Below are 233044 nucleotides of genomic sequence, written 5' to 3'. Positions count from 1 at the left end.
TTATGCTTATGTTAAACTTTTTTACCTTATCTCATAAGTACATAATATATATAATTGTGTATGTACATGTGTGCATATATATTATGATTATTGTATAATATATACATTATAGATATAAATTATATATATGATATTCTTTTTATTTTCCACCTTCTTATCTCTGAGTTTCAGTTTGGAAATTTTTTCTAACCCATCTTTGCTTTCTCTATTCAGATATACTGTGTGTGTGTGTGTGTGTGTGTGTGTGTGTGTGTGTTTAGAATTTGGTAAAGAATTAAAAACTATAAAAAGTGAAAATTCTATGCCTGGTGATGTGGCTCAGTGATTATGAGTGTCAAGCTATGAACTAGGAGGTCATGTTTCAATTCCTGGTCAGGGCACATGCCTGGATTGTGGGATCAGTCCCCAGTTGGGAATTGCAGGAGGCAGCGGATCAGTGATTCTCATCATTGACGTTTCTATCTCTCTCCCTCTCCTTTCCTCTCTGAAATCAATAAAAAATATATGTTTAAATAAAAATTCTACAACTGAAGAAAATACAATAACACTGAGACTAGAAAATCAATAAGTAGGTTTATCATCATACTAGATATTTTTTCTTCATCATTTTCCCCTAATTGCTCACTTAGTTGACAAATATTTTTTGGCCCTCTTCTATCTTACAGTTGGTGATACAGTGGAGACCAAGACGACAGACACCAACCCAAGGCATAAAGAGTTTATAATCTAAGAGGACAGATGCTCCAAAGTTTTCTCAAAGGGGCACTAATAGGATGTCCTTCTATATGTTTTGAAGTTTTTATTAAAACAACCATGAAAAAAACCTGAGTATACAATTGTACCTAACAAAGATAGTAAACATTATTCTGAATAATGCGCCTCAGTGTTTGATGCCAAGTCTCTGAGATCCTGGGCAAAAATGCTTGGAAGCAGAGTCAGTTCCCTGGCAGATGGAGAATTTTTTTTTAAAGCAGTTATAGGCTCATTCAAGTGTGAGCTTTCTTAATATATATTTTCTATAGCAAAGTAAGTGTGCAATTTTAACTTGAAATAATTCTTGAGAGTTATAATAAGTATGACCAAGTCTAGAATAATTATGGAAAAATTGTAATACAAAAATGAATGCTTGCCCAGCCAGTGTGGCTCAGTTGGTTTAGCATCACCCCATGCACCAAGAGTTTGCTGGTTTGATTCTAGGTCAGGGCACATGCCAGGTTGCAGGCTCAATCCTGAGTAGGGGGCATGCAGGAGGCATCCAATCAATGTTTCTCATATTGAAATTTCTATATCTCTCTCTCCCCCTCTCCCTTCCTCTCTCTCTCTAAAGTCAATAAAACATTTGTTTAAAATGAATGCTTTACTGACAGTTGCCTGGCATACAAAAAATTCTTACCAAAATATCAGGAAGACATTTAAATAATCCATAAAATTCACAATTATAAATCATGTAACCAATCAGTAGTAAGATTGGAATTAAATCATCTATTTTCTTTTTTAAATATTTTTTTATTGATTACAGAGAGGAAGGGAGAGGAAGAGAGATAGAAACATCATTGATGAGAGAGAACTATAGATCGGCTGCCTCCTGCAGGTCCCCAGTGGGGATCAAGCCTGCGACCCAGGCATGTGCCCTTGACCGGAATTGAACCCGGGACCCTTCAGTCCGCAGGCCAATGCTCTATCCATTGAGCCAAACCGGCCAGGGCTGCATCATTTATTTTAAAGTGGTGTCCCACAAGAATTTTTAAAACATGCAATACCTGACTATTTAGTCAGGGGCACTGACCTCTTTTCCCATAGATTGTCCACTTTAAGAAATAACAGCCAACACAACAATAGCTATCCTGTGTAAATGCTCTGTTTTGAACCGTGAATGTATAGATCATATAATAAAGTTGCATCTTTTTCTTGTTGTTAATCCTCACATGAGGATATATTTTTTTTAAATAAGCGCTGCAGAAAACTTTTAATGGAACATTTAAATGGAACACCATGACTTGCAGGTGTACAGATCCTCCAATATCCTTTTCTTCTTTTAAGTGGCAGAATCTTGAAAAAAATTGAAGTGGGGTAGAGTTAGCTTTGACTTACTTCCGCCATTGACAATCCAACTTACGCATTACAGAGTTTTCATTTACTCATTTCAAGGTCATGGTCAACCCTACGTGAAGTTGCAAAGAACAAAGGAGGAACGTCGCCTCGGTCCGTTTTCCGTGTCATTTCCCCGGAGACACGCGGGGCGCCAGCGGGTGCGGGGCTGCCCGCCGGTCCTCCCGGGCCGGGAACAGCGGCCGCGGCGTGGGAACCGAGGACCCCGGGCGCAGCCCCACGCGCGCTTCGGCGAGGCGTGCTCCTCCCGCCCCCACGCGCGGGCCGGGCCCACGCATCACCGGCGGAACCAGGCTCCTTTCTGCTCTTTTAAAATAAAAATCTTGAGAATCGTGTGTGCGTGTGTATGGGGGGTGGGGGGTGGGGGTTGTGTGACGTCTCGCAGGGGCTGACAGTCGCGATCTGGACCCCGCGCCCCACACGCGGGGTTCTCCCCGTTTGACTCCAGGCCTGCGCCCCTCCGCTCCCTCCGCGGAAACGCCTTGACTCCCATCTTTCCGATGCTCCCCCCCCCCCCCTCCCGCGCGCCCCACACACCCGCCCGCGAGGACCCGGCCCGCGCCCACAGCGTGGCGTCACCCCGCCCGGGCCGACCAGGAGGTCTCGGGTGTGAGTCACACGGAAAGACCACGCTCGTGGGCATCCCCACACACGTCGTCCCTCGCACCCGACGCCGCCCCCGCCGCCCCGCGTCTCTGCGCAACATGTTTGGCTCCATCTGGAGCCCTTGACCCAAAAACCTCCGAGGCAGAGCCGCAGAGCCGGCCTCGAGGATATTTCTTTTCATTGCTTTTCAGAGTGGAAGGGAGGGGGAGAGAGAGAGAGAGAAACATCAACGTGAGAGAGACACACCAACTGGTTGCCTCCTGCACACACCCCGACCAGGGACGGGAAGCAAACCCTCAACCCATGTACGTGCCCTTGCCTGGGATTAAAACTCCCAAGCTGCCTAGCAGGTTTGGCTCAGCGGATAGAGCGATAGCCTGCGGACTGAAGGGTCCTGGGCTCAATCCCCAGTGGGGGGCATGCAGGAGGCAGCCAATCAATGATTCTCTCTCATCATTGATGTTTCTATCTCTCTCTCCCTCTCCCTTCCTCTCTGAGATCAATAAAAATATATTTTAAAAAACAAACACAACCTTCCAGTGCTCGGGTGACACTCTAACCACTGAGCAAAACAGGCCAGGACTAGAATTGCACCTTATTGGTAACATCGCATAATAAGGTTGCATCTGATTGGTTCATTCTTGGTACTAAGAATCTTTATATACAAGTACAGGCACCTGATTTTTTAAAAAGTCACTTTGGAGCAAAACAAGTAAGTAATTACTGTTATTGTTATTATTTTTGTAAATCAATCAAAATTATACCTATTTTAGTGTCAGATTGGCAAAAAATACATTTTTGGGGTGTGCCGCAGAATTTTAATAATTAGTTTATGTGTGCTATGAGAAGAAACAGGTTGAAAATCACTGGATTATATAGTACTATGTATTTGTATATAGAGGAAACATTACATATCAACTGTGTACATGAGATCTAAATTATTCAAATGAAAAACCAAATAAGCAATTAATAAAGTGCAGTGGACAAATTCATAGAGATCAGGTGAAAACTTTTCCAGGAAGCAAATGGTAGTTTTGGGGAGGTTACATATATATCTAAAAATGAAAAGCCCTAGGAACTGCATCCAAATTACATTCACTATTTGATTTTCATGGAAGTGAAATATTTTTAAAAGAGCTCAGGCCATCAAATGATTTTTTTAAAAAACCTATAAGACTATCCGTATATCTATAAATTTGGAAAATACTGTTAGCAAGTCACAAAAATGTTGATACCAAAATTTTGATTTGGAACCAGAAGTATATCTCCAAGGATGATACTGTGTTTTCCATCATAGGTTACACAGAGTAATCTGAGAATGAATTCGGAGAGCTTACGTCAAACTGAACCCATGTGCACTGAGATGTTCTCATAGCATGGAGAAAGCAAATAGCAAACATCATTCAAAACTACAATATACCAGTTATCTATAATTAAATCCAAGTACAGTAAATAGTACTTAATGAACCAACAGACACATCAGTTAGTTCATTCCTAAGTAGACCTGACATGATGGGAGGAGTTATTTGTTCAACAGAAGCCAGGTGAATAGAAGAGGCTTTTTCCTATTTGCTATATAAGCCTGAGTGCTAATGCCTTGGGAACCTATCCATATGGACATAAAGTTCCAACAACCATATTGTGTTTTTATCTGAAAAGGTTTTTCTTCTTGATATATTTTGAGTCCATTCTCAAGGTCTTCTCAGGTATTAAAGCACAAAGAAACTTTATAGATTTTATCTGGAAGAAACTTTGTATAGAGTAATGCAGAAAAAAAATCAGTCATATCAGCAAAAAGCATCCATGAATATGTCTATCAACTTATCAATTCTTGTTATGGGCAAGTGTTTGTTCTAATGTTCAATAAATAATATCAGAAATGATCATATTGAAGAGACACATATTGGCATACATTTTCATTTAGCAATACGTCTTGGATAAATATATTGGTATACAGATCTTTTTGTTATAAACAAGCATCATCCAAATTACATGGGATTTCACATGTATTCCCTTATCTCTTTAACTTTGGTCTTTTTGAATGCCACAGCAAAAAGCTCCCCAACTCCCAACACTCCACTGCAATAAACAAATAGAGCCACTCAGTGACAGAGTGAAGTAGAATAATTACTTTGCCTCTCATGTCATGAGAGGTTGACATAAGAAGATAATTCCTAAAGGCCAATGAAAAAAATGACATCCCAAGTCCTTTGGGGAAGGAATTCGGATATAAATAAAATAACAATAAATGAAAATTAGTTGAGAAGCACAGTTCCCGCAGATATCACTCTCATCAGATGAAGATTTCCCAAAGCATCAGACTCAACTTCAAATTTGGAATCCTAGAGTTCCATAGGGAAGTGTTAAATCTGAATTAAGAAATAAGGCAACAAGACATCTAATGAGTTCAATGTCTAAGACAGTACATAACCAGTACTATTCTACATGTATAGAAAAGAAATAATTAATTACAAGGAATTAATTCATTAGGCCTGAACACTCAGGGCATTGGGCTTGATTCTCTCATGAACCCTCACCGAGAAAGGCTGTTCTGGAAGATGTCTGTTTACACATAAAAGGAAATAGCTAACCATCAATGTGACCAATCCATCCTTACATCATGGAAACACATTAAGTGCAGATTTCTAAAAACTTTTATATTATTTTATTCTGTACATTCTTTGAACCCTCTGCTCAGAACACCACTGAGAATGATTAGAATGCAAAGCTTTTCCAGCCCACTGAAAACAGAAGCTAAAAAAGAGAAAAAGGCAACCCATCGCTTTAGTTATAAATTCTTGTCTTAATGATTTCATAGAACAGTGAATCAGGTGTAGTCGATTGAGGATTGATACGAGTCCTGCATAACAATCAGATCTGAAAGAAGTGAACGTCGCCAAAGACACCTGAACATTCATTGATACTACCATAGACTTCCTCCCTTTAAGTGCTAATTATTTTCTCCCATCTATGCCATGATATTACAGATCAAAATGCTTCGCACAAGGTTAGCCTCTAGCAAAACAGAAAACTAGAAATAAACTAGCTTTCAGAAGCTTTTGTTTCCAACAGTCTCGAGGCTCTTCAGGGCCAAGCTTAGTCTGGAGGCAAGACTGTACCATGGCTGGGCTCTGGGATGAACACAAGGGCCCTTCCCCACTTCAATGCCGCATGTCAGGGCACCCCACCTAACGTAAGTCCATATATGCACTAAAGTAATGGAAAGCAGACATAGAAAAAGTAGCTTCATGCTACTAAAAATAAGGCCTTGCATTTGTAAAATGTAGTTTTAGATAACTTAAAATTTATGTCAAGGCATTTTTATACACTAATAATGAAGTCTCAGAAAGAGAAACTAAACAAATAATTCCATTACCATAGCAACAAAAAAATTTACGATACCTAGGAATAGCCCTGGCCAGTTTGACTCAGTGGATAGAGCATCTGCCAGCCGACTGAAGGGTCCTGGGTTTGATTCCGGGCAGAGTCATGTACTAATTCCCAGCCTTAGTAGGCGTGTGCAGGAGGCAACCAATCTCTTACACCAATGTTTCTCTCTTTGCGTCTCTCCCCCTTCTTTCTACTCTCTCCATAAAAATTTGTTGAAAGAGAAAGCAGCGGTGAGCCCTGTGGCAGCCACACGTGTGCGAGTTGCCATGATGGAAGTCAAAGCAAAACAAAAATTCAAAGAAAAAGGTGCAAAGATGTCACAAGAAAAAAAAAACAGATTTTATAAAACAATGATTCAGCTCGTGTGATGCAATGTTACATTCAGTTTGGCAATAAAGAGCAGAGGAAACAGGCTTTTGAAAGACTGCGAGATGACGTGGTTGAATTACGTAAAGCTGAATATTCCAGAAATATTGTTAAGAAATTTCTCATGTGTGGGGGTAAACCGCAGAATGTGGAGATAATCAGAAGTTTTAAAGGCCATGTGAGGAAGATGCCCCGACACGCGGAAGCCTCAGCCGTCGTGGAATACCGTACAATGACAAAGCCATTTTAGAGCAGAGAAACATGTTGACAGAGCTCCCCATGGGAACACATTTCAGCTTTACAAGTCAGCAGATCACCCAACTCTGGACAATGTTAGAGGAACAGCCAGAAACACTAGAACTTATCATGGATGAAATGAAACAGATTCTGACTCCAATGGCCCAACAGGAAGCTGTGACTAAGCACTCATTGGTGCATAAAGTATTCCTGGACGTTTTTACCTATGCGCCCCCAAAGCTAAGATCAGAAATGATCGAAGCTGTGAGGCCACGGCCCGCGTGGCCTGGGTTCAAATACCTAACGAAAGGGCCGCATGCAGATTAATACACAAGACAATAAATATAAATTTGGAAATTATGGGGAAACCAGTTGTGAACTTAGTTCAAGGAACTAAACTCCACTGAATCTCCATACCCATCTGCTTTTTATTTACTAGAATACACAATTGCCCTTTAGGAATGCAAACAGACATATCAAAGGTGATGTTTAGTAAACAGTAAAGAGATCATCAAATTTGAGGGGTTGCCTTTGGCTATTGAGTCAGCAGCAGGTAATAAAAAGCAGATATTCAGCCTTCTGAACATCAAAGCCCCATTCAGCCTTCTGACAGAACTTCTCACATTTATATTAATTACTGTTGATCTTGGCTTCCAGCACGAAGCCATCTGTGAAGTGGTGGTTTACCTGGCACACACACATGATGGTGCCAGAGTGGCCATGCATGGCACACACAAGGACAGGACAGTGATTGTGAAAACAATGAAGACTTTTGTTGAAAAGTGGCTAATGGCCAATACTCCCATTTGGTTTTACTGGCAGCATTTGATTGTGAAGCAGATAATCATATCTGAAACTATTAGTTCCTTGTCTAACATATTAAATGACAAATATGGAAGGAAGGTCCTGTTTTCCTACTAAGCCCCCAAGATCCTGCATATGCAGTAGGAGAAATCATTGAAGTTCTGCAGAAAGGAGATGGAAACACACACACGGTAAAAAAGATAACAGAGATCCATCGCCGAGAGCTCTTAGAATCCATCTCCCCAGCTTTGTTAAGCTAAATGCAAGATCACATTCAAGAAATGGTGCTAGATAAGTCTGCCTGTGTGTTGGTGTCTTGCATTCTGGGAGCTACCATTGGAGACACTCAACCTGCCATGAATGCCATCGCCAGCTTGGCAGCAGCAGAACTGTGCCCTGGATGCAAGGATGGAGAGCTTCACATTGCAGAACATCCTGCAGGACATCTTGTTTTGAAGTGTTCGGTTAATAGAGCAAGATAAAAGATGAAAGAAAACAGAAGAGATGGTTATTTTGCAAAAACCATTGTAGAGCATGTCGGTATAAAGAACCTGAAGTCCTGGGCTAGTGTAAATCGAGGTGCCATTCTTCTTTCTAGCCTTCTCCAGAGTTCTGACCAAGAAATTGCAAGTAAAGTCAAAGCTGGACTGAAAAGCCTGATTCCCACATTGGGGGGGGGGGGGGGGGGGGGGGGGGGGGAGAAAAAAAAAGCACCAGCAAAGGAGTAGAAATGCTGCTTTAAAAAAACTGTCTGTGTAGATGGAAACAATTAACAAGATGGAATCATTGTTTCTCTTCTGATCTGTTTTCCCAGAGTGGAGAGAAGGGCTAGGGTCCACCTCGCTGGTAATTTGTGTATTCTGTATATGTTTCTTCTTTGTATAACAATAAGTGCACGGGTGGGGTCCCTCGGCCTGGCCCGCGATTGGGCTGATTGGGCCATCTTGCCCAGTCCCCTGGCTGGGGAGGGACTGCAGGAGGGCTCCATGACGTGTCCAGCCCTCTCGCCCAGTCCCAATTGGCCAGACCCCAGCAGCAAGCTAACCTACCAGAGTGTATGCCTCCTGGTGGTCAGTGTGTGTCATAGCGTCTGGTCGACCAATCGGTCGGACACTTAGCATATTACGCTTTTATTATATAGGATGCTTTCTAAAAATGCCCTTTAAAAATAGAAAAATAAAAATCTATGGGAAAATATCCTCAAGTGAGAATTAACAAAAAAATGAAAATAAATACCATAAAGAACTTGTCAATGTTTCATTGAAAAAAAAAAAAAAGATACCTAGGAGTAAACTTAACTAAGGAGGTAAAAGACCTATAGTCAGAAAACTATAGGACGTTGAAAAAAGAGGTAGAGGAAGATATAAACAAGTGGAAGAATATACTGTGTTCATGAATTGGTAGAATTAACATCATTAAAATATCCATACTACCCAAAGCAATCTATAGATTCAATGCAATCCCTATTAAGTGACCAATGGCATAGTTCACAGATCTAGAAAAAATACTCCAAAAATTTATATGGAACCAAAAAAATCCCGAATAGCTGCAGCAATCTTGAGAAAGAACAAAGTTGGAGGGATCACAATACCAGATATCAAGTTATACTACAAAGCCAATGTAATCAAAACAGACTGGTACTGGTATAAGAACAGACATATAGATCAATGAAACAGAACAGAGACCTCAGAAATTGACCCAAGCCACTACACTCAATTGATAATTGAAAAGGAGGCAAAAGCATACAATGGAGTCAAGACAGTCTCTTCAGTAAATGGTGTTGGGAAAATTGGACAGATACATGCAAAAAAAAAAAAAGAAAGAAAGAAACTAGACCAAAAACTTACACCATACACAAAAATAAACTCAAAATGTATAAAGAACTTAAATGTAAGTTGTGAAACCATAAAAATCCTAGAAGAAACCATAGGCAGCAAAATCACAGACATCTCTTGTAGCAATATGTTTACAGATAACCTCATAGGGCAAAGGAAACTAAGGAGAAAATAAACAAATGGGACTACATCAAAATAAAAAGCTTCTGCACAGCAAAAGAAACCATCAACAAAATAAAAAGGGAGCCCATTGTATGGGAGCCCACTGTATGGCAATGATACATCTGATAAAGGGTTAATATCTAAATTATATAAGGAACTCATACAACCTAACAAAAGGAAGACAAACAATCCAATTAAAAAATGGGGTAAAGGACCTAAATAGACACTTCTCCAAAAGGGACATACAAATGGCCAAGAGACATATGAAAAAATGCTCCAAGTCACTAATCATCAGAGATGAAAATCAAAACAACGAGGTACCATCTCACACCTGTCAGAATGGCTACCATCAACAAATCAACAAATGACAAGTGCTGGCAAGGATGTGGAGAAGAGGGAACACTAGTACACTGCGGGTGGGAGTGCAGACTGGTGCAGTCATTATGAAAAACAGTATGGAATTTCCTCAAAAAATTAAATATGGAATTACCATTTGACCCAGTGATCCCACTTCTAGGAATATATTCTAAGAAATCTGAAACACCAATCAGAAAGAATGTGTGCACCCCTTTGTTCATAGCAGCACAATTTACAATAGCTAAGATCTGGAAACAGCTCAAGTACCCATCAGTAGATGAGTGGATAAAAAAGCTGTGGTACATGTACACCATGGAATACTATGCAGTAGTAAAAAAGGATCTCTTAGCCTTTGAGACAGCATTGGAGGGACCTAGAGACTATTATGCTAAGCAAAATAAGCCAGTCAGAGAAAGACAAGTATCACATGATCTCACTCATATGTGGAATCTAATGAAAAAAATAAACTGTTAAACAAAATAGATCCAGACACACAGAAGCATGGAACAAACTGTTGAATGTCAGAGGGAAGGTGGGGGAGGGTTGACGGGTGGGAAGAGATCCAAAGAACTTGTATGCATTTTTGCATAACCCGTGGACACAGACAATAGGGTGGTGGAGGCTGGGGCAGGGGGCAGGGGTGGGCTATAAGGGGTCAATAGGAGAAAAAAGGGCCATATGTAATACTTTCAACAATAAAGATGTTTTTTAAAAATAAAATTTATGTCAAATTTAGTGGAAAACTGAAAAAAATGTTTTTTTCTCTTCCTTAGTTTTTAAATTTGTCCTAGAACCTTTATAACAGTTTCTAAGTAACAACTATCAAGCTGATAGTTCACAGATCATTTTACTATATTACCTACCGAACTGATAATTGCAGTAAGAGAATTAACAAATTCCCAAGGAGCTACCTCAAGGACTTTCAAGACAGTGTAAAGAATACGTATTTTCATATGGTAGAATATGGCTTTAATACACAGAACAAAAATATTAATGTGTGAACAAAATATGGTCAAAATATAAGTCTACACTGAATATATGTGGAAAAGATATTTAATTGTAAAATAGAAAAGTAGGCCAGAGTAATTGTTTCTTAAGGGTAATTGCTTCTTTTTACAGTATAGATCATCTAGTAGGGCCTTAGGGTTAAACATTTTCATAAAGCAATAAAACATTAATGTAAGAAATAAAGCAAGAAAAACTGTATGAAGTTACATTTTACAAAAAAAGAATAAACAGTATGTCAGAGTGTAATGTTCATACATTGTGGAATTCGACAATATTGTGATGAGAGCAGTCGCAGCACAGACATACAGCTTTCACAGGGAAAAGTAAAAGTTATGGTAGACATCTCTATAGCATTACTGCGGTACAAAAAGTTCTTGTTCTACATACAAAAGCATTTTTTTCCATAAGAATAATTTCCTGGGGGAGGGAGGGGAATGAGTCCATGAAATATTTCAAAAACCCATATGCTTTGAGTTTTCCAAAAACATTATCTTTAAACATACTGCCTTAAAGTGCTTTCATGTGGAAATCATGATGGAAGGCACAGAATACAGTTTCACGTCCCCACTATGAAATTTTCAAAAAAGCATAGATTTTGTAGTTTGCAAATTCAAGTTATCTTGTAAGCTGCTCCTTCCAAGAACACTATCATTCCAATAAAACCAGCTGCTAGTTTACTTAGTTAAGATGACCTACAGAATAAAAGGAGGGTTTTTTCCCCGAATAACTTTCATTATCTTTGTGGGGAAAATACCTATGCAAGTGATACATTTTGAAATTATAAAACATGCAGGATATGTACAAACACAAAGTTTAAAAAATATTTGCTTCATATACATGTAAATCTACTTGGGTATAGCTGAAGTTGAACAAATATAAAAATTTGTTTTCTAAAAAATGTTTTCTGAGAATCTGAGACAACTTAAAGCTGTACAAACATTTCCTGGGAGAAATCTTCTCTTCATACAGAAGCTTTAACGTACAGGAGCAATTCCAGTATCAGTCCACCACATAATTATGACACATTTGGTCTAATCAACGATCACCCTTAAAACTGTTCTGTTTCTGAGAAATTAAGGTTCGTTCGTACTAAAATCAAAAAGAATTCACAAAAACAGTGGCTTATTGTGTTTTTGGATCTCTTCAACAATCTTTATCAACTCATTTAGAACTGTAAAAAAAACAAAAACTATTTACAGAATTCAGTTTTAAATACATTTGACAACTTCAAAAGTTTTATGTTACAAGGATTCAGACCACATGGCTTTAGTCCAATTATCAATCTTCTAGTATCCTGTCTTCCCATGACTGCACCTTACTGTGTACAGTTCAAGATTGTATTCTTTCTTGACCAAAAGTAACTCAAACTACATGTTCATTTCAACTAAACAGCTTCTTTATTAGTCTGAAGACGAGTCATAGCTTCTAATTTCTGTCTGTAGGCTTCTGCTTCCTGTTCTTTCTTTAGAAGCTGCTGTCGATATTTTTGGGCTTCTCGGTTTGCTTCATCCAGCTGTTTCTGAAGAGCTTCTCTCTCCTAATTAAGCAAACAAAAAGTTGTTTTTTTCAATTTTTTGCACAAATACATTATTAACATCTACAAGCATGGATCCTTTAACAAAAAAATAGTAGCTAAAAATAGTTACCTATTGATATTTCCTAGACAAGTTGCCTTTTCAACCAATTCACTAATAATTAAAGCCCCCAATTTTGTGTTCCACACTGTGAGATACAGATTGCAGGTTTGTTGTTTTTTTTATCTCAAAGAAATTATCCCCTAATTAGATATAAGACTAACATAATGAACCCAAATAGGTACCTGTACTCTGATATGTACTACAAAAACTGGTGAAGAACTTTAAGACGGAAATATACCATCATAGCTCTCCATATCTTTATCTGCATTTTTATTTAAAGATAATACTTAAGAAATAAAAATAAAAAAATAAAGATAATACTTAAAAACAGTATTTATTAAGCACTCATTATATGACAAAACAAGGTGGTTTCCAAGGACAAGCCTCTAAGACAGATATTATGCCCATTTTACAGATGAGGAAAATGATGCTCAGAGATGATGTGGCTTTTTCATGGTAACATGGATACGAGTCAGGTTTGTGAGATTCTAATATTACTGCTTATAAAACTATCTTTCTCAATGATAGCGAGCAAGATTCCTCATCTCTAAAATGAAGAGTGTTGGTATAAATTAGTGTTTCCTAAATTATATCATTTTACAAATCAATAAAGTACTAATTTCTCTATTGTGACTAGTGAATTATTCAGGTGTAAAATATATGTACTGAATTTCTCAATAAATTGAGAGTTGAAACAAATCTGGTCCTCCTCCTCATTCTGGCCCTATCCAGCTGCCCAAGGGAAAACATTTCACGGGTTCTTTTCCCATACCTCTAGTAAGCACAAGAACAAAAGCTCACCCTGCACACCCCCAAGCTCAAACACCTTACAGAGGCCCAGGATCTACTAGTGTGGTGGGGGCTGAGAGTAAGACTATTAATCATAAGAAAGGCCACACTCACACTGGACAAGACACTTGACCAGAAGAAACTGAAGGCAAGGGGTCAGCATCTTGCTGGGGAAAGGGGCAGTGTGAGAGTCCATCCACTGCCTTCTTGACCCTTACCCATTGTGAAACCAAAAATTCCCTCTTCTTCATTATTCTCATGGTCCACAAGGGGGAGCATATTTACTACTTCTGCCTTCCTGTAAATCCCATTCCCTTCCCTACACTGGGAATAAAGCTACATCTAACATTTATTTTTCCCATGGGTTCATCAAATGTGGGAGTGGTTGACTACAAAAGTAGCATTCAAATCTTCCAATTACACAAAATGTACAATTAGAAAAAATATCTGCTCTTCATCTGCAATTTAAGAAATTCCCAAGCCCTACTTTGCTATCCTTTTCTTTTTTTTTTTTTTTAATATATTTTATTGATTTTTTACAGAGAGGAAGGGAGGAGATAGAGAGTTAGAAACATCGATGAGAGAGAAACATCGACCAGCTGCCTCCTGCATATCTCCCACTGGAGATGTGCCCGCAACCCAAGTACATGCCCTTGACCGGAATCGAACCTGGGACCTTTCAGTCCGCAGGCCGACGCTCTATCCACTGAGCCAAACCGGTTTCGGCTGCTATCCTTTTCTTACCCACTCCTTATCCCAGGCAAGATAACAGAGTAGGAACAAGACAGAAAGAACACCCAAAAGATGAGCCTCATGTAAGCAATCAACGCCAGTCCCCTGGCAGTGAACCATGGAAGACAGAGCACAACAATGGGAAAGGGGAGATGGGGCTGCTTCCCCAGGAGCGACCCTCACCAGCTAGCAGGAACACTTACAGCTATTCGTACGTGTTATCAAATTTCACTTGTGTTAAGAAATAAGATCCTTTGGTAGCCAAAGTTTTGAATGTGGATAAAAGAAATTTGCCCTGATTTGGTAGGAAAAATTAAAACAGATACTCTAAGGTATCTTTTCCTGGTAGCTATTTATTAACATTTAGAAACAGCAAGGGAGTCACAATTATTTCAAAGGATAAAAGCAAACTGAGATAAATAGTCTAATAGTGAATACAGTTTAATCCTATTTTCCTTATTTTATATTTTTATTTCAACTAGAATGTATCTTAATATACGTTAAAAGCATAGTTAACATTAAAGTTTGTGTTTTCATTTTTTACTTCTCAGAAATATAGGTATTTGGGTAAAGAATCTTTTTGCCATCTCACTTTGCAAAAAAATAAAAATCTCTAAAAAGTGGAAAATATTATTTCTTATTTTACTCAAAAGATCCTGTTTCCAAATTCATTTGTTCATTTACTGGACATATTTACATGTAAGATACTTTCTAAATGCAAACAGTAATTTGGTTGTTTTGCATATAAATAGTGCAACAGACTCACATTTTAGTTTTATATTTAAATAGAAATGCCAATCTAATGGCTTTGACCTTTTGCAATAAAACCACAATAAAAAGAATTTTGACATTTTTCAATAAACATACTAATATTATTAGTATTAAATAATTGTACTAATATTAATACTAAAGTATTTTTCCTTTAACAGACTAACATTGAAAAATTCCAAAAACATAAATTCTGATAAGATTTGGTGGCAATAAAAGAAAATATTTGTCTTATACAACTCCAACAAAAGCAATATATTACTACTGCATTAGGCAATGGGACAACAGAGCAAGGAAAGACCTGAGCTTGCTTTTTCATTTTCAAACAAGATTCTTGAATTCTGCTTCAGCTAGTAGCAATTATCTTTTACTGAGCACTTACGATATGCCTACCATTGTACTAGTCCTTCACATGTACCCTCCTTTAAACCTTACACAATCTGATAACGGAGGTGCTATTATTTTCCCCTTTTTATTGGTGGGGAAGCCAAGCCTTCAAAGGTTAAATTAACTTGATCAATATCATACAATCAGAAAATTATAGAGTATAATTTAAATCTAAATCTGAGTCCAGACCCATATTCTTAAATTACTAAATGTTTTGTTTAGTTTTGTTTTTTAACATGGAAACTGGACAGGGTGTGTGAGCTGTCTGTTTGTTTGTGTGTAAACATCAATTTTTTAACTGCCATAAGCCAAATATGAACCTAGTTTTATAAATAAAGTTTTATTGAAATACAGCCATACCTACTCATTTCCAAATTGTCTGTGGTTGCTAACCTGCCACAATGACAGAACTAAGTAGCGAAACACAGACTATATGGCCTAGAAAGCCGAAATTATTTGCTAACTGGCCCTTTACAAAAAAATTTTGACTACTCCAGCGCTAGAAAAAAAAATTATCAAAAAGGGATATGACTGCCCAACCACAGTGGCTCAGTGATTGAGCGTCAACCTATGAACCAGGAGGTCACGGTTAGATTCCCGGTCAAAGTACATGCCCAGGGTTTCGAGCTCGATCCCCAGTGAGGGGTGTGCAGGAGGCAGCTAATCAATGATTCTCTCTCATCATTGATGGTTCTCTCTCTCCCTCTCCCTTTCTCTCTGAAGTCAATAAAAATATTTTTTAACAAATAAAAGGGATATGACTATAAAAAATTTTAAACTTTGGAAGATCAAAAGGTTCATCATTAATAAAAGGAAAACAAATTTTAAAAATTGTATGAAATGAAATAGTTTATAAAGTTTATAGAAATTAATTTTTTAAAGAACACTAAGGATCCCAATTTATCACTGGTTAAAAAATATAAATTATTCATTAAAAATAAACAAAACTTGCTAATAAACATTCATCTTTAATCTCCACAGCAAAAAAAAACAGGTAAAGGTATTTCCTGAACCCACATAATTAATAATAGGAAAAAATCTGTTACTCCTAATGTACTAATTATATCTCCTTCCTCCCACATGTACAATTAAGTTTGAACTTCAATTCAGAGTAGGCTAGTGTTTATTTATGAAAGAAATCCAAAAACAGCACACTTCTTCCAAAAATATACTGTACAGTAATATCAAGGCATGATAAAATGATATACATTATTACAATTTAGTTTTATTCATACCTTCCTCTAAAAAATAAATCTATTTTATTTCCTATATTGCTATAATGCAGATGTGAAAGCCACATTAACAATAAACTTTCTATAATTTAAACTAATTTTTCTGGAGATTATTGATAAATCTCTCCAATGTTAACTTGGAAATTGTAAATATAGGGTGTCCCCAAAAAATGTATATACACACTTTGAATAATTATAAAGGCAGTGTTTATTAAAATACATTTCATTTTCAAAATTGAGCTATCAGCTGCTAAAGTGTATATATTTAGGAGGGGTAGCCTGTATATATTAACACTTTCTTTAGACAGTCACTCTGGTAGTTGTGGATACACAAAGAGAAACCCAAACATGTTAGACTCTATATAACGAGTTAGTTTAATTCCTTTACAGCAGTTTCTCTGTCCTGTGCATCATTGTAGGATGTTTAGCAGCATCCCCCTGGTTTCTACCCAAATATCAATGCTATGCCCCTAACTGTGATAACCCAAAACGTCTCCAGACATTGTCAAATGCCCCCTGGCATCAAAATTGCCCCAGGTGAGACCACTGCCTTAGAGAGACTTTTGTGAGAATGGCCAAACTGTCACTCAGAGAGGCGTATTAAAAAAAAAATCTGTCCCAAGACAATTCTATTGATTATCTAAGAAAATAACTTCAAAAAACTACTTCATGTGTTATACGGAAATAATTACCTGATCTGATGAAAACACTAGAGGTCTCCTCATTCTATACTCCAGCCCACCTCTACCATCTAAACTTACTGCATCTTTCAAGGTCTTTCTATAATAGTTCTAAGACATCACGCAACCTTGGCTTGAACATTTCTGTGGATGGAGAATAAGATTTCCACCACCAGAAAGCTCTACTTACTAAAAACGAAACAAATACTCTTCTTTATACCAAGTTAAAACTCTGTCCCCTGAAGGTGTATCTCCATGGTTCTAGATAATTTACATATCTCAAGTCATACTTTCCTGTTATTTACCATTATTTCCTCTTGGTCTCTGAAAGATTGTAAGAGAGGAATCAGGTGGAACTTTAAGAAAACAGCAATTCTCACATTAGATAAATAAAGCTACAGGATGCACATTCAATGATTTAAAAATAGCCAAAACCGGTTTGGCTCAGTGGATAGAGCGTCGGCCTGCGGACTCAAGGGTCCCAGGTTCGATTCCGGTCAAGGGCATGTACCTGGGTTGCGGGCACATCCCCAGTGGGAGATGTGCAGGAGGCAGCTGATCGATGTTTCTCTCTCATCGATGTTTCTAACTCTCTATCTCTCTCCCTTCCTCTCTGTAAAAAATCAATAAAATATATTTTAAAAAAATATATAATTGATTGAATTCAATAAGTTTATGTTTAATAAAATTTCAAGTAATGCCCTGGCCAGGTGGCTTAGTTGGTTGGAGTGTTGTCCCGTACACCAAAAGGGTGAGTGTTTGATTCCCGACCAGGGCATACCTAGGTTGCAGGTTTGGTCCCCAGTCGGGATTGGGGCCCATATGGGAGGCAACCAATCAATGTTTCTCTCACACATCAATGCTCTCTCTCTCCCTCTCCCTGTCTCTATCCCCCCCTCCCTCTTCCTCTCTCTAAAATCAATAAACATATCCTCAGGTGTAGATTTTTTTATAATTTCAAGAACTTTGAAGATAATTTTTATTAAATAGTTAAAGCAAAGTACATGACAAAATATTTTTCACCTTGCCCTGGCCAGTGTGGTTCAGTTGGTTGGGCATCATCTGGTGCACCAGGAGGTTGCCGGTTCCATTCCCGGTCAAGAGCACATGCCTGGGTTGCGAGCTCAATCCCTGGTGGGGGTATGCAGGAGGTATCTGATCAATGTTGCACTCTCACATCAAAATTTCTCTCTCCCTCTCCCTTCCTCTCTCTCTAAAAATTAATAAACTATTCTTTAAATAAAAAATAAATATATCACTCTTTAAAATATACATATATATACATATACATATATATATATATATATATATATACACACACATACATATATATATACATATACATACATATACATATACAGGGTGTCCCCAAAATTGTATATACACTTTAACATCTGATTCATATTACATTTTGAAAATGAAATGCATTTTAATAAATACTGCCTTTATAATTATTCAAAGTATGTACATTTTAGGGAGACATCTGTATATATTTTTTACCTTATGTGCCAGAAAAGATCATCTGACATATCAGAAAAAGATATTTAAAAGATTACTAAATAATAAGTATATGATACTATTCAATGGAATAAATTGCTAGTTTGTAAGAACTTCAATGTACTGAATATCACTTTAAATTTTGAAGAAATAAAACAGCTCACCCTCAATAACTAAAGAGATAATTTTGCCAAATATTCTGGTTACAAGATGAACCAGATAATATTTTCACCGCAAAAATTCTTTGTGATTGTGGCCAATATACCAGTCTTACATTTAAATGAATTTGGGCAAAGGATATTTTCTAATTGTCCTCAATCAGGATTATGTTGCCTTCTAGTGACTTTTTTTTTCTCAAATCCTCTCTTTTCTATTACAAAGAACCTTAAATATTCATCAACATTTACTATTCACATATATCAGAAATTATGAATTTGTGTATAATGAGTATGTAATTTTTTAAATTCTCATAAAAACTCCAAAATAACTTTTTGAATAAATGTATTGTCATTTGATATAAGCTAATATCCAATTTGGGGGACATAATTTTATCTACAGTCATGTGAGAAAAAAAATCTGCAAGGTAACTAAGGATTAGTTATACTTACACAATGGTTTGCATTTATAATCTAGTTTGGGAGAGGGTAAAAAAAGTTGAATCCTGTCAAGAGCTAGTCTAAATTTAATTTCCCTAAAGGATTTATTAAGTAAAATAAGCAGTTATCCATGGTTTTATAATAAACCCAGTTGACAAGTATCAACCTTCTTTATGAGGATCCCCCCAGCCTAAATAGGCATTTGCACTTCGCTTTTGAAAGAGAAAACAATTTTAGTCAATATACAGTGATATTTTTTTTAGTGACTTGTGAGAATGATGTATGTAAATTTAATGGAAAATGAAGGATGGCGTGCAAGAACCAAAGACATTCCAATGTTACCAGGATGACAGACTTCATTACAAACAAATTCTTCACTCACTCATTCATTCATTCAATATTTATTTATTGAGGGCTCGCTATATGTATAAAGCAAAAATTAAACAAAATAATACTATATACTTTCCGTATCAAAACAACACTGTCAGTAATAAATATAAAAGACCAAAAAAAAAAAAAAAAAGCAAATTGAATTTATTTTGGATGACTGCAGCAAAACACACCGGGTAAAAGACTCCTTACTTCTATTTCTGCAGACTCCACCCGGTTTTCAATTATTTCGATACATTGTCTCTTAGCTGGTGGTTCTTCACTTATAACAGTTTCTTCAGCAATGTCCGTTGCTGGTACTGTTAATACTAAAATGAAAAAATATATATGTTACTTCATTTTCAGATAGGTTTAGTTGAAATAAAACTAGTCAACATTATTGATGCAACTCATCTAAAATAAATTATATTCTAAAACAATTTCAAACCACTGATTTACTTTTTGAGGATGTCCGTATTTGTCCTCATCTTCTTGCTTTTTTACTGCAAATCTCTCCTTGTTTAAGCACCTACTTATTTTCTTTAAGTTTTATATATAAGCATCAGCTAGTTTGGCTCAGTGGATAGTGTCGGCCTGCAGACCAAAGGGTCACAGGTTTGATTCCAGTCACGGGCATGTACTTCGGTTGCAGGCTCCTCCCCAGCCGGGCCTTCGTCAGGAAGTGTGCAGGAGGCAACCAATCGATATGTTTCTCTCATCAATATTTCTCTATCTTTCCCTCTCTCTTTCACTCTCTCTAAAATTCAATGGAAAAACATCCTCGAGTGAGGATTAAAAAAAATTTTTTTTAATATATTTTTATTGATTTTTTACAGAGGGGAAGGGAGAGGGCTAGAGAGCTAGAAACATCGATGAGAGAGAAACATCGATCAGCTGCCTCCTGCACACTCCCTACTGGGGATGTGCCCAAAACCAAGGTACATACCCTTGACCAGAATTGAACCTGGGCCTCTTCAGTCCGCAGGCCGACGCTCTATCCACTGAGCCAAACCGGTTACGGCAAAAAATTTTTTTATATATAATATGTTCATTCACATGACTCAAACTCAAAACAATATTTACCAAGCATATTTTGAGAGCTCTCACTCCACTCGTAAAACAGATAATCACTTTTATTGGTTTCTCATGTACTATTCTTGTTAATTTATGTAAAAACAAACATGAACATACATTCTTTTTTTGTTACACAAAAGGTATCATACATATAAAACAGTCAAATATATACACAACATATATATCATTCTGCAGTTGCTTTTTTTCACTGCACATATATAAGTTATCTTTCATCTGTATATATAAAAGCCAAAGTGACTGGTCAACTGAAAAACTGGCCAGTAGCCATGATGCGCACTGACCACCAGGGGGCAGACGCTCAACGCAGGAGCTGCCCCCGATGGTCAGTGCACTCCCACAGCGGGAGCGCCGCTCATCTGACCATCGGACGCCAGACGCAGTGCTACCAGCTGGCGCAGTGCTACCAGCTGGCACAGTGCTACTGGCTGGCACAGTGCTACTGAGGGGCAGTGGCAACAGCAGGCACAGCTGGGCCGGGATGAGCAGGAGTGACAGACTTCATTACAAACAAATGAAGTGGTGACCCGGCCACCTACCACTTTGCGAACTACTACAACCCTTGAGGGACACCGGCAATCCGACATTCCCTGAGGGGTCCCAGATTTCGAGAGGGCACACGCCAGGCTGAGGGACCCCACTGGTGCACGAATCCATGCAATGGGCCCCTAGTCAGTACATAAGAGCTATCTTTTATTTAGTTACATAATAATGTGTGGATACGCCATTATGAATGTTGTCTGTTTATACACTTTGCTTGTTTCTCTACTGGGTTGTTGGACTTTGTTTCAATTTTTAGTATCTCTTCATATGAATGTAAATTATACAGAGAGAGACCGTCCTTGCTTTACTTAATAGTACTTTAGCAGTACGGGACTATAGAAATGGCTGTGCATACTGAAGCCATGCAAAACAATGGGGAAAATTACAATTGTTCCAAAGCCTTTAATGTTTTGTTTTGTCAAAACATTAAAACCTGTCATTTATAAATGTAAACACAAATGAAAAAAGTAAAACTAATATTTAGTGTAATGTAATTGAAAATATTAGAAATAATAAGAATTAAAGTTTTATTTCTTTTAACTCATATTATATTATTACACTTACAAATTAACTCAAGAATTTGAGAACCTTATATTTGTTTCATTGAACTGTCTACATGGTATATATGTTCATATGTCATTTACACATTTTAAAATTATGGAGTCTTTAAAAGTTTATTTTAATATTCAGTAGGTTCCTCTTATTGTTCTTCTTTTCCAGAGTTTTCTTTCTTTTTCTTCTTCCCTCCTCCCCTATCAGTATAAACTTAGAATCTGTTTAGCTACTTGCAGAAAGAGACCTCTGGTTTTTGTTATGGGCTGAACTGTGTCCCCTCAAAGTTCAAATGTTTAAGTCCTTACCCCCAGCACTTCAGAATGTGACTGTATTTGGAGATAAGGACTTCAAAAAGGTGAATAAGGTCAAAAATAGGGTCATTTGGGAGGGTCCTAATCCAATTATGACTGGTGTCCTTTTATGAAGAGATGACCAGGACACAGACAATACACACATATGAGGGACAACCATGTGGGAACACAGCAAGAAGGCAGCCACCTGCAAGCCACAGAGAGAGGTCTCAGAAGAAACTAAAACTGCCAACACCTTTACCTAGGATTTCAAACGTCCAGCACTGTGAGAAGATAAAAAGCTGTTGTTCAAGTCACCCAGTCTGTAGTATTTTGTTATAACAGCCCTAGCAAATGAATAGAGTCTTTTTAAAATATCATACTACACTTACAAATCAAGTCAGGAAAAATTGAGAGCTTCTTGATAATGAGTCTTCCAATCTGAAACTATGAGTTTCTTTCCATTTGTTCATCAGTGAGATTTGTCTGTATAAGTGTTAGGTTTGGGAAACAAAGTTGTATCTGCTTAATACAAATACTTTGAAAGCTTTCTTCTTTTCTGTATAATTGGATTCGTTCTTTAAGGCTTTGCGAAAGCACCTAGGCCTGATGAGCTCTTAGACCAGCTATCGGCAGGTGATTTCTGCTGAACAGGAGAAAGACCTCTCAGGCTTCACAGGTCAAGGTCTGCTCCTGTCCTGCTACAGTGACAAACTCTTTCCTAAGTGTCATACCTCCTCTACCGCTAAACCAAATGCAGTTTACAAGAACTTCTACCTCCAGCCTTTCCCTTCTGTAATTCCTTCACTGGCTGTGAAAAGGCATGGTCTCTACAATCCTACTCATTTTCTAAAAGTATGTGTGTGCACATACTTTTTTTTCGGGGACTTTCTAAGCTAGGAACTTTCTGCACCTTCTCTTTTTGCTTCCTCCACTATTCATATCTGATTCTATCTATCTTAGCTCTGCTTGCTGCACTGCACTTCCTATTCAGTCTGGGCCCTGTCTTGCTGGGAGTGTGTACTTATTGCTGATTTCTGAGCTCAACCCTTTTCTTTTCTTGATGCAACATTGTAGGTTTTCATGAGAGTTCTCTTCGCCTGACTATAATGTTCTTAGATGTTTTTGGAGCACTTAAAATATGGAATTCTGTGGTTTTCTCAACCTTTTAGATTCACTGAAAACATAGTTGGAGCTTCTACTTCATCCATCTTATTGCTCTCTGTGGTTTCCGAGAGGGGAAAAAAATGGAAAAATTGTCAAGAAAGCTGCTAAAAGTTGCTACCACATAGCTATCACAAGTCTTAAGTCCAACTTTTTTTTAAGTAGGGTTTTCTTACATGGTATTTTTAAAAGATCACATGATATCTGAATTGCATTAAATGGCCTAAGAAATTATCTTCCAGTGCTGATTTTGAATTATTTATTTAAGCTCATTTCCAAGCAGAATACTTTAGGGCCAATTCTTCTTTCCACCTGGTATATACTCAGAAAAAGCTAACTAACTTTAATATTAGCCTAAGCAAATAAAGTGAGGCAACTAAATCTGTTGCAAAGGGTTACAAAAACATAACTTAAGGCAAATTGAGAATAAACAGCAACTTTATGGAAATGCCTACTACTCACCTTGCTGTCCATCTGGCATGGTCACAATGATGGGCTGGCCTATTCCACTGGTTGGAATGGAGTGCAAATTTCCAAGCTGGATTCCATCTGTTACTATTGTGATGACTTGCTGACCCCCTGAACTAACTACTTGCTGAATTGCACCATCCACTGATTCTGCAGTAACTACTTCCTCCGTAGCCACTACTGGGGGAAAAAATATAAATGTGAAAATCAGTGAACATATATAAAGATAAAAACAGAAGTTTCTTTTTGCTTTAGTACCTTTGCCTTCCCTGCTTCTTCCTTACACAGAAAAGCTTGTAACATGGTTTTAAACTTCAGTCTACAGCAGTGCTATACATATCTATGTAAACATTATGACTACAAGCCCCACAATTTACAATAAGTGAGTTCCAACTATTCATGCATGTGTGTGTTTAAATAAACAATTCCTCTTCATTTAGTTATATGAGGTACAAAATTTGTAAGGTCTCCTAAAGTCACAGATATAACAAAGGGTACATCTGCTTAATAAAATTCCATAATCCAAAAGATGATTTTATATGTGGTTATACTCCATTTACATAGGAGTTGATAAACATTTCAATATCCAATGAAACATGAAAATTTGTATTTTCCAAGTAGCCAGACTAAACAGTATTCCCTTTTTGAATTATGTGAACAGGGGTTGCCTTGATAATAAGTGGCATGCAGATCTGATATCATATGAATATATTATATTTAACTAATATGTAATATATTAAGCATAATTTATTATGTTATAGTAATATACTGATTATAACAATATATTAATATATGACATTAACATTTATATCAGTAAAATTCAAAACTATGCCCTTTAATATTTTAAGAGAGGCTCAGAGAATATTCTAGCATCTGAAAATAGTACTCCTGGATTTGTCTGGGTAAAGAAATCACAAGTTAGCCCTAACTGGTTTGGCTCAGTGGATAGAGCATCGGCCTGTGGACTGAAGGGTCCCGGGTTCGATTATGGTCAAGGGCATGTATGTTGGTTGCGGGCACATCCCCAGTGGGAGGTGTGCAGGAGGCAGCTGATCGATGTTTCTCTCTCATCAATGTTTCTAACTCTCTATCCCTCTCCCTTCCTCTCTGTAAAAAATCAATAAAATATATTTTTTAAAAAAAGAAAAAGAAATCACAAGTTAATACTGCCAAAATCTTCTCCTACAGGCAATGCTATAACCAACTACTGATCACAAAAGACAAACACAGGAGCATTCATTGTAGCTTTGCTTAAAATAGTGAAAAACTTAAAACAAACTAGATATCCATCCAAAGTAGAATGAATAAATAAACTGTGGTAGATTCATACAATGGATACTACACAGCAATTTAAGTGACTAAATGAAAAACATGGATAAATCTGACCAAAAAAAAAACATGCTCAGTGATGTAAATCAGACACAAAATACATACGATGTACTTTCCATAGATGAAGTGAACAATGATTATACACACAGGATTAATCACTTTGTGATACCAGTCATTCATTATATGGCATGCTATGATCTATGCACTCTTCTGTATATGTTATACTTCAATAAACCAGAATCAATAGGAGTGAGTCATGAATTATAACACACTGAATCTTTTAAAATCCATTTATCTATGATAATACCCAATGAAAAAGGAGAGAAAGGGAGTATGAGGAAAGTGTCATCTTGATAGAATAACACTTACTTAATAACATAAGAAAAATTATCAATGTAACCAAAAAAATTATCATTGCACATCCTAAAGGATGCTAAAACCATTGGTGAAATGTTTTGAGGAAACAAGATATTTAAATGTTCCCAGGGTCCCACACCAAAGATTAGCATTTGTTTGAAAGGGGGAACTATAAAGACCTAGCGGTTGCCACTCTCACCAGGCGGTCATTATCAGGACAGCCTGACATTGTGTGCCTCCTGATGTGATGCAATGCAAGATTACAAAATATCACTGTGTTCTTCCTGGAAATGTTTGGCTTGAATCTAATTATTAAGAATTAAATGAATCCAGAATGTGGGTGATCCTGCAGACAACTGGCTTAGACTACAAACATTTCAATGTCATAAAAAACAACAAAGACAGTAGGATTTTTCTAGATTGGGGGAGACTAAAGAGAAACAATAACCAAATACAATGTGTGAACTTTAATTGGACCCTGAACGAAAAAAAGAGTTTAAAGGACATCTTGGGGATAACTGAGGAGGAAACTTGAACTATGGACCATATGTCAGTAATCTCACTAAATTAGTACTGATGCTTTTAGGAAATATAATGGAGATGTGAGTAGTAAAAGGCTGCCCTTATTCTTGAGAAATACATGCTGAAGTATTAAAGAATGAAGTGTCATGAGGTCTGCAGCCTAGTTTCAGATAATTTGGCAAAATAAAATAATTTGGGTCAAATTCTTAAACTTTGGTGGTGGGGATGAACATGCAGATGTGGCAAGACGTTAATAGCTATGAATATAGGTGAAAGGTATAAAGTTCATCCTCCAATTTTTTTATGGGTTTGAAAACTGTCAACATAAAAAGTGTTTAATATAACTATTTCTGAAAAAAGAAGTGACATAAGAACTATTTCTAAATTATATGGGGGGTTTTAATGAGTTATCTGAGGCAACTTTTTACTAAAAGTATAATTAAAAAAAAAAAAAAAAATTCTCTCCTCAAGTGCTACTATTCAGATACACAGTTGCTCAGAAACATGCTCAATTCCCAGCAGAACATCATGGATATCAATGACCACAGGATTTACTGAAGAAGAGGCCCTACATATGTACTAGTACACTATTTTTTTTTAAGGTAGGGTAGTACTGGGACCCTACTTTCCAAGGTTGCACACATGGCACCAGGCCTGGCTGCAGTTCTGTTAGTGCTTTATTTTATAATCAAGGGTTACAATACAAACTGCAGAAGATAATACTCAAAATGCAAAGAACCTTTGTGCTTTTGAGTTCTCTCATTTTTTGTTTGTCTTAAACTATAATTAGGCTTTATCATCAAGCACTTAAGAAAATTTCAGGAAGATAATTATAAAATGAAATGTAGGACATAAAATAGTAATATATTCAATAGAACAACTACTCAGGTTTTCAAACACATAGACTATTGCTTTGATTTTTTAAGAAAATATCCATATGAAAAAGAAATGTTCACTCATGTTGAATGCTAACTACAAGTAGTGACTATTTCCAAGCATCAACATCTGTGAGAAATTTCTGAGATCACACACAATCGAGGCACAACTCCAGAACTTTCATCTTTGCACTATCTGCAATGACTGTCATTAAAATAATAAGAGTTCTTGCCTTTCATCTAAAAGCTTTCTTTTTTAAGATGTGCTATGGTAAGGAATTTAAGAAAAAATAAGGAAACAAATTACACAAGAAGACAATGGGCTCCCAAGAAACCCTAAGAACTTAGCATAGAATACATGCTCAGGTGCCTTAAAAAATGGGCTGGCCAAAGATAAAGAAATCAGCAGTCACAAGTTAATCCCTTTAGTTTTATGCACAGGAAAGTACACTATGAGAACACCTCAAATATATATGTTTCAGGAATATACTTGTTTTTTCCAAAATTAGTGAAATGAGAGCATAAGGGGGATAAAACAACATATACTTTAACAGAACCTCTGCAAATTTTGACAGTCAAAAGAAATGTTTAATTGTGCCTAAACACATAGAACTTATACATTATATTCAGACTAGAGGCCTGATGCACGAAATTCGTGCAGGAGGGAAGGGTTGTCCCTCAGCCCAGCCTGTGCCTTCTCGCAGTCCTGGAGCTCTCAGGGGATGTCTGACTGACGGCTGAGGCCCACTGCCCTGGGGGAATGGGCCTCAGCCGTCAGTCAGACATCCTACATCCTTAGAGCTGCCAAATATCCTAGCACTGTCACAGAGGTGGGAGAGGCTCCCGTCACCGCCACTGTGCTAACCAGCCGTGAGCCAAGCTCAGGGCTTCTGGCTGAGCGGCACTCCCCCTGTGGCAGTGCACTGACCACCAGGGGGCAGCTCCTGCATTGAGCATCTTCCCCCTGGTGGTCAGTGCATGTCATAGTGACCAGATGTTCCGCCATTTTGTTGATTTGCATATTAGCATTTAATTATATAGGATGCTAAATCTCTTAACTAGCTAGGTACCTACCATAACAAATCAAATAAAGCAAAATAATCAAAATGCTAAAGAGAAAAAAGGAGCCAAAACTAGATTGCAAATTAGATTACTAATATGATACTGGAAGATGAAATATTAGTAAAAGTAAAAGTATAATTCATAAAATTATCAAGTTGAGCAATGGAAGCTTCCAGCAAATATAGTAGATAGCTACTTAACTTAGAGGTAACTAAAAGATAAGCATTCCCTTAGTTTAAGTAACTACATTTAGTACCATCTTTTTATTTTTTTTCTTTATTGATTAAGGTATTACATATGTGTCCTTGTCCCCACATTGTCCCCACACCCCCTAGTACCATCTTTTTAATAAACAGAGGTAATATTAATTTTCTTTACACCACAATGTTATCAATGCTCACAGTTCAGCATCTGTTAAGATATACAATTTCATGGGAATTCCCGTAATCTAAAAAATGTTCCTAATCTTTGTGAACAGAAATCAATGTGTTAGATAACAGCATATATAAAGAAGGGAAAATTTAAAGATAAGTAAATCCTCGTGGGGCTATAGATTGCTGACAGTGAAAAATTACTTTATTTTATTTTTAAAGTGCTCAAGATAACATTTTTCTCATCTCAATATGAGAAATCTGGTCTTGATCATCAGTGTCACCTTTCTGTTTTTATTATATCCTAATTACCTAAAGTCTGCTCCTTAATCAACTCCTGAAAACATTAAGTAGCAAGCATCTAGATATATTTAACTATTAAAGCTATTAAGAAAGCCAGTCCTCTCTACCACATCTTTTCCTTGTTAGAGATTCATCTATCCTCCTAATAAATAATTAAATAAATGTTAAATTACATATAGAAATAAAAAAATTGGGGTCAAATTCTTAAACTTTGGTATGCCTTCAGAATCACCTTTGGGAGCATGTTAAAAATACAGATGTCAAGGCCCTCACCCCAAAGCTATTCAATCAGAATCTATTGAAGTGAAACTGGGGCAAATGTATTAAGACAATTCCGATTAACACAAAATTTAAGAACCCTGCTCTTGTTGCCATTATCATATTAATTAAAATTCATTGAAAGGAATTTAAATTAGTGAAAAACTTGAATTAGAGAATATTTAAAGGAATACAGCCTTCTAATCATTGGGTACATAAATTAACAAATTAATTCCCAACTATTTCCAAGCAGAAGTTCCACTAGTTTGTTTTAATAATGTAAAAAAATATATATATATTAATGTTGAGTTGCCTGATATTTCTCCTGAATTACTCCACTCCCAAATTCTGAAGGATGGTTTAAACAAGGTTTTTAAAAATTGTGTGTGTGTAGCCCTGGTCGGTGTGGCTCAGTTGGTTGGAGCAACATCCTGGGTGCGAAAAGGTTGTGGTTTGATTCCCGGTCAGGGCACATTACTAGGTTGCAGGTTCAGTCCCTGGTCAGTTCTTGCAGGAGGCAACCAATCGATGTTTTTACTCTCACACTTATATTTTTCTCTTACTCTCCCTCTAAAAAAATCAATAAAAAAAAAAAAAAAATAGAGTCCAGCCAGTGTGACTCAGTGGTTGATCGTCAACCCATGAACCAAGAGGTCCCTGGTTTCATTCCCAATCAGGGCACATGCCTGGGTTTTGGCCTTGACCCGCAGTAGGGGGCATGTAGAAGGAAGCCAATCATTGTCTCACTCCCATCAATGTTTCTATCTCTCTTCCTTCTCCCTTCCTCCATCTCTAAAAATCAATGAAAACATCATTTTTTAATGTGTGGATTTTTTTAAAAAAAACTTTTAAAAATGTGTGTGTATGCTTTTAAATGCTATAAATTTTTTTACTGACTTCCAAAATGAGTAAGTTAATTTCATATATCAAAAGACAATTATTTCCGCCCTTAAAAATAAGTAACAGCATTCTGATTTGGGCATCACCTTCACATGACTTTGCTACATGTGAGTCAGTCCCTTATATCAACTCAGGATATACAAATAAAATATTTCTGAAACGTCGAAGCCGAAAATCAAACCTTGGTCAAAGTTCAATGATAGTATCTTAATTCAGATGACTATTGTAATAACAAAATGAGATAATCCATGTAAAGCACTTGGCACAGCAACAAGCATATAGCAAGAACCCAATAGATATTAATCATTTTTCCATAATTCATTATGCCAACTGAAATTTATGGCTAATATAAATTGTTTCATCATCCTTCTTTGGCGTGGCCTGGACCCAAATAGAACTAATGATTACTTAATAAAACTATGCACATTTGCAAAGGCCTATGGGCTCAGGAACTGAAATATGTAATTCACAACAAAACCAGTCATTTATTAAAAGTGAACATTAGCAACAAACTCTTCACAATATATTGAGATTTATCAAATTATTTTCTATACCTCTCTTAGATAAAGAATCATGAAAATTATCCATGGAGACTTACAAATTTAATCAAATAAGTCAAATACTTTTAAAAATAAAGGTTTATGAGAAAAGAATAAAACTGAAAAATATTACATTAAAAAAACCACTAGATATTCTAATCATCAAGTATTAACAATCTGCACTTGTATTATATCATCAAGAAAAGACAATGATATAATTTGTTTTCACAATGAAAGCATTCTATCCTTTATCCCATTGGACTAACATTAAGATTTGTCTTATATGTGAAAGATAGCCCTAACGTAATCATGAAGGTGCTATTTAAAGCCACAGTTCGGATTAGAAAAAAAGATGGCGGCGATATAGGCAGACGCGTCCCAGGTCTTGTCCCGGAGCAAACGGAGTAAGCAGCTGAAACTAATAACACCCACCCCGAATTGGCAAATTTACTCAGCTGGTGAGACGGCTTGCAGCCTGGAAGGGCAGACCTCCCCTGGAAAGGTTAAAAACCAGGGATCTGGGCAGGAAAGTTTGCCAGACCTGAGCCCAGAGGGTCGGAGGGAGACCGCATGGCAGACAGCCGCGTCTCTTGGGACAGACACAGACCCTGACCAGGGTAAGGAGTTCCGCGGGTTTGCTGGCGCCAGGAGATTTGAGATTTGGATTTTGTGATTGCGGAGAACTGAGACTAAAGGGGGCATCCTGAGGAACTGATCAGACCATGCAGTGCCCATAAGAGAGGAGCGTTTCCCAGACCATGCAGTGCTGGTAAGAGGAGCGTTTCCCAGACCGGTAAGAGGAGCGTTTCCGCGGCCGGCCGGCGTTTGTCTGTTTCTTTGTTTTCACTGAACCCTGCTCATAGGACAGTTCGGATACAGACACTCACCTGTGCTGAAGAGAGGGTGAAGGTGCAGACGAGGGGAATCTGGGGAGAGGCTGAGGAAAGAGGGGGAGCCGGAGGAGGTGGCAGCGAATTGAGTGCTGAGACCCCCCTGGGCCCAGGACTGGGGCAGCCATTCCTCCAGAGGGTGGAATTCCTCCCTCCAGCCCCCCAGGCAAGGAGCACAGCCACACCCAGATTCCACCCTGTATGAGATAAAGGACTAAAACAAGCTGATTAGTCCCTGGGAGTTACCAGGGTCTGGCCTATAGAGGGATTTTCAGTCCCACCAACAACACAGAGCAGGGTAAGGATTAAAAAAGGATAGAGAAGCTGTATAGCCTCAGAGGCCAACCCAAAAACACTGCCACCCAGAGGTTGAGCCACAAACTGACTCTTAGGGGAATACAAATTAAGGCAGACTGGATCACAAATACGGCCTGCTTTAAAATCGGGACTGTGATTTGCAACACGGAGGAACAGTGTAATGCAGGCAGATTCAACACTCTCCTAAATACCTGGCAGGACTAAGGCGAACCAGGCTGAAGAGTGGAAGAGCCGAAGGACCATCACTACTGCAAATTTTTTCTTTTTCTTTTTCTTTTTAATTTTTTCACCTTTTTACTAAGAAACCAATTTTTTTTTTCTCTTTTTCTTCTTTTTCCATCACCTGATTTTACCCTTTCAATTACCACATTTTTGTTTTTGACCAGTATTGTTGCTCCTACCATTTTGCCATTTTTTGAAGTGCCATTTTATTTTCTCTTTATTTTCTTTTGGGATTAGTGTTCTCCATTCTATTTTCATCGTTCCTTTAGCATTAATTTTCCCTATCTCAATTCCACCTCTTTGCTAAAACCCTCTTCCTTACTTTTCCCCTTTTGGTGTCCTGTTTCTCTTACCCTATTTAAGGGTAAGACTTTGGTCCAGACTTTCCCAATTCCCTCTTTTTACCCCCTGTCTAATTCCACCCTACTTATATATCCTACTTCCAATCTACTGCTCTAAATCCTTATACACCTATTCTTTATCCTTCTTCACTTTCCAACCATTTTTTTTCTCTCTTATCTTTCTATTGTTTTCTTGATTGTCGAATATATTGGGCTTTTTTTTTTCAATTTGTTTGTTTGTTTTGTTTTGTGTTTTTTCTTCTTTTTTAGGACTGGTTGTGAGGTTGTTTTTCTTTTTCTTTTTCTTTTTCTTTTTTTTTTCTGCTGGTTTTTCCCTTCCCTCCCCCACCCCACCCCAGTTATTTTTGTGCTTCTGTTTTCCCTTACCCCTCTGGATATTATTGGTGGTTTGTAGTTTGCATTCATCTCCAGGGATCTGTTGCTGGAATTTGTTGAGATTAGTGGCAGTTCTATTGGAGTTTGCTCCTCATACGGGGAGTCTCTTCCCCACTTCTACTTCATTCTCTTTTTTCGCTCTCTTTTTTTCCCCCCTCTTTTTTCCCAATTCTATTTTTGCACTCCTTTTTTGTTTGTTTTTTTCTTATTTTTCTTTTCTGTTCTCTCTTTTATCTTCTTCTCTTCTTTCTCCCTTATCCCCTAATTCTCTTAATTCGGGTGGTCACCTTTATTTGGAGTTATTAATATTGTGAATATACTTGTGTTCAGTGCCTGGTACGTTGTGCCTTGCTCTGTTGTATTTTGTGCCTTTAAATCAACGCAGCAGATCCAAGCAACAGCAGCCCCCTGATCACCGCAGCCTCCTGATCACCACAGCCTCCTGATCACCACACCCTCTGTCTGTGGAACAGCAACTGTACGTGAAGCCTCCCCCCACCAGCCAGAAGAGCCAACACAGCTGTGAACAACACCCACCAGAGGAGCTGCTGCCAACTGGAAAGCAGCTGCTACCGCAACCGTCTGAGCAGCAACCACAACCCAAGGAGCCCCTGCCACCCAGGGAGCAGCCACTGAACACCTCAACATCTACATATGTCAGCGAGATCAAACATGGGTAGGCAAAGAAACCCCCAAAGGAAAGAAAAGGAGGACTCGCCAGAAAAGCAGCTAAGTGAGACAGAGATATGCAACATGACGGAAAAAGAATTCAGAATAAGGTTCCTAGAGTACATGCACCACATGTTCAAGAAGCAAGAAGAAACAGATGAAAAACTCAACTACTTATGCAAGAAGCTAGAAGAAACAGATGAAAAAATCAACAACTTAAGTAAGTCCCAAGAAGAAATGAAGAGTGACATAGCTTCAATAAAAAACTCCATTGAAAGTATCAACAGTAGACTGGGAGAAGCAGAGGACCGAATTAGTGAATTAGAAGACAAGGAAGCAAAACACACTCAAACTGTACGGCAAATGGAGAAAAAAATTAAAAGACAGGAGGAGAGCCTAAGGGAGCTTTGGGACAACATGAAACGAAACAACATACGAATAATAGGGGTGCCAGAACAACAGAAAGATGAACATGGATTAGAAAACCTATTCGAAGAAATAATATCAGAAAACTTCCCTGAGGTGGGGAAGAAAAAAGTCACACAAGCCCAGAGAGTCCCAAACAAGGTGAACCCGAAAAGACCCACACCAAGACACATCATAATTACCATGGCAAATGTTCAGGATAAAGAGAGAATCTTACAGGCTGCAAGAGAGAGACGGAAAGTAACATACAAGGGATCTCCCATTAGATTATCAAATGATTTCTCAACAGAAACACATCAGGCCAGAAAAGAATGGACGGAAATCTACAAAGTGATGCAAAGCAAAGGACTGAATCCAAGAATACTCTATCCAGCAAGGCTATCATTCAAAATTGAAGGGGAAATAAGAAGCTTCACAGACAAAAAAGGGCTAAGGGAGTTTATCACCACCAAGCCAGCCATGCAAGAAATGCTAAAGGGACTGGTGTAAAAAGAAGAAATATCAAGCTCAGAAAGAAAACAGCCACACACACACACACAAAAAGAAATGGCTACAAACAAATACCTTTCAATAATAACTTTAAATGTAAATGGACTAAATGCTCCAACCAAAAGACATCGAGTGGCTGAATGGATAAAAAAACATGACCCATACATCTGCTGTCTACAAGAGACCCACCTCATTAGAAGGGACTCACACAGACTGAAAGTGAAGGGATGGAAAAATATCTTTCACGCAAATGGAAAGGAAAAGAAAGCTGGGGTAGCAATACTTATATCTGACAAAGTACATCTCAAAGTGAAGGCCATAACCAGAGATAAGGAAGGCCACTTCATAATACTAAAGGGATCAATACAACAAGAAGATATAACCCTGGTAAACATATATGCACCCAATGCAGGAGCACCCACATACATAAGAAAACTTCTGGAAGAAATCAGGGGAGAGATCGACAACAATACAATCATAGTAGGGGACTTTAATACACCACTGACATCACTGGATAAATCCGCTAGACAAAAACTCAGCAAAGAAACAGCAATCCTAAATGACTCACTAGATCAGATGGACTTAATTGACATCTTCAGAACACTTCACCCCACAGCTGCGGAATATACATTCCTCTCAGGTGCTCATGGGACATATTCAAAAATAGACCACATATTGGGTCACAAGCAAAGTCTCCACAAATTCAAGAAGATTGAAATCATAAAAAGCTTCTTCACAGACCACGATGGCATAATGTTAGAAATAAACTACAATAAAAACAACCCAAAATACTCAAACACTTGGAAGCTGAATAGCATGTTATTAAATATTGATTGGGTTACCGATGACATCAAAGAAGAAATTAAAAACATCCTGGACACTAATGACAATGAAAACACAACAATCCAAAACCTCTGGGACACAATGAAAGCAGTCCTGAGAGGGAAGTTTATAGCTCTACAGGCCTATCTCAAAAAACAAGAAAAAATGGTAGTCAATCATCTAACTCTACAACTCAAAGAATTAGAAAGAGAGCAACAAGAAAACCCCAGAGTGAGCAGAAGGAAGGAGATAATAAAGATTAGAGCAGAAATCAATGAAATAGAGACCAAAAAAACAATACAGAAAATCAATGAAACCAAGAGCTGGTTCTTTGAAAGGATAAACAAGATTGACAAACCCCTAGCCAGGCTCACCAAGAAGCAAAGAGAGAGGTCCCAAATAAACCAAATCAGAAATGATAGAGGCGAAATAACAACAGACCCCACAGAAATACAAATGATTGTTAAACAATACTACGAGCAACTCTACTCCAACAAACTGGACAACCTGGAGGAAATGGACAAATTCCTAGAAAAATACAACATTCCAAAACTCAATCAGGAAGAATCTAAAAACCTCAATAGGCCAATAACTATGGAAGAAATTGAAGCAGTCATCAGAAAGCTTCCAGCAAACAAAAGCCCAGGGCCAGACGGCTTCACAGGGGAGTTCTACCAAACATTCAAGGAAGAACTAAAACCTACCCTCCTCAGACTACTACAAAAAATTCAAGAGGAAGGAACGCTTCCAAGCTCATTCTATGAAGCCAGCATCACCCTAATACCAAAACCAGGTAAAGACATCACAATGAAAGAGAATTACAGGCCAATATCCCTCATGAACATAGATGCCAAAATCCTCAACAAAATCTTAGCAAATCGGATCCAGCAGTACATCAGAAGGATCATACACCATGACCAAGTAGGATTCATCCCAGAGATGCAAGGATGGTACAACATCCGTAAATCAATAAATGTGATACATCACATAAACAAATTGAAAGAAAAAAACCACATGGTCATATCAATTGATGCAGAAAAAGCATTCGACAAAATCCAACACCCATTTTTGATAAAAACTCTCAGAAAGGTGGGAATAGAAGGATCATACCTCAACATAATAAAAGCCATATATGACAGGCCCACAGCCAACATCATACTCAATGGACAAAAACTAACACCATTTCCCCTAAGAACAGGAACAAGACAGGGATGCCCACTCTCACCACTCCTGTTCAACATAGTACTGGAAGTATTAGCCATTGCAATTAGGCAAGAAGAAGGAATAAAAGGCATCCAAATTGGAAAAGAGGAAGTAAAACTGTCCTTATTTGCAGATGACATGATATTATACATACAAAACCCTAGAGACTCCATCAAAAAGCTACTAGACTTAATACATGAATTTGGCAATGTAGCAGGATACAAAATTAACCCCAAGAAATCTGAGGCATTTCTATACACCAACAGTGAACTTTCAGAAAGGGAGATCAGAAAAACAATCCCATTTACCATCGCACCAAAAAAATTAAGATACCTAGGAATAAACTTAACTAAAGAGGTTAAAGACCTCTACTCAGAAAACTACAGGACGTTGAAAAAAGAGATAGAGGAAGACATAAACAGATGGAAGAACATACCATGTTCTTGGATTGGTAGAATCAACATCATTAAAATGTCCATACTACCCAAAGCAATCTATACATTCAACGCACTTCCCATTAAAATACCAATGGCCTTCTTCAAAGATCTAGAACGAACTCTCCAAAAATTCATCTGGAATAAAAAAAGACCCCGAATAGCTGCAACGATCCTGAGAAAGAACAAAGTAGGTGGGATCTCAATGCCAGATATCAAGCTGTATTACAAAGCCACTGTTCTCAAAACTGCCTGGTACTGGCACAAGAACAGACATATAGATCAGTGGAATAGAATAGAGAGTCCAGAAATTAGCCCGAACCAATATGCTCAATTAATTTTTGACAAAGGAGGCATGAACATACAATGGAGCCAAGATAGTCTCTTCAATAAATGGTGTTGGGAAAATTGGACAGACATATGCAAGAAAATGAAACTAGACCACCAACTTACACCATACACAAGAATAAACTCAAAATGGATAAAGGACTTAAATGTACGACAGGAAACCATAAAAATTCTAGAAGAATACAAAGGCAACAAAATCTCAGACATATGCCAAAACAATTTCTTCACTGATACAGCTCCTAGGGCAGTTGAAACTAAAGAGAAACTGAACAAATGGGACTACATCAAAATAAAAAGCTTCTGCACAGCAAAAGAAACCATCAACAAAACAACAAGAAAACCCACCTCGTGGGAAAACATATTTGCCAACGTCATATCTGATAAGGGCTTAATCTCCAAAATTTATAGGGAACTCATACAACTTAACAAAAAGAAGATAAACAATCCAATCAAAAAATGGGCAAAGGATCTAAATAGACACCTTTCAAAAGAGGACATTCAGAAAGCCAAGAGACATATGAAAACATGCTCAAAGTCACTAATCATCCGAGAGATGCAAATCAAAACAACAATGAGGTACCATCTCACACCTGTCAGAATGGCCATCATCAACAAATCAACAAACGACAAGTGCTGGAGAGGATGTGGAGAAAAAGGAACACTTGTGCACTGCTGGTGGGAATGCAGACTGGTGCAGCCACTATGGAAGGCAGTATGGAGGTTCCTCAAAAAATTGGAAATGGAACTCCCATTTGACCCTGTGATCCCACTACTAGGAATATATCCCAAGAAACCAGAAACACCAATCAGAAAGGATATATGCACCCAGATGTTCATAGCAGCACAATTCACCATAGCTAAGATCTGGAAACAGCCTAAGTGCCCATCAGTAGATGAATGGATTAGAAAACTGTGGTACATCTACACGATGGAATACTATGCTGCTGTTAAAAAGAAGGAACTCCTACCATTTGCAACATCATGGATGGAACTGGAGAGCATTATGCTAAGTGAAACAAGCCAGTCAATGAAGGAAAAATACCACATGATCTCACTCATTCATGGATAATAAAGACCATTACAAACTTTTGAACAATAATAGATACAGAGGCAGAGCTGCCTCAAACTGATTGTCAAACTGCAGTGGGAAGGCCAGAGAGAGTTGGGGGGCAGGAGGGAGGGGAGTAAGAGATCAACCGAAGGACTTGTATGCATGCATATAAGCATAACTAATGGACATAAGACACTGGGGGGTAAGGGAGGGTAGTGGTTTGTCAAGGGCGGGCGGGGGGGAAAGGATACTTATGTAATACCCTTTGTAATACTTTAAGAGGAAAATAAAAAAAAAAAAAAAAAAAAAAAAAAAAAAAAAAAAAAAAAAGCCACAGTTCCCAGGTAAAGTGAGTGTATCCTAGACCTAGACCAGTGATGGCAAACCTATGACACGCGTGTCAGAGGTGACACGTGAACTCATTTTTTTGGTTGATTTTTCTTTGTTAAATGGCATTTAAATATATAAAATAAATATCAAAAATATAAGTCTTTGTTTTACTATGGTTGCAAATATCAAAAAATTTCTATATGTGACACGGCACCAGAATTAAGTTAGGGTTTTTCAAAATGCTGACACGCCGAGCTCAAAAGGTTCGCCATTACTGACGTAGACTATCACAAGTACCTCCCCTGTATATATAGGACCATGTCAGCCAGCCAGCCAGCCTCCATTTCAAATGCAGTCCCTCTGCTGCTACTTTCTAGCTATTTGGTATTAAGAAGATGTGTTTATTGTACTACTTAGCTGGTAAAAGAAAAGAATATGAGCAGTACCAATTAATGTACTAGTGGTTCTTATATTATGGTCTTCAGTCATTTAAAAAGGACAAAAGAGGAGCAGAACATTTATTTCAACAGACTGCTTCAACAAACACATTTCAGAAGTAAAAGTTGAACAGTGGTACTTTTGTTAGATGTAAGACAAAATGATAATCACATAAATAGCTATTTCTATGACAAACCAATCTATAAACACTCTAAAAAGACCAGTCCTCTGATCACCAGAAGAAACTGCATAGAGGAGACAGTATATTACAGTGGTCACAGACAAACAACTTGGGAATCAGATCTTCAGCACAAACCTCTTTTCACCACTTTATTGCCATGATACTTTGGGCAAAATTATGTAACCTTCACAAACCTCAGCTTCATCATATGTAAAATGGAAGTACTACTTTATTTCCTAGATCTTAGGATGTCCTTGGAAATATATATATAAACATTTCTAAAATGAGGATGAATCTGATAAGTGATGTTAAAAGAAACTGGAGAGGCAAGAAGCAGAGAAACAATTTGCCTGAATACATACAAATGTATTTCATTATGCACCTTAGCTGAGTAGTTTATTTACACTGGTGGCAATGTACTCACCTGAACTTAACTCAAGTTCTTAAAATATCTTTAAAAAGATTCTGCTATGATACTGCATTGAAATGAAAAATTATTGTGCTCACAGAAGTTTGTAAGTCACATGTAATAGAAGTCCAGTGATATTACTAATTCTCTCAGTCTAGACCACACATAACATTTTCAAAGGTAGAAGTTAGAGAAGTTGGTATGACCAATTCATGGAGCCAAAGATCTAAATGTCAAAACTTCCAGCTGACTTTTAAGAAAAATTATTTAGACCTAAGGGGGTGTGTAGGGGCTAGGAAGAGAAGGATAAAGGGGAGGAAATTGGGAGATATCTGTAATACTATCAATAAAAATATATTTAAAAAATAATAATAAAAAGAAAAAAGTTATTTAATTTTCAGATATATACTTTAAATAAAGACAAAAATATGCAAGTTTAACCAAAGAGAAACCACCAATGAAATTAATTTTCTTTTATATGCTTATGTAATTACCAAGGTGGCAGAGATCTGGACATAGGTTATAAAAAGAGCATATCAATATGATGATGCACATAATTGCTAACAGCCAAATGTGATTCAGAAATATCTAAAGACTCTCAAATATAAAAGGCCTAGACTCAAGCATTAAATGGATAAATGTTTATTATCACTAGTTTGCAGAAAAAGAGAGTGAAAGACAGAAATGAGAGAGATAAGTAGGTTTTCTTCCCCCTGAAAAAAACACATCTTTCAAACGATAGCACTTTAAAGAATCAAATCCAGTAATATCTACCTTCAAGCTTTTTAGTGAAGATTAAATGAGATGATAAATAAATAATTACCCTAGCTGGTTTGGCTCAGTGGATAGAGCATCGGCCTGGGGACTGAAGGGTCCTGGGTTCGATCCCGGTCAAGGGCACATGCCCGGGTTGCAGGCTCAATCCCCAGCAGTATCATTAAAATTATTTTTAATTTTATAAATATTAGTCCAAATGTTGAAACTACAGTAAGAAGAATTTTTGTGGAGTTCTTTTAATTCCCTAGTTAAAAAAAATATTTTGCTTACATAATAATTATAGCAAGAACTATTTTAGTTAAGTATAAAGGTAAACTTTACCTAAACCAGCTATTAATGCTGATTATCATCCCTTAAGTGGTGTCAGTATGCTATTTCCTAATTCTGTCAGTCATTTTATTTATTTATTTTTAAATATATTTTTATTGATTTCAGAGAGGAAGGGAGAGGGAGAGAGAGATAGAAACATCAATGATGAGAGAGAATCATTGATTGGCTGCCTCCTGCATGCCCCCAACTGAAGATCAAGCCCATAACCCGGGCATGTGTGCCCTTGACCGGAATCAAACCCAGGACCTTTCTTCAGTCCACAGGTCGACGCTCTATTTACTGAGCCAAACCAGCCAGGACTATTTATTTTTTTAATATATTTTCATTGATTTCAAAGAGGAAGGCAGAGGGAGAGAGATAGAAACAGTAATGACAGAGAATCATTGCTCGGCTGCCTCCTGCACGCCCCCTACTGGGGATCAGCCCGCAACTTGGTCCTTGATGGGAATCAAACCCAAGACCCTTCAGTCCGCAGGTTGACGCTCTATCCACTAGGCCAAACCAGCTAGGGCGGTCAGTTATTTTAATAGAACTAAAAAAAATATATATGTATACATATATACTTTATTTATACAAAGTCACAGACTAGTAAAACAAAGGCCAAATTGGGTAGACAGAAATGTTTTCTGTGAACCACACGTTTTTAAAATTTAATTAATTGGCAATATTTAGCATTCTTTTAAAATCCAGATTTTCAGCTCCCCATGAAAGAGTAGGATCTGGAAACACTGAGCATATAACTAGAAATAGCTGTAGCTGAGAAGCTGAGGCCTCCCTGCCCTGCCCCACTTTCTTCAGAAGGCCATAATCTCAACCTTGCCTAATTTAGCCTTTTATATGACACTAGGAGCTCAGCGCGCGCGCGATATCTCACGGCACCGCCCACCCAACTGCAGCCCTGCCTTGACACCCGAACCTGTCCACGCAGAGCTCCAGGGTACCTGGCCCAGTCCCCAAACCCTCTGGCCGCCTCTGGCCATTTCAAGCCCCAGCCTCAGTCCCTCCAGTCACCTCGGGCTGGTCCCGCCTTCTCTGGGCGCCTCCCCACTTCCGCCCTGTCTCTGGAGCAACGTGGTGGCTCCGCCCCGTCATGGCGCCAGAGGAGAGCATGGAAGCCTCCCGCCTGCTGTGCTGTGCTCCTGCCCCTGGCAGGTGAGCCTCGGGGACTCACAGTGCGAGCAGTGGGTGGTGAAGGACTGATGAGGGGGGTGCTATGGACTCTCACCCCTGCCCTCCCAGGCACGGGATGGTCCCACCGCCTCCAGGTGCCTCCCCGCTTGCGCCCATCTCCAGAGGAATGCCCCAGCTAATATGCTAATGACCTGGTCGTTACCCATTACAGTGTCCCACTCGTTAGCATATTAGCTCTTTATTAATATAGATTTCTGGCCTTTGTGACTATTTGAATCTCCAACTTTTAATGTACACATGTGACTTGTTTTGCTAACCTGGAGTTTCTGAAGAATTGGACAAGGGAGCAGAAGCTTCAGCTAAGGCAGCTAATGTAGCTAATACTGATGTAGAGGAGTTTCCAAACTGAACAGCAGACACACCTGTTTCATCTGTGAAAAAAGAGAAAATAGATTTGAATTTTTAAGGAGCTTTAATCTGATATTCTGTTTTACTTTATTCGACTCTTAAATGAAACCTGGATATTACTTTTGTGAAAAACAAGCTTGGATAGCATTAGTTTTTGAAAGATAATACTGCAGTATGTTTTGCAATATCACCTTTCTTTAAATTATTTTCTCATAAAAATGTGGGTGTTTTTTTAATTATACCAAAGAAAACCAAGGTTTTTCTTACCCTCATTCTCCAACTGTCCTTTCTTAAAAGGATGGATACCTACTAAGGCTTAAAATCCCAATAGCTATCCTATATGCATCTGAATACCTGTTGCCTTGGATGAATTTTCTGAAGATACCAGACCTGTTAGGTTCACCACCCCTCCAGGTCCAATGATAAACTGTGGTGTTGCAGCATGTATCGTCACAGTGTCGGGACTCTCTGGGTTTGTGTTGATTTGATTCTGCATAGCAATCTGGGGGACAAATCACCACAATATTTTCAGAATTATAACCAGAACATATAGCACAGGCTCTCAACGTACTACAAATACAAATATAAAGGAACATTCTGTAATTTAAGAAGAATCATATAATATAAATGGGTATCTTTTTTATGGTCTACTAAGAATATAGTGGTAAACCAAAAGTATTCATTTATATCCTAAGTTCCCATTAGCTAAAGCAGCAAAATCCAATGAGAGGAGAAATGGATATCTGAAAGGCTTTTATAGAACACAGCTGAAAGATATGCTGCTACCCTGTGACTTCAGAAATTAAATTATTTAAATCAAATTATTTCCTCCACTATATTCAGCAATCTATAACACTACATATATAAAGCATGTCCTTTCCAATTGTTCTACATCTTCAACCTAACCCCCAAACGGCACTCCTAGGAGTAAAAGAGTTGGAAGAGGCCTGGCAAAGTTCATTTGTCTGAACATATCCTTTAAGTAACTAGCTGAAGTTCAATAGAGTCAGATGGTCTTAGAGAAGAGTTTTATTGGGAAGGATAACAAAAAGACATGCAAGAAGAGGCCGTAAGTAAAGAAGATAATTTACATCAATGTTGTCTAGCTGAAGAATAGAAATGTTGGTTATTAGAAAAACTTGACCAAAAGCCATAAATAACCATGCTCACAAACAGATTTTCCTGAGGATGGTGAGAAATAAAAGAAACCACTCATAATGATAAAGACTGTATCACTCACTCAGGGGACATTATTACGGCTGCAAACAAATTTTTTTTTAGTGAAATATAACAGACTTTGAAATACCATATGGTAGCCAAAGCCATATGGTATGCAACAACAACAAAAAAAATAGAATAAAATGTCTAGAAGAATTCAGGAATTTAACACAGAAAGTAACACCTTATCTAATCTTCTAATGTTACATGCAAAAACTAGTCTTACAATCAGGAAAATGAAGAGTAATGAACAAAAAGCAAACGAGAAGAAGGCCTGTCCAAAATAACTAAGTCCAAAATGAAAAGCTACAAACTGAATAGTTCAAATCATCCATAAAACAGAGATCTTTTGTTTATTTTCTTAAATTAAAAGAAAAAGTTACCTGTAATATCTCTGCTAAATCTTCATTCCCATTGTCTACTGAAATATCAAATGCAGTTTTACAAAATTTACTCTGCGTGTGTACATCAGCACCATATTTGATTAAAAGCTCCACCACATCTTGATGGTTGTGTTCTGTGGCCCAATGTAGAGCTGTCATCTTTAACATGTCCTTTGCATTGACATCAGCACCATGCTACAAAAATATTTCAAAACAAGAGATTTCTAAAATATGCAATATTAAAAATTGCTAAAATGAAAATTCTAGACATTATACTTTAGAAGAATTTGCTACTAACATGATCAACCATTTTTTGTGTGTTGAATAATCTATATGCTCCAGGATCACCACACATCTGTCACTTAATGGATTTTTTATCATGATGACTTTCCTAATTGCTTTCCTTCTAATTTCTTAGGAGAACAGCACTGATTTTTTCAGTCACCCAGCTGTGAGCATGAAGGGCTAGAACAGAATAAGAAGTGAAGGAAAACTATGAGCATTCCTCCCAAACCCTATTTTTAACTCTAGTTCCTTATTTACACAAAAATATCCTTTGCTGTCAAAGCCAATGCAATATAAAGAATTTAAAGGAAACCACCTAGAGGTACACTGTTCATTATGGTAGCCACGAGACACATGTGGCTAAGCACTTGAAATACAGCTAGTCCGAATAGAGAAGTTCTATATGTGTAAATACACACTGGATTCAAAGACTTAATAGCAAAATAAGGATGTAAAATAAGCAATATAATAATGTTTATATTGATTTCATGTAGAAATAATATTTTGTATATATTAAGTAAAATAAAATATAATATTTAAAATGCTTTTTACTTTTATAATATAGAAAATCTAGAATTACATACGATTTGCATTTGTAGCTTACATTGTATTTCTTTCGGACAAGCTGATCTAGAGCAGAGATTTTCAACCTTATTCATTTCACAGCACACATAAAATACTAAAGTTACACAACACACCAAAAAATGTATCTTTTGCTGATCTGACATAAAATAGGTATAATTTTGATTGATTTACAAAAAAAATTAATAAATAATAGTAATTACCTACCCATTTTGCTCCAAAATGACTTTTTTAAAAATTAGGAGCCTATCTCTCTATATATAAAAGCCTAAGCAACCAAAGGGCGCCAGACGCCAGGCTCACGGCTGGCAAGCGCAGCTATGGCAGCCTCCACAGCAGCCTCCACAGCAGCACTGCGGAGCAGCAGCGCTACAGAGCAGCAGCGGCAGCAGGTACAGTGGGGCTGGATTGAGTGGGGGCAGCGTGGCGCCTGGCCTGGGCTCAGGCTCCTCCCTGGCCACCTGCTGCTTTGCACACTATTACATCCCCCAGGGGGTCCCAGATTGCGAGAGGGTGCAGGCGAGGCTGGGGGATCCCACTGGTGCACAAATCCATGCACTGGGCCTCTAGTACTTACATATAAGGATTTCAGGTACCAAGATTTAACCGATCAGGAGCAATCTTATTTTAAGACATGACCAATAACATTGGTCATTTTTTTATTTGAAATCTAAGGGAAAGGAAGTCAGAGCTCCTGACTAAATAGGTATTGCATATTTTAAAAATTCTTGTAGCACATCAGTTGAAAATTGCTGGTCTAGAGGCCAGAATAAAAAGGATTAAGAATACCTAAATCTATCATTCTATTTCAGAATTTTCTTTTTGGCATTTAAATGATTAAAGAAAAATCCCCATTTGCATTATCTGTTTATTTGTTAATTATCCAAGCCTAATATTCCTTTTCCATGAGCATTTTAACTGTATTAAGACAAAACTATAGTCCCTCACCATGGCAGAGGTCAAGGTGTGAGAAATCAATTGTTGGACTTCACTAAGAACATACCTAGAAAAAGTGTTTTATCCCCTCACAAAGGAAAACTTTAAGATAATTTACATTTGATCTTACACACACAAAATGAGATAACATGGGAGGAGGGATAGATATTCAATAAAACTAGTTTTCTTCTTCCTCTTGTAAAACTATAAGTCCTTTAAGGGTTTACTTTTTAAAGTAAAGTACAAAGAGAAAGAACACATACCTGAAGCAAAACCTCTACTATGCTGGCATGGCCCTCAGAAGCTGCCATATGTAAGGGCGTTCGGTCCACTTTGGTTCTGGCATCCCTACTTACACCAGCTCGAAGTAGTACTTCTGTGGTGGAATAATGCCCGTACTGTGCAGCCAGGTGAAGTGGAGAAGTTCCCAGCTATACCACAAGGAAAAAAATCCACATTTATAGTCATTTTAGTACACTTCTTTACTACCTTCTATTTTATATTTTGTTTACATAGCAAAAGTATACTATCTGTTTACATAATTCAAAAGAAAGAATTTATGCTCGTGACATTTTCTTCATAGAGGCCTTCAGGAATTTCCTCAGTGAAAAGGAAACGTCAATATTTCAGATAAAATAACCTAAACAAAAATTAATTTCATCAGGAATTAGAGATAATTAGGGTTTGAGAAATTTTTCAGAATATTGGAATCTTTTCCTCATATCAACCATACAAAAATTCCTTTCATCTATAAAATTCCTGTCAAATAAATGTAATAGTGTTTGTTTTTATATTAAACTGTTTTATAGGACTTAAAAAAATAAATTAATTAAAACACCTCAGTGATATTTTTAAAGGAGTTCATATAGTCATTTTCTAAGGAAAAAAAATATGGCCCTAACTGGTTTGGCTCAGCAGATAGAGCGTCGGCCTGCGGACTCAAGGGTCCCGGGTTTGATTCCGGTCAAGGGCATGTACCTGGGTTGCGGGCACATCCCAGTGGGGGGGCGTGCAGGAGGCAGCTGAATCGATGTTTCTTTCTCATTGATGTTTCTAACTCGCTATCCCTCTCCCTCTCCCTTCCTCTCTCTCTAAAAAAAAAAAAAAATGATCTGAGATGTGCTGTCAAAGGTAAGTCAGGACAGAACCAGAACAGAGCCCATTATATTAATTTCATGTGGTCTAGGCAAGCCACTACATTAACACCATTCACAATATACACGGCAGTACTAAAATGTGAGTGAAAGCTTGTTTGGAGATTCTAGCAGGGGAGCGCAACTACTCGTATACCCTTAACCCAATACCGGTTCTCTCCTCTGGAGGGAAGGTCGTCCTCTTCGACCTACACCTAGCATGCAGCTTCAGGAGGGAGGCACATGGATCGGTGAGGGAGGAGGGGGATACCTGCCTTGCCAGCTAGATCAGCTGAATCAACCCCTGGCCATCAATAGGGTGACAGATGTCGCTGCCAGATCACCATCACATCTGCTTTATTTTGTTTTTGTTTTTAAATCACTTATCTATCTCTAAATAATATACTTTGGTTTTGCCTATTTTGAACTTTGTTTAAATAGAATCATGTAATGCTCAGTGACTTACCTTCTATTGCTTACCAGTATGTTTATAAGATTCACCCATGCTGGTGAATTTAAGTGTAGTTCGCTAATTTGCTCTGCTCTGTAATAGTCTACTGAATGGATAAGCCATAATTAATCTAACTAATCTACTGATGAACATTTGGGTTTCCAGTTTTGTTACTAAGAAGTATGCTGCTGCTAAAAATAGCCTTATACATGTCTCAAGTTCATAAACAAGAGTTTCTTTTGGGAATGTTTTCAGGAGTTCAACATCACAAGTATGCACATGTTTGAATTTACTAGGTACTGTCAAACTGCTCCGCACATCTCCTCACCACTGCTTGGTACTGCTAGACTTTTTTTTTTCTGGCTAAGCTGGTGGATATACAATGATATTTCATGATTTTACTTTGCATTTACCCAATTTGTAATTTAACTAAGCATGTTTATTGGTCATTCAAACTTTCTCTTGAGTAAAGTAGCATATCAAATCATCTGCCCATACTTCTTTGTCTTGTCTTTTTACTACTGCCCTGGGAATCCCATGTTTTATGGACACCAATCCTTCTTAAGATCCTTTTGTCTTGATGTACTGTGGTATCACTATGATGTGTCTACATGTGGATTTTTTTATTGATCCTGCTGGAGATTTGATGAGCCACTTCAATCTGTGAGCTGCCATCTTTCATCAGTCCTGGAAAAAATCTCAGATATCATGTTTTAAAATTACTTCATCCCTATTCTCACTCTCCTAGTGGGTTTATGACTACATATATCTTAGACTTTCTCACACTAGCCTTCATGATTCCTGACAGCTTTTTTTTTTTTTTAATATATTTTATTGATTTTTTACAGAGAGGAAGGGAGAGAGATAGAGAGTTAGAAACATCGATCAGCTGCCTCCTGCACATCTCCCACTGGGGATGTGCCCGCAACCCTGGTACATGCCCTCGACCGGAATCGAACCCGGGACCCTTCAGTCCGCAGGCCGACGCTCTATCCACTGAGCCAAACCGGTTTCGGCGCCTGACAGCTTTTTATATTTTATATCAATTTCTGCATTGCATTCTGGATGATTTTTTTCATATATTTCCGTTTACTAATTTTCTTTCAGCTATTCTCAATCTGCTTATACTAAAAAATTATCTGAAGTTCTTATAAGTCTTCTGTTGTCAGTTTTTTCAGTAGGTTATTGTTCCAAACATCTTGTTTCCTTGTCTGTTATTTTTTTGTTTTGTTTTGTTTGTTTTTTCAATGGCAGATAGATTTTATTGGCCTAGGACATACCAGGGACTCTCACCCAAGGTAGGGGGTGGGGTGAGGTTGAAGATGAAATTTGATGGTCACTTGTGATAGAATCTTGAGTTCTGGCTGTGTTGGAGGAATGGGAGCCGGGGGCCAGGTTGGCTAGTAGCAGCAAAGCTGGACTTCCCTGCTGGTTGCATCTGCACAGGGAGCTGGGGGGAGACGAGGAGTCCAGGGGCTGGATGCAGAGCTTGGGGGTGCATGGGGCGCAGGGAGGATGAGTCAGAGAAGCCAGTTTGCTGGTTAGCATGTTCCATTTGCTTTTGTAGGGATAGGGCACCACCAGGCTGGAGGAACCCTGTCTGGGTGGGCTGGAAGTGGCTGTGCACAGCATAGGGCTGTGGCTGTGGCTGAGACAAGTACTGCACTGCAGGAAAGGCTGAAGGTGCTCTGAGCTGCTGACTAGGGCTCTAGGCCGGTTGAGCGGGTCCATAGTGAGGTGGGGGCTGAGCAGTCCCATAGGCACCACCTGGGCTGCCTTGGAATTGCCCGTGCTCTGGGGTCCCTGTGAAAGCTGCAGAGCCCACATAATGCCGGGTTGTAAGCACTTGAGGTCCGAACATCTGTTTGGCTCTGTCAGCTGCTATGAGGGTACCTGGGCGATTGTGTCCTCCAGGGCTCCCCTGCATGCTGAGGAGATGAGTTTTGTTTTTTGTCTGTTATTTTTGACTGTTCATTTTTCTTGGAATTTCATTTGTGGATATAAAGCCTAGAATGAAGATAGGTTCCCCCAGAAAAGATATTCATTTGTTTCTCCCAGGAACCTAGGATCTAGTCCAAAGATCACTTTACATTCATTTTTCAGTTTATGGTTTTATAGAATGTACAGGACATAAATGTGTGCAAGTAATGGCTTGTGACTCCAAATCTTTTCCTCTCTCTATTTGATGTCTTAGTTCAAGTCAGTTCCTTTACTTTGCAGTACCCTAATAACAGGGCCAGGGGCAGAAGCAGGTAGGAGGAGGAAAGAGTACTTCTGACTTATCCTTGTATTGAAGGTGCATCTCTTGGGGGTTCCAGAGTTTTGGGGAGAGACTTTCCTAGGAGACTTCTCTCTGTGAGCAGTGTCAGGTCTTTGCCTTCAGTAATCCATGCCAGCGAGGTGGGAAAACCAACAGGCAAATTTACTTAGTTCAGCAAATGTTCTTGGGTAAAATTTCTCTGGGTCCTGCCTTTCACTTAGTTCTTCAGGTTGATAATTTCTATTTTCTCTCTAACTCATGAGTGCACTTAAGATTTTTTGAAATGCTTAATCAAAATATCTTTATCTTTAAAGACAGATGTTAAAATATTTATGGGTGAGATGGTTCCTGGAATTTTCTTTAAAATAATACATAACAAAAAAAAAGTAGATGGGGTTATAGAGGAAACAAAATTCATCATGATTTGATAATTTTTGAGGTTGAGTAAAGGCTATGAAGGGATTGATATAGGTTTGAAATTTTCCATGTTAAAATTTGTTTTGTTTTGTTTTTAATGAAAAATAAAAAAGAACACAGGACAAGCAAGCCAAAAACAACCAAATTAAAAATCTGGAATTTTTAGTTGTTACCAGTGGAAGGGTTAATCTAGATTCCTAACCCCCCCAAACTCCCAAAAGCAACCCTTTTGGTTGCACCCCAGAATTAAATAGAATTATGGTTTTTGTTTTCCTCACAATTGCCTTCTACAATTACTAAGAACTTCCCATTCCACTCTTCCTCTTTGGTCATATTTGCAATAGTTTTACAAGTATCAATTGAAATGCAAACATTTTTTTCCTTTTTAGAAACCATTATAACATTAACCCCAATCTTTACCTGTTATTTTCTGAATTAGAAATTGTACCTGTGCTATTTATAAGACCTTTAAATTAAATCATAACCAGTTATATTTTATATTCATCCTATCTTATTAAACTCCATAGTCTAAAAGAAAACCCCTTTTGTGAGCAGAATACTTGGTAGGGTTATCAAATATCAAAAAAATGATACAAACCATCCCCTTTAAAAGACAGCTATAATTCTAAAGTTGCAAACAAATTTGCAAAATTTTTACCACTTATAAACACAATACTGACTAATTTTTATCTGAAAAAAACTCAAAAATGAGAAGAAAAATACCACATTAGAATCATTCTTTACCCAGTCTGTAGTAAAAGGAGCTCCATTTGCCATCAAAATACGAACTTCGTCATCTTGACCTGCTCGTGCCGCTTCTAAAAGCTTCTTTCCCAAATCTACCAGGGACATCTAAACAAAACATAGATGAATTTAAAATCTCCAAAGTTACAAAAATGTCCCAGACTACTGAACCAATAAATGACCCCACTTTTGAGATCTACTCAGAATAATAAATAAAAATATATTGAAACAGATCTATCAATAAAGATTATATAAATAAATATGTACATATATGTACCTACATACATATAATCATTTTTATAATGTGAACAATCTAAAGATTGGAAAATGGTTAAATTGTGAAATCTAGTAGAATAATATGCAGTAATTTAAAATAATAGTTTTGAAGTTATAAAATAACATTAAAAAGTTATGTCATGTTAAGTGAAAAGATAAAATACAAAATGAATTTCTGGATGGCAAAATATGCACAAAGAGAACAAAATTCTGAAAATTATTTTTTTAAAGTTGTGTGATTAATGGAAATTTGCCTCCAGTTCACAAAGCTTCTTCAATGTTACTATATTATCTTCCTAATTTAAAAAGTGGATTTTTAAGGGACAAATTATATTGTGTGGCTGTTAAATAAGGAAATGCTAACATTAAGGAAAATTATATACTACTGACTTACTAAACAGGAAGAATGGGGAAAAAAATAACAAAAATGCAGGATATTGAGAACTTAAAATAGCAAACTTATTGATCTTCTTACAAGAATTGCAAAACAATGATGCATTTGAACAAATCAACTTCTCCCATAATTCTTCAATTATCTTAATTATTCAAAACATCATACTTAAGGACCTAAGATACTTAAGTTACTATGGTTCCATGAGCAATACAACTGTGTAGCAGATTAATATAGCTAAAAACTTTTAAATCAGTGGTTCTCAATGGTAGCAACAATGACCCCTAGAGGACACTCTATATATGGAGGCATTTTGGGGATTGAAGGTCAGAGGAATGGGGTGAAAGCTCTACTACTATTTAATGGTCAAGTGCCAGGGATACTAGAGGAGCAGCAATACAGGGAACAATCCACTATGGAGAAGAATTGCCACAGGTCCTGGATGAATTTCGAACATTCTACTGAATATATATATCTAAGGCTAGAATTCAGTATGTTAAAAAAATGTATTTTCCACAGGTATTAATGTATCCCAAATTTTCCAAAATGCAACCATACTATAAATCAATTTGTTTGTTAAGAACTTTACCAATCTCAATGCCACTTGGGTATGTGAATCACCACTATCAATGACACTGTATCAATTATGCTTTCACAGCTGTCACATTCACAATGATTCTATGTGTAGGTGGTAACCATTTGACTACCTCTGGTGCCATCTAGTGTGGTGCACTTGAATATTTACATACTGAAATACACATCCTATCTAATAAAAGAGAAACATGCAAATTGACCATAACCCCAACACCCTTCCCATTGGCTAATCAGCATATCCTTATGCAAATTAACTGCCAACCAAGATGGTGGCCGGCAGCCAGGCACTGAAGCGAACAGGAGGCTTGCTTGCTCCAGTGATGGAGGAAGCCAAGGTTCCCCGCCTGCCGCTGCCGGCCTCTGAGCTTGCACTCTAAGAAACAATGTTGCAAGTATAGAAGCTAAACAAACTCCAGAAACCTGCTTTCAGCCAGCAGGGCTTCAGCCAGCAGGACTGCAACAGTGTTTCAATTATAGAACCCTAACAAACCCAGTACCTGCTTTCAGCAGCTGAGGTCTCAGAGCTGCAGCCGAGCCTCAGAATTAAAGCCGGCTCTCAGCTCCAGTGACAGCCATAGAAGGTAAATAAATCCCAGAATAAAAGAAAAAAGAAAAAAAGGAGAGGTTGGGAGCTTCGGTCGCCCGCCAGCCTGAAAACGGCCCTCAGCTCCTCACCCAGACTGGCCAGGCACCCCAGTGGGGACCTCCTCCCTAAAGGGGGTGTGACCAGCTGCAAACAGCCATCATCCCCTCATCCAGACTGGCCAGGCACCCCAGTGGGGACCCCCACCCTGAAGCAACAGGATGGCAGCTAATTTGCATACTGAAGGCGGGTGGCAGTGGACAAGGCTGTCCGCGGTCCCGGGACCCGGATCTGTGACCCTGCTGGGCAGGGGGCAGCGCGGGAGGCTGTCCGAAGTCTGGGACCGGATCTGTGACCGGGGGGCAGTGCTTGAGGCTGTCCGCGGTCTGGGACCCGAATCTGTGACCTGGCGTGCGGGGGGCACCGCGGGAGGCTATCCGCTGTCCCAGGACCCAGATCTGTGACTCTGCCAGGCGGGGGGCAGCGTTTGAGGCTGTCGGCGGTCTGGGACCCGGATCCGTGACCTGGCGGACAGGGGGCAACGCTTGACACTTTCTGTGGTCCCGGGACCCAGATTTGTGACCCTGCCGGGGGGGTGGGAGGGCAGTGCTTGATGCTGTCCAGGGTCCCGGGACCTGGATCCGTGACCCTTCCCGGCGGGGCGGCAGCTCGCACAGGGGCGGATCGGCCGGGGTTGGGCAGGGCAGGATGCCTGGCTTCCGCCCAGCCCCAGTCACTCTGGGCAGGTGAGCAGCACAGAGAGCCTCTGGACAGGGGAGGCAGGCCGGCGGAGGGCGGCCTGTACTCCCCACATGGCGGTGGTGACAGCTGTGAGCGCACCAAGCGGAGCCTGCAGGCTGAGCTGAAGTAGCGCCTGCAGGCCATCAGCACCCAGGAGTGGCTGCGCAACATCCGCCTCCTGGCCCAGAAGGTGCAGGATCGCAGGGACAGCCACCGTGGCGGGCCAGACTGACATCCTCCTGGCCGCACCACGGGGGTTTGCGGATCTGCAAAGCCACTGGCCTCTGGTGTGCACATCCCCCCCTGGCATTCGAACATCCCCCAGCACACTGTCACCCTCCTACGCCTGCAACAGTTGCAAACCAAGGCGTGCACAAGTTCCCCCCGCCTCTCCACTACACTTCCATCAACCCGGCATGCCTAACACCCCTACAGGATGTGCACACATCCCCTCTGATGCGCTCACGTCCTTTGGAGAGTGTCTGGGTGTTCTGGGTGCTGAGGGTGGGCGCCTGTGAGATGAGAGTGAGAGGGCGGAGTGGTGATGCCCTGTTCCCACGGAGGCCAGGGCAGCTACGAGATCACCTCTGGGGGGTTAATGCAGGTGCTGAGGCAGGAGCAGGTGCAGACAGACACACCTGGTGCGCGCGGGCAGCCCTCTCTGAGGTGCCTTTGGTCAGCGTTCAAGATCAAGAACCCAGAGGTGGAGAGGAATTCCGTCCTCTCAGTGAAACAGTGGGATATTCGGACGACTGTAGAGGAGGAATGTGCACTTTGGGTGCCAGCACCCATGAGCGAAGGCTGCCCTGACTGAGCCTCGCTTGCTTGGGGTCTAGCTCACTCCTGCCGGGCAGTGGGTGACAGGACGTGCTTTTCCAAATTAATGAGAGAAAACGTTGATTCTCCTGCTGCCCACGAAGGTGGAAAGTGAAGTGGGGAGACGTGGGGAGTGAGCAAGGTTCCCTGTCTGGGGGTTCCAAATCTGCTGTTGGTTTATTTCACCATTGACTAGAGATATGGTGTCCCCCCAAAATGTATACACACTTTCAATACCTACTAATTCCAATGGTTTTAAGCATAAGAAAGAAACAACAATGGAGCTGTTATCTGTTAAAAGTGGGCACAAACAAGTAGTTGGACATTCCCTGAGGGGTCTCAGATTGGAGAGGGTGAAGGCCAGACTGAGGGGCCTCTTCTCCCGCCCCCCCCCCCCCCCAGTGCACGAATTTCGTGCACGGGGCTACTAGTCTTATTATAAGTTGCTTTCCTTCTATTTCTCCTGTATATTAAAATTAGAGTATTATAATGATTCTTTAATTATGCAGATAGGTAATATTAACTATGATTTCCATTTCCAGTTAGCAAAGGGGGCAATATAAAATATTTATTATAAAAAGGCAGCCATAGATCTAGTAAGATTAAAAAATCAATTTCTAAAAAATATACAAGCCCTGGCTCATTTGGTTGGGTGTCATCCTTGCACCAGGAGGTTACCGGTTCCATCCCCGGTCAGGGCACATGCAAGAATCAACCAATGAATATATAAATAAGTGGAACAGCCAATCAATGTTTCTCTCTAAAACAAAAACAAAAGTCTAAAAATGAAATCTACATTTGCTCAAAGTACATGCTAAGAAGGCCATCTAGTGGTAAAAGGAATTACACAAAATTAAATTTTTGAAGCTTAAAGTCTATTTTGCTTTGAATTTCTGTAATTCATAGCTCATAGAGCTTTTGTGAGTTTATAGCATCTACTGGACATGAAAACACTGTAAAACTGTAAAATACTAACTAGATCCATGTAAATTGCTACTAGCACTCTTAAAAATGAATATGAGTAAAAACACTTAGAAAAATGTAATCCTCTAATATACTTAATAAACCTCAATTGTCTCATTAAAATTTTTAGAATAAAATATTACTTCAATAAAATTCTTCTAAAGTTCTTCATCAGGCAATTTAGCAATATTTATGAACCAACATCCTTTAAGATGTTCATGTTCTTTGACCTAGTACTAGTAGTGGCACTCATATAATCTATCATAAGGAAACTATTTAAAGCATAAATATAACATAATGTTATAAAATGAGCAAAATTAAAATGCCCTAGTGTAAACAATAAACAAATTTTTAAAAAATATATTTTATTGATTTTTTACAGATAGGAACGGAGAGGGATAGAGAGTTAGAAACATCGATGAGAGAGAAACATCGATCAGCTGCCTCCGGCACACTCTCCTCTGGGATGTGCTCGCAACCAAGGTACATGGCCTTGACCGGGATCGAACCTGGGACCCTTCAGTCCGCAGGCCAACGCTCTATCCACTGAGCCAAACTGGTTAGGGCCAATAAACAAATTAACATAGATGATAATGGAATACTGTGGGTTTTATTTTTTACTTTTTATTATGAAAATTTCTGAACAAATTCCCAATAGAAACAATAGTATAATGAATTGCCACTTAGCCACCACCTAGCTTCAAAATCATCAATTCATAGCCAACCCATTTCCCATGTACACGTATTATTTTGAAGCAAATATCAGACATATTTTATCTGTAAATACTTCAATATATATCTCTAGAAAATAAAGATACCAAACTAGGTTCAAATATTTCAAGTTAGTATGTTCTAGAACTGAGTTGTCCAATACAGTAGCCACTAGCCAAAAGAAGCTACTGACTGTTGAAATGTGGCTAGTCCAAATTGAGGTGTGTATAAGTATAATGCACCCGATTTTGAAGACCTGGTACCAAAAAGAATGTAAAATAGCTTATTAATAGCTTTTATATTGATTACATGTTGAAATGGTAGTAATTTTGATATATGGAGTTAAATAAAATATATTATCAATATTAATTTCATTTGTTTCCTTCAGGCTTTTTTAATGTGCCTACTAAAAAAGTTTAAATTAAATACGTGGCTTGTATTATATTTCTATTGGACAGAACTTCTTGAAGGCAGCAACTTTAGAATTTGCAAAAAGTTGCAACTTTTCTTGTTGTTAATCCTCACCTGAGGATAATTTTCCCATTGATTTTCAGAGAGAGTGAAAGGGAAGGGAAGAGACAGAGAGAGAGAGAGAAATGTCGATATGACAGAAACACATGGACCAGTTGCCTCCTGCACGCATCCCAGACTGGAAATCTAGAGTGCAACTGAAATACATGCCCTTGACTGGAATCAAACCCATATCCCTTCAGTCCACAGGCCGATGCTCCAACCACTGAGCCAAATCGGCTAGCTAGAACAAAAGGTTGCAACATTTTAAAATAAGATATAGGGCATTCTTTTATTTATTTATTTTTGTAGGGCATTCTTTTAGAAAAACTGCATCTGATGAATTACCCATTATGACACTGGATAGATATTCCTTCTAAAAACTATAGGAGGGTATGTATGGCCTTTGTCCTAAGACTTCACAAATTCATTTGGAATAAAGATACCCATAAATTCTACTAATCTTAAAAAAAAGTGGGCCATCTTGCTTCATCCTACTTTCTAAAAAATATACTTTACGCCCTAACCTGTTTGGCTCAGAGGATAGAGCGTCGGCCTGCGGACTCAAGGGTCCCAGGTTCAATTCCGGTCAAGGACATGTACCTTGGTTTCAGTCACATCCCCAGTGGGGAGTGTGCAGGAGGCAGCTGATCGATGTTTCTAACTCTCTATCCCTCTCCCTTCCTTGCTGTAAAAAATCAATAAAATATATTTAAATATATATATATATATATATATATATATATATATATATATATATATATATATACACACACTTTACAGCTGACACATGGCATTTGGTTGTTATAGCCCTAAATCAATTATATTCTAGGACAATTTTCCTTCCCCATCCATCAACCTCACCTGTTTTTCTCTCCCATGACATTAAATGACCAGTTCACTGGTATGTCATCTAGATTTTTCTGATTGCTTCAGGGTCATACTTAATTTCTTTCATCTCTCCTATTCTTATAAACTGAAATTTAGCCTAAACTTGACTAAATTTAGATTTTAAATTTTGGACAAAAATATTTCATAGTTGATGCTATATATTTGATACTGAATCACTTCAGGAAGCAAATTTTTTGGTTCCTTTTTAGTGGTATTAATATTAATAATTAGGTTGGTATAGCCTGATTCTTCCACTATAAAGGTATATTGTTTTACTTTGAGACCAACTAGTACTCTGGAGTTGTTACTGTGGCACCATGTGAATATCCAATTCCCAATAAATCTTTTGCCTAACAGTTTTAGTATCCATTAATGATCCTGGCCCAAATCAACTAATTTTTAACAGGTTGTAATAAATTGTGACTTTCTAATTCTATGATTCTTTCTATATCTATTATCTGGCATTCCTCATTGACTGTAATAAGTTTCTACTAAAGCGGCACTTCAAGTGCCTTTTAAAATTTTTTATTTCTTTATTGACTTTAAAGAGAAAATGAGAGAGGGAGAGAGGGAGAGAGGGAGAGAGGGAGAGAGGGAGAGAGGGAAGGGAAGGGAAGGGAAGGGAAGGAGATAGACAAATATGCTGTCCATTTATTTATGTGTTCACTGGTTGATATACTTACACATACACACACACACACACACACACACACACACACTCACACACACACACACACACATACACTAGAGACCCAGTGCATGAAATTCATGTACGGGGGGGTGGGGGGGGGGGGTGTGGTGTCCCTCAGGCTGGCCTACACCCTCTCCAATCTGGGACCCCTTGGTCCGGGACTGCTGGCTCCTAACCACTTACCTGCCTGCCTGCCTAATTGTCCCTAACCACTCCCCTGCCAGCCTGATTGACACCTAACTACTCCCCTGCTGACCTGATCGCCCACTGCCCTCCCCTGCCAGCCATCTTGTGGTGGCCATCTTGTGACATGAGGGCAGCCATCTTGTGATGACATTGTGCAAGGGCGGCCCCCTTGTGGTAGCCATCTTGTGACAATGTGAGGACAGCCATCTTGTGATGACATCGTGCAAGGGCGGCCACCTTGTGGTGGCCATCTTGTGACAATGTGAGGGCAGCCATCTTGTAATGACATCATGCAAGGGTGTGATGCCACCTAGGTTTTTATTATATAGGATATGTTTTTATTGATTTCAGAGAGGAAGGGAGAGGGAAAGAGATAGAAACATCAACGATGAGAGAGAATCATTGTTTGGCTGTCTCCTATATCCCCCCTACTGGGAATCGAGCCTGCAACACAGGCATGTGCCCTTGACCAAAATCAAACCTGGGACTCTTTAGTCTGCAGGATGACACTCTATCCACTGAGCCACACCAGCTGGGGCCATTGGTTGATTCTTATATGTGCCTTGACTAGGGTTCTGAACCCACAACCTTGGCACATGTGGATGATGCTCTAATCAACTGAGCTACCAGCCAGGGCTTAAATGCTTAATCACCAATTTTTAGAGTAAAGAATAAATCTATAACAGTCATCTCCATTTCTTTTTATTGTTATACTAGAAGCCCAGTGCACAAATTCATGCACCAGTGGGGTCCCTCAGCCTGGCCTGCGGGATCAGGCCAAAACTGGCTCTCTGACATCCTGAGGAGTCCCGGATTATGAGAGGGTGCAGGCCAGGCCAAGGGACCCCACCAGTGCATGATCAGGGCTGGGGAGGGACGCGGGAGGTTGGCCAGCCAGGGAGGAATCGCGGGAGGGCTCCAGGGCATGTCTGGCCCATCTTGCTCAGTCCTGATAGGTTTGACCCCAGCAGCAAGCTAACCTACCAAAGCGTCTGCCCCCCAGTGGTCAGTGCACGTCATAGTGACTGTTCAAATGTCTGCCTCCTGGTGGTCAGTGCATGTCATAGCGAGCAGTTGAGCAGCCTTAGCATACTAGAGGCCCGGTACATGAAAATCCATGCACTGGAGGGGGTTCCCTCAGCCCGGCCTATCCCCTCACAGTCCAGGAGCTCTCAGGGGTGGGAGGCGACCCGGTGATCAGGGGAAGGCAATGCCCCCATCACACCTCTGCTGCTGCCACTGCCAGCAGCACAAGCCTCAGCCAGCCCTGGTTACCTGAGCCTTGGGCAGCCCTGGGCAGCTGGATAGCTGACAACTGAGGCTTTCCTGCACCTCGGGCATCAGCTGGGTAGCTGACATCCAAGGTTTGCCTAAGCCTCAGGCCAGCCCTGGGCAGCTGGAGGGCTGAAGGGACTGGGGGACTTCAGAGGCAGGCACGCGGAGCGGCCGGACCCGCCTTGGGCAGGCCTGGCCGTGCCATGCGCCTGCCGCCCCAGCGGGGCTGAATGGACTGAGCACTGCCATCTTGTGGCTGTGGGCACCATCTTTGAGGGTGTGGCAGTCAATTAGCACATTCCCTCTCTATTGGCTGTGAGCACCACCATCTTTATGAGGGTGTGATGGTCAATTAGCATATTCCCTCTTTATTATATAGGATTACGCTTTGATTGGTTGAATGGCCGACTGGATGACTAGACACTTAGCATATTAGGCTTTTATTATATAGGATGTTGTTTCAATAAATTACTCTCATTCTTTTTGATATTCAAACTGTCCCAATTTCGGCCAACCAGAGCCTCTTCAGGTTTGCTTTTGTGTCTTTAAAAGCCTTCCCACTTCTGGCACAAGGTATTCCAGGTTCACTACATATGTGCCCTGCCACAGTCCAGAAGTCAGTCATTGCTATGAGGAGCCTAAATCTAAGTAGAAGTATTTAAAGAACAACATTGGGATAATAGATGTACTCATATCTACCAAAATGACATACTTGTTTCTAGATCCTTTCAGTGAACAGAGCTATGAAAGGAATATATGTATATTTGAATAGAATTAAGAAATATATTTTAAATCATAAATTCATAATGACATTTATATTCAAATTCAACATTAGCAGATTTTTGCTTAGCTTCTTTGATTTTTACATGTATCTTATTGGCTGCTAAACTATAAGCATAAAAACTTATTGACTTTACCTATAATATATATCATTGATATCAAAATAAAAATATTAAGATTACAACTAGCAATTAAATGAATTAAGTATTTTTTGTCCTTAGCACATATGCCATTTAGTGTTGAGCTCAAAAGTCACTTAAGATAGTGTTTTTCTCCATATATTTAAATAACCTTTTTTGATATACACTATAAGTTCATTTGTTCAAGCTTGTTTTTAATTTCAGGGATTATTTTTATTTTGAATTTTAATTTTTATTTATTTTTATGTTGTTGTTAATCCTCACCTGAGGATATTTTTTCATTGATTTTTACAGAGAGTGGAAGAGAGAGGGGAAGACAGAGAGAAACATCTCTGTGAGAGAAACACATGGATTGGTTGCCTCCTGCACGAGCCCCAACCAGGGCCTGGGCCAGAGAGGAGCCTGCTACCAAGGTACATACATGCCCTTGACCAGAACCGAACCCAGGACCCTTTGGTACGCAGGCTGACGCTCTATCCACTGAGCCAAACTGGCTAGAGCTTAAATTGTAATTTTTAAATATGCAAAATATTTTCACAACTCAAAAGTCAAATATAGCCCTAACTGGTTTGACTCAGTGGATAGAGCGTCGGCCTGTGGACTGAAGGGTCCCCGGTTCGATTCCGGTCAGGGGCATATACCTTGGTTGTGGGCACATCCCCAGTAGGGAATGTGCAGGAGGCAGCTGAATTGATGTTTCTCTCTCATCAATGTTTCTAACTCTCTATCCCTCTCCCTTTCTCTAAAAAAAATCAATAAAATATATATATTTTTAAAAAGTCAAATATCCCCCTCTGGTGGGGTTTACTGTTAACAGGGAGGTTATGCATGCATGGGGACAGATCGTGTATGGAAAATCCTATACTTTTCCCTCAATTTTGCTGTGAAGCTACAATTGACCTAAAAATCTTGTCTTAAAAAAAAATCATTTTAGAGATAACTGGGGAAATGTGAACACTGCTTTAATATGTAATGATATTAAGGAATTATGTTGAGTTTTTCTGGATATGATAGTGGTACTATTATAGTTTAAGTTTATATATTCCTAGAGATAAAAACAATATGATTAAATAATGTGATACTTGAAAATTTTTAAAATAATCAGGAAATATATATGAAACTAGATTAGTCATGCATGATTGATCATTTTTTAAGATGGGTAATAAGTACATGGGGGCTCAATATACTTTTTATATATTTAAAGTTTTCTATACAAAGAGCTTTTTTAAACTTTACCTTGGACCTTAGAAACTAAAACCCCACTTATCCCCTTCTTTTTATATATATATATATATTTTTTTTTATTAAGATATTACATGTGTCCTTATACCCACGTTACCCCCCTCCCCCCTCCCCACTCATGCCCTCACCCCCCCCCCCCCCGTTGTCCGTGTCCATTGGTTAGACCTATATGCTTGCATGTAAGTCCTTTGGTTGATCTTTCCCCCTTACCCCCACCCTCCCCTACCTTCCCTCCAAGGCCCGACAGTCCAATCAATGCCTCTCCGTCTCTGGATCAGTCCTTGTTCATCAGTTTATGATGTTCATTATATTCCACAAATGAGTGAGATCATGTGGTATTTATCCTTCTCTGACTGGCTTATTTCACTTAGCATAATGCTCTCTAGTTCCATCCATGCTGTGGCAAATGGTAAGAGTTCCTTTTTCTTCTTCCTCTTCTTAAAGAATACCTTTCAGCATTTCATATAATGCTGGTTTGGTGGTGATGAACTCCTTTAGCTTTTTCTTATCTGTGAAGCTCTTTATCTGACCTTCAATTCTGAATGATAGCTTTGCTGGATAAAGTAATCTTGGTTGTAGGTTCTTGCTATTCATCACTTTGAATATTTCTTGCCACTCTCTTCTGGCCTGCATAGTTTCTGTTGAGAAATCAGCTGATAGTCGTATGGGTACTCCCTTGTAGGTAACTGACTTTTTTTCTCTTGCTGCTTTTAAGATTCTCTCTTTGTCTTTTGCTCTTGGCATTTTAATGATGATGTGTCTTGGTGTGGTCCTCTTTGGATTCCTTTTGTTTGGGGTTCTATGCGCTTCCTGGACTTGTAAGTCTATTTCTTTCACCAGGTAAGGGAAGTTTTCTGTCATTATTTCTTCAAATAGGTTTTCAATATCTTGCCCTCTCTCTTCTTCTGGTACCCCTATAATTCTGATGTTGGTATGCTTGAAGTTGTCCCAGAGGCTCCTTACACTATCTTCGTATTTTTGGATTCTTTTTTCATTTTGCATTTCCAGTTGGGTGTTTTTTGCTTCTTCGTATTTCAAATCTTTGACTTGATTCTTGGGATCCTCTGGTCTGCTGTTGGGAGTCTGTATAATATTCTTTATTTCAGTCAGTGTATGCTTAATTTCTAGTTGGTCCTTTATCACAACATCAACGGTCTCACTAGATTTCTTGAGGATCTCACTACATTTATCGGCGGTTTCCATAAAATTCTTGAAAAATCTTAGAAACGTGGTTTTGAATTCTATATCCATTCGTTTGCTTTCCTCCATTTCTGTCATTTGTGACCTGTTTCTTTGTCTTTGCATTTTGTCTGCTTCCCTCTGCACTTTACTTTCGTAGCTCCTCTGAGTCTGTGTGCTCTTCTCTTTCCTTCTAGTTGTAGAATTTCCACTCAGCCAGCCTTCCTGTGGTTCTGGATGATGACCGTTCTGTCTTTTAGTTGTATTTTTGAAGTTGTTTTCGGAGGCAGCAATTTCCGGTGTTTACCTATGCCACCATCTTGGTTTCTCCTCTATCCCCTTCTTTATTGCCTTTAATCCATTAGATATTTTTACAGGTTATACAATCAGTTTTCATTTTCCAAATATATATCACTTTCTTTATTTTTCAGCCCTTCATGCATTTTATTCCTCCACTGTGGGATTAATTTCATTTTACCCAATGTATATCTTTTAGAATTGCACTAATATGGTACATGTGGCTATTTAAACTTAAATTAATTAAAAATTCAGTTCCTGCCTGGCTGGCGTAACTCAGTGGTTGAGCATCTAACTATGAACCAGGAGGTCACAGTTCAATTCCCGATCAGGGCACATGCCCAGGTTGCAGGCTCAATCCCCAGTAGCGGGGCATGCAGGAGGCAAGCTGATCATTGTTCTACTCTCACTAATGTTTCTCTTTCTCTCTCCCTCTCCTTTCCTCTCTTAAAAAAAAAAAAGTCAGTAAAATATTTTTTGTCATATATATATAATATATATATATAGTGCATCCAAGCCCAACTGTAGCCCAACCCAATTCAGCATTTCTCAAGTTGTGTTTCCCAAAGCTCCAGAGGAAGGCCGTACTAAGAAAGGCAGTGGGAAAAAGAAGTAAGCACAGGTTGAAGGTGACGTAACAGGTTCATCCTCACTTAAACAAGATCATGTCTAATTGTTATAGGATTCTATATATAACATTATTTGTAATTTTAATAAATTATTAGCATTAGTAAAACTATTTTCAGTAAAACATCTTCTCTTCAGATATAAAATGGTTAAAATGTTAAATCTCAAGTGAGAATTACTTAACAGCTTTTTTTATTGCTAGTCAACACCCAAATCCTTATTAACATAAACTCAGAAAAGAACTACTAAATTCATTTGCAAGTCCTGACATGTATATGCTTTACTTGTGTTATCCTTTTACTTTTTTGAGTCTAGCCAAATATAATCAGGTAAAAGTTGTATGAGAGAAATTAAGACCGCAGAAATCAGATTCTGAAATAACTCATTCAAATAAATTTTAAACCCCAAATTATATTACAAGAGCTTCTTTTAGGCAGCACCTACAATGTTGTGACTCTTTTCCTCCATTAGGATAAACCTCCCTTATATAGTTACTCCCAAATGCACTATAAAATGTACTTTGGGCCCTGGCTGGGTGACTCAGTTGGTTGAAGCATCATCCTGTATACCAAAGGGTTGCGAGTTCGATTCCCAATCAAGGCACATAAATAGGTTACGGTTCGATCCCTGGTCAGGGTGCGTGTGGGAGGCAACTGATCTGTTTCTCTTTCATATCGATGTTTCTCTCTCTCCCTTCCTCTCTCTCTAACATATCCTCAGGTGAGGATTAAAAGTATGTATATGTGTACTTTTGTCTTCTACTATAAACTTCCCTAAACCAGTTTTAATACTGCTTTAAAAATTACAACATAATCTCATCTACCCTAAAGATTACTTCTTCATTCAAAGCTATTTTTATTTCTTCAAATTTCAGGTACCAGAAGGTGTAATTAAATTGGAACCATGCTGATAAATCAAGTTCCTATTTTCCACCTTAGCTATGTATTCATCAGATATACAAATGCTTAATCTAGTTCTCTAACTACATTTAATGTGTGCATACCAATGTCCCTATTTGACAGTAAAGTTATGACATCATTTCAAAGCTGTTCTCTATAAAACCTAGAATACCAATGTCTGTAATCTAAGGATAAGATATATTTATTGCCCTGGCCAGTGTGGTTCAGTTGGTTGGGCATCATCCTGTGCGCTGAAAGGTTGCTGGTTCAATTCCCAGCCAGACCACATGCCCAGGGTTTTGGGCCTCATCCCAAGTAGGGGGCGTGCAGGAGGCAGCAAATGATGGTCAATGTCCTTCCCCTTCCCCTTCCCCTTCCCCTTCCCCTTCCCCTTCCCCTTCTTCCCCTTCCCCTTCCCCTTCTTCCCCTTCCCCTTCCCCTTCCTTTCCTTCCTTCCTTTTTTCTTCCTCTCTCTCTCCCTCCCTCCCTCCTTCCCTCCCTCTCTTTTCTCTCTAAAAATCAATAAAAATGATCTTTAAAAAATATTTATTGATGGCTATTTAATATTCATGTGTAATATAAGGTCAAGTTCCATACCTAAAGCACACAAATTATATACACACACGCTCTAAACTGAAAAGGAATAAGAATTTTTCAATTAGCATGTACAGAACTTCCCACGCACATGCCAAAACCTAATCTTCCTCCTGTACTCCTTGAGGATGCTACCAAACTCTACCTTACAAATCAAAAACCTAGTAGCTATCCTCAACTCCTTCTTCTCCCTCACATCTCTCTACACAGTTAGTAGGTCATCAAGTCCTTTAGGGTCTACTTCACATCTCTTTTTCTCTTAATTTCTTTTTTCAATAGGCAATGCTTTAGTATGTCAAAAATCCAAACACAGAAATGCATACATTGAAAAGTCTCAATGAACACACTTACACCATTCCCGTCCTCCTCCCAGGCACAATAAGTAACCACCTTCACTAATGTCATGGATATCCTTCCAGTATTTCTGTAATTTCCAAGACAGCATTACTATATACTTGTCTGTACTTGCTTTTATTTAAAACATCCTGAAGATCTTTTTTCCTATTAGTTCATAGTGAGCTTCCTCATTTTTTTTGTACAGCTGCTTCGTATGCCACTGTGTACATAAGCCTTATTTTATTATTATGCACAACATTCATGCACTGGGCGGGGGGGGGGGGGGGGGGGGAGTCCCCTTAGGCTGGCCTGCGCCCTTTAGCAGTCTGGGAGCCCTCAGGGATGTCCGACTGCAGCTTAGCGTTGCCATGGATGCAGGAGAGGCTCCCGCCACCACCACTGCGTTTGCCAGCCATCAGCCCAGCTTGTGGTTGGAGCAGTGCTCCCCCTGTGGGAGCGCACTGACCACCAGGGGGCAGCTCCTGCATTGAGTGTCTGCCCCCTGGTGGTCAGTGCACGTCATAGTGACCGGTCGTTCCGGTGTTCGGCCGATTTGCATATTACCCTTTTATTATATAGGATAGATGGACACTGTTGCTATTATAAACAATGCTCTAATGAATAACTTTGTAGATGTATCATTTCATTTCATATTACTATAAGATAAATTCCCTGAAGTAGAATTATTGGGACAAAGATAAATAGTTGTAATTTTGATAGATATTGCCAAATTGCCCTCATTGTTAAATTAGTCCTTTTCTCACCATTCTCTTTACCAATGCGTTCTGATGCCTATATTAATGAAGTTCCCCAACCATTATCCACCCTATTGCCAAACTGATCATTATTTTCAATTTTTAATATACACTATAATATTCTAATTTTAAATGTTTAAAATTACTAAAAAGGCTTAAGTTCCTCTGATCATCCCTCCTTATCTCTACTCCCAAAACCCAACTTCTATCCACCCATGAGTTAATCACTATCATAAGTTTAGTATTTTTTAAAATAACCTTTATCTTTTTTATTTTAATATGTTTTTATTGATTTCAGAGAGAGGAAGGGAGAGGAGAGAGGGATAGAAATATCAATGGTTTATGGGTTGACACTCAAGCACTGAGCCACACTGGTCAGGCAAGTTTAGTATTTATCTTACCAGACCTTATTCTTTGCATTTGCATGTATATAATATAATGCTGATCTGGCATTTTCCTTATTTATATAAATACTATCATACTGTATACATTGCTCTACAACTTATCATGAAATCATTTATGTAATTATTCATTTTTTAAATTGTTACGTTATTCCATAGAATGAATATAGCAACTTACTTGCTCATTTTCCTACTTATAGCCAGCTTTGTTTATTTTTCCAGTGTTTTAAACATTGAGGTGAGAGAGACACATCAATTGGTTGCCTCCCACATGTGCCCAACTAGGGCCGGGGATCAAGCATGCAACTAAGGTAAGTGCCTTTGACCAAAACTGAACTTGGCAGACCAATGCTCTATCCACTGAGCCAAACCAGTTTAGGGCAGGAATGGCATTTTAAATTAATAGATACTACCAAACTACTCACACCAATTTACACCCCCAAATTGGCTATGTAATTTATACTCTAAACAATAGTTTATAGTATTTATTATTACCCTACAACATAGCCAATGTTAGTATTATGAAGCTTTTTAAAGTTTTGCCTATATGAAGGGTAAAAAACAAATTATCTTTCTGCTTTAATATGTATCTCTCAAATTACAAATGAGATTGCATATCTTATCAAATGCTTATTGGCCATTTATGTTTCCTTTTCTGAAACTGACTGTTCATATTCTTTAATTATTTTTCTATGTCACTTTCTTTGTAGGAGTACATTATGTATATTTGTTTTATATGTTGCAAATATTCCTCCTAGTTTTTAAATTTTATTGATTTTTGAGTGTTGCCAAAGTCTTAAACTGTGGTCAAATTTCTCAAAATAGTTTTCTACAACATATTTATAATCATGTATTCCAATCATCTATAGAATACAGGATTAACTTTAAGTAAAAAATAATTAAGTAGTTGGCCACCTACCATTCTATTTCATAAACGTAAGTCCCAGAATTAACCTAAATTGTGAATCTCCCATTTCTTAAGTAGATCTCAATTCTCAAATGTTTTTTATAGAGTGAACTTCACATTGTAATGAAGGAAAGTTCAATATATATATAAAATTTATTTATTTTTTACAACATAGCCAATAAACTCAGGCCAACTTCTAGAGCACAATTGAGAAAACAGTGCTGTTTCATCACTAGAGGAAAAACTGGCTGTATTGGACTTATTGAGAGATGATATTTGAAAGCTATATGAATTCAGAGCAGCTTTAAGTTACCAAACAAAATGATGTAGTCAAGGAAGACTTTTCTTCAATGAAAGACAACCATTTGAAATGTATACTACCTCTCTAATCTTATCTATCACCCCCCTTATTTTTCTGCTGTAGCCACACAACTCTTTGTAATTATTCTAACAAGCTAAACACGTTCCCACACAGGGTCTTGGTTGGACATGTTGTCTCCTCTGCCTACAGAGCCCTTCACTTAGATAACTACATCGTTCCAGACAGGCAAAGACAGAAACTTTCCCTGACCACCTTATATAGCAACCATCTCCCACCATTCTATCTCTTTATCCAGAGTTATTCCCTTCATTGCACTCATTAACACCTGACATTTGTTTACAGTGCTCCTCCTCCTCCCACCCCCAATGTCAGCTCCAAGAAAACAGAGACTTTGTCTCCTGTTTTGTTCATTACTATAACACCAGAGATGAGAACAGTGCCTGGCAAAGGGCAAACATTTCTGAATAGGCTTTGACAGACAAGGAAAAGGAAAAGGAAGCTGAGCCTGAACATGGTATATTACAGAGGAGATACTAGCTTGATAATAATGTTAGGAGTAAAAAAAAAGAAAGAAAAAATGAAATTGAAGATAATAAAAAGGTTTGAAAACCAGAAAGTAGAGTTTGAACTTTGTCCTGCAAACAATTGGGAGTCATTCAACATATTGAGCAAATGGTGATCCATTCAAACATTTATTCAACACAAGTTCAATTCACTTTACTTCGCACAATGGAGAGTGCAAAGGTCTATACCACATGTTCTCTCCTCAGACTGCTTAGGGTTAGTAGCAATGGGTTCAAAAAAGTTTTAGGACAATTATCTGGCAGTCATATGCAGGATGGATTTGGAGGAAGGAGACTAAAGTTAGAAAGGGCAAATAATAGGCAATGCAGAATCCCAGGACAAACTGAGATCCAGTAAGGAGTAAAGAACTGTACTGATTGCTGGATATAAGAAATAATGGAGAAACATGTATCACAGAAAACTTTAAGATTTAATCATGATGATGATAAAATTAACAAAGAAAAATCCCCCCCTTTCTCTTCTCTCTCTCTCTCTCTCTCTCTCTCTTTCTCTCTCTCTCTCAAATCAACAACAACAATTAAAAGTGATGGAAATTCCTTGAGCCTCCCAATGGACATATTCAGTAAGCCACTGGGAGATACAAATCTGGAGAGTACACATTTAGGAAGCATCAGTATATAAAACATCCATCTGAGAGAAGACAAAGAAAGGGGAGGATGGGACCAACTACTGAGGGGAATAACTACAGTGGTAAAAGGATCATGAAACAACAAAAACTGAAGGTAGTAGTCAGAGAAGGAAAACCTGGATAGCACACTAACATGAAGGGCAAGGAAAGAATGTTCCTACATGGGAATTAATATATTCATTCATGCACTGCCTAATGACATTTCAATCATTAACAGACCACACATACCATAGTAGTCTAAGATTATAATGGAGCTGAAAAATTCCTAACACCTAGTGTTGGCATAGCAGTCTTAAGGTCATGTTCAACACATTACTCACGTGTCTGTGGTGACACCAATGTAAACAAACCTACTGTGTTGCCAGTCGTATATAAGTGTAGCACATACAATTATGTATAGTGTGTAATACTTGATATAATAATAACCAACTATGTTACTATACTTTTTTAATCTTGGAGGGAGGGATAGCTGGAAATAGTAGCAATAGTTAATCAAAGTTGATTTTTCTCTTCCCCAAATATAGAAGTCTGTACATATTTGAAGGCAGGGAGAAACAACCATTGCATATAATGATCAAAATGATCAGTGAGGAAAAATGTGGCACCAAAATTCCTACAAAAACAAAAGATTCTACTACCATTCAGTTTACAAAATAAGATGAATAGAGACTTTTATCATGGTGACAATAAAAAATATGCAAATTTGTACTCTATTTTCTTTTTCAATTAAAGTAGAAGCCAATGGTATATTTTGAGGAAGAGAAAGAAGATATAAGACAACAGAAAATCTGAGATTTATAAAATATTTTCCAAGAAGTAGCAAGAACCCACTGGAATTGTTAAGCATAAATTTATACAAAAATATCTTCATGCCCTGGCTGGTTTGGCTCAGTGGATAGAGCGTCAGCCTGCGGGTTGAAGGGTCCCAGTTTCAATTCTGGTCAGGGGCATGTACCTTGGTTGCGGGCACATCCCCAGTAGGAGGTGTGCAGGAGGCAGCTGATCGATGTTTCTCTCTCATCAATGTTTCTAACTCTCTATTCCTCTCTGTAAAAAATCAATAAAATATATTTTTTTAAAAATACCTTCATAATTACCCACCTTCCTCCACAAATACACTACAACCTGTGAGGAAAAACAGAGAAAATAGATAGAAAGACTGACAACAGGAGCCCAGTAAAATATGAAAGAGGTGAGTGTTGTAAGTTCAGGCTATATCTAGTGCATACAGAAACAAGCTAAGGGAGAGAAACTGAGGGTTCCTATGAATGGAATAAAGGCACATAGATGGAGTAATACGTGGGCAAAGGTCAAAAAGTTCACACAAGTCAGTTAGGATGAGAGGAAATCATTCACTTACACACCTACTCTTTCCTATAGGCTGTTTATGTCGCCCACAACTCCCCAAATTCATATGTTGAGCTATTAATGCCCAAAGTGATGGTATTATAAGAAGAGAAGTGATTAGGTCATGAAGGCAGATAGATCATGAATGAGATTAATGCTCCAATGAAAGAGATCTGAGATAGCTCCCTTGCTCCTTCTACTATGTGATTATACAACAGAGAAGTCTACAGCCTGAAAGAGACTTTTCACCAAAACCCAACCATGCTGGTATCTTGATCTTGGACCTAACAGCCCCAGAATTGTGAGAAAGAAAATTCTGTTGTTTATAAGCTACCAGTCTCAAATGAACTAAAACAGCATCATTCACAATAGCCAAGATATGGAAGCAACCTACGTGTCTGTTGATCAATAAATGGATAAAGATGTTGTATTACACAATGGAATATTAGCCATAAAAAATGAAATCTTGCCATTGATGACATGGAAGGACCTAGAGGATATTATGCTAAGTGAAATACGTCAGACAGAGAAGGACAAATACCATATGATCTCATTTATATGGAATCTTAAAAAAAACATATGAAAAAAACAAAAGACTCAGAGCTATAAAGAATAAACTGATGATTGGCATAGGGGAGAGGATTTGAGGGATGGGTGAAAAAAGTGAAGGGAAGTAAGAGATACAAACTTAGTTATGTCACAGGAATGTAATATACAGCATATGGAATTTAATCAATAATGTCACTATAACTTTGTACAGTGACAGATGGTTACTAAATTTTGTTGCATAACTATGTTGTACACCTGAAACTCATAATATTGTATGTCAACTATACTTTAATAAAAAATTAAAATTAGTTTTACCTGTTTGGATATATGGTAAGTGCTGTAGACACAAAGGAGTACAGGAGTAGAAGGGCTGCACACCCAATAACTTTATGATGAGATGAAGTATCCTGATTCCAATGTCCAATTCTATAATATTACGGCTTAGGATAAATAACCACCTCAGTTCCCACATTTACACAATAGGAGGGTATATTAAAGTGAGGTGCCATGATGGCCTCTACTCAGCTCCTTTAAAGAATGGCTGGTGTAGTAAAGCACCATAGTAAAAATGCCTTATCCCTCTGGTGTAATGAGACAGAAAAAAGCTAACTGGATTAGAGGAATTCTCAAGCCTCTTTCAGAAAAGATTCTACACTATGCAATAGAACCATAGTATCGGTGGGTTTAGCATATTTTTTAATCAAAGGAAATGTAAGTGAATATTTTCTATTTACTTTTTTTTTAAAATATATTTTACTGATTTCTTACAGAGAGCAAGGGAGAGGAATAGAGAGTTAGAAACATCGATGAGAGAGAAACATCAATCAGCTGCCTCCTGCACACCCCCTACTGGGCATGTGCCTGCAACCAAGGAACATGCCCTTGACCGGAATCGAACCTGAGAACCTTGAGTCTGCAGGCCAATGCTCTGTCCATTGAGCCAAACTGGGTAGGGCTTCTTTTTAATTTTTTAACTTCTAAATTATTATGGATCACAAAGTTATATAACATGAAAATGTGTATATTTTAATATTAAAATAAAATAGGATTCAAAATTTAGTAAATATTCTACAGGTTCCTTAACTGCAATTCCAAAGTCCAAAAACAGCTCTGAAACCCAAAATAATTTATTTAGCAGTAAAAACTAGACCTGAACTGACATGAGGCTATTTAGAGTCTTTATTTACTCCATTTAGTGTAAATGTTCATACATGTTCCTGCAGAAATAGTAACGTGTTTAAGAAGCTCTGTTGAAAAGTTATATAACATTATTACATTGCCTATATGCAGAAACAATTCTTAATTTCAAAGCCTATTAGACCCCAAGGATTTTAGTGGGCTATGATCCTATAACAATAATTGCTAATATTTACTGAGTTATCAACTATACGTCAGACACTATTCTGATCACTTTATATGCAGTAACTCATTTAGTCCTCCCAACTACCATAAGGAAGGTATTATAATTATCCCTATTTTACAAAAGAGGAACTGAGGCACAGAGTGAACAAGTTGCCTAAAGTCACATAGCTAGAGAGTGACTTGGCTAGAATGCATACAATATTTAAAACATTATACATAAGTAGAAAAAAAACATAAAACAGAGAGCTGATTATGGTAGAGTGGTAGGAGTCAGTGATATGTTTCTCCATTCAAGTAATATATTATTTCTAGAATGTTAAGGGATAAAACAAACAAAAAAATACAAAACAGTTCAAGTACTTACAAATTCTCAATTATGTGAATTCCTAACTTGCATCAATTGCATAGTATAAAATCCAAACTCCTCAGCTTATGTTACTATCTTTAATTTTAATTGACATATAACATCTTAATCTTTTTAATTACAAGTAATACACAATACATATTCATAGAAATTAGAAAATTTGAATAAGAAAAAAGAAAATAATCACCTATAAACCTACACTCAGAAATAACCACTGAACAATGTGGCACATATCCTCCAGATGTCAATGTGTTTCTTATCCAAAATGGAATTTTTAAATGGTTTTTCACTCCCATACACCAAGACATCTTTTCCTGTCTTACATTTTTCTAACATCATTTTAACAATGAGGCAGTACCCCACAGTGGGGATATACCCCAGCAATCACTGTGAAATATTTAGGTTGTTTACAACTTTACAGCATAATGATCAAGTCACTGGCTCTTGAGTCAAATGGCTTGGATCCAAGCTCTGCCTCTACCACTAACTCTGCTACCTTAAGCAAGCTACCTCATTTCTCTATCACTCAATTTTCTCTTCTGAAAAATGGGATGTTATCTACTTTATATGAGAAGGGGGGTAAATGTTATTACACAGCTTTTATTATCAACAATGCTGCAATTGGTATGTTCATTAAGCTACCAATTTAATAGTATCTTTATTAGATCAAGATAAATTCCCTTAAATGGGAATTTCCATATCAGAAGGCTTTTGAGTCTGCCAAATTAAAGCTGGGTTTAAAGACCTCCTCAAATAGCTCTCTCACTTAACACTCAGTTCTTTTTAATCCAAGAAAATAAAAACTATGATCCAGTTAAGCTAACCAGCTTGGTTGACTCGATTAGCTTTTGCTCTTCCACTTTTGTAGCTGCAAACTTATATTCCATAAAATCTCAAAATTTGTAGGAAACTTAAGGACACCGAGCCCAAATGTTCACTCTGCACAATTCCTCTAAAGTCCCTAATTTGACACTGTCGGCGACAGCAGACAACCAGCCACCCAAAACAATGTATCTTGGAAGAATAATGAAATCTGCCTCCTTCTAACTTCTACAGATTGATCCTAGTTCTTTCTCGTCAGATCAAACCTGGTCTGTGTGACAGGCCTCCAAATATTTATAGACAACTATCATTTCTCAGATAAGCTTGTTGAGCCTTTCCTCCTTTTCATTTCCCCCATGATCAAGGTCCTCTGGTTTTTGTGTCTAACACCTAGGGAACTTGAAAAAAACTTGTGTCTACCACCTACTGGCCCACATCCTATGCTACTAAAGCTTGTGCCTCTGCGAGGGGTGGTGTGCATGTGCATGTGTTGTTGATTTGTTTTAATATACTTTTATTGATTTCAGAAAGAAAGGAAGAGGGAGAGATAGAAACATCAATAATGGGAGAGAATCACTGATCGGCTGCCTCCAGCACACTCCCCACTGGGGATCAAGCCCGCAACCCAGGCATGTGCCCTTGACCAGAATCGAACCCCAGTCCTCAGGCCAATGCTCCAATCACTGAGCAAACTGGCCAGGGCAGGTTTTTGTGTGTTTTTAATTAGCCTGCCGGGTTATTATGATATAAAGTCTGAAAACTGATACAAGGTCCCACTTATGCTGACATAATGTCCCATCTTTAATACAACCAGCACAAAGTAAAGTAGGACTAACATCATGCTCTTTATCTATGATGTTCTACCAACTTCAGGATGTCATATACTTCAAAAAATAAAATTAGCCCAGCCTGTGTGGCTCAGTGGTTGAACATTGGCCCACGCACCAAGAGGTCCCCGATTCAATTCCTAGTCAGGGCACATGCCTGGGTTTCAAGCTCGCGATCCCTGGCAGGGGCCATGCAGGAGGCAGCCTCAATGATTCTCTCTCATGGTTGATGTTTCTATCTCTTTCTCCCTCACCCTTCCTCTCTGAAATCAATTAAAATAAAATAAAATTTTAAGAAAACTAAGGCTAAGAGATTTAGATTTCTATTTCTAAATGTATCAATAGCCTTGCATATGGATTACCTTCAGTAGAAAAAAATAACTTCATGCTAAGCCTCTACACTTACGTCATGGACATACTTAGACCAAATAAAGGTGTAGCAGCCCACCAAAGACTGAACTGACAGCTGATTACACCAACGTATCTTCTCCGTGCAGAACACCATTGTCAACAGTGTGAGGAAACACAAGCCCTAGTACTACTAAGATTTAATAGATTTGCCTTCTAGAGAACATGATGAAACAAGCATCTTCAGAAAATTTAAGTATAATACTAATTATAGCTGTAGAGACTTTAGTGTTATAGAAACATGATTACTAGTTGGAAAGCTGTGGAACCAAAGAAATGATACTCATTAGAAAACTAAGTTGCCCTGAACTCTAAGGTTTGTTTGGCTTGTTTGCAGAGAAAGAAGCGATGGTATCCATCAGTGAGTTCCTGCATGCTCAGGCTACCTGCAAAGGGACAGACACCGCACAGCCAAAAATGCATGCTCAAAATGAAGTCATGATTCAAAAATGCATATAATAATCTGAATTCCTCATGACTTGTTTGTTCTACCTGTTACCATTTCTAACTCATGAGGTACTCAAGAGCGGAAAAAAAAAAAAAAAGAACTATGAAAGATGTGGCCCATTATAAATACATCTCAGAGATAAGGGGGTCAAGGAGCAAACCAAGATCCAATCTGATATTTATTTTCATTTGAATAGCAAACATCAAAAATATACCTGGCATTTTCTAACAATTACAGAATGACCAGATGCTTCCTGTTGATGGAACAGTGTAGAACTACAGACAGAATCTGACTAGAGTTCACAGAAACAACTGGAAATGAATTTAGCTTCATTTCAGAACCATTAAGTCAACGTATGGCCTTAAATTTTCACATCTACATTATAATTGCCCCTCAACATAGAAAACCCAGACTGAATCAGATAGAGAACTCTAAGTTACAGAACTCTGAGTTTACTTGAAGGGTAAATATATGCATTACAAAAGTATTGTTTACCAAAGGTTTCACTACAGGGTTCCTTTTAAATCTAGAGTTCCTAAAGTGCTTTGAGAAGTGTCCTCGCTTCAAAAATTACATTTACATACAAGTTTTCACAAGCACATCCAATATGGAACTCACATTTCATTTGTGTACAGAATCACAAGGGTTATGCAATCTTTATTCGTAATGCTGTTTATGCATCTAATTCCCAAACTGAAAAAAGTTAGAGCCTAAGAAAAAAGTGTAGAAATAAGCCATCTTATCCATACTTTTAAAGTGACTGGTAAAAAAAAAAAAAATTCTGGTATAATATCCTGACTTGACTTGTATGGTGAGCACAAGCTACAAATGACACATTTCTCAGTTAAAAAAAAAAAAAAAAGTATATAGTGGATTGTTCCAGAGGTTTTATGGTGTGATACCACAACAGATTGAATGCAGAAGTAGATTTAAGAATGTCTTCCATTCAACCAGTCATTTAAAGTCTTGTAGAAATGCAAAACAATGTCACTCTTCCACCAACATGTCACTTCTGTTAACATGCAGTGAGTTTATTTACTTTTGTTATTTTAAATACTTAAGAGAAAAGTTAAGAAACGCAGATAAAGCAGCCTTTAGTTTCCTTACATTCAACGTCTGAGCCTGAAAGTGGAAGTGTCAAGGCTGATGGTTACACGTTCCTGAGAAATTTAAACCAAACTGGGTGGGCCTATTATGTGAAATAAAGTAACCTATCTGCAAAAAGAACGTGCGACCGCTAACTTCGACCTGACAGATTACAGTGCATCTCCAATGCGGATGGCACACGACAAGGATCCCTTCCTGACTGCATCAAACCATCTTCCAGATAAATACTGTACTTCCGAAAGTAACTTGCCTGAACGCGGACAGCACCTCGCTGTCCAGGGAGCACTTACAAATACTCGCACACTCCCAAGCCCCCTCCAGACGCTCTGCGGTCTCCGCCCCTCCTCTGAGCAGATGTCTGCCTGCCACAGTCCAATCAGCTTTAAAGCAAGTTGTGTGTTCTGCAAACAAGCTTAAAGTGGGGAGACGCACGCCCAGCGGGCCTGCAGCATTCCTCGGGGTTCCGTTCTCACGCTGCACCCCCGAGGCCAGGCACCCGGGGGGAGAGCTTCCACGAAGCACGCTTCAGGGCACACTAACAGCGCCCGGGCAGACATGACCCGGCAAAACTCTCCACTTCTCCCGCAGCCAAGCACCCGCAGATCCCGCGGCCGAGTCCCCAAGGCAGGTCCCCGCGTCCAGGGCGGCAGCCTTCGTCCCCGCAGGGCTCCGGTCCCCGAAGCCGAGGCAGTCGCCGCGGCAGCCCCACGCGGGACGGGGCGGGAAAGGCTCCCCGGTTAACCCTGTCAGGACCGCCCGCTCTGCCGCGGCCCCAGCGCCTCCCGGCCCCGAGGGCTCCGCGGCCCAGCGCGCCCGGGCCCGGCCGCCCTTTTCCCGCTCCGGCGAGCCCGGCGGGGCAGTCAGGCCGCCCAGACAAAGAGATCCGCGGCGCCCGGGCGGTAGGCGCCGAGGCCGGGCCGGGCCGAGCCGAGCCGAGCCGGGCCGCGCCTGCCCCTCTAGCCCGCTCGCCGCCCGCAGAGCTCCCGCCGCCCGGGCCCGACACCATCCCCGCCGGAGCCGCCGCTCTGGACCGGGCCGGGGAGGCCGCGGTGCCGGGGCCGAGGAGGGGGCGGCGGCCACCACCATGTCTGCCCGCCCCTCCCTGAAGCGGGGTGCCCAGCGGACAATGCGCGGCGGCGACGCGGGCGGAGCGGGCGCCCAGGCCGACCCCGCCGACCCCCGCGGAATAAGCGGGGCCAGGAGCCCCGGAAACCCGGCGCCTTAATGCAATAAACAGGAAATCGCGGGGATGATCTGGGTTCCGGGGGAAGTGGAATTATTTTTTACCAGCGAAGAGATCAACTTCCACATCCGGTGGTAACAGGGCCCTACACAGACCCGCACTGACCTGGAAAAGCTTTGGGAGCGGCGGCGGCGGGGGAGCGGCGGGAGGGGTGCGGGACCCGAGGCGCTCCGTACCCGGCCGAGCTGACGCGGCCCCGCTACACACACAGCGCTTCAGCTGCACAGGGCGCTATTTTCCGAAAATGCCGCGTCTGGTCGGCGCCCAAAATCCCCACCGAAAAGTCCCCCGTGTGCGCGCGGAGGGACACATCGTGTGCGAGTGAGTCCGCCTCCCAGCATCCCTCCCGGACCGGCCCCCGGCGGCCGCGCGCCCGAGCCCTTCCGCCCGGGCCGCGTCAGCGGGTCCCCCTCCCACCCGCCACCCGACCCCACTCCGGAGGGGAGAAGGGGGCGAGAGGGTGTGATTCTCGTTTTTAACGGAGGGGCAGGAAATGGGCCATTTCTAGAGTTGGGCCACACAAAGAAACCGGCGGAATGATCCGCTCTCGGCGCCCGCGAGTCCCGGCTCGCCCGGCGCCTGCGCGCACGGGTGGGAGTGCAGCCATGTGCGCGGGAGCGGGCCGCCGCCGCCACCGGGCTTTCCCGCCTCCTCCTCATCCTCCTCCGCGGGCTGGGAGTTGGGCAGCGGCAGTGCGTGTGCTAACCTCCCTGTCTGTCCGGCATGAACGCTACGGGGCGGGGAGTCCGGGCTCCGCGGTTCAGCCGAGGCGCCTCGCGGAGATGGAGGGCGGCCGGGTCTCCCTGAACAGCGGCCTTAGGTGCAGCTAGGCAGGCTGGGGCAGGAGTCGCTGTTGCGGTGCGAGGGGAGGAACGAGGATGGTCAGGTTTATGACGTATGTATTACTGTAGCTTTTTTTTAAAGCCTGATGCTGTCTCATACTTGGTAGGTCCTAATAACTGCTCCCTGAACTCCCCTGGGTGACTGTCCCCGGAGGTAGAGATGTGCTTTTTTTTGTGGCCAGAGTGTCAAGAGTTGTGTTTTGTGTTGTATTTAGAGGAGCAAAAGTTTATTTAGATACGGTGATGTGCAAAATAAAGCCTTATGAGTTTAATGTACGCGGGCCAACTTGCTCAGAAGCCCAACGCACTGCTTTGTTTCTGGGGGTTTCTATTATTGACTTATTTTAGAGAGAGAAACATCGATTTGTTGTCCCACTTATTTAGGCATTTATTGGTTGCTTTTTTTTTTTTAATTACATCTTTATTGTTCAGATTATTACAGTTGTTCCTCTTTTTCCCCCCGGTTCCCACCGCACTCTCGGCCCTTACCTTCCCCCCCCCCCCCCCCCACAGTCCTCATCCATGGGTGCACGATTTTTGTCCATTCTCTTCCCGCATCTCCCACACCCCTTCCCCACCCCACCCCCAGAATAGTCAGTCCACTCCCTTTCTATGACCCTGATTCTATTATTTCACCAGTTTATTCTGTTCATCAGATTATTTATTCACTTGATTTTTAGATTCACTTGTTGATAGATGTGTATTTGTTGTTCATAATTTCTATCTTTACCGTTTTCTTCTTCCTCTTCTTAAAGAATACCTTTCAGCATTTCATATAATGCTGGTTTGGTGGTGATGAACTCCTTTAGCTTTTCCTTATCTGTGAAGCTCTTTATCTGACCTTCAGTTCTGAATGATAGCTTTGCTGGATAAAGTAATCTTGGTTGTAGGTTCTTGCTATTCATCACTTTGAATATTTCTTGCCACTCCCTTCTGGCCTGCAAAGTTTCTGTTGATAAATCAGCTGACAGTCGTATGGGTACTCCCTTGTAGGTAACTGAGTTTCTTTCTCTTGCTGCTTTTAAGAGTCTCTCTTTGTCTTTTGCTCTTGGCATTTTAATTATGATGTGTCTTGGTGTGGTCCTCTTTGGATTCCTTTTGTTTGGGGTTCTCTGTGCTTCCTGGACTTGTAAGTCTATTTCTTTCACCAGGTAGGGGAGGTTTTCTGTCATTATTTCTTCAAATAGGTTTTCAATATCTTGCTCTCTCTCTTCTTCTGGCACCCCTATAATTTGGATGTTGGTATGCTTGAAGCTGTCCCAGAGGCTCCTTACACTATCTTCATATTTTTGGATTCTTTTTTCTTTTTGCTTTTCCAGTTGGGTGTTTTTTGCTTCTTCGTATTTCAGATCTTTGACTTGATTCTTGCGATCCTCTAGTCCAGGGGTCCTCAAACTACGGCCCACGGGCCACATGCAAATGCAAATACCAATATTATATTTGTTCCCATTTTGTTTTTTTACTTCAAAATAAGATATGTGCAGTGTGCATAGGAATTTGTTCATAGGTTTTTTTTTTAAACTATAGTCTGGCCCTCCAACGGTCTGAGGGACAGTGAACTGGCCCCCTGTTTAAAAAGTTTGAGGACCCCTGCTCTAGTCTGTTGTTGGATCTCTGTATAATATTCTTTATTTCAGTCAGTGTATGCTTAATTTCTAGTTGGTCCTTTTTCATATCCTCGAGGGTCCCACTAGATTTATGGACAGTCTTACTAAATTTATCAGCGGTTTCTAGAAAATTCTTGAACAGCCTTATAACCGTGGTTTTGAACTCTATATCCAGTAGTTTGCTTTCTTCCATTTCTGTCATTTGTGACCTGTTTCTTTGTCTCCGCATTTTTTATGCTTCCCTGTGTTGATAGAGTGGCTTTGTTTGCTAGGTGTCCTATAGGACCCAGTGGCTCAGCCTCCCCAATTACCTGAGGTGGGCACTCTGGGTGCTCCCCTTTGTGGGCTTTGTGCACAGTCTTGTAGTTAAGCCTTGATTGTTGTAGGCATTACTGGGAGGAATTGACCTCCAGGCGAATTGGCTGTGAGAATCAGCTGTGTTTGCAGTGGGAGAACTTCTGTGCTGGAGACACCCTTCTGGGGCAAGACTTGCTTCAGTGGGGCTTTGGTGCTCTCTGAGTTTGCCCCCTGAGTGTGTCCCTTATGGATCTGAGGAGTTGTAATCTGGATGGTCCCACTCTGACCACTGGGTACACTGGCTCTTGGATCTCTAAGGAGGTGCTAATTTAGCCTCTGCCTGAGGCTACCCAGCAGGAGCTATGGAGAGATCTGCAGATTCTTCTTCTTTGGGGTTTGGTGGTGCCCAGATGAGGCCCAGCTGTGAAGCAGTGCAAGCTGCTGTGGGGCCTTGGGCCTTCTTTTGGATGTTCTGGGTCTCTCTGACCCAGCTGCAGTTGGTTAGGTAATTTTCAGATTGCAGAGGGCCAGGCCTTTCATATGCAAAAGTCTCTGAGCACAGGTTGGGTGGGGCGGGATCTCAGGGAATCATCAAGGCAGAGCAAACAACTATGGCTGATCCTCAGCCCTGCCCTAAGAAGCCTGGGATCTCATTGTCCCCTGGTAATCGCTGCAAGCACCTCTGAGAGAAATCCGCCCTCAAGTTCCGCCCGATGCCAGACAGTCCAGTTTCTCCCCGTATGAGTCTGGGTCCCCAGAGACTCGCCCAGAACTGTAGTTGAGAGCAGTCGGGAGCTTGTGACTCCCTCCCGATTGAAAAGGACAACCGCGTCCTCAGTTGCCAGCCCTTTCCGTGAGCACCTCCGTACCTCTGCACTTTACCTCCGCACCTCCTCTGAGTCTCAGTGTGCTTTTCTCTTTCCTTCTAGTTGTAGGATTTCCACTCAGCCAGCCTTCCTGTGGTTCTGGATGATGTCCGTTTTGTCTTTTAGTTGTAGTTTTGAAGTGGTTGTGCCAGGCAGCTATTTCAGGCGTTTACCTATGCTGCCATCTTGGTTTCCTTTCCCATTGATTGCTTCTTGTATGCGTGCTGACAGCAGATCAGGTCAAAGCTGTAACCAACTGAGCTATGGGGCCAGGCCCACACCAATGTGTTTTTAATAGAAGAACCTGGGAATGACTTTCCTTCCCAGCTTCCCCAGCCTGCTACCTGTGCAACCTTTGGCATACTGTATCTAGGAATTGAGGCTATCTGAGACAAATCAAGAGAGCTGACAGGTTTAATAAAGTCCATATTGCCCACTGATTTTTTGTGCCCTGGGATAAGTAATCGTTTTCTCCACTTACCCTTTTGCAATATGTGGTAAAGATTTGTACAGTTTTTCTATGACTTTTTTTTAAGGGGAGAATGATGATTTTTTAATTTTCTTATTTTAATATATTCTATTGATTTTTTACAGAGAGGAAGGGAGAGGGATAGAGAGTTAGAAACATCGATCAGCTGCCTCCTGCACACTCCCTACTGGGGATGTGCCCGCAACCAAGGTATATGCCCTTGACTGGAATCGAACCTGGGACCCTTCAGTCCCCAGGCCGACGCTCTATCCACTGAGCCAAACTGGTTAGGGTGTGTGACTTCTTAACGCATTGTGCCTAAAACAGAAGCAGAGTGCACGGCCTAGGGGCCATCTTCTGTGTTTCCTTTTGGTCTAATATTTTCATTGCTTCAGTTGATAAGAATTTTGTCAAATTTTTGGTCAGACGTTCTTCTTTAACTGAGTTCTTTGAATTTATTCAGCTGATGATTTCTCTAGCATCCTTCCCTTCATTGATCTTATGCTGTAGAATGCAGACAAGTAGGGATCATCAGTAGAATGAGGGTAAACTGTTGACTACTGTGAACTCTCAGAGGAGAGGAATCTCTTAACCTTGGGAGGCAGGAATGGAATGGGACTGGAGAAGTAATTAGCTTTAATAAGGGAATTGTGGAAGATCCTTCCAGGCAGAGGAAGCAGTAAGTGCAAAGGTTAAGACGCAAACTCTGAAGAAATTGTTGGGTGAAGAAGATAATGCTATTTCAGGAGTGCCTGAGAAGTCTAGTCGTGAAGGCCAGAAATGCCATGTGCAGGAATTAGCTTTTGAGAGCTAAGAAGAAGCAGTTGAAAGATTTTATGTAAATAGAAGCATCATAAGGATTTGCATTTTAGACAGATGACTATTGCGCAAAAATCAGAGGCATGGCAAACAGTAATGGGTGAGAGATTATTGAGATAGAGGCAAATAGGCCTGAAGAATACTACCAAAGTGATTGAGAGCTTGGTGAGTTGGTCGACTGGGAAAGGGAATAACAGAGGGAGATGTCAAAGATGACTCCCAAAGTTTGTTGGGAGAACAACTGGGAGAATGACAGCATCTTCATTGAGATTAGAAACCAGGGGAAAGAAGTACATGTTAGGGAAGGAAGAAGGTTTTGCTACGACCTTGTAGAAATTGAAGTGCTTGTGAAACAAACCAGCAGATACGTCTAGTAGGTAATTAGAAGTTTATTCATTTACGTTGTTCCAAGAACACCCATCTGTAACTGGCACTGTTCTACGCACTGGAATAGATTAAGCAGCAGCAAGATCAACAAAGGCTCCTGCTTCTGATGGAGGGAACAGACTATAAGTTTTACAAAAGAGGAGGAAAAATAATATCCTATAATATGTTCCATGAAGAACATTGAAAAGCCTTGTTTTGGGGCAGAGAGTGGACAAAATTTTGGTTGTTGGTCAAAGATGGCCTCTCTGAAAAGGTATTCTCTGCTAAGACTTGAATGATAATAAGTAAAGGGCAGTATTTGAGACCAAAGGGAATAGCAGGGCAAAATCCAGAAGTGAGAGTTTGTTGTGTTTAGCAAGGAAGCTAGTGTGGCTGAAGTCTAGAGGGCAAAGAAAGGAATGGTAGAAGATGAAGTCTGCATCCTTGGTAAGTTTAAGTGCTCTAGAACAGCGGTTGCCAACCAGTGGTCTGTGAGGTTCAAAAGGTTGACGACTGCTGGTTTAAGGAAACCTTTGGAGCAGCGGTCGTCAACCAGTGGTTCGCGAACCACTGGTCCGTGAAGTCCGAAAGGTTGGCGACCCTGCTGTAGAAGCCATTGAAGGGTTTTAAGGAATGGAGAGTAACAGTAACGATAAAGTAAATGGGTTGAAGATGTAGTTTGTTGCTAAGAAATCAGACATGAGTGAGGGAAGGGGCAGAATAGTGATTCCCGTCGGCTAGTGTGGCTCATGGTTGAGCCTCAACCTATGAACAGGAGGTCATGGTTCAATTCCTGGTCAGGGCACATGGTTTGCGGACTTGATCCCCAGGAGAGGATGTGCAGGAGGTAGCTGATCGATGATTCTCTCTCATTGATATTTCTATCTCCCTTACTCTCTTAAATGAATAAATATATATGCACATACTAGAGGCCCAATGCACAATATTCGTGCACCAGTAGGGTCCCTAGGCTTGGCCGGCAATCAGGGCCAATCTGTGGGGCAATTGGGGGCCCCCACTGGCACCCACCTTGGCCGGCCTGGCGCCAGTCACCTCTCTCTGCGGGGCAATGGTGGGGTGATCAGGGGGCCCCCAATTGCCCCCACCCACCTTGGCTGGCCTGGGGTCTTCAGGCTGGGGGTAGATCCTGTGTTAAGTGTCTGCCCTGTGGTGGTCAGTGCATGTCGTAGCGACCAGTTCCACTGTTCGGTCGATTTGCATATTAGGCTTTTATTATATAGGACTAGAGGCCCAGTGCACAAAATTCGTACAGGGGTGGGTGTCCCTCAGGCCAGCCTGCACCCTCTCACAATCCGGAACGCCTCAGGTAGGGTCCCTAGGCCTGGCCAGCGATCAGGGCCTATTGGGGCTTTTCTTCCCCTGGCTGCCAGCAGCTGACCCTGCCCCCACCACTGCTTGCCATCTGTGTGGCGCTGCCCTCCCCTCCCCCACCACCAATTGCCTCCCTCTGCAGGTGTGGGGTGCAATCACTTAGCTGGCCTGGGCCTCCCTTGCTAGGCGATTGCTGGCCAGCCCCACACACCCGCCACAGCATTGCTGGCCTCCCCCTCTGTGGGGCAATCGATCATGGGCCCCCCCAGATTGGTCACCCCACAGAAGGAAGCCCCTCCCACCCCTTGCAGCGCCACTAGCTGGGTGGCCTGGGCCTCCCTCTGCAGGGCAGTCGTGGAGCCGCCCCCCGCACCCCCACCCCATAGATCACCCACCGGCCAGTGGCCTTGGCCTCCCTCTTTGGAGCAGTCGATTGCAGAGCTTCCCCATCAATCGCCCCACAGAGGATGGCCTGGGCCTCCCTCTATGGGATGAGCATGGGATGATGGCAGGGTCCCCTTGACCAATCGCATTGCACCCGCTGTGGCTGGTCTGGCACCAGTGCATATCATAGTATGGTTGTCCGGGTCATTCTGCTGTTCGGTCAATTTGCATATTAAGCTTTTATTATTATAGACCAGAGGCTCAGAGCATGAAATTCATGCATGGAGGGGGGGGCGGTCCCTCAGCCCAGCCTGCACCCTCTTCAATCTGGGACCCCTTGGAGGATGTCCAACTGCTGATCGGGCCTAAACCGGCAGACAGACATCCCTCGCAATCAGGGACCACTGGCTCTTAACCGCTCACCTGCCTGCCTAATTAGCCCTAACCTCTCTGCTTGCCTGCCTGATTGCCCCTAACTGCCTGTCTGCGTGCCAGCCTGATTGCTCCTAATTGCCCCCCCTGCCAGCCTGATCGCCCCTACCTTGCCCCCTGCCGGCCTGATCGCCCCTAACCGCCTCTGCTTCAGCCCCAGCCTAAGCTGCAGTCTGGCCTCCCTCTGCCGGAGGCAACCTGGCCAATTGGGGGAAGGCGCTGCCCCCATCACCCTACTGCTGCTGCCACTGGCAGCCACCATGGCTGCCTGAGCCTCAGGCCTAGCAGCCGGGCATGGCTGCCTGAACCTCAGGCTGGCCCTAGGCAGCGGCAGCCACCATCCGCAGCTTGCCTGAGCCTCTGGCAGCTGCTGCGGCTTTGTCCAGAAGAATGTCTGGAAGACATCCACCCTAATTAGCATATTACACTTTTATTAGTATAGATTTTTAAAGTGATTCCAAGGTTTGGGGCATGGTTGTCCAGACAAGAACTGTCCAATATAAATATTACACAAGCCACGTGTATAATTTTATAGTAGCCACATTAAAAAAAAAAGGAACAGTAGTTTTTTATTTAACCCAGTTTATTCAAGAGTATCATTTCATATGTGATCAGTATTAAGTATTACATATTTTTAAACATTTTACATTTTATCATTGTTAAGTGTTTGAAATCTGGTGTGTATTTTACCTGACAGCATATCTCAATACTTGATTTTATAAGATTAACAGTAGCCAAAACCGGTTTGGCTCGGTGGATAGAGCGTCGGCCTGCGGACTGAAAGGTCCCAGGTTCGATTCCGGTCAATGGCATGTACCTGGGTTGCGGGCACATCCCCAGTGGGAGATGTGCAGGAGGCAGCTGATCGATGTTTCTCTCTCATCGATGTTTCTAACTCTCTATCTCTCTCCCTTCCTCTCTGTAAAAAATCAATAAAATATATAAAAAAAAAAAAAAAAAAGATTAACAGTTAAAAAGCACATTCATGCCCTAACTGGTTTGGCTCAGTGGATAGAGCATCGGCCTGTGGACTGAAGGGTCCCAGGTTTGATTCCGGTCAAGGGCATGTACCTTGGTTGTGGGCACATCCCCAGTAGGGGGTGTGCAGGAGGCAGTTGATCTATGTTTTTCTCTCATCGATGTTTCTAACTCTCTATATCCCACTCCCTTCTTCTCTCTATAAAATCAATAAAATACATTTTTTTTAAAAAACATTCACATACCCAAGACATTCCAAACATGCTTAAAAGTATTGCAGTATTTGAATTATGTATCAGTTTTTTAAATACAATTTTAAGATTACAATTTCAGATCTTAAATTAGCCACATTTCAAGTGCTCAGTAGCTACATGTGGCTAGTTGCTACTGCATCGTGCCATGGAATCTAATGGAATGTGTAGAATCCACCTGGGAAGGCCTTGGATGCCATGTTACAGTTTTGGGATTTTACCCTACAAAAAAAAGGAATAGTGGATAGTTTTTGAACTAAGGAGTGACAATGTTGTCCTTGAGGCTAGGAAAAGGCCACTGCGTTTCCAGCTGGTGATTCAGGACCAAGAGCAATCCTTCAGTTGAGTCCTGCATTTCAGGCTCTGGCCCTTAGCCCTTTCTATTCAGAAGTCTGATTTTTGTCAGTGCTCTATAAAAAGTGGTCCATAGGACAATGCCAGTCTGCAAACCCTTTATTATTGGACCATGATTAAGCATTTACAGAAATTGAGAGTAAGAATTTAGAAACTTTTATAACAACTTAACACAAATTTTTTGTTTGTGGATCTAATAAAAATATTGGTCTTATATTGTGTATAACTTTATTTTCTTTTTTATTACCCTTTTCTAGTAATTGGTTTTTATCTTTTATGATCTTTCACCCCAGATGCTTTTGAGGCACTGCTCCAGAGGCACTCAAGATGAAGGAAGTCATCCTAGCTGGTTTTGCTCAGTGGATAAGGGTCCTGAGTTCAAGTCCAGTAAAGAGCACATGCCTGGGTTGCGGGCTCAATCCCCTGTAGGAGGCGTGCAAGAAGCAGCTGCTCAGTGATTCTCTCTCATCATTGATGTTTCTCTCTCCCTCTCCCTTCCTCTCTCTGAAATATATATATATATATATATATATATATGAAAAGCATAATATGCTAATTAGACTGGATACCTGAACTACCTTCCGGACGAAGCCTCGGCTGCAAGGGCCAAGGCAAGCCACCGTGGCTGTGAGGGCCAAGCCACTTGCATGAATTTCGTGCATCAGGTCTCTAGTCATCATATATAATAAAAGGGTAATACACAAATGACCAAACTACTGAATGACTGTTCGCTATGACGTGCACTGATCACCAGAGGGCAGATGCTCAATGCAGGAGCTGCCCTCTGGTGGTCAGTGCACTCCCACAGGGGATCTCCGCTCAGCCACAAGCCAGTCTGAAGGCTGGTGAGCACAGCAGAGGTGGCAGGAGCCTCTTCCGCCTCTGCGGCAGTCCTAAGGTTGTCCGACTGCTAAAGGGCACAGGCTGGGCTGAGAGGACCCCCCCCTTCACCCCTTCAGTGCATGAATGTTGTGCACCAGGCCTCTAATATATATATATAAAAAGATGATGGAAGTCAGGGCTGGACCGGTGGTGCTCGGTTGGGCTTTTGTCCCATGCACCAAAGGTTGCCATTTTGATTCCTGGTCAGGGCACATGCCTGGGTTGTGGGTTCGATCCTGGTAGGGGGCTTACAGGAAGCATCTAATCAATGTTTCTCTGTCCTCTAAAAATTTTTTAAAAATAATTTTTTTTTAAGTTGAAGGGAGTCAAAGGGACCAAGTTCCCAGAATACTTACCTAATCCAAATGCCATTTTTCCATTATAGTGAGAACTCTAACAGCTAGGAATGACATCTGCTTCATTTCTCCTTTCATATAAAAATGGAAGGCTACTAGGTTTACCGGTTAATAATGGCGGATTTTGTAATCAAAACACGATAATTTCAAAAGAAACATCAAAAGTGCTTTATTCAAAGTAATGTCCATCGCTAGCTACACATTTCCCCCATCTTTCAGGTAATTTGTGGATACCATCCCAATAGAACTTTTCTTGTTTAGAGGCAAACCATTCAGAGACCCTATTTTCCACTTCTTCGTATGTTTTGAAGTGCTGCTCAGAAAATGCGTGTGCTATCAATCGGAACAAGTGGTAATCTTAAGGAGCAAGGTCTGGTGAATATGGCGAGCGGGTTAATACTTCCCAGGCAAGATCTTTTAACGTGTCTTTAGCTGGTTTTGAAGTGTGTGATGGTGCATCATGAAGCAAAATTACTTTGCCGTGTCTTCTGGAACATTCTGTTTGTTTCTCGTCAAAGTGTGGCTCATATTGATTATTTGTTGTCAGTAGCGATCAGTACTAACAGTTTCACCTGGTTTTAGAAGCTCATAATCCACCACACCTTCCTAATCCCACCAAATGCAGAGCATTTTCTTCTTTCCGAATCGATTTGGCTTTGCATTCAATGTTGATGGTTGAGCTGGATCAACCCATGATTTTGTGCATTTGGGATTCTTAAAGTCCACTTTTCATCGCCAGTTCCAATTCAATGCAAAAATGACTTTCTTTCATGCCGTTGAAGCAATATTTTACTGATGACTTTTTGGTTTTCCATTTGTCTTTTGTTCAGTTGATGTGGCACCCATTTTCCTTCCTTTAAAATCTTTCCCATTGCTTATAAACGATTGGAAATTGTTTGCTGAGCAACATTTAATCTTTCTGTGAGTTTTTGAGTTTGACATGCATCTTCATCCAGTAATGCTTGTAATTGTTGGTCTTCAAACTTTTTCAGTTGACCTGGACGACCTTTGTCTTTCACATCGAAACCATCACTTTTAAAGTGCTTAAACCAGCTCACAAGTATCTTGAGATGGAACATGTTCACCATAAGCTTCCCAAAGTATTCAGCAGCACTTTTCTTCAAAATAAAATAATGAATAAAAACTTCCCACAAATGCTCTTTTTTTGGCACAAAATTCAACATTTTTAAGCGTAAAAATATCTATGATGTTATCACCTTCACCAAATTTGACATGAAGTTTTGAAGCTTGTCAATACAACAAAATAGCATACATATCAAATCGCATATATATCAACAGATGTGTAACTCCATCTATTGAAAAAAAATCCGCATTATTAATCAGTACACCTAGTACATGGAAATAATCAAATTGATAATAGTTACCATTTATTAAGTGCTTCCTATGTGCTAGCCACTATGCAAAGCCTGTTACATATGTTGTCTCATTTAGTTGTCACAACAACTCTATAAGATAGGTATTAATAGCCCCATTTTTCCAACAAGGAAACTAAGGCTAAAATAAGTAGTTGACTTCCCTAAAGTTACCAAGGTAGAAAACGTTAAAGATAGGATTCCAATAAAGGTCTAATTTCAAAGTTATTGTACCTATTCACTTTTTTGCCATCATATTTCTAATACCTAGCAAATTCCCTGGCACAGCAATTCTACATTGTTTTTGAGAGAATACATGAAGTTGACTACAAACATACCTCCTTTTATTGCACTTCATGGACATTGCATGTTTTACAAATTGAAGGCAAGACTGTCTGCTAGCAAAAAGATTACAACTGGCTTTATTGCAATTCTTGCTTCATTGCAATGGTCTGGAACCAAACCACAGAATCTCCAAGGTATGCCTGTACATCTCCCAGATGATTCATTGGTAACTTTTGGACCAGAGTAAGGGGAGGTAGCAGTATTCTAACAGCATCAGGCAAATGAGTTCATTTCTACAATAGAAATATATCTGCTCTGCTCCTACCTAGAATTTATAGAACCACAAATCAATTTTTTAAAAAGACAACTCAGTGTTAAATGGGTAAGAGATTTGAAGAGACCTCATAAAATGAAATCTAAGTGGCCAAGAAACATGTAAAGGTGCTCAACTTTTTTAATCATTAGGAAAATACAAATTAAAACTACAGTGAGATACTACTGCATGCTCACAAAAATGGCTAAAATGGAAAACAGAAAATGCCAAGAGTTGGAATAATTGAAACGACATTGCTGGTGGGAACGCATATTGGTATAGCCACTTTGGAAAATTCACATTTCAAAAAACAGGCCAAACCAAACTACATTTAGGAATATATAGGTGTAAAAATTAAAAGAAGAAATGATTAGCTTTAGGGGAGGGGGCATATCTCAAAACTGCCTAAATTTCATCTTTCTTAACTGTAGTAAGGGTATTAACTTTTTTTTCATTTATAACCCTTTGTAAGCTATTAAAAGGTGATATTAGCCCATTCGGTGTGGTTCAGTGGTTGAGCGTTGATTCCTTGTCAGGGCTCATGCCCGGGTTGCAGGCTTGATCCCTAGCAGGGGACATGCAGGAGGCAGCCAATCAATGATTCTCTCTTATCAATGTTTCTATCTCTCCCTTGTCCTTCCTCTCTGAAATCAATGAAGGGTGTGTTTTTTTTAAGAAAAGGGCATATTAAATTTGATGTCTTCCATGTCTCTGGATCCACTCAGTTCATCAGTTTGTTACTTAGATTCCACATAATGATTGCAATCATGTGATACAAAAAGCTTTTTAAACATCAGCGTGAGGGCTAAAGAGTTAAGGATGGTTGAGATTTGAGTCTGATGGAGATAATAGTGACAGCCTGAACAAAACAAGAAAACCAAAAGAAGGAAAAGGAGTTTTGGAGAAAGATAGCATTCTATTTTATACATGTGTTTAAGATCATGACAGAACATCAAGGTGGAATTGCTAAACAGATACAGAACTTATAGTTTGGTATTCGGAGAAAAGGTCAGAAATGTTGACAGATAATTAGAAGTTATCCACAATAAAGGTGAAAATTAAATCCATGGAGTAAATGCGATCAGTGGGAGAGAATATAGGAAAATAAGAATACTGAGGACAGAGGCACTGAGAAGTAAAGGAAGCGAGGAAATCAGCATTCATTGAACACCTATTAAACTTCATGTCAGCTACTCTGCATTAGTCATCTTATGTCATTTCCCTCAGATTTCAAAGTAGCAAATTTAGCCTCATTTGGTTAATTGACTTTGTAGACTCAAAGCAAGAAAAAGAGCCAGCACTGAAGATCAGCTTGACTCAATTTGCACAGTACACTACACCATTCCCTGAAAAACAAGTATCTCTTGCAGAAACCCATGGAGAATTTGAGTCAAAGTAAGGCAAGCCCTGAGGGAAAAAAACCATTAGATTTTTGTGATGTGTCACCAAGGGATTCCTGGAAAGTGTATAGCAGTGCCTGCACTCCTGTTTGTTTTGCTTCTATGTGTGTGGGTAGTCCAGACAAACCTTTGTGTTTTAGACCTCTGGACAGTAAGAAAACTTTGAAGATGGCAACTGTGAAAATTAGTATAATGAAAACAAAGTCATTTGTTAACGCCTAGCTAGATACTCTTGCCAGCCAAGTGCTTTGAATCTGAAGGGTTGAAAGAGAAAAGGAATAACTCATTGATGTGGTGTTCGCTGCTTTGTTCATGTACTGCCTAGAACCGTCTTGAGCATCACCAGTGGTATGGGTCCTTTACATTGGGAAACACCAGGATGTTATGTAATAGTGTTCACTTTTTACAGTGCAGTTTCAGTCACCTGAAATTCTTAGTGAAAACATCAAGATGGCTTTGCCAGCCACGGTCATTAAAACTTGAATGAAAGATAGCCCTAGCCAGATGGCTCAGATGGAGTGTCCTCCCGTGTAGGAAAGAGTTGTGTGTGTGATCTCCACTCCAGGCACATACGAGAGGCAACTGATCAATGTTTCTCTCTCACATTGATGTTCCTTTCTCTCTGTCTCTCCCTTCCCTTCTCTCTCTCGAATCAATAAAAACACATCCTTGGATGAGTAATAAATATATATATAAACTTGAATGAAAGATAATTTTTACTGGTAATGAACACATACCTTTTAGAAAGCAGCCTCAAAATTTAGAGTAATTGCTGTAATCAATGAGGAAGATTCTTTCCTATTTGATTTATTAAAACTGTTTATTTACTATTAGGATAGCATTTTAGCATTAAAGAAAAGTAAAGTAAAAGTATTCCACCACAATACAATTACTGGTTTTTTTGCCTGCATGTTTTTAGATTGACACAGGAATAATGGGTGCATTTTTGGCAGACACTGCTGAAGAATTTTAAATTGATTGCAGGAGTATGATGTCTTCTATCTTTGTCTACCTCCTCTTTCTAAGTTCTAGAAGACCTCCGGTAAGTAAGTGAAATTCTTTGGCAAAGTTACTCATTTCAATTCCCCAGACTCACTAAGAACTTTGATTTCCAGGAATTGGTTAGGCACAGCCACTTTACTCAAGCTTATATTTTACACACCACAGTTAAGGTTGCTTTTGGGCTGTCTTATATTCTTAGTCTATTTTAAGGTAGTCAGCATTTAATAATTGTTGGTTGGTTATGGCTCCCAGCCAGATTTTTAAAAATTATTTGAATAATCTATCCACTGGTGCAAAATATTTTTTTTTTAATTCTCACCCGAGAATATGTTTTTATTGCTTTTTTTAAAGGGAGAGAGAGAGAGAGAGAGAAACATCAATCAGTTGCCTCCCGTAGGCGCCCCAACTGGGATTGAACCTGAAACCTAAGCATGTGCCCTGACCCAGAATCAAACCCACAACCTTTTGGTCTATGGCAGTGGTTCTCAACCTGTGGGTCGCGACCCCTTTGGGGGTCGAACGACCCTTTTACAAGGGTCTCCTAAGACCATAGGAAAACATATATAATTACATATTGTTTTTGTGATTAATCACTATGCTTTAATTATGTTCAATTTGTAACAATGAAATTGGGGTCACCACAACATGAGGAACTGTATTAAAGGGTCGAGGCATTAGGAAGGTTGAGAACCACTGGTCTGTGGGCTGATGCTCCAACCAAGTGAGCCATCTGACCAAGGCACAAAAAGCTTTTTAAACATCATCAGCTGTCTTCCATTCATACAGTTCCCACTCGCAAGGTAACTAACCTCTACTCTTACTTTCTTGTGTATTCTTTCAGTTTTTTTATTGCCTATACACGTAAGTAGTAATAAATATTCTTATTTTTCTCTTTTTATTTAACGGAAGATACCATATACACTCTTGTGCTCTTTGCACTTAAGAAATCTTGGACTTCTTCATATTAAATGCATAAAAGGCATCATTTTCTTTTTACTCCTGCAGATAATCTAACCAGTCATTATCCAGTTGAGGGACATTGAGTTTCTAATCTTTTGTATTCAACTTATGCTTAGATGAGTATCTTTATACACACATCTTTCAATTATGTCTTCTCTCAATCCCCAGAGTGGATTTGCTCTGCAAAATGGTATATATGTATTTCTAATTTTTTAAAGAAATCTTTATTGTTGAAAGAATTACATATATCCCCTTTTTTTCTCCATTGACTCCCTCCAGCCTGCCTCCGTTCCCCCCTCCTCTCCGCCCCAGACCTTCAGCACCCTATATTTTGTGTCCATGGGTTATGCATACATGCTTTCAAGGTCTATGGTTGATTATCTCCCACCCACCCACCTTCCCTCTGAGATTGCACACTCTGTTCCATGCTTCCATGTCTCTGGATCCATTCAGTTCATCAGTTTGTTACTTAGATTCCACATAATGATTGCAATCATGTGATACTTGTCTTTCTCTGACTGACTTATTTCACTTAGCATGATACCCTCCAGGTCCCTCCATGCTGTCTCAAAGGGTAAGATATTCTTTTTTACTGCTGCGTAGTATGCCATGGTATAAATGTACCACAGCTTTTTTATCCACTCATCTACTGATGGGTCTTTGGGCTGTTTCCAGATCTTAGCAATTGTAAATTGTGCTGCTATGAAAATAGGGGTGCATACATTCTTTCTGTTTTGGGTTTCTTATAATATATTCCTAGAAGTGGGATCACTGAGTCAAATGGCAGATCCATATTTAATTTTTTGAGGAAACTCCATACTGCTTTCCATAATGGTTGCACTAGTCTGCATTCCCATCAGTGGTGTACTAAGGTTCCCTTTTCTCCACATCCTTGCCAGAACTTGTTATTTGTTGATTTGTTGATGGTAGCCATTCTGACAGGTATGAGATGGTACCTCATTGTCGTTTTGATTTGCACCTCTTGGATGATTAGTGACTTTGAGCATTTTTTCATAGGTCTCTTATCCCATAAAGACTTCACCAAAAAACTATTAGATCTAATAAATGAATTTAAAATGTCCTCTTTGGAGAAGTGTCTGTTTAGGTCCTTTGCCCATTTTTTAATTGGACTGTTTGTCTTTTTTGTGTTAAATTGTATGAGTGCCCTATAAATTTTGGAGATTAAACCCTTATCAGAGATAACATTGGCAAACATGTTCTCCCATGCAGTGGGCTTTCTTGTTATTTTGTTGATGGTTTCTTTTGCTGTGCAGAAGCTTTTTATTTTGATGTAGTCCCATTTGTTTATTTTCTCCTTAGTTTCCTTTGCCTTAGGAGATGTATCTGTAAACATATTGCTATGAGAGATGTCTGAGGTTTTGCTGCCTATGGTTTCTTCTAGAATTTTTATGGTTTCATGACTTACACTTAAGTCTTTTATCCATTTTGAGTTTATTCTTGTGTATGGTGTAAGTTGGTGGTCTAGTTTCATTTTTTGCATGTATCTGTCCAGTTTTCCCACCACCATTTATTGAAGAGACTATCTTGACTCCACTGTATGTTCTTGCCTCCTTTGTCAAATATTAGTTGAGCGTAATCGATTTCTGGATTCTATTCTGTTCCACTGATCTATATGCCTGTTCTTGTGCCAGTACCAGGCTGTTTTGTTTATGGTGGCTTTGTAGTATAACTTGAAATCTGGTATTGTGATTCCTCCAACTTTGTTTTTCTTTCTCAAAATTCCTACAGCTATTTGGGATCTTTTTTGATTCCATATAAATTTTTTGGAGTATTTGTTCTAATTCTGTGAAATATGCCATTGGTATCTAATAGGGATTGCATTGTATCTGTAGATTGCCTTGGGTTGTATGGACATTTTAATGATGTTGATTCTACCAATCCATGAACCCGGAATAGTCTTCCACTTGTTTATATCTTCTATCTCTTTTTTCAACCTCCTGTAGTTTTCCTAGTATAGGTCTTTTGCCTCCTTGGTTAAGTTTATTCCTAAGTATTAATCTTTTCTGTTGCAATAGTAAATAGGATTGTTTGTTTAATTTCTCTTTCTGAGAATTCATTATTGGTGTATAAAAAAAGCCATAGATTTCTGGATGTTGATTTTGTATCCTGCTACATTGCCTAATTCATTTATTAAATCTAGTCGTTTTTTGGTGGTCTTTAGGGTTTTCTGTGTACAATATCATGTCTTCTGCAAATAATGAAAATTTTACTTCCTCCTTTTTAATTTGGATGCCTTTTATTTCTTCTTCTTTTTTTAATTTTATTTATTTATTTATTTATTTATTTATTTTTATTGCTTAAAGTATTACAAAGGGTATTACATATGTGTCCTTTTTTTTTCCCCGCCCTTGACAATACCCCGGCTTCCCCTACCCCCCAGTGTCTTATGTCCATTGGTTATGCTCATATGCATGCATACAAGTCCTTCGGTTGATCTCTTACCCCCCTCCCTCCTGCCCCCCAACCCTCCCCAGCCTTCCCGCTGCAGTTTGACAATCTGTGTGAGGCAGCTCTGCCTCTGTATCTATTATTGTTCAAAAGTTTATAATGGTCTCTATTATCCATGAATGAGTGAGATCATGTGGTATTTTTCCTTCATTGACTGGCTTATTTCACTTAGCATAATGCTCTCCAGCTCCATCCATGCCGTTGCAAATTGTAAGAGTTCCTTCTTTTTTACAGCAGCATAGTATTCCATCGTGTAGATGTACCACAGTTTTCTAATCCATTCATCTACTGATGGGCACTTAGGCTGTTTCCAGATCTTAGCTATGGTGAATTGTGCTGCTATGAACATGTGGTATTTCTTCTTGTCTGATCACTGTGGCTAGGACTTACAGTACTATGTTGAATAAGAGTGGTGAAAGCGGACATACCTGTCTTGTACCTGTTCTTAGGGGAAATGCTTTTAGTTTTTGCCCATTGAGTCTGATGTTGGCTGTAGGTTTGTCATATATGGCCTTTATCATGTTGAGGTATGCTCCCTCTATTTCCACTTTGCTGAGAGTTTTTACCAAAAATAGGTGTTGGGTTTTGTCGAATGCTTTTTCTGTGTCTATTGATATGATCATGTGATTTTTGTCTTTCAGTTTGTTTATGTGATGTATCACATTTATTGATTTAGGAATATTGTACCAACCTTATATCCCCAGAATAAATCCCACTGGATCATGGTATATAATCTTTTTAATATATTGCTGGATGCAATTTGCTAATATTTTGTTGAGGCTTATAGCATCCATCATCATCATGGATATTGGCCTGTAATTCTCTTTCTTTGTAGTGTCTTTACTGGTTTTGGAATTAGGATAATGCTGGCCTCATAAAAAGAGTTTGGAAGTGTTCCTTTTTTTTTTTTTTTTTTGATTGTCTGAAATAGTTTGAGGAGTATAGGTGTTAGTCCTTCTTTAAATGTTTGGTAAAATTCCCCTGTGAAGCCGTCTGGACTTGGGATTTTGTTTGCTGGGAGTTTTTTTGATTACTGCTTCTATTTTATCAGTTGTTATTGGCCTATTCAGGTTTGCTGATTCCTACTGATTCACTTTTGGGAGATTGTATTTTTCTAGGAATTTGTCCATTTCATCCACATTTTCCAGCTTGTTTGCATATAGTTGTTCATAGTATTTTCTTACAATCCTTTGTATTTCTGTGGTGTCGGTGGCAGACAGCAACCCCGCTGCTTTTCACAGCCAGGTGTTATGTGGGTATCCTTCTCAGTTGTAGTGCTCTGAGATTAAATCCCAGAGTTCTCAGTGGCACCCCGCCCCCCAGAGCTGAGATATATTTCTAGAACTTCAGTTGCTGTCTGTGGGTGCCCAGCCAGCCCTTTTTCACCTCTACCCCTCCTACTAGTCTCTATGCCAGTGATGGTGAACCTATGACACGCATGTCAGAGGTGACACGCGAACTCATTTTTTTGGTTGATTTTTCTTTGTTAAATGGCATTTAAATATATAAAATAAATATCAAAAATATGTCTTTGCTTTACTATGGTTGCAAATATCAAAAAATTTCTATATGTGACACGGCACCAGAGTTAAGTTAGGGTTTTTCAAAATGCTGACACGCCGAGCTCAAAAGGTTCGCCATCACTGCTCTATGCGGTCTCCACTTTCAGTCCTCGGGTATCAGGGTTCTCTCCTGCCAGTCTTCCATTGATTATTCAGGAAGTTTTTCTGTATTTTATTTGTAATTCCAGTTTGTTCCTGGGAGCATGTCCGTGCAGCATCTACTTTCTCTGTTGCCATTTTTAATCAGTGCTCAATATTTTTAGAATAAATGAACAGAACATTTCTGAAGTAGACTGAAGAAATTAATGAATTGGATGAGGTCCAGGAAGTCTGTTGAAATTGTTAGAAAACTTGAATAGGTGACTTTTATTTGTGTTTAGAAGTGCACGTCTCATGTGTATTTTTAATTTTGATAAGTACTGCCATATTGCCCTCCATATACCAAATGTTTCTCCATAGCATTGATGAAAGAGTGTTACCCCAATTTTTGGATTTTTTTCTGCCAGCTTTTGAAGGGCAGATTATTTCAGGTCCTGCCTAATATTTTCAGGACCAGTAACAAAATCACTTGGTTAAACTGGGAGAAATAGGGTTCTGTTTATAGAATTAGTTCAGAATACAGAAATGCTTTGCTGCAGCTCTTGTAGCAACACACCCACAACTAGTAAAACATGGTTGCTTATGCAGTAGAAGCAACCAGAAAACCTGGAAAAAGACCCAGAATGACTACAAACAACTCCACCTACTTTTTTTTTTTTTTTTTTGGCAAATTTGCAAGCTTAGCAGGATCTAAAAAGATCCTTCAGCCTTTGTGTGAATTGCAGAGACTCAACCTGGTAAGAGGGAGGAAATTAGTTTATTTCATGAAAAATTCCCCTAATATGATAGGAGCTAGAGATTTATTATTTTTATGTTATTTTGCTTCGGTGTTGGGCACAGGAAAAAAGGGAGTAGGTGTATTGGGTCATGAGTTCTACCTGCACTGGGATTATATGGTATGAAGAAAGATTTCCAGGAATGATGATCTCAGATACTTGGAGCCTGAGTAACTTAGGAAGAGATAAAGAATTAGTTGTGACATGCTAGTTTACTGGCTTTTCAGACTTTTTAATCATTTTATAAATGTGTCGGTTTGTTATGGACTGAATGTTCATGTCTCCCTAAAGCCCCTAATGTGATGGTATATAGAGATGGGACCTTTAGGAGATCATGAGGGTGGGGGCCTCGTGATGGGATTAGAAGAGACCTTATAAGAAGAGGAAGAGAGAAAGATCTTAGCTCAGCCACAGAGGAAAAGCCATGTAAGGACGGTGAAGAGGCCCTCTGCAAGCCAGGAACTGAATCAGCCAGTACCTTGAACTTCCCAACTTCTACAACTGTATTGTTATTATATACTAGAGGCCTGATGCATGAAATTCGTGCACGGGGAGGGGTGTGTCCCTCAGCCCAGCCTACACCCTCTCCAATCTGGGACCCCTCGAGGGATGTCTGACTGCCCGTTTAGGCCCGATTCCAGTGGGATCGGGCCTAAACAGACAGTCAGACATCCCTCTCACAATCCAGGACTGCTGGCTCCCAACCGCTCACCTGCCTGCCTGCCTGATTGCCCCTAACTGCTTCTGCCTGCCAGCCTGATCACCCCCTAACCACTTCCCTGCCAGCCTGATCGATGCCTAACTGCTCTCCTGCCAGCCCGATTGCCCCTAACTGCCCTCCCCTGCAGGCCTGGTCCCCCCCAACTGCCCTCCCCTGCAGGCCTGGTCCCTCCCAACTGCCCATCCTTGCTGGCCTGATCGCTCACACTGCCCTCCCCTGCAGGCCATCTTTGACCACATGAGGGCGGCCATCTTGTGTGTTGGAGTGATGGTCAATTTGCATATTACCTCTTTATTAGATAGGATGTTTGTGTGGGATACCGTTCAAGATACTGAACTGAGCCTAGCCATTGTGTCTCAATGGTTGAGCATCAACTTATAACCCAGGAGGTCATGGTTCAATTCTCGGTCAGTGCACATGCCCTGGTTTCAGGCTCCATCCCCAGTAGGGCGTGTGCATGAGGCAGCTGTTCAATGATTCTCATTATTGATGTTTCTATCTCTCCCTTTCTCTGAAATCAATAACAGCATATGAAAAATATTTTTAAAAAGGGATATTGAACGGATACTCTCATCTCACTTTTAGCACATAAATTAAGAGCTCAACCTTGAGGGCATTATGCTAAGTGAAATAAGTCAGACAGTGAAAGACAAATACTGCATGATCTCACTTATATATGGAATCTAAAAAAACCAAACTCATAGAAACAGAGTAGATTATTTGCCAGGGGTGGGGTGATGGGGTGTGGTGGTGAGGGGAGTGAATAAAGGGGACAAAGGGTACAAACTTCCAGTTATGAAGGATGAGTACGTTCTGGTGATCTAATGTACAGCATGGTAACTATAGTTAACACTGTATTATATAGTTGAAACTTGCTAAGAGAGTAAATCTTAAAAGTTTTCACTACACCAAAAAAGGTAACTATGTGAGGTGATGGATGTGTTGACTAATCTTATTATGGTAATCATTTTGCGAAATGTATGTATATTAAATCATCATGTTGTACACCTGCCGGAGCTGACCAGCAGACCCTGAAAGATAGATGAATGATTACTCTGACACACATTTCTGTGAAAAAGAGGCTTAGGGCAGTGATGGCGAACCTATGGCACGCGTGTCAGAGGTGACACGCGAACTTATTTTTTTGGTTGATTTTTCTTTGTTAAATGGCATTTAAATATATAAAATAAATATAAAAATATAAGTCTTTGTTTTACTATGGTTGCAAATATCAAAAAATTTCTATACGTGACACGGCACCAGAGTTAAGTTAGGGTTTTTCAAAATGCTGACACGTCGAGCTCAAAAGGTTCGCCATCACTGGCTTAGGGGCTAGTTGGCATAAGGAGCCAAAAAAGCCCTGTTCACCTGCCTCCTTAGGCTTTTATTGTAACAACAGCTTGAATATTGTATCTGATTAACCTCTAGATACAATCAGCAGGGTAAGCATCCTTGAGAAAACACCTGCATCTGTAGTGTCTTTCAAACAAGGACATTTTGAAGTCTAAACATAAAGATTCTAGTAAAACACCCGGGGGCTCAGACTTTTTTGGAAAAGTCAAGGCAGGGTTTGCTGCCTTCAGCAAGGTCCCCCTAAGAGGCCTCTGACCTTTCAGAGAATCCTCCTTACAGACTTTCCAACCAAGTCCCATGCTTCCCCACATACACCTTACACTTATACAATGATATATGTCAATTATCCTATCTATATAATAAAAGGCTAATACGCAAATCAACCAAACGGTGGAAGAACCGGTTGTTATGACATGCACTGACCCCCAGGGGGCAGATACTCAACGCAGGAGCTGCCCCCTGGTGGTCAGTGCGCTCCCACAGGGGGAGCACCACTCAGCCAGAAGCCGGGCTAACAGCTGGTGAGCACAGCAGCAGTGGCAGGAGCCTCCCCCTCCTCCGAGGTAGCGCTAAGGATGTCAGACATCCCCTGAGGGCTTCCAGACTGCAAGAGGGCGCAGGCCAGGCTGAGGGACCACCCCCCCCCACCCCCGCATGAATTTTGTGCACCAGGCCTCTAGTATCTCAAAGCTATGAGGGAAAAAGCTCACTTTTAATACAATTACCTCTTTTCTGTTCCTTCTGCATCCCCACTTTACCCTATCGACTTGCATCCCTCAATTGAAGCCATGCCTAAGTACCTCAGGAAATGGAATAAGTGCAATATAGAAACATCCCCCAACTACACCAGTTGGCCCTGTCAGTCATTGCTTTCTCCTTTCTCTTCCCAAGGACATGTCCAGTTTGCACTTTAAGGGAGCTTGGGACAACCCCCTACTCCCAAGATACTTGTAACAATAGAACTTTAAGAAAGAATACTTATGTATAGTGTGGCAGAGTTTAACAGAAGCCCTACCTAGAAGTGTTTGGAGGGAAGAGACCAGATTTTATAAACTCTTATAGTTAAAGCAGACTTGAATCCAAGAAAGGGTTCCCCCATTGAGGCCTTATGTCAGACCTAAGTACTTATACTCCTTTATTCTCCCTCTCTCACCTATCCCCCCCCCCAAAAAAAATAAATAAATAAAAAGCACCTTACTCAGGCAAATGTAGACTCAACTATGGTTAAAACAATCCCTTGCTGATTACACCCCCCACCCCCAGGGTGGGTCATGTGAGATTGACTTGAAGCTCTGTGCGGCACTTTCTTTGCTCCTGGATTTCTGCATCTCCAGCCCAGAGAAAGTTAACAGGGCAGAGTTAATAAGAGCACAAACTCCAGTTTTATCCAGAGATGTCCTTTGACCATGCAGAAACACTGAATCGTTGGAGGAGCTATGCCATGTTTGATTTTAGAAAAGACTTGAAACTTGAGCCCAACGAGACTGGAAAGCTAGGAAGTGAGAAATTAAACTTCAAGTTCGAGTAAGAGAACACCTACAGATTATTTAAGGGCATAAACTCGAAAATGCCCCTGCCCAACCTCTGGAAAAGGCTTTCAGTAGGATGGCAAGCTGAAAGCTGAGTTTTCCCCCTGGCTAACCCACCTGTCCCTGACAGCAGGCAAGCAATAGGGCATACTATATTATTTAGTAAAATGTTTTAAACCCAAAGTCTTGGTTTAAATTTGGATTTTTAGTTTCTCACATGTACTAAAAACTGATTTTTCTGCCATATGCACACAGGTGTATACAGGTATCCCTCTCCCCCTTAAACTCTTCAAATGAAATTTGTTTTGCTTTTCCCCTTCAAGGTACCATACCACCCTTCTCCAATAGTCCAGGCTCAAAACTTTGTTCATTTGTTTAGTTTTTGATTCATAATCATAAACTTTGCAATCCAGCTAGACTTGGAGAACTGAAGTGAGAACACAAAGATCATAGGATATAGTGAGCAGATGAGTGTGGTGGGGTGGGTGCTCTCCTGAGCAGCAGAAGGGCTGGTCTGGAGGTTAAGATAAAACACAAGTCAAATTGCCCTAACAGGTTTGGCTCAGTGGATAGAGAGTTGGTCTATGGACTGAAGGGTCCCAGGTTCGATTTTGGTCAAGGGCATGTACCTTGGTTGCGGGCACATCCCCAGTAGGGGGTGTGCAGGAGGCAGCTGATCAATGTTTCTCTCTTATCAATGTTTCTAACTCTCTATCCCTCTGCCTCCCTCTCTGTAAAAAATCAATAAAATATATTTAAAAATAAAAAAAACACAAGTCAAATTTATTGAATTTGTCCACAGTCAGCAACAGGAGCTTTGTGGTCCTGCCATTCCTGGGCCTACATGCTCCATGGCTTCCACAATATTCATGTACTCTCCCACCTTCAGGATAAAATTCATCAAATTTCTCCCCACAGAGGGACTTACTGCCAGTGCTATTACCGTGTGTGAAGTCACCACCCCGGCACATAAACCCCCAGAACTGAAAGTAGGAATGTTTATAACCAAGTCTTTTTTCCCCAGTGTTCAGAATATGAAAGTGTTCTGGCTGCCTTTGGAACTTTGTCTGCTAACAGCTAGAAGCAGACGTGACCAAGGGCTTGCTACGGAGGGTAATGTGTCCAAGAACGGGTTGACCTTGGCTGCATAGTAGTAGCAGCAGCAGAGTCTGCAAAACCAAATTTTCTTCATTCTTTAGTCCAAAGTGCTTGTCCTCCCTGGAAAGAAACTATGTTCATACCTTTATCTCCACAAACAAGGACTCCACCCTAATGAGCCTTTGTTACTTTTCTTTCAGATTACTGAGTCTTGCTGCCGTTTTTGAATTTAATCTTTCCTTCCTGCCCTCAGACTATCCTGCTTGACCACCACTGTGATCTTCCTCAAGTATTGCTTTCATCTTGAGAGTCTTCTGAGCATTCCCTACAAGGTATCTAGGTAGACATCTAGGCTCCTCCTTGACCTGGCCCTATCTAGCCCTTGGTTTGGGGTGACCTGCAGTCAAGGATGATAGTATTTGAGAACACCTAGCATGGTTCCTGACATAAAAGGCACTATTGCTTCTTTTTTTCTATTCTTATCAAGTTAGTTTCTTAATTGCCAAAGAGTATCACTGGTTATATCTGCATCATAGATTATTCGCCTTCCAAGAAATGTATTCACTCCAATCTTCTGTCTCTCCAAATCTATCAAACATGAACAAATTCAAATTCTACCTTCAAATTTTAAAAGTCTTGAAAATCAAAAAATTAGGAACAAATGAAAAACCATACCTTGTTCTTGGCTAAGGAATTCAGCATCATAAAAATATTGTTTACTTAACATATGTCAAAAATACTAACAAGGTTTTTGGGAAAGCAAAGGTAATAATAGGAGCTAGCCAAGCTAATTCTAATACTCCTATGGGGAAAATAAACAAGCAAAAATGGCCAGAAAGTTCTGGCAAAAGAAGAGTGATAAGAGACTAGCATCTGCTAGGTATGAGTCAGATTGTAAACCCTCAGTAGGGGCACTAGTCTACCTTTTATGTCCTAAACAGCTCCAAATACCAGCACATTGGGAATTAGGTTTCAACATACAAATTTTGGGAGGACACAAACATCTATAGTACAAGATACCCACCTACATAGCGCACCATATTATAGGGGATAAAAGGGATCTATGATTACTGAGAGGAAACCATCAGCTTAATATAAACTTATATCATTATTAGGTGCAGAAAGTATATATAGTGTACTATCTTTTAACAAGGGGAGAAGAGATACATGTATTAGTATTCACTTATATTTATATAAGGAAACCCTTGACAGATTCTAATAAAAGTGGGTACACATAAAGTTAAGCCCACAGGGACAGTGATGGGAACAAGATTTTTCAGTGCACACTTTCTGATATTGCTTTATTATTTAACAATAAGAATTAAATATATTTTATGTCTATTTTAGTATGTATTAAAATATAGTATACAATATAAGTAAAACACTATATATATACATATACATATATGTATATATATATAAAGGCTTTCCCCATCTATGAATATAAATGTAAAAATTAAGAGTTGGGAAAGCCTTCAGATATCACCTAAAACAGTTTCCTCATTTTATAAGTGAGAAGATGAATGAATATAAGGGCAAAATGTTCTGCATGAGCTAGTCTGTTAAAGAACTGGAACACAGGTCTTGATGGTGCCCCTCTTCAGTCTCTTGAAGTGTTCCTACTCTAGTTCATGCTGATCTCACTTTTGAATAAATCACTGATGTCTCACCTTGTTTGCTGATTAGTTCTTAAAGCTATTCCTCTGTATATCCTGTAACACTTTACACAGTGTTTGGCCCATAACTGCTTTGTTCATTTATTCAACAATTTACTAAATGTTCACTAAATGCCAGGCACACTGATAGGTCTCCAAACTGTTGACTGGAACACTGGAAGTGAAGATAGAAGTTTTAATCCTTGTTTTAAGTATTGAAATAAAGGCAGTAAAGCCTCTAATTCATTCACCTTCCTATGTGAAGCCATATTTAAATTTCCTCTCTTAATTCTTCTTCTTGAGGTAGGGCCTAGGCATTGGGTGACATGAATCTTGCTGCTCATATAGAGGTTGTAGGTAGATAAGACTACTGATCATCAAATGCAGTTAGGTAAACAGAGAACCTTTGGCCTGCCTGGTGTTAATATCCCATACGTTCCTTTCTATCACTCTTGGTTTTCAGTAGCCTTCTAGAAAAGACTCTCCTATTTTTATCAACAGTGTGCCCCATGTCAGACTGTCAGTCTCTCAAAGACAAAAACCATTTGTTTCTTTGTATTCTTAGCACCTGTTATAGTGCCCAGCACACTTTACATGTTAGTTAAACTAAACCTACTAGGTCTAGGGCAGGGGTGGGCAAACTTTTTGACGCGAGGGCCACAATGGGTTCTTAAACTGGACCGGAGGGCCGGAACAAAAGCATGGATGGAGTGTTTGTGTGAACTAATATAAATTCAAAGTAAACATCATTACATAAAAGGGTACGGTCTTTTTTTTTTTTTTAGTTTTATTCATTTCAAACGGGCCGGATCCAGCCTGCAGGCCGTAGTTTGCCCACAGCTGGTCTAGGGCCATGTGCACCCCTGACTTAAGTTCTAACTGTGTCCCCTTCAATGTGTTTCCCACAGAGTGAGTTTCACTTGATTTCTAATCTGTTTTAATGTTTCTGATTCCTAGCTATAAATCCCATAGCCTCCATTCCATTTTCCCACAACCATAACTATCTTCTTTATCCTTTCTGGAAACATTTCCTAACCCCTAAGCCTACTGAGAAGTAAGTGTTTCCCTGGTGCTCAAGATAAAACTTGGCAAGTTTATTTGTGTTCCTCAAGGACTTCCTCAATATAAAGTTTGATGCAAGCCTGACTCCTGATCCTGGCAGTTATACTTCCCCCAGGTTCAAGGGTTTCTCCAGTCATTTCTCAAAAAACCTTCTGAGTGTATTTATATTTCATGATGAGGTGGAAAAGAGCTTGTGCTTAAGAGTCTCACATACCTGCTTTCAGATCCTGGTTCTGTCACTCACCAGCTCCATCGTATTGAATAAGTCACTAAAGCATTCTGAGCCTTGTTCTCCTTATTTGTCAATTTAGAATAATAATGCTCATCTCATAATGTTATGGTGATTTAGAGATAAGGCATGTGAAAATCCCTGGCATATAGTAACTGCTCTAAACACATCCCCCTTTTTTTCCACAAAGTGGTTTACAAATTAATGAATAAACAAATGAACAGCTTTGCCAGGCAGCAATACTTATTTATGGAAACCAGTACTACCACTTCATGAAGACAGGGACAAACCAGGTCTCCTAGTCGCTTGCCTTGGCCTGTCTCTAGCATTTTAGCTTTGGAACATTGTGCTCTTGAGGTGTGTCATAGTACGTTCTGATCAAGGGACTAGTCAATTGTGCCAATGATGTTGGTATGTAAAGGTCCCTCTTGGTAGACTCCATGAGGTCCTTGGATATGACAAGGTGGGGTCTCTGGCCCTTAGGTAATAATCATCTATCAGAGAATATAAAATATTTACATAAATAACAATTACACATGGTAGAAAGTTATATGACATAAGAGGTATATAGAGAAAATGCTATAGCAATTTAATAAAACCTACTTTCAGCTAGAGATCAAAAATGGGTTTACTCATTCAGTCAATAGAAATCACAGGTGTGTCTGTGTAAGGTATTAGGCTAGACCAGGGGTGGGCAAACTTTTTCACTCGAGGGCCACAATGGGTTCTTAAACTGGACCACAGGGCCGGAACAAAAGCATGGATGGAGTGTTTGTGTGAACTAATATAAATTCAAAGTAAACATCATTACATAAAAGGGTATGGTCTTTTTTTTTAGTTTTATTCATTTCAAACGGGCCGTAGTTTGCCCACGGCTGGGCTAGACACTGGGATGCAAAGATTAAAATTGTACTTGCTCTTGAGGAGCATAGTAACTAAAAAATCACAGAAAAAAAATAATCACAGTGCTTTGGAAGCAGAGATCAAGAGTAATTAACTCTGCCCGGCTAGCGTGGCTCAATGGTTGAGTGTCGACATGAACCAGGAGGTCACAGTTCTATTCCTGGTCAAGGCACATGCCCGGGTTGTGGGCTCGGTCCCCAGTGTAGGACATGCAGGAGGCAGCCAATCAATGATTCTCTTTCATCATTGATGTTTCTCTCTCCCTCTCCCTTCCTCTCTGAAATCATTACTCTTAAAATATATATGTACACACACACACACACACACACACACACACACACACACACACACACACACTGGCCAGATTATTATGACCACCTGATGTTTGTAAGCAAATTAGCTATAATTTCGCGCTGAAGTTGCTAGCAGTGGTTCTCAACTTTGGCAGCACATTAGAATCACCAGGGAATCTTTTTAAAATCCTGATTTCTGGGACTCATGCTCGGGAAATTCTGTTTCTTTGTTATGGGCTGGGGCCACAACATTAGTAACAAAAAAACAGAATATCCGGAGGATGAGGCCCAGAAATCAGGATTTTTAAAAAGATTCCCAGGTGATTCTAATGTGCAGCCAAGGTTGAGAACCACTGGGCCAGATCATTATAAACATCTGAATAGCACAACATACCTAAGTATCATTGCTGATCAAGTTCATCCTATCATGTTGATGGCATATCCCAATGGAGATGGCTTCTTCCAACAAGACAATGCGCCATGCCACGGTGCTCATATTGTGCAGGAGTGGTTTCAAGAACATGAGGGAGACTTTACCTTGCTTAGGTGGCCCCCACAATCACCAGATCTCAATCCAATTGAGCATTTGTGGGACGAAGTTAAAAGAGCCATCAGGCAGCTGGTTCCACAACCATCAAATCTCACAGAACTGGACAGTGCTATTCATCAGGCATGGTGTCAGATTGCTCACATCACCTTTCAACATCTCGTGGAGTCAATGCCAAGAAGAATCTCGCAGTATTGAAGGCAAAAGGTGGCCCAATGAAGTACTGATGGGGTGGTCATAATAATCTGGCCACTCAGTGTGTGTGTGTGTATGTGTGTGTGTACGTGTACAAAGAGTAATTAACTCAGCCCTGCCCGGTGTGGCTCAGTTGGTTGAGCATCGCCCCATGCACCAAAGGGTCACCAATTCAATTCCCAGTCAGGGCACATGCCCAGGTTACAGGTAAAATTCCTGGTAGGGGTTGCATATGGAGGCAACTGATGGATATTTCTCTCTCACATTGGTTTCTCTCTCTCCCTCTAGCTTCCTCTCTCTCAAATCAATAAGAAAAAGCATTTAAAAAATAGTAATCAGCTCTTTATCCTCCATCGAGGTGTGTGCATTTGATTCTCCTTTGCCATGTCTTCCCAAAAGACTTTCAGAACCAAGAGATTCCTGGCCAAGAAACAAAAGCAGAATTTGCCCATTCCCCCAATGAATTAGGATGAAAACTGGTAATAAAACCAGGTACAACTTGAAGAGGAGACATTGGAGAGCCAAACTGGGCCTGTGAGGAATCACACATGAGAAGTGGTGATGCAGCATATATTTTTGCTGTATCTATGTTGCCTGCATCTTTAAATGATTGAAAAGATCACTATTGTCTACAGCAGCCGTGGGCAAACTACGGCCCATTTGAAATGAATAAAACAAAAGAAAAAAGACCGTACCCTTTTATGTAGTGATGTTTACTTTGAATTTATATTAGTTCACACAAACACTCCATCCATGCTTTTGTTCCGGCCCTCCGGTCCAGTTTAAGAACCCATTGTGGCCCTCGAGTCAAAAAGTTTGCCCAACCCTGGTCTAGAGTCTAGACCAGTGGTCAGCAAACTGCGGCTCGGCAAACCTCGGCTCACGAGCCACATGCGGCTCTTTGGCCTCTTGAGTGTGGCTCTTCCACAAAATACCAGCACTTCCACAAGATACCGACTTCTGCGCATGGGCCACGAAGTTTCAATCACACTGTACGTGTGCGCCCGCACGTGGTATTTTGTGGAAGAGCCACCCTCAAGGGGCCGAAGAGCCGCATGTGGCTCGCGAGCCGAGGTTTGCCAACCACGGGTCTAGACAGTTGAGCATTTTAATTGGAAAATTATTAGACTCATGATTTTGCTCTGTTGATTTTTTTTTCTGCAGTAGTAGGTTGGTTCAGTAATGTGTGAGACCTTTTAAACTGCAAAAAAAAAAAAAATAGTAATTAGCCCTGGCTGGTTTGTCTCAATGGATAGAGCGTCGGCCTGCAGACTGAAGGGTCCCAGGTTCGATTCCAGTCAAGGGCATGTATCTTGGTTGCAGGCACATCCCCAGTAGGAGGTGTGCAGGAGGCAGCTGATCGATGTTTCTCTCTCATCGATGTTTCTAACTCTCTATCCCTCTCCCTTCCTCTCTGTAAAAAATCAATAAAATATATTTTTAAAATTACTTTAAAAAATAGTAATTGACTCAGTTTACAGACAGTATAAAGAAAAAAAATAATGTTTGAACTGGTTCTTGAAGGAAGAAGAGTTCACCAGATAGAGAAGGTAGGAAAGGGTATTAAAGGCCTTTTATCTTGAAAAATGGTAAGAATTTAGACATTCAGAAATGGGGGAATCTAGAACTGCATCAACAAAGGTAGAGAATTTAAAAGAAAGCATGAAGTAAAATAGTTTTTGTGTTGCACCAGCACTACCAAGGGTGAACCTGAGGAGGGGTGGTGAAGGATTAAAGAAAAGACAAACAAGAGAATACAGCTGGGGCTCGGTGAATCTCCCGTACCTGGATGAGGACACAAAGGACCCAGCCTGTAACCCGATGCTTTATTTTATAGTCTGATTAAAAACAAGGTTAGATTAACATGTATACAAATGTTCTTGTTTTGGCAACACTTGCTGCACCTCCTACAGTTCATTAGCTACTTAGGAAAGAATTAAAGAGGGCTACAAGGTCAGGCTTAATTATGCTAGGAGAGTTCTGCCATCCAGGCTGAAACTTGTTTGTGGCCCTGCCACAGGTTAGCCTGAGGCTTGACCCTAGAGCCGCTCCCTACAAGTTTTTACTATAGTAAAAATAAGTGAATTTGATCCATTTTATGATGGTATTAAAGACAATGGGGTGCCCTGGCTGGTTTGGCTCAGTGGATAGAGCATTGGCCTGCATACTGAAGGGTCCCGGGTTTGATTCCAGTCAACGGCATGTACCTTGGTTGCAGGCACATCCCCAGTGGGGGGTGTGCAGAAGGCAGCTGATTGATGTTTCTCTCTCATTGATGTTTCTAACTCTATCCCTCTCCCTTCCTCTCTGTAAAAAAATCAATAAAATATATTTTTTTTAAAAGACAATGGGGAAAACTATCTCTTCAAACTAGGACATGATAAGGTTAGAACTTTGAATTAAGAGGATTAATCTAGTTTTGTACAGGATAGATTGAACACAAGGAGCAAGGAGGGCAATTAGAAGACCATTAAAATAGCTTGGTAAGAGATAATGAGATCATGTAGAAAATGGCAGGAGGAATGGAAGGCAGAGGACAAGTGAAAGAAGTTTTGTAGACATAGCTGTATAATTATTGGCAACCTGAGTGTTTGAGAGTGACCCTTAACAGAAAGAGACATATAAGGTTTGGGGAAGTGAAAAATTTAGTTTGGATACACTAATTTTGAGATTCGTCAAGGGAGTAATTTCCACAGACTGGTATAAACAATAAGATTGGACAAGTGGTTAAGGAGAAATGGGAAGTGAGAAAGTAGAGACAGCAAATGTGACTACTTTTTGTGTGAACTTTGGTGATGAAGGAAAAGTGTATGAGGAAAGAGGTTGAGGGTTTTTATTGTATGATGAACTGGGGAGGCTGAGCTTGTTTGTAAGTTGAAAGAGAAAATGAAGAACAGACCAAACACTGAAGGTGAAAAAAGATAAATGATGGAGCAAAGGGCAGTGCCCTCAGCGGCCCTGGATCTGTCTTTTGCTTCAACAGTGTTTGGACAGAACAGATCCAAGGACACCCTTTCTTCCAGCCTTTGACCACTCTCCTGCATCTTATCCAGTCACCACCTTCAGGAACACCTCCAGGACCAGCCAACTGGTTTTTTTCTACCTTAACTCCTATTGCTGAACCACCATGAGCTCCCAAATTTGTCAGAATTATTCCACCCAGGTGGAGGCTGCGGTCAACGACCTGGCCAACCTGCATCTGCGGGCCTCCTACACCTACCCCTCTGGGCTACTATTTCGACCTGATGATGTGGCTGTTGAGAGCATGGGCCACTTCTTCCGTGAGTTGGCGAGTTGTCCAGTTGGCGGAGAAGAACGTGAGGGTGCTGAGCATCTCTTAAAGTTGCAAAACCAGTGTGGCGGCCGCATTCTCTTGTAGGATATGTTGAAGCCTTCCCCAGATGAGTGGAGCAAAACTCAGGACACCACGGAAGCCGCCCTGGCCTTGGAGAATAACCTGAATCAGGCCCTTTTGGAGCTGCATGCCCTGGGTTCTACTATCGCAGACCCTCATCTCTGTGACTTCCTGGAGAACCATTTCCTGGATGAGTGGTGAAACTCATCAAGAAGATGGGCGACCACCTGGCTAACATCCACAGGCTGGCTGGCTCTCAGGCTGGGCTGGGTGAGTATCTCTTTGAAAGGCTCACTCTCAAGCATAACTAGGAGCCTTTGGAGCCCAAAGGCCTTTCAGAGGCCCCTCTGCATTTCCCTGGTGTCTCTGGCTTTTACTAGTACCTGAGCCTCTCCCCAAAACTACTAGTCATTCTTTTAACCACCCTGGAGCCCTCTCCCATGCATTGGACCAAACGAAACAATAAAGCTTTTTGCAGGAAAAAAAAAAATGATGGAGCAAGGTCATGGTGTCAGAGTATTAGTGGAGGGAAAGATATAAAATACTCCCTGATACAATTGAAAACTTCCAGACAAAAGAGATAAAGAACCTCAGATTCTACTTCAGATGATCTCATTTTTTTATTTCAGTCCCTTTGCAATTAAATCATATCCTCACTGGCTTGCAATATGGCCTACTTGGTAAAAGAGACACTTGGCTAAAGTAAAGTGGGAGTTGTGTAATTGCTTTCCCTAGGGTTCTGCTTGCAGAGAGATGCTTGTTCAACTACTTCAGATTTGATATCACAGGACTCTGTGACTGGCTTTTAAAGTAGCTCTTCAATTTGGATAGACGTTGGTTTTCAAAACTTTCCCAACTCAAGACATTTTAAAAGTCACGAGTGAAACAATATAGCCTCTAGTAGAGAAGCCAGGTCTTTGAGCATGGCCTCACCTGTGACTCCAGGTTTGGCTCCATTTCTTTAAAAAATAAAGCTTTACTTTTTTGGCTGCAAATTCCTGTTCACATTCGATTGGGCTTTGATGCATGCAGGTGAACGAACCCCTTTAGTTCAGAAAAATAAGCAGATGGGGAAATTTTTTTTTAATAATAAAATCTACAGGAGAAAACCTTTTTGACCTCAGAATAGGCAAAATTTTCTTAAACAGGACACAAAAAACACTAACCATGAACTGGGGGAAATGTGATCAATTGGGACTATTAAACAATTATAAATTTTTGTTCACCAAAAGACACCAATAAACAGTGAAAAGACAAGACACAGAGTGAAAGAAGATATTGTCAATATGTAAATAAAAAAGATGCATACCCAGAATATATAAAAAATTTCTGCAAATCAGTTAAAAAAAAAAAAAGCCCAATCAACAGGCATTTCAAGAAAGAGACTATCCAAAGGACATTATCCAATAAACATTTTAAAGGATGTTCAGGTTCTTTAGTCATCAAGGAAATGTACATTAAAACCACAACAAGCCTTAGTCAGTGGTCGGCAAACCATGGCTCTCGAGCCACATGCGGCTCTTTGGCCCCTTGAGTGTGGCTCTTCCACAAAATACCGGCTCTTCCACAAAATACCGACTTCTGGGCATGGGCCACGAAGTTTCAATCGCACTGTACGTGCGCACCCGCACGTGGTATTTTGTGGAAGAGCCACACTCAAGGGTCCAAAGAGCCGCATGTGGCTCGCGAGCTGCAGTTTGCCGCCCACGGCCCTAGCTGGTTTGGCTCAGTGGGTAGAGCATCTGCCTGCAGACTGAAGGGTCCGGGGTTCGACTCTAATCAAGGGCACATGCCTGGGTTGCAGGCTCGATCCCCAGTAGGGGGCATACAGGAGGTAATCGATCAATGATTCTCATCATTGATGTTTCTATCTCTCCCTCTCTGAAATCAATAAAAAAATATTTTAAAAAAATATACATTTTTTTAAAACCCACAACAAGGCATCATTTTGGCTATCAAAATGGCTAAAATGAAAAGAACAGAAAACTTGTTGGCAGGGGTTTGGAGCAACTAATCTCATACACAGCTTGTGGGAGTATTAGTTCAACCTCACTAAAAGGCAGTTCAGTAACAGGTATAAAAAAGCTCGGGATTTCCCATGCCATTTTCAGAAATATCACTTCTGAAAATTTATTTTAAGGTGTCTATCATGGATGTGCAGTAATATTTATGCTACAAATGTAGAGTATATATTTTTGACTCAGTGCTTTTTATAATATTGTTAAATCAGAAATGTAAATATCCAATGTACTCTTAAATAAATTAGGGAATTATAAAATAATATTTTACAGTAAAATAAACAATTATTTTTAAGATATATCTTTTTTCTATCAGACAATTAATAGTAATTGAAGCTGGGGGATGGGTACATGGGTCTTCATTGTACTACCCAACTTTTTTGGGTATTTGAGAAAGTATCTTTTGTGACACCTTCATGGACTCAATATTTTATATAGCTTATTCTTTATTAAAATGTGAATCCATATCTTTCATCATAACTGACGCTTCATGCTCAGAATCTCTAAAAGACTTAGCTCAATACTCAAAGTCTCTAGAAGACTCACTTTAAAGCTGTGTAGCAAATACAAGCCTCTGCTAATTTAACATGGAGTGTTTACGCCAGATTAATAGAGACCTTTCCTACTCCAGAAAGCACTGTGTACCCTAAATACCCACTTAAAATCTAAGCCTGTGGGAGTTTTCAATTTTTAAAAGATTAATAGTTCTTGGTTGATAGTTCTGACCTGCAGCAGAAAAAGTGTTTCAAAACTAGACACAGAAACTCTTTGTTTGCCCCCTTTTTCCTTTCTTCATGTAAATAAAAATATTCCTTAAATTGACGAGCTGTTTATTTAACAGTTATCTGTAATTAAACTGTCACTCTCTGAAGCACTTACTTGAAATACAGTCTTTCTAAGCTAATTGTCTCTTGTGTTTCAGTCAATAGTCTCTCTTACTTGCTTGTACTTACTTGCTGATGACTGTTCTACCACTAATATAAATTGTCTACTTCAAGTTGAATGAGAATTTCCTTTATCACCTTGAATCTTTGAATTTAAGAGAGACCAAGTCACATTTCATTTCTGAGCCCCAAACCCACATTTCTAATTTCTTTAAATATCTAACTCCATTGGGAGGTCTCCTGGCCACTTGAAATCCTCAGTTCAATACTGAGTCCTCTTCTTTCCTCCCCCAACCTGATTCTCTTCTAGTGTCCCCTTGGTAGTGAATGACTGCAGCATCCACCCAATAGCTCAAGTCAGAGTCCAGCAGCAGCCTTTTCCCGTCCCCCTTTACCTGTCCACATTTTCTCATACCCACCTTTAAACTATTCTCTCCCATAGCAGGAAGAGTATTTTTATAAAAGTAAATTGAATCCTGTCATCCCTTTGCTTAAAATCCTCGAGAGGCTTTTCATGGCTTTTAGGGTAAAAACAAAACCCTAAATCTTATGTATGGTCGCAGTCCCAAATGATCTGGCTCCCAGCCATCTCTCCAGCTACCCTCAGCTCCTATGAGTTCCCCCTAAATGCTCTACACCTCCTTCCTACTTCAGGGACTTCAGGTATGATGTTTCTTCAATCTAGAAAGCTCTTTCCCCCCAAACTCCACTGCACTCCTAATTAATTCCCATTAGTCATCTAGGATTAAGCAGTAGTGAACAGCTGGGATGGGGCGGGGGTGGGGGAGCGCGTCTTAGGGATGGGGTGGGTGAAGAAAGTGATGTCTTTGCAGGAGACTAAGAAGGAACTGTCCATGAAGTGGAAGAGGTAGCAAGAGAATGTGAACTCGCAGAAAGCAAAAGAGGAGAGTCACAGCAGATGCCAGAGAAACGCTAAGAGAGACAAGGACTGGACCGTCTCCACTAAACCTTGCATTTGGGAGGTCCCTGGTGGCCTCAGCCACAAGAGTTACCCCTAAAAGAGGTGAGAAGAGACCCTAAATTTAGACATTCTTTTAATAAACTTGGCTGTGAATGGAAGAAGGGTGAGAGGATGGTAAAATGGGGATGTGGGATGAAAACAGTTTGTGTGTGTTTGTGCTGAATCAGAGAGCCATTGGCAGATCCACAGTCTGTGTATAGGAAGGGTGCTGGAGCCCAAGTGGGTTGGAAGGGCAGGCTTTTTCATAGCACTTTACCAAAAAAATTTGATAAAAATGTTAACTGACCCCATTCAAGGATGGGGGGTGCTGATGGAGTAAATTAAGGGTGTTAAACCCTCAACTTTCCCTCCTGGATGCTAGCCACCGTTGCATCAGGTACCATATTTACTGAGCACCTAATATATGCCAGGTATTAGTTAAATCTTTTGTGTCATAAATGTGATTTCTTTCATATACAAGATAATATGAAGGTCTTGTGTTTATATTGAAACATAAGTTGGAATAATAAAAATCATCTATATAATCTACTAATGGTATTATGCACATTTATCCTAAATAGAAGAAAAATATAGATCTGTTGACCTATTTCATATAGTCCAATGTGTGGTGTGGTGGGGGGGAATGTACTTACACAATTTTAAAAATATATTTTATTGATTTTTTACAAAGAGGAAGGGAAAGGGATAGAGAGTTAGAAACATCGATGAGAGAGAAACATCCATCAGCTGCCTCCTGCACACTCCCTACTGGGGATGTGCCCGCAACCAAGGTACATGCCCTTGACCAGAATCGAACCTGGGACCCTTGAGTCCGCAGGCTGATACTCTATCCACTGAGCCAAACCGGTTAGGGCACTTATGCATTTTTTATCCCAAATTATCACACTACTAGACACAGGCATATAAATAGGCTCATCCATTCAATTTTTATCCATGAATATACTACACAAAGAGAGACAGTCATTCTATTACATTCTGAAATATGCTCTCTTCTCTGTAGAGGTACTGTGTAATCACTGAGGTACTTATCCACTTCCAGACTATATGACCCACTGAGAGGAGGCACATTCATACTCTGCCTACCTATCTATATGTGTAATATACTCACACCTCTGATTCACACCTCTGAAATAAAACTACAATAGAATAGCTGGCCATCAAAGAAACATCAATTGGAATAGCACCTCACTCTCACACATGTCTACCACAGAAAGGACCGTTAACATGGCTTAGACTAGGCAGATTATAGAATGAGATGCTGATGGACTTCGGATTTTAAAATACTTCAGAGATAAGACTATAAACTCCCCAGTAATTGCATAAAGAATCTAGTTGAACTTTCAAAAATCTTTCTCAAGATTTCTCACAGACAGCTATTTTAGAAATAAACTCAGAGTGAAGAGAATGTTTTCTCATGGCCAGGTGAAGTAACATTTCTTCAGGTCTCATCCATGACCACCAGCATCAGAGTCACCATGGACATCTTAAAATGCAAATTGGTGGCTCCCTTTCTTACCAACTAAATGTAAACTTGAAGTTGGTTCTTTTGCATAGTTGAAGAAGGACACGCTAGTCTATCTGCTGTGTAACCCAGTGTTCTTATTCTCTTCCTTCAGCCTAGCAACAAGCTGGCTCCACAGGGAGGCTGTAAGGTTTCAGGCAGAAATCAGTGTGGATAAGAAAAACTTCCCGGACAGCTAGTGTCAAAAAGCTTATTTTTGAGGCAATATGATTGAAACCCAAATAGAAAAGCTCAGTTTTTCAAATCTGTAGGGTGATCCCCACTTCCTCTCTACTCTGTTAATATGTAAAGGAGCTAGGAGTCAGGATTCCTTTTCTGGAACATTTCCCAAGGTGTATCCAGGCCCAGGCACCAGTCTCCATGGATGGACAAACAGTGGGGGATCCCGTGGATTTGGCTAGCCCTAAATCTATAAAGTTTAGTTTTGAACCTGCACAATGTGCTATTGTGTTTATAGAAGCCACATATTGCTTGATAATATCTAAGTCTGAAAAACAACGGCATATATTATTTAATATATTTACCTATGACTTGGAAGAATAAACACCCCATCAAAAATTGTACTCCTCCCATAAATGACATTATATTACTTTAGATAGTTAGGAGTCATATAAATAGGAATAAATTGCAGAAGGATATTTTGGAATTTCAACTTAAAGAAGTCTCTTTTTTAAATTAGATGCTTCCTTAAAATGTCATTATAGCTAAAATCTAATAGTTTCCTTTGTGTGTGTGTAAATATGTAGAAACAGTTTAAACATATCTGTTGAATCCATGATCTCAATTTAATACTCTCATAACTCAACAGTCTATGGCTATTGAATGGATTACCTCTTTTGCCAGTTAATGTTAGTATGAAAAAATTGCAGAGACAATTCTTAAAAAGTTTAAGTAACCCTTTGATGAAAGGGTTACTCATCAGTAACCCTCATTTAAGTAAGTGAAAATTTTGTGATAGGGTCAACAAACAAAACTTTCTCTTGTTAAGATAAGAGTATATGCACCCTGGCCGATGTGGCTCAGTTGGTTGAGTTTCATCCCATGCGTAAAATGGTTGCCAGTTCAATTCCTGGACAGGGCACATGCCCGTGTTGTGGGCTCAATCCCCAGTAGGGGGTGTGCAGGAGGCAGCTGGTCAATGCTTCACTCTTACATAAATGCTTCTCCCTCTCTTTCTAAAATCAATAAAAATATATTTTTTAAAAAGATAAAAGTATGTTCATCACCACTTGTTATATTGTATTCTGAGTATTATTTGAGTATTATCTGTAAGTATAATCTAATAGAAGCAAGGAAAAGCCCGAAGACAAAGTAACAACTGGGATGGGGAATCACTGAAGAACATAATAACCAGATTAAAACTCTTCAGTTTAGATTAAAAAACAAAGGCAGAAAGGAGAGAAGACATATGCCTGTAGAATCACAAAGGGATGAAAATGCTCTTCCCTGACTCTCTCATCAAAATTACCACTGTCTTTGCTGGCCCTTTCTCCTGTTTTATTTTTCTTCTCAGCACTAAACAACACCTGCATAATATATATGTATTTAATGAGCATAGTAGTTCACTAAATTTTGAAATCATAGAATGAGGGTGCATCTCTAAAACTTTATTGAAGTAAGTTCAGGCAAATTAGATGGAAGTGTTTTACATTTTTTTAAAAAGGAGCCTGAATCACTCTAAGTGGTCATACAGATTTTTTCAGTTTAAGATAAACCAATGGGTGACAGAGTCTCGGTGAAGTGCAAAGAGTGATGAATGCCTAACCTCTGAAGTTGATATCCAGGAGAAGAGCCAAACTTGCCATCCCTTGTCTGCTGATGCATCCCCTAGAGATGAAAAGTTTGATGGGCCATGCAACTGGCCTAATCTGGTAATCATTACAATTTTAAGAAATAAAAACCAGATGAATAGACTTCGTGATTAGTAAAAGAACCATAGGATACTTGTGTTTTGGCTTAAAAAAATAACTGGGCCCTAGCCGGTTTGGCTCAGCAGATAGAGCGTGGGACTGTGAACCCAAGGGTCCCGGGTTTGATTCCGGTTAAGGGTATGTACCTCGATTGCAGGCTCCTCCCTGTCCAGGCCCTGGTCCGGGCACATGCAGGAGGCAATCAATTGATGTGTCTCTCTCACATCGATGTTTCTCTCTGTCTTTCCCTCTCTCTTCCACTCTCCCTAAAAATCAATGGAAAAAATATCCTCAGGTGAAGATTAACAAACAAACAAAAATTGAGATGAACATTTGTACATGATATTGTAAACTTTGTCATACATATATGGAAGACAAATATTTTACATAAACTATTAGCATGTGATTCACTTCTTGCAATATTCTGGGATGAACATGTTTTATTGACTACAAACCTATATAATCTGTGCTCCATTCCCTCACCACCCCTCCGAGATCATCTCCTATCCTGATCCCACTCACTCATTCTGTGCCAGCCATAGAGTCCTTCTTGCTGTTTCTCTAGAACATTCACCTTTTCCTGCCCCACTGTCTTCACTTGTGCTGTTCCCTTTGCCTGGATGCTCTTCTCCCACGTTTCTGCAGATCTTGCTCCCTCTCTTTACCAAAGGCTCTGTGGAAATGTCCCTTTGCCAGAGAGCACTTCCCTGACTCTCCCATCAAAATTACCACTGTCTTTGCTGGCCCTTTAGACCTGTTTTATTTTTCTTCTCAGCACTAAACAACACCTGACATAATATATATGTATTTGCTTATTATTATATGTCTCCTCCACTAGAATGTAAGCCAATTCTATGTTAAGGAGGGACTTTCTATTCCAAGTCTAAGACAATGCCTGACACAGAGCACACATTCAGTAAATATTTGTTGAATGGATGGAGGATGAACCAGGTTTGGTAAGTTTTGGACTACTGCTTATACTGGATGTCACAGGAATTAAAGCTGTGATAAAAACAGGGCTGCACAGCTAGTGACCATTTGGTTATAGGTAACATAGATACTACTGCCTGGTTTATTACAATACACATTTGAAAATGAGCTAGGTTGTCCTGGCCAGATAGTTCAGTGGGTTAGAATGTTGTCCTGATTCGCCAAGCTTGTGGGTTTGATCCCCCGTCAGGACCCATACAAGAATCAAACAATGAATGCATAAATAAGTGGAACAACAAAATCTCTCTCGCACCGCCCCCTCTTAAAAACAAAAATCAATCAATAATTTTAAAAACTAAAAAGAAAAAAGAGCTAGGGTTTATAAGTGTAGTTTCATCCTCCATGCTCCTTAAAAACTCTTATTCCACTCAATTTGAAAAATTCAAAACTGGTTTCCAGATTTCTTTGAATTACCTAGGAATGGTGTTTTCTTTCTTTCTTTTTTCTGTTTTCACCACCTTAGTTCAGTTTGGGTATCATCTTGTTATTTTTGTTCCTGGTCTCTCTTCTACACCTATTGACCCACATTTGGAACTTCTTTGTAAAAAAAAAGAAAGAAAAGAGGAAGAAAAAACCCTCAAGCAAATGATTTGATGATTTGTGTTTTAGCAAACCTGACCAATGCTTTAGGGTACTATTTACTAAAATGGTACTATTTACTAAAACCTTCTGCCACCCCACCATAGGAGATCCTTTTCATTGGTTAATTCATTGTTATGGCTTCTTTCTTTATCACCTTCCATTCCTTGCATCCTGTCTCTGAGATTGTCTTCATAGAACTCCAAATTCTCCCTATTTTTGTTTGGTTGCTACTCCCAAACTCAGTTCTTTTTGTGTGTGTGTGTGTGAAGCCCAAATTTATTTCTGTTTAAAAATGCTCAAGAGACTTTAAAAAGGCCCAAAAGCCCAAAGGTGTCCAGGTTTAATTTCAGATCATCCTGACTTGGCGTCCTTCCGTTTCTCCTTTTGTGAGGCATCGATTTGATCCTTGTTAATGAGACACCTCGGCAATTCTAGTTAGATCGTGGCAACATCTTGTGACTCCCAGTATCTGTCATAAAAAGCCATCAGGTTATGAACGATGAGAAACGTAATACCAGAAATAATCACGAGATGTCTGCAGATTTTACTTGAATATCGTTTCTGAATTATTCTTTGCAACCAGGCCCTATGTTCATAGCAGCACAATTTACAATAGCTAAGATTTGGAAACAGCCTAAGTGCCCCTCAGGAGATGAGTGGATTAAAAAACAGTGGTACATCTACACAATGGAATACTATGCTGCTGTAAAAAAGAAGGAACTCTTACCATTTGCAACAGCATGGGTGGCACTGGAGAGCATCATGCTAAGTGAAATAAGCCAGTCAGAGAAAGATAAATACCACATGATCTCACTCATTTGTGGAATATATTGAACAACATAAACTGATGAACAAAAACAGAACCAGAGTTATAGAAGCATTGAATAGACTGTCCAACCTATGAGGGAAGGTGGGGGGTGAGGGGATAAGAGATCAACCAAAGGACTGGTATGCATGCATATAAGCATAACCAATGGACACAGATGGCTGGGGGTGGGGGGGGGGGTAGGGGCGGCTGGGGAGAGGTCAATGGGGGAAAAGGAGACTTATGTAATACATTAAACAATAAAGAACTTAAAGTAAAAGAAAAAAAGATGTCTCCTCAAAAGATATATTTTTCCCCTTAGTTATGAAAAATTTGCTAAGGCTTCCTAGTTTGCAGTTCCAGGCAGTACAGCATATTTCATATTAGTCTTAACTCTTTTGGGAAACAGTGTAAGCTTAGATATAAAAAAGAGCTACTATATTTTTTTTTGCAGGAATTTCATTGTGATGGAAAAGAAAGTAACATTTCTTTAAATGTTGGACCTGGTGCTTTCATTTATCCATTACAAATTTATTGAACACCTTCCTGGCACACACTGTCACTTAAGGCATTTACTAGACCTCACGTCCCATGAGACAGACACCTTGACTGTCCTTGGTGACTTAGTGAACACAGACAGCAGCTCCATTCAGGCAACCGTATGTTTACATACAACGGGAGCATCCAATCACCTTCCTTTACGAGGGTTCAAAGGTCGCCTCGTGAGAAAAGTTCAGACCTTTCGTTTTGTTTTCGCACATTTGAGCCTTTAACTGGCATCAAGTATGTGTGTACCTAATGGGTTTTAAGATCATGCCCGTTCTCCTTTGACCGGGTCTTGGCTTCGGAGAATGTTAAACTTTTCGCCCAAACTTGGGAGGATTCAAGTTCTTTGTCCAGTCAGCTCTCACTCTCCGAGCTGAGGAGGAAGATACGCAGCTAGGAGGCCGGAGAGCAGCCCCGCTTCTCCCACGAGGAGGCTCGGGATGCTAGCAACACCAGGGTGACCGAGCTACGCCGGAAGAAAGCCGGGCTCAGAGGCCGAAGGACCGGAGAGCTCGCTCCAGTGCAGCGTAGCCCGGCCCCGCCCTCCGCCCCGGCGCGGCCCGGCCTGGGGAGGAGCCTGGCGGCAGCAGTGCGCGCGCGCGGCCCCGCCCTCCGTGGCGTCAGAGGCGAGACGCGTCGCAGCGCAGTGCAAACTGGGAAAGGGGGATGAGCTGGGCTGGCTTCGTCGGGATGGCGAAGGCTGTTTGCTCCTGAGGTTGGTGGACGATGGGCCTTGGGCGAGGAGGCCGGCGGTAGTGGAGCGCGCCTGGCGCCGAGGTGAGTGCGGGTCTGGGTCCTGGCCTTTGTTCCCCGCCAGCCGTCCGCGGGGAACCCCCTTCCCTTCCTCCGGCTGCTGGTCACCCGGGAGACGAGCCCTGACGGCGGAGGGGGTGGGACCCCCCGAACTTACAATGGGCTTTCGGAGGGAGGACGCAGCCTCGACTTCCCCCCCGCTGCCCACCGACGGCTGCCCAGCGAGTTTGGTGTGGATTCCGGCTCTCCGGCCCTACAAGGTGGCCTTGACCATTCCTCCCCCTTCGTGTACACTCAGACCCGAATTTGATAGACTGCCTCTTGCTTCCGTTTTCTCCGTTTTTGCTAACGAGCTACAATCCCCGGCCTGACTGTAACCCCTCAGGGTGTTTCGCCATCGCTCCCCGGTCCCAAACGTGCTTGTAGCGAAGTCCGAGTATGAATTTAAAGAATGTCTAAGCTCATCAGAGTTAAAACTGTGACTTACCTCAAAGAAAAGCTTTTCTTTCTTAAAATGTGGCCTCCCCTAGCGTCGTGGGACAAGTGAATTTCACCTCCACTCCACCTTGGAAATTCTCAGAAACCTGAATCGCAGTGATGTCCATTTATGCATAAAACTGCAGACCACACTTGTGGGTTTATTTTGTGCCGCCGGTTCATTCTGTGACCTTGAGGCAGGTCGCTTAATCACTAACAAAATGTTTACCTGAAGACAGGTGTCGCAGAGCCAAAGGGATTTAATATTTGTTAAGAGCTCAGAGAATTTAAGATGAAAGGGATTCCGACTAATGGATGTTACTCTTTCTGAATCTGCAAGCATCCCTAGTTTGTATAGTTTCTGTTGCAGCACTTGAAATTGTGAAGTGATTACTTGTTAAGGATGTGTTCCTCTTCTAGGTTTGCTCTGTGGCTTTGCTGTGTAAGCAGATTTTGCATTTCAACAGATTTTTTTTTTTTTTTTGAGTCGTTGAATGTCTTTCATGATGGATTCAGATAGTTTCTTATGACTCCATAGCACTTGGACCAGTTTATGTGAAAGGTGATGTAGGTTGTGCTTTGTCTTCATCATATTGCTATGATTGTGCTGGGGTCCAACCCCAGCAGGTCCAGGGGTCCCCAAAGATGTGGACAGAGTCGGTGAAGAAGGAATGACACGGAGACAGCCTTCAGTTGATCAGCAGCCTAGCCAGGATCTCTAGCCAGGAACTCCAGCCAAGTTCTGGTCAGGGTTCTGGTTAGGAGCTGATGAGGATCTGATGAAGATCTGATGTTTATTGTCTTGTTATATCCATATTTATACCAGCCGATTTTAATCCTGTCAATTTCTATTACAAAGGTTAGGGCGTTTCTTATCTCCATTCCAGGGAGTAAAGATTATGTAGCTTAACTACCCGCCTGGCACTTAATTAAGGGGTTGTATCCCCTCCCTAACCTCAGGGAAAGATCCCCACCTGGGGAAACAACCTTTCTCGGAGAGGTGACCTTGGTTAAAACACATGGCGCTAAAGGGAGCAAACATATTAAGAACAGTATGCTATATATGCCAGGTCCATTAAAACATATGCTGTGTGGATGTTTCTTTCCTGCAGCGACTGTGTCAAGCAGCAAGGATGGACCGGCTTCCGGCATGATTGCCTTAAATGTGCATTTCCTTTTGACACATTAGATGCATCTTTAAAATTAGATAGTAAGGACCTTATAATTGTAAACAGCAACAACCTGTCATTAATGACATAAATATGCATTAATTGCACTTAGGTATGTATTGTATTTTTTGAGAAACAATGCATGAGAAAAACTGACAAAATATTTTAAACCTGTCTTTCTAGCCTTGATTTTTTATATATTTACTTGAACTTTATCATTATGGTCATTTGTTTATTAATGTGAACATAATGGAAAGAACAAGAAAGACATTTGTGAAGTATGACAGTTGGAAAATAAATCCAGCACATCCAATTTTTTTTCCATAAAATTTCCAGCATTATATATGTAAGTTGTCCCAAGAAAATGTATACAAACACTTTGAATAATTATAAAGGCATTGCTTATTACAATATGTTTCATTTTTCAAAATTGAGCTATCAGCTGTTAAAGTGTATACTTTTTTGGGGACACTGTACACACACACACACACACACACACACACACACACACACACACACGACCCAGTGCACGAATTTGTGCACCTTGAAAGGAACTGTTGGCCGAAAGGCTATGGTGGGGACAGCGGTGGGTCTTAGCCCATCCTCCATGTCCCCACCCAGCCCCTCCTGCCATGGCTCTCCCCCCTCCCTCCCACCCCAGCCCCTGTCTGCTGGCAGCCCTGCTCCCGCTGCCGCCACTCCCATGCGCTGATGGCATGTGGCCCTGCTCACACCTGCTGACAGCACGGAGCTATTGAGGCTGGCACCAGCAGCGAATGCGAGCGGGCCTGGCGCCATCAGCCAGTGTGAGCAGCGGCTGCTGGCCCCGATTGCTCCTCAGGAGCAGGGGGAGGTGGAGAAGCCCTGAGGGGTGATCAGGCCGGCAGCCACTGCTTACACCAGCTGCCAGCACCAAGTGATCAGGGCTGGCACCAAGCACCAGCAGTGGGTACGAGCGTTGGGTGGGACCATGGAGCACAGGAGCAAAGAATTTTTAGTAACCACCAGAGGCTTGCCCTGATGACAGCGACTGGTGCCCCGACTTGGTCTGGCGCCCCGCCCCGCTTACCTGCTCCACCATCCTGCCGCAGCTGACACCTGCCATGTTCTGCGCTCTGCTGCCTGCTGCTGATGCCCGCCATGGTCCGCATACGCCCCCTGGTGGTCAGCGCACGTCATAGCTACCGGTTGTTCGTTTGTTCCACCGTTCAATTTATTTGCATACCAGGGTTTTTTATATATATATATATAATTTCTCTTAAGTAAAAAAAAATTTTTGTGTGTAATTATTTTGTTAGAAAAGCAAGCAACAAGTTATAGACTGCCTCAGAAACACACTTAGGACAGTGAAACAAGGACGGGTGTAGAAGAAGCAACAGGAGAGCCTAGGCTGGGTTGCTTTGTCTCACTGGGAAGTCAGAGAAAAGGGGGCCTTGAAGACATGTTCAGGAGGTTGGCCTGGGATAAGCTGCCACTGCCCATTGCTCCCCTGGTTCTAGCATTATATTTTATTATAAATTTTTATAAATGAAAATACTTATCTTGGTGGACATGAAAGGAAAATACCAGTAATGTTCATTAAGTATGAGTTGCTAATCCTATATAATCCTCTATAATAAAGCGGTAATATGCAAATTGACTGTCACACCCTCGCACAAGATGGCCGCCCCCATGTGGCCACAAGATGGCCAACAGGGGAGGACAGTTGTGGGCGATCAGGTAAACAGGGGAGGGAGGGCAGTTGGAGGAGACCAGGCCTGCAGGGGAGGGCAGTTGGGGGCGACCAGGCCTGCAGGGGAGGGCAGTTAGGGGCGACCAGGCTGGCAAGGGAGGGCAGTTGGGGGGGACCAGGCCTGCATGGGAGGGCAGTTAGGGGCTACCAGGCCTGCAAGGGAATGTAGTTGGGGGCAACCAGGCTGGTAGGGGAGGGCGGTTGGGAGCAATCAGGCCGGCAGGGGAGGTCACTTGGGGGGGGTACCAGGCTGGCAGGGGAGGGCAGTTAGGGGTGACGGGGCTGGCAGGGAAGGGCAGTTGGGTGCAATCAGGCCAGCCGGGTAGGGCGGTTGGGTGCGATCGGGCCAGCCAGGTAGGGCGGTTGGGGGCGATCGGGCCGGCAGGCGAGGGCAGTTGGGGGTGATCGGGCTGGCAGGGGAGCAGTTAGGCATCAATCAGGCTGGCAGGGGAGCAGTTAGGGGCAATCAGGCAGGCAGGCGAGTGGTTGGGAGCCAGCAGTCCCAGATTGTGAGAAGGATTTCTGTCGGTCGTCAGACATCCCCCAAGGGGTCCCAGATTGGAGAGGGTGCAGGCTGGGCTGAGGGACACCCCCCCCCCCCCCATCACACAAATTTTATGCACCGAGCCTCTAGTATTACAAATAAGAAAGACTCATTAGTTCTTTAAATCTTGGTTATTGTGCCAGTTACCTATTGCTCTATAACAAATTGTTTTAACAAAAAATGGCTTAAGACTACAGTTTATTTTCCCTTGTTTCTCTGGACTGACTGGACTCAGCTGGTTGGTTCTTGCTTGGGGTTTCATGCACTTGTAGTCATCTGAAATCTCCACTGGGCTGGACATCCAAGATAGTTCATTTGCATAAATGACAGTTAATGTTGGCTGGGAGTTAGCTGGAGATGCCAACTGGAGTGCCTGCATGTAGACTCTTCATGTGGCTCAGATTTCTCACGATTATGGAGGCTGAGTTCCAAGAGCAAATGATTGAAGAGACAGGAAGTGAAAGCTGTGTCTTAAAGCCTGAACGCAGAAATTGGTACAACATTATTTCCAACATTCTCTATTGGTCAGAGCAGTCAGAGCCCTCTTCCCATTGGATGATAGATCCCTATCTTTTGAAGGAAAGAATTTGTGGATTGGAAGAAGTGCTCCCCCCCCCCCCCCCCCCCCCCCCGCCAAGCTACAATAGAATTTCCCATTCCTTTTGACTCTCCAGGGACTGGAGTCACATATTAGTTTATAGTGTAGCAATTAATTGTTGGCTTATTATTTAATGAGTATTGGTTTGGTTTTGGTAATTAGACTAAGTTAGATATTTGTGATCAGAAGGCAGATGGTGGTACTCTCCTTATCCCCTAGAGCAGCAGTTCTCAACCTGTGGGTCGCGACCCCTTTGGGGGTCAAACGACCCTTTCACAGGGGTTGCCTAAGACCATCGGAAAACACATATATAATTACATATTGTTTTTGTGATTAATCACTATGCTTTAATTATGTTCAATTTGTGACAATGAAATTGGTCACCACACATGAGGAACTGTATTAAAAGGTTGCAGCATTAGGAAGGTTGAGAACCACTGCCCTAGAGCAATGTTACTCAAACTAGCCAGTCTCTGTAACAGGCTTGCAGCTTGAGCTAGAATATAATCACTGCACTGCTTTCTTCATAGAGAAAGTCGCTACTAAGAAAAGTTCAGTGTGTTTAATTGATTTACATCTGTCATAAGCTTTGTATTTTATCAGAGACTTAACAAAAAGTTTCCCAACCTGCGCTAGCCTATGGACCACACTTAGGGTAGCATTGCTTTGCAGAACTTTCATAGTTTTCAGTGTGACCTATTGTATTAAGAAATACATTTTACTTTTAAAAAAATTATTGATTTGAGAGAGAAAAAGAGAAATTTGTTCCATTTACGTATGTATTCATTGATTGATTTTTTAAAATATATTTTTATTAATTTCAGAGAGGAAGGGAGAAGAGAGAGAGAGAGAGAGAGAAACAGAAACATCAATGATGAGATAGAGTCATTGATCGGCTGCCTCCTGCATGCCCCACACTGGGGATTGAGCCCACAACCTGGGCATGTGACCTGACTAAGAATAGAACCGTGACCTCCTGGTTCATAAGTCGATGCTCAACAACTGAGCTACGCAAGCTGGACCATTGATTGATTCTTATATGTGTCCTGACCTGGGATCAAACCCACAACCTTGGCGCACTGGGACGATGCTGTGACCAACTGAATTACCTGGCCACAGCCAAGAAATGCATTTTACATTTCAACTCTGTGCTCTATATAAGCATACATACATACATATAACCAAAAATAAAGTTTCATGAAATAGTTCTTTACTGTGTGTAACGTGCTCTCACATTTTCTCTTCAGTTTTATATTTTTAAAAGCTGGTTGTGACCGAAATGGATTTTAAAAACACTGCTCTCATTTAGTACAGTGCTGGACACATAGTAGATACTCAGAAAATAACCAGAAACTTTAGCAGTGACATTTTTTGAAAAGGTTGAGCCTTCTTAATACTTTAGAATTGCTTTAAAAAAAATAGATTATTTCATCAATATTCATGGTATGTGTGGCATTTTAACTAGAATGAGTATAAAATGGATTATATGAAATTTAAGACAGAACATATAATGGATACTTGTGCTGTGGACGGGCAAAGGTGAAGTGAGATGATGGGTGGCAAGGAAGACAAACTTTGCTTTCCTTCCAGCGTTGCCAGGGATCTCCACAGTGGCTGGCGTTAAACCCTAGTGAAGATAGCAAGACCAGTTTAAATGACCACAAACCTCAGTCTTCACAGTTGTAGTCTTTACTCTGTGGTTCAAGTCATCTAATCTTTACTCTTTCTCTTTGGAAGGATCAGAAGGATGTCAAAAAGAGATGGATATATGTGCCTTCCATTTTCTCCCCACTTGTTAACTCATTTTCAGCACTCCCTGGGTTTTACTTTTGGAGCATTGCTATTTAACAAAAGCTGGAGTTCTTAATCTTTTTTTAAAATATATTTTTATTGATTTCAGAGAGGAAGGGAAACGGGGAGAAGAGAGAGAAACATCAATGATGAAAGAGAATCATTGATCAGCTCCACATGCTCCACACTGGGGATCGAGCCCAAAATCTGGGCATGTGCCCTTGACTGGAATCAAACCCAGGACCCTGAGGGCACAGGCCAGTGCTCTAACCCGCTGGGCACACTGGCCAGGGCTATGCTGTATTTTTTAACACCAATCACCTTTTTTAAAAAAAGTCCTCACCAAAGGATATGTTTTTACTGATTTTAGAGAGAAACATTAATGTGAGAGAGAAACATCGATCAGTTGCCTCCCATATGTACCCTGACCAGCAGGTTGAACCCACAACCTAGGTATGTGCCCTGACTGGGAATAGAACCTACAACCTTTTTGGTAGATGGGACAGTGTTCCAATTAACTGACCCATCCACCCAGGGCAACACCAGGCATCTTATTTGACAATATAGCTTATACTAGAGGTCCTCTTGAAATCCGGGACCCCTCGGGGGATGTCGGACTGCCAGTTTCGACCCAATCCCTACAGGCCAGGCTGAGGGACCCCACCAGTGGATGAATCTGTGCACCGGGCTTCTAGTATGCATATAAGATCTTTGGTTAACCTCTTCTCCCCCCTCTCCTCTTCCCTTTTGAGAGTCATCAGTCTGTTTCATGTTTCCATGCCTGTGTGTTCAGTGCACGTCATAGCTACTGGTCGAATGGTGGTTTAGGCTTTTACTAGTATATATATAGACTAGAGGCCCGGTGCACAAATTAGTGCACAGGTAGGGTCCTGGTGGCCTCCCCCACCATGGGAGCCAATCCAGTGCGGGGAGGGGAGGTTGGCCGGCCAGGTCCGCCCTCAATCGGGGGAGGGGGGTGGCGGGGGAGCTGGCCGTGGGCAGTTGGCCGGCAGCAGTGGGCATCATAGCAACCAGTGGTTCCAGCATTCCGGTCGCTTGGCTTTTATATCTATCTATCTATCCCATCCCCCCCCCCCCCCCCCACACACACATATATATATGTGTGTGTGTTTGTGTGTGTGTGTATATATATATATATATGTGTGTGTGTGTGTATATATATATATATATGTATATATATACATTTAATTTTATGAATGAAAGTAGAAACAAATGTAGTTCTTTGGTGACTACTTATATCAGCTGTTTTCAAGAATTAAATAAGGACAGAAAAGGTAACTTTTATTTTATTTTTTTATTTTTTTTGTGTGTATTATTTTTATTTTTTATTTTAATAATTTTTATTTCTTAAAGTCAGAAAAGGTAACTTTTAAAAAGTGCAATCTTTCTCATAGAAACCTTCACTAAAAACTTAGATGTCATCATAATCCTATTTCTGTACTTTGCCTCCATGTGTCTAGTCATTTGCCAAGTCCTGTCATTCTACCTTTGCAGTTCCTGTCATTCTACCTTTTCAGTGTCTGTTGTATCTGCCTCTTTTATTCCATCTCTGTTGCCCTAGTTCTGACCTTCATCATCTTTCCTTAAGATCATTCTGATAGGTAACCAGAGTGTTCCTTTTCCCAGTCTTTTAGAGCCTTTGTACTGTTGTCAATTTGGATCACATAACTCCATTGTTAGAACCCTGCTATGGCTCTGTTACTTTTAGAAAATAAAATAATAAATGCTTTATTGTGACATTCAAGGCCTTCCATTTTCTGTTCCTAGACTATTTTTTTCAGGTTTAGTGTCTAATAGGTCCTTGTTCATTCTCTGTACTCACTAGTTCCTAAAGATGTTCTTTACTTTTTTTACTTTTCCTCATACTGTTCTTAATCTCTATCAAAAACTTTCTCCCACCAAGATTCACATAAATGTTATCTCTTCCCATGATGCCTCCCAGGACCCCACTTACTTAGTCATACTTAATCTTTCTTCTTAATTTTCCCATTGTACATTATTTGTATCTGTTTATAGTTTGACATCATACTATATTGTATTACCATTGCTTACAATTTTCTGTCACATTGGTTTTTTTAAACTTTGTGAGGAAGCAGATCACATCTGATCTTTGAGTTCCTAGAAACACAGTGTTTTCCATACAGCAGAATATCTGTGAATGATAGAATACAGCAAAATACTGTTCAATGTAGTTTGTTTTTAAACTTTATACAAATGGTGCCATGTAATATGTATTTCTTTTATTTAACTTTGAAATAGCTAATGATTTATGATTTTAAGTTGCCTAGGTAGCATAGACAGTTTTAATATTCTTTGTCTTTTAAAGATCCAAACTTTAAAGGTAATCATGAAAAACAGATTCAACTGAGAACATATTTTAGACCTTCATTTTAGAAGGTTCAAATCAATAGCTTTCTTTTCCTAGCCAGGAAACCTGATTGTCATGATCAACAAAATAGACTCCACCCGACTTTTTTTTTTAAATCCTCACCTGAGGATATGCTTATTGATTTTAGAGAGAGGGAAAGGGAGAGAGAGACATCAATCGGCTACCTCCCTTATGTGCCCCGACCAGGGATCAAACCCACAACCTTTCAATATAGGGATGATGCTTCACCTAACTGAGCTACATTGGCCATTCTGTGGTTAGACCAGTAGTAGTTATGACCCAGATAGAGAATGGAATTGGAAAAAAGATACTATCAGACTGATACCTGGTTACTCTGCTTAACTCTGGCTTTAGTTTTTATCTTAGTACACTTAGTAATGTCACTAATAAAAAATGATTGTTGTTTTTGGGAATTACATTTCAAGAGCTGGCCTGTGTCAGGGGAGCAAATGTTGCCTTCTGTGGTTGAGTAAGCTGAGCTAGTTGGGAAGAAAAAAGTCAGAGATAACTCTTGTTACTGGTCTCTTCTTACTGTCTTCTGGACCTCATTAATAGTCAAGCTCCAATGTCCCCTGCCCTCTGCCACAGTGATGTCTGTTATGGTACCACTAAGACCTCAGGTTTCCTTGAGTACCTTCCTGAAAAGTTAGTTTTTTTGTTTTTTTTTTAATCCTCACCCAAGGATAGTTTTCCATTGATTTTTAGAGAGAGTGGAAGGGAGAGGGAGAGACAAAGAGAGAGAAACATCAATGTGAGAGAGACACATCAATTGGTTGCCTCCTGCTCGTGCCCCGACCAGGGCCAGGGATGAAGCCTGCAACCAAGGTACATGCCCTTGGCCAGAATTGAGCATGGGACCCTTCAGTCCTTGGGCTGACTCTATCCACTGAGCTGAACCAGCCAAGATAAAAAGCTAGTAGTTTCTTGATCTTTCTTTCTCTTAGTCAAAAGTGTTATTCCTCAACTGCTACTTCTTATGTTTCAGAAATCATGTTTTGGAATACCATTCCATCCAATTCCATCCTTCTTTCTTTTTTTGCCAGTTTTTAAAAGTTATTTACAACCTACTTCCATTTCTTCATTCCTCAGTGTTCGTGCTCTTGCTTCCACTCACACTCCTGTACAGAAGCTGTACTCCACAAGGTTTTACATACACACACACACACACACACACACACGCACACACTGAGTGGCCAGATTATTATGACCACCTGACATTTGTTGGCAAGTTAGCTAAATTTCACGCTGAAGTTGCTAGAGGGCCAGACCATTATAAATAGGGAAGCAGGTTGTTTACCACGACAGTAAAAGTGATTTTTTTCTGAAGATATGGGTAAGCAACATGATTTAACAGCCTTGGAACATGGGATATATTTGAACGTGAGTGGCCAGATTATTATGACCATCCCATCAGTACTTCATTGGGCCACCTTTTGCCTTCAATACTGCGAGATTCTTCTTGGCTTTGACTCCACGAGATGTTGAAAGGTGATGTGAGCAATCTGACACCATGCCTGATGAATAGTACTGTCCAGTTCTGTGAGATTTGATGGTTGTGGAACCAGCTGCTTGATGGCTCTTTTAACTTCGTCCCACAAATGCTCAATTGGATTGAGATCTGGTGATTGTGGGGGCCACTAAGCAAGGTAAAGTCTCCCTCATGTTCTTGAAACCACTCCTGCACAATACGAGCACCGTGGCATGGCGCATTGTCTTGTTGGAAGAAGCCATCTCCATTGGGATACGCCATCAACATGATAGGATGAACTTGATCAGCAACGATACTTAGGTATGTTGTGCTATTCAGATATTGTTCCACACAAATTAAAGGGCCCAAATCATGCCAGGAAAACATGCCCCAAACCATAACACTGCTCCCACCAGCTTGAAGGGTTGTACTCATGCATATGGGGTGCATGCTTTCATGCTGTTTCCGCCAAATTCTCACTCTGCCATCTGCATGATGCAACTGGAAACGTGATTCATCAGAACACATGATTTTTTTCCAATGCTCGACTTCCAATCCTTGTATTCCTGTGCGAATTGGAGACATTTTTCTTGGTAACTGCAGACAGAATAGGCCTTTGGCTTCCATATCCCATACGATGCAGTATACGACTAATTTGCCTGCAAATGTCAGATGGTCATGATAATCTGGCCACTCACGTTCAAATATATCCCACGTTCAAAGGTTGTTAAATCATGTTGTTTACCCATATCTTCAGAAAAAAATCACTTTTACTGTCGTGGTAAACAACCTGCTTCCCTATTTATAATGGTCTGGCCCTCTAGCAACTTCAGCGTGAAATTATAGCTAATTTGCCTACAAACGTCAGGTGGTCATAATAATCTGGCCACTCATTGTGTGAGTGTGTGCGTTTGTGTGTGTGTATGTGTATTAGGCTCTTCCAATATTCCAAATATTTTTTTAAATCAGTATTTAACAAACACATATTTTGTGTTTGCTTATTTCACCTATAACATTTTTTAAAATATATTTTTATTGATTTTTAGAGAGAAACATCAATGTTTATATACAGTTGCATATTTTTATTCATACTTGCATTGTTATCCTCATAACTTTTCTTTAAAATTTTTTATAAAATACTAGAGGCCTGGTGCACGAAATTCGTGCGGTTGGGGGGGGGGGGGGCTGTCCCTCAGCCCAGCCTGCACCCTCTCCAGTCTGGGACCCCTGGAGGATGTCCGGCTGTCCGTTTAGGCCCGATCCCACTAAACGGGCAGTCGGACATCCCTCTCACAATCCAAGACTGCTGGCTCCCAACCACTCGCCTGCCTGCCTGCCTGATTGCCCCTAACCGCTTCTGCCTGCCAGCCTGATCGACGCCTAACTGCTCCCCTGCCAGCCCGATTGCTCCTAACTGCCTTCCCCTGCAGGCCTGATCACCCACAACTGCCCTCCCCTGCAGGTCTGGTCCCCCCAACTGCCCTCCCCTGCTGGCCATCTTGTGTCCACATGGGGGCGGCCATCTTATGTGTTGGAGTGATGATCAATTTGCATATTACCTCTTTATTGTATAGGATGTTAAGTACATTACATAATTCTTTTATATGCTATAAAGCATGATAATAAAATGATCACCTGTCAATGTACCACCCAACTTGAGAAATAAAATCTTCCTGATACTGCTGATATTCCTTGTGTATGCCTCTGATTATATCTTCTGCCTTCTCAGAAGTAGAATTTGATTATCATTTCCTGTTTTTCTTTATAGGTTTACCTCATTTATATGAACAATATACTGTTCAAGATAGTTTGTTTTTATGCTTTATACAAATGGTGTCATGTAATATGTATTCCTTTTTATTTTAAAGTATGTGTCTATTCATTTTTCAAAACATGTTTTTATTCATTTTGAGAGAGGAAAGGAGAGAAAGAGACATCATCAATCGGCTGCCTCTTGCACACCTCCTGGTGGGGATCGAGTCCACAACCTGGACATGTGCCCTGACCAGGAATTGAACCCACAACCTCCTGGTGCATAGGTGAATACTCAACCAGTGAGCCCCACCAGTTTTGCGTGTATTCTTTTTGTATTCAGCATTAGGAGGATAGGCAGGAGGTGAAGAGATGGTGTGTGTGGGAAGGTAGGGTATGTTCTCTGGCTAAACTGTTCATCATGGGAGGTCAGGGACCATCCTATATAATCAAAGTCTAATATACAAATCTACCGAACGGCAGAACAATTGGTGGAACAACCAGTCACTGTGATGCGCACTAACCACCAGGATGCTCAACACAGGAGCTGCCCCCAGCCTTGTGGCCCCAGGCCCGCCAAGGCGGGTGCCTGCAGGGGCCCCCCAATCGCCCCGCTGGTTGCCCTGCAGAGGAAGGTGACCCGCAGTGGGGATGAGGCCAACTGGCGAGTGGGATGGTGCTGAGCTCATTGTTTTTAAATTCATAGATCTGATGCTACTAATTAAAGTGTTTGGTTAAAAGTGTTTGTAGATACATAGAGCAAATCAAAATGGAAAAAATAGAGAATCATAAAAATGTGACTTTAGAGAAAGATATAGGTAGCTAGGTTTGCTAAATCAGTGGATTAATGGCACAGAGTTAGAAGGGATGAGTATCAAGAAGTCAGAAAATATTACTATTTAATGTAAATGTGACTAGAATCAAAGTAGATTGGGCTGCTTTTGGAGTTTCACATAGGTGAACAGAAGCTGTTTCTCCCTACTGTTGTACTTTACTTAGCTTTTTAGAATTAGATGTTCATTGATGTCCATTCTTCTAATAATAGTGAACTGATAGAATGAAGAGCACTAAAACAGTGGAAATAAGTGGTTAAAAAAAAAAAAGCCGTGCCCTGACTGGTTTGGCTCAGTGGATGGAGCGTTGGCCTGCGGACTGACTGAAAGGTCCCAGGTTCGATTCCGGTCGAGGGCATGTACCTTGGTTGCGGGCACATCCCTAGTGGGAGGTGTGCAGGAGGCAGCTGATCGGTGTTTCTTTCTCATTGATGTTTCTAACTCTCTATCCCTCTCCCTTCCTCTCTGTAAAAAATCAATAAAATATATATTTTTTTAAAGTTGTAATCTTTAAATGTATTAATGTTGCCCTATCCAGTTTGGCTCAGTGGATAGACTGTTGGCCTGCGAACTAAAGGGTCCCAGGTTTGATTCCGTCCAAGGGCATATGCCTGGGTTGCAGGCTCGATCTCCAGTAGAGAGCATGCAGGAGGCAGCCGACCAATGATTCTCTCTCATCATTGATGTTCTATCTCTCTTTCCCTCTCTGAAATCAATAAAGAATATATTTTAAAAATAAATAAGTAAATGTATTAAAGTTGTTATTTATTCAAATTGTAATTAGTTCCTCACAGCTAAAGATCTTGCATACATTTAATTGGGTTACTGAAGTTTTCATTTGGTGACACGATCTTGCCAAGACTCCCCATTTGGTGTGCTCCCCTGATCTGCCCCATCTACATGCATCCCTGCACATGTACATACACACACACAACTTAATTGGTATATACCTAGCCTATTATTTTTATTTTGTTTACAACCTCCTCCATCTTCCTAGTCATAATTTACCAAAGCAAATGAGGAAATGAAGAATGTCATGAAACATCAATGACCTTTGCAGAGTAAACCAAAGTACTTAGGTATATTCTGCCAGAAACATGTTCATGTGTCCTTAGCGCCATATAAAGTGGCCTTGCCTGCCTGTCCCCCGCCCTCCTCACTTATTTCCTTTTATAAATAGACTAGAGGCCCAATGTACGAAATTTGTGTAAGAGTAGGCCTTCCTTCCCCAGCTGCCAGCACTGGCTTCCCTCTGGCACCCGGGACTTGGGCTTCCCTCGCAGCCCCAGCTTTGTCCACAAGGTCATCCGGAAGGACGTCAGGTCTAATTAGGATATTACACTTTTATTATTATAGATACCAATGAGAAAGAGAAATATAGGTGTCCCAAAAAATGTATTCACACAGTTTGTATAATTATAATGACAGTGTTAGAATACATTTCATTTTCAAAATTAAGCTATCAGCTGTTAAAAATGTATATACATTTTTGGGGATACCATGTATTTCTAAATTAAGCTTCCTATTTTTGATCTATACATTCATGCAGATTTATCAAGAAAAATATAAAAGCTTTTATTATTCTGTTAGTTCCTTTGACAGGAAAGATTCCTAATACTTAAGGTAAAATGATTCAAACAGTAATTAATTTAGTTAATGAAAATTTTAAAATAAATTAAATTGTTTATTAATACCCTGTATATCGTGAACTCCCAAAATAGATATATTCAATATAATTAAAATCAACTGTTAGCAAAGAATACAGGTTAACTGTTTTATTTTTTAAACTGCTCACTTGTTTTGTTGTTAATGAGGAAAACTAGTGGAATCATTTGTGTTCATTTCGTTTCAGAAAAGAACTACTTTTACTGAAGTACACCATCCATTGTAAAAGTGGAAAAGTAAGGTTTATTCATCATGCCTTCCGTGGCTTCAGATCCTAAAGAACTCTACCTCAGTTCTTCACTAAAAGACCTCAATAAGAAGACAGAAGTTAAACCAGAGAAAATAAGCACTAAGAAGTATGTATCCATTGTTAGTTTGACTGAGTCATATATTAAGTTTTAGTTCAATTCCATGTTCTTACATGTGTTACGTGAGTAAATTTAAAGTTTATTTAAACAATGGCATCATCTCTCTATCTCCCCATCTCTCCCTCTCCCTCAAAAAGAAAAAATCAATTTAAAAAAAAGAAAGGTGCATCTAGCCAGCCATACACCAGACTTGGGTAAACAAATTTTAGAGATTAGGGAAAAATACGTGTTCCATGGCTAGAGATAAATGGGGGGGGAGTGCCTCAGTTATTTTTATGATCCCAAATGGATTCATTCCTGAACGTTTATAGAGAATCTCCTTACTGTCTTTGGTTTGATTTACCTCTGCATACACACTGACTGAAATTGTCCTTGTACAGGACCATCTTTGGTCTTAAATATCATTTTTCCTTGTGTGGTGGTCTAGTTCCTTGGCCTGACCAACTTCATCATTAGTCCATGTCTCAATCTTGGAACACAGTTTGAAAAATACAGAAAACAAGATCCACTGCTTTATATAAATAAGGATTGGTAAAGCATATTATATATAGGCATTGGCACTATAACTTGGTTGCCAAAACTTTAGTCTAAGTGAATGAAATTCTCTTGCAGAAATGCCTATTTTATTAATTTGCTTTCTAAAGACCATCAAACAAGGAAAATGTCTTAGGAATTAATGACACAGAATCCTCAAATTATTTTACTGAAGTAGAATTTTAAGATGACATATTTTTGGACTTTAAGTCTCTTTTCTTCCAGGACCAGTGAATCAAAGTGTAGTTCAGCCATTTTGTAGAAAATCTTAACCAAATAAAAAAATAAGACTCGTGTCCTCTTTTCTTTCCCTAATTTCTTGGATTTTCAAGTGGGGGAAATTTTACATAATGGTTAGAAAGGGGTGAGTAGAATGGAAAATATTTGTTTTAACATTAAAATAATAAAGATTTTAACTCCCCTAATTCAATACAAATGGTATGTTCTTTAATTATAGAGTATGGCTATTTTGGCTGCCTGAGAACCACTTGTCTCAGGATTATCTGTTGTAGCAAATCTTTTTTTTTTTTTTTAATATATTTTATTGATTTTTTACAGAGAGGAAGGGAGAGGGATAGAGAATTAGAAACATCGATGAGAGAGAAACATCGACCAGCCGCCTCCTGCACACCTCCCACTGGGGATGTGCTCGCAACCAAGGTACATGCCCTTGACCGGAATTGAACCTGGGACCCTTCAGTCCACAGGCCGATGCTCTATCCACTGAGCCAAACCGGTCTGGCAATGTAGCAAATCTTTTAAAACTGGACTCAAAGCATTTTGAAGAGTTTGTGGCATATAAACAACTCTTATGAAACAGAAGTATTTACTTGTAGCATAAGGGAAATTTTCGGATTGCATCCAAACTTGCATCTAACTTTGTGTCAATTCTGAAATAAATTATGAAATATATTTTATCGAGGTTCTCTGTGGGCTTTATGCATGACCTCCCCTTCTCTACCTCCCCCCCCCCCCAATGTCAAGTGTTTTATTTTTTTCTCTAATTTTAAGTTATGTACAGAGTGCCCAGAAGATCTTCAAGACAGCAGAAGAAAGCAGGTTAGATCGTGATGAGGAAAGGGCCTACGTACTATACATGAAATTTGTGACTGTTTATAATCTTATCAAAAACAGGCCTGATTTCAAGCAACAGCAGGTACCTTTTGTTTCTGCATTTTTATTTGCTAAGTTATTTTTGCACAATGGACTTATCTTCTCTAAAAGTTTTAACTATGTTGAAAAGTAGATAACATTATGTAGCATCAAGTTCAAACTCTTATGAAGATAGAAAAGCAAACTGAAGATTTTACTTTATTTGCAAACGTGGATACACACACTATACATACATTCTTTTTTAAAATATGTTTTTATTGATTTTTAGAGAGAGAGGGAGAGGGATAGAGAGAAACATCGATGAGAGAGAAACATCATTAATCTGCTGCCTCCTGCACACCTCCTACTGGCTATCAAGCCCACAACTTGTACATGTACCCTGACCTCTTGGTTCATGGATTGATGCTCGACCGCTGAACAACACCAGCTGGACTATACACGCATTCTTAATTTGCCTTGGACTAGTACAAATTTATAGCAACATATAGAAACATAGTCAGTTTTCTATTATGATACATCATTGCCAGGTCAAATAGAATATTCCATTTACTCATGCATTAAATAAGAAAAATATGACTTGAGATTGTACTTTATCAAGATTCAAGGTTTAGTCATTTGTTTTAATGTGACAGTTTTTAATATATCACATTGTCGCCATATTAAAGATCTGTTTGAAAAATTAATGCTCATTGTTTCAATTTTTGTATATTATTATTTTGCTTTTAATCCTTTGAGCAGGTGCCTTTCTTCCACTTTGCTGAAGCCATGGGCAGTGAGGGATGGAGGGAAAAGAGGGGAAGTGTAAATGAAAAAAGAGAACTGATGACTAGATAAGTGTTGCTAAGGAAAATGGTTGCATTTCAGCTGCACCAGCAACAGGCAATAAAAGATCATGAAGACTAGGTGAAAGAAATGGGAAGAATTTTATGTTGGTGGTTCCACCTTTACTTAGGAATAATCTTGCTACCAGACAATAAATAGTAGCAAAATACTGCCTATAGATCTTATGTGGTGGAGAAGCCATTCCTTAAGAAAAAAAAATTTTTTTGTTAATCCTCACCTGAGGATATTTTTTTTCCATTGCTTTTTCAGAGAGAGTAGGAAGGGAGGAAGTGGGGGGGAGGAGGGAGAGAGAGAGAGAGACATGGATATGAGAAACACATCTACTGGTTGCCTCCAGCATATGTTCCAACTGGGGGCAGGGAGCGAACTCAAAACCAAGGTATTGGTCTTTGAAAAGAAAATAGGATTCTACCAAGTCTCCTATCTACCTACTCCAGGACTTCTGTGAGGATCAAATGAGATGAGGCACGGAAAAACACATCACAAACATTTGATTAAACTGTAAAATGTTTGCACCTGGCTATAAAGCAAATCGGGTTCCTGGGCTGAAGGATGCTAGTCACTAAGAAGAGGAAGCCAGGCATTGTTACGTGATGTCATTACCCGGTGCCCACAGCCACCGTTTCCAGGCTAGACTAGGCTGTGGGCTGCAGTTTGCACCATGGGGTCTTTGGCAGCATTGGTTGTGGTTTGGTGGGGTGTCGCTCTGGGGCCTATGTCCCACTGGGGGGAAGCCGAGTGTTGGTTTGTCGGCGCCAGGTCCCTGGTGCCGTTTATTTTTAAATCCCAGTGCGAGTCATAGCAGCTCCTGCATCGAGCATTTGCCCCCTGGTGGTCAGTGCACGTCATAGCTACCGGTTGGACTGATGGACACAGCCTTTTATATATATAGGTTGCTTACTCATTGAAAAAAATCAATATATGAATTTTTGGGGGGTTATCTGAAAAGGAAGTAAGGCAAATATGTTGAAAATATTAGTATAGCAGTCTAGATAATATTAGAATGATATTTTTAAATCTGGCATTCTTGATAATCTTGAATATTACTGGTAAACCTTTTTATTTGTGAAATCATGCGAGTTGCTTGAATCTGTATGTTCAAGAATAGGAAAGTTCTACTTGGTAAACCTAAAAAGCAAATGTTTTTAGTTGTATAAGAATTGGATGTTGTTATTAAAATTCTGCTAATTGTCAGTACTGTTGAAAATTTGAAAATATTTATGCTTATTTTAACTGTGCTCTATTAACAACAGTACAGAGAGAGATAATTATTGAAAGGAAACCTCACCCATATTAAGGGAGTGTCTTTTGAGAGTTTGTAATAGGCATAGCCAAACACAAACAATTTTTTCAGCATTTAAACAGAATTATGTTGAGCTTACAGACTGGCTTCTTAATGAGTTTCTATTTAAAAAATTAATAAAAACAAGTCATAGTATTTTTTGTTTTACTTTGTATTTTGTTTTTATTGGAGAAACCTTACAGTAATGATTAGATTTTATTTTCTATTAGAAAAGTATTGTGCCCTACCTAGTTTGGCTCGGTGGATAGAATGTCAGCCTGTGGACTGAAAGGTCCTGGGTTTGATTCTGGTCAAGGGCACATGCCCAGGTTGTGGGCTTGATCCCCAGTAGGGGGCATGCAGGAGGCAGCTGATCAATGATTCTCTTTCATCATTGATGTTTTTATCTCTGTCTCCCTCTCCCTTCCTCTCTGGAATCAATAATTAATATATATATGTATATATATATTTTTACACATACACATATATATATAGTTTTAAGTATTGTATCAGCCCTGGCTGGGTAGCTCAATTGGTTGCAGTATTGTCCCGTACACCAGTTTGTGGGTTCAATTACCAGTCAGGGCACATACCTAGGTTGTGGGTTCATCCCTGGATGGAGTATGGGAGGCAGCTGATCTGTGTTTCTCACAGTTGTTTCTCTCTCTTTCTGTTCCTTCCTTTCTCTCTGAAATCAATTACACATCCTCAGTGAGGGGGTGAATATTGTATCAGTTGTCAGGACATTGTGGTAACTAAAGTAATTATAGTTTCCACTGTAATGTTCAAATGATAGAGTATTGAACAAACTATACTTTCATTGAAATTACGTAGTGAATGGCCCTCTTTATTTATTTAGTCTTTAATCTAGAAGAATAAACTCAACCAAAACCTGAGCTACTTTTGGGCTAGATAGACAGATGATAGCTGTTACCAACAGATTTATTCTGCCCAAAGCTCTTGGTGAGGGTCTCTCCATGAGCCAGAGATGGATATTTTTGACCTTCTGGCCTTGCTCCTTTTTAAAAATTTGATTACTATGTCCTTTGTGATGAACTGTACTAGTAGGCTCTATTTGTAGTCATACTGACACGTTGTGGCAAATTAGATCCAATAATTAGCCTAGTCTAACTGCACTACTGTCATGTCAAACTAACTTTGATTTGAAAATATCTTTGATTGCAGGTTCTAATGAGTGACCTCTTTAGTGAAGTGATTTTTTAAAAAACAACTTCATATGCCTATTAGTAAATTATGTGCCAAAATGTGTGTGTGTGTGTTTTAGAGGGAGGAAGGGGGAGAAAGAGAAACATTGATGTGGATGTGGGAGAGAAACACCGATAGGTTTCCTCTGACCTGGAATTGAGCCCACAACCTGGTTATGTTGAGCCCACAACCTGGTTATGTGCCCTGACCTGTAATCAAACCTGCCACCTTTTGGCAAATGGGTCGATGCTCCAACTGAGGCACACAGGCCATGGCTATTTTGTGTTTTTGTGGGGGGTTTTTGTTAATTCTCACCTGAGGATATTTTTCCCATTGCTTTTCAGAGAGAGTATAAGGAGGAAGGGAGAGAAATATGGCTATGAGAATGATACATTGACTGGTTGCCTCCCATACGCACCCCCAACTCAGAGGCAGGGAGCAAACCCGGCACCCAGGTACATGCCCTTGACTAGGTTTTTAAACCTAAGACCCCTCGGTGCACAGGCCGACCTCTAACCTTTGAGTAGTACTGGCCAAGGCAATTTTGTGGTTTTTTTTTAAAGATAGATTATATTATTGATGACTTATTTTCTGTCATTTGACTTTTCGTTACTCAGTGTTTCCTTAAATATAACACTTGTTTTATGTCTAAAGTATTGCAAGGCAGGTAGCTATAGAAAAGAAAGATGGAAGCAAAACATATCAATTTAAAACAAAAGGATAAGTCCCATGCTGTAGATTGACACACAATTTGTTTTACTGCATCTGAGACTAGAGAAAAATAAAACTAGGAAACCTCCTTATAATGGCAAGATATATTATGCCCTTGAAAGCTTTGTGGGTTTTTTTGCTATTTATTTATAAAACTAAAAAAATAGTACTTATTAAAAGGTGCCTTACAAATAAGTAAAACCGTTACCTACTCAGATTTTTTTTATACTAATGCTATAAGATGCTTTTGAAACATTTTGAGAATAAGTTGTGCATTCATGTAGGTTAAAAGTTTAAAAAAATACTTCAATCATAGTAATGTTTTCATCTAAACTTTCCTGTTTTAAGTACCGTGATTTTAATGTCTTTAGCATTACAGCTGTGTATAGTACCTAATGCTAACACTATAGGATGGTTTTCCTATAATTTTAGGACTATGTTCATTCAATGCTTGGACCTGCAAACATCAAAAAAGCTATTGAAGAAGCTGAAAGACTTTCTGAAAGCCTTAAACTCAGGTATAGACATTATTATTTTCACATTTAATTCCTAAAAATAAGTCCTGTGTTAACAGAACACAAAAATCAAATTTGTTTGCTATATCACTACATTATGTTCATGTATTACCATTAATATTCTTTATTGACGTTTTTTAAATGCTTAGAATGATAGTTTATTAAGGTAAGCATTAGTGTAGTAGTTTAGAGCTTAGGTCTCATTTTTTCCCCAAGTTTCTAACAGGATTCTTCAGAAAAATATCATTCCTCTGCTCCATGTTGTGATGTGCTACTGGACACTGGTCTGATGAGAATAAAGTATTTACTGTAGTTTTGATCTGCCTGGTTTCAGAAGTTATATATGTGTTGTTTTTTTTCATCTAATTCTAGTATTTTCCGTGATTGGTTTGCCAGACTTATAATTAGAAATTAAAAATAGTATGTTTTTTTTAGTTATTCCTTAAACAACAAAATAAAAAAGGAACTATTTAGTTCAATATTTTTTCTTTAATGGTTTTTGTACTTGGATCAGTTAACTATTATAGTTGTATACATCATAGCCTTCACTTAAAATTAAACTGCTATATTCCGTTCATCCTTTCTAGAAATTACCAATCTTGGTTCTGGAATATGTTAAGGTGGTTGATATCATTAAGAATCACTATTCTCTTTCTCCTTTAGCTAGTTAATCAATTAAGTAGAATAGCATTTCTCCTAATCTTTGGATTAGCCATTATTAACTGTTTTTTTTCCCTTGGGTTTGCCTAGCTTTTCTCTAATCATACTATTATAATAATCATGTTTCTTTACTTCCTCTTTTTTGTGTGTGTGTGGGGGGGGGGGGTTAGGTCCTTTCACTTATTTGTCTTTACTTTTTAGTATTTTTAATCACTTTATAAGTGAGTGAGGTTTGTAGTTAATTTTAGGATTATAATTCCTTTCAAAAGGAAATTGTAGCAGATTTGAATCATTAAAAGGTTGAAATTAATGAGAGGGAAAGAGCAACAAGAGCATTAAACAACTTTAACTTGAAAGCATAGAGTCTCTTTTCAAGATTTTTGGGCAATTTATGTAAATCTACAAAGAGCAAATTTGTGAGTTGTGGCTTATAATGACCATTGGCAGCATTGAATATCAGTTGGAGGGAGAAAATATGTACCCAAAGCAGGGTACTAGTATCATGTAACCAGAACTCCTTTACTTTTCATGATCATTGCAAGACATCTTGACTTCTTTTTTCAACTAGATATGAAGAAGCCGAAGTTCGGAAAAAACTTGAAGAAAAAGACAGACAGGAGGAAGAGCAACTGCAGAAACAAAAAAGACAGGAAGCTAAAAATGCTTTGGAAAATGTATTGGATTCCAAAGACAAAAGCCAAAAGGTATTTTAAATTTATTCTGTGAGATAAAAAGACTCTTCTCAGGTGATCTGTTTAAGAAGAGTTGAGATATCACTACAACGTTCCTTTGGGCAACCAGAGTAAACTTTGATGCGTTTTTATTAGAAATTGAATAAAATATTCTAGCTTCAGTTGGTTCTCTTACAGGTTTTTGGTTTGAGATTCATCTATAACAAGCTGTGTTTATTGCAGTCTGTTTTAAGTTGATGATCGCTTACAATTGCATTTTAAAAGCTCCATTTTTAAAAAATCTTAAGACTATTCAAGACTATTGTAATATGGGAGATTGAACTCGATTCTTAAACAAAATGTAGGCAGATTTTTGTTCATTTTATTTATTTAGTTTAAATTATATTGATCAGATTTTCATATTTTTTAAAAATATATTTTTATGTATTTATTTCAGAGAGGAAGAGGGAGAGAGATAGAAACATCAATGATGAAAGAGAATCATTGATTAGCTGCCTCCTGCACGCCCCTACTGGGGATCGAGCCTTCAACCCGGGCATGTACCCTTGACCAGAATCGAACCTGGGACCCTTCAGTCCGTAGGCCGAGGTTCTATCGACTGAGCCAAACAGTCTAGGGCTAGACGGATTTTTAAATGCTGATTAGCTCATGGAAAAGTATTAGAGTATGTTAGTATAGAAGGTTGGTCAATGTGAGAGGCATCTGTGCTTGCTAATTGTCAGTTATGAAAGTTAGGCTCCTACCCTCCCAGAGACGGAGATAGGGGCCCTACATTTGAAAATTTCTTTATTGTTGTAAAATATACATAACATAATATTTAATACCTTATCCAGGTCAGTGGTATTGAGTCCATTCACATTGTTGTGCAGCCATCCACTGTTCATCTCCAGAACTCCTTTTATCTTGCTAAACAGAAACTCTGTATCCTTTAAACCAGCAGTCGCCAACTTTTCGGACCTCACGGACCACCAGTGGTTCATGGACCACCAGTTGGCGACTGCTGCTTTATACAATAACTCCCCAAACTTCCCTCCCCCCAGCTCCTGGCACCTACCACTCTATTTTCTGTCTATGCATTTGACTACTCTAGGTATCTCATATGAGTGGAATCATATACTACATTTTTTCTAGTCCCCAATGTTTGTTTTTGACATATTTTACACCTTTTGTGTGAGTGTGTGTGTGTGCATGAATCCATTAATTACTATAGTTACACATGATCTTACTTTGTCTTTTAACTTTCATACTAGTTTAATCAATGGTTGACCCCTACTTTTACTAAATGTTTGCTTGTATTAGTGTTTTTTTTTTTCTTTCCAATATTTTATTTTATTTTTTAATATATTTTTATTGATTTCAGAAAGGAAAGGAGAGGAAGAGAGAGAAACATCAATGATGAGAATCATTGATTCGATACCCCCTGCACACCGCCTACTGAGGGTAGAGCCTGCTACCTGGGCATATGCCCTTGACTGGAATCGAACCCAGGACTTTTTAGTCAGCAGGCTGACACTCTATCCGCTGAGCCAAACCAGCTAGGGCTCTTTCCAATAATTAAAATTTTTTTACTATTGGCCATTTCTTTTCTGCTTAAAGAAGTCTCTTTAATATTTCTTGTATTGCTGGTCTAATGATATTGAGCTCCTTTAGTTTTTGCTTATCTCAGAAAATATCTCTCCTTCAATTCTGAATGATAACTTTGCTGGGTAGAGTATTTCTAGGTTTTCTCTTTCGTCATTTTGAATATTCCATGCCAGGTAATAGCCCAATTTTTATTTCATTGTAAGGACTTTCTCATTAAATTAAATAATAAATTTCTGCAATAATCTGTGCTTTTAAATTATATTTAGCCATCAACTGAAGAAAATTTTGAAGAACTGTCATATGATTAAGATGTGCTGCTAGTTATTTTAGCTGTTAACTACCACCATAGTAACCTGGTAATGCCATTACTGTTCATCTGCATTTTTATAAAATGACAGTACCCTGAGCCCTTCATTTCCTTGGCTTTCAGTTTCAATGAGATATTAAAGTTGAACTTTTTATTTCTATGAACATTTTTGTTTCTGTTATTAATTTTGAAATTTTCTTTTCTATGAAATAGATAAATGGTGAAAACAGTGAAAAAAATGAGACCACAGAGAAAGGTAAGTGTGTTAGCTTCAGATTTTACACAGTGAGATTCTAATACTGTCTCATCCTATATAATAAAAGGCTAATATGCAAATTGACCTAACGGTGAAACAACCAGTCGCTATGATGCACACTGACCACCAGGAGTCAGATGCTCAATGCAGGAGCTGCCCCCTGGTGGTCAGTGCTCCACCACAGAGGGAGGGCTGCTCAGCCAGAAGCCAGGCTCATAGCTGGCGAGTGCAGCAGCGGGAGCGGGAGCCGCTCCACAGCAATTAGATATCCCCCAAGGGCTCCCAGACTGCGAAAGGGCGTGGGCCGGGCTAAGGGACACCTTCCCCTCCCCCCCAGTGCGTGAATTTCGTGCACTGGGCCTCTGGTCTGTATATAACCTTGCCTGTACAAATATACTGAAAATGTATTCTATTTTGAATTTATATATCGTGGGTTATATTTATACTACTAGAGGCCTGGTGCATGAACTCATGCATCATTGGGGTCCCTCAGCCTGGCCTTCGGGATCAGGCTGAAACCGGCTCTCCAACATCCCCTGAGGGGGTCCCAGATTGTGAGAGGGCGCAGGCCAGGCTGAAGGACCCCACCAGTACACGATTGGGATCAGAGAGGGACACAGGAGGTTGACAGCCAAGGCGGAACCGCGTGAGGGCTCCAGGGCATGTCTGGCCCGTCTCACTCAGTCCCAATCGGCCGAACCCCAGCAGCAAGCTAACCTACCGGTTGGAGCGTCTGCCCCCTGGTGGTCAGTGCACATCATAGCGAGCGGTTGAGTGGCCTTAGCATATCATTAGCATATTACACTTTGATTGGTTGAACGGATGACTGGACACTTAGTATATTAGGCTTTTATTATATAGGATGCAATTGAAAACATCAAAAGCACAGTTAGTAGTTGTCATTATTTTCTTTTCAAGGTAGTTTAACAGTAGTTAAGAACATGGACTCTCAGAAGTGAGACTGCCTGGGGTTGAACATTGGCTCCTCTGAATTTCCATGTGATCTTGAGCATGTTACTTAACCTCTTTAACTTAATTTCCCTTTTTTTTTACTTTCATTTTAAATAATTGTTTTTATTTATTTTTATTTTTTGTTAATCCTCTCCTGAGGATATTTTTCCATTGGTTTTTAGAGAGAGTGGAAGAGATGGGGAGGGAGAGAGAGAGAGAGAAACATCGATGTAAGAGAGACACATCGATTGATTGCCTCCTGCACACGCCCCGACCAGGGCTGGGGATCAAGCCTGCAACCGAGCGAGATACATGCCCCTGACCAGAATGGAACCCAAGACCCTTCAGTCCATGGCACAAAGCTCAATACCCTGAGCCAAACCTACTAGGGCTTAATTTCCCTTTTCTAAAGTGGGGATAATAATAGTACCTATTTCATAGGATTATTGATGAGGATTGAATGAGTTAATATATGTGAAACTCGTAGAATGCATAATAAACTTTATATAAGTGTTAGCTAGTACTACTTATTACTCTCAGTTGAAGACTTAATTATTTAAAAATCTTCTTTACTCCCTTAAATAATCTAAACCAGTAATTTTGATATTATCTACAGGTGGTGTGGATGCTGTAGTGCAGCGGTTGCCAACCGGTGGTACGTGAGGTCTGAAAGGTTGGCGACCGCTGCTCTAGTGACAGATATATATTCTAAAGAATAAGACTTAGGTATTTGCCCCAAGTTTTTGTCTCAGAAAAGGTTTAACTTAAATATTAATTTGAGTGTAACACTAAAATAAATAATTTATTTAAAATATTGCCATACAACAAAAATTAAACCTAGAAAAGTACCTTACTAGAAGTTGTTACCAATTCATTCTAACATTTGTTTTTATCTGTATGTTCCTTTATATCTCATCCTGCTTTGATACCCTTCTCAGTGGTTTGGTCTCAACCTCTTTAGAGTGGTTTGGTCTCTTGTTGTCAAAATAATCTTGATGGTTAGAAAGGGAAGTAGGATGGTTATTAGCAGCTGGGTTTTTTTCCCCTCACCTGAGGACATGCTTTTTTTTGGTTTGAGAGAGAGGAAGAGAGAGAGGAAGAGAAACATCAATGTGAGAAACATTGATTGGTTGCCTCCTAATGCACCCCTACCAGGTATGGGCTGTGACCAGGAATCAAACCCACCACCTTTGGGTGTATGGAACGACACTCCAACCAACTGAGCCACACCGGCCAGGGCAGTAGCTAGATATTTTAGCTTAGGAGATAATGTGACTACATTCTTCTCACAGCTCACTACCGAAGAAAGAGTTCTTCACATATTAAGCTCCCTTGTAGTGCTTTCTGATCTTTTACTTTAGGTCAGTGATGGCGAACCTTTTGAGCTCGGCATGTCAGCATTTTGAAAAACCCTAACTTAACTCTGGTGCCGTGTCACATGTAGAAATTCTTTTGATATTTGCAACCATAGTAAAACAAAGATTTATATTTTTGACATTTATTTTATATATTTAAAATGCCATTTAACAAAGAAAAATCAACCAAAAAATGAGTTCACGTGTCACCTCTGACACGGGTGTCATAGGTTTGCCATCACTGCTTTAGGTGGTAGAAGCTGGAAGAGGAAAATAGCAACATAGGGAATGTTTATTTTGGCTAAATATTAAAGGATTGAATAGTAAATATTTTAGGCTTGGGGGGGCCCTGTGGTCTTTGCTATTGTAGTGTGAAAGCAGCCATAGACAATGTGTAAACAAATGAGTATAGCTGTGTTCCAGTAAATACAGGTGGCCATGGTTTGCCAACCCCTCTCATGGAACACAAATAACAGGCTTTTGGCTTGTTGCTCGGGGGATACATGGAAATCTAAAATAGTTCTCATAAAGCCCCATTAAAGAATGTAGACCCTTTCAAGAATTTTTGAGCCATAGAACTTTCTTCTAATTGACATTTTTTAAATGGCTTAATTTTAAAAAATAAAATAGTTTCCTGAGATATACTTATTAATTTCCTTTATTTTAAAACAGTAACAGAGCCAACACCAGAAATAATTGTAAACTCAGCAGCAAATTTTATTAAGTCTTTATAAATAGAGCATTGAGTTAGTTTCTTGGTAAATGTCAAAAATGCATGTTATATTTAATGTTAGTTTAAAAGGTAATAAATAGTGTGATGGAAAAGCAAGTATGTAACACCCAGTATATTTTACTCTTCTAGAAAAAGCTGTGCTTGCCCTGTGTTTAGTGATAACACACAGAACTGGGTGTTACTTGTCACAAATATCATCTCTCTTGATTCCTAGGATCAATCACAGCAAAGCAACTATATACAATGATGATGGATGAAAACATCAGCTTGATTATAATGGATGCTCGAAGAATGCAGGATTATCAGGATTCCCATATTTCAGATTCTCTAAGTGTTCCTGAAGAAGCCATCAATCCAGGGTGGGTCATTGTGTGTTTAGATAGAATGGTAAACTGGGGAGAGTAGTAAATGTTAATAATTAGCATCCAATCTAAATGTGATGTAATAGTGTTTTCTTTTCCCATTGACCTTTTCATTTTTGCTTGTAATGTACACCTTACCCAGTCTGGGTGCTCTCTCCTGTCTGTGGCATTTGGAGCCTTAGAATAGAAATGAAGCCGTCCTTGTGTACTCTCTCTCCCCAGGTGTTTGTTGACTAACTTCTCATACTGTTTTTTACATATGAGCTTTTGAAGCATATGCATCAAATAGACTAAAATTGTAAACTAATTGAATTGTTTTTAATTGGAGATTTCTCATACTGTTATCTGTGGTAAAAGAGCACACAAATACTTTTTGGAAGAAGACAGTGTATAACTAAGCCATTAAGAGAGAGTAAAGACTCTAAAGGCAGACTATGGTGAGATTATAAATATCTTTTATTAGCTATCTTACTTCTAGCTAGTGACTTAACCTCCTAAGCCCATGTTCCCATCTATAAAATGGGGATAATAATAGTACTTATCTCAGAGGTTTTGAGAAGTTTGAGCCTGGCATTTGTAAGGACTTAACTTAAACATGTACTTTCTTTCTTTTTTGATAAAAAAGCTTTTAACCTATAAAATTAAAGTTACCATGCATGGGTATGTTGTATATTAGAAACTATCTCATCAGTGACAGAGTTAAAACTTCAGATCCAAGATTATTTTCACTATTTTGAGTATTACATAAATTATGTAACCTCTCTGGGTCTTAGTTTATGGGATTGGAGTAGGTCCATTCTAGGACTAACAATATTAAGAAGATATTTTTAAATTAGGTAATTAATAAAATTTGCATGATATTTGGTATACTGCAGATGTTTGCTAAATGTTTGACCTGAAGAATAGCATGCATTGTAAATATGTTATCTGTCCAATCTGTGTATCAATCTATCTAGCTGTTTATTTACCTGAATTTTAAATTAACTAGTGTAGCTGGATGATTTCCTTTTTTACAAAACAAGGTGTCTTCTGCTATTCCCTCTGTCATTCCTCTACTGTGAACCACCAAACAGATTAGTAACTACATTATTTAAATATGAGATTCGAGTGCTTAATCTAATCAAGTAGGTGGGAATATATTCCTAGGATTTGAAAAGAAAAAGAAAGTTATAATTACTCTTTGGGTAGTCTAATCTGTACTAACAAAAAGTTCATGGTTTTAATTGAGTTTAATTGTTTCCCAAAATGTGGGATTTGGACTACTGGGAAACTCAAGGTGAGTTTAGGTTGAAGATTAAAGAACAACGAATTGCATACCAAGAAAAGCATTCCTTTTCATTTCTGTCTCAGTCCTGGATTAGTTAAAAGAAGTCTCAATTTGGTGCTAGCATTACCTTTTAATATTTGCTAATCTCTCTTTCTTGCTAGAGAGCAGGCCTCAGAGTTTTCTGTAGGCAGCAGTGTCTACAGCTACCTGACCGTGATTACTCTGTTTTTTTATATTAAAACAGTGTAATATTCATATGATAATGCTTATGTAAGTGTTTAGCCCAGTGAATTGTCAAAAATGGAATGCATCCATTGAGTTAGTATCTGGACCAAGAAACATTAGCATCACTCCAAAAGGTCTTCATAAGTCACCTGTCAGTTACTACCTATACCCCCACCCACCCAGGGAACCACCAACTTAGAATAGATTCCTTTTTATCTGTTTTTATAGTTTATATAAATGGAATCCTACAGTCAGTAGCTTTTTATGTCTGGCTTTTTGTACTCAACCTAATGTTTATGAAAGTCATATATATTATTATATGTTGTTGTAGTTTATTTATTCTGATTGCTAAATGGTGATCTATTGGGTGGCTATAGCATAATTTAGTGATCTATTTTGTTTAATTTTAGGATTATTTTTAGGATTATTCTTTATTGGATATGATTCTATTTTTTCATGTATATAGCAATATACATTTTTCTGTTTATTTAAGTAAAAAATCACTTTCAATTAAATTAACGAATAATTAAAGTATTAAATAGTAGACAAGGTAAAGCAAAGTTATAGCGGTGTGTGAAGATGGTACTGGTTGATACTGTTGTTTTCCACAGAATAGTAATCTCTTGAGTTTTTAGATAAAAAGTATTTAGGCAAGTATATCCCTGTAGTTAAAAATAGTCCTTAAGAATATCACATTTCATTTTTTCTCATTCTTTGTTGACTAAGCATTCTTTTGATTTCAGTATATCAGATGAGAATTATTACGAGGCATTTTGTATTCTTTTTTTCTGTATATTCTAACTAGAGGCCCGGTGCACAAAAATTTGGGCACACGGCGGGGGGTCCCTCAGCCTGTCCTGTGCCCTCTTGCAGTCTGGGACCCCTCAGGGGATGACCACCTGCTGGCTTAGGCCTGCTCCCCGCGGGATTGGGCCTAAGATGACAATCAGACATCCCTCTGGCAGCCCAGGAGCCCTCGGGGGATGTCCACTTGCCAGCGGGAAGCAGACCTAAGCTGCAGTCAGACATCCTTAGCGCTGCTGAGGAGGCAGGAGAGGCTCCCACCACCACCACTGTACTGGCAGCCATCAGCCTGGCTTGTGGCTGAGCAGAGCTCCCCCATGTGGGAGCAACTGACCACCAGAGGGCAGCTCCTGCATTGAGCGTCTGCCCCATGATGGTCAGTGTGTCATAGTGACCAGTCATTCCCAGTCTTTCTGCTGTTAGGGTCAGTTTGCATATTACCCTTTTACTATATAGGATAGAGGCCTGGTGCACAGATGGGGGCCCGCTGGTTTGCCCTGAAGGGTGTCCCGGATCAGGGTGGGGGTCCCGCTTGGGTGCCTGGCCAGCCTGGGTGAGAGGCTGATGGCTATTTGCAGCTAGTCACACCCCCTTCAGGGTGGGAGTCCCCACTGAGGTGCCTGGCCAGCCTGGATGAGGAGCTGAGGGCCGTTTTCAGGCTGGCAGACGACTGAAGCTCCCAGCCTCTCCTTATTTTCCTTTATTCTGGGATTTATTTACCTTCTATAATTGAAACATTGTTGCTGTCACTAGCGCTCCCAGCACTGAGGCCTTGGCCGGCTGAAAGCAGGTATCTGGGGTTTGTTTAGCTTCTATAATTGAAACATTGTTGCTTCCGGAGCTCAGAGCCGGGCCGTGGCAGGCGGGGAACCTTGGCTTCCTCCATCACTGTAGCAAGCAAGCCTCCTGCTAGCTTCAGCTGCGTGGCTTCTGGCCGCCATCTTAGTTGGCAATTAATTTGCATATCCTGCTGATTAGCCAATGGGAAGCATAGCGAAGGTACGGTCAATTACCCTTTTGTCTTTCATTAGATAGGATAGGTAAAGTAACCTGCATTATTATAAACAGGATTTTTAAAAAATGATCTTAACGCCATTTAGTTTTACTTATGAATAAAAGTTTCACCAGTCCTGTCTTGCTTGCCAGTATTGTCATTTAAATAAATGCCTAGGTGCTTTGTTAGAAATAATATGGAGTTTCTTACCTGGAGGAGCAAATCTGTCTTACTGACTCAGTTATTCAGCAGATGTTTACTGACACTTGCTATGGGCTGGGTTCCTGTGGTTTGCAGTGCTGGGACTAAGTCAGTTGAACAAACAAATCTTTGCTTCATGGAGCTTATATTTTACTAGAAGCCTGATGCATGAAATTCGTGCAAGGGGCTGGCCCCTACCACCACAGCGGCTGCCTCTGCCTCAACCCTCACAGCCCCAGCTTCGTCCAGAAGGACGTCCGGTCTAATTAGCATATTATGCTTTTATTATATATAGGATTAACAGGGAGATGAGGTAGGTGAGACAACCAATAAAACATAAATATATGTCTGCTATTGATAAGATGGGTGTGTCAAGCTTGTATATTGGGGTATTAAAATGTTAATCCAGCCATAACCGGTTTGGCTCAGTGGTAAAGCGTCAGCCTGCGGACTGAAGGGTCCCAGGTTCGATTCCGCTCAAGGGCATGTACCTTGGTTGCGGGCACATCCTCAGTAGGTGGTGTGCAGGAGGCAGCTGATCGATGTTTCTCTCTCATCGATGTTTCTAACTCTCTATCTCCCTTCCTCTCTGTAAAAAATCAATAAAATATATATTTTTAAAAATGTCAATCCAGTATGGCTTCACTGAGAAGATACTAGTAAGCAGATCTTGAAGGGATAAGGGGAATGACTGATGTATTATCCGAGGGAATTATACCAGAAGTTATAAGGAAGCCAGTGCCTGGAGTGGAGTAAAGGGGCAAGTATATAGTTAATGATGAGGACATTGAGAGAATAGGATTTGGGGGAGGGACCATGTGGCAGGTCCATTGTAAGGACTTCAGGAAGAACTTCAGCTATTCTGTAAGCAAAAGAGGAAATGAGCGGCATGCTTTATCATAGAGTTGATAATATTCGCAGTTGATGATGTAAGAGGCAACACAACAAAGCAGCAAAGAGCTTGGACATGAACCAAATTGCCTGAGTTTGAATTCTGGCTTCACTTCACAGCTGTAACCTTGGGCAGGTTATTAATGTTTTGTGCCTCAGTTTCCCCATCTATAAAATGAGGATAACAATGCCTACTTTATAGTATTGTTGTGAGATTCAGAATAAAGCGTTTGGAATAGTACCTGGCACATAGTAAATGCTGTATGTGTTTGTTAAATATTTGGGTATTTGGTTAACTATTATAGGTATCAGAGCTGAAATATAAATAATGTTACCTGGATGATCTTCCAGTCGTTTATACTTGGCTGAAAGATGCTCATAAGGGTTTCTGTTTTCAGTTTGGCCCCCATTTTTTGGTAAAGGGTCAAAATTTTAGTCTCTAATACTGAAATATATTCCAATATTACGCAGTTGTGATGTTATTAAACATTTTAGGGTATTTAATATCTTAACACATAGTCTGACCTTAGAAAGAAATCTGTCTTAAAGTTTGCTATAGTCTATACAGACTGTAGAACAAAACTCAGTGTCTTATATTAGTATATTAAGACCTCTCATCTACTTTTGCCCCAATATAAATGTTAATATATTTCAGAATCACTGCTAATTGGATTGAAGCAAAACTCCCAGATGACTCTAAAGACAAATGGAAGAAGAGGGGGAATGTGGATTATGTGGTACTTCTTGACTGGTTTAGTTCTACAAAAGATTTACAACTTGGAACAACTCTACGGAGTCTGAAAGATGCACTTTTCAAGGTTAGCAAGTTTCCTTATTAGTTTACTATAATTGCAAGCCTTCTCTGAATGTTAGAAAGGTATGTTGACTAGTTAAGGACAAGAAGATCCATTATGCTTTGGTTGTAGATTTTTTTGATATTTAGATATAAAAGACTAATTTTGAAATAACAACAGTCTAAAGCAGAATATTAGAATTTTCAGGAATAGAACTTATCTGAAAAAAGAAATTGTTTTTTGTTTTAAGAATTAGATTATGAAACAAAGACAAAGGAAGGTGTCACTAAGAAAAAAGAGATTGATTTGACTTCATAAAATAAAAACTTAGATGTGAAAAAATACAGTAAGACGACAGAGACCAAGAGAAAGATATCTGCCTAAAATCTGAAGAGATTTTACAAATAAATAAGAAAATTAAGATGAAATGATAAAATAAGTAGTTGACTTATTTTATTCTGACATAAACATAAAAGGATATGTAAGTGATAATAACATAAAAGTGATCAAATCAGAGAAACTCAAATTGAACCAATGAATACCATTTTCACTGATCAGATGAACCAAGATAAAAATACTCAGTTTAATTTGTTAAATTATTAAACAATGATGGCACTGAATGCTGGTGAGAATGTGGTAAGAATAAAACTTACCTGCTGGAAGGAGGGTCAATTGATGGAACATTGCCTTCTTCCAGGAGGGCAATCTTAAAAGCCTTGAAACAGTTCATGCTTTAAAATAGGGAATCTAGCCCTAGCTGGTTTGCCTCAGTGGATATAGTGTTTGCCTGTGGACTGAAGAGTCCCAGATTCCATTCCAGCCAAGGGCACATGCCCGGGTTGTGGGCTCGATCCCCAGTAGGGGTCGAGCAGGAGGCAGCCAATCAATGATTCTCTCTCATCATTGATGTTTCTATCTCTCTCTCCCTCTTCCTTCCTCTCTGAAATTAATAAAAATATATCTTAAAAATACATACATATACACATATAATAGAGAATCTAGAAATATACTCAAGGATAGGTTGATAAATGAAAGTGCCAATATTTAACTACTACTGGCCTACAAAAGAAGCAATTTCATAAAGTTCAACCTAAGATATTTGAGAATTTAGTGTATGATAAAGGTAACATAACAAATTAGGAAAAGATGGATTTAAATGAATGGTTTAGGGACAGCAGCAGGCTAGCCAGTAAGTAAAAGGGATCCGTACCTTAATTTCTTAGACTACACTAGACTCCAAATGAGTCAAAGATATAAATATGTTGATTAAAACAATGAACTACTAGGGAAAAGGATTTTTATTATCTGGGGGAAAAAAGTGTTTTCATTTCTTGATCCTAAAGCAAAACACCATTAAGGAAAGTCAGTATATCTGTGTTAAAAACTTCATAAACAAGGTAAAAATCAATTGGGACAGATTTTGTAACATATGACAAAGACCTATTTTCTTAAATATTCAAAGTACATTTACTGTTTACTAATAAAATAGTAAACTCTGTAGAAAAATGGGCAAAAGATGAGATTAAATCATTTCTGTATATAAAAAGCCAGTGTCCGTGACGACCAAACGACCAATCACCATGAGGTGCATTGAGCACCTCTTGGTCCTTCCTCCGCCGCCCCCACACCCTCCCCTGGCCCACAAGTGGGGCGGAGCGAGCCTGGGGACTGGTGAGCTGGCTGAAAGGCTGAAAGGCTGATCTCTTGGTCCCTGCCCCCGGCTCACAGGCTCTGATGGAGGAGGGGGGCGGGGGCTGGGGGGGGGGGGGGGGAGACCAGCGTGGGTGGCAGGACAACCGGGCTGACTGTCAGGCTGTTGGGTTCACCAGCTCATCCCCAGCTGCTTAGGGGCTCAGTGGGAAAGTAGGTGCTAGTGAATCCACCTCCATGGGCGTAGCCAGGCTGGCCGCTGATGGAACGCGCTGCCCGCTCTGTGCCTCTCATGCCGGGCGGGTAGTTCACGGGCGAACCCCGCAGCTTCCATCAGCCCCTCAAGCCCCAATGGCAGTGGCAGCGGCAGCGGCAGCAGCGTGAGCGCCCCTTAGTGGGCGGCGCAGGCATGTGGAGGTGAAGTCAATGGCGCCTGCTTTCCCACAGGCCTGAGCCCCTGAGCAGCGGGGGTTGAGCTGATGATCCCAATGGCCTGACAGCCCAGTGGCAGAGGCGGCGTTCAACCTGGGGACTGGCGAATGGGACTGACAAGAAGATGGCCCTGATTGCAGGAGGCTAGGCCCTAGGGACCCTACCCGCACAATTTCGTGTGCTGAGCCTCTAGTATAATATAAATGACTAATAAACATATTAAAAGATGTTCAGTTCCACTAACAAATGCTAATTAAAACAAAAGAGCATTTATGCCCACCAGTTTGGAAAAATTGTAGAGATTTATAATTGGCATTCTCATACACTGTTAATAAATATATAAATTGGTATTGTTCTTTTGAAGGGCAATTTGGCAGCATCTACCAAACTTTAAACCAATAGTTCTATTCCTGGGATGTTATTCTACAAAAATAAGTATTTTTTTAGGATCCTTTCAAAGATTAACAATATAAAGATGTTCATGTGCTTTGGCTTGGCAACTCCACCTCTGGGGACATTCCCTAATGGAGTTGATTGGGTGTATACATTTATAAGGAAGGATCTTCAATGTTTATAATTAAATGGGGAAAATAAGTGTTCAGATGATGAATTCAGTTTTGGTGTATGTGTGTTTATATGTGTGTATACAATAGAATATTAGCTGATTATTACAAATGACATACAGCTCTTTATTAATAAACAATAGACATAAGAGCCCTGGCCGGCTTGGCTCAGTGGATAGAGAGTCAGCCTGTGGACTGAAGAGTCCCGGATTCGATTCTGGCCAAGGGCACATGCCTGGGTTGCGGGCTCGGTCCCCAGTGGGGGGCTAATTAAAACAAAAGAGCAGCCGATCGGTGATTCTCTCTCACCATTGATGTTTCTATCTCTCCTTCTCCCTTCCTCTCTGAAATCAATAAAGAAATATATTTTTTGAAAAAATAGACATAAGATAAAAGCATCATCATAAAAGTTTCATTGTTTTGTAAAAACAATGTTAAAAATCTGTGTATCTTTGTAGGAAAGTAAGAATAACTGAAATATTAAAGTGGTATCTCTGGGTAGTGAGGTTATGGATGGGTTTTATTACATATAGACTTATTTTATTTTTCTTCTAAGAAAAATAAATTAATTACTTGTCTGACTTTAAAAATCTGATCTACCCATTTGTTTCATTTAATGTTAAATTTTTAATTCCACTTTCAATTTTTTTTTAATATATCTTTATTGATTTCAGAGAGGAAGGGAGAGGTAAAGAGAGATAGAAATATCGTTGATGAGAGAAAATCACTGATTGACTGCTTCTGCACGTCCCCTACTGGGGATCAAGCCCACAACCTAAGCATGTGCCCTTGACCAGAATTGAACCTGGGATCCTTCTGTCGCAGGCTGACACTCTATCCACTGAGCCAAACCAGCTAAGGCCCACTCATTTTTTTTATCATTTAGAAGATAAATCTTCAAGAGAGCAATTTTTAAATTCAGGTTTGTGTGTTCTTGGCTGCCATATTAAAAACACTATTTCCTTATTTTATAGTGGGAAACTAAAACTGTCCTGCGCAACGAGCCTTTGGTTTTAGAAGGAGGCTATGAAAACTGGCTTCTTTGTTATCCCCAGTACACAACAAATGCTAAAGTCACTCCACCCCCACGAGGCAAGAATGAAGAGGTGTCTATCTCATGTATGTATGTGAAAATTTTTTATTACAATTGCTTCAGTAAAATAAACTTTAAATTATTTATGTTCTTAAGATAATGTTATTGGTTATATGTGCATTTGTTCTATTAGCTAGTAACTTGTTTTCAGGCATAAAAAATACAAGATGGAATTATTGTTTAATTCTTTTTTATTTTTTTAAGAACAGTTTATTGATTTTTAGAGAAGGAGAGAAAGGGAGAAACATGGATGTGAGAGGGTAATATCAATAGGCTGCCTCGTGCATGACCCCTCCCAGGGATCAAGCCCACGACCTGGGCATGTGCCCTTGATGGGGAATCAAACTGGCAGCCTCCTGGTGCACCAGACAACACCCAGCCAGCCAGGGCTAATTTTTAAATTTTATTTTATTTTATTTTTTTAAGCAAAGATGGAAATTTATTGAAGAACAAGTACATACTCCCATGTGGGGAAGGGAAAAGAATCTCACAGCACAGACTCCCACGTGGGGAGGGGGAAAGCGTCCCCTAATTTTTTTTTTTGAGTCCCCTAATTTTAAATTTTTTAATACTATTGTTACCTCATTTAGTTTACATTTAACTATCACATACAGCATGCATGAGTTATGTCAGTACTGTTTATGGGGTGCTGTTCTTTTAATTTCTTATTATTCTTTTGGGGATTTTAGTGGATTTTACTTATCCCTCACTGGAAGAACCAGTTCCTTCTAAACCTGCTGCACAGATGCCACCTCTTCCTCTGGGTGAAAATATAGAATTCATAAACAATCAAGATGAGAGAATGAGACAATTGACTTTACCAACTTCAGTTGAACCAATTGTTACTTCTAAGTCTGATGTTTCACCCATAATTCAGCCAGTGCCTATTGTAAAGAATTTTCCACAGGTATGAATTTTCTTTGATAGTTAACCTCATCTTCATAGTGTTTCTTCTCACTTCATTCTCTTCTTCTTTTTAAAAAAAATAATGTTTTTATTATTGATTTGAGAGAGAGAGGAAGGGAGAGAGAAACATCGATGTGAGAGGGTAACATCCGATTGGCTGCCTCCTACACACCCCTTACTGGGCATCGAGCCCGCAACCCGGACATGTGCCCTGACTGGGGAATCAAACTAGTGACTTCTTAATACATGGAACAGTGCTCAGCCAACTAAGCCACATTGGCCAGGGCTATCTCTTTTCTTTAAATACATAGAATAGAAGTGAAGGTTTATATATAACCTGTAATATTTTAAAAAGAAAAATATCAATGAAAAGAATCTATGCTTTGGTACCTTTATTGCGATAAAATATTTTTATTATAATTCAGTTCTGTTTAATACAGCAATATTAAAATAGATAACTGGAAGGATTTTTAAACCTAGCTGGCGGTCTATTTACTGCAGGCAATACCAATAAAAGATTATATTATTACCACAGTAAACTTGAACAACTCTAAAGTTTTCTGGATTTTTGTTTTTGGGGTGTTTTTTTGTGTGTGTGTATTATTATTTAACCCACAGTATTTTCCCAAATAGCTTGTCTTACAGATGATAAATAGGTAATGTCAGTATTTAGTTTTGAAACAATGCTTTAATTGTTTCCTTAGAATTTGGCACATAAATAACAGGCATGTATTAACAATAATAATCTAAAAAATTTTAGAATTTTTAAAGCTTATGTTATTGCACTTTTTCAATTTAATCAGTGTTATTGAACCCTTATTCCTTTGTGACTTTGAGATATGTGCAATTTATCAAACAAATTTTGAAGATTTTCTATATGAAACAACATGAAGGTTTACACATATGATTAAGCCATGGATTCTGTCTGATGTTTAGGAGAGTCTTGTACAAAATCAGCCATAGCATAAGGCAGAATATCATAATTTTTCTAGTAGTCACTGGAAAGAAATTCTGACTGAGGGGAATGTCTTTATGGAGTTTTTATCTGGGCTTTAAGAGTTTAGTAAGATTTGAGGATGGAAAAGACAGTAGAAAATTGTATGACTAAAGGCTCAGAGCATGCTTTGGGGCTCGTGAGTAGTTTTGGCATGCTTGGACGCAGCTGTCTGTTGAGTAAGGCGACTAATAGTAGGTAAGAATGGAAAGATGGGCAAAAGTCATCAAAAGAGACTTGGATGAGATTGGAATTTTATCCTGTAGGCTCAAGGAAACCATTTAAAGAATTTTAAACTTGAAAGTAACATGATCGTAGATATGCTTTTAAGATTAAGGAAAAAAGGATTGATTTACCAAAATGTGTATGGAAACATTTATTTTGGTTTCTATTTAACCTTTTATAGATAACCTCATCTTCATAGTGGTTCTTCCCACTTCATTCTCAAATGTAGAAAGCAAGAAGGGAGAATAGATTTTAAAAATACACACACACACACACACACTAGAGGCCCATTGCAGGAAGAATCCTGCAAGAATAGGGCTTCCTGCGGTCGGAGCAAAGCAGAGAAGGGAGTGAAACCCGCTGAGGCGGGCTTTGCTCCCGCCTCCGCCGTCCCGCTTGCTTCCCTCCCATCTCCACCACCCCGCTTGTTTCTCCGCAGCTTCACTCCCTTCTGCAGCACTTGGCTTCCTTCTACATTGTCTTTGCTCCCTGCCTGTGTATGCAAATTAACTGCCATCTTTGTTGGTTAATTTGCATACTCATCTGATTGGCTGGTGGGCGTAGCAGAGTGACACCAGTTTGCATGTTTCTCTTTTGTTAGTGTAGGTAGGTGTGTGTGTTATTGATTTCAGAGAGGAAGGGGGAGAGAGAGAAACCAATGATGAGAGATAATCATTGATTGGCTGCCTCCTGCACGACCTCTACTGGGGATCGAGCCCATAGTTGTGGGCTGGTGCCCTTGACCAGATTCGCAAGCTCTATCCACTGAGTCAAACCAGCTAGAGCAGTTTTTTGTTTTTTTTTAATATATTTTATTGATTTTTTTTACAGAGAGGAAGGGAGAGGGATAGAGAGTTAGAAACATCAATGAGAGAGAAACATCAATCAGCTGCCTTCTGCACACTCCCCATTGGGGATGTACCCGCAACCAAGGTACATGCCCTGGACTGGAATCGAACCTGGGACCCTTGAGTCCGCAGGCCGACGCTCTATCCACTGAGCCAAACCAGTCAGGGCCAGTTGTTTTTGTTTTTTTTAAGTGATGGGGCAAAAAGAGAAGTGAGGAACAAAGGAATGATTTTTTCCTTCACTAACTTCTTCCTATTGTATCATTTTTTAGTGGAAAAACATACAATCCATTTTATAGGACCGCTATGCAGGTTGTTATTAGAAGATATTCTTATAAGTTCTCATTTTTGTTTTAGTAAACTGTCCTCACCAAAAATTATGCTAACATCACTTCTAAAGATTTTGTAGGGTTAGTATGCAGTTAAATTGAAATAATAAACATTTTAACACATTAAATCGGGAATTTTGGTGGTTTACTGGTCAACTTGTATTTAGGATCTTATCTTTTAGGAATATTTTATTCATTCTCACAACAATATAAGTATTTATTACACATTCAGCACTGAAACTTATATTCTAGGAGGGAAGAAGGTTTTAAATAATTAGCATTATTTAATCAGAATTCTAATAAGTACTATTAGGGAAAAGAATAGGGTGTTAGGAGGGTATATAGATATCACGATACTTGGCTAGTTTAGGGATCAGGAAAGTCTTTTCTAAGGGAAAGATATTTGCACCAAAATGTAATGCTGTGGTGGGAATTATCTAGATGAATAGCTAATATAAAAGCTTGCGTTGGGAAGGAGCATAGCATCTTTGAGGAACAAGCATATAGATCAGTAGAAAAGAGTAGACAGCCTAGAAAAAACCCACGCCTTATGGTCAATTAATATTGACAAAGGAGGAAAGAGCATACAAAGGAGTAAAGACTTCAATAAATGGTGTTATGAAAATTGGACAGGCACACACACCATTAACAAGAATCAACTCAAAATGGATAAAAGACTTAAAATGCAAAACCATATAAATCCTAGAAGAAAACATTGGCAGTAAACTCTCAGACATCTCTTGTAGCAAAATTTATTTTGCCAGTGTATCTCCTCAGGCAAGGGAAACAAAGAAAAAAATAAACAAATGGGACTGCATCAAACTACAAAGCTTTTTGCACAGCAAAAGAAACCATCAACAAAATGAAAGGCAATCTACGGCATGGGAGAACATATTCACCAGGGATGCATCTGATAAGGGATTAATTTCCAAAATATGTAAAGAACTTATACAACTCAACACCAGGAAGACGAACAACCCAGTTAAAAAATGGGCAAAGGACCTGCATAGACATTTCTCCGAATAGTATATACATATGGCCAACAGACACATGAAAAAATACTTAAAGTCACTGATTATCAGAGAGATGCAAATGAAAACCACAAGATACCATCTCACATCTGTCAGAATGGCTATCATCAATAAATCAACAAACAACAAGTGCCTTGAGAACTTGGAGAAAAGGGAACCCTCATGCACTGTTGATGGGAATTCAGTAGTGCAGCCACTGTTGAAAACAGTATGGAGTTTTCTCAAAAAAGTAAAAATGGAACTGCCTCTTGACCCAGCAATCCCACTTATGGGATATAGCCTAAAAAACCTGAAACACTAATTCAAAAAAATACATGCACCCCTATGTTCGTTGCAATGCCAAGATCTAGAAAAAGCCCAAGTGCCCATCAGTAGATGAGTGGATAAAAAAGCTGTGCTACGTTTACACAACGGAATACTATGCAGCTGTATAAAAGAAAGATCTCTTACCCTTTGAGACAGCATGGAGGGACCTGGAGAGTATTATGCTAAATGAAATAAGCCAGTCAGAGAAAGACAAGTATCACGTTCTCACTCGTATGTGGAATCCAATGAACAAAATAAACTGATGAGTAAAATAGAAACAGGTATAGACACTGAACAGACTAACAGTTGTCAGAGGGAACTAGGGAAGGGGGACTAGATGAAAGAAGGTGAGGGATTCAGCAAAAAAAACCCACCCATATATATACTAGAGGCCCAGTACATGGATTCATGCACTGGTGGAGTCCCTCAGCCTGGCCTACACCCTCTCGTGATTCAGAACCCCTCGGGGATGCCAGCCTGGCCTGCAGGGATTGGGCTTGTTCCTCAAGGGATATAGTAGTGCGCAAAGCAGCAGGCAGCCAGGGAGGAGCCTGAGCCCAGGTCAGGCGCTGCGCCACTCCCACTCATTCTGGCCCCCCTCGCCTGCTGCCGCTCAGTAGCACTGCTGCAGAGGCGGGAGAGGCTCGTACTACCTACCACAGATATGCTCGCCAGTTGTGAGCCTGGTGTCGGGCACCCAACTGTCAGTTGAGTGGCACTCCTGCTTTGGGAGCACACTGACCTCCTGCATTGAGCGTCTGCCCCCTGGTGGTCAGTGCACGTCATAGCAACCAGTCATTTGGTCACTTAAGTTTTTTATATATATAGATATAACACAAAGACACAGATAACAGAGTGATGATAGAGGGGAAGGGGCTTAGGGGGTAGGTGGAGGTGGGCAAAGTGGGGTGGGAAAATGACGGAAAGAGACTGCTTAGGGAGATGGGCGCATGATGCAGTGTGCAGATAGTGTTTTATTGAGTTGTACAGTTAAAACCGGTATAGTTTTGTGAACCAATGTCACCCCAATAAACTCAATTTTTAAAAAATGAATAAATAATAAAAATAAAAGAAGAAAGTGTGGATGGACCTGGAGAGCATTATACTAAGTGAAATAAGTCAGAGAAAGACAAGTACCATAGGAACTCACTTCTATGTGGAATCTAATGAACAGAATAAACTAACAAATAAAATTGGGTGAAAACGGTGGAGGGAATAAGCAAAGAAAAAAAACCCTCATAGACACAATAGTATGGTGATTACCAGAGAGGAAGGGGGTGGGAGGTCGTAGAAGAGGGTCAAGGGGGATAGATGGTGACAGAAGGAGACTTGACTTGGGTGGTGTAAATGCAGATGGATATATAATACAATACACAGATGATGTATTATAGAATTGTACACTTGAAATTTATAATTTTATTAGCCAGTGTCACCCCAGTATATTTAATGAGAATGGGGTGTGTGTGAAAAGGAAAGTATGGCTGGTGTATAGGATGGTGTGAAATAAGATTGGAGAAATAGGCAGAGGTGAGACCACCATGGTAAGGATTTTAGATGTAATCTGGGTACAATGAGTTGCTGTTTAAAATAGGGTTTTAAGCAGGTGAAGAACATAGATTTGTGTTTTAAAATTATTGCTCTGGCCACAATGTAGAGAAATAGAAGGGAGGCAAGAGAAGGAATGAGGCAACTGGTTGGAAGCTATGTAAGAGAGTGTTGGCATGGACTTGGCTATTGCTAATGGAGAAGGAGGGAGAGATAGAGGAAGATCATCAGACTGCAGAAGGGCAGGGAGACCATATGAGACTCAGTTTTCTAGTTTGAGCTGCTGTTTTGATAGTGTTTATATCCACAAACTAACCATGTTTGTGGGGGGAAATCATGGAATTCAACTTTGGTCAAATTAGGTTTGTGTTATATATGAGATACTCACATGAAGTTATTGAGTAGGCAACCGAATATGTAGTAATGGAACCTAAGTCAAGGTATGCCCAGGTCTAGGATTTATGTGTTAGGATGAACTCTTCCATATACAGAACACACCAGGATATACTGAATGTGTGGAATTGAGAGTGCCAAGTGCCTCGTGAGGGTAGTTTACAAATAGATATTCTAGCAGATGTCTCCATAAAGTGATGGTTTTTTTGTTTTTGTTTTTGTTTTGTTTTTTATCACAACTTGACTTCAAGACATGAGTTCCTGGATTTTGACAAAAGTATATTTTGTTCTGTTTTTGTTGCTATAGATTGATCGTACTAAAAAACCAGCAGTCAGATTGCCTGAAGATCATAGAATAAAATCTGAAAGTACAGATCATGAGCAACCGTTTCCTCAGAATGGAAAAGTTGTTCCTGATCGTTCCACAAAGCCAGTACTTCCCCCTCCAACTGCCATGTTAACAGATGAAGAAAAATCTCGTATTCATGCAGAAACCGCTCTTTTAATGGAGAAAAACAAACAAGAAAAAGAACTTCGGAAAAGACAGCAAGAGGAACAGAAAGAGAAACTGAGGAGAGAAGAACAGGAACAAATAGCCAGAAAGAAACAAGAAGCTGAAGAAAATGAAATCACAGAGAAGCAACAAAAGGTAAAAGAAGAACTGGAAAAGAGAGAGAGTGAACAGGCCAAGAAAGAAGATAAAGAAATCTCAGCAAAGTGGGACAGAGAAATAACAGGAGTAAAAAGACAAAGTAAAAATGAACATGAAACTACCAATGCCAAGAAATCTGTGGAAGACAGGGGGGGAAAGTGTCCCACCACCGAGGTACAGAAAAAGTCAGTGGGAGATGTGTCCCATTCCTCTGTGGCAGGAGATGCAAGTTCAGGCAAGGTAAGCAGACATAAACAGTATTAATTGTCAGCTAAGGGAAATAAAATGTACATAAAAAGATGACACCAGGAGGATTCCATATACAGGGCAGGCATTCTAAGTAGTTTGGTAGAGGGGGATTTGTACGGATCCATCTGCATTTGCTCACATATTCTCCTTTGATTGGTTGAGAATGGAATTGCTCTTTATGTCTGTGAAATACAACATAATTTTAATAATTGAAATGAATAGCAACATTCTTTTTATTTTGATGTATGATCATCAAAAGACTAGAATGAAATACACTCTTCCTTTCTCTATGGAGGAATTAGGTGCCCAATCTATACTAATAAAAGGGTAATATGCTAATTAGACCAGACGACCATCCGGACATCCTTCCAGACAAAGCTGGGCCCAGGAGAAGCCGCCCACCCTGTGGTCCCAAGCGCCAGTGCCTGCGGACTGGGAGAGGGAGAAAAGTCACCTGCCCCACGGTCCCGGACACCTGCGGCTGTGGCCCAGGCGAAGCCACCCATCCACGGTCCCCTGTGGCTGTGGCCAGTCGGGGCGAAGCCAGTCCAGGTCCCAGGTGCCTGCAGCCTGCCGGAGGAGGCAATCCTGGGTCCTGGGTCTGAGGCAGAGGCAATTAGGGGCAATCAGTCCGGCAGGGGAGGATTTAGGGTTGATCAGGCAGGCAGAGGTGGTTAGGGGCGATCAGGCAGGCAAGCAGGCGAGCAGTTAAGAGCAAGCAGTCCCAGATTGCAAGAAGCATGTCCCCCTAGGGGTCCCAGATTGGAGAGGGTGCAGGCCAGGCTGAGGGACCCCCCCCACATGTACGAATTTTGTGCACCGAGCCTCTAGTATTTATATAATAGATTTTGTATCTGTTTAGAATATATGCTAAATCAGTGATATCTAAATGGCCTGACATTTTTTTGTTTACAGTGATTTTTTAAAACTTTTTTTGGTCAGGTCTGCCAGTTTGTTTGTAATGGCATGTAATCAAGAATACTGGCAATAAACCCATTCATGTAGCCTTTCTCTGCCCTGGGCTATCCCCCAAAATTGGTTTCTTTAACTATTGGGGACATTTTTTGTCAATTTTTTTTTCTCTGTTATTTAGTGTTCCCTTTTGAACACTAAATAAGCTTCTATAAAAGCAGGAATAGTTACAGCCTTTTTAACCTACATTTAAATGGAAATACAATTTTGGTAGTGTGAAAATGACTTTTGATGGAAGGTGAAATGCCATATTTAAAGATTGTTCATTTCTATACTTCTCAAGCAGCAGTTCAGGCATATACCAAAGTTAACAATTATTAATGCCTCACTTATCCAGGGAACTCTGATCTGGTAACCTTAGCTATCAAAAATATAGCTGCCATACAGTAACCTTTCTAAACACCCAAAGTTAGAGAAATGAAGCCCATGTACTAGTACTTTATTCATAGGAGAATCAGAACTTATGAGCTCTTATTATTTAAATATTATTCATTGAGTAGCTACTATAGATCAATGTTTTTCCCTACATTATCTTATTCCTCCTATTGATAACTCCATGAGCTATTCTATTTACAAATGAATTGAAGTTTAGAGGTTAACTTGCCTAAGATCACATATGCAGTGAGATTCCTAAGTGACTTCCTTTCCATCTTGCTATACTTAGCGGTAGGCAGTCACAAGAACATAAAGAACATAAAGCATTCATATTTCTGGGGTTATTTAGTTTAGGTGCCAAATATTCCTACAGATCTAAATATCCCCGAGATTACCACATATAGTGTTTGATGTTTCTTATAACACACTAGAGGCCCGGTGTGTGAAATTCGTGCACAGGTAGGGTCCGTAGGCCTGGCCATGATCAGGGCCAATCGGGGCCTTCCTTCCCCCGGCTGGGGCCTTTCTTCGTTCTTCACCGCACCCTGGTGGTCAGCGGTCAAACTCCTGGTCAGTCGAACTCCCAAGGGGACAGTTTGCATATTAGCCTTTTATTATTGGGGAAAAAAGTTAAGATTGCCTTCATTGTATGTTGCTATTTTTTTTTCATTGTATGCTTCTTTTAAAAGCAAAATATGTAATTTATTCTGGAATAAGTTTTATTAGAATTATTACACATGCCCTAACCGTTTTGGCTCAGTGGATAGAGCGTCAGCCTGCGTGCTGAAGGGTCCCGGGTTGTATTCCAGTCAAAGGCACATGCCCGGGTTGCAGGTTCAATCCCCAGTAGGAGGTGTGCAGGTGGCAGCCAATCAATGATTTTCTGTCATCATTGATGTTTCAATCTCTCTGTCCCTCTCCCTTCCTCTCTGAAATCAATAAAAAATATTTTTTTAAAAAAATGAATAATTGCCCTAACCGGTTTGGCTCAATGGATAGAGCGTCGACCTTCGGACTGAAGAGTCCAAGGTTCGATTCCGGTCAAGGGCATGTACCTTGGTTGCAGGCACACCCCCAGTAGGGAGTGTTCAGGAGGCAGCTGATCAATGTTTCTAACTCTCTATCCCTCTCCCTTCTTCCCTGTAAAACATCAATAAAATATATTTTTTAAAAAATGAATAATTATCTCTAAAAAATTATTACACATTTTTTACTTTACTGTGGTTATTTTTAAATGAGCTATAAAATAAAGTGAATTTTTTAAATGTTTTACTGATTTTTTAGAAAGAGAAGGAGAGAAAGAAACATTGATGAGAGAGAAACATCGATCGGCTATCTTCTGCACTGCCTCTAATGGGGATTGAGCCTGTAATGGTGGCATGTGCCCTGACCAGAAATTAAACTGGTTACCTCTTGATGCATGGGACAATGCATCTGAGCCACACCAGCCAGGTTAAAGTGAATTTGTAAAATAAATTATGCTATGTTCCAAGAGGAGGTAAAGTGGGATTTTACACTTTTGAATGTCACTATAAAATTTTACAATCTCTTTATTCTCTTTAATACATTTTTTTTTTTTTGGAACATGCCACCTTCGAGGTAACCAAAATCATATGAGGTTTAAATAAAAGCATATTTATTTATTCTTCAAAAGAGGACTTGGTGAATTATACTAATGACTAATATCTTGTACTTTGTCATATATTATGAATCAGTGCTTCACAATCCACTGTGACTTGCGTCAGTGTTTTTACCCTACTGATTCATCAGAAATTTTTAGTTCTTTATCTTTAGTATTAGGAAATCTCACATGGGCTCTACCACCTTTACTTTGACAATAAAATTGCATAAACTTTTCAGAGGTCTCAATTTTTTCTCCTTTTATATTTTCAGTTTGGTAAATTTGCTTATATTAGGTGAGTAGGTGTATATTGGGGGGAAATTCAACTGTTTTTTCACTTCGGAAATTTTAATAATTTTACAGCCTGTTAAGATTAAAGGACAGCCAGAAAGTGGAATTCTAAAGACTGGAACTTTTAGAGAGAATACGGAAGACACTGAAAAAAATAAAGTAAGTAGTCGTTCCTTGGGTGGAGAAAAACATGGATTATAACATACTATATGTTAATTGTTACCCTAGCATTCATTCTCCATCTTATAATCTCTCTGAGGGAATCTTTGCTGCCTCTGGTAGCTGATTTGTGTTTGTTTTTACATGATTATATGCTGTTTGTCTTCCTATTTAAAGTACAGTAGTATATTCTATTTATTTTACGAAATTAAAAAATACTTAGGCCTTACTATATGATCCAGGAATTCTACTTCTGGATATATACCCAAAAGAATTGAAAGCAGGACCTCAAAAAGATATTTATACATTCATTTTCATAGCAGTATTATTCACAGTAGTTAAAAGATGGAAGCAACCCAAGTAACCATCAGCAGATGAATGTATAAACAAATGTGGTATGTACAAACAATGGAATATCACTCAGCCTTAAAAAGGATGGAAATTCAGACATATACTACACCATTGATCTATCTTGAAAATGTTATGCTAACTGAAATAAACCAGTCACTAAAGGACAAACTGTGATTCCATTTGTGTAGGGTACCTAAAGCAGTCAAATTCATGGAGATAGGAATTAGAGTGGTAATTGCAAGGGGTCCAGGTATGGAGTGAGTAGGCAGTTTAAATGGGTACAGAGTTTCAGTTTTGCAAGATGAAGAGAGTTCTGGAGATGGGTTGTACAACAATGTGAATATACTTATGCCACTTAAAAATGGTTAAGATGGAAAGAAAAAGGTTAAGATGGTAAATTTTACGTATATTTCATCACAACTTTTGAAATAGACCTTTTATGAGACATCTTTGCCTCTGTTTTAAGAGCTTTATTTAAGAATAATATATAAAGGGTAACCAACACAAGGCTTTTGGTTCTCTGGTACAAGTAGCTTAAGTTTGTATATGACAAAATTTATTGAAAAATCAGATTTTTTTTCTCTCTTTTTTAAATAAACAAGGCCCGGGAGCCTTTGACAAGAGCACGAAGTGAAGAAATGGGGAGGATCGTACCAGGACTGCCTTTAGGCTGGGTCAAGGTAAAATTCAAAGTTAGCACAGAAATAAATACATAACATGGTCATTGTATTCTTTGGTGGGGGAGGGGAAGGTTTTTTGTTGTTGTTTATTCTACATTTTTAATGCACTCAGTTCTGTTTCATTATAGAAGATTTAGCTCATTTCCCTAATTATAGCAGGGTTAGATTTTTGAGTATCCAATCTGAAATGCTGTGTGTAATATATGTGAGCATTACTGACATTTGTCATTTAAAACCTGAAGCTTTTTGGAAGTTTAATTATAGAAGTGATTATCACCATTCTATATAAATTATTTTAATTCAAAAGCAAATTTAGTAGTGGAATACTTTTGAGTGTTTTTTTTGTTCACATACTGGTCATTGTTTTTTGACCTGTTTCTATATATTCTTTTTTTCTTTTCCAATGAAGTTTCTTGACCCAATCACTGGAACCTTTCGTTATTATCATTCACCCACCAACTCAGTTCATATGTATCCACCGGAAATGGCTCCTTCATCTGCACTTCCTTCCACCCCTCCAACTCATAAAGCCAAGCCACAGATCCCTGCTGAGCGGGACCGGGAACCGTCCAAGCTGAAGCGCTCCTACTCCTCCCCAGATATAACCCAGGCCATCCAAGAGGAAGAGAAGAGGAAGCCAACAGTCACTCCAACAGTCAATCGGGAAAACAAGTAAGTTTATCCTAACTCCTGAAACTAGAATAATCTGCTACATTTGTAAGCTACTCTGAACATAACTTATTTATGTCATGGAGTTAGAAATTTCTGTGGATGGCTTCACCAGCCACTGTTCTTTACCATAGAGGGAAAAATAAATTACTGGATTAAAATGTCCTTGGTTTTTCTCCCAAGTGCTAATTTAAATATGTCAGAGAAGATCATCATAAGCATTAAGTAGATATAAAGGTATATTCATTATTACATTTTAAGACACTATGCTATAGACTACCTAGAAGTTTTCATAATTCTTAAATCTCTTTTTAAGGAGCATAATTTTTAAGCTTGTTGAGTTTACCTTGTTGCACCTCTCAGATTCTAAACTTTTTTTAAGTTAGTAATGTGGGAGCAAACTTATATAGTATTAAAATAACAAGCGTTGTACTGTGTGTCAGCTCTTAACCCTTATTCTGTTCCCTTTTCCTTCATTACATTTCTGCTATGCTGTTCACAAACAGTGATCCATAGGTTCATTAGTTTCCCCAAACAGTATCTTGTTATATGTTCCTGGCTTTGTCTCTTTTGAATACTCTAATGTTCCCAGCTTCTGATCGATAGGGTTATGAGGAGATAATATTTAAGTCCACTTACCACTGCTAATATTTACCTTTTGGGGGAGGGGAATAGGTGGAAGTATAAATAAATGGCTTTGTTTTCCTGTTTATAATATACACCTTGTTAATTACTAAGGAATTCCAACTAGGCTGTCTTTTTGGTCCCTTTGGTAATACTTCCCAAAAATGTAGTTGATATATTTTCCTCATGAGAACTTACATTGCCAATTGAGGACTTACTTGGGAGATTTTTTTTTTTTAATCTGTAAATGTAGTTACAGATGTTAGGGCTCACTATTAAAACTGGTGAGATTTAATTCCTTGCATCATCATTCTTCTTCTTTTTTTTTTTAACACCAATCAACTTACAGAGCTACTGCTTCTTGCATCATCATTCTTAATAAAGCTTGTTAATGTCACAGTTTTAAAGACTATTACATGTGCACTTTATGTATTTTTATATATATTGAACAGAGAGAGAGTAAATGAGTGCAAACACCTGAGCACATGTAAAGAAAAGAATTGAAATATAATTCAGTGTGTTCTCAATATTCCTTCAGGATGGCCCTAGCTGGTTTTGCTCAGTGGATAGAGCTTCGGCTTGAAGACTGATGGGCCTGGGTTTGATTCTTGTCAAGGGCACATGCCTGGGTTGTGGGCTCGATCCCCAGTAGGGGGTGTGCAGGAGGCAGCTGATCAACGATTCTCATTATTGATGTTTCTCTCTCTCTCTCCCTTCCTCTCTGAAATCAATAAAAATATATTAAAAGTATATATATATATATATATATATATATATATATATATATTCCTTCAGGGTGGAACTATTAATGATTAGGATCAATAATAACAGAAAGATCTACCAGTTAAGATTTTTCTTAATGCTACAGTAGTTCAGATATCCTGAATGACAAAGTCTTTGAGGCATTCACTAGTCTAATGCTACCCAGTAGACATGTTGATAGAAATATTCTCTCTTTGATGATAGAGATGTTTTGGATCTGTACCTCCAGTGAGGTAGTAGCTACTTTGGATTGTGACTAGTGTAACTGAGGAGCTGAAATTTTTTTAAATATCCATCCCTCTGTAGCTAATGGCTACCATATTTGTCAGCACAGTTCTCAACCTTAGGGAATAGTACCCAAATAACCTCTTCCTCCTTTGATATACTCCATAGTAATATACAGATTTACAACTGTGAGTACATGAAACAGAGTTTATTCTTTTTTTTTTTAATACATTTTATTGATTTTTTACAGAGAGGAAGGGAGAGGGATAGAGAGCTAGAAACATTGATGAGAGAGAAACATTGATCAGCTGCCCCCTGCACACCCCCATTGGGGATGTGCCCAAAACCAAGGTACATGCCCTTGACCGAAATTGAACCTGGGACCCTTCAGTCCACAGGCCGATGCTCTATCCACTGAGCCAAACCGGTTAGGGCCAGAGTTTATTCTTGTATTATTATTTATTAATGTATTATTTTCCATATAAACTACTTTTGCCCACCCAGGTGTGTGTGTTTTATTCCTTTTTTGCATTCTGTTGAATTCAACATTTGGTAATACTAAACTTCCCAGAATCATTTAACGGAGTTTGAAAGAGGCTTCTTTACTATAAGACTCTACCTATTTATGAGAAGCAGAGATCTATCTCAGGATGTCTGTAAGACCCATGGACCCACAAAAGAGGTTAAAGCAGCAGTTCTCAACCTGTGGGTCGCGACCCCTTTGGCGGTCAACGACCCTTTCACAGGGGTCACCTAAGACCATCCTGCATATCAGATATTTACATTACGATTCATAAAAGTAGCAACATTACAGTTATGAAGTAGCAACAAAAATAATTTTATGGTTGGGGGTAAAAATATGAGGAACTGTTTTAAAGGGCCAGAAGGTTGAGAACCACTGGGTTAAAGGTATTTGTTTCATGGGAGGGTCACAGAATATGTGTCACCTAGATGGTAAATGTTTAGTAAGACCTAGGACCTTAGAGCTAAGTTATTAACACTTTACAAGATTAGTGTGTACTATAGTGCACATCCTAGAGTTTGCTGCCATTTGTCATTTAAACCTATTTTCACATGCTGTGCATTCTAAGACATCTTGTATGCTTTTTCTTCCTCAGGCCAGCATGCTATCCTAAAGCTGAGATCACAAGGCTTTCTGCTTCTCAGATTCGGAACCTCAATCCTGTGTTTGGAGGATCTGGACCAGCTCTCACTGGACTTCGTAATTTAGGAAATACTTGTTACATGAACTCAATACTGCAGTGCCTATGTAATGCTACACATTTGGCTGATTATTTCAACCGAAACTGTTATCAGGATGATATTAACAGGTAAAGAAATACTTTTTGCAGTATAATATTAAAAGAGTGATATAGCCCAGTTGGTGTGGCTCAATGGTTGAGCATTGACCTATAAATCAGGAAGTCACGGTTTGATTCCTGGTCAGGGCACATGCCCGGGTTGCAGGCTCGATCCCTAGTAGGGTGGGTGCAGGAGGCAGCTGGTCAATGATTAACCAGTTAACTGCCACAATAAATTTAATTAAAAAAGGTCCGCTGCTTCTGTCTATAGAAGTTTAAGGCATACAAATGGTTAATTCTCCCTCTCCCTGATATCAATTTAAAAAAAAAATTTTTTAAGAGTGATGTAACCACCTAGCTCCTTACAGTGAAGTCAGAGTAGGAAAGGGGAAAATAACTTTTTTCTTGAAAAGCCTCCTCTAATAAATAAAGGACAGACAGGAAAGGAGCAGTGCAAGAGGCTAGATCTTCACAGCCATAAACTGGAGTCTGTCGACGAGTAAGAAGAGACAGTAAAGGGCTGGCAGCCATAAAGAAGCTAGTCAGAGGCATGTAATCAAAGTCAGATTTAGATGAGTGTTTGGTAATAAACCTATGAATAAGTATTTTAGCGTAAGGCATAGTACATTAATCATTTAATGTTGACATCAAGATCCCACTGCACCTTGACTGCTTATAACTTCCTTTATTGCTTTTTTGTAATTTTATTTGCCAAGGTCAAATTTGTTGGGTCATAAAGGTGAAGTGGCAGAAGAATTTGGCATAATCATGAAAGCATTATGGACAGGACAGTACAGATATATCAGTCCGAAAGACTTTAAAATCACCATTGGGAAGATCAATGACCAGTTTGCAGGATACAGCCAGCAAGATTCACAAGAACTGCTTCTGTTCCTAATGGACGGTCTCCATGAAGATCTAAATAAAGTAAGAACTTTGATTGTTCTAAGTTGCAAAGGCTCTTTAGGGTTCAACATGTAATTTTTATAGCAATTTAAAATTATAGTTGGTGCTTGTTCAGTGCTAGTTTATCATATCTAGTGACTTTGTACTAATGCGTGAAACTATAAAACACATATATCAAATTGGTCTAGTATTTGAAGAAGTGTATACAATTTGTAGTTACTCACTAAAATGTTAGCAGGTTGTATTGTGAGAAATTTATAAACGTTAAAATAGTTATTGTGTTTGTGACCCACATGTATGTGAAAGGAAAATAATAAACATGACTAGAGACCTGGTGCACAAAAATTTGTGCACTCAGGTGGGTCCCTCAGCCCGGCCTGTGCCGTCTCGCAGTCTGGGGCTCCTGGGGGACCCCTTCCCCTGGCTGCTGGCACAAGTTTTCCTCCGGCGCCCGGAACCCAGGCCTTCACTCTTCGCCGGGAGGGGCTGGCGCGGCAGGCGAGGGGCCCTCTTTGTCGCTCGCCACGCCGGCCTTCGCTCGCTGCTCCTGCCTGGGGCCAGCCGGCTTCACTCCGTTGCTTGGCGCCTACGTATGCAAATTAACCGTCATCTTTGTTGGCGGTTAACCATCATCTTTCTTGGCAGTTAATTTGCATATTGCCCTGATTAGCCAATGGGAAGCGTAGCGAAGGTACAGTCAATTACCCATTTTGTCTTTTATTAGATAGGATTTTATACAAGATTAACTGTGGACAGCCCGAGCATCTTTTTTATTACTTTATAATATTACTAGTGGCCCGGTGCACAAAATTTGTGCATGGCTGCAGGGGGGTTGACCCTCAGCCCAGCCTGCACCCTGGAATTTGGGACCCCTTGAGGGATAACCAGCAGTCGGACATCCCTCTCACAATCCAGGACGCTGGCTCCTAACCGCTCGCCTGCCTGATTGCCCCTTACCGCTTCTGCCTGCCCTCCCCTGCCACGACCAGACGCTGGAACTGGCCTCCTCTGCTTCGCACAGAGCTGCGGGACCCCTAGGCCTCACTGCGCGGAGCAGCCCCCAGGCCCCACCTCCGCTGTGCACATGGCCATCTTGTAGCGGCCATTTTGTGACGATGTCACACGCGAGGGTCACCTAGGCTTTTATTAGTATAGATTGCATATTATATGTATTTATTATGTTCTTTATGTATTATTATACTAGCGCAGTGATGGCGAACCTTTTGAACTCGGCATGTCTGCATTTTGAAAAACCCTAACTTAACTCTGGTGCAGTGTCACATGTAGAAATTTTTTGATATTTGCAACCATAGTAAAACAAAGATTTATATTTTTGATATTTATTTTATATATTTAAATGCCATTTAATAAAGAAAAATCAACCAAAAAAATGAGTTCGCGTATCATAGGTTCACCATCACTGTACTAGAGGCCTGGTGCACAGATTCGTGCACTGGTGGGGTCCTTCGGCCTGGCCTACAGGGATCAGGCCGAAACTAGCTCTCCAACATCCCCCAAGGAATCCCGGATTGCAAGAGGGTGCAGGCCAGGCCCAGGGACCCCACCAGTGCACAAATTCGTGCACCAGGCCTCTAGTATGCATATAAGCTCTTTGATTAATCTCTTCCCGCCCTCCCCCCTCCTCCTTCCCTCTGAGATTCATCAGTCTGTTCCATGTTTCCATGCCTGTGGTTTCCGCTGCTGCATTGAGCATCTGCCCCCTGATGGTTAGTGCACATCATAGCTACTGGATGGTCAGCTGTTGGCCAGTTGCTTAGGCTTTTATATATATAGATGATACTTTTTTCTAAAATATGTATTCCACGTAACCACAAATGATTCATGTCAACGATGATTATTGTGGCATATCTCTACATAAGTGACCAATCTGTTTAAACACTATGGTTTTCTTTTAGCACCAAGCTGTCCTCCATAAATACCTATACACACACTTTTACATACATAAACATAAATATAGGTGTGTGTATATGTATCTTCTGTATATGTGTGAGAGGATATGAATATCCTATATAATAAAAGCATGGTAGGCAAATTATCCCCTTGACCAGAGTTCTTCCAGGAGTTGACCAGGGGGCGGCCCAGCCAGGGAAAGGGAGGGAGGCCCTGGCTGGCAGCAGCAGATGACCAGGGGAAGGGAGGGGAGCCCTGGTGCTGGCAGGTGGCTGGGGGAAGGGAGGGAGTACCTGGCCAGCAGCTGCTAGGGACCGTGTCAGTGCATGAGTTTCGTGCACTGGGCCTCCAGAGTGTGTGTGTGTGTGTGTGTGTGTGTGTGTGTGTGCGCGCGCGCGCGCACACATCCCTGAGACTAGGATAGCACAATAACATCTGTCTAGTTGTAGCCTAAACTCCCAGCCACATGTAGCATGTTTTCTGTTTCTAAAATCAGACTTTTCAGCTTTTTAAATAAAAATGTATTAATCAATTCCAACAAGTCACACTCTTGATAAAGTGGGGTTTTGAGCTAGAATTTTTTTGTAGTGCTTAATGAGATTAGAACTCCTTTATGAAAAGAATCAGAAGTATTTCAAAATCCGAGAAGTGTTTGTCTTTAATACATTTCTGTCAATTTTATATTTCCATGCTGACTTTAAGATATTAATACAGAGTTTAAATAATCTTATTTCCAGGCTGATAATCGGAAGCGACATAAAGAAGAAAATAATGATCATCTTGATGACTTTAAAGCAGCAGAACATGCTTGGCAGAAACACAAGCAGCTCAATGAATCCATTATTGTAGCACTTTTCCAGGGTCAGTTCAAATCCACAGTACAGTGCCTCACCTGTCACAGAAAGTCTAGGACATTTGAGGCCTTCATGTACTTGTCTCTACCCCTAGCATCCACTAGTAAATGTACATTACAGGTAAGTTGCTGATTGAGAGAAAAGGATTTACTGAATAAAAACACTGTTTGTATGCATATAAAGAGATACTTTATTCAGTCACTTATGTCTGTTTTTTTACCGCTATAAACATAGGTAAAACTAACACATAAATTGTTTTAATTAGGCTTATGTGGATTAGAAAAAAATTTCCCCAAGAAAGAATTCTTTTGTTTTTCAGATCTATTTTCTTATTAAATATTCTTTCAGAGCTGATAAATAATAAGTGGGGTTTTTTTTTTTTAAGTTTGTATTTTAAAGTTAATTGAAAATTATGTTGACTTTAGTTTAGGTCTTCTTTTTATAAGAATTTGCTTTACATGGGGATATCAAATGAACATCCTGTTTTCCATACAACAGCAATGTGATTTAGGTCGCTTGTTGATCTCTCATGTTAGTTTCTTTGAGGATGTCATTTCTTCCAGTAAGACTTCCCTGAGCCCCCAGGAGAAGTATGCTCTCAGGAGATGCAGTACCTAGTCACCACGGGTAGCACTCGCCACTCTGTGGTGTCAGTGAAGGCTCTCTGGTCTGCACTCCTCACCAGATCATAACTTTGTGAGGGCAGGAACTATTTTGTTCTAGTTTACTATTGTACCCTTCATCTAGGCAGAGTAAATTACTGAATAGATGCTCAATGACATTGTGTTAAAGAAATGAATTAATGAGTATCTACTACTTCTTTTTGCCCTCCAGGATTGCCTTAGGTTATTTTCCAAAGAAGAAAAACTCACAGATAATAACAGGTTTTACTGCAGTCATTGCAGAGCTCGAAGGGATTCTCTAAAAAAGATAGAAATCTGGAAGTTACCACCTGTGCTTTTAGTACATCTGAAACGGTAAAGGGCACAATATTTTCTACCTGTTTAGATGAAGGAATTCTAAATCCTTTATTCTAAGTCACTTTGTGGTATTGCCTGCTAAGGATGCATCATCAAGGAAGATTTCTCTGGTTAGGGTATCTCCAGGGGAATAAGGTGAAATGATGAGACTCTGGTTCACCTTAGTATTTGCAGTAACAGAGCAAAATGATACCACCACTCTTTCATGTAATTCTGTCTTTAAAACATCAGTGAAACTAAATTATTGCATTTCAGATATAAAAATTTTAAATCATTACAAAACATAAGTGAAAATGTATTAATATGTTATTTAATATAACATTTTAGCAGATAAAATTTATCGTTCAGGCTCAGTGGATAGAACGTTGGCCTGCGAACTGAAGGGTCCCAGGTTCGATTTCGGTCGGGGGCATGTACCTTGGTTGCGGGCACATCCCCAGAAGGAGGTGTGCAGGAGGCAGCTGATCGATGTTTCTCTCTCATCGATGTTTCTAACTCTCTATCCCTCTCCCTTCCTCTCTGTAAAAAATCAATAAAATATATATTTTTTAAAATTTATCATTCAAACAATAAACTAAACATAAAGAGATTTAATCTTGTGCTGAAAATGAAATGATATTTTTAAAGTGTTATTTTAAGGGTGACATTGTTGAGTGCAGACATAGTTTTGTCCAGATTTTTCCAGCCAGTGAAAAAGATCTGGCCTGTAGTAGTAGAAGGAATAATGGGAAAGAGCTGTAAAATATGTCTCCTGTCTTCTGCTCCAATTCTTTTGTCTTTATGTATTCCATCTGTGGAGTGGTAACTTTGAATCATTTTTTTGAAAAACTTTTTTAAAGGAAATTTCATCTTTTTATTGAGAACTATTTTTTAAATATTTTTCTTCATTTCAGAGAGGATCCATTGCCTACTTTTTAAAATATATATTTTTTTATTGATTTCAGAGAGGAAGGGAGAGAGATAGAAATTATCAATGACGAGAGAGAATCATTGATCAGCTGCCTCCTACACACCCCTTACTGGGGATTGAGCCCACAACCTTCAGGTTCATAGGTCAGTGCTCAACCACAGAGCCACCCCCGACTGGGCTACGATTTTTGTTTTATATTTTGTATTATTGGAGATTCTTATATTTTAACATTGACGTGTTCAAATTCATCTTGTGTAAATTTCCTAACAAAACTGGTTAGATCAATTATCCTTTTCTCATTCTTGAGGACTGGAGATAAACACTACACAAATAATCACACACTTGTTCTGTTAAAATTTTTAATGCTTTGTATTACTCTTGGAGAATATCTAAGAATATAAGTGGTTCAGAATTCAGGTTTTTTAAAAATGATTCTGAAGTAATCATATTACTCCAACCAAAATACCCGTATTTTGGTATTTAAAGGAGCACAATATGCCAGATAATGCAGTGGCATTATTTCAGTCACTAGTCTACATGCTTGCAGTCTCCAGCTCTAGTTTCTCCAAAAGTGGAAGCTTCAATTGAGAGTAGCTCTCTGCAGTCTTTCCTCAGTACTTTGGTAGAGATTAGCATTACAAGTGGGGTTTTTCAGAACTGTTACCTCTATAGAGGATGCATATAACCATCCTAGCTAGCCTAGGGATCAGGGGACCAAGGTGTGGCCCTATCTCTGCCACTCTAGCTGTTTGACCTTGGGCAAGCCATTTGATATCTATGTGCCTAGGTTTTCTCACTTGTAAAATGCAGTGAAACCAAATGTCTTTTTTAAAAAATATATATTTTATTGATTTTTTACAGAGAGGAAGGGAGAGGGATAGAGAGTTAGAAACATCGATGAGAGAGAAACATCGATCAGCTACCTCCTGCACACCCCCTACTGGGGATGTGCCTGCAACCAAGGCACATGCCCTTGACCGGAATCGAACCTGGGACCCTTGAGTCCACAGGCTGATGCTCTTTCCACTGAGCCAAACCGGTTAGGGTGAAACCAAATGTCTTTAATAGGGCCCTCCACTACTAAAATGCCGAGTGTGTGATTGAAATGGGTTTTGTGGTCCTGGTTAAATGTCTAGATTGTTCAAATGAATTAGGGTTCATTCTTATGTCTTTCCTCTGTCATATAATTGCTGTAATGTTTGGCTTTGCAGTTTTTCCTATGATGGCAGATGGAAGCAAAAATTACAGACATCTGTGGACTTTCCATTAGAAAATCTTGACTTGTCACAGTATGTTATTGGTCCAAAGAACAATTTGAAGAAATATAACTTGTTTTCTGTTTCAGTAAGTATATCATTGAATTAAATACTTTTTCTTTCAGAGCAAACTAAAAATAATGTTTCAAATGGTTTCTTATCTCATAGGAAAGTAACAAAATAAAGCTTTGAAATTATTGACCTATTTTAAATAACTCCGTTTGAATTTATTTTCTCTTTTATTTGGCACAGAATCACTACGGTGGGCTGGATGGAGGCCACTACACTGCCTATTGCAAAAATGCAGCAAGACAGCGGTGGTTTAAATTTGATGATCATGAAGTTTCTGATATCTCCGTTTCTTCTGTGAAATCGTCAGCAGCTTATATCCTCTTTTATACTTCCTTGGGACCACGAGCAACCGATATAGCCACATAAGTAGTAGGTTGTAAGCTAGTTATCTTTTAGAAGGCTGAGCAACACAACTCTGGAAATGCCTATAAAGATCCTGGACAGCTCTACGTGGCCATTTAGAGGAATTGTAAGACCATGAGAGCTGTGTTACTAATACCATATATCCCAGGTCACTGCTATTATTAAAAAACCGACCAATAACATTTAACAAGTATTGCAGTAAGCATTCCTTAGAGGTATCATTGACATCATAATAACTTTTTTAGTTTGTTCCAAAGTTAAAATACGTAGCTATGCATTATTATTCTACTGGTCTAAAAACTGTGTATCCGTTGTTTTCGTTTTCACTGTTATGGCCTTTTCACATTTCTAAACCTCAGCTTGATCTATGAATATTCTAGAATGATATGAAGCAGATAGGAATGTATGTGTATATATTTATTGCACACTTGCACATCAAATCGATGTACATAGTATCATGTGGTCCTTCCGTGAAATCTAGAACTCCAGGGATTGCTTTTTTTCTTTTGGCCTATTCTGAGTAACTGCAGTGCTTTCTTAGGGAAATGACAGGGCAAAGCTATTTTTCTTTTGGCTTTGGGCTGTATTTGTGCACTAAATCTTTATTCTAAAGAAATAAATGGAAACTTTTCTCTAATTTTTTTAAAAATGAGAATTTTCATTTACACCTATATTAAAATCTTAATGAGAAAAATAATTAAAAACCTTGTAAGTGTTCTGTCTTTAATTTTATATTATCAAATATAGGACAGTAGAACTATAGATTTTATACACACACACTCTTTGTTACACTACACTGACTTAAAATTCAGTTCACTTACCTTGTTAGCATCAGGATTCAATTCCACTCATTTTTCAACTTGACCCAGAACTGCATCTAGCACTTAGGGTTCTCAGATTTGGGAGTCACAAGATATAACACCCAGACTCATTCTCTCAAGAGTAGTAGAATTCTTAGAATTGAGATAAAAAGGAATAGGAGTCACATATTACTGCAAAGTGAACTGCATTATGAACCCCACATCTTTACAGAGGGATGTATTAAAAGGAATAGAGGAGCTTAGAATTTATCATTTACCTCAGGGACTCATTAGTCTAAGAGACACAGTTTTTTGCTAAATTATCTGATCAATTAAATATTTTCCAATCACATTCGTAAGCACGCAGAGCCACTAGAACAAAAGTTTTGTTTTATTAAATATTTTTGGAAAATAATTTGTTGGAAATATAGATCAAATTATCAGATGTTTTATGATAAAAATCCACCCTAATAAACATTGAATTTTAAAGCCTGAACTCACTGCATAATCTGCAGTGCTTAAAAGGCCCCCAATTCATTAGCATTGCATTGTTTTCAATATGCCAGGACCCATTTTCTTGCCTATAGACATCTATAATAATAAAAGCATAATATGCTAATTAGACCAGACAGCCAAACGTACTTCCAGACAAAGCCGCGGCAGCTGCAAGGGCTGAGGGCAGGCAGCCGTGGTGGCCGGCAGCGGTGGGGTGATGGGGGCAGCACCTACTCCTGATCAGCCCGGTTGCCTCCTGCAGAGGGAGGCTGGAGGCAGCGGCAGGGTGATGGGGGTGGCGCCTTCTCCTGACCAGCCTGGTTGCCTCCCACAGAGAGAGGCCAGAGTGGGGAGCGGGCCTAAGCCATCAGTAGGACATCCCCTGAGGGCTCCCAAACTGTCAGACGGGGCAGACCGGGCTGAGGGACCTCCCGTCCGTGCTCGAATTTTCGTGCACTGGGCCTCTAGTATCTTATATAAGGTTGTATAATAATACACCAGAAAGAAAAATCTCAGTGATGCAAGTAAGTTGCAAGAATTTAATAAGGCAAAACTTAAGTACCAGTTTCTGATTCTTGTTTTGCAACTTTCAGGAAACACCATTTTCCTAGCATTTTTCTATAGGTATAGAAAAGGGCTGGCAGCTGTAGAACAGGAGATATGCTGTAGCAGTTTGAACTGAAGTATCTGGAATCTCACTGACTCGTGTGTCGTCAAAGCTAAACCACGCTTGGGTCACTGAGTTCTTGCAGAAAGCAGTGTAATGGCCACTGTCCAGATCACCAAAATGGTTCTAGGGGAGGAAGGAATGTCAGACTTAGTATTTACATGCACATACTCCAACTATTGGGTCAAAAAAGGTAGGGCCAAGAAATCTTTTTCATAATTGTCCCTTATACTAAATTAAAAGAAAATGATAATTGTGTTCAGTTGAACCAAACATATAATCTGACTTCTATATTGTTTTTTTCTTTTTTTAATAATTTTTTATTTATTTTGAGAGAGACATCAGTGTGTTGTTCCACTTATTTTGGCATTCATTGGTTGATTCTTGTATGTACTCTGACAAGGGATCGAACCTGAAACCTAGGCATATTGGGACCACACTCTAACCAACTCAGCTATCCAGCCAGGGTTTATAATGTTTTTCATTTCATTGAACTACTTATATATTGTACCCATTGACTACTTAACAGAATCTGTGAATGAAATAGCATAATACTTGACTAATATTTATCAGTTAATACCTACTGGGCACTTAACTGTACAATAGACTATTAAACATTAAAGGAAATTTAAAAAGTAAGAAGATAGTCATCTTTCCTAAATGAGCTTATAGTGAAAAAAGACATTTAATATTGGACCAAGTCATTTCCACACTGCATATTGCCACTGTACAGTGTGAGGGGGTTGTGCAGCAACAATCCCCTCAATCACTGAGGGCCCCCAAAAAACCTGTTCCATTCTCTTTTTCCCTTGTCTCTGCTATCCCAGTAAAGAAATATTTGAAATAAAGACATTAGATAATTTCATTTCTCAGAAGGTGGTATAGTGTGGAGCTAGGGTTGACAAACCATTTGCCATGGGCCAAATCCAGCCTGCTGCCTGTTTTTGTATGGCCTGTGAAGAATGCACCTTATATTTGTACTAGAAGCCCAGCGCGCAAAATCACACGACCTCGCCATGCTCGCAGCCCTACCCACCCACGTCTGTCTGAGGTCAATATGGCGTTAGGGCCACAGGCCTTTTATAATATAGACTAGAGGCCTGGTGCACAAAAATTTGTGCATTCGGGGGGAGGGGTGGTCCCTCAGCCTGGCTTGTGCCCTCTCGCAGTCTGGGACCCCTCAGGGGATTGATGACCACCTGCTGGCTTAGGCCCGGTCCCCGGGGGATTGGGCCTAAGATGGCAATCAGACATCCCTCTGGCAGCCCAGGAGCCCTTGGGGGATGCCCACTTGTCAGCGGGGAGCAGGCCTAAACTGCAGTCGGACATCCTTAGCGCTGCTGAGGAGGCAGGAGAGGCTCCCACCACCACCGCTGTACTGGCAGCCGTCAGCCTGGCTTGTGGCTGAGCAGAGCTCCTCCCATGTGAGAGCACCCTGACCACCAGAGGGCAGCTCTTGCATTGAGCGTCTGCCCCCTGGTGGTCAGTGTGTGTCATAGTGACCAGTCATTCCCAGTCCTTCTGCTGTTAGGGTCAGTTTGCATAATACCCTTTTACTATATAGATAGAGGCCTGGTGCACAGGTGGGGGCCGGCTGGTTTGCCCTGAAGGGTGTCCCGGATCAGGGTGGGGGGTCCCGCTTGGGTGCCTGGCCAGCCTGGATGAGGGGATGATGGTTGTTTGCAGCTGGTCACACCCCCTTCAGGGTGGGGGTCCCCACTGGGGTGCCTGGCCAGTCTGGGTGAGGAGCTGAGGGCTGTTTTCAGGCTGGCGGGCAACTGAAGCACCCCATCTCTCCTTTTTTTCTTTTTTTTCTTTTTATTCTGGGATTTATTTACCTTCTATGGCTGTCACTGGAGCTGAGAGCCGGCTTTAGCTCTGAGGCTCTGCTCCAGCTCTGAGACCTCGGCTGCTGAAAGCAGGTATCTGGGCTTTGTTTAGCTTCTATAATTGAAACACTGTTGCAACTCCAGCTCTGCAGCCCGGCTGGCTGAAAGCAGGTTTCTGGGGATTGTTTAGCTTCTATAATTGCAACATAGTTGCTTAGAGTGCAGCTCAGAGCTGGGCGGCGGCAGGCGGAGAACCTTGGCTTCCTCCATCACTGGAGCAAGCAAGACTCCTGTTCTCTTCAGCTGCCTGGCTGCCGGCCGCCATCTTGGTTGGCAGTTAATTTGCATATTGCCCTGATTAGCCAATGGGAAGCGTGTCAGAGGTACGGTTAATTACCATGTTTGTCTATTATTAGATAGGCTATGGTTGAAAAAATCAAAAGCATAATATTTTGTTATGTGAATATTATATGAAATTCAGATTTCAATGTTCTTACATAAAGTTTTATATGAACAGAGCCATGCTTATTCTTTTATGTTTTTCACTGGTTGCTTTTATACTACAACAGCAAAATAGTTGCAAGAGAGACCATATGGCCTGCAAAGCCTAATATATTTACTGGCCGTTTACAGTTGCTGATTCCTGGTGTTGAAGGAAGAAAATGGTTTTTTGTAGTCAATTCTGACTGAATTTAGCTCTAACACTAAGAAAGGACCTTAAAGAAGTTATTTAACCTTTCTGAGCTTTACTTCCCCATCTATTAACACTTGGAGTGCGGGAAACGAGTTAAGTTGGCTCGCGTGAATTGCGTGTACTCCGCGGGAGCCGTCTTAACTCGGTTCATATAGATTTGCGGTGGAGTGCGGGAAACGTGTAAACTCGGGCCGATTGTAACTGCGTATTACCAAATATTTGTTTGTTTGCCGTTCACAAAGATACCTACCTGCGTATGCGAACCGTTTCATACCCATTGGGGTAATAGGTATCATAAAAATCCCTGATTTTGCGCGGGAAACCTAAATAATTGCCCGCGCCATCTTATATTTTGGCGGGAAATTCACCCGACACCGTAGTGTTAAAATGGGGTAATAAGACCTGTCTTGTCTTATACAGCTATTGTCAGGTATCTCATATTATAGAGGTAGCACGTAGGATGTACTTATTAAATGTTCCCATAGACCTTTGTCTTCTCTCCCTTGACATATTAGAGAAATATTCCAAAGCTTACAAAAGATCTAGTCTTGGTCTTTGCCATGTGACCTTAAACTGACATGCTTCAGTTTCCTTATTTATAAAATGGTGCCCAAAATAGTGTGATGTAATTTGAGAAAAACAAAACATCTGGTGGATAAGTAGTGCTCAAATATTGAAGTAATGTTCTGAAATGATTAGAACAGAACTAGAGTATTATATTCAGTTTTGATGACTTAATGTAAAAAAGAAAAATGACATAGAAGACAGTCAAGTATTTTTCTAGACTTCAATTTCCAGCAGATAAAGGAGATAATTAGGTAGCCTGAGATCCTTGGTTATAAAATTGTAAGGAATGCTGGATAAAACATGATAAGCATCGTTTGAACTATATGGCTGACTTTAAAGATTGTTTAATAAGAGTAAACCCCAGGGGCCAGAACCAAAGGAAATAAAAGAGTAGCATGGTGTGTGGCTGATGCTGTGACTGCCTCAGAGTAAAGATAATTCCTGGTCTCTGTAACCAAAGTGCTTCAGTTTTATAGGTCACACAAGGACAGGAGGTAAACTCTTAGGTCCTAGCAACATGAGGAATTGGATTGAGGTCCACACGCCTAGCAAAGACTCTTAAAGAGATTCACCCTAAATAAAAATCCCATCCTTTAAAGCTTAGCTTAGCTTAGGGCATGGGGGCAGAGAATAAAAGTCATTCCTAGGAATTTATTACCACAGAATCCTGTGAATCTAATGTAAGAAGTGTTTTGGGCCCTAACCAGTTTGGCTCAGTGGATAGAGCGTCGGCCTGCAGACTCAAGGGTCCAAGGTTCGATTCCGGTCAAGGGCATGTACCTTAGCTGCGGGCACATCCCCAGTAGGGGGTGTGCAGGAGACAGCTGATCAAAGTTTCTCTCTCATTGATGTTTCTAATTCTCTATCCCTCTCCCTTCCTGTCTGTAAAAAATCAATAAAATATATATATATATATTTTTAAATCTTTATTGTTCAGATTATTACATTTGTTCCTCTTTTTTCCCCCCATAACTCCCCTCCTTCCAGCTCCCACCCCACCCTCCACCCTCACTCCCCACCCACTGAGTTCATCCATAGGTGCATGATTTTTGTCCAGTCACTTCCCGCATCTCCCACACCCCTTTTCCCCCAAGAATAGTCAGTCCATTCCCTTTCTATGTCCCTGATTCATTATAGTCACCAGTTCATTCTGTACATCAGGTTATTTATTCACTTGATTCTTAGATTCATTTGTTGATAGATGCATATTTGTTGCTCATAATTTGTATCTTTACCTTTTTCTTCTTCTTCCTCTTCTTAAAGGATACCTTTCAGCATTTCATATAATACTGGTTTGGCGGTGATGAACTCCTTTAGTTTTTCCTTATCTGTGAAGCTCTTTATCTGACCTTCAATTCTGAATGATAGCTTTGCTGGATAAAGTAATCTTGGTTGTAGGTTCTTGGTATTCAGCACTTTGAATATTTCTTGCCATTCCCTTCTGGCCTGCAAAGTTTCTGTTGAGAAATCAGCTGACAGTCGTATGGGTATTCCCTTGTAGGTAATTGAGCCTCTTTCTCTTGCTGCTTTTAAGATTTTCTCTTTGTCTTTTGCTCTTGGCATTTTAATGATGATGTGTCTTGGTGTGGTCCTCTTTGGATTCCTTTTGTTTGGGGTTCTCTGCGCTTCTTGAACCTGTAAGTCCATTTCTTTCTCCAGGTGGGGGAAATTTTCTGCCATTATTTCTTGAAATAGGTTTTCAATATCTTGCTGTCTCTCATCTTCTGGTACTCCAATGACTCTGATATTAGTCCGCTTAAAGCTGTCCCAGAGGCTCCTTACACTATCTTCACACTTTCGGATTCTTTTTTCATTATGCTTTTCCAATTGGGTGTTTTTTGTCGAATCTTTGGTTTGATTCTTGTGCTCCTCTGGTCTCCTATTGGGTATAATATTCTTTATTTCAGTCCGTGTATGCTTACTTTCTAATTTCTTTATCGTAGCATCAAGGGTCTCATTAGTTTTCGTGAGGCTCTGCACAAATTTATGGCAAGCCCTCAAAATTGCGATTCTTAGCTCCATATCCTCCATTTCTGTCATGTTTTTTTGTCTCCGCATCTTTTATGCTTTCTTGGTGCACCCCCTTGTGGTCTCTGTGCGCAGTCTTGTTCTAGCCAAGCCTTAATTGTTGTAGTTAACACTAGAGGGATTTGACCACCAGGCCGACTCTAAAATATATATTTTTTTAAAAAGAAGTGTTTTGGGGGTGCAGAACACAGAGCCCCAGCCCACATGGCTCAGTGGTTAGAGCGTCAGTCTGTGCACTGAAGAGTTGCAGGGTGCATGCAGGAGTCAACCAATTGATGTGTGTCTCTCTCGCCCCTCCCCACTCCTTTCCACTCTCTCTGAAAGTCGATTTTTAAAAAGGAGAGAACACAGAAGGTTGGGGAACTGCAAGAGCTCTACAGAATCAGAGAACCCAGTGAGTGCCATTGTTTACGTTTCCCCAGTGCTTGGATAGAGGATGCGAGTTCTAACCAGGTGCTCTGGTTGACCTGCGATGCTGCTATAATGCCTCCCCAGCCACTCCAGCAGCAAAAGCAAAGTGCCATAGTGCATGCACAGGACTCCACCAGAAAGAGTGCAGAAGTAGCAAAGTGCTGCAGGACCTGCGTGCAGAGCTGTCCCCTCCAGAAAAACTGCAGAGAGAGGGTGCACTGCTGCATGAGCACCTAGGGATGCCCCACCCAGAGACAGTGTGGAGCTAGGGTGTACACCTGAAACTAATATAATATTGTATGTCAACCGTAATGGAAAAAATAAAAAATAATGATAAAAAAAAGGAAATACAGGAAAGAAAAAATCTCACTGTTAAAGCAAATATATAACAAACAGTGAATCAACCACTTAAAAGACTATTATGGAAGTTAAAAGTATCAAAATTAATAAGTAGGGGATATACAAAACAAATGATATAAAACTTTATGTCAACAATATAAAGTGTGAAGGGGAAGTAAAGATGAAGTGCTTTAAGAATGCATTTGAACTTAAATGCTATCAATTAACAGTAGACTGGTATAGATATAGATGGATATGTATGTGAACTTCATTGTTACCACAACCAAAAACCTGCAAAAAATACACAAGAAAATAAAGAAAAAGGAATCCCCCCCAAAAATGTTTTAAAAAACCCAGCAAATCAAAAGGAAAAAGATCAAGAGAAGAAGAAAGTGACAGAGAACAGCAAAAATGACCATGAAAAAAATAATGAAATGGCAATAAGTACACACCTATCAATAAAAGTGAATGGACTAAGTGCTACAATCAGAAGACATAGGTTGGACTTCACTCAAGATGGTAGAGTATGTAAACCCTGAAGACTAGCTGAACAGTATTCCCATTACGAAGGATATAAAGAAGCTATGTTAAGACTGGTAGGAGGGGTGATGACACAGAACAGGCAGGTCCCACACCCAGAGTGTGTCGTCACCCCTCCTACCAGTCTGTGAAAGTCCCCCCTGAGGAGGGGTCCCAGCCCCACACCAGGCTCCCAAACCCACAGCATCATGCCAGGACGAGGAGTCCCCATAACATCTGACTGCAGACCAGTGGGGAATGCATCTGAGTGAGACGGGCTTCTGGAGTCCCAGCATTCCTCTTGAAGGGCCATGCATGGATTTGCTACCTCACAGACTCACTAGCTCTTTGCTCCAGTGTGGGGAGGCAACTCGAAAAGGCCAGGGACATACAGGGAGAAACCGAATTGCCTAGCTTCAGAGCAAGGGCTGGAGGGGCAAGGGTCAGGCAGGTGCCATTTCTCCTTTGTTGATCCCACCCAGATTTCACAGGCAAGTGTGAAATCTTTGCTCTCCACCCACCTGGCTAATACTGTTTGCCCCACCCTGGTGATTTCCTGAGATCCCACCCCATCCTAATTGTGTGCCAGCCTGATCTGTTTTATGCAGCTTCTCCACACAAACAGCCTGTCTGGGCTCACACTGCAGACTTCCCTAAACTCTCTCAAAGGTCCATAAACCCTAAGCAAGCGGTGGATGGCCTCAGTGTGCCCTGTACCTCTTGCTAAGTGGCTAAATCCCAGCACAAGCAATGACCAGTATCAACTTCCATTATAATTCACTTCGGGTGGCCCCAAGCCTGGCATAAGATGTGGCCAGTATTGACTTGAAATGTAGCTTCGAGTAAGTGCCTACAAGTGACAGCTAGCCTCAGTTCCCATTGTGGTGCCCACCCAGTGTCCCAAGCCCAGCACTCATGGCAGCAGGCCTTGGTTTGCAGTGCAGCCTCTCCTAAGCACCCTCAAGTCCAGCACAAGAGACAACCAACTGTAGCTCCCACCAAGCAGCCCCAAACTAGGCACAAAGGGTGGCTGAAAATGGTCTGCACTGGAGCCCCTCCAAAGAGGCTTCAAACCACACCAGAGTACCAACTAACCAGCTCCACAAATGACACACCTAAGGGTGGATTTGGCTGGCACCACAGCCCCACTAAAGCAACTTCTGTTCCATGGAGTCATCCCCCACACAACAGCTTGTCTGCTCACCTCATGGCCAGCCCTCACAGCCAGTCAGCCTGATGTGCCAACAGCAATAAGAGCTCAACTACAACAGGACACAGACAACTCACACAAGGGATACCCCTGGAGCACCCAGCTTGGGTGAACTGGGAGACAGCCACTGGGCCTCACAGGACACCAAATACCTAAGGCCACTCTGCCAAGACTGAGAGACATAACAGCTCCACCTAATACATAAAAACAAATACAGAGAGGCAGCTAAAATGAGACAAACGTACCAAATAAAATAACAGGAGAAAAAAAAAAAACTCCAGAAAAAGAACAAAATGGAGACAATCTACCAGATACAGAGTTCAAAACACTGGTTAGATAGATGCTCAATGAACTCACAGGAAAAATAGATGAACTTAGTGAGAACTTAAAGAGAGACAGGAGCCATGAAAAAGAACCAGTCAGAAATAAATACAATAACTGCAATGAAGAATACATTAGAGGGAGTCAACAGCAGGGAAAGCAGAGGACTGATTCACTCATCTGGCAGACAAAGCAGAAAACACCCAACTGGAAGAGCAAAATGCAAAGAATTTTAAAAAGTGAGAACAGTTTATACCCAGCCAGCGTGGCTCAGTGGTTGAGCATCAACCTATGAACCAGGAGGTCACAGTTTGATTCTCGGTCAGGGAACATGCCCGGGTTGCGGGCTTGATCCCCAGTGTGGGGCATGCAGGAGGCAGCAGATCGATGATTTCCTCAATCCCTCTCCCTCTCCCTCTCCCCCCCTCTCTCAAATCAATAAAGATATACTAAAAAAAAAAAAGTGAGAACAGTTTAGCTCAGTGGATAGAGTTTCAACCTGCTGACCGAAGGGTCCTAAGTTAGATTCCGGTCAAGGGCACATACCCTGGTTGCAGGCTCCTCCCCAGCCTAGGCCCTGGCAGGGACTCATGCAGGAGGCAACCAGTTGATACGTTTCTCTCACATCAATATTTCTCTCTGTCTTTATCTTTCTCTCCCACTCTCTCTAAAAATCAATGGAAAAATATCCTCGGGTGAGGAAAAAAACAAATGATCTAGAGACAAATTGGAGCGGGCAGGGGCAACCAAAGGACTTGGACACAGACACTGGGGCAGTGGGGACTTGCCCGGGGTGGGAATGGCTGGTGGGGTGGAAGGGTCAATTGGAAAAAAAGAAAACATGTAAAACTTTAGACAATTAAAAAAAATAGAAAAACAAAAAACCATAGCTCATATTCCTAAGAGGGAATTTTGCATGAGGCTTATGCTTGATAGAAAATCACACATATGAGATGATATTTTTCTATTAAAAAGTATTTAATTTGGGGGGGGGGAATGAGAAGAGTTTAAGAAACCTCTGGGACAACATTAAGTATACCAACATTGGCATCATAGTGGTACCAGAAGACAGCAAAGGATTGAAAACCTATTTGAAGGAATAATGTTAAAGTGACTTTTTAAGAAGAAACGATAAAAAATATGAATAACAAAATACAGGAAAGAAAAACTCATTGACAAGGGCAAACATTATAAAAGCAGTGGATGAGCCAACTATATAGCTAGCATAAAAGGTAAAAGAAAAAGGACTATCATGTACAATTACAACAATAAAGGATACACAAGAGGTAAAAAAAAAAAATGGCAATAACATAAATATGGGGGAGTGAATAAAAATCGTAGTAATTTTAGAATGTGCCTGAAATTAAGCAACCATCATCTTAAAATATACTGCTATAAACATAGCTTGGTATAGGAAACACATGGTAATCACAAAGACACCACACACACAAAAATAATAAAATTATAAGCAGTATCCCTGATGAACATGCAAAAATCCTCAACAAAATATCAGGAAACTGGATTCTGCAATACTTTACATCATGCTCTGGCCAGTGTTCTCCGTGGTTAGAGCAACACATTGATGTTTCTCTCTCTCCCCGCCCCCTTCCTTTCACTCTCTGAAGAGCAATGGAGAAAATATCCTCAGGTGAGGATAAAAAACAACAAAAAAATCATACTTCATAATCAAATGAGATTTATTTCCAGGATACAAGGCTGGTTCAGTATGTGCAAATCAAATAGCGTGACACACTACATAAACAAAATGAAGGATAAAAGTCATGTGATCAAATCAATAGATGAAGAAAAAGCATTTGCCAAAATCTAAAATTGATTTATGATAAAAACTCTTAGTGGGATATAGTACTTCAGCATAATAAAGGCCATATGTGACAAACCCACAGCTAACATCGTGCTCAATGATGAAAAGCTTAGACCTTTTCCTTTAAGACCAGGAACAAGACAAAGATGTTCACTTTCACCTCTTTTATTCAACATAGTATTGGAAGTCCCAGCCACGGCAATCAGACGAGAAAAAGAAATAAAAGGGCCCTTGCTGGTTTGACTCAGTGGATAGAGTGTCGACCTATGGACTGAAGGCTACCAGCTTTGGTTTCTGTCAAGGGCACATGCCTAGGCAGCAGGCTCGATCCCCACTAGGGGTCATGCAGGAGGCAGCTGACCAATGATTCTCCCTAATCTTTGATGTTTTTCTCTCCCTCTCCCTCTCTGAAATAAATAAAAATATATTTTTTAAAAAAGGAAATAAAAGGCATCTGAATTGGAAAGGAAAAAGTAAAACTATCCTTATTTGAAGATGCCATGATGCTATATAGAGAACCATAAAGATTCCACCAAGAAACTATTAAAGTAAGTGAATTCAGCAAAGTATGAGGATACAAAATTAATATTCAGAAATCAGTTGCATTTTTATATTTTAACTAGTGACCCGGTGCACAAAATTTACGCACATTAAAAGGGAATTAATTAGAGGAAATATTTTAATATTGCTATTTGCCCTTTCTCTATAATAGAAGTGTCAGAGATTAAAGAAAATTAATAAAATGTATATGAAAATCTTCCTTCTGTTAGAGTCTGGGGCACGCCACAGGAACCAGAGTCAAGATCCTGCCCACCCACATGTGCCTGAAAATCATGCGAGACTCAGACCTGGCCGGCTGGGCTAGATCCAGACCCAGCCGGCCCCACCCCCGTCAAGCCCTGCTGGGGCGGGGGCAGTGGCCTTGAGGTCCCCTTGCCCAGGCCAGGGGACATGGCCCAAGGTCCCCCATAAAGACCTGCCAGGTGGGGGGGCCACAGCCTCAGGTCCTCTGGCCTGGCGCTGGGGTGGAGGCACGGCCTGAGGTCCCCCGTCAAGCCCCACCGGGCGGGGAGTGCATCCTGAGGTCCCCCAGCCTAGCACTGGGGCAAGGGGGTGTGGCCTGAGGTCCCCAGTCAAGCTCCACTGAGTGGGGGATGCGGCCTGAGGTCTTCCATCAAATCCTGCCGGGCAGGCAGTGCAGCCTGAGGTACCCTAGCCTGGCTCCAGGGCGAGAGGTGTGGCCTGAGGTCCCCTGTCAAGCCCCACCAGGCAGGGGAGGGGGGTGCAGCCTCAGGTCCCTGCTGATTGCTCGTTAAGGCTCGTTATGGGAACTCAGGCTCCACTGTGGGCGCAGCCATCTTGTGTTACAGAATCTCTGCCTCTGCTGTGGGCACAGCCATCTTGTGCTACGGAATTCCTGCCTCTGCTGTGGGTGCAGCCATCTTGACCATTACAGCATGATGGTCAATTTGCATATCCCCTCTTTGTTACATAAGACTAGAAGCTTGACCTCTAGACTAGAGTCCCTCAGCCTGGCCTGCGCCCTCTTGCAATCCAGGACCCCTCGGGGGATGTCAGACTGCCGGTTTCAGCCCCATCCCTGCAGGCCAGGCCAAGTGACCCCACCAGTGCATGAATCCATGCACCGGGCCTCTAGTATGCATATAAGATCTTTGATTAATCTCTTCTCGCCCTCCCCTCACCCCCCTCCCTCTGAGATTCATCAGTCTGTTCCATGTTTCCATTCCTGTGTGTTGAGCACCTGCCCCCTGGTGGTCAGTGCGCACCATAGCTATCGGTTGAACGGTCGCTTAGGGTTTTATATATAGAAAGATAATGAACTATCAGAAAGAGAAATTAAGAAAATAATCCCATTTACAACTGCATCAAAAAGAATCATGTAACTAAAATAAATTTAACAAAGGAGGTGAAATACCTGTACTCTAAAAACTGTAAAACATTGAAGAAGACTGAAAAGGACACAAGTAAATAGAAGGCTATATTGTGTTAATGGACTGGAAGAATTAGTAGTGTTAAAATGCACATACTAGTTAAAGCAATTTATTCAGTGCAATCCCTATAAAAATACCAATGGCATTCTTTTCAAAATTAGGACAAATAATCCTAAATGTTATATGAAACCACAATAGAGTACGAATAGCTAGAACAATCTTGAAAAAAAAATAATTAGAGGGCCCATCAGGTGTGGCTCAATGGTTGAGCATAATGCATGAACCAGGAGGTCATGGTTTGATTCCCTGTCAGGGCACATGTCCTGGTTGCAGGCTCGATCCCCAGTAGGGGGCATGCAGGAGGCAGCCAATAGATGATATTCTCTCATCATTGATGTTTCTAGCTCTTTTTCCCTCTCCTTTCCTCTCTCTGAAATCAATAAAAACACATTTAAAAAAGAGTTGGAGGTATCACACTCCCTGATTTCAAACTATACTACAAAGCTATTATAAAACAGTACTAGAGACTCGGTGCACAAAAATGTGTGCACTCGGGGGGGGGAGGGGGTGGTCCCTCAGCCCGGCCTATGCCCTCTTGCAGTCTGTGATCCCTTGAAGGATGTCCACCTGCTGGCTTAGGCCCACTCCCTGGGGGAGCGGGCCCAAGCTGTTAGTCAGACATCCCTCTGTCAACCCGGCAGCCCTCAGGGGATGTCCACTTACTAGCAGGGAGCAGACCTAAGCTGCAGTCAGATATCCTTAGTGCTGCTGAGGAAGTGGGATTGATCAGGTTTTTATTTTTTTATATTGAGTTGTATAAGTTTCTTATATGTTTTGGATATCTATTACTTATTGGATATATCATTTATGAATATCTTCTATTCTGTAGGTTGCATTTTCCTTTTGTTGATGAATTCCTTCTTTGTGCAGAAGCTCTTTAGTTTGAAGTCTCATTTATTTTTGCTTTCGTTTCTTTTGCTTGAAGGGATATAATGTCAAATAGATTATTACCTATATTTTCTTCTAGGAGTTTTATGGTTTCAGGTGTTACATTTAAGTTTTTTATTCATAAGAAAGTGGTATAGTTTTTGTTTTTGTTTTTGTTTTTGTTTTCATGTATCCAGTTTTCCAACACCATTTGTTAAAAAGACTGTTGCCCTGGCTGGTGTGGCTCAGTCATCCCGTATACCAAAAGGTTGCTGGTTCAATCCTCAGTTGGGGCAACCAATAGATGTTCTCTCTCACAGTGATGTTTCTCTTTCTCTTTCTCTCCTTCTCTGTCTCCCTCTCCGCCTTCTTCCCTCCCTCCCTTCCCTTCTCTCTAAAATCAATAAGCATATCCTCAGGTGAGGATTAAAAAATTCTTTTTAAGAGACTGTAATTTCCCCATTGTATATTCTTGCCTCCTTTGTCATATATTAACTGTGTAAGCAAGGATTTATTTTTTGGATATTTTGGTCCATTGATCTATGTGTCTGTTTTTATGCTGGTACCATCTACACTAATAAAATTCAACCATGCAAATTGACCATACCTTCGCTATGCTTTAAGCCAGGGATCCTCAAACTATGGCTCGCGGGCCACATGCAAATACAAATATTGTATTTGTTCCCATTTTGTTTTTTACTTCAAAATAAGATATGTGCAGTGTGCATATGAATTTGTTCATAGTTTTTTTTTAAACTATAATCCAGCCCTCCAACGGTCTGAGGGACAGTGAACTGGCCCCCTGTTTAAAATACCACATGATCTCACTCATTCATGGATAATAAAGATGATTATAAACTTATGAACAATAATAGATACAGAGGCAGAGCTGCCTCACACAGATTGTCAAACTGCAGCGGGAAGGCCGGGGAGGGTTGGGGGGCAGGAGTGAGGGGGGTAAGAGATCAACCGAAGGACTTGTATGCATTCATATAAGCATAACCAATGGACATAAGACACTGGGGGGTAGGGGAGGCCAGGGTATTGTCAAGGGTGGGGGGGGGGGGGGGGGGAGGAAGGACACATATGTAATACCCTTTGTAATACTTTAAGCAATAAAACAATTTTTAAAAAAAGTTTGAGGACCCCTGCCTTCAGCCATGCCCACCAGCCAATCAGAGCGACTATATGCAAATTAACCCAACCAAGATGGTGGCCGGCAGCCACAGAGCTGGAGCGAGCAGGAGGCTTGGTTGCCCAGTGATGGAGGAAGGCAAGCTTCCCGCCTACCGCAGCTGGCTCTGAGCTCCACTCAAGGCTACAAAGTTTCAATTATAGAAGGTAAATAAATCCCAGAATAAAAAAGAAAAAAGAAAAAAAGGAGAGGCTGGGAGCTTCCGTCACTAGGAGGCTTGGCCAGCCTGAAAACGGCCCTCAGCCCCTCACCCAGACTGGCCAGGCACCCCAGCGGTGGTGGTGGGAGCCTCTCCCACCTCCTCAGCAGCACTAAGGATGTCCGACTGCTTAGGCCTGCTCCCTGCTGGTAAGTGGACATCCCCTGAGGGCTGCCAGGCTGCCAGAGGGATGTCTAATTGCCAGCTTAGGCCCGATCCCCCAGGGAGTGGGCCTAAGCCAGCAGGTGGACATCCTCCAAGGGGTCCTAGACTGAAAGAGGGCATAGGCCAGGCTGAGGGACCCCCCTGAGTGCACAAATTTTTGTGCACCAGGCCTCTAGTACTGTTTTATAATAGCCGCAGTTTGCTGACCACTGGTGTAGGGTGTGTGTGTGTTCACATCTTTTTTGTTGTTGATGTTCACATCTTTTTTTATCCATTCATCTGTCAGTGAACTCTTAGGTTGTTTTCATATCTTGGCTATTGCAAATAATGCTTCAATGGACACAGGGATGGGGGATATCTTTTTGAATTAGTGTTTCGTATTCTTCGGATAAACACCCAGAAGCGGAATAATTCAATCAGATGGTAGTTTTATTCTTAATTTCTAAGGGAATATCCACACTGCTTCATAGTGGCTGTAATTGACATTCCCACCAATAGTGCACAAAGGGCTCCCTTTTCTTTGCATCCTATTCCTTGCTTGTTAGTTCTTGTCTTTTTGATGATAGCCATTTTTAAAAAATACATATTTTTATTGTTTTCAGAAAGGGAGAGGGAGAGAGAGAAACATCAATGATGAGAGAGTATCATTGATCGGTTGCCTCCTGCCTGCCCCCCACTGCGATTGAGCCCGCAACCCGAGCATGTGCCCTTGATCGGAATCAAACCCGGGACCTTCCAGTCTGCAGTCCAATGCTCTATCCACTGAGCCAAACCAGCTAGGGCTGATGATAGCCATTTTAATATATGTGAGGTGATATCTCAATGTAGTTTTAACTTGCATTTCCCTGATGTTGAAGAACTTTGTGTGTGCCAACTGGCCATATGTACAACTCCTTTGGAAAAATATTTATTCAGATCCTCTGCCCATTTTTGTTGTTAATCCTCACCCAAGGATTTTTCCCCCATTGATTTTTAGAGAGAGTGGAAGAGAGGGAAAGAGAGAGAGAGAGAGAGAGAGAGAGAGAGAGAGAGGAGACATTGATATGAGAGAGACAAATTAATTGGTTGCCTCCTGCATGTGCCCTGACCGGGACCAGGGATTGAGCTTGCAACCGAGGTATGTGCCCTTGACTGGAATCAAACCAGAGACTGTCAGTCCATGGGCCAATACTCTCACCACTGAGCAACCCAGCCAGGGCTCCTCTGCCCATTTTTAAATCAGGTTGGTTGTTTTGTTGTTGTTGTTGTTGAGTTATATGACTTCTGTATATATTGTGTATATTAACCCCTATCAGATGTGTGATTTGCAACTATCTTTTCCCATCCAGTGGGTTACCTTTTCCTTTTACTGAAGGTTTCCCTTGCTGTGCAGAAGCTCTTTATTTATTTACTTATTTTTCAAAGAAGGGATTGCTAGTCAATTCTTTTTTAAAATATATTTTTATTGATTTCAGAGAAGAAGGGAGAGGGAGACAGGTAGAAACATCAATGATGAGAGAGAATCATTGATCACCTGTCTTCTGCACACCCACTTCTGGGGATTGAGCTCACAACCTGGGCATGTGTCCTTGACCAGAATCGAACCTGGGACCCTAAAGTCTGCAGGCCAATGCTCTATCCGCTGAGCAAAACTGGCTAGGGCTGTGCAGAAGTTTTTTAGTTCCATGTGGTACCACTTTTTGTTTTTTTGTTTGCTTTTGTTTCCCTTGCTGTTAGAGTCTAATCCACAAAAACATCACTACTAGTAAGACTGATGTCCAGCAGCTCACTGCCTGTGTTTTCTTCTATGTATTTTATGGTTTCAGGTCTTATGTTCAAGTCTTTAATCCATTTTGAGTTAATTTTGTGTATGGTGTAACATAGAGGTCTATTTCATTCTTTTGCATGTGGCTGCCCATTTTTTTCCAGCACCATTTATTGAAGAGACTTTCCTTTCTCCATTCTATATTAACCCCTATCAGATGTGTGATTTGCAACTATCTTTTTCTATCCAGTAGGTTCCTTTTCCTTTTGCTCGACTCCTTTGTTGTAAATTAGTCTTTCTAGGAGGGAGGCCAGTTTGATTCCAGGAGCTTAATTAAGCCTGAGGGCAAGCTCTTGTTTGGCACACAACTAGGTGCCTACGGAGGTGCTTTCAGGGAACTTGTGCCAGTGGAAACCATCGTTGCGCTCTCCCTGGGCCTTCCTCCAGCTCACCGGTATCTCCCAGAAGGAGCTTATTTTTGCAGCTGCTGCCAGGGAACCCCTCTACCTTGCCTGGCTCTGGTGGCCCTGGGGGCTTAGCCTGTGGGTCCCACAGGACTTGAGCCAACAGAGAAAACGTCCTTAAACTGCCACCACCACCAAGGCACAGCAAGAAGCCACAGATCCAGGAGCTCTTTCTGGGGGAAGCACGCCATTAGCTTATTATGACAGCTGACTCAGGGACAGACTCCTAACCAAAGACACATCTATGGGCTGATGTAATCCTTTCTGGGGACCTCAGAGGTAGGCACTGTCTTTCCCCTCTCCCCGGGCCATGCTCTGGAGTGCCAGTATCGCCCCAGGAGAGCTGCTACATGTATCTGGTGTCCTGGTTTTTTGAGCTGCTGCCCGCCCAGGGGATTCCCCTTGATTGCCTGTCTCTGGTGGCCAAGGGGAGCTTGGGTTTTTGGGTCAACACTCTAGCCAACAGAACTACCTGGCCAGGGCTAAGAGGTGGCTGTTTTATCTAGTGCAGTGGTCAGTAAACTCATTAGTCAACAGAGCCAAATATCAACAGTACTTCTTCAAAATAGACTCGCCCAGGCTGAAAACTGACTTCTGCGCATGGGCCACGAAGTTTCAATCGCACTGAACGCACGCCCACACGTAGTATTTTGAGGAAGAGCCACACTCAAGGGGCCAAAGAGCCACAGTTTGCCGACCACGGATCTAGTGTATAGAAACCATCACAGAGAGTCAAGTAAAATGAAGAAACAAAAGAATATGTTTCAAAAAAAAGAACAAGATAAATACTCAGGAAAAAACCTTAATGAAATGGAGATAAGTAATTTACCTGATAAAAAGTTCAAGGTAATGGTCACCAAACTCAGGAAAAGAACTCATAAACACAGTGAGAGCTACTTCAACAGAGAGGGGAGAAAATAAGATAGCACCATAGAGAAGTCACAGAGCAAAAAACGCAAAACTGAACTGAAAAATACACTAGAAGGCTTCAACAGCCTAGAAACAAAAGAAAGGATCAGTGAACTCAAGGATGACAATGGAACTCACCCCATCAGAGTAGCAAAAAGAAAAAAATAATTTTAAAATAAAGACAATAGCTTAAAGGACTTATGGAACAACATCAAGAGGGCTAACATTTGTACTATAGGGGTCCCACAAGGGAAAGAGAGAAAGGGGCAGAAAACTTATTTGAAGAAATAATGGCTAAAAACTTCCCTAACTTGAGAAAGGAAATAGACATTAAAATATAAAAATTATATTTAAAAAGACACAGGAAGCCCAGAAAGTTCCAAATAAGATGAACCCAGAGACCCACGCCGAGACACATTACTATGTAAAAAGTCAAAAATTAAAGACAATGAGAGGATCTTAAAAGCAGCAAGAGAAAAACAACTTGTCACTACAAGGATCTCCCTACCCCCCGCCTAAGACTACCAACAGATTTTTCAGCAGAAACTGCAGTCTAGAAAGGAGTAACACAATATTTTACACATACTGGGTGTCCTAGGACAAGAAAAAGAAACAAGAGATGTAATAATTGGACAGAAAAAACTGACATTTGCCAATAAGATTGAAAATGTAAATAATAGACACTTTTAAGAATAATTTTAAAAACTGTGTTAAGGTAAAACCAAGCTTTTTATATGATAATACTAGTGACCCAGTGCACAAAATTCATACACATTGAAAGGGAATTAATTAGAGGAAATATTTTAATATTGCTATTTGCCCTTTCTCTATAATAGAAGTGTCAGAGATGAAAGAAAATTAGTAAAATGTATATGAAAATCTTCCTCCTGTCAGAGTCTGGGGCGCATCACAGGAACCAAAGTCAAGTCCCCACCCACCCACATGTGCCCTGAAATCTCACGAGACCCAGACCCGGCTGACCCCTCCCCCACTGGGCTAGATTCAGACCTGGCCAGTCCCACCCCTGTCAAGCCCCACCAGATCAGGGGGTGCAGCCTCAGGTGTCCCAGCTCAGGCTGAGGGGTGCACCTGAGGTCCCCGTCAAGCCCCCCCTGGCAGGAGGTGTGGCCTGAGGTCCCCTCTAAAGCCCAGATAGGTGGGGGGCGCAGCCTGAGGTCCCCCACCCTGGCGCTGGGGCAGGGGGCATGGCCTGAAGTCCCCTGTCAAGCCCCACCAGGCGGTGGGGTGCAGCCATGCAGCCTCAGGTCCCTGCTGATTGCTTGTTAAAGCTAGTTATGGGAACTCAGCCTCCGCTGTGGGCGCAGCCATCTTGACCCTTATGGTATGATGGTCAATTGGCATTTTCCCTCTTTACTAGATAAGATAGGTGAATATCTTCATGATCTTGGGGAGGGTAACTTGTGTCATGTGCCTTTATCATTTAATCTATTCATCACAGCAAGCCTATAAGCAAATAGCACTGCTCCTATTTTACAGATGAGAGACTGGCACAAGAGTCCCATATCCTGTAACTAGTAAGTGGCAGCATTGGGATTTAAACAAAGATCTGTATTTTACAGCCTATGTGTTCTTTTTTCTTTTCCTCTATGTATATGTGTATGTTTTTATATGTATACTAGAGGCTTGGTGCACAAAATTCATGCATGGGGGTGAGGGGAGGTCCCTTAGCCCAGCCTGAACCCTCTTGCGATCCGGGACCCCTCGGGGGATGTCCGTCTGCCAGTTTAGGCCTGATCCCTGCAGTCAGACACCCAACAACAGACATCCCTCTGGCAAACCAGGACCACACCCTCCTAACTGCTTGCCAGCCTGCTCGCTCCTAACTGCTCACCTGCCTGCCTGCTCAATGCGCATCACAGTGACCGGTCGTTCCAGTCATTTCATCGTAAAAGTCGCTTAGGCTTTTATATATAGAGATATACATATATAATATGCAGGTGTATATGTGCTCTTAATATATGTATACAATATGTGTATATATTATGATGTCAATGTATATATATGCCATATACACTGAGTGGCCAGATTATTATGACCACCTGACATTTGTAGGCAAATTAGCCATACACTGCATCGTATAGGATATGGAAGCCGAAGGCCTGTTCAAACACCTTTGCTGTCTGCAGTTACCAAGATAAAATGTCTCCAATTCGCACAAGAACACAAGGATTGGACAGTTGAGCATTGGAAAAAAGTCATGTGGTCCGATGAATCACATTTCCAGTTGCATCATGCAGATGGCAGAGTGAGAATTTGGCAGAAACAGCATGAAAGCATGCACCCCACATGCATGAGTACAACCCTTCAGGCTGGTGGGGGCAGTGTTATGGTTTGGGGCATGTTTTCCTGGCATGATTTGGGCCCTTTAATTTGTGTGGAACAATATCTGAATAGCACAACATACCTAAGTATCGTTGCTGATCAAGTTCATCCTATCATGTTGATGGCGTATCCCAATGGAGATGGCTTCTTCCAACAAGACAATGCGCCATGCCACGGTGCTTGTATTGTGCAGGAGTGGTTTCAAGAACATGAGGGAAACTTTACCTTGCTTAAGTGGCCCCCACAATCACCAGATCTCAATCCAATTGAGCATTTGTGGGATGAAGTTAAAAGAGCCATCAGGCAGCTGGTTCCACAACCATCAAATATCACAGAACTGGACAGTGCTATTCATCAGGCATGGTGTCAGATTCCTTGCATCACCTTTCAACATCTCGTGGAGTCAATGCCAAGAAGAATCGCGCAGTATTGAAGGCAAAAGGTGGCCCAATGAAGTACTGATGGGGTGGTCATAATAATCTGGCCACTCAGTGTATATGTATGTGTATATACACACCCATTTTTTTTAAATTTATTGATTTGAGAGAAAAAGAGAAACATCAATTTGTTATTCCACTTATTTATGCATTCATTGGTTGACTCCTGTATGTACCCTTACCAGGGATCAAACCTGCAACCTTGGTGTATCAGGACAATGCTATAACCAACTGATCTACCCGGCTGTGGCCCACACACTCACTCTTAATATCCTATATAATAAAAGAGAAACATGTAAATTGACCGTCCCTCTGCTATGCTCACCAGCCAATCAGGAGTGAGCATGCAAATTAACCTGATAAAGATTGAGGGTTAATTTACATACACAGGTGCCAGGCAGAGAGCAGAGTGGGAGATCTGGCGGAGACTGGAGCCACTTGGGGAAATTGGCTCCCCATGCTGCCAGACGGAGAGTAGAGAGGGAGAGCTGGTGGCTGGGAGGACTTTGCAGAGTGGGAGGCCATGGGATGGAGACAGAGCAGGAAGGGAAAACCAAGATCGCGGGAAGCACCAGGAATTCTAGGAATAGTAGTTTTGGTGGCAGCCCCAGGACTGGAAGCAGAAGCCCAGAGCACTGGGAGTACCAGGAATGCTGGGAATCGTAGTTCTGGTGGCAGACAGATCTCCTAGACCAGTGATGGCGAACTTATGACACTCGTGTCAGAGGTGACACGTGAACTCATTTTTTTGGTTGACTTTTCTTTGTTAAATGGCATTTAAATACATAAAATAAATATCAAAAATATAAATCTTTGTTTTACTATGGTTGCAAATATCAAAAAATTTCTGTATGTGACACGGCACCAGAGTTAAGTTAGGGTTTTTCAAAATGCTGACACACCGAGCTCAAACGGTTTGCCATCACTGTCCTAGACACTAGAGAAAAGTGAGCCTGGAGCAAGTTACTGTTGCGATGGGGGATGGAGGGAAAGCAAAGGTGAGAGACATAAGTAAAATCAGAGTGTCTAGGAGAAATTAAAGGGAAGATATCCTAAAACTTCCAGGAAATCTCCACCAATGAAGCAAAGAAAAAAAAAGCCTCTATTATTCTGTGAGCAACAAACCAAACTGAGTTGGGGTCTCAGACAATTCGCTCATATGATTGCAAAGACAGACAGAAACTCCCGGATTGGAGAGGGCTCCTCTGAAGGCTCCCAGATTGGAGAGGGTGCAGGTCAGGCTGAGGGACCCCCACACCTCCCCAGTGCATGAATGTCATGCACCGGGCCTCTAGTATGATATATAAATCCAAATAATTCTTGACAGACAGATGGTAGGTAGGTAGATAAACATTCCTTCTCTTTACTTACCACTGCACATCCCTTAATATATTGCCATGGCTAATGACTAAACCACATGGTACCCATCTATAACACAGGCTTTAAAAATAATTGTATGTACTCCATAGAATTGTTTAAATAATTAAATGGGAAAATACGTGTTAAGCACTTAACATAATGCCAGGCTCAATACATGATGGCTATTGCTATTATTAACTACTATCTATATAGCAGATGATTTGGTCTGAATGTACTCCATGCTTTCTTTCCTTCTGGGAATCCTCAATGATGAGAGTTGACACAGAGCCCAAAGGCGCGTCTGGGGGTTGTATACCTAGGACTGGATGTATACAGGCAATGAGTCTGCGACTATTATGTACCTAGTGTTTGGGGGCTTTGGCCATCGAGTGGCTCACAGTTACTCAACATAAAGTTATAGAAACCAACTTCTACTGTCCCCAGAGCACAATCTGCAAACATCCCTAGATCTGAAATAGCCACTGAGTGGGGGGAAATGAGGTGGCAGCGACCGGGGCATTTTGTTCTTTCACTGCTCTTCTGCTCAGGGCAAAGCAGGGAGTTTCCAGGCTCTATACTTGGTTTTAAAAAGCAACATATAGGAGAAGTCAGGGAAAGATAGAAGGCGCAGGCATTTAAGCAGATAATTCTACAGTTTTCTTCAAATTTGTGTTTTTTAAATAGTTGTATTTTACTCACCACCACTGCACAGAGGTTATATTTAGGATGTTTCCGGAAAACTGGACAAATGTAAGGAGTAAGGTCCAGGTTAGTGAGTGGGTAATGAATATCGGTCCTCAGTTTCCTTTTCATTGTACCCAGAATGTCAAACCTGGAGAGACAATAAATGTGTGAAATGACAAGTGAGTTTGTGCAGCACTCAGGCATGAAGTCCCCATACCTTGACCAATTCTAAGTACAGTTCAAAGTAATTTCTTAAACAGATTATTTGGTGCAGGTGTATTCACAGAAGTGTTTCGTACTACGTTTATTTAGGAGCTCTACATCCGTAGGCCTTGTCAACACTGAGACTGGAGGGGGCCAAGAGCTCGGGTCAGGACCTGAGACAGTGTGGGGTCAATCCAGGGGGCACCGGGGAGAAGGAACCACACTGGCAGCACCTGGAGACTTCACTGCGGAGCGGCTGGTGCATTCACTCTAGCCAAGCTGCCTCAGTTTCCCTCTTCTGGATATCAGCACACGTGGTCTTGGCGGTGTCCAGCTTGCCAAGTCTTAGGCTTTAACATCTCTTTAATAGGATAAAATTTTGTGAAACGCCTGCCACATTCTCTATTTGCTATATGGATCAGCAGTTCCCAAAGCCGAGTCCATCACAGAATCACCCCGGAGCTCCTTAAAAAATACGTTAGGTTCATTTTGGAAAAATGGCTGATTTAGGTCTGGGGCAGGGCAATTCCTGGATGAGCCTGAGGTAGGCTTATGCCTGAAAGCAAGCAGCCTTGTTTGAAAAAACAAAGGGACCATATGACCCAGCAATCCTATGCCTAGGTAGCATCTGAAAAGAAATGAAAACTTATCTCCACATGAAAATCCATATGCTAATGTTTATAGCAGCTGTATCCGCATCTGCCTCAAACCGGACACAACCCAAATGTTCATCAACTGGTGAATGTGGTACCTTCATAAAAGTGACTACTACACAGCAATAAAAATACTACACTACACTACAACACACCACGAATTCATCTCAGAAACATTGTGCTAAGTAAAAGAAGCCAAACTCAAAAGGCTGCATATAGTATAACATAGAGCATTCTGGAAAAAGCAAAACTATAAGGATAGAAATCAGATCACAAATTTCCAGGGGCTGAGAGTAGAGAAGGGACTGATTATTAAGGAGCATGAGAAAGCTTTTTGGGGTGATAGAGATAGTCTATATGTTGGCTGATGGTCACATGACTGTGCATTTTTAAAAATTCATAGAACTGTGCATCTAACAAGGATGAATTTTGTGCCTGCAATTATATTTTATTAAAACTAAATGAGCTAACTAATGAGGTAACAAAAGCTTGAAGGGATCTCACTGGCCAATTTTAAACAACTTGAGCATCAAGAAGAATGATGATAGTAATGGATATGAAACACATAAGGTTTAAGTGTCCATAGGTCCAGAGTGATACCAATTACAGAGGGGAAACTACAGCTTTAAATGGGGAGATTTTGCAGTCACCACCTTACCTAAGGGATCAAACCTAACAGTACTAATAGTGAGAGAAACTTTTATGGTGTGCCTCCTGTTGCAAGGTGATCAGCACACAACATCATCTATGCCAAATTCTTGCTAAAAATAAAATACAATAAAATAAAAATTTAGCCTGGCCCGGCTGGTGTGGCTCAGTGGTTGAGTGTCCACCTAGGAACCAGAAGGTCACAGTTCAATTTCCAGTGAGGGCACATGCCTGGGTTTCGGGCTCAATCCCCAGTGTGGCTGCAGGAGGCAGCTGATCAATGATTCTCTCTCATCATTGATGTTTCTATCTCTGTCTCCCTCTCCCTTCCTATCTGAAATCAATAAAAATAAATTTTTTAAAAATTTAGCCTGAATCTAACCATGAGAAAACAGTTAACTAAATCCAGAACAAGACACAGTCTAAACCAGTGATGGCGAACCTTTTGAGTTCGGCGTGTCAGCATTTTGAAAAACCCTAACTTAACTCTGGTGCCGTGTCACATACAGAAATTTTTTGATATTTGCAACCATAGTAAAACAAAGATTTATATTTTTGATATTTATTTTATGTATTTAAATGCCATTTAACAAAGAAAAATCCACCAAAAAAATGAGTTCACGTGTCACCTCTGACACGCGTGTCATAGGTTTGCCATCACTGGTCTAAACAATGGGCTCCTCAAAGGCTCAATATAAGAAAAAAAAAGTTCAGATATATAAAAAGGGGAAAAGACTGTTCTAGATGGAAAGAGACAGCCAAATGCAATGTAGGACCCTTGATTGGATTCTAGATTTCAAAAAAGTAATAAAAGACATTTTGGGGATGGGAGAAATTAGGATGGACTGTATCGTAGGTGATATAAAATTATTGTCACATTTCTTAGGCGTGATAATGGCGATTATGCAGGAGAATGTCCTTATTCTCAGGTGACACGTGGTGGAGTATCTAAGCATGAAATGCCGTGGTGTTGCGTCTTACTTCAGATGGTTCAGCTAAGAAAATGGAGTGGGGGGGAAGGAGGGAAAGAGGAGAGAAAGACAGAAAAGAGAAAGGAAATGTGGCCAAATGTCACCAACTAATGAACATTTTAGGGCAGATGGGTATTCATGACAGAGTTTCAACTTCTTTGTAGATTCAAAAGTTTTAAAATAAAATTTGGTGGGGGGAAATAAAAATTAAAATAGGAATGCTTAGACTCTGCCTCAGACCTGTGGAATCAGAATTTGTAATGGTGGGGTCAGGGAATTTATTTTTTAAAAGCACTCAAAGTGAATGCCAAATGTCCATCTACAGATGAACAGATAAACAAAATCTGGCATACAGGCAGTGGAATATTACTCAGCCATAAAAAGGAACCAACTTCTGGTACACATGGACGAGCCTGGAAAACATGATGCTAAGTGAAATAGGCCAGCAGAAAGGATGAATGTTGTATGATTCCACTTACATGAAGCACCTAAAATAGGCAGAATTATAGACCCAGAAAGTAGATGAGAGGTTACTTGGGGTGAGGGGGATGAGGAATGGGGAGTTATTGCTTAATGAGTGCAGAGTTTCTGCTTGGAGTGATGAAAACGTTTTGGAAATAGTGGTGATTGTTGCACAATATAGATGTAATTAATGCCAACGAAGTATACACTTAAAATGGTCTAAAATGGCAAATTTTATGTTACATATACTAGCATTTTACCACAAAATTTTAAAAAATCAGTGTAATATATAGGATAGCATTGATTTGTACATTTTAAGTGGGTGTATTGCATGGTATTGAATTCTATCTTGATAAAGCTATTCAAGAAATATGCTCGCCCTAGCTGGTTTGGCTCAATGGATAGAGCGTCGGCCTGCAGACTGAAGGGTCCCAAGCGCATGGTCCGGGTTGCAGGCTCGATCTCCAGTAGGGGGCGTACAGGAGGCAGCCAATCAATGATTCTCCCTCGTCATTGATGTTTCTCCCTTCGCCCTTTCCCATCCTCTCTGAAATTAATAAAAATATATATCTTTAAAAATATGCTCACAAAATGTCAAAATCCATACCTTTTCAAGTGAAAGATCATTATTTTCGGTGCTTTGGAAATACTGGCCCTCACAGCTGCTTCTTGCTTAGTTTCACAAAAGGAACAGTAAATCTGGTTGTTCCAGGTCAGTGTGTCTTGTTGGAAAAAGCACTGGAGACAGTCCTGTTGAGGTAAAAAAGCTTTGGGTGACCAGCTGGATCAATGGTCACCCAGGCTCAGTTCATACTGCAGCCTCCGAAGAGCTCTGTGAATAGAGCCCGTGCTGCCTTCCTCAGTGCCAGTAGGTCCAGGACACGCCAGCGTCACAAGCTGCATCTGGGGGCGGGGAGGGGGGGGGCTGTCTCTCTGCAAAGGAGGTGCTTCCTGCTCACTTCCATCACTGAAGTGGACCCACGTGGCCATTGGGATCTAATCTCTGAATCAGCATGTTAACTTCAGAATAATATTGACGGTGAAGTTTCCACTAACCAGTCAGGCAGCTGTTTTACATTATTCGTCTCGTCACAAAAGTGACCTGGTGATTGGACCATGACCATGTCTTGGGCTTTTGAGGTAACCCATAATAAAGCCAGCAGAACAGAGAGAACGAGATCCCATGCCCAGAAGATGTCCTCAGTGTAGCCAGGTACCCTCAGCTCTACAAACCATTAACCTAAAGGGGAGGAGGACAGATTCTGCTTTCAGTAGACACACCAGCACCTCATTTAGAGTCTTTGGGATTCGTTTCCAGACATCTGTAGCCATTTGATCTGCGAACAAGTCCCGTTCTGAATTAGTAGGATTCTATTCTCCAATTCTGGTAAATGTGTATCATCCTGAGAGGAGACGCATTGCTCCCGCCTCCAAACTGCTCCCTGCCTTCTACCACCACACCCTCCGCTACATTAGCTTTTGGTATTATGGTGAAGAAAATTCAAGAAGTAAACTAAGGCACTAGATTCCATTCTATTTTCCCCACACACTTCACAGCTTTTGTCTAAAAATGTAACAGCTCGCCCTAACTGGTTTGGCTCAGTGGATAGAGCATCAGCTTGGGGAATGAAGGGCCCTGGGTTCGATTCCAGGCAAGGGCACATGCCTGGGGTTGTGGGCTTGATCCCGAGTAGGGGGGTTTGCAGGAGGCAGCCAATCAATGATTCTCTTTCATCATTGATGTTTCTATCTCTCTCTCCCTCTCCCTTCCTCTCTAAAATCAATAAAAAATATATTTAAAATATATATAAATAAGTAAATAAAATATAAGAGCTCAAGACTGAGTCAGAATCTTTTATATCTAGTTCCCAAAATGGACCTACAGACCTTTGAGATAAGGAAAGGCCATAAATTTTTTGCAAGAAAGTTTAAATTCCCTATATGCACCACACCATGACAACAGATCGAATAAACCCCATTTATCTTTTCAATTTTACAACAAGGTTGCTTTATTGGGTACATAGAAATGCAACTGAGGTCACAGTAACTTTTGTCTGTCGCTTGTCTATAACATGTTATCATCATGGCTTCCAATTTTTTTTTAAAGTTATAAAGCAGCCCCTTCCTTACTAGAAAATACAGGAAACAGGCGTCAGAGAATCCAGGGCCGGATAGAACCAGACAAGAAAGCAAGCAGGAGTGAGAGCCCTACCTGGAGAGAGCACTTGTATTCGGATGGGATGGGGAGGGGGAGGACTGTGAAGACTTCGTTCTTGTAGGTGCAGTTCTCACACTTGAGGCACATGATGCTGTAGTTGAGCTGCCCTTCAAACAGCCGGGTGACGATGGAGGTCTCGCTGGCAATCGCCTTCCTACAGCATCTCGGGACAGACCCTGTCTCGCAGGATCTTCTTCGGTGGAACTACATCAAGGGATGGAAACCAATGACTGGTTATCAAAAAGGTTTTAATAGATGACTTGCCTTTTTTCTATCAGAACAATAGATTGCCGCCAGAAACCATGTTGTGGAGTCAGACAATACACAGAGTGAGAACTTCTTAAGAGCATGTAGTGTGTGTGACTTCTGATAATCCAGCCAGTCCCCCCCCTTAGGGAAGCTGAGGAACGATCCCCTAACCTGGTGACATACATGGCCATGGCTCCAGAAGCTCACAGCCTCACGATAGAGCGACAGAGGGCCTGGGAGGCAGTTTTTCCTGGGAAGAGTTTCTGGGTAAGTTTCAGACTAGCTTTCAGTCATGCAAGCTGATCTGGAGATGCAATCAAGGAATTTGTTCTCTCCACCAGTCCCTTCAGGCTATGTTCCCTAGCTACTTCTCCTTTTGTTAGAAAACACTTTTTATTTTTTAAATTATTTTTATTTCTTTTTAAAATATATATATATTTTATTGATTTTTTACAGAGAGGAAGGGAGAAGGATAGAGAGTTAGAAACATCAATGAGAGAGAAACATCGATCAGCTGCCTTCTGCACACCTCCCCCCTGGGGATGTGCCCGCAACCAAGGTACATGCCCTTGACCAGAATCGAACCTGGGACCCTTCAGTCCATAGACCGACGCTCTATCCACTGAGCCAAACCAGTTAGGGCTATTTTTATTTCTTAATTAAAACTTTTTTCAATTACAGTTTACAGTCAATATTATGTTGTATTCGTTTCAGGGGTACAGTATAATGATCAATCATATACTTTACAGAGTGCTCCACCTGATATTTCCAGTACCCACCTGGCACCACACACAGTTATTACAATACTAGAGGCCCGATGAATGAAATTTGTGCAAGAATAGGGTTTTCTTCCCCAGGCTGCTGGCACTGGCTTCCCTCTGGCTACCAGCAGGCACCTGGGACCCAGGCTTCCCTTGCAGCCCTGGCTTCGTCTGGAAGGACGTTCAGTCTAATTAGCATATTATGCTTTTATTATTATAGACTAGAGGCCTGGTGCATGAAATTCATGCACGGGGGGGGGGGGGTGTTCCTCAGCCTGGCCTGCACCCTCTCCAATCTGGGACCCCTCGGGGGATGTCCGACTGCCGATTTAGGCCCGATCCCTGGGTTCAGGCCTAAACCGGCAGTCAGACATCCCTCTCACAATCCTGGACCACTGGCTCCTAACCGCTCGCCTGCGTGCCTGATCACCCCCTAAGTATTCCCCTGCCAGCCTGATTGACTCCTCACTGTGTGGAGTGGCCACCGGGCCCCGCCTCCGCTGTGCGCATGGCCATCTTGTGCAAGCCATCTTTGTGGTGGCCATCTTGTGATGACGTCGTGTACAGGGCCACCTAGGCTTTTATTAGTATAGATTAGTGACTATATTTCCTATGCTGTACTTCACATCCCATGACTATTTTATAAGTACAAATTTGTACTTCTCAATCCCTTCAGAGTTTTCATTCTGTCCCCCAACCCCCACCTCTCTGGCAACCATCAGTCTGTTCTCTGTATTTATGAGTCTCTTTCTGTTTTGCTTCTTCATTTATATTGTTCTTTAGATCCCACATATAAATGAAGTCACATGGTATTTGTCTTTCTCTGAGTAACTTATTTCACTTAGCATAATAATACTCTCTAGGTTCATCCATGCTGTCACAAATGGTAAGATTTCATTACTTTTTATAGCTAAGTAATATTCCACTGTATATATGTACCACAGCTTTTTTATCCACTCGTCTATTAATGGGCACTTGGACTGTTTCCATAGCTTGGCTTTTAAAAATAACACTGCAATGAACATAAAGGTGTATATATTCTTTCAAATTCGTGTTTTGGGTTTCTTCAGATATAAATCTAGAAGTGGAATTTCTGGATCATAAGCAGTTCCAATCTTAATTTTTTGAGGAAACTCCATACTGTTTTCCACAGTGGCTGCACCAATCCACATTCCCACCAGCAGTGCACGACGGTTCCCTTTTCTCCACATCCTCACCAATGCTTGTCAGTTTGTTGACTTATTGATGATAGCCATTCTGACAGGTGTGAGATGATACCTCATTGTGATTTTAATGTGCATTTCTGTGATAATTGGTGACTCTGAGCATCTTTTCATGTGTCTATTGGCCATCTGTATGTCCTCTTTGGAGAAATGTCTATTCCGAGAAAACTTTCTGAAAAGAGCAGATCGTAAATCTCTGAGGCAGCCTGACTAACTGGCCTGGAGCCTGGCTTGACCCTCGCCCACCCTCCGGGCAGCACGACCGGGAGCGCACCCTGACTTGTCAGGGACCCACACACTTGGAAGGCGCATTAGCTCCAGTCAGCTCTACCCTGGAGCTGCGCTTGGGCTGCCTTCTTGGATCACACCTGGTGCCCGGGCCTGCTCCCCCTACAGTGATGTAATTAATGCCTCTAATTCCAAGTTTGGTCTTGGAAACCAGAATGCTGTTTATTTGCGACCGGCTGACAGAACCTAGGTGCTTTTACTGACCACCACCCTCCCTCTGGCTAGAAAAAGTGCAGCCATGAATACTTTATAAGGAGTTAAACTGAACAATGGAACCGAGAGCTGCAGATGAGAAGGACCAATGGCTATGTTGTGATCCTTTATGCTGAGTATTTCCTGGAGCCAGCGATGAGGTAAGCTGACACCACAAGGACACCGCCTAACGTCAAGGACACATCTTTGGGGACTGTGGGTCTCCAGTCAAGGCTGAAGGCAGTGAGTCGTGTAAATAAAAGCAAAACCCGTAGTAAGTGGCAACTTCATGGTTTATTAACTGTCCCAACTGGACGAGGGATTCAGGTTGGGCGTGTTTGGCATGAAGATGGAACGTTACGGTCCGCAGATCTGTCTGTAATCTAAGACCGAACTTAATAGTTTCTTGGGTTTGTTGTTGCCAAGAACACTTACTTTAAGTTGTAAAGTTCTGGATGTTATAACTCAGGAGGAATCATATTTTTTATTTAAAAAATGTGATTTTCACTTTTAAAAAGTACTAGTAGGCCATGCAGATGTAATTGGTAAAGGGAACGGAATTAGTGGTTCCCACACCGTTTGATCCCTGGAAATACCAGGTGAGCTTTCCCAGAGCACAGCCCAGACATCCCCCCCACCCCCACCCCACACCCAGCACTGGGGCGAGGCCTGGCAGCTGCGTCCTGACTCTTCCCGGTGGTTCTGATGACCGGCTAGGTTAGGGAAGCACAGACTACTCAGATGCTGACCTGAAGCCCCCCAGCACCTGTGCTTGGCACGAGCAGCAATACTGACCGAACAGATGACAGTTGCGGATGGAGCCGAAGGTCTACCCTATGTCAAGACCATTCCTTCTACTGACCTTTTTCAGAGACTCATGAAGCTCGTTCAGGACATAAATCAAGAATTCCTGGGCGTCTTGTTGCGTCTTTTTCATAAACGCCGGGTAGAGGTTGCCAAGAGCTGACCGAAGTATTTCTGGCGAGACACAGTCCGAGTCTCCAAGCCACATGTCCGTCATCACGTAGGCAAAAGCGGTGGCGACTTTGCTGCAGTCCCTGGGAGGAAGGGAGCGGCGTGTCTGGGGGCTCTCATGTAAGGGGACACCTCACACTCCAGCATGCAGGCCTCGGACCCCAAACGGAGCTCCTTCCCTTCCTGGAGGACTCCTCCCCCACCCCACCCCCCCACCACTGCACGCTCCCTAGCCAGCGGTTCTCAACCTGTGGGTCGCGACCCCTTTGGGGGTCGAACGACCCTTTCACAGGGGTCGTCTAAGACCATCGGAAAACACATATATAATTACGTATTGTTTTTGTGATTAATCACTATGCTTTAATTACGTTCAATTTGTAACAATGAAATTGGGGATCACCACAACATGAGGAACTGTATTAAAGGGTCGCGGCATTAGGAAGGTTGAGAAGCACTGCTAGACTGGTGTCTGGGCGCTGAAGCCCCCACCGGCTGGAACAGGGACCCAGAGGTTCCCTCCCCAGCCCCTCCTGGGGGGGCACAGCGGGCTTACTTGTGAAGAGCCGTGATGTACTTTCCGGAGAGAAAGTACTCCACCAGCGGCGAGATGCTGCAGAGACACTGCAGGATGGCGTTCATGTAGCACGTGTTGCCCAGGTTCCGCAGGCCCGTCACGCCCTGCAAGTGCGGCTGGTTCCCGCCCGGGTGCACCGGGGAGCCGCGGCAGTGGTCTGCACACTCGGCACTGGGCGTCACCGGGAAAGGAAGGAGCGTTTTGAGGGAACAGAAAACTCAACCACAGAGCTTGTATGCACATCTGCATGACCCATGCACGCAGACGTGGGGGTGGAGAGGGCCTGGGGCGGGGGGGGGGGGGGGGGGGGGGCTGGAGGGGGTCAATGGGGGGGAAAAGGGAGACCTATGTAATACTTTCAACAATAAAGATTTTTAAAAAAATAATTTTAAAGTATGTCTCTTTCAATTTCATGACACAGAATTCTTTTTTTTCATTTTTATCCTCACCCAGGGATATGTTTATTGATTTTAGAGAGGAAGGCAGAGAGAAAAAACATTGATGAGAGAGAGAAACATCCATCCGTCGGTTGCCTCCTGTACACCCCGACCAGGGGATGCAACCTTTTATTGTACAGGATGATGCTCCAATCAGCTGAGCCACCCGGCCCGGGCCAGAAGCCTTCTTAATAAGGCTTCCATCAAGCACATCCCCACAAGGACAGAAGTATTCGAGCCTGGAGTCTAAAATTGCATTACTTAGTCCAGAACTCTTTGAACGGTGCCTGCAGCCAAATAAGCAGAGATAAAGTTTCCTCCTCAGACCAAAGGGGCCAGAACATAGTGGCCTTTCAGAGCCCTAGAACTGCTTGGCTAAAAACGCAGACTTTCCCTCTAAATAGCAAAGCATGTCCCTTCTTGTTGGGCAAGACGTTTAATTATTATTAGTAGTAATAATAGTAGATAGTACTTAATAATAGCAATAGCCATCATGAATTAAGCCTGGCGCAATATTAAGTACTTAACATATATTTTCCCATTTAATTCTAGAAACAGTTCTATGGAGTGTGCATAATTATTTGTAAATCCTGTGTTATAGATGAGGTACTATGTTTCAGTGGTTTAGTCATTGGCCTATGGCAATATATTAAGGGGTGTGCAGTGATATGTAGAGAGAAGGAATGTTTATCTACCTACCTACCTACCTACCTACCTACCATCTGTCAAGAGTTATTTGGAGTTATATATTATACTAGAGCAGGGGTCCTCAAACTTTTTAAACGGGGAGCCAGTTCACTGTCCCTCAGACCGTTGGAGGGCCGGACTACAGTTTAAAAAAAAAACTATGAACAAATTCCTATGCACACTGCACATATCTTATTTTGAAGTAAAAAACAAAACGGGAACAAATACAATATTTGTATTTGCATGTGGCCCTCGGGCCGTAGTTTGAGGACTCCTGTACTAGAGGCTCAGTGCACGAATTCGTGCATGGGTGGGATCCGGCTGGCCCCCCCTGATTGGGGCCCATGGGGCCAGGCTGGTCAGAGGGAGGGGCTGTGGCCAGCCCCCAAAGGGGGAAACCTGATTGGAGGTGGGGGTTGGGGGGTGGGGAGTGGTGGGGAGGAGCCACAGGCGGTTGGCCAGCCACCCTGCCCCTGGTCGAACTCCTGGTGGAGGGGACAATTTGCATATTAGCCTTTTATTATATAGGATATTAATAGTTGGGTGTGTGTACACACATACATATATACATATTGAGAGCATATTATGTACATATACTAAAAGCACGAATATACATATGTGCATATTATATATCTATATATAGACATAGACAAACACACACATGGGAAAGAGAGGACAAGTATAGACCTTGTGTGAAAAACAGCTTGGTTTACATCCTGACCTGCCGCTTACCAGTTACAGCAGCGGTTCTCAACCTGTGGGTCGCCAACCTGTGGGTCGCGACCCCTCTGGGGGTCGAATGACCCTTTCACAGGGGTCGCCTAAGACCATCAGAAAACACATATATACTTACATATTGTTTTTGTGATTAATCACTATGCTTTAATTATGTTCAATTTATAACAATGAAAATACATCCTGCATAGCAGATATTTACATTACGATTCATAACAGTAGCAACATTACAGTTATGAAGTAGCAACGGAAATAACTTTATGGTTGGGGGTCACCACAACATGAGGAACTGTATTGAAGGGTCGTGGCATTAGGAAGGTTGAGAACCACTGAGTTACAGGATCTGGGACTCATGCGGGGTTCTCATCTATGGGACAGGAACACTGCCCGCCTCCGAGGCTGGTGGTGAGGGTTAGATTGAATGATGCAGGCGTGTGGCACAGACCGCACAGCGAACAGGAGGTGACCTAAGATCTTTTTAAAGAAGTGACTGATCTAGGACGTCCCAAACAGGAAGCTTCAGAAGGAAAGCGCTCAGGTGAGTCAGCGGGACCTGCGCAGGGCGGGGATTCTCTGGGCTCCTGGGGAGTCCTCCTCCCTCCACCATTTCCTTTTGTAAGTTGGCTATTGGCCAGGCAGCCCGGCATCTTTGTCCTTGATGAGTTGTCTTTTCATCTACGGTATTAGGTGGGGTCTCCATTGATGGCCACCTCCCCCCTGCACCACCCTGCGGGTCTGAAAGGGCTCACTGTTACATGGAGAGTTGTTTCACTTCTATTTACCGATGTCACGGGAGGTCTGGGCTGTCGCCTTCAGGAATATCTACTGCCTACATGTCAAATAGCATCTTTCCTTCCTTCCGGGGGACCTCCAGTGGGTAAGGTCTGGGGGAACCCTCCCAAAGGCGGCACGTTCCCCGACTGCTTTAGCGTGGGCTCCCGCCCCCGCCCCAAGTGAGAAAGCCGCAGTGGACAGAGGCTCACAGGACGTAGTAGATGCCAAAGTCATCGCCGGGGGAAGGCCGCTGCGAAGTCATGTTAGTGAAACCAAGTTGGACTTTTCACTGCTATTCAGGAGCCACTTCTAGTCCTTTGAACTTCATTTCTCCGAGCCTGTTATCTTGGCTCTTTTGGTTTGTAATAAACTATATGTCCCTCCCCCCACCTTTCAGTAGCTGCAAACTGGTGTTTATCTGCAAGTCAGCTACATTCCAACTTGGATTTTCTATGCATCATAATCCTTTCCATTCACCTTCGATATTCTAACATGTTGCCATGAGATACTGTTACTTGGTTGCTTAAAAACTTTGTAGCCAATTCCGGTTCAAAGAATGAACTAAATATATAACATCTATTCCTCCATCACTCAGGTTCTCTTGTGTAGGTTTATTGAGCAAGCGCGCACGTACACACACACACACACACACACACACACACACGAAGATTTACCCGCCTGGAATCAGTGGACACCATGGAGACCCACGCATCCTCCCTCCAAGTGACTCACATTCCAGGACTGGGAGGCGCGGGGGGGGGGGGGGGGGGCGGCGTTTCTTACCCTGGGGAGGGAGGCAGTTGGATTTTGCCGCTTCCAAAAATGCATAGCACTGAGGTGGACTGGATCATTAATTACAGTGCAAAGGGGGTGCACGCACATGAGTGTGCACATCACACACATACATAATCCCACTAGTGCCCAAAAGGGCAAACATAAAGGGTTTATTATAAAATAATTTATGAGCTAAGCACACAATGATCTCCCAAGCCTCATGTTCTACATAGAGACCTGTGCTTAAGAAAGCTCTTCAGTCGGCTGGGGTGGCTGAGGTTGAGCGTCCACCCGTGACCCAGGAGGTCATGGTTGGATTCCTCATAAGGGCACATGCCGGGTTGGGGGCTGGATCCCCAGTAGGGGGCGTGCAATCGATGAGTCTCTCTCATCATTGATATTTCTCTCTCTCTCTCCCTCTCCCTTCCTCTTTCTGAAATCGATAAAAATATATATATATATTTAAAAACAAGAAAGTTCTTCAGTAAAGAGGGATTCCACCCTCCCCTCCTCCCCCATCCAATGCTCTCTCTAGAGGAAAAGGGGTCAGAGAATATATGCAGCCTTGGAGCATGAAAGCAACCTGGCCAGGAAGTGGTCTTGTTAGGATGGGGAGCCCCCAGAACCCCATCACCGGTACCACCCTGTTCTTCCTTTGTGCTAACTCAGAACCTGTAGGGCAGCGATTTCCCACCTTTTTCATCTCGTGGCGCACATAAACTAAATTACTAAAATTCTGTAGCACACCAAAAATATATATTTGCCCATCTGACAAAATAGGTATCATTTTTTTTTTTTAACCTGAGAGAATTCTTTTTATTCGAACAAACAGAGAGGAGCAGAGCGTGCAAGGCTCTGCCTTCTGCCCACAGCTGCTCCGCACAGGCTGCAGCCCCCATGCCTTGGTCCCAAGGCCGGCTAGTCCCGGGGTCCCTCTTGGGCGGCAGGGGCAGGAGGAACGGGGACATGGGCTGGGGGGCCCTGCAGAGCATCTCTGGCCTCCCCCCCCCTCCCCCCCCCATGCTGAACTGCCAACAGCCAAGATCCAGTGGGGGGGGAGACAGGAGGAATGTAAGATAACCCGCCCTGAAGCAACACGACCAAGAGGAACCCTGGTCTGCAGCCCAAGGCCTGGGAGGAGCCCCATCTCACTGGCGACTTCTCAGAGCGGCAGAGCCGGGGAGGTGGGGCCGGGCCGCAGAGAAGACAAGGAAAGGAAGCCCGGAGGAGACAAAGCAGAATCCCCTCGGTGTGCTGAGCAGAGGAAGGAGTCTCAGGTGCTTCTCGACAAGCGGCACTTGTCCATCCAACAGGAAAACGGCGCGGGAAGCAGGCAGACGCCGGCTCCGGGGTCCACACTCCGCGTGGCCTGGCCTGGGCAGCGTCCCCTCTCCGGCTTCCTGCCAGCGTGCCCAGCACATGTGCGCACACAGGTGGACACACGCCGGCACACATGCCACCGTCTCTGCACACGTGCACGCCTGTCTGGCCATGCGGCTCGCCTCTCCTTCACATGGTTCTGTGCCCCGGCACCCCCACCGCTGGCCCCGTCCGTGCCGCCCCCGCCGTGGGCCCCGCCGCTGCACAGCACCTCCGTGAGGTCGTCCCTGACGGCGGTCTTTTGGGATCCAGGAGATTGAACGCCCTGGCGAAGAGGATGAAGTGGATGTAGAGGGTGTCCAAGTGTCCATGCAGCTCGAGCGCCAGGGTCTCCTTGAAGTGGGACGAGTAGATGTGGGCCAGCACGTGGAACAGGTACCTGCAGATCTTCTTCACCAGGGACTCGAAGGAGCTGGGGAACACGTCCTCATCCGTCACCAGCTTCTGCACAGAGCTCATGGCCAAGTCGACGTACTGGGGGGCAATGCACTTGACCGTCTTCCCTGGCTCTCACACCAGTAGTACTGTGTACTGCACACAGCCACGGTCTGGCACGCCTCCCCGTGCAGAACTCCGAGATCGTGCTGTACTGCAGGTCGACGTGGTGGAAGATCGTGGTGGTGATGCTGGCCAGCCACTCGTTGAGGTCGATCTCCCGGGGCAGCACCACCAGCTCCCTGAACTCACAGTCGGTGATCCTGGACTTGGCATACTCTGGCTCCAGGTACACCTTCTCCTCCTCGGCCGCAGCTTCTTCCCGTTGGGCTTTGCTTTGGACTTCCTCCACGCTTTGCTACTTAGGAGCAGTGCCACCTAGTGACTCATGAACATGCCTGAGCACTAGCCTGGAGTGGCCATTACAGGAGCGGCCACACCAGCCACTGCCACCATCGTGGTCATTGCACAGGCCTGCACGCTTCCTGTCCACGAGACCCGTCCAATGTCACAGCCCCCGCTCACCAGTCGTCAGTGTGGCCCATCTGTGCTGAGCTAGACCATGTGCGCAGGGGTGAGTGAGGCCTGCTGGGCCCACTGGAGGTGCTGTGGGGCTGCCCCCACATGGGCTAAGAAACGAGTCTGGCTCTAGGAACACACAGAGCACTGGTGGGCTGGCCCCAGCTGAGGGGACACACCAAGTGCCAATCACCAGCCTGCCCCACAGCCCACGGGACGCGGCCCCAGGCACCTGGCTGGCATGGTCCCGCCCTCTGAGGAGCAGAAAATAGGTATCGTTTTGATTCATTCACACCAAGTGGCTATTGTTGTGTTGGCTGTTGTCATTTTTTAGCTTGACAGTCAGAGGGAAGAGGTCAGTGCCCCTGACTAGTCAGGTATTGCATGTTTTACAAATTCTTGCACACCCCAGTGTGCCTGCCACAGCACGCAGGTTGAAAATTACTGATATAGCCCTCGCCGGTTTGGCTCAGTGGATAGAGTGTCGGCCTGCAGATTCAAGGGTCCCAGGTTCGATCCCGGTCAAGGGCATGTACCTGGGTTGCAGGCACATCCCCAGTGGGAGATGTGCAGGAGGCAGCTGATCGATGTTTCTCTCTCATCGATGTTTCTAACTCTCTACCCCTCTCCCTTCCTCTCTGTAAAAAATCAATAAAATATTTTTTTTTTTAAAAAGAAAAGAAAATTGCTGATGTAGGGAGGAGGTAAGAAACAGCCTTCAGGGCCAACCCAATTTGTCTTTTACCAACTCTTCATCAAGTGAAATGAAGGAGGTAGTAAAAACACCTCTTCAAAAATATCAATGTCAGGAACGATAAAGAAGGCTGAAAACTATACCAGATTAAATAAAACAAGACAAATATTACACCCAATCCTGGATGGGATGCTGGATCAGGAAAGTAAAATTGCTGTAAGAGGACATTTTTGGTACAACTGATAAAATCTGCATGTGGGTTATATATGGATAGTTTGTACCAACATTGAATCTTATAAAAGTGTACTGTTTGCGAAAGAGAATATCCTTATTCTTAGGAAATACACCCTGACGGATTTAGGGTCATGACATATGCAACCTGCTCTCCAGTGGCTCAGGACACGCACTGACACAGACACGTGTGAGGGGATGGGGAGCGATTGGCAAGCACGCGGCAAATGCAGCCAAATGTCAGCAGCTGGTGAACCCGAGTGAAGGCATCCTGGAGTTAGTTCTTCGTGCTATTCTGCAAGGTTGAATTATCTCAAACTAAAAAGTTTTTTTAAAAAATGAGTAAAGCTGATATACCTGTTAGTGTGGATTTATCTCCAACTATATCACTGGTAAGTCCAAAAGGCAAGATGCCGGAGAGTTTGCCTATAGTATGCACCCCACTGATGTCCCAATGGTTTTAAGAACATACAGGTCTGATCAGGCTGCACAAATTAGGAATTCTTTCTTTGACACCCGGATAAGGGATCCTGGCAACTAGAGGCACCGACTCTTGCAGCTGTTTGATATTCGGTATTTGTGGTCTATTCCCAGAGCTGTTTCTTGAAGTCACCTCGGAGGTGGTTCTACGGGACTTGAGTCCTGTCATCCTGCTCCCTCTGCCAGAGAAGTTCTCCCAAGGCCATTGTTCCTCCTGATCAGTGGACTCTTGTTGAAAGTTCATTTTATGTTTGATACTGGTAAGTAATAAAAAGGTATCTAGAAATCTTCCAAACTTTAAGTCTAATTTTTATAGTTTTTAAATTTCTCTACAAACACATTTAAGTCACCTACAGAAATATCAGTCTTGTGTTTTCCTTTCCAATCCCTGTGACTTTTTATTTCTTTCCTTTTGAACTAGCTGGCACCTCCAGGAAAATAGAAATGGGGATGGTAGGTATCCCTAACACATTCCTGGACTAAGCGGAAAAGCTTTGAATAATTCACCACTAAGTGTGATGTTTGCTAAAGACATAGGTTTTTTTTATTTTTTTTATTTTTTTAGAGTTGTAATCACGAATGGATATTGAGTGTGGTCAGGTTTTTCTGACTTTTGAGATAATCATGAGATTTTTTCCTTCTTTATTCTGTTACTAGTGTCCCAGTGCACGGATTCATGCACATGGAAATTAATGAGAAGAAATATTTTAATAACACTATTTGCGACTTGCTAATGAAAATAGGATTCCACCGAGACTCCTATCTACCTACTCCAGGACTTCTGTGAGGATCAAATGAGATGAGGCACAGGAAAATGCTTCACAAACATTTGGTTAATGTTGTAATTTGTAAAATGTTTGCACCTGGCTATAAAGCAGGTCGTGTTCCTGTGCGGAAGAAACTCCAAGGAGGCTAGTCGCTAAGGAGAGGAAGCCGGGAGTTGCTATGTGACATCATTACCTGGTACCCACAGCCACCATTTCCGGGCTGGGGCTGGGCTGTGGGCCGCATTTTGTGCCATGGGGTCTTGGCAGCATTGGCTGCAATTTGATGGGATGTCGCTCTGGGGGTGGTGGTGGGGCCTGTGTCCCTTGGGGAAAGCCAAGTATTGGTTGGTTGGCGCCAGGTACTCGGTGCCATTTATTTTTAAATGGCCAGTGTGCATCATGGCAGCTACTGTGTTGAGTGTCTGCCCCCTGGTGGTCAGTGCACATCATAGCAACTGATTGGATGGACACACACTTAGCCTTTTATATATATAGACTAGAGGCCCAGTGCATGAAATTCATGCATGGGTAAGGTCCCCAGGCCTAGCCAACAATAAGGACCAATCTGTGGGGCGACTGGTGGGGTGATTGGGGCCCCCCGTTCACACCCGCCTTGGCCTGGTGCCACCCGCTTGCCAGCCCCCGCCCCCCACTGCCACTGCTGGTCACCTCCCTCTGCGGAGCAACCTACAGGGCAATCAAGGGACCCCGCTTGCACCTGCCTTGGCTGGCCTGGCGCTGCCCACTCACCAGCCCTGCCCTTCACCACTGCTGGTTGGGGCCTGTGGGCTGGGGGCAGCTCCTGCGTTGAGTGTCTGCCCCCTGGTGGTGAGTGCATGTCATAGCGACCAGTCATTTGGCAGTCCTTCTGCCGTTGGTTGATTTGCATATTAGCCTTTTATTATATAGAATTATATTAGGTGTACAGCATAGTGGTTAGACTTTTATCTTAAAAAGTGATCCTACAATAAATATAATAACCATCTGGCACCATACTTATTGACTATATTCCCTATGCTATACTTTACATCCTGTGGTTTTTTATTATAACTGTCAATTTGTACATTTTAATCCCTTTCCCTTTTCACACCCCCCCCAACCCCTCTCTCATCTGGCAACCATCAAGTTCCTCTCTGTATCAGAGTTTGTTCTTTAGATTCCACATGTAAGTACAACCATATGGTATTTGTGTTTCTCTGTATGATTATTTCACTTAACATAATACCCTCTGGTCTATGTTGTCACAAATGGCAAGATTTCACTTTTTTATGGCTGAGTAATATTCCATTCGCCTATTGAAGGATACTTAGGTTATTGTAAATAATTCTGCAATGAATATAGGAGTGCATATGTCTTTTCAAAGGAGTATTTTGGAATTCTTCAGGTAAATACCCAGAAGTGGAATTGCTGGTCATGTTAGTTCTATTTTTAATGTTCTGAGGAATCTTCATACTCTTTCTAGTGGCTGCACTAATTTACATTCCCAACACTGCATAAGGGTTCCCTTGTCTCCACACTTTTGCCAATGCTTGTTTTTGTTGATTTATTTATGATAGCCATTCTGACAGGTGAAGTAATATCTCCTTAAACTCCTTTTCTTTTTTTAAAAATATATTTTATTGATTTTTTTCTACAGAGAGGAAGGGAGAGGGATAGAGAGTTAGGAACATCAATGAGAGAGAAACATCGATCAGCTGCCCCCTGCACACCCCCTACTGGGGATGTGCCCACAACCAAGGTACATGCCCTTGACCGGAATCGAACCTGGGGCCCTTCAGTCCGCAGGCTAACGCTCAATCCACTGAGCCAAACCGGTTAGGGCTAAACTCCTTTTTCTTAACAATATTGCTTTGATAGGTGAGAATTCTTAAGTCAATCTGATTTTTTGCCTTTGTAAACTTTTTTCTTCTTTATTTGCAGTCACCAAAAGGTGCCATGAAGTAGGACCTTTTTTCTTTCTTTCTTCCTCCTTCCCTTCCCTTCCCTTCCCTTCTCCCTTCCCTTCCCTTCCCTTCCCTTCCCTTCCTTTCCCCTCCCCTCCCCTCCCCTCCTCCTCCCCTCCCCTCCCCTCCCCTCCTCCCCTCCCCTCCCCTCCCCTTCCCCTCCCCTCCCCTCCCTTTCCTTTCCTTTCCTTTCCTTTCCTTTCCTTTCCTTTCCTTTCCTTTCCTTTCCTTTTCCTTTCCTTTCCTTTCCTTTCCTTTCCTTTCCTTCCCTTCCCTTCCCTTCCCTTTCCTTTCCTTTCCTTTCCTTTCCTTTCCTTTCCTCTTTCTCTCTCTTTCATTTTGGAACTTTTAATAGATATTCTCTCATTAATCAGAAAAATACTGTGCGTGCATCTCCTTTGTGCCAGTCACTGTGCCAGGTGTTGAATAGTGATTAAGACACAGTCTTGGCACCTGGGGGGCAGAGCGCTCTCGTGGATAACAAGTTTGCCCAGGCGATAATGGCCTTCCTGGACTGCATGCAGCAGATCAAGGAGGCAACGGAGAAGGGGGAGCCTGCGCTCTGCACACCATCCACGTGGGGGACGGCCTGATAGGAGACCCGGGAGCCAGTGAGTTCTACTCCATCAGAACCCGCCCTGAACACGGAGGAGTGTGGACAAAGGCACTCAAGCTCATGCTTACAGATTGTAAGTGCAGTCTCGCTGGGGTCTCTTCAAGTCCCAGAGCTGTGCCCCGCCCAGGAGTGCTGCGGGCCACCTTTTCACCAGGCTGAGGGCCTTGGTGGCAGCAGGTCTGGACTTCATCCAGCTCTTCAATCAGGGACCGAGACTTGCAGCCGCTGCGACCGGTACACCCATCTCCCAGATGTTCAGCTGTGAGGGTGTGCTCTATGAGGGGGCGTCCACTGTGTACCCCAAGCTCATCAACAAGGCCGCCTCCCACGAGAAGGGCATTCTCCGTGCCCGCCCTGACCCCTCTGGCCCCCGCCCCCACCCCCACCCCGGGCTCCCTAACCCAGGCCACACCTGCCCTGCTCAGCCCTCCCTCCCACCTGAGGCACAATCCCCAGCGCAGGGACCCCTTGGCCACCTGCTATATATCACGATCCTTGCCACATACCCCCACCTCCATGCCTCAGTTTCCCATTCTATGAAGTGGAAGATGTCCAGGGAATCTAAAAGTAGAAAAAAGAAAAGAAAGGAGGGGAGGGGAGGGGAGGGGAGGGGAGGGGAGGAAGGGAGGGAGGGAGGGAGGGAGGAAGGGAGGGAGGGAGGAAGGGAGAAGAGAAGCTGAAAAGATGGGCAGAGGCCTTGGTATCAGGTTAAGATGCTAAGACCTTATCTTAAGGCAGCGGTTCTCAACCTGTGGGTCTCGACCTCTATGGCGGTCGAACGACCCTTTCACAGGGGTCGCCTAAGACCATCCTGCATATCAGATATTTACATGATGATTCATAACAGTAGCAACATTACAGTTATGAAGTAGCAACGAAAATAATTTTATGGTTGGGTCACAACATGAGGAACTGTATTTAAAGGGCCAGAAGGTTGAGAACCACTGTAAGATAAGGGCATTAAACATTTTAAGGAGGGAGGTACCATGATCAGATTTTAAGTTTAGGAAGATTACTCTCATCTCTTCTCGGCCTTTTGGCTAAGATCAAGTGAAGAAAGATTACTCTTAAGATATGCCTTAGCACTAGCTGGTTTGGCTCTGTGGACTGAAGGGTCCAGGGTTCGATTCTGGTCAAGGGCATGCAGGAGGCAGCCAATTAATGATTCTCTCTCATCATTAATGTTTCTATCTCTCCCTCTCTGAAATCAATAAAGATATATTTTTTAAAGAAAGTGAGATGATTGGATTTTCTACTGAGAAAGACTCCCTTATCTAAAACAGCTAAGGGAGGGTAAGGTTTGAGGCGGAGAGAGATGAGATATGCATTTTAAAACTCACTCCCCTATGGGACCTTACAAAGTATAAATGGAGAAGTAACAGGGGAGCCAGAGGAAACTTAGAGTCAACGGTGAAAGTCAAAACCTCCACCATGTCCTCCATCCGCTTCATATGCCATTTCTGCCGCGGGCCCCTGAAGCGGACTAGTTCCTCGGAGACCTTGGGCCTTGACCTCAGCCAAGAACCTGCAGCTTCGAAATTCCCCTCAGCCCAGGGGGAGCCAGGAGCAGCTCCGGAGGAAGGCTGTGCCTCCGGGATGGAGACAGGCCTTGAAGAGCTGCAGGAGAGTGCCTCCGGCTGGACCACCCTTAGTGAGGACGAGATTTCCTGGTCCAGTCCCAGCAACTTCACCCTGCTCGGGGAGCTGGGCTCTGTGGGGACTCTCAGTAGCACCCAGAGAGCCACGAGCGGTGTCTTTGACATCCTAGCCGGTGAAGAGCTGGGCCACCCCCTGTGCGAGGGCTGTACTGACAGTCTTCTGGAGCAGCTGGACACCCAGCGCAGGGCCTCAGAATCTGACATTCAGAACTACCAGCGCTGTTTGGAGACCAGGGATGGATTAAGTGAGGACGCGAGGGAGACACTGCAGGAGGAGCTGAAGGCCGTGGAGCTGGAGGAAGCGAGGCTGGTCCAGGAGCTGGAGGAGGTGGAGAAGAACCGAGAACGGGCAGCTGTGGCTCTGGGGGCAGCCCGGGCAGAGACGGAGACGCTGGAGCAGCAGGAAAGGCAGTACTACAGGGACCTCAGTGAGCTGCAACAGCAGCACCTGGAACTGCAGGATGAGCTGTGCAGCGCGGAGGACCGGCTGCTGTATGCCCAGACCCAGCTCACCTGGCTGAAGAGAACCAACGCCTTCAAGGCTGCGTTTGAGATCTGCTGTGATGGCCCCCTGGCCATCATCAATAGCTTCAGATTGGGCTGCCACCCCCACTGTCCCCTGGAGCTGGAGTGAGATCAACGCCGCCTGGGGGCACACGGCCTTGCTGCTCCTGGCCCTGTCTAACACAGTCGGCCTGCAGTTTCAGAGGTACCGGCTCAGCCCCTGCGGAGACCACTCCTATCTGAAGTCCTTAACAGACGACTCGGTGGAGCTGCCTTTGTTCTGCACGTCGGGGCAGAGCGCTCTGGTGGATAACAAGTTTGACGAGGCGATGGTGGCCTTCCTGGACTGCATGCAGCAGTTCAAGGAGGCAGCGGAGAAGGGCGAGCCCGCCCTCTGCATGCCCTACACCATCCACGTGGGGGACGGCCTGATGGGAGACCCGGGAGCCGGTGAGTTCTACTCCATCAGAACCCGCCTGAACACGGAGGAGCGGTGGACAAAGGCACTCAAGCTCATGCTTACAAATTTTAAGTGGAGTCTCGCTTGGGTCTCCTTAAGGTATCCTCACAAGTAAGTTTATTTGAACATTATGCTAAGTGAAATACGCCAGTCAGAGAAAGAACAAACTATAAAAACACACTGTAGAACAAGCAGACAGCTCTGATGGGGGAGGGAGGTATGAAAAAGGGAGAGGGGTGGAGGGATTTAATAGGGGGGGTTCTATAATCTGATAGAGCACCTGAATTAATCTGAAAAATAATCATATTTTAAATCTTAGAACACATATACTTATGTGACTAGGGGGCTAAGTTTCTTATATGTGAACAGGGGGTTACATTTTAAGTTTCCTTTTCAAGGCCTGTGTGAAGCGATTAAGGAGGTGAGTCAGCTGTGAATCCAGCAAGCAGATTTGATAAGCAGGGTCAGACAGACCCACCTGGAGTCAAAACATCATCTCATCACCTGATGACTAAGGCCAACAGCTGACATCCACGGACCTCCAGGGCCACCTAACCCTACCCCTTCCCTTTATAATCCTGTCCCCTACGCCTTACTGGGAAGATAGGATTTGAATGTTTGTAAGTGCCCTGTCTTCTTGGTTGACTGGCCTTCTCAATAAAAGCCTTATGTGATTCAACCCTGCCTTCATTACTGGACACAGCGACAGGCAGCCTGAGCCCAACCGGGGGTTTCCTGCAACAGATTGAGCAAAAAAAGAGAAATCACGGGCACTGACAACAGTGTGGGGATTGCGTGTGGGGAGGTGGAGGTGTAAGGGGGTATGAGGGGATAAATGGTGATGGAAAATAGCAAAATAAAATGAAGGAAAAAAGCTCTGCTGGTGTGGCTCAGTGGTTGAGCATTGACTTATGATCCAGGAGGTCACGGTTCGATTCCCTTGGTTACCTCCCGTATGTGCCCTGACCGGGGACCAAACCCACAATCTGGGTATGTGTCCTGACTGGAAATTGAACCCACGACCTTTTGGTGTATGGGACGATACTCTAACCAAGCCACAATGGTCAGGGCATTACCCCTGCACTTCCAACTCTAGGGCAGCGGTCGCCAACCGGTGGTCCGTGAGGTCCAAAAGGTGGCGACTGCTGCTCTAGGGTATATTACCAGGAGTAAAATTGCTGTCCTCTGGTAACTGTCTAATCTTTCAAGAACTGCCAGACAGTAGTTGGCTATCAATGATGAGAAAATTATTGATCAGCTGCCTCCTGCACGCCCGCCTAGTGGGGATGGAGCCTGCAACCCAGGCATGTGCCCTGGCGGGGAATGGAACCGTGACCTCCTGGATCATAGCTCAATGCTGGCCAGGCTCATCATTGATGTTTCTTTCTCTCTCCCTCCCTCTCTGAAATCAATAAACATATATTTTAAAATAAAAAAATAACTTAAAAGTCTTTAATTTTCCATTATTTTGGCTTTCTTACACACGCACTTGTATATGATTGAGCCCTTGTATGGTGACTTTACTTGAATTCTCTTGATGTTTTAGTTTCACATTTATGCGTATGCCTACTTCTTACACTCCGCCCCCCCCATCCCCAAATTTCACTTAAAAGTGCCTTCAAATGTTGAGATACATATGGAACAGACTTACACAATATGACACACATTGTACTCAACTACCTATCTCTTAAACTTGTGCTTATTTTAACTATACTAAATTGGAAGAAAGTTACACAAATTCCTTTGCAAAGAGAAAAATCACTCAGAATGTTCTCTATGACCTCCTGGTTCATAGCTCTAAGCCTGTTCTCCTAATAACTAGCTCATTGGAACTTCCAAGGAAAGAAGGTAGCATGGAGACCTGTGACTTGAGTTCGGCACTTCACCTTCACAACATGAAGTACTGTCAGAGCGATTTGCTCAATTAGCTGGTCACTCATGGAATAAGTGGCAGAGCAAGAGAGTCCAACTCTGTCCAGCTCCATTTTGCATTGCAGTGTATTTGCAATGACAGAATTGGAAGGCACATAAGGTGTTGTAGAATATAGATAGCATCAGCACTTGCTTTTTATTGCCAGATAACATTCTACTGTGTGGATACACCATATTTCATTTACCCATTAATGTGTTGGACACTTGTTTCCACTTTTTGGCTATTATCAATAATGCTGCTATGGGCATTCATGTATAGGATTTGGTGTAGACATTTAGGGCTGGGCAAAAAGTAGATTGACAATTGTGAGTACACAGAAGTTAATTATTGTTTACTATTGCATTATTTTATATTACAACTGTAAAACTCCTTTGGCTCACCCCATTTTTTTATTTTATTTTTTTTAGAGGACGAGAGAGCAATAAACATGGATGTGAGGAACACTGAATCCATTGGTTACCTCCCGTATGTGCCCTGACCGGGGACCAAACCCACAATCTGGGTATGTGTCCTGACTGGAAATTGAACCCACGACCTTTTGGTGTATGGGACGATACTCTAACCAAGCCACATTGGTCAGGGCATTACCCCTGCACTTCCAACTCTAGGGCAGCGGTCGCCAACCGGTGGTCCGTGAGGTCCAAAAGGTGGCGACTGCTGCTCTAGGGTATATTACCAGGAGTAAAATTGCTGTCCTCTGGTAACTGTCTAATCTTTCAAGAACTGCCAGACAGTAGTTGGCTATACCACTTAAATTCCCATCAGCAATGTATGACAGTTCCAATTTCTCCACATCCTTGCCAACACATAGATGTTTTGATTCTGGTTATTCGAGTGGGTGTGAAGTGGTATTACATTGCAGGTTTGATTCGCATTTCCCTCAGTGCTAATGATGCAGTTTTTCTGTCTTCTTTGGAGAAATGTCTATTCAGATACTTTGCTCAGCTTTAAATTGGGTTGTCTTTTTATTGATAAGTTGTAAGTTCTTTATACAAGTCTTTCATCAGATATATTACTTGCAAAAATTCTCTCATTCTGAGAGGTGTCTTTTCATTGTTGGTATAATGTGAAGCACAAAATTTAAATACTTTGATGTTCAATTTTTCCCTGGGTTGCTTTTGTTGGTGGTGTCATATCTAAGAAACCACCAAGATTTACCCCCATATTTTTCTAAGAGTTTTGGCTCTTACACTCAAATTTTTTATCCATTTTCAGTTAATTTTTGTATATGGTATGAAGCGGGTGTTCAACTTCACTTTTTGCATGTGGATATGTAAAGAGCACAATTTTTCAAAAAGATTACTTTTTTCCCATTGAGTTGTTTTGGCACCTTTGTCAGAAATCAATTAACCATAAATTTCTGGACTCTTAAATTCTATCTTACTGATCTATATCAGCAGTTCTCAACCTGTGGGTCGCAGCCCCTTTGGGGGTCGAACGACCCTGTCACAGGGGTTGCCTAAGACCATCGGAAAACATATATATAATTACATATTGTTTTTACGATTAATCACTATGCTTTAATTATGTTCAATTTGTAACAATGAAATTGGGGGTCACCACAACATGAGGAACTGTATTAAAGGGTTGTGGCATTAGGAAGGTTGAGAACCACTGATCTATATGCTTTAACACACTTCATACAGTCACTCTGTATTTTAACAGCCTTTTCAGATAACTGTAGATATTATTTGCAAAAACACCAAAACTGTACAGTAATAGTTTTCTAAAGATCAACTGCAGTGTAGAATCTGAAAACCTAAACTTACTCTACTCTGCTCTCTGCTAGGTTTTTCACTCATGCATCATTTTATTTATTTATTTATGTTCTTACTTATTTAGTTAATCCTCACCAGCAGATATTTTTCCATTAATTTTTAGAGAGAGTGGGAGCGAGGGACGGAGATAGAGTGTGAGAGAAAGAGACAGAGAGAGAGAGACAGAGAGAGAGAGAGAGAGAGCGCACCAGCCAGTGACTAATTAATAAATCTAGGCAACGGCCATCAAAAAGACAAGCAGACCTTTCTTAGTGGGCGTATACACCACCACCAGTGAGCATTCTTGTCAAAATATAATCTTGAATCTGACTAAGCCTGTACACTTATGGCATAGACAGGAAACAGAAACATGTACGACGACACCTCAGGGAAATCAGCAAATTCTGAATGTGGGAAAGTTTTTAACAAATAAGTTGGTTCTTCAAAAAATAAATTGGGGGAAAAGATGGGAGGAGAAACATATATATTAGAAGAGACTTTAAAGACAAATCAAGCAACTGCAATGTACGAATCTTATCTGGGTCCTGACTCAAGCAAACTGCAAAAAAATTTTTTTGTTTGAGAATGATTACATTATCTGATGACATTTAAAAAACATTATTTTTCAGATGCAAAGATACTGCAGTTCTTATGTTTTAGAAACATATACTAAGACACTTATAATGAAAGTAAAGTTCCGTAATGCAGGATTGCATAGAAATTCCAAAGGAAAGAAAGCATGCCCCACAACAATGAGGATATGCATCATCGGGCGATTTCATCCTCGTAGGAAGATCACAGAGAGCACTTACACAAACCTTGATGGTATAGCCTACTACACACCTAGACGATATGGCATAGCCTATTGCTCCTAGGCTACAAGCCTGTACAGCAAGTCACCGCACAAAACAGCATGAGATTAAATCAAGCACGAGAGAACATGATGCAATCAAGTGATGCGGTAAACACAAGATGTCTGAGGCTGCTGCCAGTCAGTGTAGCATGGCACAGTTTTATAGCAAACTTTTTTTTTTAAGCAGAAAGAGTATACTCTAAAATAATGATAAAGGTGTAGTATGATAAATGCATAAAGCAGCAAGATAGCTGTTTATCATCATCATCAAATATTATGTATTGTACATCACTGTATGTGCTACACTTTTATACGACTAGCAGTACAGGTTTGTCATACCAGCATCACCACAAACATGTGAGTAATGCATTTTGCTATTAAAATGGTGATAGGAATTTTCTACTCCATTTTCATCTATGGGACCACCCTGGTATATGCAGTAGGTCATCAACTGCAATATTGTTATGCTGCACATGACTGCAAAGGAGAGAGCTAAATGCTGGCTGGGGCAGGGCATGAAAAAAAATACCTGCTTGATTGGTGCTATTTACTGTGAGCCAGAGGTGAAATCATGACCCCCAGGAAGGTACTCTGCTTTGAGAAATTCCTGAAGTGCCTAAAAGGAAAACCAATTCCTCACAGGATCAGAACCTGAGCTTGGGATTTTTCCTAAGAAAAAGCTCACAGATCATCTAATATTGGAAATATTCTGTGGCACCTTTACAACACATTTTTATTGAGCACCTATTTTCTATGCTACAAACTCCAGCAAGGCACTAAATGAAATACTAAAGTAAATAAGACAGCTCTTAGTTTGAGACAGACATCGGTGGTCAAGAGGTTTCACCCCAATAGATCATTACTGAGCACTTAACCAAGTGCTAGTTGTGACTGGTCTGGGATCTGGTTC

General features: G+C 41.0%; 3 protein-coding genes and 6 pseudogenes across 14 annotated transcripts; 5 read left to right on the top strand and 4 right to left on the bottom strand.

Moving 5' to 3' along the window:
* The first annotated feature begins 6454 nt into the window (after positions 1-6454).
* On the top strand, positions 6455-8254 carry LOC139003140 (pumilio homolog 3 pseudogene; annotated as a pseudogene).
* Positions 8255-10828: 2574 nt separating this feature from the next.
* On the bottom strand, positions 10829-77308 carry GABPB1 (GA binding protein transcription factor subunit beta 1). Of its 11 annotated transcripts, none has more exons than XM_070423061.1 (10): positions 77114-77308; positions 50212-50319; positions 45470-45637; positions 43404-43598; positions 42157-42304; positions 41712-41825; positions 23668-23853; positions 19775-19890; positions 18123-18230; positions 10829-12411 (listed from the first exon to the last, which is right to left on the bottom strand). In XM_070423061.1, exons 2-10 carry the CDS (start codon positions 50317-50319, stop codon positions 12259-12261), a joined length of 1296 nt encoding a protein of 431 aa, XP_070279162.1. In that variant the 5' UTR covers positions 77114-77308; the 3' UTR covers positions 10829-12258. The 11 variants fall into 11 exon arrangements, with proteins under 11 accessions (XP_070279162.1, XP_070279179.1, XP_070279187.1 ...); XM_070423078.1 differs by having other exon boundaries at positions 23668-23850; XM_070423086.1 differs by having other exon boundaries at positions 42193-42304.
* LOC139016542 (G protein pathway suppressor 2 pseudogene) lies at positions 46392-49800 on the bottom strand (annotated as a pseudogene).
* A 5-nt stretch (positions 77309-77313) lies between the features above and the next one.
* LOC139015387 (large ribosomal subunit protein eL39-like) lies at positions 77314-107656 on the top strand (annotated as a pseudogene).
* A 1814-nt stretch (positions 107657-109470) lies between these two features.
* Positions 109471-114710, top strand: LOC139015380 (ferritin light chain-like; annotated as a pseudogene).
* Positions 114711-121316: 6606 nt separating this feature from the next.
* USP8 (ubiquitin specific peptidase 8) lies at positions 121317-181648 on the top strand. 2 transcript variants are annotated; one of them, XM_070423026.1, is made up of 20 exons: positions 121317-121438; positions 136041-136209; positions 137767-137911; positions 142343-142428; positions 143654-143789; positions 145882-145924; positions 149178-149322; positions 154363-154525; positions 158121-158265; positions 158929-159146; positions 165124-165708; positions 169049-169135; positions 170089-170166; positions 170576-170838; positions 173565-173777; positions 174464-174674; positions 177302-177538; positions 178253-178395; positions 180520-180652; positions 180817-181648. In XM_070423026.1, the coding sequence occupies exons 2-20, from the start codon at positions 136106-136108 to the stop codon at positions 181000-181002; spliced, it is 3321 nt and encodes a 1106-aa protein (XP_070279127.1). In that variant the 5' UTR covers positions 121317-121438; positions 136041-136105; the 3' UTR covers positions 181003-181648. The 2 variants fall into 2 exon arrangements, with proteins under 2 accessions (XP_070279127.1, XP_070279136.1); XM_070423035.1 differs by lacking the exon at positions 165124-165708.
* A 1253-nt stretch (positions 181649-182901) lies between these two features.
* Positions 182902-217392, bottom strand: USP50 (ubiquitin specific peptidase 50). The gene is made up of 7 exons (XM_070423048.1): positions 217340-217392; positions 214477-214668; positions 213811-214006; positions 210230-210439; positions 208625-208767; positions 205095-205227; positions 182902-183087 (listed from the first exon to the last, which is right to left on the bottom strand). Exons 1-7 carry the CDS (start codon positions 217390-217392, stop codon positions 182902-182904), a joined length of 1113 nt encoding a protein of 370 aa, XP_070279149.1.
* Positions 217393-219177: 1785 nt separating this feature from the next.
* Positions 219178-221812, bottom strand: LOC139003087 (MOB kinase activator 2 pseudogene; annotated as a pseudogene).
* A 4588-nt stretch (positions 221813-226400) lies between these two features.
* LOC139003123 (beclin-2-like) lies at positions 226401-227706 on the top strand (annotated as a pseudogene).
* The last annotated feature ends 5338 nt before the right edge of the window (positions 227707-233044 follow it).

Source organism: Myotis yumanensis, unplaced genomic scaffold, assembly GCF_028538775.1.
Source record: "Myotis yumanensis isolate MYYU_CA2020_CCGP unplaced genomic scaffold, mMyoYum1.0.hap1 SCAF_1, whole genome shotgun sequence".
Classification (NCBI taxonomy): domain Eukaryota; kingdom Metazoa; phylum Chordata; class Mammalia; order Chiroptera; family Vespertilionidae; genus Myotis; species Myotis yumanensis.
The sequence above is the reverse complement of the archived record's forward strand: the minus strand, read 5'-3'. Positions and strand labels throughout refer to the sequence as shown.

Bases quoted from the DNA above. Each gene is read 5' to 3' on its own strand.
- GABPB1 (XM_070423061.1), bottom strand. From the start codon at position 50,319: ATGTCCCTGGTAGATTTGGGAAAGAAGCTTTTAGAAGCGGCACGAGCA. The intron at 41,826-42,156 runs GTATTCAGATGC...CTTTTTTCACAG, and splicing joins AAATTCATCCAAGGCAACAG to ATGAAACAGGTGTGTCTGCT. The intron at 23,854-41,711 runs GTTAGCAAAACA...TTTTTCCCCCAG, and splicing joins CAATTCTTCAGAAACTCCAG to TAGTGGCTACGGAGGAAGTA.
- USP8 (XM_070423026.1), top strand. From the start codon at position 136,106: ATGCCTTCCGTGGCTTCAGATCCTAAAGAACTCTACCTCAGTTCTTCA. The intron at 143,790-145,881 runs GTATTTTAAATT...TCTATGAAATAG, and splicing joins CCAAAGACAAAAGCCAAAAG to ATAAATGGTGAAAACAGTGA. The intron at 173,778-174,463 runs GTAAAGAAATAC...TTATTTGCCAAG, and splicing joins TATCAGGATGATATTAACAG to GTCAAATTTGTTGGGTCATA.
- USP50 (XM_070423048.1), bottom strand. From the start codon at position 217,392: ATGACTTCGCAGCGGCCTTCCCCCGGCGATGACTTTGGCATCTACTAC. The intron at 214,007-214,476 runs GTAAGCCCGCTG...CCTTCCTCCCAG, and splicing joins TACATCACGGCTCTTCACAA to GGACTGCAGCAAAGTCGCCA. The intron at 210,440-213,810 runs GTCAGTAGAAGG...CCCTTGATGTAG, and splicing joins TTCATGAGTCTCTGAAAAAG to TTCCACCGAAGAAGATCCTG.